The 216,512-nt window shown below is 43.1% G+C and overlaps 2 protein-coding genes and 1 pseudogene across 15 annotated transcripts; all 3 read right to left on the bottom strand.

The window, feature by feature from the left end:
- Nucleotides 1-15,918: 15,918 nt before the first annotated feature.
- Nucleotides 15,919-22,249, bottom strand: LOC114093218 (protein tyrosine phosphatase type IVA 1 pseudogene; annotated as a pseudogene).
- Nucleotides 22,250-76,046: 53,797 nt separating this feature from the next.
- Tnk2 (tyrosine kinase non receptor 2) lies at nucleotides 76,047-122,893 on the bottom strand. 11 transcript variants are annotated; one of them, XM_071615230.1, is made up of 17 exons: nucleotides 101,406-101,722; nucleotides 97,599-97,779; nucleotides 96,406-96,476; nucleotides 94,259-94,480; nucleotides 92,616-92,768; nucleotides 91,471-91,748; nucleotides 89,739-89,865; nucleotides 89,171-89,317; nucleotides 88,974-89,068; nucleotides 83,713-83,907; nucleotides 81,440-81,531; nucleotides 80,736-80,780; nucleotides 79,279-80,019; nucleotides 78,671-79,041; nucleotides 78,482-78,577; nucleotides 78,224-78,351; nucleotides 76,047-76,880 (listed from the first exon to the last, which is right to left on the bottom strand). In XM_071615230.1, exons 1-17 carry the CDS (start codon nucleotides 101,487-101,489, stop codon nucleotides 76,874-76,876), a joined length of 3,033 nt encoding a protein of 1,010 aa, XP_071471331.1. In that variant the 5' UTR covers nucleotides 101,490-101,722; the 3' UTR covers nucleotides 76,047-76,873. The 11 variants fall into 11 exon arrangements, with proteins under 11 accessions (XP_071471331.1, XP_071471330.1, XP_071471326.1 ...); XM_071615229.1 differs by lacking the exon at nucleotides 101,406-101,722 and adding an exon at nucleotides 122,284-122,893 and having other exon boundaries at nucleotides 78,671-80,019; XM_071615225.1 differs by having other exon boundaries at nucleotides 78,482-78,571; nucleotides 78,671-80,019; nucleotides 101,406-101,721.
- Nucleotides 122,894-136,571: 13,678 nt separating this feature from the next.
- Tfrc (transferrin receptor) lies at nucleotides 136,572-168,822 on the bottom strand. 4 transcript variants are annotated; one of them, XM_071615219.1, is made up of 20 exons: nucleotides 168,723-168,820; nucleotides 165,131-165,296; nucleotides 162,317-162,375; nucleotides 159,928-160,129; nucleotides 159,066-159,267; nucleotides 158,002-158,151; nucleotides 157,685-157,784; nucleotides 156,147-156,260; nucleotides 154,074-154,172; nucleotides 153,145-153,284; nucleotides 151,422-151,579; nucleotides 150,365-150,484; nucleotides 148,512-148,597; nucleotides 148,235-148,298; nucleotides 146,647-146,714; nucleotides 145,583-145,641; nucleotides 145,283-145,364; nucleotides 143,291-143,512; nucleotides 141,076-141,216; nucleotides 136,572-139,784 (listed from the first exon to the last, which is right to left on the bottom strand). In XM_071615219.1, the coding sequence occupies exons 3-20, from the start codon at nucleotides 162,350-162,352 to the stop codon at nucleotides 139,542-139,544; spliced, it is 2,286 nt and encodes a 761-aa protein (XP_071471320.1). In that variant the 5' UTR covers nucleotides 162,353-162,375; nucleotides 165,131-165,296; nucleotides 168,723-168,820; the 3' UTR covers nucleotides 136,572-139,541. The 4 variants fall into 4 exon arrangements, with proteins under 4 accessions (XP_071471320.1, XP_071471321.1, XP_027791790.2 ...); XM_071615220.1 differs by lacking the exon at nucleotides 168,723-168,820 and adding an exon at nucleotides 168,599-168,615; XM_027935989.2 differs by lacking the exon at nucleotides 165,131-165,296 and having other exon boundaries at nucleotides 168,723-168,822.
- Between the last annotated feature and the right edge of the window lie 47,690 nt (nucleotides 168,823-216,512).

The following is a 216,512-nucleotide window of genomic DNA, read 5'->3' as shown; positions in this document are numbered from 1 at the left end:
GGCAAGGAAACCAGGGCACATTGAAGATGCAGTTTTATTGTCTGGGGAGTAGGCGCACCTTCCCTAAATCTATGGACTTGATGTGAGGAGAAAGGGATTTTCATTGACTACAACTAAACTGCAGTTGTCGATGAACATCTATCATTCATCTTGTCCCTCCTTGTTCCTATCTTTGGTTTCCCCCTTAAGCATCTTGAAAGAGCATCTGACACCCCCCACCTCTTCTTCATCATGCCCTCCTGTCACTCACCCTCTACTTCAGTTACATCACTGATGTCCAGGTGACTGTCCTTCCTAATTAACCAGAATAATTGACTTATCAGGCCTCACTCTCTCTATGTAACTTCTGGACTCTTCCATTCATTCATTTAAGAAATATTTTTGCAGCACCCATCTCAACATTCTCCCCTTGGCTGGTGTCCCCTGGTATAGCAGGGTATCACCCTCTGGGAAGCAGAATGATTCGTGATTCTTCCCCCTGCTCCACTTTTCCATTTCTGCTCCGTGTGCTTTTTTCTTCCCTTTACCACCCCCCACAGTGCTTCTGGGTGACATCTTCTGCCCTCTCTCCTGCTCCCCTATTTCTGGCTATATCGCACCTATCTTCAAGCCTTACACATCTATGATTCTTCCTGACTTCTCACCCACAACCCAGACTCACCTTCCAGGGACTTTCTGCCTCTCGTCCAGTGAAACATGCCCAGGTTGACTGCTTCTCCCATCTTCCTTCAACAGTAGTTGTAATTGTACCAACTGTCCTCCAGATTCCCAGGCCAGAAACCTCTGAATCATCTTTAATTCCTTCCTCTTCCCTGTCCCCAACATCATAGTTTGGCACCAACTATTTCTCAGCCAAATTATGTCTCCCATCACTTTGCTGTTCATTCTTGTTACTCTGAAGCCTCACCCTCTTAATTGTGCCTCCTGATTCTGATTCTCCCACCCCTGTTTATTGTTTGGATGTGGTTTGAGTTTGTCCCCCAGAGCTTCATCTGTTGGTGGCTTGGCCCTCATGTGGTGGTGGGATCTCAAAGTGGTGGGGCCTAATGGGAGGTCCTTAGGTCAATGGAGGTGTGCTGTTGGAAAGGACCATGAGACCCTAGTCACTCTATGGCTTCCAATTTGGGCAGTGTGATTGCTCATTCCCGTAAGCTCCTACTCTTCCACCATGAGGTCCTCATCAGAGCCTGCACCTTTCATCCCAAACTGTGAGCTAAATAAACCTCTTTTCTTTATAAAGTTAGCCTGCCTTGGGTATTTCATTATAGTAATTAAAAGTTTACTAGTACACCCCACTCCAAATTTCTATCACACCATTTCTGGGTTGATCCTTGATTACAGCAACCAAGGAGGGGAGTTTCTTCTATCATTTCCTTAGCAAGGAGTCCTTAGAAGGGGCCTGAATTGCCTGCCCTGGAAAGCAGCTGCTTAGATCCTGAGGGCATGGGTCTGGTTGACTTATCAGTGCTATGGAGGCTGGTATTAGAACTGCTCCTCTCACTTCCTCATGACTGTGATAACAGTGCCAGAAACCAGAGTCCCAGAGCCATTCTCTTCAGAGGCAGACCACTCACGATTGGCTGTCCTTCCTCTAGTTGTGGCTGAGAGAGTGCCTAAGAGTCCTCTGAGTAGGTCTATCTGCAGAAGGAATGAGCACTACCAAGACGCATCCACACTGTAGACAGTTCCCCTGGGAGACATCGCCTTCACTCTGAGTTCCTGAGTGGAAACTGCCTTTTGTGATTAATTAGTCCATACATCCGTAGGCACATTTTGACTCAGTGGATAATAGAAATGTTAATCTCTCATATTTGTACAGTGCTTTATAGCTGATCTCACTAATGGTGGCCCGCACTTCACAGGAAAGGGAACAGATTTGGAGAAGCCCAGCAACTTGCCTAACATATATCTGACAAGCAGCGGGGCTGACTCCAGGGTAAAAGCCAAGGTGCTAGAAGGTCAGCTGTCGCCCAGCCCCGGACACTAAGCAGGTGGAGAGTTGAAATCGAGATGGAGCAATGGTGACCGACCTGCCCCAACTTCTTAGCCTGCCACATGCAGAGAGGTCTAAGGACAAGTCTGGCCTATTTTCAGGAGCAAATGATGACACTGAGCTATTTCTTGCCTATTTTATTGGTGTTTACTTTCTCTGAGGATGAATTGTGAGTTGTGCAGTGAATAGTGATGGCTGTTGACTCCTTGGGGTGACGAGACCCCTACGGGATGACACGTGCGTGATACACTCTAAAACAGAAGTTCTTGAGAAGTGCCATCAGAGGAGGGGGCGTCCTCCTGTGACGGTGAGAGCACTGAGGGAGAGACCTTCCTCAAACCTGAGTCCCTGAAACCTCATCTGGTCTCTGCCACCACTTGTGTCAGAAAGCCCTCAGCAAGGTGGCTACTTTTCTCCCTTGAACTGTGCCTCTCAGGATGGCAAAGTTGGCATTGCTCCCCACACCCCATAAGAGGCCCCTCTGGTGACTCACAGGTGTGAGAAGGTGAGGGGTGTGTTGTTGATTCAGGAGGAGGAGTGGTGGCCGTGGTAATGATGAGGATGAGAGATAACATTCCATCTGGGTAGTGAAGTCACTCCCTAAAGAGACAGCCAGCCTGCACCCTGTGTGTGCTGTGCGCCGAGGCTTATTCTTAGTGCCTGATCTGTTTGTCATGAGTTTTTCCTGGAATCGGAGGTGAGGAACCCATAAACCATATCTCCTTCAATGTGTCACTTCTCTGCTGCTCTTTCTAGATTGGTGGGGCTCTTTTCAGCTCTGCCTAAAGTAGGGAAGAGCCCAAGCAAAGCGCTTGAGGAGGAAACATATTCACACATGAGCATCAGGTATCCTGAAAAATGTGAAGAGGTTGAGGAACCTGCAGCCCTGGGTGAGGAGCCAAGGTCTATTCCTGTATCAGCCTCAGAATCACCTGTGACCAGTGTTGTGTCTGTTGTTAGATATTTTTCCCCTAAAATTCAGGAGAAGGTAATACACTAACCGGTCGAGCCCTTGGAGTGTGCCTGGCATAGAGGAATAACCTCATAAACATCTGTTGAGTGAATGAAATCATATGTCCCAAAACCCTGGTTTCTGGTTCCTTCACCTGAGGTTGGAAGGAGGATGAGGTTGCATCTATTTCTCCCGTAACTGCCATGGTGGTCCCAAGACCAGCAGGAGCTGATCTGACAGTTATGGTCTGAAAGATGTGACTACCACCATCGCAGACAATAACCAAGCTTCCAAGGGCAACCCAAGGTTAGGAGAGTGTGCCCACCTCAGTTGGGAGCCAGGAGAGATGAGCTTCAAAACCAAGATGGTGGGGACTGGAGATCAAACTTTATCTAAGGAGAAGGAGGTATGAGGGAAAGGAGGAAGTGGGGGCTGGGTTGGGATGCAGTGGTTACAGCTGGGAATTCGTGCTTCTTGACTTGTCCTGAAACTTATGGAGCCATCGTCAGGGTAGCCAAGGTGCTGCCACACCACAAGCTGAGAGAATGAAGTCCAGTGACCTGTGACAGTATCCAAGGTGAAGAAATGTCTGGTTGACAGGTATTGTTGGATATGACTTTAGTAAGAATAGTTGGAAAGAAGAGGTGAAGTTATTGCCTTAAAGTCAGCCTAGAAGGGTGAATTCTAAATTATTTTCCCTGATGTTATTGACATAAACTTTTTTCTTTTTTATACCAGGGATTGAACTCAGGGATACTTAAACAATAAGCTACATCCCCAGCCCTTTCTTTATATTTTATCTAGAGACAGGGTCTCCCTGAGTTGCTCAGTGCCTCGTTAAGTTGCTGAGCTTGGCTTTGAACTTGCAATCCTCCTATTTCAGCCTCCCAAGCTTCTGGGATTACAGGTGTGCACCACTAAACTTAAAGATCATCAGGTCAACCTGATGATCATCCTACCTATTGAGGAAAAAGAAAGAGCTTGAGAGAGTTGGGAAGATGTCACTGATATTTCTGGTACTCCAAGACCACATGGAGACCATGGAGTGCTTAAAAGGATGGGATCTAGAGTTAGACTGACCAGCATTGCTGTAGGGCTTGGGTAAGTTACTTGACTTGGTTCAATACGTTCTGCTTTACATGATTGTCTTGTCTCTGCAAAGTTCTGAGGTCCTGGCACACTCAACAGTCCTTGGGGCTGTGTCCTTACTAGAGCAGAACCTCTGCTTGCGGTTGGTTTTATACCTTCCAGACCTCTGTAGCTGCCACCCGGCCATGCCACAGCATCTTCTGCTTGGGTGCCCATGTGGCTCCTAACTGGTCTCCCATCTCACCCTTGCCCCCTTCCAATCCATTTTCCTCACAGTTTCCAGAGTGATCATTCCAAAGTTCATTTCAAAGATTATTAGGATACCTGAACACCTCCCTCCTTAACCTAAAACCCCTCACTGTCTGCAGGGGAGTTACTTAAAGTCCATAATCCATTCCTCCCCTTACAAGGCCCTGCACACTTTAGCACCTGCCTGCCTCTTTTAAGTCCCCAACGGGCCACACTTTTTACCATGCTACATGAGCTCTTCTCCTGTCTGCTTGTGCCTGGTGCATCCTCCCCAGCTCCCTCCTCAGCCTTCAGTCTCAGTTCACAGTCTCAGTTCACACTTCCTGAAGAGAGGCCCTCCCGGACTCACCCATCTAAACATAGCCCCATTTACTGTCATTGCACCCTGTGCTTGTTCCACATAGTGCTGGCTGCATTTGCAGTTGGGAACTTGTCTAGAATTATCGATGTCTGTTTATATATGGCACGATCTTAGCTCCAGGAGGCTGGGCCATATTTATTTCATTCTTCACTGTGTATAGACAGAGCAATGTCAGATGCATGGTAGGTGTTTTTGAATTAATAAATGAATGAATGAGTGACTCGCTCAGCAGGGGGTGTTTCTGTTCTTCCCTAGGCTGGTCTGGAAGTTTGTTTGTGGAAAGCTGTGCACTGCCATGGAAACCTGGATTCAAGAGACCTGGATTCTAGTCCCAGCAGTCCCACTTCTGGGTCATGTGATCTTAAACAGGTCACTTAGAGAGCTTTGGGAGGCAGGGACCAGGACTTACCCTGGCACAAGTAGAAGTCCTGCAAGTGAATGAATAACTCAAAAGTGTGAGCTCTTTCTTCTTCTGAATTCCCCCCAATCCATTGTCAACTGGACTTTGGGAACCCAAAACACAACGGAAGTTGGAGTATTTATATAGTCAATGTGTACAGCAGAGATGCCTACAATGCAGACAGATGTCCTCAAGAACACGACCACCATTGTGGAGGCCTTTTGAGGAACACTTCAGAGTCTCAGGGAAAAGGCTGAGTACTTAAACCTCTTGGAAGACCTAACAAATTCAATTCATTTTGATTTACAACTCAGCATGTGCCAGGGAGTTAACTTAGCCTAAGAGAAGGAAAGATGTGTATCTGAGGCAAAAGGTTGAAATGTTGGAGGAGCCTTGGCCTATGGGGTCTCAGTTCTGGCCCAAAGAGAAGCAGATCCAAGGGCTGCACAACGTGCCTATGGAAGTATTGAACACTTCGGGAAACCAGAGAACAGATGTGGTGGCAAAAACACTTATGTGAGCACATAAAAGGCCAATTGCTTCTCAGCCTGTCCTGGCAATGGAGAAACAAGCATTCATATGTCAAATAACAGTAACAGGCCAATCTCTGCCCCAAGCTGAGCCCAGATACCACCGTGTATGGGCGATTGCTGGGCAGGGAGCCAGGAAACAGAGCTGTCAGCTCAAGTGTGCCTCTGCTCAATGGCTACGGTTGGTATTCAGGGTCAGTTCACAGTAAGCCACATTCCAAATAAACCAAGCCACAGGAAGGAAGGGGTGGCTCTGGAGAGGTGCAAGCTCCTTGGGTAAATGAACCTGCCCTGAGACAACAGAGGTGCCCACTCCATTCCTGGTCCCTCCTTGCCCCACGCCTCCCTGTTCTGAAATGAAGTGGCCCCTCTCCATGAAGTTTGCAAGGCTTTTCTACCTTATACCAGATGTGGAACAGTTTATCCCCATAACAACTCTGTGTCAGCTCCTTCCCATTCAGTTTGTTTTGCCATTGGGACCCTGAGACTTCAGAACTAAAGGGACTTTACCTGGTCTCCCTGGTAAAGTGGCAATAAGTGGCAATATTGATGCTGGTCTCTGATTTTCAGTTCCTGCTCTCCACTGAGCCATGGACTTGAATTTGGATAATTTTCTTAACAGGACCTCTTGTCCAGCAATGCTCTCCTTTTGGGTGTCCCTGACACAGAGACGGTTTCCTACGAGGATGGGGACAGAGGTACAGGTTTTGGGGCCCTGGGTGGCAGGTTGGGAGACCTCTCCCAGACTGACTGACAAGGAGGTTCTCTGAGAAAAGGCCTGCAGGACCCTGTCCCTCTGGGTCCCCTGTGGCTTCGGGTCCCCTCCCCACCCTCTACCTGCTACAGCTCCCTAACCTGGTAGTGGCCATTCAGGGTGGTGGCCTATCCTCAGTGACTGGGCCACTGATAATCCTGGAGATGGAGGCTTATGCCAGACCAGCTTCCTAACTGTGAGGCAAAGAAGTAGAACGGCTGGGCTTCCTCTAAGTCATTCTGCTTCAGCCACCAGGGGCCACTGTGTTTCTGCTTGCTCCTTGTCCAGCCCACCCATGTCCACCCCGTTTTCCAACCTTCACCCTGGAGAGCCAGGGCTTTCCCTGAAGGAAGCCCTTCGCATGGCACTTCCTTCACAGAAACCCGGGGTTTCCCTGTGGCCCAAGGAGCCTCCCAGAGGAGGCTCTAACAACTGCCCCAGAGGTGACCCAGGCTTGAGAGGGTTCTGCCAGCAAGTGTGAAAACAGAGCCTGGACTCGACCGACCCCCCCCCCCCGGGATCCCCAAGGAACAGAACTGACAGGCCCCTTGGCTCCTAGACGCTGTCCCAAGTGGTGTGACTCACTGCCTGTCCTAGAGGCTGCTTTCCCTCACCAAGGTGCTCAGGCGCCATCTCAAGCATCATTCCCACCTACTCTCGTGGCCTTGCTCCCTGTGGTCCCCTTTAGCAGTGCACAGGTCTCGGAGCTCCTGGGCATGGCCACATCTTGTCAGGTCATTATGGGGATGTGCTGCCACCCTCATCATCCTTCACTCCTTCTCTGGGTCCTACCTTTCTGTTTTCCCGGCTCATTCTTACCCCACTTCTTGCTTCTAGGGATCTTCTCTGCAGACCCCACTTCCTGGCTCCTAGCACTTCGAGGCTGAGTGCAGAGTTGGTACCTAACACTTTTAGAGTGACTTTAAATCACAGAATGACAAAATTTAAGAACCAGGCTAGAGGTGTAGCTCAGTGGCAGAGTGTGCGCTTAACATGGGTTCAATTCCTAGCACAACCAACAAACAAACTTAAGAACCTTGGGGTCAGGGTCATATCATTCACCATGCTCCTTTTAACACAGGAGAAGCAAGGCCTTGGGAGCTAGGATAGGAACTGGTCACAGGGACCAGGACAGTTAGCAGTAAAGCCAAGGCATGACCCAGGGCTCCTGAATTCAAGCTGCCACCACACACACACACACACACACACACACACACACGGCCCTGAGGGTCAGTTTCCATGGCAACTCCTTCTTCTCCGTCCTCAGGAGAAGCCCCTGAGTGGCTGGCCATGGCTGGCTCTTCTGGCCTCCATTTCTTCACTGTATATGAGGAGGTTGAGGTTCGTGGAGGTGGGGTTTGTTTTATTTGCTCTTAGCCAAGCCCTTAAAAATTTCAAGGAAGGCAGAATATTCCACTTTACCAGCCCAGTGTCTCTTACTATCTGTAGAGTGTATGATTCTTCCCTAGGCCTGTGAGGTGGGAAAGGACTTTGGTCTGGGGTCTGACGCCTCACACTCTCCTGGACCCTAGATCCTCCCAGAAGGCTCAGGTGACCAGAAACAGAACAAAACCCCATCCTGGAGCTAGAGGGGCAGCTTGGAAAGTGGCGGGAAGAAAACTGGAGGACCCAGAGAGGCACATCCCCAACAGGCCTTGTGCCTACCCCACCCTCTGCTATGTTCATGGTGGGGAAAGGGATATACAGGAGGCCAAGGCCAGTGCCAGGGCATTAGCCCAAGAGGAGGCTTGTAAATCCAAGGTCAGGTCAACCAGTCGACCATCCCTTGATTCATACGTTTCTCATGTCTTGTCCCCTGAATTGATATCTTTATATGGGCTTTTCTTCCATTTCTGTCACCAGCTTTCCTGATTTTTAATCATAGTTTCTTCTTGACACTTTCTCTACCCCTGGCTGTTGCTCTGCCTATTTCTCTGTGCAAAATAAGCCCAGCTCCCTCTGTGAGCTCCCCAAATCAGACCACCCTCTGCCCACCCCCAGACAACTCTGCTTCTCTCTGCTTGTCTCTTTTCTGTGTCTTTCTAGTGTTCTCCCCTATCTTGTCCCACCTCTGCCCATCCACACACCTCCCTCTCTCTCTTTCTGACAGGTCCTGGCTTCCCTGATGGGACCTTGAAGTCCTCTTCCTCTGCCCCCCACCATGCTTCCCCAGGTGCATTACTTACTTGTGTTTGTGTCCGATGGCCCAAGGAGGAAGGAGCACAGGAGCACCCAGGGGAAACTCCTCCAGTGGGCCCCCTTCATGGTTCCAGAAAGAGTCCCTCAGGCTTCCCTGGAGAAAGCTCCCCAGCACAGAAGCAGGAGCACGAGGAGCAGAGCCGAGCCTGTCCCCACTGGCTGCTGGTCTCAAACAGGTGTACTTCCCTGAAGGGGCCAGAGTGAGTACCAGGGAAGAGGACAAAAGAAGGCGGGGCCCAGTGCCAATCACCCTTGCTTGGTCTTTTCTTTCCTCAATCTCCACCTTCTTCCCCCACCAGGAAAAAATTACCGATACACCCATTGCTCTGCTCTCCTCACCCTGAGCCAAGGTAGGGGGTTGGGGGGGTGGGAGGGACATGTGAGGAAAGAGAAACTAGACAGACTGGAAATGAGCTGGGCACCCTCTTGCTGTGGTCCTGGGCCCTTTTCTCCTTCTCTCAGGGTGCAGATGGCTGCAGCTACACTTCAGAAGAAAGGGTGGGAGGATGGGGAAGAAAGGGGCTCAGAAGGAGTGAGGTATATAGAGTCCCCAAGAAACATGGGCATGGGGAACGGGGAGGGACCACTTGAAGTAAGGATTAGAAGTTAGAAATACCCTATAAGCCATGTTTTGGAAAGGGGTGGTGGGCTTAGACTATCTTCTCAGTGCCAGCACATGGAAGACCCTTACCACACGATAGATTTCTCCTTCCTGGGACAGGGAGCCTGAATGAGGGTCCAGAGAACCCAAGGCAATCAGCACAAGGAGTTTGAGGGCTCTGGTGAGGGGAGTGGGATTGAGGTAGAACCTGGGTAGAATGTGGGACAGAGACATAGGGGAGAGTAGGGGATGCTCCTGGAGACCTGGGCTCAGATCACACACCCCCTATTTTGACCCCCTGGAACTCAAAAACTTAAGTGTGAAGGAGCAGGGACCCCAGCCAGGGTGTGCTGGGTGAAGATCTAAAGGTGAGGGAGAGCAGTTTGTGTAGCTATGTGAGAAAACAATGGAGATTTCCCCTACTCTTTTCCACAGCATGAATCTCTGCTTATGGTGCTCTGAGACGTGATTCCCTGACTGTGGCGTCTGTGGAGTGCTTAGCCCCAGAGCAGGGAGCTCAGGCTTGGACACCACAGAGCCCACAGGAGGAGTCATTTCTGTACACCCAGGCGCAGCCAGCCTTGCCCAACGAGGAGTAGGTGGCTGACACTGGTGCCATCTCTGAGCACCACAGAGGCCTTACCATTTTATTGACCACTCACCTTCTGAAGCTAAAAATGCAGCTGTGACCCAAGTCCAAAGGCTGGGCCTTGCCATTTTCATGAAGATACTACACCTAACCATAGAGAGGTAAGGAGCATGGTGTTCCCTCCACCTCTCTGTGTAGACAAATTGCTCCCACTCTTTTTCTAAGGTCAGGAAAGGCCTAAAGGTAGAGAGGGATTTTGTGCACAGAGCACCTGGATGGAGGATATCACTGAAGATAATTTGCATAGCTACCAAGGCCCAATTTGGCCTTCTAGATGATTTTCTGGTCAGTTCTTGATCATGGGGTCTCCCTATTAACTTGTCATCATTTTGGTGACACTCTCTAGACTACAGTTTCCCATATACAGAGGAGAAAAAAAAACAACAACAAAAAACCCCTCCAGGTTGTACTAAAGTAAGAGTTGAAGATTTTGTTAACCTAACCCAAGACTCCAGTGGGCATCAGGATACCTAGGCTTGAATTCCAGCTGTGTCACCCAAAGTAAGTCCCAGTCTCTGTGAACCTTTTTTACTCATCTGTAAAATGGGAATAAGAACATCTATCCAGCCAGGCACAATAGCACACGTAATCCTAGTGGCTCGGGAGGCTGAGACAGGAGGATCAAAGCCAGCCTTAGCAAAAGCTAGGCACTAAGTAACTCAATGAGATCCTGTCCCTAAATAAAATACAAAATAGGGCTGGGGATGTGGCTCAGTGGTCCAGTGCTCCTGAGTTCAATCCCCATTCCACCCCCCAATCCCCGCACCAAAAAAGAAGGAAACCTATCCAAAAAGTTTTCTGGTTGAGATGCGCTTATAGGTATTAAGGTGCTTTACAAATGTTAAGTCACCTGTCAAGGGCATGTGGCTCTTTGTTTCATCCTGACATCATCCCTGAAGGTAGATATGAATGAGGTGAGTCAGGGGAGGAGGAGGAGTCTGGAAATTAACTTCCAGTCCTATCTGCCTACAAAGGTCTTTCCTGTGCCCCCTTTGGGTCTTAAAATATTTTGACTAGGAACCGAAAGCCTTGGTTAAGGAGGTGTGTGTGATTCTTACTTATCTTCTCCCTGCCCATCCCCAGTTCCTTTCTGCTTTCCTTCAGAGCCCAGCTCCTTCCCAACTTGCCCATTGCCCAGAATTGGATGTTTCTAGGTTCCTGTGATAAGTGCCTTTTCCTTTTATCTGGGTGGGTCATGGGACACCTGCTTGTCTTTCTCTCCTCCCAAGGCATCTGATGGGGTGAGTTAGAGGGGAGGAAATGAGTGGATTCTTTGAACTCTGTCCAGTGGAGACCTCCCAGGGCCTGCAGACTACTGGGTTACCCCTGAGCAGGAATCTGAAATCAGGTTTAAATTGGTATTCCCAGCTGGGTGTAGTGGCACATACCTGGAATGCTGGCAGCTGGGGAGGCTGAGGCAGGAGGATTGCAAATTCAGAGCCAGCCTCAGCAATTTAGCAAGGTTCTAAAGCAACTTAGCGAGACCCTGTCTCTAAATAAAATATTAAAAAGTTCAGGGGATGTTTCTCAGTGGTTAGTGCCCCTGCAGCCAATCCAGTCCCTGGTACCAAAAGATGATGATGATGATGATGATGATGATGATGATAATAATAATAATAATAATAATAATAAAATTGATATTCCCTGGAATGTCAAAAGAGCTCAATCTGGACTTGGGGTGTAAGTGAGTTGGAGCAGGGATAATACTGTGAACTTTTCCCAAGGTAGGAAGGCAGAGCTGGCTGGAATAGACAGATGGGCTCTAGGCAGCAAAGTCTGCTTAGATGGAGATTTCTCTTCCAAGTCTCCTAAAGTGAGAGTCCTTAGTTTCTTAGGGGCCCCTAACATTGCTTACCTCCATACAGTTCATGCCTTTATAGAACTCCATAAAGTCACTTAAGATAGCTAAACTAAGATGAGGCAGAAAGTCAAACATTTGTTAAATCTGATTTATCAAGTCTTGATAAAAGGACTTGAACACTAGAGTGTCAGGCCCTGTGTGTGTCCCCGGTACCCGGTACCCTGTGAGGTGCCTGTCACTTCCCCCTCTCATGTGTGAGAAAACGGAGGTAGGAACGGAGGAACACATACTCCCTCCATCACAGACTCACCGGCAGGTTGAGTGATCAAGTGAAACTGGAGAAAGCTAACTTCCCTGATGGCATTTGTCCTGAGTCACAAGCCAAGTCACAAAGCTGTAATTCCAGCCCAGATTGACCTAGGCCCAAAGCAAAAGAAGAGAATGAATCTGGGCTGGGTGCTTAGCTCTATCTTGCTTCCCAGTGGCAGACACAGAGGGGTCTTTATAAGGGGACTTGCTGTCCAGCTGCAAGGAAAATGGCTAGATGACAGTCTCCAATTGCTAGTTCCTTCTGGCTGCCCCTCAGCTCTTAAAGTGAGATCATGCCCTTTGAAGAATGGGTGACCCTTTGTCAATGACTAAGGAAAGCGCCATCATTTCCACCCCAGGGATTCTCAAATGAGCAGTCTGCATGGGGCAGGGGCTTTGTGACCTTGTTAGTTCTGCCTTGTCCCCCCTGCCCAATCCTGCCTCTTCCCTTTTCTTTTCATGGGTGTTGCTCCCTAGTGGACCTTTTGTCCTAATCCTATCTAATCCTAATCCTCAGCTTCCAGCAGGACACAGTCTGAGACCCTAACTTAAAAGGGGACGATCATTTTATATATAGAAACTGACTCTCCATGGGGCGGATGGAGACCGAGGTCAGCCCCACCCCAAAGCCTGTCCTCTCCCTCTGCTCCACACCGTCTGCTCAGCAAGGAGGGGTGTGGACCGGTGGGCCTGTCACCCCGCTATGCAGAGTCCCTGTCCAGGAGAGGGATGGGGTCAGCTTGCAAAGACAAGACCCTTGTGCTATAAAAGATGAAGGCAAAGGGATAGACGTCAACCTAGGACTGGATGGAGACAATGAATGGGAAGTCCCGGCCTGTGGCCTTGGTCCCTAGCTGTGGTGAAGGCAGCTCCCCCCCTTCCCCGCCTCTGGTATTCGGGCTACTGAATGACCGCCATCATTCTTGCAGGATTGGGTTTCATGGCCCCTTTCTCTAAAAGTGCCAAGCATTTTCATGATAATTAGCTCATTTCCCTTCTCCTTTTACCTCTGAGGCAGAGGGGGCATAATCCCTACCCAACCAAGTCATCTGGGGTTCGTATCCCCATGGAACAGGGGCCATCCTGGTGCACAGGAGGGCGTGGAGGACTAGTGTTGGCTTGAAGCCCAGGAATCTTAATTTGTTCCACTCATGCAACATTAAGCAAAAAAAAACAAAAAACCTAAGGCCAGGAAGTTAACCACAGTGGGAAGTAGGAAGCCAGCATTCAAGCCCCTGGATTTACATCTGGGCTTCCCCTTTTGAAACCTGAGATAATAAAAGAATCCTACCTTCATTTTAGAACTGGAAGAGATCTTGACAACCACGAGGTCCAAATCATTCTACCAAGGAGGAGGTGTGAGCCCAGAAAGAAGGGAGTATCCCAGCTCACCCAGCCTGAAACCCAGATTTCCTCCTTCTCTGGCCTACTCTTCTTCCCAGATTTTTATTGAGTTGTCTTTTTACAATATATATATATATATATATATATATATATATATATATATATATATATATAGCAGATGGAAAAAAAATAGCTTAAAACCAGTGCCTCTCACACATGGTAGGCAAGCACTCTACCACTGAGCCACAACCCCAGCCCTATTGAGTTGTCTTTGCATTCTCCAAGTATCCCAGTTACAACCACTTTTCTCAGTCTAAACCTCTGCCAGTCACAGGAACAATCAGTAAATGTGGCCAGGATGGGACATGATGAGGGACTGTCCTCTCAGGGTGGATCCAGGAGATCTCCATGCAGGCTTCTGGCAGAAAATCCAACCCGGGCCTGAAATTGACTTTTAAAACAAAATGTACTGAGTTTTTTTTCCCCCCATTATAAAAGTAATACATGCTCATTATAGAGATATGGAAAATACAGAAAAGATAAACATCATCAATGTTTCCCACCCAAGAACAACCTCAATATTTTGATAGAGTTCAGGCCTTTTTCCCATGAATAACTCATAGACACAGTTTTTGTTGCTGTTGTTGTTTGTTTGTTGATTTGTTTGTTGAGATGGAGTGTCACTATGATACCCAGACTGGCTTTGAGCTTGTGATCCTCCTGCCTCCCAAGCAGCTAGGAGTACAGGTGTGCACTACCACGCCCCACTCATAGAATTAATTTATCATAGACATATATGATATTAATATATCATATCATTGATATAATTTGCATTCCTTCTTTACCACCTATCTTTAAATCTAGACATTTCTTTTATTATTGCGAACATTTCACTTAGGTATTTTTAAAGACAGCCTAATATTCTTTCAAGTGTCACCATTTCCATTGAGGGCCACCATAACTTAACCAAGTTGGACACTTATGTTGTTTGCAGTTGTCTCTAATATAAATAACAAGAGCTCTGTACACAAAGCTCTTTCTGTTTTTCAGTTCATTTCCTTAAGCTAGAATCAGGTCTAGTGTGTTTTGCTCCACAGATCTGAGCTGCTTCCTTCTCTACAACAGGCAGTCAATGGACATGAATTAGCTCAGTCCAGGATATAAAGCATTTTCTTGGACACTTGGGGTCTACTAAATCTTTTAATGCTGGCAGTCTGATGGTAGAGGCAAATCCAAGAACAGAATGAGGTAATTACTCAGGTGACATGATCATGATGGCTGGACCAAGGACAGTGGGTGGTTTGGGAGACTAGGAGTGACACCAGGACTCCTTCCTGGGTGAGCGCTCACTTGATCCAGGATCACCTGCCAGGCCTCATTTGAATACCTGAGCTTTGATTCTTGGCCCGGGAGAATATTCTCGAGAAGGTGATCCAGAAGGAATATGAAAAAGAAAGGGTATAGGAGGAAGGGAGAATTAGCCAAAGGGTGAAAGCAGAAGGAAATGGAAGTGGCCCTGCAGCAAACCCAGCTGGGGAGTGGGGCTCCCTCCTCCTCCTCCTGCTCCCTGGGGAGAGGAACTCCCTGAAACTGGAGGGGAAGGCCAAGGGGAGGAAAGGGGAATGGGGCCAGGGAATCCCAGTGAGCCCCGCTTCCCTGCTGTCCAGAGGGAGCCGCAGAACTCAGATGAAGGGCCACTCTGGCAACCCAGCATCCGAGTGACTGGGTGAAGCTGTGTTGTTTGCTCATTTCAGGAGTCCCTGGGTCCCAGGCACCTGCTGTCCCAGGCGCTGCTGAGATGTGTAAGGGGAGGACCCTGCCCTCACAGGGTCACAATCTCATGGGATCTTCATGGAAGGAAGGGCACTGATGAGAGGCCCTCTGGGTCTGTGGCCCTGAGCTGGTGTTAAGCCATGAAGAAGGCTCAGAGAGGCCAATTCAAGGTCTCTCCTAATCTCCCAGGGCTTCCAGAACAAACTTGATAACCTCAAACAACAGAGATCTCTTCTCTCACAGTTCTGGAAGCTGGAAGTCCAAAATCAGGCGTCAGCAGGACCATGTTCCCACCAGAGGCTCCCGGGGAGGCTCCTTCCTTGCCTCTCTCCTGGCTCTGGCACTGGCCACCAGTCCTGGGAGTCTCTGAACATGCAGCTCTATCATTCCAGTCTCTGTATCCTCTGGTCATATGGCCATCCTCTAAGGACACCAGTTGTTGGAAGAGGGCCACCAGTACGACCTCAGCTTAACTTAACTAATAATATCTGCAACCACTCTGTTTCCAACTAAGCTCACATGCCGAGATTCTGGGTGAAATGATTTTTGGAGGGTGCTTACTCAACCCAGTACAATGTCTCTGAAGAAAGGTTGGGAAAGGGTCAGCATATGGATCCTTACGATAGTTGATCCCTGCTGAATGACAGCCTGCATGAGAGAAGGCCAGCAGGTAAGCCACTTTATCCTGGGCTGGTCCTGGAAATCTCCCAAACACCTGCCCATGTCACCAACCAGTTACAAGCCAGGCTGGGTAACCCGGAGAAACAGCTAGTTAAACTTCCCTGAAACTGGGTGGACCACAGATTCCAGAGCACCCCCACACACACACAGCCGAGCCTCATCTAGTCCATGCTGAGAGCACCGCTGCTGCCCAGGAGGGCCAAAGAGAAGTGGCAGGAGCAGAAAAGCAGGCCTCAGGTGGTGCTGGCCACACCTGCCAGTGGTGATTTCAGCCCTGGTTTGTCAAGGGTGGACTTGCTGCCGTTGAGTGACATATCAAACTTCCTAGTTCCCTTCAGGACCCAGAGAAGAGAGTAGGGTGAGAAAGGGCAGAAAGACAAAACAGTTTATTTAAAAATCAATGAACCGCACCCTGTCCCCAAGCATTCCACAGCCAGGTGTGTCAGTCAATTCCCCAAAACTCCGAGTGACCCGGTTGGCTCTCCAGGTGGGGAGAAAATAGACCTAGAGGTTTTCTCTTTAATTTCACAATGCCAGACTCTCCCTTGGCAGGAAAATGTGACCCCTTCACGTTGCCCACTTCCTTGAAATTGCTTCCTCAGATGCACTTGGAATGCTCTCTCTCCCCAACCCCTGGTTCCCACTCACACAGCTTGGAACTGGAGGGGACAAAAGGATCGCCAGGGTCCAGGGATGGCTCTAAGCCAAGAAGGTACCAGGTACAGAATAAGCCACCCAGGACTAGGGGAGCCACCAGCTTAGTTTCCTTCTAGGAAAGGAAGGTGTGAAAGGGACTGCTGTTGAGGTCCTGCAGGCAGAGTGGGTGCTGGGGAAAGAGCGAAGGCTCTGGAGTCCTTGCACTTCCTCACTGGCCCTTAGTCTACACATCTGCACAGTGGGCACAGGGGTAATGATGAGCTGAGGATGCGGTGGAATTTCTACAAGTATTTGGGGGCCCTCTCCATTCACCCCAGAGGAAGGAAGGCATGGAAAGAGACAAGACAAGAATTTGTGTAAGGAGAGCCTGTGGCTGTTCTGGGTGGAGGGGCCAGCTCATGGACATGGGGGCGCTTCAGTGCCTGACTTTTGATACAGTCTAGCTCTGGAGGGGAGATGGTGGAGGGGAGTGGGCTGGCTCAGGAGGCTGCTGCTCCCTCCAGGGTTCTCAGAACCTGGGGGTTGGTCAGCCTGGCTGGGTCAAAAGAATTAGTATCTCTCAAACTCCAGTAAGCTCACTAGAGACGAAGATTATGCGAATTGGTAAATTCTTTTGAGGACTGTGGGTGAGAGTTTGGGGGACAGGGGTTAGAGATTCAGAAGTGATCAAAATGAATCAATCTACTAAAAATCAAAATATACAAAGGATGAAGGGTGTCTGGAAGGACACTTCTGAGAGTATTTTTTTTTTTTTTTTAATGTTGCTACTAGACCTCCTCTCAGAGCAGTTAAAGCTGTAGGTCCTGGACACAACCTAACTGTGACTATGTAGTGAGGGTTCAAATCTAGGCCCCAATATCTGTATTGTAATAATTAATACATAATAACCTAATAATCGATATATTATGATCTGTTGTATAATAATATCTCTGTATACTGTATAACTAACTATACCATACAATACAGTTATTATCTTAGTTTGATTTAAATGTGAAATTGTCTTAAGAAATGCTTTCACAGGTTTCATGAGCTGTTATGGCCTGGATTGTCTTGAATTTCTGATCCCCCTTTAACCTGTCTGGGTAGCTAAACCCCAAGCCCAAGACTACCCTGAAACAATTAGGCCATCTACCCCCAGTTGCTTGACTCACACAGGGCCTGAAGGCAGCTGCCCAGAGAAGTCAGAAGCTGACTTTCAGACTGCAAGGACCTGGCCTGCCCCCAGCCCTCTGCCATCAGAATAAAGATGACTGACTGTTCTTCGCCTCCTGTTCTTTGGTCAGAACCTCTCCTTCCTTCACACCAACCTCAATAGGAACAAGAGGCAACATTAAAATTCACTGATGGTTGATTCAGTGGCGGATGCATTTGAGTCTGTATAAATGATTAATGCATTTAAAGAAGGATGATGATTTCTCTTACCTTTTTCAGGACCTTAAGTCTGACCTTCATTAGATAAATACAGAGGATGCACAAGGCAAGGAGAAAACGGGAAGTCAGGAGCACAGTGCTGAGCAAGTTTATAAGTCCCTTTCTGACACATGGCTCAGGGCTTGAACTCAACCTCAGAAGGGGCAGAGTTTGAGGGACATGGAAAGAGTCCTGACTGAGGAGTCCAGCTGCTGCAGACCCAACCCAGGTTAAGAGGCTGGAAGGCACGTTAGTAAGAACAAGTGGGGAGAAGTAATTTCTCCCAAAAGCATCTTAGTTCCCTGTTACCTGGCGCCCAGCAACTCTCCAAGGTAGCCTTTCAGACACATACCTCCAAAGGGTCCTGCCTGGTGACCTGGCCCTCTTTCTCCTACCCATCCATTCTGCCCCCTGGAGCCCTGCAAAGTTCTGACCCTTCTCTCTGGTCCTTCCACAACTAGTTAACAAGAGGATGGATCCACAAAAGACATTACAATGTAGACTTTCCAAAGGAAAAGATGGGAATGGAAATGACTGAAGAAATGCTCTACAACACTCTTGGTGACCTACTGATCCACTTGAGGACATCTTTGACAGCTTCAGTGATGAAGAAGAAAGCCAGGATGTTGTGAATCAAGTTCTTGAGAAATCAGAATTGACATTTCTGGAAAGATGGGAATAACGTGGGTTGCTCTAAGTTTATCATCTGCTTCTATTTCAAAGGCTACAATCTCCAATGAGGAGACTGACCGGCAACTCGCCTTAGGAATAATGGATTTTGCTCACTTATAATTATTTCGTATAAAGCAAACAGTCCAGATTGCTCTTATGAATCACATTTATTTTGAAAAAATGAAAACCAGGAGTAAACAGTTGTTTCCATTTTTAGGTATTTTTAGTCTTTTACCAAAGAATAATAATGATGAAAAGATGGGGATAGTTTGAATTTTAATTAGAACTATTCAGGAGTGATGATATGTAAAAAGTTGATTTCTGCTTGGCATAGAGATATTATATCTATCACTTAGTTTATGTTGTAAATCTGTTTATACCAAATACAAAATTCTTGTCAAATACCATGAGGTACAAACTTAAAGAGATTTGTTAAAACGTTGAAATATTTTTATACAGAATATTAATTCTGTATCTGTTGATTGTCCTTTGTAAATGACTATGTGTTATGACCAGAGGTGGCTCAGCTGCCAAAAAAATTCTTTTTTGCATTGAATTATTTATTTAGATATTTAAGCTGTTTTTGTAAGTTTGTGAACACTGACAAATTATTTCTCTCACAGAACTATAACCACACAATCTCAGACAGTATAAATATATGGCTGGACTAATATTAATACACATTACCACCAGACATGATGGCACAGACCTGTAATCCCAGTGACTTGGAGCCTGAGGCAGGAGGATCACAAGTTCAAGGCAAGCTTTATCGATTTAGCAAGACCCTGTCTCAAAATAAAATAAAAAGGGCTCAATGGTAGAGCCCACCTGGGTTCAATCTCCAGTATGACAAGCACACACATACACATACACGCACACATGTATCACCATTTTATCAGATACATATTAAGACAAATTATCAAGTATCCCAATATTAGCCAGGCACAATGGTGCATGACTATAATACCAGTGGCTCAGGAGGTTGAAGCAGGAGGATCGTGAGTTCAAAGCCAGCCTCAGCAAAAGTGAGGCACTAAGCAACTCAGTGAAACCTTGTCTCTAAATAAAATCCAAAATAAGACTGGGGATGTGGCTCAAGTGTTCAAGTGCCCCTGAGTTCAATCCCCAGTACCAAAAAAAAAAAAAAAAGTATCCAAATATTGTTGTACAGTTCAAAGGCATATAAAATATTAGATGTCTGCTTAATTAGCAGAAACTCACTTTTTTTTTCTTTTTGTAAGATGTTGAGAAAAGAGGGGGGGGGGAATCATACTTCAAACAAAAAACAAATTGGTAAACAACTTCTGATAAGTATGGAAAAACTTCCAAGAATTTCAGAAATTTTACGATTAAGGATTGTTTCAGCTACGTTAAAAAGCATCTCTACTTTTTTGCGGAGGAGTGGTGTTACTGGGGATTGAACTCAGGGGCACTTAAACACTGAGCCACATCCTCAGTCCTATTGTGTATTTTATTTAGAGACAGATACTCACTTAGCACCTCACTTTTGCTGAGGCTGGCTTTGAATTCTCTATCCTCCTGCCTCAGCCTCCAGAGCCACTGGGATTACAGGTGTGAGCCATGGCACAGTGCAAAAGAAAAAATAATTAATAAGTTATTTAATAATTATCATCAAATAGTTATTAAATAATTATTAAATTAAAGAACATATTCTACATGTTCTGTATGAGATAAAAGAAACATTTTACTAAGAACATTTAAATAGCCCCCTCCCATTTTTTTTCCAGGCCTTCCCCATTAAATTGTAGCTCAGAGCGCAAATGTTAAATTGACTGCAAGTTCTGTTTTTTTGTCTGGAGACTTTAAATACACATGCTTCTGGCTGGGCATGGTGGTACATGTCTGTAATCCTAGCAGTTCAGGAGGCCGAGGCAGGAGGATTGCAAGTTCAAGGCCAGCCTCAGCAATTTAACCAGGCCCTAAGCAACTTAGCAAGACCCTGTCTCAAAACAGGGTCTTGGGGATGTGGCCCAGTGGTTAAGTGCCTCTGTGTTCAATCCCTGGTACCAAAACAAATAAAAAACAAAGAAATGTGCTTCTGTAAAACTTGGATTTTTCAAAATGGAGCTTTTCTAAAACAATACAAAATAAGACTTATATAAAGTTGTTGAATAGTCATCATAAGACCTGCAAAAAAATTAAAAATCAAAATCAAAAGACTAATGGCTAAGCAAACCTGATGTATATTGGTATGAACATAAGAAATACCAACATAAAGTGAGCAAGCAAATGACCATATAGGCCCTACAATGTTTGAAATGACTGAAGGAATAGATCATATAAGGTCTAGAGCATTCTTAGTTTCTGGAATTTTTGTTTTGTATGATATTAAAAATATGCAACTATTGTGCTGGGTATTTGGGTACATAATTTTTCTAAATTTCTTATTTATGGATAAATTCTAGTATGGAAATAGATTTTAAAACATAATTCTGCATGATTTCAGAAAAAAAGTCAATTGGTAAAAATGACAAGCCCATTTTAATGGTTGAACAGCAAGAATCTTTCACTATGTGTCCAAATAGGTTGATAATAACCCAAACATAGAGGTTGAAATTCAAGCTTGTCACCTGGTAAAACTGCTTTCCAATGCTCCTGGGGAAGCTTCATCAGACTTACTCACCACACCAACATGTGACTAATGTGTACAACAATTAAGTCTTGTCTTAAGTTCTGCTTCCAAGGCAATAGATTCAGGCACCCCAGTTTCGTTGAATATAATGAAGTGGCACCCCCTTTCTCCACAGAAAAGCCCTCTTCACTATGGCTGATTTTAGGACTGTCAGCAAAACAGTCTCTGCAAAAGAGTCCAATGTAGATAAACTTCCTATTTTCGTGTCACACTGTTTTACTTGGCCACTGGCCAGGAAGATACCAGCACTCCAGGTGCTGAACACCCCCTTACTAGTTTTTCACAAACATATCCAGTATAATACTTTGTAGAAATGGGCTTCACAGAGATGTCTACCTTTTTAAGATAAGTTACAATTGGGCTCCATGGTAACAGCTGGCAGGGGGAGGAAAGAAAGGGGAGAAGATGCTCTCCCCTTCTCAGGTGTTGTCCTTGAAGGGTTAACTTGCCCAGAACAGTGAAAGAAAAAGTTGCTTTTATGTGAACTTCTGCAGACTGGGAACTTCTGAGCCCCTCCCCTTACATGCTGGGTATAAAATTCTAAAACTACCTGAACTCGGGGTTCAGGGGATTGATTGATTACAGCAAAAGCTGTGCCCTCTGAACCTGGCTGCAGCCAAATAAAACTGTTTCCTGCTATCTTCGGTGCCTTGCCTCGTTTGTCCCTACAATAATAACAGTTGTTTCTATGACTTTTAATGTCTTTGAAATGCAGCCACATTTTAGGATGATACTCCACCAAATACAAAAATTGCTTGCTGTTAGAAGCTCCACACAGCTTTTGCCTCAAGAATTGTACTGCATCTTGGTATTTCATTCCACCTTCAGTTAATGCTAAAGCAACAAGCACGGGGTGCTCCCAAGGCCTGCAACACAGTTGTCAGCCATACAACAACCAGGTTCTTCACAAAACTTAAATTCATAAGACTGGTTGGACAGCAATACACCATCATCAAAAGGTCAAATGAAAACATGTATGGCTTCTTTCTCCACAAGAGTAGGGTCATAAGTTGCTTCACCGATTCTTATTATTGCAGTAACTCCACACTTTTTAAGTTCCTCTGTGAGTATGTTTTAGGTTGCATTGTGTGTTATGAGAAATCTCCCCACTTTTACGGGGGCTTCTTGTACATGATTTCCACAGGCGCAGCAGGTTAGTTCATTTGAGCCATGTTAATTTAATTAAGAACCCTCAATAGAGTTATGAAAGAATGTTTAAAATGGAATACAACAATGATGCTAAGTAACTGACATCTGCTTCAATCAACTCCATCTGGCACTCTCAGTGCTTGGAGATTGAAGTTGGGAGTGATGGGAAACGGAAGGAGCCTGCTCACAAGAAGCAGCCAATCTTCAGTCCAGTGATACTAAGGCAGTAGAAAGGATGTGCCCTGAGAGAGCCCTTGTAAAAATGCTCTGTGCTTTTAACCCAACTCCTCTGTGTCCAGGCTGACCACTCTTATGGGGGCTTCTTAGTGGAGTAGGAGTGGATTTCTATAGTTCACTTGTTTGTGTCAGGGTTGGGCTGTGCCTGGCAATAATCTCCACTGGCCTCATAAATATGAGATCAAAGAACACCACAGAATGGAGGAATCTGTTTACTCATTGACTACTATGGCCCTATCATGCAGCTGTTCCCAAGGCAGTGGCAATACGGCATGGCAGGGGTGACGCAGGTGTTCATGGGGGCACCAGACTTACGATGCAGCAGTCAGCCCACTGTCAAAGGAGCCAGTACCCACACTGAGGTATTTTTAAATAATCAAAAGAAGAGTGCTGTTTAAACATTTGTCTTAAAAACAGTCCTAAGGGGACTGGGGTTGTAGCTCAGTGGCAGAGCACTTGCCTAGCACGTGGGAGGCCCTGGGTTTGATCTTCAGCATCATATAAAGATAAATAAAGTAAAGATATATAAAAAAAACTGTCCTAAGCTTTTCTTTTTTTCTTCTATTCCCCTTGGGAGAACTTTCTAGTTGTTAAGTTTATTACCTTTCAAAATGTACACCTGCCTTAAATAGTGCAAACATATTATACACATCTTTATATTAGTTTAGAAAAAAATTTCATTTTAAACTAAAATTGAGGCCTCTTACAAGGATTATCCAGGTTCTTTGTAAACCTTATAAAGAGTGAATTGCATATATAATTATCAAAAAAGACACTGAATTAATAATATTTTATAGTAAATAAAACAATATACTTTGGCCTTTCTTTCAAGAACTGGAAATATTTTCTCCATATGAGTTATAGCTTAATCTCTAATTTTCAATAATATTAATGTATACATTGAACCCTCTAAATTGAAGCCATTATTCTTAATTAAGTACTAGTACTATGACAATACTTAGCCTAAATTAAAAAAATAAAATCTTAAGTTTGGGGAGTGGTAAGTAAACTACAACTTTGTCAGAGAAAAAAGAAATAAATAAAGGGGGCAATGGAACCAGGGCACTATGACAGTACGGGTAGCTGAATGCCCAAAATTCCCTCAAATGTGGATGAAATCCTTTGAGTACCTGGCTGGAATCCAGTTCTGAAGGGCAGCCTCAGAAACAAGGAAAACTGAAGAGGAGCCCAAGGGGGTATTGGGAATATCCAGCATTTGCTTTGTAGGAAACAAAGTCTCCCACCGTACTGTGTTGGGAAGGGGCTCAAGGGAGGGCTTTGTGCAGAGAGGGCCTGGGTTTGGAGGTGTCTCTGTTTTCTCCCTGGGATGGGGAGGCCTTTGAGCTCATGTACAGGTGTGAGACAGTGGGTGGTTAGATAGCCAGTGGGTGGGCACCCGTCTGTGAAAGTGGTCACCTGTGGGTGGGGGGGGGGGGTTCTGCAGCAATGCTGGAGTCTCTAGCTTCCCTCTGGATTCCAGAGGTTTCAGAGCCTTCCTCAGGAAGCTCTAGCCAGGTCCCCCTGGAGGCTTACACCTGCTTCTAGAGAGAAGGCCCTCCCCCACGTTGCCCCAGGGATTCCTCCCAGGCCTTCCTTCTCCTTTCAGGGAGGAGGAAGTTTGCTGGCCTCTTCTGGTCCCCACTCTCCCTGGCTGGTCTTCACAGTGCCTCGGGGTTTGACTGAAGCTCACTCAGTGGGAGTTGCTGAAGCTCTTTCTTCCCCCAGGCAGATCTTAGCTTCCTTACTGCTCTGCCTCCCAGGGTTCTTCCTGAGACAGACCTGCAGGTGCCCAGGGCCCAGTCTTTTCCTCTCACAGCTCCTCCGGGACCTGCTTCACAATCCACTTACAGGGTTGAAGAGAGCCTCATGGATGTCAGGGACTGTGAAGGGCCTGAGATTTTACTTGACTTGCAAGCCAAGGAAGTAGCCTGCCGTAGTTTCATGGGTGCTGGCAGGAGACATGAGACCCTGGGTCAGAAAAAGGACTTCATTGCTCAAGGCACATCAGGGAGCATAAATTTCATGATCACTTTGGTTTCCCTTGCCGTCCAAGTCTCATGTGACACAGTGGGTGTACATCACAGCTGAGAAGCCCCCAGTTTAGAAACACCAATCTCTTATAAAAGACTGCAAACAAACCTACCCAATCTTTTCCCCAGTGGTTGCTATAATTTTTATGATATTTGACAGCAAACAAATCTATCTTTTGGCCCAGAGAGAGAGACACTAACCCTTTCTTCCAAGGCTTTCACTGTACAAACATTCTGGGAAAGATACCAGATCAAAAGCTATCAACGTCTCTGCTCGTGAGACTTTCAGAAATGTGAGAGACCCATGAAGAATTGTCTCCCAACACCCAAGAGAGAAAACCCAGGCCAAACTGGCACCTGTTTTTGGCTCTTTCCCCTGTCCCTAGTTTCCTTGGGTGACTCATTCAAGTGTTATATACTCCCTTCCCCCAGGTCTCCATGCCTAGTGCAGTGCCAAATCCCTGAAACATTTTCAATAAATGTTTGTCAAATGGATGGGTGAATGAATGAAGGCAGGGTCTTTATAGAATTTCTGCTTTAACAGTATGAAAATAGCTAAAGCATCAAAGAAACCCCAATAGAAATGGCATGTCAACTAGTCAGTTCTGCTGTAACCAGAGGTGGTGTCAAGAGTATGTGACCTGGTTGATCATGGTGGTGTACACCTGTAATCCTAGGGACTTGGGAGGCTGAGGCAAGAGGAAGATCAGCCTCATCAACTTAGCAAAACCCTAAGCAACTTATGGCTGTGGTAATGTGCCCCTGGGTTAAATCCCTGGTACCAAAAAAAAAAAAGTTGTGATCTATGTACCCAGGGCCTCCTGCTTTAGGATTCTACTAAGCTTGGTTTAATATTCTGTTGTCACCATCTTGAAATATTTACTTACTTGTTTACTTGTTTGTTTGTTTACGTTACCAGGGATTGAATCTAGGGGCACTTAACCACTGAGCCACATCCCCAGGCCTTTCAATTTATTTATTTTTAATTTTGAGACAGGGTCTTGCTAATTTGTGGAGTCTAGCTTTGAAGATCTTTCTACCTCCGCCTCCCAAGTTGCTATAATTACAGGTATGCATGTGCCACTACCATCTTGAAATTTTTAATTTTCAACAGAGCCGTACAAATAATGCATGTGGTCCTGGCTATGACACTACATATGCATTCCTAAAAGTTAGAATGCTGTGCAAAATCATGGAATAAAACCCACAGGACTTAAGGGGAAAATGGAATTAAGGGCACAACACTTGAAAACATCATACTGACCCATAAAAAATACACCTACTACAAATGGTAGCACATTTATACAGTTAAATGGTTCAGAAATACAGGAACATTGCAACACACATAGCATTTTCCTTGAGAAGGTCCTGTATTGCTGGTGGACCTGGTGTTGGAGAGGTAGTGGCTCTTGTTATTTTGCAGGGTGGATGGGGCGGGTACCTGACATTAGATGTGGAATGGTGAGGCTCATAGCCTATTCGGTGAATTGAGGTAGCTGGGGCATGTTTGAGGAGTGTGAACGTGTGGGCTTTTTGTATTTCTACAGGGCTTCATTCAGCTGGGTCCGATTTTTTACTCTTTCACCTAGTGTTTCTCAAATTTGCTCATAAATACAATAATCATAGTATGCTCACATATCCTAATACATCAATCACATTGGAACCTATTCCAGCTCGTGAAACAGGAATTGCAGCTGAACTGACTGTATTAGCCTGATGTTTGCATACATTGATACCTGCAGCTGTATTTGAGGCAATCTGAAGAGCAAATGGGGACCCATATATGTGAAGGGACCCTAATGGGCCTTAGAGGGCCCACTGTCCTGTATTCTGCATGCCTAAATTCTCGAGGCTTTCCATAGAATCCATTAGGAACTAAAATTGCTGTCTTGGATGGCCCCAACCAGCCTGCTTAGGAGCAGACTGCCCCATGGGCCCCTTGCCCAGTCACTCACCTACCAATAGGCTGAAAAAAATATAAATACAAAACTCTTCACAGACAACTTTTTTCCCTCTCTCCACTTTTTTACTTTTTATTTTATTTTTTAATTGTCCATCTTCTTTTTTAAAATATTTTTAGTTATAAATAGATGCAATATCTTTATTTCTTTTACTCATTTTTATATGTTGCTGAGGATCGAACCCAATGCCTCACATGTGCGAGGCAAGCACTCTGCCACTGAGCCACAACCCCAGCCCTCTCTCCACTTTTTTAAAATCCTGCTTTTTCTGTTGTTTATTGACAACAACCTAATGGATATTCTTCTCCATATATGTGGACAAATAATTTGCATACAGAGAACTACCAAAATGTCTCTGAGTAGCTCAGAGGTAAGTAGCTGTCCAGGATCATTAAGACAACAAGGGCCAGGGCCAGAATTAGAGCTCAGGTCTTTCTCCACAGCCTCTTTACTTTTACTTCTCAACTTCTCGCCAAGGTGAAATAGCCTGGAGTTTCCTTGTGGAGTGAAAAAGTGTGCAGGTGGAGAGGTCAAGGTGGGAAGGCACAGGGATGCAGAGTTTTGTTGTGAGAAGACCTGTCAGACAAGAGGAATGGCTGTGTGGGACCCAAGAGGCAGATCCGCAAAGGGTTCCTGAGAGGTCCCTGATGGCTGGGGCCAAGGTGAGACAGCAAGAGGTTTGGAAGCCAACAGAGAGACTTTCCTCACCTGCCAATGTCCCCTCTGTCTCACATTGAGCAGATTTGGTGCCAGGCTTTGTGCAAGAGGGATAAAGGGTGAAGGCAGAATCACTAACTTTGCTAACGTTTTTGGATTATTCAGATGGGAAGTCCAGAATGTAGACCATCCACACTTGACCCTGCTATCTAACTTTGTGGTCAGAATCCTGACCATGATCTGGAGATCATCAGAGAAAATGAGAAATTAGAAAATAAAATAAGCCTCACTAGGACAAGAACTCTCACTTCTCTGCTCCTGGAGTGTGCATGGTGAGGAAGGAGGAGTCAGAGGAAGCTGAGAAGAGGGGGGAAAAATAACTGCAAAATCCCAAACAACTGATTTTGGCTTTTGAATGCATTTGGCAATACCATTTCCCCATTTGGTACTTGAGATTGAAGCCGGGGTGCTCTGCCACTGAGTTACCTTCCCAGTCTTTTTATTTTGAGACAGGGTCTTGCTAAGTTGCCCTGGCTGGTGTGGAACTTGCAGCTTTCCTGACTCACCCTCCCAAGTAGCTGGGATTATAGGTGTGCACCACGTGTGGTAGCAATATCTGTTGGTTTTTTTTTTCCTCCTGGTGCTGTGGATTGAACCTAGAGCACTGGGCATGCTAGGCAAGCACTCTGCCACTGAGCTACAGCCCCAGCAAAAATAGCATAACTAGAGAAGCAATGGCAAATAGCTAAGAAAATACTTACAACATTTTAAAAATATGATATTCTTTAATATATGCAGAGCGCTTCCAAAATAAGAATATCAACATTTTCAAATAAAATGAAACTTGAAGGAAAAATGAATTGAATAACCAGAAAAAGTTTTAAATTCCATTATATTTAAAGAAATACATATTTTAAAAACAGACTATTTTTAATTAAATTTATAAATATTTGAAATAAAAGAGCATAACTAGGATTGGTGAACATATAGGGATTGGAAATTCATAATTGCTCTTGGGACTCGTGAGTGTGTGTGTGTGTGTGTGTGTGTGTGTTGGTTCTAGGGGTTGAACCCAGGGAATTCTACCACTGAGCTACATCCCGGTTCTTTTTATTTTTTGAGGCTGACCTCAAACTTTTGATCCTCCTACCTCAGCCACCCAAGTTTCTGGGTTCACAGGCTTGCACCACATGCCTGGTCTTTTGGGATTATATATTGGTACATTTATGGAAAGTAAATGTACCAATATATGTAAGATTTTTAAGATTTTCCTTTTTCTCTTCACAATTCACTTCTAGGAAGTCATGCAAAGGAAATCACAGGTCACATATATAAAGACATGGAAACTACCTGGTGGGCTTTTTGACACATCAGTGCAGTAAAAATATACTGTACTCACGAAAAATTATGTGGAAGAATACATAGCAGTCAGGGGAAAATGAAGACATTAAAAAAAATCTTGAAGTAACATGTTTATAAAATGTCTTGTATAATAGGATCTTGATTTTTTTTAAAAAAGCTTTTTTTTCAAGTTATTTACATGAAAAAAAGAGTGAAATATACTAATGTGAATAACAGTGAATACTCTAAATGGTGAGATAATAGGTAATCTTTTGTAAAAAATATTTTTAGTTTTAGAAGGACACAATACCTTTATATTATTTATTTATTTTTATGTGGTGCTAAGGATCGAACCCAGGGCCTCACACGTGCTAGGCAAGTGCTCTACTGCTGAGCCACAACCCCAGCCCCATGGGTAATCTTTCTAAACCCCCCACCCCGCCCGATGGTCTTTTCAACACTGAGTATTGTTTTATGATTAAAAAAAAAAAAAAGTTTTCCCGAGTTGTTAAAATGAAGATTTATATTCCTAAACGAGGTTTTCTCAGATTAGTGTTGATAGGAATTTGAATTCCTTGAGAAGACAGCCACAGCTGGCAAAGGGACAAGTGGGACAGAGCAAGGAGGAGGGAGGGAGGCGGTGGCCTCCAGAGTCTCCCAGCCTGCAGGGACCTCTGGGCCAGCTATGCAGAGCCTTCCCAGGCTGCCCTGAGCACCGAGCCTCAGGATACCTCCCCGTGCCCACACATGCCAGCACCACTGCTTTATAAACCTGTTTCCCTGTGTAGAGGGCTGCAATATGAAGTGTCATTTTATGTGGGTTGAATTAAAATAAAATGTTTGTGAGATGCTATTGTGTGTAGCCCACCAGGCATCGTCCAGCCCTGGTGGATCCCTTCTATGGACAGAGAACTAGAGCACTCACTACCTTTGTGGCTTTTTGACAGTACAAAGTGGTAGATGTTTTTTCTTATATTTAAAAATTTTTAAATTATATTTGGACACAATATCTTCTTTTTATTTATTTTTATGTGGTGCTGAGGATTGAATCTAGAGCCTCACACATGCTGGGCGAGTGCTCTACCTCTCAGCCCCAGCCCCAGCCTTCTTACATTTAACAAGCTCTAGTTCCCCCTCATGCCTGGCCAGCCCCCATCCCTCCTCCCTGGGGCAGCACCTCAGATGTCTGAAGGCAGTCACCATGTCACCCCAAGTGCACTGTCCTCTTCCTCTCTAGTTCCTTAACCACCATCACCACCAGATTTTGAGGCTCTTGCTTTCCACTGCCTCTTCTGAAGACACTGTCCCTTCTGGCCACCTGGTATGTTAAAATAGACACCCTGGGACTGAGGCCACTATGCCAGGCCATTTAACTCATTAATGAGCCCTCAGATTCATTTCATGATCATCAAGTGGGCACCTCCTATGTGCCCAGCACTGTGCTGTGTACATGGGAGACCCCAAATATAAAGAAAGGCCCAGCCCCGATTCTTCCCTGGCAGGTGGAGTGAGGAGAGCTGGCCCAGGTCATCTGCTATGACTGAGCCCTGTTGCCCATAGGGCTGGCTGAGGGCCAGTTTGACTCACATTCATGGGGCCCCAAAGCAGAGAAAAGCCTCCTGGCACTGCCTGCCACTGGCCAACCAGCCCCTCAGGGCAGCTCCCAGGCAAGGTATATCTCCTTGGAGGACAGCGCAAGGCCACACAAGCCTCTGCTCCCTTATTGGCTCCCCAAGGAGGCTGGGCTGCTGAAGTCACCTGAGGGCCAGTAACCCGTGTCACCTCATGCACAGGTGGCAGAATAAAATGGAACCATCCACCTAAGGAGTTGACTTGCCTGTTAAACTCTATGCCAAGCCCTTTCATGCTGGGCACCGCATTTATGTTGACTTTTTGTTGTTTTTTTCTTAAATAAAAGCAAATATTCATTGCATTTGGCATTTTAGTATTTACCTCTCTTTATAAAATCTATAAACTGTAGTAATCAAGATAGCTTGGCACTGGCATAAAAATAGACACATAAATGAACAGAATGAAATAAGGAGCCCAGAAATAAATCTTCACATTTTGGTCAACTGGGTTTTTGTTTGTTTGCTCCTTTGTTGTTTGGTCCAGGTAATGAACCCCGGAGTGCTTAAGATTAAGCACCACTGAGCCACATCCCCTTCAATTTATTTTTTATTTTGAGACAGGGCTCACTCAGTTACTGAGGCTGGCTTTGAACTTGCAATCCTCCTGCCTCAGCCTCTGAAGCCACTGGGATTACAAGTGTGCACTACGGTGTCCAGCTGGTCAACTGGGCATATACAATGTGGGAAAGATAGTCTCTTCAATAAATATGCTGGGAAAACTTCACATCTCCATGCAGAAGAATGAAATTAGACTCTCATCTCACACTACATGCAAAAATCAGCTCAAAATGGATTAGACTTAAACGTAAGACCCAAAATTAGAAAACTCCTAGAAGAAAACAGTGGGGGAAGTTCCTTGGTATTGGTCTGAGTAATGATTTATTTGGATGTTACCCTATAAAGCACAGGCAACAAAAACAGAACAAAACAGGTGGAATCTCATCTAGGTGAAAAGCTTCTGCATAGCAAAGGAAACAATCCAAGTAAAGAGACAACCTATGAAAATGGGAGAAAATGGTTGCAAACCATACATCTGATAAGGACTTCATATGCAAAACGTATAAGGCATTCAAACAACTGAATAGTAAGAAAACAAATGACCTGATTTGAAAGTGGGCAAATATCTGAATAGACATTTCTCAAAAGAAGGCATACAAATGGCCAACAGGGATTTGAAAAAATGCTCCACAGTACTAGTCATCAGGAGAATGGAAATTAAAACCACAATGGGAGATTATGTCACTCCCGTTAGAATGGCTGCTGTTGAAAAGATGAGAGATGAGTGCTGGCAAGGATGTGGAGGAAAGGGAACGCTGGGATGCTCTTGGTGGGAATGTGGAAAACCATATGGAGGTTGCGCAAAAAATCAAAAATAGCCCGGTGGGGTGGCGCACACCTTTGATCTCAGAGGCTCGGGAGGCTGAGGCAGGAGAATTGTGAGTTCAAAGCCAGCCTCAGCAATTTAGTGAGAGCCTAAGCAACTCAGCAAGACCTTGTCTCTAAAAAAATATTTTAAAAGGGCTGGGGATGTGGCTTAGTGGTTAAGCACCCTTAGGTTCAATCCCTGGTAACTAAAATAAATAAACAAACAAATAATAGAACTACCATGGGACACAGCCATCCCACTACTAGGCATTTATCCAAAGGAAACATCTGATTCCCATCTCTATTGTAGCACATTCACAATCGCCAAGATATGGAATCAAATATCCCTTAACAATGACTGGATAAAGAAAATGTGGTACACAGACACAGGATACTATTTGGTTATTAAGAAAAGAATGAACTTCTGTCATTTGTGACAGTATGAATGAACCTGAAGGACTTAAAGACAAATACTGAATGATCTCACTCTGTGCAGAATTTAAAAACATCAAACTAATAGAAACATACAGTAAAATGGTGGTCCCTAAGGCTGGCAGGTTGGGAGAATTAAGATGTTGGTCAAAGGACATTCGTTCTTAGTTAGATAGGAAAAATAAGTTTCAGAGATGACGACTGTAGTTAATAAGAGCATATTGTGTATACTTGGAAATTGCTAAGAGAGATCTTAAGTATTCTCTACACACATACACACAAATCATACGTATAAGGGGTAATGTGTATATGCTGATTAGCTTGATTTTGCCATTCCACAACATACACATATGTATCAAAATATGCTGAATGCCATAAATATATAAATTTTTATTTGTCAATTAAAATTAAAATTTAGGGCTGAGACTGTAGCTCAGTGGTAGAGCACTTGCCTAGCATGTATGAGGCCCTTGTTCAATTTCAAATACTATAAAAACAAAATTTTTTTAAAATTACACTGATCATATGTATATATAGACACATACACATATGATTGCTAATTACTGGAAATCTTTTTTTTTAATGTCTTAATTTTGTTTATTCATTTTTATGTGGTGCTGAGAATCGAATTCAGTGTCTCACACGTGTGAGGCAAGTGCTCTGCCACTGAGCCACAACCCCCGTACAAATTACTGGAAATCTTGCAGTAGGTGTTACCATTCTGCTTTACAGATGAGAAAATAAAACATATTTTTGTTTAAACAACGGCTATTAAGCCCCATCTGTACCAGGGAAGAGGCTAGAAGCAGAGAGAAGGCTGTGGGGAGCAAGACTGGCAGTCTCTGCTCTCATCTGTCTGGTCTGAAAGCAAAAATGAAACAGAAAGACAAGCAAATAAGTATAATTGTGATGTATTAGGAAGGAAAAATAGAACAGGGGCATTGACTTATGGGGATCTGCAGAAAGACACCTAAGCTGGGTTAGAAGCATGAGTTAGAGGCTGAACAGGACTGCTGTGAGCACGTTAACAGGTGCTAAGGCCCTGAGGTAGATAGAAGTACTGCCTATTTAATGACAAGAAAGAGGTCCTGAGGCTCTGAGGGAAAAGGGCAAGCAGATAAAGTTACACGGCAGAGTAGGAGTCAGATCCTTCACGTTGTCAAAATCTACAGGCCTAAGTATCTCCTGAGGAAGCCGATTTCACTGCAGGCTCTGCAGCCAGTCCTGCCCACCACTGAACCCACTTCGCCTCAGCTGTGAGTCTAGACTTGTGCCTCCAAATGGTGTGCAGCCAGGTGGTCAGAGGAGGACACGTCAAGGAATGAATGCAAGCGCAGGTCTTCGGCGCCATCTGAAAGATCTGAACTTTTCCTAGGAGGAGGGGAAGTCAATGAGACCAAAGCCATGCGGCAGACTGATGTAGAGTCAGGATCTGAACCCAGCCCTAACTCCAAAACCAAAGGGTCTTTGTGTCTTCCTAAAAGGAGTGTGGCATGTGGCTTGTCAAACCCCCTGTCAAATGGGTGTCCCAAGGGATAGAGGAAAGACCCTCCAGACCAGGGAACAGCATCAGCAAAGCAAGAATCTATGCTGCTCAGAAGTGGGTGGGGACAGAGTGGGCTGACCGTGGTAAAGCCAAATTTCAGTGATGGGATTTCCTTTCCCCGTGGCCTTAGCAAGGGCCTCACAGCTCCTTCCTTAAGAACTTTTCATCAGAATCTCATTTGGGGGCCGGGTGTGGTTGTGCATGCCTATAATCCCAGCAGCTGGAGAGGGTGAGGCAGGAGGATTGCAGATTCACAGCCAGACTCAGCAATGTAGCAAGGTCCTAAAGCAAATTTGTGAGACCCTGTCTCTAAATAAAATATAAAGGAAGAACGGGGGATGTGGCTCAGTTGTTAAGCACCCTTGGGTTTAATTCCTGATACAAAAAAAAAAAAAATCTCATTTTGGCTTCTCAGTACCCCCGGAAGGAAAAAGAGCCTACAGGGATTGCCACCCCTTACCCAGCCAGATACATTGATTCCATACATGGTGAAACCATTCACCTGATGGCCTGTGGGAAATCAGAACAACCACTGGCAGTGCTGGGCCCCAGGGGACAGGCTGGACTTGTCCACACACAGTGCAGGAGTCCGGGTGGGCCCTATGCCACTGAGGTTATGAGAAAACAGTCACCTGTCATCATCGGCTGGAGACTGCTTGAATCACAGGGCCCTGTGTGTGTGTGCGCTGCTTTGGTTCAGGAGGACATGAAGATCCCCAAACCTGGACACTCTCAATGCTGTGTGACCTTGGGAAGCAGCGTGCCACTAGTTTTGGTTTCCTTTTCTATGAAATGAGGTTGACCTGGCCAGTCCCTTCCAGCTCTGACATGGTCAGACCTTGAGGCTGCCTGGGTGGGTCTCTGACCAGAGGGTGCCGGCACAAGGGGCATTTGGGTCAAGACAGTGGTGATTTGGCTGCCAAGAGGAACAAGGAAGTAAGAAGGTGTCTCAATCCTGGCTACTCTGAGAACTGGGTGGGGCACGCACCCCGATGGCCTTCAGGGAGGGGAGGCGTGAATGACTAGCCTGTCCCAGCACCTGCCTATGGGGAGGGGAGCTCAGGCACCAGAGGCGCACTGGCTGTAAGTGCCATCAGCTGCCTGGGGATCAACTGTCTCCACAGGCCCACAGGCCTCCCACAACCAGGATGGACCAAAGAACCAGGCAGCAGCCAGCAAGGGACATCCAAATGGGAAGGTGGAAACACAAGGCTTAGAGTCCTCAGTTCCAGAGTTTTCTTGCCACCACCCAGAAGCCCAGCAAGGCCCCACCAGCAGCCAGCCCCTCCTCCCAGGTGTGAAGCTCAAAGTGAGTCCCTCCTTCAAAGATGGCCTCTACACCCTACCAACCCTGCGGACCACCACCAGGACAGAGCCACAGCATCTCAGCCTCACGGGCAAGGACGTGCCTCTCCTCCTGTCTGGTTTCCCCCAGGTCTCCCTGAAATGGCCCTGAACGCGGCACCCACTTCCTGCTCCCCAGCCCCCTCTCTCTGCCCTCCTATTGGGCATCTGTCCCATGGGTCTGTACCTGAGCTCTCACCCCCATGACTCATCTCTCCTCTTCTTTGTCATACTTCCCTACTCCCTCACTCTCTCTTCCTCCTGGACCTCTGGCCTTTTGCCCATGGCTGTTCTATGACGACCCCTTGGCACTCAGCAAATTTAGCATCTCTGAAAGTTCCATGCTGCATGATCCCAGAGCTGGAAGGTGCTCTGTGGGAGGTGACAAGGACCCTACTGGGAACTTTGATCAGACCCTGTCTCTCCAGGATGCCAGGAGTGAGGTCATGTCACTGCCTGAGATGAAACCAGCTTCTGGGGTCACATCCTGCTAACCAGACCCATGAGAACACAACTGATATATAAACCAGAAAGTTTATTAACCTGAAATATAAAACAGAGTTCTCAAACTGGCTGAATGCCTGCATTTGCCTATTGATTTCTTCTCCCTGGTGTGAATCTCTTAATCTTCACCAGGGGCTGAGCCTTGGCAAGAATGAACACACTGTGTCTGAGGACAGGGCAGCCCCTTCACAACTTGTGGGTATCTGAAGACCAACTAGGAAGCTCGACAAGCACAGGCGCAGAATTAGGGAGAGGAGAGTGTAGGCTGCATTCCCCAGAGCAGAGCACCCTTGCACAAGCTACTTTCCAGAAAAGATCTCCATGGCTAACGCAGGTCTCAGAAGGCTGCTTCTTTACCTGCCCTAGAAATCTGTAGTGTGCCTTGGCCTGTTCCCGGCTCTGGAGCAAACACTGGTTTACAAAAAGTTTTCCAAATTTATCTGACCACGAAACTTCTTTCCCTTGTGTTCCCTAACACCATCCAAAGGATAAGGCTGGGCTTTTGCAGGACACGGTCTCCCAGCTCTCTATGAGGAGAGCAGAGCTGGGTCCCTGTGTCCAAGGCCTTTCCCCTCCCACCAAACTGCCCGCCTAGTGCACCCTCTCAGGCCCCATCCCTGTTTTGCAGACCAACCTCTGAAGGCAAATTCTTTTTCTTTTTTTTTTCAGCCTCTGGGTGAGAGCTTTCTTACTGTTTCATACATGGCTGAGGACATCACCTGATGCATGTGTATGTGGTACTGGGGGTCACACTCCAGGGCTTTTAACCACTGAGTTATATTTCTAGCCCTTTTTAAATTTTTTGCATATGCCCCCACTCTTGACCAAAAAAAAAAAACAAAACCCAACATTCTTTCTATGTACATTATTGGCAGTGTCTAGGCACTGATGTTAGCTCAAGAAGCCTTTCTGGCCAGGCATGGTGACACATGACTCTAGTCCAATGGCTCGGGAAGCTGAGGCAGGAGGATCTCAAGTGTAAGGCCAGCCTCTGCAACTTAGCCAAGCCCTAAGCAACTTACCAAGACCCTGTCTCAAAATAAAAGATGAAAAGGGCTGTGGATGTGGCTCAATGGTTGAACACCCCTGGGTTTAATCCCTGGTACCAAAGGAGAAAAGAAGAGAAGGAGGAGGAGGAGAAATCCTTTCTGTGCTTCAGGTGACTTCCCTGCCAGCAAACAGAGAGGGAACGATTGAAGAAATTGAAGAAACTTCATAAACTGGGTATGCCCTGAGCTAATGAGAGAGCAGATGTCCTCAAGGATTTAGATATGCAGTTGTGGGCCTGGGCTGAGTTTGGGGATGAGAACTGGGAAGAGCAGAATTGCTCCATTCAGTGACCAGAGTGTCAGGGTGATCTGGAAGGGAGGGGTGACAAGCCTTGCAAACAGAGAAGCCAGATCTAACAAATAAAAACAGAATGACTAGTTAAATTTGAAGTTCACATCAACAGAAAATGATGCCTTTTTTTTTTTTTGGTATATGGCCTGAACAAATTTTGGGACATAGTTGGATTACAGATTGTTTGTGGTTTATGGGAAATTCAGATCTCATCCAACGCCCTATATATCCTCTGGTAACTCTATGCAGCCACGGGAAGAGAGGGGGGCTATGACTAGGGCAGTGGGGACAGGAGGCAGACCATGGTGGGGGGTTGGGGGGGGGAGCCTGGGGCAGGTGATGAAAGGAGGGAGGAGGAGAGGGAGCACCTCATCCAATTTTATCTCTAAACCCCAAGGAAAGGACATTTGTGTCTCACATTTCAGGTCTGTGTGTGATCTCATTGATTCTGTGTTAGTTTTACTAGTCTCAGTGGAATCTCGTTGTTACCTTCCCTTTACTGTCATAAAAGGGACCTCAGAGTCCAATTATTTAGTGGCTCCTTGTTGACATGGAGAAACAGGTCCAGAGGAGCCGGAACATTCCACAGTGATCACAGCTCTTTTTGCTATTCTGAATTCTTTCCCCACATTCAAAAGAGCTTACACCCCTGGGTCTCAGTTTCTCCATCTGTAAACATGTCCCATAGGATCATCGTGAGGACTAACTAAATAGTTATGGGATTTGAAGTGTCTGCCATGGGTAGATGTTCCATAAGGATTGGCTGTTTATTGTCTCTTATTTCAGTCCTCTGAAAAGCTGATACCATGAGCATGAGACATGCAAAAGATAGGAAATGTCTCTGAAGGGGGAAAGAAAGTATATTAGCAGCTGTTGCCGCCTGTCAAGTTACTCCAAAACCAAAGGGCTGAAAACAAAAAACTGTTTATTATTTCCCTCTGAGGGTGGGGGATCTAGAGAACTGAGATAGGTGGCTGCCCTAAAGTCTCTCAGGAGGTTGTAGTGAAGGTGTGGTGAAGACTGCATCAGATAATGACTTCCAGTTTTACTCATGGGGCTCCTGGTCAGAACTTCAATTCCTTGCCACATGTGCAAAGGCTGTTCAGCAACATGGCAGCTGGCTTCCTCCAGGGAGAGGGAGATGGACAGAGAAAGACTGACCAAACAATCCCATCCTGAGATGTGAGAGGGGATTGAAGGATGGTAGGACCGGAATAGGTGGAGGAGGAACACAGTGATAGACGGAAGGGCAGTTGGCAAAGAATGGACAACGACTCTTCTCTCTTGTCTTAGTCTGGTTTCTGTTGCTATAACAAAATACCTGAGACTGTGTAATTTATAAAGAATAGAAGTTTATTTGGCACATAGTTCTGGAGGGTAAGTCTAAGAGCACAGTGCCCGGGATCTGCTCAGCCTCTGGTGAGGGCCTTCTTAATGTATCATAACATGGCTGAGGACATCACCTGATGAGAAAAAACAAGTATGCTAGCTTAGATCTCTTCTTATTAAACCACAAATGGAGATCTTACTCTCATGCCTCATCTAATCCTAATTCTATCCAAAACTCCAAATACCAGGAACATGAATTTGGGGGTGTTTTCAACTCATGAACCTTGGGAGGCACATTCAAGCCATAACACCTCTCTTCCCCTTCAGAAGTTTCCTGTTTCCTGATCACCTCTTTCCTGGGAGGAGCTGGGATGTTGGCTGGTTGGAGGGCCAAAGAGGGGAGGCACCACCAAGACCTGCCTCTGAGGGGTGCTCTGTCTTTGTTTCCTCGTTCTTTCCTTGTTAAAAAATAAATACAATATACAGATGTTTTATAAAATCTAACATTAGAGAGTGGAAGATCACCTTATCCATACATAACTTTTCATATTTTTTCGCTCCCACTTTTCTCATCTACATATACATTTTAAGGAAGCTTGTGCCAGGCGGGTGGGACAACTGTTTTTCCTTGGGGTTGATTCCCAGAGGTGGTACTACTGAGGCAAGGTGTGTAAGTCCTTGTGGCTCTTAGTACAAGTTACTTTTCAAACTTTTTTTTTTTAACTTAGAGTACTGTAAGGGTGCTGCTTTCACCAAATCTTTATAAGCAATGGAAAGTAGTTGACAAGTCATTTTATAGCTCAGTAATTTAAAAAATCATCCAATATAGTACCCTATAAATATGTAGTTTTTAATGTGTTAATTTTAAAGATAAATATTATTTTCTTTCTTTCTTTCTTTCTTTCTTTCTTTCTTTCTTTCTTTCTTTCTTTCTTTCTGTACTGGAGCTTGAATCCAGAGTCATTTTACCACTGAGCTACATACATCCCCAGCCCTTTGTAATTTTTTAATTTAAGATGAGGTGTCACTAAGTTGCCCAGGTTGACCTCCAATTTGATATCCTCCTGCCTCAGCTTCTTGTGTTGCTGAGATTATAGACATGTGCCACCATGCTCAACAAAAATAAACATTAAAAATTTTTAAATACCCCCCAAATAAAAATCATACCATATATTTGATTTTTTTATTTTTTAGTTGTAGTTGGACACAATAACTTTATTTTTTATTGATTTTAAAAAATAAATGACAGTGGAATGCATTACAATTCTTATTACACAATATACAGCACAATTTTTCATATCTCTGGTTGTATATAAAATATGCTGACACCAATTCGTGACTTTATACTGTTATTTGGATAATGATGTCTATCACATTCCACCATCCTTGCCAACCCCCTGTCCCCTCCCTTTCCTTCCCTCCCCTCTGCCCTATCTAGACTTTGTCTATTCCTCCCATGCTCCCCCTCCCTATCCCACTATGAATCAGCCTCCTTATATCAGAGAAAACATTCTACATTTGTTCTTTTGGGATTGGCTAACTTCACTTAGCATTATCTTCTCCAACACCATCCATTTACCTGCAAATGCCATGATTTTATTCTCTTTTATTGTTGAGTAAAATTCCATTCTGTATAAATGCCACCATTTTTTTTATCCATTCATCCACTGAAGAGCATCTAGGTTGGCTCCACAGTTTAGCTATTGTGAATTGTGCTGCTATAAACATTGATGTGGCTGTGTCCCTGTAGTATGCTGTTTTTAAGTCCTTTGAGTATAGATCAAGGAGAGGGATAGCTGGGTCAAATGGTGGTTCCATTCCCAGCTTTCCAAGGAATCTCCATACTGCTTTCCATATTGGCTGCACCAATTTGCAGTCCCACCAGCAACGTATGAGTGTACCTTTTTCCCCACATCTTCACCTACACTTATTGTTGTTTTTCTTCATAATAGCTGCCATTCTGACTGGAGTGAGATGATATCATAGAGTAGTTTTGATTTGCATTTCTCTAATTGCTAGAGATGATGAAAATTTTTTCATATATTTGTTGATTGATTTTATATCCTCTTCTGAGAATTGTCTGTTTAGGTCCTTGGCCCATTTGTATGTATATTTGATTTTTACCACTTTCTACTTTTTTTTTTTTTTTTTTTGGTACCAGGGATTGAACCCAGGGGTGTTTAACCACTGAGCCACATCCCAAACCCTTATTATTTATTATTTTAAAACAGAGTCTTGCTAAATTGCTTAGGGCCCCCTTAAGTTGCTGAGGCTGACTTTGAACTTGAGATCCTCCTGCCTCAGCCTCCTGAGTTGCTGGGATTACAGGCATGCACCACCATTCCCAACTATACACTTTTACCTCTTGAGCTGTTTTTTTTTCCATATATGCCTATGTATTTGTGTGTTTTCAGAGTGAATTGTCTGTTGAAGTCCTTTATCCAATTAGGATTCTAGCATTTTCTTAACAATTTATGTGAGTATTCTTATTAAATACTTATAAGGGGGCACTTTGTCACATTAGTTGTAAATATTTTTTCCATCAAGTGTTGTTTTGCTTTATCCTTTTCTTTTAACATGTTAAAATTGGGGGAGGATTGCAAAAACATCTTGAAAGAAGCACTCAGGGAAAAGAACCATGGCAAGATGAGTTAAAAGTAAAAATGAGCTGAGCATAGTGATACATGCCTGCACACCTGTAATACCAGCAGCTCGGGCATGAGTTCAAACCCAGCCTCATCAAAAAGCAATGTGCCAAGCAACTCAGTGAGACCCTGTCTCTAAATAAAACACAAAATAGGGCTGGGGATGTGGCTCTGATGAACCAGCCTAATTCCATTTTAAGATGGAGCCATCTCATCACAAACTCATGAACAGTTCATTTCTGTTTTACTATAAAATACTAAGATTTCTATTTGGCCTGACCATTCTTTGGTATTTAAACCTGTTTAGATTTCCTGCCCATGCTCGGAACTCACTCATGCCTGGCTCTCCTTGACCAGATAACAACCCTCCCTAAAACCTAAGTGGGCCCCTTATAAATTCTGAAGTGGGAATCTAAATTTTCTCCCTTCCTTGAAATGTGAAGCCGTGTAGACCATTAACCTGCTATCTGTCCTTGTATTGTGTTTGCCAGAACCCTGTTAGCTCTAAGTTCCCAAGATACCCCCCTTTATAACTTTTTGTGCTATAAAAACCTTCCTTCTCTAAGAGCTGGCTCTGCTCTGCTTTTACTTGAGGCAGTTGCTGGTCAGCTCTCTTGTGTACACATTATAAGCTTGCTCTCATTTGGTTTAAATTGGAGTCAGTGGTCTTTGCATCATGGGTTCAACAGCTCAGTGGCCAAGTGCTAAGTTCAACCCCTGGTACCCCCCCGACACACACACACACACACACACACACACACAGTAAAAATGTTCATTTACCAATTGGAGAAATACAAATCAAAACTACACCGAGATTTTGTCTCACACCAATCAGAATGGCAGGCATCAAGAATACAAACAATAGGGCTGGGGTTGTGGCTCAGTGGTAGAGGCCTTGCCTAGCATGTGTGAGGCACTGGGTTTGATCCTTAGCATCCCATAAAAATAAATAAAATAAATGCCTATTAACAACTAAAAAAAAAATTTTAAAAGAATACAAACAATAATAAATGCTAGAGAGGCTGTGAAGAAAACACTTTTACACTGTTGACGGGACCATAAATTAATACAACCACTATGGAAATCAGTATGGAGTTTCTTCAAAAGATTAGTCATAGGACCACCTGTGACCCAGCTATACCACTCCTTGGTATTTATCCTAAGGAATTTAAGTCATCATACTACAGAGATACTGTTGCGATGGCAAACGGTGTGACTTCTGCAGTCGAGGGGGAGAAATAAAAAATGTCCACGCGCTTCTTCCCTTTTGAATACTTTATTAACTCAAATCACTCAATACAATTTCACTCTATAGGTTCTTAATCAAGAAAATTACAATCCTTAATGTTAGGCACTGCAATAGACATAATCAATTCACAGCAAACAATTCTAGGTTAATTCTAAGCACTGTCAGCACACTTAGTCATGACAGCTCATGACAGACATTCCCTCTGCATGCTAAGCTCAAGTGTCAGATTAAAAGTCTCAAGCCTTAGGCTTTAAGTCCAGCAGATGCACATCCGCTCAGACAGTGATGATCAGATCAGAAACCAAGGCAGGCTTCTCCTGGGGTGGAACTGACAGCCAGTTGAGGAGAGGGTCGTAGGGAGAAGTTGTGGCTCTCACCAGACTCAAGATGTGGCTGTAGAGTTTGAGAGCATAAGGAAAATGCAGAGGATCAGGCAAATGATGGAAAGTGTTGGGATGTCAGTCCAGGTCCTCGTCAGGCTCTCAGCATGAGGGCATCAGTTTCAGCTGGCTGAATGTCTGTTCATTTGCTCCATTATTTATACCAAATATGGGGGCTTTTTACCCCCCTTTCAATCCTTATCAGCTGCCACTGGGTCTCTCAGTTACAAACCTCTGGTCTAGTGGTCCCACCCTGATCTTTTCACCTTTCCCCCTTATGGGGCGAGGACAGCATACCAGAGGCTTCACTTTGAGTTTGTCAGGATGGGGAGAAGTGATTTATTTGTGCATGAGGGCCATACTGGAGAGCTCTGTAGGTGCGCCTGGTGAGACTGCAGGTTTCAAACTGGAGTTTTAAGATGGAGTTGCTTAGGCTCAGGCCTTAGGCCATCCTTACAGATACATACGTACCCATGTTTATAGAAGCACCATTCACAATAGCCAAACTATGGAACCAGCCTAGGTATCCATCAGTGGATGAATGGGTGAAGAAAATGTGGTATATATACACAATGGAGTTTTACTCAGCCATAAAGCAAAAAGAAATTGTCTTTTCAGGAAAATGGATGGAACTTGAAAACAAAGTGAAATAAGCCAAACTCAGAAGGTTAAGGATCACATGTTTCTCTCAAAAAATAAAGAGGAAAAAGGAAAAGGATTCTGGTTTATTCTCCTGAAAATCAAAGGGAGATCAGTAGAGGAAAGGGACCAGAGGGTAGGTGGTGGGGGAAGTGCTGGGGAGTGATCTTGGCCAAATTATATTGCTATATTGTGGGCATGTAGGAATATGTAACAACAAATCCCACTATTATGTACAACTACAGTGCACCCATAAGAACTTTTTTAAATAAAAATCTTAAAAGTAAAAATGTTTTTTCCACAGAAATTATTTTGGAAACAGCAGTTTAGTTAAGAATAAAGACCCACTAGCTGGGATTGTGGATCAGCGGTAGAGCACTTGTCTAGCACATTCGAGGCCCTGGGTATGATCCTCAGCACCACATAAAAATAAATAAAGTAAATAAAAGTATTGTGTCCAACTACAACTAAAAGAAAAGAAAATAAAAGAAAAAAACCAGTCAGATTCTTCCAAAGGGCTAGTGGAGAGGATTTTGAATTTCCCTAGCACAAGGTACGATGCCTGTGGTGACCGGCATGCTGATTACCCTGATTTGATCATGACATGTTGTATACAAGTTTGAAATGTCATACTGTACCCTATAAATATATACAATTGCATTTGTTAAATACAATTAAAATACACCAGAAAACTAAAGGTGTATTTTAAAAGTTAAAGAATGAAAACCCTTCCACTGACATTTTGGCCAGTACAGGAAGCAAGGCTGGGTGTGGAATGGGCACCCCAGGAGGTCTGGCCACACAGATTAGCAGAGCTGCCAGCAATGAAGGATGCTTTTATTGTTTTGCTTTGACAAGTGCAACTGGGAAAAAAAAAAAAAGAAAAGAAAAAAATTATTCTGCCTTCCATTCAGTTATGGAAAATTCTAGCTTTGCCCATGTTATTACCAACCACCACTCAAGAAGTGAAGGATGTGATCAAACTCTCTCTCTCTTTTTTCTTTTCTTTCTTTTTTTTTTTCCTTTGGTACTTGGGATTGAACTCAGAGGCACATGACCACTGAGGCACATCCCCAGCCCTATTTTCTATTTTATTTAGAGACAGGGTCTCACTGAGTTGCTTAGCGCCTCACCTTGCTTTTTGCTGAGGCTGGCTTTGAACTCTAAATCCTCCTGCCTCAGCCTCCCAAGCCACTGGGATTACAGACATGCGTCACCAATGCAGCTTGATTGAACTCTCTTGAGGAGTAAGTCCTCTGGAATTTGCCAACCTCTCTGTTGACCTCTTCAAGACCTAGGTCAGCCTGGCCAGTCCTTGGCAGTGGCCTCCAACGGCCTAAGATGTGACCAGCAAAATCCCAGGGAAGGATTAATACAGGTTTTTAGTGGCAGAAATGTGTTGTAAACTGAAGACAGCTGACATTACTAACATATAAATATATGTGGCATTTGAAAATATAGTCCTAACCTAAGAATTAGTAAATAGATCAATAAAAGGAAACAGTATTTAGAAAAGAATCATGGATATTAAATGAGGATTTTGACAATTGTGAAACTCTGAACTATGTGAAATCATACACAGAACCCCAAGAGATGAAATCTTTGTTTTGTCAGCATGTCTCTCACAGGGTGGTAAGAAATACTTTTATATTTGTGGCCTCATCAATAAATATTTCTTAGAAACAAAAAAAAATTGAAAAGAGATCTTACAAGGAAAAAGATATAAATAGGTTGCTTCACTATAAAATAATGATTTGAAAGCCAAGATGCTCTTGGGGAAATTGATAAATTCCACAAATATTTGGTTAAAATGGTCCTGTATATAAAGGGGTGGCCAACTATGGTCAGAGAGTCAAATCTGGCTGCTGGTTGCTTTTATAAATAAAGTATTATTGGAACACAGCCATGCCCACTGTTTTGCAAACTGTCTCTGCTACCTTCAAGCTACAATGACAGTTGAATTGTTGTGACAAGACCATATGGCCCTTTACAGAAAATGTTTGATAACTTCAGCTCTAAATCATTGAAACAGAATAATTTAAAAGTTAGATGAAGGTTATCTAATTATGCCATAATTATTTTTTCATCAGAAAAAAATACTCTAAGTAATCATTGTGTGTTTATAAACACAAAATAGTTGCAATTGAACCTTACAACTTGATAAATAAAAGATTAAAAAGCATATTTTTGCCAGGCATAGTGGCTCATGCCTGTAATCCCTGAGGCTACAGCAGGAAGTTGCAAGTTCAAGACCAGCCTCAGCAACTTACTGAGGCCTGAAGGAATTAGCAAAACCCTGTCTCAGAATATAACATAAAAAAAGGGCTGGAGATACAGCTCAGTGGTTAAGCAACCCTGAGTTCAATCCCCGGTCAACACCCCCCACCCCCACTGCCAAAAGAGGCATATTATCATTTAAATTATTGGGATTGATATATATCTTTGGTCTTTACAAATTTCATTTCTCTAATAATTAATTTTCAATAGTTTTTTTAGAACAATGATAGATTTCAAGAAAAATTGTGAGGGCAGTACAGAGTAATCACATACTCCACATCTATCCCCCATGATTATTATCTTATTAGCATGGCTTATTGTCATAATTACTGAGCCAATATTGATACCTGACTGTTAACTAAAGTTAGCACATTATTAATTTTATGATTTATCCAGCCTTCCTTACCTGAATGTCCTCTGTCTGTTCTAAGCATTGCATTTGATTGTGTGTCTCCTTAGGCTCCTCTTAGCTGTGACAGTTGCTCAGAATTTTTCTGGGATGACCTTGAGAGTCTTGAGGAATACTGGCCAGGACTTCTGTATTAGGTCCCTCAGTTGGGCTACAGCTGATGTTTTCTCACGATTAGACTGGGCTTTTTGAGAGGGACATCACAGATGATAGTGCCATTTTCCTCCCATCGTCCCAAGTGTGCACACTGTCAATGTGACCTACCATGTGATGTTGACTGTGACCGCCTGGTTGAGGACATGCTTGTCAGGTGTCTCTGCTGTAAAGTCACCCTTTCTCCCTGGTCTCACTATACAGACCAGGCCTTGTGTGCAGACCATTCTTTTGGGATGGGGAACTACACTCTACCTCCTTACGGGAGAGGATCCCACATATAATTTGGAATTCTTGTGCAGAAGAGATTTGTTTTCAGAGCTCAAGAATCCATGAGTTCTCCTACTTAATTATTTAATAATTAATTATATTAATTACTAAATAATTATATCAGAAGAGACATACATTATAAGTCTGGATTTTTTTTTTTTTTTTGGGTACTGGAGATTGAACCCAGAGATGCTTAACCACTGAGCCACAACCCCAGCACTTTTTTATTTAGAGACAGGGTCTTTCTGAGTTGCTTAGGGCCTCACTAAGTTGCTGAGGCTGGCTTCAAACTCGTGATCCTCCTACCTCAGCCTCTAAAACCACTGGGATTATAGGCGTGCATCACCACACTTGGCTGGATGTTTATTTTGTATTTTAGATAACAGCCAATACTATTTTATTCATTTGTCTCCCAGATGTTTCCATCTTTGGTCATGAGAACTCTTCCAAGTGGCCTGTACTCCTTTGATATACCTCATCATTGTGTGTGTGTGTGTATGTGTGTTGAAAATTCCCTCACTTTCTGTACTTCTAAAAAATGCACCAGCTCATTTTGTATACTTCTTGCCTCAGTCCTAGAATTAGTCATTTTTCCAAAGGACCCTGGATCCTTTTTAAAAAGTCTTTTATTTGTTCTTTTTAGATATATATGACAGTAGAGTGTATTTTGACATATTATACAGACATGGAGTATAACTTCCCATTCTTGTGGTTGTACATGATTTCTGGTTACACTCATCCTGTATTGATAAATGAACAAAGGAAAGTTCTGTCCTATTCACTCTACTGTCTTTCCCATTCCCGTCCCCACTCCCTTACCATCATTCCCCTTTGTCTAATCTAATGAACTTCTATTCTCTCTCTCTCTCTCTCTCTCTCTCTCTCTCTCTCTCTCACACACACACACACACACATACACACATACATATACACTTATTATGTGTTAGCATCCACATATCAGAGAGAACATTCGGCCTTTGATTTGGGGAGTATTGGCTTATTTCACCTAGCATGATAGTCTCCAGTTCTATCCATTTACTAGCAAATGCCATAATTTCATTTTCCTTTATGGCTGAGTAATATTCCTTTGAATATATATTCCACATTTTCTTTATCCATTCATCTGTTAAAGGTTGGTTCTATAGCTTAGCTGTTGTGAATTTCCTGGCTCCTTTTTATTGGAGAATGGTATTAGAAACCAAGATCTTGCTGCTAGATGTGCCCATTGCTCCTGGGGTGTCTTTCAGCTGACAGAGCAAGGACATGTCTGTATATGCAAACCTGCATGTACACACATATCTGTATCTATATCTATATATATTTCCTAAGCAACCATCTTAATAAGTTAAACATGAATCATACAGATATCTCCAACTCCACTCCGTTTCTACAGGGATCCCTTCAGCCTTCTCCCCTTGCTTGCCGTAACCTCCCACCTAACAGGGAGGGACCTGGTTCCACTATCCACCACTTTTTAATCCTGCAGTTCTGGTATGCATGTACACTGCTATCAGGATCATCAGCCTGTACTGTGGTGGGAAACAACTTCATTAGCAATAGCACTGCCTTATGTACAATATCTTTTGCCTTTAGTTTTTTTTTTGTTGTTGTTCTTGTTCTTTGTTTGTTTGTTTTTTGCACAGAGGATTGAACTCAGGGATACTCAACCACTGTGCCACATCCCCAGCCCTATTTTGTATTTTATTTAGAGACAGGGTCTCCCTGAGTTGCTTAGCACCTCGCTTTTGCAGAGGCTGGCTTTGAACTCACGATCCTCCTACCTCAGCCTCCCAAGCTGCTGAGATTATAGGCATGTGCCATGGCACCCAGCTTGCCTGTAGTCTTAAAAACTCCACTTTTCTCCAAAGTTCTTGGGTCAGCATCCCATTTAGTAAGGTTGCTTCATGCATCTATAGCATAGTTAGTTTTGTCACATCCCATTTGCGATTCTGAGCTACTAGCTGATTTTTGTTTGCATGCATTAAGTCTTACGCACGGTGCTATAAAATTCTCTGGGTTTTGACTATGCATAGTCTCATGAGTTCACTATTTGCAGGATCATACAAAATAGTTCCGTTGCTCTAAAAATATCCCCTGGGCTTCACCTATTCATTCTTCCTCTCTCCCCACCAGCAACCATAGATCTTTTTAAAAATCAATTTATTTATTTATTTTACAGTAAAATGCATTTTGACACATTGTGCACAAATGGAGCACAACTTCTCATTTCTCTGGCTGAACATCCTGCAGTCACCCAGTAGTGTAATCATACACGTATACAGGGTCATAATGTCTGTCCTTTTCTACCATCCTTCCCAACCACAGATCTTTTGTATCATCAGTATAATTTTTCCTTTTGCAGAAGGTAGTATATTTTATAAAAATATTCACCTATGCCAAATTCAAAATTAAAAAAACAAAAACACCAAACTTTCACCACAGATAATTTAAGATGCCCAAAGACGCTCTGCTTCGACAGGGAAGAGTGGAGACAGAAAGCCACATCGTCAGTTCTCAGTCCTGGGCTGGTTTTCATGTTGTGTCTTGCTCCTTCCCTGTGCAAGCGTTAGGAGAGGATCCCTCAATCAGGAGATGCTTCAGGAATCAGATAAGATTATGGAGGAAAACAAAAGCCGGCAAATTATGGTTGCAAACAAAGCGTTTCCACGGACTCAGAAAGTTGAAGGAAGAAAGAGAAAGAAGACTATGCATAAGAGTGTGAGCGTTAAAGGCCTTCATGTTTCAGGGTGATTCTCCACCCCAGACAGAAAGCCTTACTAATGCCAGGCCCCTCCTGGGTGTCTACGATACAGATACAAAGGGGAACTGTCCTCAAGAAGCTCACAGATGCCAGACATGGTGGCCACGCCTGTAATCCCAACAGCTCAGGAGGCTGAGGCAGTAGGATCACAAGTTCAAAGCCAGCCTCAGCAATTACCAAGGCCCTAAGTTGCTTAGTTAGCAAGACCCTGTCTCAAAACAAAAAATAAAAAGGGCAGGGACTTAGCTCAGTGGTTAAATTCACTTGGATTTAGTTCCCAGTACCAAAAAGAAAACAAAAAGAAGCAGCAGCAACAGTTCATAGACTACCGGGGTAATTATCAATATACTGCCTAATAAATTACAAAGAGAAACCACAAAATGATTCATTTTAAAAAAATGATCAAAATGTAAGACTCAGAAGAGAAAATGACCGGTTGGTTTTTACCTACTCAACTGAAAAAGATGAAAAAGTCATATGAAAAGATCAAATATTTGTACTTATTGGGCTTTCAAATATGTGGTAAGTGATTAACAGAATGATTGTGTAAACATTTTGTTCCATTAGTAAGAGAATTCTTATTTTTTTTTTTAATGGTACTAGAAAAGGAATCTAGGGTCTCACATATGCTAGGCAAGTGCTCTATTACTGAGCTACACTCCTCATCCAAAGGGAAAGAATTTTAAATGAGAAGTGGAAAAGAAACTCAGATCAGCCCAGGGTGCAATGGCTCATGCCTGTGATCCCAGCAAGTGGGGAGGTTGAAGCAGGAGGATCATGAGTTCAAAGTCAGCCTCAGCAACTTAATGAGGCCCTAAAATTAAATGGGCTGGGAATGTAGCTCAGTGGTTGAATGCCTCTGGGTCCAATCCCTGGTACCAAAAAAAAAAAAAAAAAAAGAAAGAAAGAAAGAAAAAGAAACTCATCATAAGGATCAAAAAAGTCAAAATAAAAACACTATTAGAAGATTTTTCAAGTGAACTTTGAGTTTAATTTGGCCCCAGAAAAATCAACCATCAAGTAATTAATCCACACATTAATGCTGGCAATAGAGAGATTCTGGAATCCTATAGAATGCACCCTAAGGCCATGCCCTCTGACAAGAACCTATCTTTGTGGATGAGGTCTGCCTTGGTCACAACTGTGTGTTCACTAAGCAGACCAATAAAGGAAGCCTTCAGTCTCCTTTAACTCTTACATAAAAATACAAAGACCTGCATTGCAAAGAAGTCTAGTAATCAATACAAAGAGGAAACTTGAACTTTGTCTCCACGAGCATAAACCTAAAGAGCCAGCAGTAGCCCCAAAAACAGAATGGGCCAGAAGGAGAGGAGCGGCTCAAGGCTGAAGCAGCATCTCTGAGGTTCCCTGTGTCAAGAACTCCATCGGACGCCTCATTCCTGTGTCAAAGGTCACAGACACTTACCTGCTGGGATAGTCCACCAGGACGTCTGTCAGACATTTCAAATTCACATCTCCCAAAGCAAACTCATCATGGTATCCCAATTCTGCTCTTTTAATTTAATTTTTTATTGAGATAAAATTCATCTAACATAAAATTTATCATTTTAGCCACTTCAAAGGTTTTTAGTGTATTTGTAATATTATACAACCATCATCACTCATTCCAGAACATTTGTATCACTCCAAGACAATCCTGGACTAAGTAAGCAATTACTCCCCATTCCTTTCTCCCATCCCCTGCAACCACTAATCCCTGTTCTGTCTCTCTGGGGGTCCCTGTTCTGGACCGTTCATACAGATGGAACCATACAGTATTGGTCTCTGTGTCTGACTTCTTTCACTGAACGCATTTTCAAGGTTCATCCAGTTGAAGCATGACACATTAGCATCACTAGTACTTCATTCCTCTTTATGATTGAGGATTTCTTTTTTTTAATATATTTTTTAGTTGCTGATGGACCTTTATTTTATTTGATTATATATAAGTGGTGCTAGGAATCGAACCCGATACCTCACACGAATGAGGCAAGTGCTCTACCACTGAGCTACAACTCCAGCCCCTGAGGATTTCTTTATGTGGATTAAGCACAGTTTGTTTTTCTCAAACCTGCGCTTGCTACTGTCTTCTGTATCTACTGAGTAACCCCCTTTATCCAGTGTTCCAAAACCAAAAATTAGAATTCTTCCTTGATCTTTTTTTTTCTCAATCACCTTTAAAATCCACTCAGATGATAGAGAAGTGTTATCAATTCGACTCCCCTCTAAATCTCTCTTCTCTGTGCCTTCCTCTCTCCCACATCATCATAAATCTTACCCTAGCTCCAGACACCATCCTTTCCTACCTGGATGACCACCCCAACCCCCTGAACTGTCACTCTGCCCCTAGCCCTGACCCCTCTAGCTACTCTCTAGTGGTGTGAGTGGTTTTCTTTATTTTCAAAATTGCTTGTGTCTCTAACCTACGTAAAACTCTTAAATGGCTGCTCAAGGACCTCAAGACACCAGTAATATCCAAATTTCTCATCCAGGGACATGTGCTTTCTTATCTCTTAGCTTCATCTTGCATCACACACTCCAGTAAACAGGGGCAGCTGAGCTCTGCCCCTTGACAAATATGACTCATCAATCAAGAACCACCTCAGGCTGGGCGTGGTGGTGCCTACAGGTAACCCCAGAAACTCAGGAGGCTGAAGAGGGAGGATTGTAAGTTTGAGGCCAGCCTTGGAAACTTAATGCAACCCTGTCTCAAAATAAATTTTTTTGGGGGGGGCTGAGTACCAGGGATTGAACTCAGGGCCACTCAACCACTGAGCCACATCCCCAGCCCTATTTTGTATTTTATTTAGAGACAGGGTCTCACTGAGTTGCTTAGCACCTCTCTGCTGCTGAGGCTGGCTTTGAACTCACAATCCTCCTGTCTTAGCCTCCTGAGCTGCTGGGATTACAGGCGTGTGCACCACTGTGCCTAGCTCAAAAATAACATTTTTGAAAAGGGCTTAGGTGTAGGTCAGTACAGAGTACCTGCCTATCATGTGAGAAGCCCTGGATTTGATCTCCAGTACCAAAGGGGCAGGGAGCCTCACCTCAGGGGCTGCTTTCTCTCTGAGTGCTTCCTGATCTCTTCCCCACCCTCCAAACTGGACTACAGCTCACATTTGGCTGCATTATCAAATCCACCTCTCCCCGAGTTGTGGGATTGACCCTTCCACCTTCTTCAAATCTCCACTTAAATGTCACAATGTAACCTCCATAGAAATAAGGTCCTTGGGAGCTGGGGTTGTGGCTCAGTGGTAAAGTGCTCACCTAGCACGTGCAAGGAGCAGGGTTCGATTCTCAGCACCACATAAAATAAAAAATAAAAATGTTGTGTCCAACTAAAATATTAAAAGAGAGAGAGAGAGAAAAGAAAGGTGGTCCTTGAAAATGCCATGCCACTGCCCACCCCAGTCACTACCTATTACATTTCATTCTTAATGTTTATAACTACCTAAAATTGTATTAATTTATTTATTTATTATCCATTTCTGGGCATTAAAATATGAACCTCCTGAGGACAGGAATATCCACCATCTTATTTACCTCTGAGCCCCAACCCAAGAGCAGGGTTTGGCACACAAAAGGGACTCAGCTGACAACCATATGTAGATGACTCTGTGGTTACTGTGGCAAGTTTCTATGTATATTAATAGTATTATATATAAAACATGTAACATAAGGTAATATATATATATATACATATGTAAAATTCTGCGTGTGTGTGGTCCTGGAGATTGAACCTGGGGGCACTTTATCACTGAGCTTTCCCCCCAGACATTTTTATTGTTTCATTTTGGGACAGGATCTTGCTAAGTCGCTGAGGTGATCTTGAACTTGAGATCCTCCTGCCTCAGTTTCCCAAGTAGCTGGGATTACAGGTGTGTGTCCCCTCCCAGCCAGAAATAGTTTATATTTTCACAAATCATAAGGCTTTTTTAGAAAAGTCATAAATCTAACCAAGGACCTTTCACAGAAGTCAGAGGCCCCTGTCACTGGGACACATGCCTGTGCTTGACTTCTTCCTCCTTAAGGAATTCTTTTTACCTTTGGCCTTTGCTGCCCTGAGCCTTCCTGGCTCCTCAGCCACTCTCTGACTGGTCCTTTGTCTACTAACTTCCTGCTTCCTTGCCCTCTTCCTTCTCCTCCCAGCTGTGGGCTTTTCTGAATATCTGGGTCTTGGTGCTCTCTTTCAGGACGTACTCATCCCCCCAGGGGTATCTGAGTCACTCATTGACATCAACCTGGTCCCAATTGGAATTCCCTTTGTGCCTTTAAATTCTGAGCAGAAGACTTAGCTTCTAGCACTAAATTCTTGGGGATTCTGTAATCACTGTCAAATCACTATGTTGAAAGCTCATTACAGCAATTATGCAACTGCGCATCACATGGTCATTGAAAAGAATGAGACAGCAGCATATGTATCGATCTGGAACAATTTTTATAGTATATAGTGTGAAAAAAGCAAGTGTGGGGGTATGGGGGTAGGAAGGACTATAGAATGAATCAGACAATATAACCCTATACACATGTATGACTCCATGATCAGTGTGATTCTACATCATGTACAATTAGAAGAATGAGAAGTCATACTCCATTTATTTATAATGTGTCAAAATGCATTCTACTGTCATGTATAGTTATTTAGAACAAATTTTTAAAAATACAAAAAGAAAGCAAATGTAGACTAGTGTGCAGGGCAATGCTATTCAGCAGAAAATTTTAAATGATATGCCACGTTAAATGTAAAAATCAATAGGTAAAGCTAATTTTTAAAAAATATTTAATCCAATATATTTAAAATATTATCATTTCAACATAGTCATATAAAAATTATGAATGAGATATTTTATATTTTTCTCATGCTATGTCTTTGAAACCCAGGAGTATTTTATACTTAACTATACCTCGCAGTCTGGTCTAGCCATATCTCAAGTGTCACCAGCCACAGGTGGCTGCCAAGGGACCATGTTGGTGGGCCACTTTGACAGAGCAAGCACACAGCAGGAAATGACCATATGACACATTCAAGAGAAGCAGCCTCTGCATGCTCTGTCATCTGTCCCCCTTGGGAGGCTCTGTGATAATGGCAACTAACCTGGGCACAGGATCACGTGGAGCCCCTTTCTCGAAATGCATTCCCTGGGTTCTTCTCTTGACCCTACTGTGACTTCTCAAAGTGTTGCCATTCTGGGGTACAAAAAGTTTCTGTTGCCAGGTGTGCTGACACGTGCCGGTAATACCTGTGATTTAGGAGGTTGAGGCCGGAGAATCACAACTTTGAGGCCAGCCTCAGCAACTTAGTAAGACCCTGCCTCAAAATAAAAAATAATTAATTAACTAAAAGGGCTGGGGATGTAAAGCACCCCTGAGTTCAATCTGCAGTGTTGGGGAAAGGGGAAGCAAGAGGGAGCTCTTTTGCCTCTATCCAGAGGCTGTATCTCCTAGGAAGCAAACCAGCTCCTCTATCATCCAAATCTCCTTTCCACCATCCTCTATGCCACTATTGGGTGAGTTTGTTCAAAATCACCCAAATTATAATGCAAAAAAAAAAATTAAAAATTTTTTTAAAAATCACCCAGTCAATTGAAAATGACTGGGTGCTTACGAGGTACCAGTGCTTGCCAGGTCCTAGGTATGAGAGACACACCCAGTTCCTGCCCTCAAGGTGCTTCCAATCTAGAGGGAAAACTTTCCCCACCCTTCCCTCTGCCTGTTCCTCTTATTGCTCTTACCCATTCCTTCCTCTCCCTGAGGCCTCACGCCTCTCACTTAACACCCAGGAACATGGGGGAGCTTTTGCCCAATTTATCAACCACACCCCTTGGGTTTAGTTTCCATTTCAGAGTTTGGCTGGGTCCCTGCTCTTGCTGTGGAGGTTTCTGTTCATGAGTCACCAGCTCAGGGAGCATGGGGTGGCAGAGATGATGGGGTCACCAGGAGGACAGCAAGGAAGTCTGGGCTGCAGAGCAAAGACCCAGTCCAAGTCTTGCAGCCTCTGTGTGATGACACTTGAGATATGGCTTGACCAGATGGCAAGGGGCAGTGAGTATAAAATACTTTGGGCATGATCAAGGGTGAGCCTGGGATGAATGGAAGGCACAGAGCAGCAAGTGTCCTAGTTGAGGCTGGGACTGGGGATAGCTATAGGGTCCACGGATGGCCTTGGGTTATTGAGTGCTGCACAGATTCCCCTCCCTTCAGTCGGTCACAAACCTACATACACCCCATAAATCAGCCTGATATTGCAGCACCTCCAGAAACTGCATAAAAGGAGGAAGGAAGGAAGAAAGGCAGGCAGCAGACACACTCCCCAATGTCCCTACCGTGGGGCAAGGGAGGATCCTGTATGACAGCTAATGGGGTGTCCATAAATACTCGATTGCTTTATAGTGAAGGTTTCTTTCTGGAGAAAGAAACCCTACGGACAGGTTATAGAAGAACAGTTGAAGGGCATGTGAGAACAGCAGCTGAGGATTTGGGATGGAACCAGGGTCTCGTGCTCTACCACTGAGCCGAAGCCCAGCCCTGGGATACTGAGCCCCCACCGCCTGCCAAGCACTTTACTTACCAGGACCTTAGTTCTCAGGGCAAATGCTCTGGCTGTGTCTAGGACACACACGAAAAAATAGAGGCCCAGGAAGCTTGAGAAACTTGATCACATCATACTTGGAAAGCAGGGGGTCTTCCCCTCCGGTCCTGGCCATGGCCCTGGTGAGGTAGCCACGAGGATGAATCTGGACTTACTACCAGTCCCCGATTCGGTCTTTTAAAATCCATCACCATATTTGTGCTGAGGCAAGGTGGTGCCTTCCTGGGGCAGCTCCCAGACAGTGACTGGCAGGCAGGGACAGAGCCAGGCTGAGCCCTCCCCAGACTCCTCAGACTTCCCTGCCTCCTTCTCCACTCAGGCTCAGACTTGCAGGGCCTTCTGACACCTCCCCAGCTTCTCAGTTCCCTCCTCATTTACTTCCCTACTTAAATCCGCGGGCCTTTAACCCTATCTTGGCATCTTGGTGACTTGGAGGATCCGGCAACACAATGAGGCTGCATTTCTTCTCCACATGCCCTCAACCCCAGCCAAACCGGACAGACACACTGAAGGGGATCAGAAGACTAACCTGTAGGGCAGAAGCACACACAGCATTCCGCAGCCCTCCTGCTCAAGGCTCAGTCTGAGGGGACCTCACTCAGGGAGTATGTGCTCCCCAACCTCCCATCTCAGCATCTACCCCCATGTCTTTGATTCTTGCAATTACACATGCCTTTCAAAGCCTCACTTAAGTCCAAGTGAATTCAAAATGAAACAGTGATTCTCAATCATGGCTTCTCATCCAGAACTACATTTGACAGCTTTTTAAAAAGTCTACAGGGCTGAGGATATAGCTCGGTTGGTAGAGTGCTTGCCTCGCACGCACAAGGCCCTGGGTTCAATCCCCAGCACCACAAGGGAAAAAAAAGTCTATAGCAAGGCAAAGTGGCACATATCTGTAATCCCACAGATTCAGGAGGCTGAGGCAGGAGGCTCACAGGTTCATACAGCTTCAGAAATTTAGTGAGACCCTAAGCAACATGTCTAAATTAAATAAATAAAAAGGGCAGTGGATATGGCTCATTGGTAAAGCACCCCTGGGTTCAATCCCTCATACAAAATTTTAAAAATGTCCAACTCTCTTTAATCTATTAAATCAGTTTCTGGGTCATGAGGTGCAGGCACCAGTGTTCTTATACCTCCCTAGTTGAATCCAAAGGGCAGCCAGGATTGAGAACCACTGAGGTCCACAGAATCATTTGAAGTCAAATAGGCAAAGGTCACATCAGTGCCAGTAATGTAGGAAACTACCATCGTTCTCAACCTGTTTCCCCATCTATCAAACTGTGTCCTTTATACCAGTAGCCTCTGGGACAGTGAGAACCAGAAACAACACCTGGACTTCCCAGATAGCACCTGTCCACACAGAAGGGTGGGCCCTAACTGTGATTTATTCTTTCTGTCATAAACAAACCTGTATTATATGTACAATATGTCAAAATACACTCTATTATCATGTATATCTCAAAAGAAAGAAATCCCAGCAGCTCAGGAGGCTGAAGCAAGAGGACCACAAGTTCAAAGCCAGCCTCAGCAACTCAGTGAGACCCTGTCTCTAAATAAAATATAAAAAGAGGTCCCTCCCTCCCTCTAAACAACGCCCCTACTCAGCAGGAAGTAGCCAGATCGAGTACGACGCCCCCAAACCAAAACAAAAAAGGGAGGAATGTTGGTAAAGATGGCGCCCAGACTGCTTCTCTTCCTGGAGCTCAGGTCCATGATGTACTGAATGGCGTGTGAACCGTCACCTCCAATCCCTGTGAATGGCGTGAACTTTGAATGGCGCATCTCCAATCCCTGAAGTGGCGCGAACTCTCGGCCAATGAGGAAGTAACAGCTCACTCGCCTTGCTCCTCCTCATCCTGTGTTAAGCCCATAAAAATCAATACCCTGTTCGTGTTTGTTTTCTCTCTCTCTCTCTCTCCCTCTCTCTCTCTCTCTCTCTCTCTCTTCCTCCCTCCCTCTCTCTCTCCCTCTCCCCCTCTTCCCCCTCCCCCTCTCCCCCTTCTCCCCTCCCCCTCCCCCTCCCCCTCTCCCTCCCTCTCCCTCTCCCTCTCTCCTCCCTTCTCTTCTGCAACTGGCCACTGCTAATAAAATCTCAGACAGGTTAAAAAAAAAAAGAGGGCTGGGGATGTGGCTCAGTGGTTTAATGCCCCTGGGTTCAATTCCTGGCACCAAAAATAATAATAATAATTTTTAAAAAATAAACAGACCTGGCTGCGGCTGTTCCCTGGGTTCTTCTAAGGAGCACAATGGCGAACAATTGCCACATGAGGCTCTCCGCATACAGTGGGTACTTGCCAGGGGTCAGTTCTCGAGCTATCCTCTTTCAAGTGAGCCAATTTGCTAACCATAGACACTGGTGGTGACTATAAAGGTGCAGGTGGGAGGGATGCACAAGACCGGTTGCCCCTGCTCTGGGAGCTCATGAACTTGAGGAGACAGACTCCCAGCTGAGAACAGGACACATCAGCCAGTTTTTTGGGGGGTGGGGGCGGGGTACTGGGGATTGAACTCAGGGACACTCAACCACTGAGCCACATCCCCAGCCCTATTTTGTATTTAATTAGAGACAGGGTCTCACTGAGTTGCTTAGCACCTGGCCATTGCTGAGGCTGGCTTTGAACTCATGGTCCTCCTGCTCAGCCTCCTGCTGGGATTACAAGTGTGCGCCACCACACCCGGCTGCATTCAGGGTTTTAAAGGACACTTTGCAAATACCCTTCAGCCTAGAAAAGGATATAGGGCATGAATGTTCAGGGGAAGAGTAGTGGATACCCCAAGGGCAACGGAGGGGCAAGAAAGATGATTTTCTGGCCGGGAGCATGACATCTGAGCTGGACACCAGGGTGCTTCCAACCTCTGGGGCCCAGGTGTAATGGGTTAGAGGATCCACACAGCCTCCCTCATGATCTGGCCTGTGTAGAGTGGGATGGACAGTCACTTGGGGGTTCACCCGAGGAAAGGGATCAGGCTGTTGTTCCATCTGTCCACCCAGGCTCTGAGGACATGGGGACAGTTAAGGAGGCTCAGGTAGTCTCAGTCTCAAGTTCCTACAGCTATCTTGTATCCACCCAGAATGCACAGTTTATTCTTTCTTTTATAAACCTTATGCCAGGCATGCTTGTAACCCCAGCAACTTGGGAGGCTGAGGCAGGAGGATTGCATGTTTGAGGTCAGCCTCAGCAACTTAGTGAGGCCCTGTCCCAAAATAAAGAATAAAAAGGTCTGGGGCTCGGAGGTGAAGTACTGTTGGATTCAACCCCCAGTACCAAACAAACAAACAAAAACCTGGTCACGGCCTAGTGACTATGTAACTCTTGGTAAAACTATAAATACCTGCAAAGCAACCCACAGAGGGAAACATAGGTCCAAATCCACTTGCTTTCCTACTTACTAGCTGTGTGACCTTGGAAAAACTGCTTTACTTCTCAGAACTCACTTTTCTTAAAGGAAGAGAATATAACACTGACTTCTTAAGCTTGTTGAGAAGATTAGATAGATAAATAAGATGTGAAGTTCTAAGCTTGGGGTTTTATCCAGGAGACCAATCTACCTGAATGAGGACAGTAGTGACCCCTAGGGGACAGTTTGAAAAGCCCCGGGGGCTGATTCAGCACCACACCAGAGGCTACTGGTGTAAAGGGCTGGGTGCTCAAGGACCTCCTGCACACACAGGACAGTAGGCACAGGAGAAAATGTCCTGTATCCTACATGACAAAGTAATGTTTTGCACAATTTTAAGACAAACTGCATTTCCCAGGAACCTGACCACTGTGCCAATTGAGGGAGTTTCATGATGGGTTTTGCCTGGCACTTCACCAACAGTCGCTCACCAATTTGGAAAAATCTCACCTCTGATAGCATTGTCACTTGTGACAAATGCTCAATCTACAGCAGTGGCCATGTCACACCTGCATGGCAACCCACATTCGTAACAGTAGTCACTTAGATGCACACATCTGACCCTTGTAATGGCCCTTAGTGGCGCACTTCTCAAATTTTAATGCTCATAAATCCCCTCGGGATGAGTCTAGGTGGAACTTGAGTCTGCATCTCTCACAGGCCCCCAGAAGATGACAATGCTGTGAGGTCCTTGTATAGACAGGCCTGGCAGACATGAAGAGAGCATGCTTTATGATGAACAGTGTTCCTTCTGCTTCTCTTTGTACCACAGGGTGCTGACTTAAGAGGAGCTCTCCCAGGAGGCTCCCCAGGACGTGCTCTCAGAAATGGTGCAGGACCGGGAGGAGGAAGAGGCTGAGCTGTGAGACAGTCACTGCAGAGGCCTCGGCTGGTCCCTCAGGGAGCTCAGCCCTGGCTTGGCCCTTTGGAGATGTCTCAAAGTGAAAGAGGAGGGGCAGAGCATGAACTAGCCACATGGAAATAGACACCCCCTCCCCTGGAGTCATCACCTTGGTTCTTGGGCATTAGCAGCAACACTCCTGCCAATGAAGAAAGGAGGATCCCAGTCCCCAATGAAGGGTCAGGTGGCTTACCTGTTATCCACTACAGGCAGTGTGCTGATTTTTTTGGGGGGGGATATTTGGGGGTACTGGGGGTTGAACTCAGGGCTACTCAACTACAGAGCCACATTCCAGCCCTATTTTGTATTTTATTTGGAGACAGGGTCTCACTGAGCTGCTTAGTGCCTTGCCTTTGCTGAGGCTGGCTTTGAATTTGTGATCCTCCTGCCTCAGCCTTAGGAACCCTGGGATTACAGACCTGCACCTGGCTCAGTGTACTGATTTTCAAAATAGTGCATGGACACCATCTATGAAATCTCATTACAGTAAGGATGTTTCCATATATTTGGCATCAAAAGGGAACATTGGGTCTAAGAGCTTTAGGACATCTCTACAGAGAATGGTGGAGGTTTCTCTTAACAGGGATAGTAGTTCACCAAACTTAACTAATATTGAGTGCCTACTATGTGCCAGGCACTGTTTCAGGCATTTAAAGATGCAACAAAGGTCCCTAGCCTCATGGAGGTTATGTTCTTGCAGGTGGCAGGGGATTCAGTCTTGGGAGAGTTTTTGGTTTCACCTGCCTTCTAGGTAACCCACAATGCATCGGACCATTGGCATCAGTCAGAGGGTGTCCAGGCACAGTAAAGTCACGGAAATACCTGGACTGGAACCTGGACCCCCCCTTCTCTGACCAGAGAGTCTGTGGTCCCTAAGTTATGGGGAAATCCCCACTGGCTTTTTTTCTATTTTCCTTTCACTTGGCCCCAGAGGCAGTCACAATCCCAGGAATTTGTGGGGTCATCCCTGTGCTGCAAAGGCATGGATCAGACTCTCAACAGTGTACTGAAGGCTGTGAGAACTGAACTAGGCTGTCACTACCACTAAGGTCCCACAGTGGCCACTGGGTGGCGCACACGTGGGAAAGAGCCAAAGAGCACTACAGAGGCTTGAGAATGAACTGACATTGGAAACAGCTCATGGTGGAAGGCAGATGGAAACCTGCGGCCTGAACCTATACGCAGTTACCTGCAGAAACAACAAACAAAAACACTCTCCAGAGACTTTCAACAAAGACCCAGAGTCTCATAACAGTCAAAGGTCTAGGATACAACCCAGATGGAGCAAATGTTGGAGTTATTGGTGGGAGACTAAAAGCTATGATTACTATGCTCCAAGAAAAACACTATGAAGAGAGAACCCAAATTACTAGCTTATGGGATGAAAAAGGCAACATCACAACAGACAATTGAGAAATACAGAAGATAATTAGAAATTATTTTGAAACCCTACACTCTAATATAATAGAAGATAGTGAAGGCATCAATAAATTCCTTAAGACATATGAACTACCCAGATTGAGTCAGGATGATATAAACAACCTAAACAGACCAATATCAAGTGAGGAAATAGAAGAAGCCATCAAAAGACTACCAACCAAGAAAAGCCCAGGACCGGATGGATATACAGCAGAGTTTTACAAGAACTTTAAAGAAGAACTAATACCAATACTCTACAATCTATTTCAGGAGATAGAAAAAGAGGGAGAACTTCCAAATTCATTCTATGAGGCCAATATCACCCTGATTCCCAAACCAGATAAAGACACCTCAAAGAAAGAAAACTACAGACCAATATCCCTAATGAATTTAGATGCAAAAATCCTCAATAAAATTCTGGCAAATCAGATACAAAAACATATCAAAAAGATCGTGCACCATGATCAAGTAGAATTCATCCCTGGGATGCAAGGCTGGTTCAATATACGGAAATCAATAAACGTTATTCACCACATCAATAGACTTAAAGATAAGAACCATATGATCATCTCGATAGACACAGAAAAAGCATTCGACAAAGTATAGCATCCCTTTATGTTCAAAACACTAGAAAAACTAGGGATAACAGGAACTTACCTCAACGTTGTAAAAGCTATATATGCTAAGCCTCAGGCTAGCATCATTCTAAATGGAGAAAAACTGAAGGCATTCCCTCTAAAATCTGGAACAAGACAGGGATGCCCTCTCTCTCCACTTCTGTTCAACATAGTTCTCGAAACACTGGCCAGAGCAATTAGACAGACGAAAGAAATTAAAGGCATAAAAATAGGAAAAGAAGAACTTAAATTATCACTATTTGCGGATGATATGATCCTATACCTAAAAGATACAAAAGGTTTACAAAGAAACTACTAGAGCTAATAAATGAATTCAGCAAAGTAGCAGGATATAAAATCAACATGCATAAATCAAAGGCATTCCTGTATATCAGCGACAAATCTTCTGAATTGGAAATGAGGAAAACCACCCCATTCACAATATCCTCAAAAAAAATAAATAAATAAAATACTTGGGAATCAACCTAACAAAAGGGTGAAAGATTTATACAATGAAAACTACAGAACCCTAAAGAGAGAAATAGAAGAAGATCTTAGAAGATGGAAAAATATACCCTGTTCATGGATAGGCAGAACTAACATCATCAAAATGGCAATATTACCAAAAGTTCTCTATAGGTTCAATGCAATGCCAATCAAAATCCCAACGGCATTTCTTGTAGAAATAGATAAAGCAAGCATGAAATTCATATGGAAAAATAAAAGACCCAGAATAGCAAAAGCAATTCTAAGCAGGAAGTGTGAATCAGGAGGTATAGTGATACCAGATTTCAAACTGTACTACAGAGCAATAGTAACAAAAACAGCATGGTACTGGTACCAAAACAGGCGGGTGGACCAATGGTACAGAATAGAGGACACAGAAACCAATCCACAAAATTACAACTATCTTATATTCGATAAAGGGGCTAAAAGCATGCAATGGAGGAAGGATAGCATCTTCAACAAATGGTGCTGGGAAAACTGGAAATCCATATGCAACAAAATGAAACTGAATCCCTTTCTCTCACCATGCACAAAAGTTAACTCAAAATGAATCAAGGAGCTTGATATCAAATCAGAGACTCTGCGTCTGATAGAAGAAAAAATTGGCTCCGATCTACATATTGTGGGGTCGGGCTCCAAATTCCTTAATAGGACACCCATAGCACAAGAGTTAAAAACAAGAATCAACAAATGGGACTTACTCAAACTAAAAAGTTTTTTCTCAGCAAGAGAAACAATAAGAGAGGTAAATAGGGAGCCTACATCCTGGGAACAAATCTTTACTCCTCACACTTCAGATAGAGCCCTAATATCCAGAGTATACAAAGAACTCAAAAAATTAAGCAATAAGAAAACAAATAACCCAATCAACAAATGGGCCAAGGACCCGAACAGACACTTCTCAGAGGAGGATATACAATCAATCAACAAGTACATGAAAAAATGCTCACCATCTCTAGCAGTCAGAGAAATGCAAATCAAAACCACTCTAAAATACCATCTCACTCCAGTAAGATTGGCAGCCATTATGAAGTCAAACAACAACAAGTGCTGGCAAGGATGTGGGGAAAAGGGTACACTTGTACATTGCTGGTGGGACTGCAAATTGGTGCGGCCAATTTGGAAAGCAGTATGGAGATTCCTGGGAAAGCTGGGAATGGAACCACCATTTGACCCAGCTATTGCCCTTCTCAGACTATTCCCTGAAGACCTTAAAAGAGCGTACTATAGGGATACTGCTACATCGATGTTCATAGCAGCACAATTCACAATAGCTAGACTGTGGAACCAACTTAGATGCCCTTCAATAGATGAATGCATTAAAAAATGTGGCATTTATACACAATGGAGTATTACTCAGCTAATACTCCATTACTTACTAAAAAATGACAAAATCATGGAATTTGCAGGGAAATGGATGGCATTAGAGCAGATTATGCTAAGTGAAGCTAGCCAATCCCTAAAAAACACATGCCAAATGTCTTCTTTGATATAAGGAGAGCAACTAAAAACAGAGCAGGGAGGAAGAGCATGAGAAAAAGATTAACATTAAACAGGGACAAGAGGTGGGAGGGAAAGGGAGAGAGAAGGGAAATTGCATGGAAATGGAAGGAGACCCTCATTGTTATACAAAATTACATATAAGAGGATGTGAGGGGAAAGGGAAAAAATCAAGGGAGAGAAATGAATTACAGCAGAGGGGGTAGAGAGAGAAGATGGGAGGGGAGGGGGGATAGCAGAGGATAGGAAAGATAGCAGAATACAACAGTCACTAGTATGGCAATATGTAAAAACGTGGATGTGTAACCGATGTGATTCTGCAATCTGTATACAGGGTAAAAATGGGAGTTCATAACCCACTTGAATCAAATGTATGAAATATGATATGTCAAGAGCTTTGTAATGTTTTGAACAACCAATAAAAAAAAAAAGAAAAACACTCTTGAAGTGAATAGCAAGATAAAGATTTTCAGCAGAGAAATGAAATATTCAAAAGAAACAAATGGAAATTTTTGCCGCAGTCTGACTGGGCACAAAATAACCGAGCCACCATGAGGCACTTGTAGGTTCAAACAGGAACTCCTTTATTGCCCAAACTCTCACCTGCACTCCACTTGCGCTTCCCGGGAACTCTCTCACCCTTCACCCGGCTCCGTGTGAACTCCAAAGTAGCAGGGGCCCAAGGCAGCAGGCCCGCCCTATTGCCGGACAGCAGGGGTCCATATACAACTGAATACACAGCCTGCCCCAATCCAGCATCATCCAGTCACAGCAATTATACACAGCTTAACTTAATTATCATCATCTTAATGGCTCGCTGGCATCACCTCTCAACCACTCCTTCTGGCAATGCCAGGTGCCATCCCAACTCGGCTGTGGCTCTCAACAAATTTTAAAGCTAACAATATAACCACCAAAATAAAAAATTTGCTGGATAGGCATAGTATCAGAATGGACCCAGGTAGTCCCCAAGGCTCCACAGATTTGGAAAACTAGGATGGGGGACACTAAGGCCAAAACCAAACCAAGTGGTTTTGGTCCTAGAACCCTTGTGCTACTTCCACTGAGGCCCACAGATACCCAGTCCTGCCTCAGGCAGCTGCACTAGAACACCGTGCTTGCTCTCCAGCCACCATTATGCAGTTCCCCAGCCCTCCACTAGGGGGCACCCCAGCCAGATGTAAACTTTCAGGGCCAGGGACTAGTGGGTTTTCTCTTTATTCTCTTCATAATGCTCTGCATATAGCAAGGAGTACAAAAGGAGGTCGGGCAAACTGAAAATTCACCTCTAGCTTGGGCTGTGAGGGAGCAGAAGTTTGCAGGTAATGTATTAATTATAATAAGTAGCTCTGCCCTATAGATTCCCTCACAATTTCTCACCCTCATTTCAAGATGAGGAAACTGTTCCTAGGAGATTAAAAGACAAGAATAAGGTTACATACAAGGAGCAGAGCTGGGAAACAAACCAGGTTTTCTGACTGTAGTTGAGGAAGATGAGAGACAAGGAGACATCAGTTCCCTCACCAGCCTTCTCTGTGGGGCACAGTATTAGTGCTGTCAGGGGTAGTCTGTGAAACTCAGGCCCAGGGAAGGACAGTATGTCAGCTTTGTGTTATAACAAAATACCTGACACAAACCACTTATGAAGTAAAGAGGTTTATTTTGGCTCATTTTGGTGGTTCCAGTCCAAGTGGCCCCATTGCTTTGGGCCTCTGTCAAGGGTGACACATCATAGCTGGGGAACATAAGGAGGAAACCATTTAGTCATTAGCTAAGAAGCACAAAAAGAAGTAGCCAGCTGGGTGTAGTGGCACATGCCTGTAATCCCAACAACTTGGAAGACTGAAGCAAGGGGATCATAAATTCAAGGCCAGCCTCAGCAATTCAGCAAGACTCAGTAACAAAATAAAAAGGGTGGGGATGTAGCTCAGTAGCCCCTGGGTTCTATCCCTAGTCTGGGGGTGGGGAGAGAAGAGCCTGGGTTCTCACAATCCCTTTCAAAATCATGCCCCCAATGATTTCAGACCTCCCCCTCAAGCCTTCCTTTTAAAGATCCATAGCACCTCATGATAATACCATCCTGGGACCATTCATTTCTTAGATTATGCTGTTAGGGGGCTCCTTGTCCCTGTCTGCCTAATCAGAGCTCTTGACTCAGTCCGATATAAGCATTTCTGTGTGTGAACATTTTCCACCACTTGCTATGAGCCCTCAAAAGCCAAGTAGGTGCTCCAGAGGGCAGCTCACAAGTCGACAGGACCACTGTGACGTGAGCCACAGGGTGTGTTGGCTCTGGGCATGTGGAAGAGGCTGCCTGGGCTGAGAAGCTAGAAAGGCTGTGGGAAAGGTGGTATTTCCCAAGGTTGGAGACCATTAGGAGGATTCCAAGTCATTTCCAGACAATCTTGGAGGTCAGGTGTAATGGGGGAGGGTAAGAAGCACTTGCAAGACACTACTCCTCCAGGAACATGTTAAGGATGCCTGCAGACGGGGGAAAGCCAGGACAGAATGTGCTGGTTTATGTGGAGGGAGAGCCTGTCTCATGCTAAAACAGAAACCAGCTGGTGAAGGATGAGACTTCAGCTCAGTAGATGTAGAAAAGGGGCAATTAGGACAACAAATTTTAACATGGGCAAAGGACTTAAGCAGATGTTCTCTAAAGATATACAAATGGTCAACAACAACATGAAAACATGGTCAACGTTAGAAATTGTTAGGCAATGTAAATCAAAGCCACATCATCAGAAAATAAGTGTTGACATGGATGTAGAGAAATTGGAGGCCTTCTGCAGTTGGTGGGAATGTAAACAGCTACAGCTACTATGGAAAACAATACAGAGGTTCTCAAAAATTAAAAATATCATCTGATCTAGCAATTCACTTCTGGGTATAAACCTAGGAGAACTGAAAGAAGTGACTTGATATTTCATAGCATGTTCACAGCAACCAAAGTGTAGAGGCAATCCAAATGTCCATAGATAAACAGATAAATACATGAGATAAACATTCAATGGGCCATTCAGTCTTCCAAGGAGGGAAATTCTGACACCTGCTATAACTTGGATAAATCATGAAGAAAAACTAAGTGAAGTCCATCAGTCAATCACAGGATAAATACTGTACGAGTCCACCACATGAAGTACTTAGGGTAGGTGCAAACCATAGGGACAAAGTAAAACGGTGATCACAATGGACTGGGGGGAATGAGGAGTTGTTTAATGGGTACAGAGTTTCAGTTTTTTGTAGACGGACACAATACCTTTATTTTATTTATTTATGTGGTGCTGAGGATCAAACCCAGTGCCCCATGAATGCAAAGCAAGCACTCTACCACTGAGCCACAACCCCAGCACCCAGAGTTTCTGTTTTATAAGATGAAAAGATTCTGGAGATGGATAGTGAAGATCATTGCACAATGATGTGAATGTACTTAACACTACTTACCCGAACATTTAAAAATGGTCAGAATGACAAATTTTGTTGTATATTTTATCTGAATGTAAAACAAACTGTTAAAATTGTATTGCTTATTCAGGGGCTGCAGTTGTGGCTGAGTGGTGGAGACCTTGCCTAATGTGTGAGGCATTGGGTTCAATTTCTCTGCACCGCATTAAAAATAAATAAATAGATAGAGAGATAAAATAAAGGTATTGTGTCCATCCACAAATAAAAAAAAATTTTTTTAAATGTGCTTATTCAAAGGTGGTAAGTAGGATGGGTACGCAGCCATCTGCAAGGATGGCCGGGAACACAAAGCTTCCTTTTAGAGGACCAGAAGCCAGGCAGGGCCACCAAAGACCTGCCAGTTCTTTGGGATTAGAGTGACAGCTGCCCAGGTTCAATGCTTTTCATACATCATGGTGTCTGGGAACCCTGGCAATCTCAGTAGAATGCAGATTCCAGTCCAGCAGCAGGTCCAGGGCCCAGATCTGCATTTCCTAGACTCCCAGGTGCTGCTGATGCCATTGGGCCCTTTATGTGCCAGGCCTTTGGAGAAGGTGTGAACAAGCAGAAGAGGCAGGGTCTCATGACAAGGCTGGTGAGGAAAGCACTGGAGGGATTTCCACATTCCCCTCAGAATTTGGTGCAGTCTACCTCACAAGGTCTCCTCACAGAGGAGATTCTGTCTACCTTGTGCCAAGGGCTTCAAGGGGGAAGCCATGTGTCCCTGGACAGTGCATGTTTTAATTTTGTGTTGTGGAAAGGTTTGTATAAGCACATGAGCAGAGTAGTACGAGCCCCACAGCCACCACCAGCTTCAATAGTTCTCAGCTCGTGGCTAATGGAGACACTATTTGACCATCTAGACTATTCTCTTTATGGGTCACTTCATAAATATTTTAAAATATATCTCAGGCTGGGGATATGGTTCAGTTGGTAGAGTGCTTGCCTTGCATGCACAAGGCCCTGGGTTCGATCTCCAGCAACACACACACACACACACACACACACACACACAAATTAAAATATATCTCTAGAATGCAAGTCCTCTCTTTAGAAACATGTTTTACTTTGATAAAAGAATCAAAATTTTTGGCAAGCTTCTTAGCAATATTTTTTTTATATAAAGTGAGAGGGAGAGAGAGATAGAGAATTTTAATATTTATTTATTTTTTAGTTTTTGGCGGACACAACATCTTTGTTTGTATGTGGTGCTGAGGATGGAACCCGGGCCGCATGCATGCCAGGCGAGTGCGCTACCGCTTGAGCCACATCCCCAGCCCATGCAATATTTGTTAAAATAATGTTATAAATAAAAATGTTAACAAAATAATGTGTATGGATAAACAAGAGTTTATCCATAGAATAAAAACCATACAGTATTTAAACATCCTTTGAGAATATGACTTTAAAGATATGGGAGCTATTTGTAATATAACATGAAATTTTAAAAACCAGGTTACAAATAATACATGCCAGAGGACTTTATTTTTAAATTTGGTACCTTGAATTGAACCCAGGGGTACTTAACCATTGAGCCACATCCCCAGCCCTTTCTTATTTTTTATTTTTATCCAGTTGCTTAGGGCCTCACTAAGTTGCTGAGGCTGGCCTTGGAACTTGTGATCCTCCTGCCTCAGCATTCCAAACTGCTAGGATTGCAGGTGTGTGCCACCGCAACCAGCAAAGGACCTTATTTTTATAAAACCATAATATACACAACATATATGTACACACACAAAATAAAAAAAAAAAAAACCTGCAAGTAAATACATAGAAATTTCAAGTGGTTGTGGTTATTTAAATTTTTTCATTGAGTTTTTCTGAATGTTTCAATTTGACAATAAGCATTATAACAATTGTAGAAACATTAAAAATATATATAGTTGGAAGCCAAGGTACCCAAATGGAGCTGTGTCAGGCCAGGACTTCCCTGGAAAGTGATTGCATATTCTCCCTTAACCCTCAGCATCCTATCATGTAGCCCTGAGGCCGCTGTCTTCTTTCCCAGGTTTAAGTGTGGCCTCTTTCAGAGCATCTCGATCCAGTCCCTTTTCCTGGTATTAGATCATAGCTGGTCCATGGTTTGGCTCCATGTTGGGCAAACCTGCCCCTCTCCTCCAAGCTTCCTTGGGCTGCATCCACCCCACATTTTTTTTTTTTTTTGTAATAGAGATTGAACCCAGGGGTGCTTTTTTTACCACTGAGCCACATCCCAACCTTTATTTTAAGAAAAGATTACCAAGTTGCTGAGGCTGGCCTCAAATGTGATCCTCCAGCCTTAGCATTGCAAGTTGCTGGGATTATAGGCATGCGCCACCACACCTGGGCTGCATCCCTTTAAGCACCCATGCCCCTGGGCAAGCAGCACTTGAACTTAATTGATTTACTGCGCAATGATTTTGCATAATCTTATCCCTCCTTCCACTCTGATATTTATAGTGGGAATTTCAATGTCAGGTTTTACCAATAGGTGGCACTGCCTGACACAAAAGTGCTCTTACCCAGGGCTGCTTCTCAAGATTGATTTCAGGGATCACTTGAGTAACATTAACTGCTGGAGGAGAATGCTGACACCACATCACCGCATAAGAGCATGGAGGGCAAAGTTACCATCTAATATTATTACTACATCACCACATAAGAATAGCCATTTCAATACCAAAAATGAAGGAAGGCAAAAAAATCTTAGTAAAGATGGTCATTAAAATGAAATACACTTAGTTTAAAGAAAAACTCAGTAGCAGGGCTCTTACTCTTAATGTTTCACCTCAAACTAATGAAAACCTGACCCTAGACCATCAGTGGCCCTGGACTGGCCTTTAAGAACTGCTGCTCTCACCAAGGCTTCCAGAACTTGGAGGTCTTGTTTATAGTTGTATAATAACTTGCTTGAAACTAACACCTTTTTGTTCCCGGGGTACTGTGAGACATGTGCCACATATTTCCTCCACTTGCAGCTGGAGCAGTGGGCCACTTATAAGTAGATCCATCTTGCTTAAAGACTCAGATGTGATCACATCTCCCTCTGCTTATTCTCCTCTGCTGTCTCCCTTCATCTAAAAAGTCAAAAGAACTCAGCACTTGGGAAAACCAGATATCCATATGTAGAATGAAACTAGATCCCTCTCTCTCATCCTGCACAAAAGTCAACTAAAAATGGATCAAAGACCCAGAAATACAACCAGAAACTTTGCAACTGATAGAAGAAAACAGGACCAACACTCTAACCTATAGGCAACGACTTCCTCAATAGGACTTCTAAAGCTCAGGAAAAAATATCAAGAAAAGTGGGATGCACAGTAAGGGAAACAATTTAGAATGTAAAGAGAGAATCTACAGAATGGGGGAAAATCTTTGCTAGCTAGCTTTCTGGCAGAGAATTAATATCTAGAATATATAAAGAATTCAAAAAACTTAATTCCAAAAAACAAATAACCCAGTCAAAAAATGGGCAAGTAAACTAAACAGACACTTCTCAAGAGAAAAAATACAAATGGCCAACAACTTATGAAAAAATGTTCTACATCTGAGATTTTACCTCACTTATTATATGGCAGCTATTAATAAAAAAAAACAATAAATGCTGGACACAGGAAAAAAAGGAACACTTTTGTATCGCTGGTGAGAATGTAAATTAGTACAACCACTACGGAATCAGTATGGAAATTCCTCAAAAGACTAGGCACGGAACTATCATATGACCCAGCTATACCAATCCTTGGTATTTATCCTAAAGAAGTCAGTATACACACGTTTACAGCAGCACAACTCACAATAGCAAAGTATGGAACCAGCCTAGGTGTCCATCAATGAATGAATGGATAAAGAAAATGTGGTATATATAAGCAATGGAGTTCTATTCAGCCATAAAAAAAAAGGAAATTTTGTCATTTTCTGGTAAATGGATGGAACTAGAGAACATCATGCTAAGTGAAATAAGCCAAACTCAGAAAATCAAGGGATGTGTTTTCTCTCATATGTGGAAGCTATAGAGAAAAATCAGGGGGAAAATGGAAGGAGGGATCTCATAAAAATAGAAGACCAGTAGAATAGAGGAAAGGGACTGGGGAAGGAAGAGGGGAGAGAAAGGGGAGGTACTGGGAAATGATACTGACCAACTTATACTGTTACATTGTGTGCATGTATAGATATGTAACAAAAATTCCCACTGTTATGTATAATCATAATGCAAAAATTAAAAAAAAAAATACCTCAGCCATTTCACACCAGCATCTTCCTGATTCAAGCCTGCCTCACTCACCAGGATCTCAAGAGCTGCCTCCAACCCACCCCAAAACAAGAGAACAGTAGGCTCTGGGACAAGCCAGTTCATGACTCCAACCTTTCCAGCAGCCCATTGCAATGCTGTCACCCCCTCAACTTCTTAGCATCTTACCCATCAAGTCAGCACAAGGTTACCTTCTGGGGAGTAACTCCTCAGGAACAGAGTGATTGTACAGCACTCATCATCTTGCTATAATGATATCACGGTTCCCAAAAGACTGTCAATTCCTCCCCAGGGGTACAGACTGTCTATTTGGCTTGTGCCCCATCATCAGGGTTCGAAACAAAGTGCCCAATAAATCCTGAGATGATTCCCCATGTTGGCAAAGCAGAGTCAGCTTTTTCAACATGCTCCCTTAAGATCTCAGTAAATCCCGGAGATGCTTGCAAGAGCAGCAGGCAGATTATAAAACAACCAGCAGGAAACCCTAGGGTTTAGGAAACTATGTATGACATAATCTCCTGATCCTGAAAAACCTCCAGATGCTGTGGAATCCCTACCCTTGAAAAAACAAAACAAAAAAAACTCCTTTGAATGTTTTTTGTTTGTTTGATTGTAGTACTAAGATCAAACCCAGGACCTCGTACATGCCAGGCAAGAGCTCTGCCTCTGAGATACAGCCCCAGCTCTTTTATTTTGAGATAGTTTTGCTAAGGTGCCAGGCTGGCCTCAAACTTGTAGTCTTCCTACCTTAGCCTCTAACAGATTCTTAAACCCTCTTACAGTGTACAAAGGCTGCCATCATTTACAAAAAAACTGATGTTTAAGTGCAGTTAACAATGTTCCTGAACTAAGACAACTGTGTAGCAAAAGAATAAACCATTTAAGAATTTTTAAGGGAAAATGGGAAAAGTAGAACACAATTCTATGCACATGTGGTAGGTGTATGATACAAATAAGTTGCTAATTGGCAAAAACAGGAATATGAAAAATAAAATTTATAATGGTTACAGTTTAGTGGGCACATTATTATGGCCCATGCACTGGGCAAAAAGTCTACCTTTGTGACCTCCTTTAGTCCCCACAACCATCCTTTGAAGCAGGAATTGCTCTCCCTCAGTTTACAGGCCCTGAAAGGGTAACTGTTTTTTGTTTGTTGGTTGGTTGGTTTTTTAATTTGAGACAGGGTCTTGCAAAGTTGCCCAGGCTAGCCTTGAATTCCCAGTCCAGCCTCAGTCTCCCAGATGGCTGGGATTACAGGTGTGTAATCCACCACTGTGTCTGGCTGGTTGAATATCTTTTATGTGATGAAACACAGCTGAAAATAGATGCCAGGTCTAATAGCAATACTCAAAGCTTACTGGCCACAACCCATCCTGAATGGCTTCCACTTTGATTTTAATAAACTGAAGCTCCCATCTTACTTTCTATGATTACCTCTTTTCTTAAAGTCCATGTAATACATTAAGCTCAAAGAACTAATGTCCTCAATGTAGCAATTCCCCCAAACACAAGAACTGATTAATAATCTCATTTTCTAAAAATGGGTCGTGGAGAGGATGGGGAGGGGAAAAAAATGGGTCATGGATATTAACAGACAACTCACAAGAGAGAAAATACAAATGGCTCAACTTAAAGTGTGTTCACTCATAAAAGAAATGCAAATCAAAACTCTAAACACACCATTTTCTGCCAGTCAATCTGACAAAGATCAGAAAGTTCCCTAACATGTGAACAGCTCTCACACACTGCTGGTATGGCAACTGGCACTACATTCTCTACTGAGGACAATTTAGCAACATCCATCGTCAATGCACATGCTCTTTGACCCAGGAATTTCACCGCCGATAACTCCTCCTTCTGATTGACTTGCCAATGAAAGATAGCCCACATATGTGACTTATGTAGCAATAGCTGTAACTACAAAGAAATGAGAACAACCAAAATATCTCTTCATTAAGAAGAGCATGATTGGAGCTGAGGTTGTGGCTCAGTGGAAGAGCGCTCGCCTAGCAAATGAGAGGCAATGGGTTCGATCCTCAGCACCACATAAAAATAAATAAATAAATAAATAAAAATAAAGGTTTAAAAAAGAAGAGCATGATTATGGAACATTGAAGAAGACACAAGAAGTTGGAAAAATCTCCCATGTACATGAATAGGCAGAAATAATATTGTTAAAACGGCCATGCTACCAAAATATACAATGCAATCCTCATCAAAATACTGATGATATTCTTCACAAAACTAGAAAAAACAGCCTAAAATTCATTTGGAAGGATGAGAGACACAGAAAGCCAAAGCAATTCTAAGCCAAAAAAGCAATGCTGGAGGTATCATAATACCTGACTTCAAATTATACTAAAAGAGCTACAGTAACTAAAACTGCATGATACTGGCATAAAAACAGAAACACAAAATAGAAGTCACAGAGACAAACCCACATAGTCAAACCCACACCATTTCTGCCAATCAGTAACTTATTTATGTCACACAAATCTACAATCGTCTGATCCTTGACAAAAGTGCCAAAAACATACATTGGAGAAAAGACTGCCTTTTTAACAAATGATGCTGGGAAAACTGGTTATCCATACTTAGAAGGATGAGACTATCTTATCTCTCACCCTGCACAAAAATCAACTCAAAATGGATCAACAATCTAAGAATTAGGCCAGAAATTGCAACTCCTAGAAGAAAATATAAGGTATACACTCCAGCATACAAGCATAGGCAATGACTTTCTCAATAGGACCCCTAAAGCTCAGGAAATAATGCCAGGAGCTAATAAATAATATAAAGTCAAATTAAAAAGTTTTTGTAAAGCAAAGGAAACCATTAGGAATGTGAAGAGAGAACCAACAGAATGAAGAAAATCTTCATTAGCTACTCTTCTGACAGAGGATTAATATAAAGAACTCGAGAAACTTAACACTAAAAAAAAAAGAATAACCCAATTAATAAATGGAAATCAGAACTATCCTGAGATTTCATCACTTCAATCAGAATGGCAGTCATCAAGAATACAAAAACAGGGCTGGAGTTGTGGCTTAGTGGTAGAGCTCTTGCTTAACACGTGTGAGGCACTGGGTTCGATCCTCAGTACCACATAAAAATAAATAAAGGCATGTGTCCATCTACAACTAAAAAAAAAAAAAAAAAAAAAAAAAGAATGCAAAGGCCAGGCGCGGTGGTGCATGCCTGTACTCCTAGCAGCTGGAGAGGCTATGGCAGGAGGATCACGAGTTCAAAGCCAGCCTCAGCAACTTGGCAAGGCCCTAAGCAACTCAGCAACACCCCATCTCTAAAATAAAATATAAAAAGGGCTGGAGATGTGGCTCAGTGGTTAAGCACCCCTGGGTTCAATCCCTGATGCAAAACAACAACAAAAAAACCACAATAGTAAATGCAGGAGAGGATGTGGAGAAAAAGGAATACTTTGACACTACTAATGAGACCTTAAAGTAGTACAACCACTATAGAATCAGCATGGAGGTTCCTCAAAGACGAGGCATGGAACCACCATATGACCCCCTAGCTATATCTCTTCTCAGTATCATCCTGAAAAATTGAAGTCTTCATACTATAGCAATACGTGCAGACCTATGTTTGTAGCAGCACAATTCACAATAGCCAAATTATGGAACCAGTCTAGGTGTTCACCAACACATGAATGGATAATGAAAATACGGTATATATACAAAAGGGAGTTTTATTCAGCCATAAAGAAATCTGAAATTATGTCATTTGCAGGAAATGGATGGACTTGAAAATATTAAATAAGTCAAACTCGGAAGGTCAAAGGTAGTTTGTTATCTCTCACATATAGAAGCTAGAGAGGGAAAAGAAAAGAAAGGTGGTGATGAGGATCTCATGAAACAAAAAGAGATCAGTAGAGAAAATGGACAGCAGGGGGAGGTCAAGGGGAAATACTGGGGAATGATATTGGACAAAGTATATTGTGTGCGTGTATGAATATGTAACAATAAATCCCACCACTGTGCAACAATTTTTAAAAATTGAAAAAAAAAGAGCATGGTTAAAGAGATATGGTAACCCAGATAACCATATGGGGAAGCTCTTTGAATATTGCTATGAAGCTCTTCAAACTACTGTAAGTTTAAAAGAAACAAAGAATACACAAGAAATGGTTGATAAAGGCAGGCTCTGGGGAGGGAAGTGGGCATCTGGAGTGGGATGCTTCACTGTACATTCTTTAATACCTTCTCAATTTTGAACCATGTGAATACTTTATTAAGCCTTCCTTGTTACTAAGTCTTTTGGCTTAGCTCCAGTTAACTTGGTGGCTGTCCCCTCACCTGCAGCATATCCTGCATTAAAGTAAACCAAGGAGTATAAACACAGGCTGGGGATGGGGCTGTAGCTCAGTGGCAGAACGCTTACCTAGCATGTGTGAGGCACTAGGTTCAATCCTTAGGACTGCATTAAAAAAAAATAAAGGCATGCTGTTCATCTACAATTACCAAAACAAAAAATTTAAAACGCAAAAACAAACCAAAAAAAGCACAGGCTGTCTTCTGGGACAGCCCTGCTAAGGGTTAGGCTTGGGGTTTCCCTGGCCTGCATTTCCTCCCTCTGCCTACAGGTGGTGCTACAAGGCCTGAGCCCTGAACAGATGATAATGACTTGGGGAGCCTTGGGGCTTTCAAGCTGCTGACAAAGAAGCATAAAAACAGGCAAGCACAAGTAAATAACATAAAATAGAAACTAACTTTATTTCTCTGGAAGAAGCAGTATCGATAGCTGGGGCAGCAACTTTGGCCACAGAGGCTGGTGGGAAAATATGGATGGCACGGGGCGGGGCGTGGAATAGGATCAAACAGGAAGCACTGGTATTCCCCCAGGGCAGATGCTCCATTGGTCTCCTTACAACCCTGGGGCCTACGGCCCTGGTCCCTGCCAGAAGATGGTCTGGCACCCCTTCTCTGCTTCCTAAACAACCATGAGCTATATCCAGGCACAAGATTCTAAGACCAAACAAGCCTCATAACATGTCCACGGTGAGGCCACAAGTCACATTCTGTCTGGCACCCCCAACTGACTGCCAGGGGCTCTCTGGAAAAGGGCCCAGCCCTTAGAGTTTTCCAGGTGCTGACCCACCTTTCTGTAGGGTCAATATATCCTCCCTGCCCAGGACATGCCTGGTTTCCTCTCAGTCTTGTTCCCCTGGGCAGGGCCTGAGGACACACCCCTGTCACAGGCCCTGTCAAAAACTGGAGCTAGAGGCAAGTCACACATAGGGCCTGCTGAGGCAGCCCCCAGCTTGTTACAGGGCTCCTTCCCACCTCTTAGCTGGGACACTGAGGTCTAAACCAAAGTGTGCAGGGTCAGTGCTTGGTTGGGGAGATGGGCAAGGCAGGATTCTCAGCCTCCTGCTGCCTTGGCTTTACTCTGTCCACTGGGAGCAGCAGATAGCAGCAGTTCCTCCAGGTCTGGGTGGGAGTGTCTCCCTACCCTAGTCACATGGATAGGCTCAAGTGATTCCTTCAGAGCAGAATCTCAAATCTCCAGACACCTCTCAGCGCCTAAAGAATGGGAAAGAATCAAAAAATCCCTCCATCAACATGGGTTAGATAAACAGGTGACGGAAACTCCAGTGTGGTTGAGCACTAGAGAGCCACAGGAAGAAACTGCCTCTAGGCACCAGGCAAATGAGTTGAAAACTGATTGTTCTAGGCAATAATTTTGGAACTTATAATCCTGGAATGTTTTTTCTTTAATAAACTAAGAATAAATTAAGAGAATAGCATTATTGTGTATTGGTGTATCCAAGGACAACAGAGACAATAAATCCCAAATTTATCTGAATGCAGATTAGGAAGAATAATCCTGAGATGATATCTAACACTTAGTGATTCTCCTGCATATTCAGTATGACAGATCTACTTCTTGTACCTTTCTAATTGCTTCTGATTAAAAACTACAGATGAGGAAATCAAGGACTCAGAAAGGTGCACAAGCTCACACCATCAGTGAGCAGCAAAGCCTGGTTCACCTGGACTGTCCACCTCCTAAGCCCAGCAAGTTGAACCCCATATCCCACCAGTGCTCGTTTCCTGAAATGATGCCTATGCTTCATTTATTTGCCTGTTCAAAAATATTTTGGACTTAAGTTTCATACACATATTTATATATCATTATATCATTTATATGCTATATATTTTGTTATATACAAATATAAGGTTTTGACAGGAAAGAAGGCGACTCTGTTGTTGTTGTTTTGGTTGGATATTCCTTTAAAAAGGCATTAGCATTTGACTGAAATTCAGCAAAGCACGATGGCTTACACTTGTGATCCCAGCAACTGTCTGGGGAAGCAGGAGGATCAGAAGTTCAAAGCCAGCCTCAGCAACTTAGCAAGGGCTTAAGCAACTTAGTGAATCCCTGGTCTCAAAATTAAAAAAAAAAAGAGCTAAGGATGTACCTTAGTGGTAAAAGCACCCCTGGGTTCAATCCCCAATACCTATCCCCCCCCAAAAGGCATTAACATTTGAAATGTTAAAACACAAACATGAAAAAAGAGGCGAGAAACATTTGTTCAAATCATTGGATAAAGTCCTGCTCCCTGGAGCACACAGCTCCCTGAGGAGCTAGGGAAGTTAGTCTTCATCCAGAGGCTGCAAATTCCTCTTGTACTCATCATCTCCAGTGGAAACCAAGTGGCTCAAGGTCCAAATTCATTTAGAAGGAATCACTTTCATCCCAAACTGCCTGTTTCCTGGGCTGTATGCCTACACTCCCAGCTGGGAAGCCCTATCTCCACCTGGCTGTGCGTGGCCTTTCAGGTGTTGCATTTTTCCTTCCTGTGGCATGCTCCAGGGACCCCTCCTGGGACAAGGAGATAGAGCAGAGTGTGGGGCTCACTCACTTGTGGTGGGCAGGGCCACAGGAGCCCAGAAGGTGACAGCCAGCTTGCTCTAGGTTCCAGTCGAACATCTCTAGCACTTTGTGGCACTCCACCCGTGGCCGCAGACCCAGCCCAAAGAGCTGCTCCACCTGAGGGGCAGAGGGTGATACCATGAGACCGGCTGGGGCAGGAGTCAAAGCCAGGAGGTGGGGGCTAGGAGCAGTAGAACCACTCTTCAGGGTCCCTGCATGCCAGAGAGCAGGCAGGAGGTGGTAGTACCTTCAGATACTGGGCAGCCCTCTGCACGCTCCAGCTGTGGCTCTGCAGGGCCGCCTGGCACTCCTCTGTGGTCACCCCATGCACCATGGCCTGCAGCTGGGCACACCCACCCATCAGCACCACTCAGGCCCATTTCTCTGGATCCCTTGGGCCCCTACCCCCTCACCTCAAAGCCAGCCTGGCACTCACCATCTGGATCTTGTCTGCTGGCCGGCCAGCCTCTGGCCCATCCCCAGGGCAGCCCCTCTGTGGCAGCCGAGCAGTGGCCCTCAGGGATGGTGGCCGGGTACCTAGGTTGCTGTTGTTGGTGGAGAAGTTGGCCTTGGGGTCTGGGGCAGCCTGGGGCATTGGTCGAACAGTGGCAGTGGGGGCAGCCGGGGCTGGGGTGCTGGGTGGGGGCAGCAGCAGGGGCACAGGCAGAGGGGCCGGCTCTTCAGGGCTCTGGGCCTCACGCAGGTAACGCTGGTAGCGCTCCAAGTAGGGCGGGCGCTCAGGCAACAGGTAATAGTGGGTGTTGCTGACCTTCTTGCCATCCCGGACAATGGGCAAGATGCAGGGACCTGTGCGTGGGCCAGGAGCCTGGATCACCTGGGGTGTAGCATACTTGGGGTCTGAAGCGAAGCTCTGGGTAGTGGGCATGGTCTTCCCAGGTGAGCTTGAGAGCCGGGGTGGCAGGGGGGAACTGCCAGGTGGTACCAGGGGGCTGGGGGTCCTAGAGCCTTGAGGGGACAGAGGTTCCCGGGGAGGTATGCGGGGAGGAGAGGCAGGTCCAGGCCACCGACCTATCTCCTCCTCACCTGAGGGGGCTGGAGACAGCTCAACACGTGGGCGTGTGGGCCGAGGGGGGATGGGTACCCGGGGAGGCACCTGGGGTTTATCATCAGCCCCTGGGCTGGGTGAGGGGGCCAGTGAGCCAGTTGGAACTTGCAGCTGCCGCATACACTCCTGCTGCAGTGCCTGGAAGATCTCCGAGGTCTGGGCCAAGCTGGGAGGCTTGCCCCCACCTTGGGGTGGGAGGAACAGGTTGTCCTCCAGGGCAGCAGGGAGCCGCGCTTGCTCTGGCACAAAGCCGTAATTGGTCTCTCCCTGCCTGGGCCCGGTAGGAAGCCCTGCACCCACCAGGGTGCTGTTGATGGAGCAGACCTCAAAGTCATCTTCGTCTTGGGCCACATCATCGTAGGTAGGGGGAGGAGGAAGCGGGCGTGCATCCCAATCCACCACAGGCGTGGGATGCAGGGGTCGTGGTAGTGCCCGTGTAGGGCTCTGTGGAGGGGTCTTGTCCAGCAAGGAGCAGGCATCCATGGCCAGCTGTGCCAGAGAGGGTGCACAGGGCCGAGAGGCTGGAATCACAGGTTCCTCACCAAAGTCAATGAGCGTGACCTCGCCCCCACTGCTGCGGCCTGCCTTGGTGCCTGGCACCCGGGCTGAGGGCTTTGACAGCCACAGCCCTCGGGGCAGACCAGGCTTCCGCAGGCCCAGCCTCTTGAAGTCACCAGACAGTAGGTCTTGGTCCTCACTCACAGGATCATAGGTTGGTTCTGTGATGGAAAGGGAGACCCCAACAGGGAGGCAGTGTTAGACAGGGATGGGAGACAAGGGAAGGCAGGATGTAAGAAAGCCAAGTATCCCTCACCAACTTTCCACCACCAATTCTCAAAAGGATGCCTCTTAGCTGCAAAATTCTCAGTGTACACCTGACCCCACTCAACAGGAGACTGGAGCTTGCTATCTGTCAGCCCTCTACGAGGGCTGGTAAGCCCCCTGCCTCCACCTAAATTAGAGCAGGCCATATCCCATTTGTGTCTTGTCTCTGATGTTCCCCCATCAACACAAGGCCTCCACTACCCTTGCTTCTGGGCCCTGTTAGTAAACCCGTATCCCCATCTCCATTACAGCACACCATTAGTGCAGGCATGGGCAACAGGAGCTATCTTTTGGGAAGACAGAGCTTTTGAACCACCACCACAAACAACCTCTGCAGGCCTGAAAGGGAGTGAGGCAGGACTAAGCCATGGAAGAGCAAGGTAAATGTGGGTGCCAGACCACACATCTGCTGTGAAACCTAGATTTTGGGGGTGTGGAGCAGGGAGGCAGGCATGCTGGACCAGGTCAGCAAAAGCTCACAGCACACACCTGCTTTCCCCTCCCACCCAAGCCAGCCACCAGGGATCTGTACCTTCCAGGAAGAGAGGAGAAGTGAGAGAAGAAAGGGGGCGAGGGCAGGGACCAAGGCATCCTGAGCAGCCCCACTTACTCTGAGTGAAGATGGCAGGCTGAGGTGGGCGAGGTGGAGGCTCCCCTGCAAGACAGGCCATGCGGACAGGAGAGGAGAATGACCAAGCAAGACAGAAGACAAGAGAGTGAGACAAAGCCGGAAAATTTGGAGAGAGAGAGAGAGAGAGAGAGAGAGAGAGAGAGAGAGAGGGAGGGAGGGAGGGGGAGGGAGAGAGGGAGGGAGGGAGGAAAGGGTGCAGTGAGGGGGGGGAGAGAGAAGTGAATAGAAGTGAGTGAATATACAAACCCAACTGCATGGGAGGAAATGGGCAGCAGGATGGGGACAACCGCGTTTCAGAATGACAGGACAGGAGCCAGGAGATGGATGAGGCTCCTGGCTGAGATGGAGCCTGTGGGGTGGTTTTGGCTCAGGAGAGAAGAGCAGGATTAGGGGAAAGAGAGGAAAGCCAGGATCTGAGCAGGCCGTTGAGGAAGGAGGGAGGAGGAAGCTGAGGTGGGCAGGGCTGATACAGGACCAACCCCAGGATGCCCACCTCAGCGGATACAGCTGCCTCCCTTCTTCCACCCCACGCCCAGTCGGAGCCAGGGTCACAGCTGTCCCGCCTGCTGCCCTGACCCAGCTGTCCCCAGAGAAGAACAGCAGGCTCAGGGTGTCCTGAGAAGACAGTGTCCCTTCCTGGGTAGCTAATGAACAAGGGAACCAGGATGTGGGAGGGCTCTTACTTTTCACCCTTCCTAGGTGCTGGGTGGGTCGGGAGGTGCTCAGTTCCACACTCAACAGGTCAGGAGGATCCATGGGGTTTCCCAGATACAGTCTGTGGGGAGAGAGCCAGTTCAGAGTGTAAAGTAGTGGCAGTGAGGAAACCTCTGGAAGAAATTCTGAGCCTATCCCCTGGATTTAGGCAGAAAATAAAATCCTGAATGTGTCCAGGGTAAAACAACATTAAGGCCCCTTCATTTTAAGAGACAGCTGGGCTGGGCTCCCAACTCCCAATCCACAGATCCTGATCCCTTGTATAGATGTAAGCTGTAGCCAGACAAGAGTCATGGAAAAAGGACAGAGAAATGACATCTAAACCCAAGTTGAAAAGCCTTCTGCCATAAGGGCAGAGAGGGTCTTCAATTCCCCACCTACACCCAAACCACTGTAGGCAGCTACCTACGGTGCACACTCCTCTGTCCTGCAGGCCCTGCTGGAAGAGCCTGGGGCAGAAATATTCTGAGCTCCAGCCCCCCTGGTCATGGTGACAGAAGGCATCCTTCTGCTCAACTACAGGAGTTGGGGGAGAAGTTGGGCCACCTGCGCTACTTCAGATTCATCCTTAGCCCCTGTGCCAACTATTAGTATCTGGGACTTAGTCACTGGGGCTTATTAAAGCCCAGAGGAATGGGGCTGGGCTGGCCATGACATGCCAGGAGTGGGACAGAGGGCACTGGCCTCCTCCTGGAGGTTGCCCCAGCTTTCACAGGCCGTGGCCTGAGTTTTATAAGGAAAGAGACCCTGACTAAGCCCCCTCAGAGCCTAGTGTTCCAGTGTGCTGGACATGCAGGGTGGAGAACTGCTTTACCATGCCCTTTAGGAGAAGTCAGCAGGGGAGAGGGCTGCCAACAGGTATGAAGGCTGGCAGGAGAAGCTGCCAGGGGGTTCCCTAGGGGGGAGGCACCCAGGAAGTGCCTGATTTTTCTGTGGTTTCCCAGATGCCTCCCAGTGACCTTACTCTTTACTTAAAGGAGACTACAACCCCCTACCAGACATAGTAAGTTATGGTGTGGGGGGAGCTAGCAGCCATTGCTGTTCCCTCTGAAGCTCCCCTGCAGGAAGCTCCCTCCAGGACAGTTCCCCTGATTCTGGGAAGAAGGGCATTTCTGCTTGACCTAGCAGGCTCACATTGCCAGGACTCTGGTACCAGCAGCAGGAAAACTGCTCAAATACAGGTCAGAGCTTTCAAACTAAATTGCTCCCAAAATCTATCTTCCCAAAGCCAATGTGCCAGAAGGCCGTATGGCCATGGCCCTGGTAACCTTACCACCAAGTAAAATGTGGGTCTAACCTTGGTAATTCATGACCTGTGTTTTTTGGTTATTTTTGTGGGTTTTTTTTGGTACCAGGAATTGAACCCAAGGGTGCTTTACCACTTAGCCACATCACCAGCCTATTTAATATTTTTTGAAACAAAATCTTGCAAAAGTTGCTGAGACTGGCCTCAAACTTGATTTTCATCTGCCTCAGCCTCTCGAGGTACCGGGATTACATTGTGTGCCATTACGCCCAGCAATGCTTTCTTTTCTTTTCTTTTTTTTTTTTTGCCATACTATTTATTTTAATTTTTTTTAGTCATACATGACAGCAGAATGTATTTTAACATATAATACATTCATGGAATGTACATACATCAATCATATTGTCTATTCTATTCTGCTGCCCTTCCCCCAGCAATGCTTTCTAATTCAAATATACTAACAGCTGGGCATAGTGACACACACCTAATCCCAGGAGCTCGAGAGACTGAGGCAGGAGGATTTTGAGTTCAAAGTCAGCCTCAGCAACTTAGTGAGGCCCTAAGCAACTCAGCAAGATTCTGTCTTTAAATAAAATATTAAAAAGTGCTGGGGATATGACTCAGTGGGTGCTCCTGGGTTCAAAATCCCCAGTACCCCCCGCCAAAAAAACCTGAGTATACTTATACTTACAATCCTTACTTCATAGGTGAATATATAACCCCATCTGTTAAATGTGCCCATCTTACAGAGTAAATAACATAATAAACTCAAAAACAGAAGAGAGGGAATCCTGACTCTCAGGCGGAGCTTTTTAGGGTTCTACAGTTTCCCTAAAGCAAAATAAGAATCAGGAGGGAAAAGTAGCGAGGATCTGGGGCTGAAGACAAATACAAAGGGTAAGGAGCCCATGAGAGCTTATGTGTAGTGTGGTAAGGGGCTGCTGATCCTGGGATCCCTGGGCCAGGTAGGACCAGTGGCCCTGTCCAGGTACTTACTCGTCAATCCTGTCAGGGAAGCCCCAACAGTGGCGAGGGTCGCTGTCGCCATGCCCTGTGTGGATGAAGCTATTCTGTAGGGGCTGGCTAATGTCCTGGGCTGACAGACCAGCCACGGAGGTCACCACATTGCGAGGAAAAGGTCCTACACACAGCGTCCGTGTGTTCTGTCCACGCCACCAGTAGTTTTCAGCCCTGCCCAACAGAGATGACAAGGTAGATACCTGGCATGGGGGCAGGGGACTGCCCAGGTAGTGGGGCCCTTCTCAAACCAAGCTCTTTGCCAACAGAAACTGCCATCTTGGCAGAACAGCAACATAAGAGATAGGCTTTAGAACTAGACAGTCTGCATTATCCCACTTCCCCAAGTAGCACCCCCATGACCTGCCACTCCCTGAACAGGGCCTGGCTGTTTGTTCACAGTCTTACCCTAAGATCCCAAGATGGGTCAGGCAGCTTTTCCTATAGTTTACAAATAAGGCAACAGGTTGCAACAAGTGACATAACTTGCCTATGGTTACCAGAACGATTGCAGCAGACCCAGGATTCAAATCCAGTCATTAAGTTTGCAAAGCCAGCAACTCCTCTCACAATACTATCTTGCCTCCCTACTCCTCTGGCAAGGCCTGGCTCTAGTCCTCTTCCGGCATCAGATTTCATTTTTCAGCCAGTTTCCAGAAGTTTTAACAGATGCAGAGGACCAAGGGGGCACTGTGGGCCTTAGCACTGAGCTTGGAGCCCTCCAACCACAATCCATCTTCTATGTGTAGGCCTTCAAGTATTTGGAAGCACCTGGGGCAAGCCAAGACTTCTTTCTGCCAATGCTCTCTACATCTAAGGGATAGGGTTATGGAACTAGGGTCCTTGCCACCTTGCCCATCTCCTTGGGAGTTCTATTCTTGTATTAAAATGAGAGTTCCAGAAAGGAACTCAGAACTCACAATGTAGGCAGACTATAGGACCCTCAGACCTTCACTCTCTCTGCCCATAGACACAAAGCCTATGTTGATGTAGCCTAAACCAGGCCTGGGCTAGGATGGCAGGCAGGCAGACAAGTGGAAAAGAACAGAAGTCTCGGGGCTAGGGCTGTAGCTTAGTGGTAAAACGCTTGCCTAGCATGCATGAAGCACTGGTTCAATCCTCAGCCCTACATAAAAGTAAACAAATAAAATAAAGGTATTCTGTAAAATAAAGGTATACTGTCCATCTACAACTACAAAAAATTTTTTTAAAAAAGAACAGAGGTATCCTCTGGACACTCCAATACCCCAAATGCTGTGACAGATTGTGAGATGTCTGTACCTACTGTTAGAATTTCTCATACCTGGTGACATGGGCAGAATCTGGTCTAAGGCTGCTATGACACATGTGGCACCATGCTGCCTGTCCTGTCACTCCCTCACCCTCATGTCACCGGTCCCACAGCCAGAAACACACAAAACGTATCCTCCAAAATGCAATATATCAGAGAGGTTGAGGAGAATGGGGGAAGGGATGATGCCAGAGCACCTGGACCCACTGCTCCCTGAGATAATACAGCCCAGCTGGGATGGTGTGACCCCCAAAACAGCCTGACCTAGAGACCAATGGTCACACCCCATGAGCACAGAAGTCCTTAGGGAGGTGAGAAGTGGGGCCAGGGGAGGAGGTGCCAAGCTCCCTCAGCTAGCCTCCTTGTAAACAAGGTTGCCTGGTTGGCCCACCACCAGACACAGCAACCCTGTGATTACACCCTGCCTTCAGGGTGGGAAGGGCAGGAAAGGAAGGAAGAAGAGAAGACAGTACCCTAAAAAAGGGACAAGACCCATCTGAAAATAGCAAGGCCATTCTAAGTAGGAGAAAAAGGCTTCCCACCACACACAGAGCCACCCATGAAAGCTGGCAGATTAGCACCAGCCTAGAAAGACAGGCCCCAGTGCTGCTCCCCCTAATACCACAGGCTCTCTGGTGGTGCCCCCTATAGGGTAGCCCCTTGCCACCCTGGGGGCGGCTGTGGGACTGTTCTCCACACCTCCTTAGAAGTGCTCACTTAGAGGTCATTCCCTCTATATCTTTCCTTTTACCAACACAGCCCAGCTCCTCCCACAGATGCCTCCTTCTGAACCCACTTCTAAGAGTGAAAGAAGACACCAAAGCCACCTGCCCTTATTACAGGTATAGCCCAGGCCAGAATCCCATGGCCACTGAGAGTCCCAACATCATTTTTCAAAATCATGCTTGCTACTAGAAGAAGAGAAGTCTTTTGGGATTGCACCCAGGCACACTCAAAGGCAGTATTCTCTCCTGACAAGGCTCAAATGAACATTCCAAGATGGTCAATGCTACATCCCACATATGCCTTTGGGGCTCACTTGGGTGCCAGCAGCCCACAGGTCCAAGGCTAGCCCTTCCCACCAGCCTGCTCCAGCCATACCCTCTCTTCCTGTCATACACAGATTAAAATCTCCACATTGATTGGAGGGCCAAGCCAGCCATCCACAATGAATGAAGCAGACATATGAGAAAGCCCGGGGTGAGTGAAAAAAAGGTCCAGCACCTTCACTGAGAACTTTCTACTTCCTGCTGCCCTCCCGCAGGCTTCCTAGCAGATCCCCTAGGGCAGAGAAGATAGGAAACTATGGCCTGGGCTGAGAACTGCCTAAGGATGCCCCAGCTTTAGAAATCTCAGCACCTAATTCTTATCCAGGTTAAGGTAGCTCAGAAATGGCTTAACAAATCATCACCTAAGCGTAAGCGCGTGCACACACACACACACACATACACACCCTATCCCTGCCCCTTGACTCTGGGAGCCTCTGGTCTCCCAGGATAACCCAGATATTTAGTGCCTTCCCCAACACACACCTCCACTGAAAGTAGAGGCTCAAGGCCAGGCCAGGACAAGGACCCGAAAATGGATTTCAAACTCTGAGCCCTTTATCACTTCTGTAAAAATAGAATGTAAAATGACTACTACCAGACATCATTTGCCCTCCAACTCTAGACAAAGCCTAAGTTCAGCTCACAAACCCCAAGATGTATTCTCTGCCCACTGCCTGGCATTCTGAGAAGCACTGAGCCTACAGAATCAGTCAGAGCTGGAGACAGACAAGTGGCTTCCCAGGCTCTGAACTAGGAAACACAATGAAAATGGCTTTAGCAAGGAGGAATTAAAAAACCAAGAAGAGATAAGGAGAGGGGTAAAAGCCAGAGAAACAGAGACACAAATGGCCCATGCACCCTAGGACATGGAGACAGACTAAGCCAAACAAACAAAGAGATATTCAGGGACTGAGAAAACAAGGGGGCAGAGTTCTGGTAAAGCTCTGGTACCACCAACACAAAGGCCCACTCCCAAAGCCTCACCGGCTGTTGTGGCCTCCTGCCCCTCACCTCCCACCTCCTGAGCAGCTCCAGGGACCCAGGGCAGGCACTGTTGTCCTAGTTAAGGCTGGTGGCCCAGGAGGAGGAGCCCTGTGTGGTGAACCATTGGTGACAGCAGCAACCTGTGGCAGAACCTGCTGCTGGATACAACCAAAGCCTGTGACGGAAGGGTGGGACAGGGTGCACCTAAGACAGCCTTCCAAGAGAAGCCGCTCCCCCAACCCCTCCCGCAGCCTGCTTTGCTCACAGTAACCCAGGGCGCCAGCTCCAGAGATACACACCCAGGAAACACAGGAAGCTCCTGAGTCACCCCCAGGCTCCCTGAGAGGAGATGGGGGTGGTAAAAATCTGGAGTTACAGGAGCATAGGAGGGGTGGTCAGGCCGAAGGCTCTCTGGAGTGGGGTTACCCTTTCCCACCGGCCTACTGGTTTGAGGCCCAGACTTATGGTTTAAGCTCCTGCTAGGTACCTCCAGAGAGGGCTCACCCTCAATCTTCCTATTTCCACATTGCTCTCCAAAGTGCCAAGCCTATAAACCCTTTCCTTGCCAACTCAGCTATAAACACGCAGATTGTTTCTTCCTATACTCCAGGTCTCTCCTAGCAATTTTCTGCTTTATTCTACCACAACTAACTCCCCAACCATATGTACCCCTGCAACCTGCTAGAATGTCATTCTATCCCAGATACTAGGCCCAAAGGTGAGGGAGCCCTGACCTGGGGCAGAGGAACAGGGAATATAGGGCCTGTTCTACCACTCAGACTCAGACCCAGAGACTTACTCCACTGGCCAGTCCCCATGGGACACAAGATTTAACCACTGCCCCAACAGGCCCACCAACCCAAAGTCCAGGCAGAAAGGGTTCTGTGGAACACATATCCTTGCCTGATTTTGTGTCAGAAGAGGACAAAACAGGGAATTCCCTCTGCCTCAGTCTTCCCAGTCCTCAACACTCAGCCCCTGCCCCAAAGGCATCTCTAGCCTGCCCTAACCAGTTCCTCAGACACCCTGGGGATCAGATAACAAAAGGTGGAGCCAGAAGAGGGCGAGGCCTCCAAGGCAGGCCCTAGAATTACTAACAGGGGGTTCAGGTGTGAGTCTAAGATTTGAGTTTTAGCCAGTGGGGGGCAGGAAAAACAGTCCTGAAAAGCGTGACTTGGAAGAATGGGAAGAAGAAAGTCCCAAGCTGAGGATAGAGGGAAACCCAAGACTCTGAAGCCCTGGGAGAGGGCCATGTGGAAATGATATGAAGCAGACAAAAAAGAAAGGAGTAGGACTGGCAACCATATGGATGGACAGCTGACAAAGGTGGACCTAGGCAAGGACAGGGTGCTTTTGGGTCTTGAGATATACCTGGGTGGATTGTCAAGAGTCTTATGCTGTGAATTTAGTGAGGCCCTAAGCAACTTAGCCAGATCCTGTCTCAAGATAAACAAACAAACCAAAAACTAGGGATGTAGCTCTGTGGTACAATGCCCCTGGGTTCAATCCCCAGACCAAAAAAAAGAAAGGAGTCTATGCTGAAGAAGAAGGAAGAAAGGCAGAGAGGGATGATGAGAGGAGGAATACCCAGGAGTCAAGTGCTCTGCTTGCGTGGCCTTAACACTAGACTAGGAAACATTCTACTCCTCAACATAATGGCAGCTTGGCCCTGATCCACACAGCCAGGTCTGGGGCCCAGTGGGACAAGGGTAACAGAGGCAGAGTTAAGAAAAATCCCATCTGAACTATAGCATCCACATCCTGACCCTTTCTCTCAGGAAGCTGATTCAGGCCGGTTGCCATGGCACACTGACACTCAGGCCTGCCACCAGTCCAAGAGCTGCCATGGGAACCTTAGAGGAACGCCCGTCCAACCTGTGCTCTTCAAGGAATCCCAGTGCAGGACTCAGCCCTACCTTCCCTCAATGACAGTGATGACATCATTCATCTGGATGTGTAGCTTGTCAGGTTCCTCAAAGTCCTGAAGGGCCCGCATATCAGTGGGCTGGGCCTAGGGACAAAGATAGGTCACTGACCACCCTGAGACTAACTCTCAGGTGGTTCCTTGCTTAGATACCCCAGATCCTGTGAGCAGACAAGACCTCTTCCTCACCTCCAGCAGGAAGTCCCGCAGGGCCACAAAGGTGGGTCTGTCTTCCGGCTTATGAGCCCAGCACTGGACCATAACATTATAGATGTCCTGGGGGCAGTCCTCAGGCCGGGGCAGGCGCTCCCCCTCCTTGTCAATCTTATGCAGAATCTGATGGTGGGTCAGTACATAGTTGGAGGATAGACAAAACTCTCAGCTCTTTACTTCCCACCTTCCCTCCAGACCATCCTAGAACTGGAACTGCTAGCTACCCTATCTATCCTCCAAAGAAGAAATCTGTTGGGGAAAGGCCCATCCCCAGAGTCTCAGACCATTATGCCCAGGCCTGTGGCCTCAGAACAGCAGGATGTAGCAAAGACTAATGAAAGAGAGCCAACCCCACTTCTCCTCTCCCCTGATCTACTAGGGTGATCCCTCTCTTTGCTCAGCTCTCTATAGATGGAACAAACATGGGGTGTGAAAGAGGAGGGAGTACATCAGATATCAGACAATTCCAAAAAGACCAGGCTAGGAACCAGGGACAGAATTACCCCCCACCCATCCAACAGGGAACACATCCACAGCCCCTCACCTGACTGCCATTGAGGCCAATCCAGGGCTCCTGGCCATAGGTGAACATCTCCCACAACGTAACCCCAAACATCCAGGTGTCACTGGCATGGGAAAAAGTACGTGTCTTCAGGCTTTCAGGGGCACACCTGGCAGAGGAGGGGTCAAAGAGAAGGGCTCTTGAGCGCCTCTACCTGCATCAACCCAAATGGACATAAAATACTGATTTGATAAGCATTTACTGTTGCCTTATGTGCCAGGCTCAACATGGTATGAAGTACACAGAGAAGAGCAGGACTTCTTGATCATATGGTGCACAACCTTGGGAAAAATCATCTATACTCAGGTCTGTTATTCACATAAAGCCTGGGATGAGAGAAGGAGGAAGGGGTTTCCCTGTCAGGGAAGCAGGGAGAAGGAAGGGATCAGAAAGCCCTAGAACAGAAAGGGATGATGAGGTCTCATGCTATTTTCTCTGGTAGAAGGATGACAATTTCTAGCTTTGTGGAAGAGCACAGGCTTTGAAACCATTTCAGCATAAAGGTATGGATGGAAAATTCAGACAGAGCCTGGGGAAGAAATAAAATGGGTGCAAACAGTTAACATTGGCTTTACCCAAATACACCTACACTCACCCTGTGCTCGCTCCTGAGTGTGGGAGAAACAGCACTATGGTGAAGTTAGAAAAGGGGTCTCCCAGGGTGCACTGAGGTATAGAATGAGGAACATGAACCTTGGATGGAATAGAAAGATCTCTCATGGGATTCTCTCAAAATGGAATTCTGAGAGTCACCCAAGATCCCTAAGCCTCATTTTCCTCTTCTGTGAAATGGGAATAATAACCTATGCACTCTACAAGGTTGTTTCAAGGGGCAGAAAAAAAAAAGATGACCTCATGCCAGGTGTGGTGGCGCATGCCTGTAAGCCCAGCAGCTCAGGAGGCTGAGGCAGGAGGATTGCGAGTTCAAATCCAGCCTCAGCAACTGTGAGGCGCTAAGCGACCAGTGAGACCCTGTCTCTAAATAAAATACAATGGCTCAATAGTAGAATGCCCCCGAGTTCAATCCCTGGTACACCACACCCCCACCCCCCAAAAAAGGTGACCTCATAATTTATCACTCAAATCAGGATGTTTGAATACAAGAGAGGATGCTATTAATCACTCCAGACATAATCCAGGATATATGGTCACCCATGGTACAGAGTCAGTTATTAACCAGGGTGAGCATACATCCTGAATTATCAAAGTTGCCCACACCCAAAGCTCTAGCAAGTACAACTGTACAAATTCCCCCTATCATAAAGACCATTCTTCTTTAGGGGACCACATGATCTCATCACAGGAGAAGCCCACATAGAGGTCAGGGACTTCTTGATCATATGGTATACAACCTTGGGAGCCACCACAGCACACAGGTGAGCAGCCTATGAGGCCCAGTTCAGTCTGGCCCTGCCAGCCAGTAGCTCTACCTAAAACATACTTACCAACCTGTATTGCCTGGTTAACCTTCTAATATTTTAGGACCTTAACATTGAATCCTCTAGGAAGTCTTTTAATACTTTACTAAGTAGCACAGCCTTGAGCCCATAGCATTTATGCCTGTGCCTTCCAGTACCCTACGTAAGGACACTCCAGGCCCAGAACAGGCAAGGGCAGGCCCAGGCAGAGCCAAGGGCTGCAAAAGCTTTAGGCTTGGGTCGGTTGGGACCAGGGTGGGTCCACACCCTCTGAGCCAGCAGCACCTGCCCCTCACCAGGCAAAGGGCACCTTGCGATGTTCCTGCATGACGTAGTGGTCATCATTTTGGGGTAGTGCTCGCATCAGTCCAAAGTCCCCAATCTTGACCAAGTCACGGGTAGCCAATAGCAGATTTCGGGCAGCCAGATCACGGTGAATAAAGCGCTTGGACTCCAGGTAGCCCATGCCTTCAGCCACCTGCACAGCATAGCGGCTCAGAGTCCCCAGGAGGAAGTGACCCTGATGCTTACGTAGTCTGTCCAACAAAGATCCCAGAGGTGCCAGCTCTGTCACCTGATGCCACAGAGAAAACAGGAGGAATAAATCTGAATGAGTCCAACCCCTCTCTGAACAGCCCACTCAATGTTTCTTCCTAACATTTTGTTCTGGTTTAGATATGTGTCCTCAAAGAGCTCAAATGTAAGACAATGCAGGAAGGTTCAGAGGTGAAATGATGGGTTATGAGAGCCTTAACCCAATCAGTGAATTAATCCCACAATGGGATTAACTAGAAGCAGGTAGGGTGTGGCTGGATAAGGTGGGTCATTGGAGGTGTGCCTTTGAGGAACAAATTTTGTCCTTGTTAAGCAGAGGTCTCTCTTTCTCTCTCGGCTTCCTGGTGTGATGTCTTGAGCCACTTCTCTCTGCCACACCCTTCTACCCTGATGTTCAGACTCACCTCAAGCCCAGAGGAATGGAGCTAGCTATCTACAGAATGAGACCTCTGAAACTTTGAGTACCTAAATAATCTTTTCCTCCTCTAATCATTCTTGTCAGGTCTTTTGGTCACAGCAGCAAAAAAGCTGATTAAACACCTCTCCTTTAGGAACCTCCCAAGTCCTACAGCTTTTCAGGTCTCTCCTTCCAGGCAATGGGGTAAAAGGCTCAGAGAGAAAGAAGCAGGCCAAAGAGGTTCAGGCTAGAAATTCCAAAAATTAATATATGGTCAGCCCCTCCCATGGGTATAACTCTTTGCCAATGAGCAATAGCAAAATCCAGAAATGATATAACAAGTATTGAGATGGGCCCCTATGAGCTCCTTTGTCACATCAGGTAGATCTGGGGAGCCCTGTCAGCATGGGCAGTAGGAGAGGCACACCTGGGGGACCACAACCTACAGGCAGCTTCTTGTCCTCAGCCCCTCCTGCCCACAACACTCACCATCTTCATAGGTGGTGTAAGCACCACACCATAGAGGCGAATGAGATTTCGGTGGTCAAGTGAATGCATGGCATTGACTTCCCGGATGAAGTCGTCCATGGCCTCTGGCTGGCTCAGCACATCCGGCTTCAGGCACTTTACAGCCACACTCACCTGGCCAAAGCAGGATTTGTAGGGAGTCAGGACTTGCCTGGCCCCCAACACTCTTAAGATAACCTATTCTTCCCCCTAACTCCGCTTGAAAATCTCTGCCTCAGATCTACCCGCCTGGGTGGATGGGCATGTCACCAGTGCTGGGCTTACACATTCTGTCAGTGATCTGGAGAGGGAAAGACTACTGGCTGACCCTTGGGAGCCATTGGATAGACTCCCCTTCTGGGAAATTCCAACGTTAAGTTAAATAGAAACCTTAAGGTAAGAGATGACCCATATGATGACACAACACTAACATGTTATAATAAGAGATTATTAAAAATGTCTTTGGTATGGGGGCTGGGATTGTGGCGCAGCGGTAGAGCGCTCGCCTAGCACAGGTGGAATCCGGGTTCGATCCTCAGCACCACATAAAAATACAGGCATTGTGTTGTGTCCACCTACACCTAAAAAATAAATAAATATTTTTTTAAAAAGTCTTTGGTATGGAAGGAAACTACTTTCAATACAATGCCAAAAACTAATCTTCGGTGCTGGAAGTAGGACTACCCTCCTTTGGAGGATGGGGATACTAAGTGGCAGGGGCCTCAGAACCTTCTGGGGTGTGGGTAATTGCTCACACACAATTGGTCAGTGCTCATAAGATTCTATTCATAAGTAAAAACTCACTTAATTGTATGCTTTAGTGCACATGTTATCCCCTAGGGGAAAAACATTTAAAATATAACACCAAGGAAAAAGGATAAAATCTAAAGAGCTATATCCAAAGTTTGCATCTAAAATTTAACTAGAGGCCAGGCATGGTGGTGCATGCCTGTAATCCCAGTGGCTTAGGAGTCTGAGGCAGGAGGACTGTGAGTTCAACAGTCCTCCTGCCTGCCTCAACATCTTAGTAAGGCCCTAAACAACTCAGTGAGACCCTGTCTCAAAATAAAATATAAAAAAGGGCTAGGGATATGACTCAGTGGTTAAGTATTTAACTAGAGCATGGTGGCACCAGGATTGCCTGCAATCCTAGTGACTCTGGACTCTGAGGCAGGAGGATCCCAAGTTTGAGGCCAGCCTGGGAAACTTAGCAAGAACCTATCTCAAAATATAAAGAATTGGTGATGTAGCTCAATGGTAGAACACCCCTGGGTTCAATACCCAGTACTGGAAAAAGAAGTACAAGTCAACTAAATCCAATAAATTAATGGAGAGAGGATAATAGGCAGAAACACTAACTCTGCTTCCTCTGAGTAGTGGGATTACAGGCAATTTTTTTAAGACTTTTAATTTGTTGCCTAACTTTTATAATAAATAAATTATTTTTATAATTAAAAAAAATGAAACAATGTACTTACTTAACCCTGAGCACAGACTCCATGATAAGCTACTTTATATGACCTGTCCCCAAGTGCATTCACAACCCAGCAGAGGGGGAAAGAGCCTCTACTAGTAGTCTCAGGGGCCCCACCCCTCCGACACCACCCATGGGACATGGAGCTCACCGTCTTCCCTGCAGGGGCATCCCACTCGCCCCTGCGTACTACGCCAAAGGAGCCATCTCCCAGCTTCTCAAGGAGGCGCAGGTCCTTCTCCCCAATGAGGCAGGTGAGGCTTTGTAGGGGCCCCTCGCCCACTGGACCCCCCGGGGTGGGCGAGGGTTTCCGGAAGGTGCTCTGAGAGTGGTGAGGGGGAAACTCAGCCTCCAGCCGCTTTCCACTGAATACCTGTTTGAAGGCAGCCAGGAGCAAGATGGAACCCAGGGCACCAGAGCCAGTCACTTGGTTCCACCCTTCTAAGTCTACCTGCACCTCAGCTCAGCCTCAGAGAAGTTGAACTATATTGCCAGAGGACAGACTGGCTGGAAGTCCATACTCCCCCCATATCACACCCCCTCTACAGGGAACCCACAACAGAGTGGCTTCATGGTAAATATATGAAACAGACTGACTGGCATGAAGCCAGTGACTGTGGTGGCCTCACACCCATACGTGGGTACTGAGACAGCACAAAGCCACAGGCACTTTGCTTCCTAAGTCTGAGTCTCCTCCCTGGCTTCCTCATGCTCCACCCCTCCCTTCCTACACTCCCTACCAATCACAGATTCCAGCCCTTAACCCACAAAGTTGGGGCAGGAGCCTGAGGGGCCCTCCACAAACACCTCTCTGTCCATTTTTAGCCCTGGCCCCTACTCTGGGTTGACCATTTGGCGCTGTCTGTCTCCACCCTCCCTAGGGAGTCGGCTGCCCTTCATACTGCCCAGGGGAGAGGATAATTTTAGTATGAGGTTGAAAAGAGAAAGAGAGAGAGAGAGAGAGAGAGAGTGTGTGTGTGTGCGCGCGCGTGTGTGTGTGTTTTTACTGGGAAGACAGCTGGGTTTCTGGAAGAGTGCCTAGAATTAAGATCTGAAAAAGAATGAGGACTAGAGGAGACATTGAGGTCTAGTTTGGAGAGGAAGGGGCCAAAGGTCAGAGGACAGGAGGAAAAAAGGTGTAACAGCAGCAGTGGCATGTCAGTCTGACTTAGCCACATTCACTGGGGTACGAGAGTATGGCTTCAGGCTGAAGATTCTTTCTATCCCACTTAAAAGTTAATGGAACCTTATCTAAATGTGCTAGGAGGTGTCTCAATTCTGAGGGTCTCTTTTGGCCTCATTCCATCCTTCCTGCCAGTAAACTGGACTTCCTTATGTTTACAAGCAATGTCATCTTATAAGGCCCTTCACAATCGTTAATTCCAGGATGAACCTAGGCTCTCCAAAGCCCTGCAAGGTGAACTGGGTAATGGGACTAGCACTGTTGCTGAAGACACAACTAAAGTCTGGAGAGGGTCACAGACCTCCCAGAGACCTACTGTGAGCTGATGGGAGACCCCAAATCCCAGTACATACAAAGCTCCACCTTCCTGCCTTTACCAGCCCCAAGACATTCATCCTTCCCTAAAACCTGGGCCAGGCCCAGAACCGTGTCCCCAGAAAAGGCCACAGGATCCCAAGAGACAGTCCTTTTGCCAGACTGCAGTCAGGAAATCTCTACTGCCCAATCCCAGTCCAGCTGTTCTGTCTTGCCCATCCCCCATTCTACGCCAGCCCTGAGGCCAGAAGTAGGGAGGGAGGTCCCAGCTGGCTCATTTCCTCTCTCATTGTCTTCTAGACAATGGGCAAAGCTCTACTGAGTCAGACCTGGGACTGACTACACCACAGACCAAAATTAGGACAAGGTAGTGGGGGAGGCCACAAGGAAGTTATGATAGGGCCAGATGACCACAGATACCTAGAGATCATAAAGGGTGGGTAAGAGGAAACAAGGCAAGATGTCCAGACAGTCCCTACCACCCCGCACACCAAGAAAGGCCACTGGCCCCAACATTCAGCCAGAACGAGGGTCAAATAGAGATGCACCGTCAACACACTCCTGTTCCCACACACCAAGAGGGGCTAAGAAGACCTTGCTGCACACAGGCTGCTCACATGTCTGTTTTGGCCAGCTCTACAAGTGCCCTGCTTGATAAGACCCTGGAGGAGGGAGGTCAGTACAAAGTATAGGGAAACAGAGCGAGATTATACCTGCCTGGGGAATGGGGGAAGGTTTCTAGGACTGGCAGCAGAGTGAGGCTCTTGAGGCTGCCCAGACCCCACTCTTCACTCACCCACCTTGCTCATCCAGGACTTGCGTTTGCACATGGCTTTCCTTCTCTTCACAGCTTCCCACAGCCGCCGTTGGCCTGCAAGGAAGGAAGGAGATCAGATGTTATTAGATAGCTCTCACTCCCTGGAGAGGCCGCTGTCCTCCTCACAGGCTTCCTCGGTCCTCATGGAGTAGGCCCATCACTAGACACTGCCCACCACAATGATACTAACTAAATCAATCTCAACCTGCCAGGAGTTTCCATTAACCAGATGATCACTGCATACCACTTCTAGGCAATGGTTCTCAAACTAGATGGAAGTGTTTAACCACAAAAATTGAATAGTAGCAGTCTTTTCAACTCAAGAAAAATCAAGGTAATGGATTAAATTTTCTCAATTTTTAGTTTTCTTCTCATAAAATTTTCTTATGTTACTGGTATCAGAAACCAACTATCCAAGCTAAAAGCAGAATAAATTGATATCTATTTTAGCACATTACTACCCTAGCTACTTTAAGTTGAATGTACTGATAGGTTTCTAATGTTCTTTGAAGAATGCCAGGAGTTCTAGATGCTACAACCATTTCTTTAAGGAGAGAAACACAGAAATGAGTTCAAATTAGAGGGAAGTTTTTATCCTATCTTCTCTTTTAGATCTCTGGGCACTGACCCCACTAGTGTTCAGAATAGTAAACAGAACAGTCCAAATCTGTGCTTATTAAAGGGTAAGGGAATACATCCTACAAATATCTGATCAAACAAAAAGGGGTATGTATTTACTCTTGAGTAGCAGAGCCTCAAGTTAAGACTACATTCTCCTCAAACTGATTGACCTTTACAACTGCAAATTGTTCCCAGTGAATCCTGTGTGCAGCATCTATTGATGCCCCTCCCACTCCACCTCAGGGTCTCTGGAACAGGCAAACAGAGGTCTCAGCTGCCACCCCATGGAACCATGAGAAAGGGATTCTAACATGTGCTCAGCCGTCCTAAGGACAGAGAAGGTACTATTAGGGAGGATGAGAAAGGAGTCTTTTCAACTTTTCAAGTTCAAGGTCAGCCGCTGCACCTTAGCAAAACCCTGTCTCAAAAGAAAAAGGGCTGGGGAGGTAACTTAGTGGGAGAATGGCCCTGGGTTCAATCCCTAGTACCACCAAAAAAGACAGAAGAAGTTAATGGTCAGAGGGGAAAAGCAAGGAAGGCAAATGTCCCACCTACCAGGCCGGCCCATGCCAATCTTCTCCAGGTCCTCATTCTTAACATATTCAAAGTGGGACAAACGGGTAACATTGAGGTCATCCCGAAGACGAAGGAAGTACTGCTGTAGCTGCACCTCAGACAGCAACTCCAGCAACCAGCCTGTGCCCTCCTCTGGCTGCATGCTGCTGCTCCCCAGCCTCTGTGGAGAAAGGAAAAATGGCTCAAGGACCAAGGGATGCAGGGAAGTGGCAAAGTGACATCTTACTATATAGATGCCTAGAACTGAGACCACCTGCTTGCTTCCCAAAACTCTATACCTATATGTCCCTATTCTTGCCATCAACAAGGGTAGAACTGCAGCAGCTAAGATATAGCCCTGGCCCTGGAACAGTCAGGAGTCAGAGTCTTAATCACAACATATATGATCTATGGCTGTTGTGACCAGAAATCATCTCTTTGTGCTCAATTTCCTCACCTGCTTCTAAGTTTCTAGAGGTCTTTAAAAGCCCTTTGAAAATCTGATTAAAAACTATATATAATTTCTTCAGAAAACAAAACCTACTTTTTTTTTTTGAGAGAGAGAGAGAGAGAATTTTTCAATATTTATTTTTTAGTTTTTTTTTGGCAGACACAACATCTTTGTATGTGGTGCTGAGGATCGAACCCGGGCCGCGTGCATGCCAGGCAAGCGCACTACCGCTTGAGCTACATCCCCAGCCCAAAAACCTACTTTTGCTCCTAAAATTTTTATTAAAGGCTGAGGGTGTTTCTCAGCAGTAGAGTGCTCACCTAGCACATGTAAGGCCCTGGGTTCGATCCTCAACACCGCATATAAATAAATAAAATAAAGGCATTGTGTCCAACTACACCTAAAAAATAAAGATAAAAATAAAACCTTGATATAAAAAGAAACCCATCACAAATTAAAAGGAAATTTTTTTTAATTAAAAAATTTGGGGGATGGTAATGTCCTGTTACCCATCCATGGGCTCCTTAGATCAGGTTTATCTTACAGAAAGATCTAACCGAAGTTCCTCCCAATGCCTAACATCACCAGACCTTTTCCACCAATTCTAAGGCCAATTCACAGGCAACCACTCAGATGCCTGCAGGGCCACAAAGTAAGTGGGATGGGTGGGGATCTGAGTGGGCTTTCAGACAACCCCAGCTCAGCTCCTATCAATGGTTGTCACAAGAGACTGTGGCCCAGTATTATCAAAGCTTTCCATTTATTTAATATCAGACACCTAAATTTACGTAAAATCTTGCAGTTTGTTTTTTTTTTTTTGCAATTTCTTTTTTAAAAGTAGTATGTACACATAGTAAAATAATCAAAAGGCACAAAGGAGTCTTATTATTTCCTCCCCTACTGCACAGCTACCTATCTCCCTATTCTCAAGGCCAGATGCTAATAATGCCTTTTATGTACCCCTTGAAACTGTTTTCCCCTCTCACAAATAAATATTCACACATTACCCACACTGTTCTGTTTCTTGATTTCATATCACACTTTTATCTTTCTCCTGACTTTTAAATGATGTCAACTAGTTCAAGTCTGAAAAACACACAGACACACACACACACTGTGCTGGCAAAACAAAACATCTGCAGGCCACAATCAGCCAATGAGTACCAGTAAGTGACCTCTGACCTACACTCTCAGACCCAGAGAAAAAGGCCAGTGGCACCTTCAAAACTAAACAGGCTAACCTACCAGACTGCAGGCCCAACCCTGTCCAAGTAAAACAGGTCCGTCAGGCCAGCCCCTGACCATTACTGCATTTCCAGTGAGGAATACAGGCAGGAGGGAAAAGGCCAGCTGTCCGGCTGAGGGCCAAGCAATTCTCCCTTCACAACCTAGCGGTGGCCTCATCCCCAGCTCTCAGCACAATAAGATGCACCAAGAGAAACAGGCACTCACAACCCAGGCCCAGCATGAGCCTCCTGCCCCCACAGTTCCCAGTGGTCCTGCCAACTCAGTGCCAAGAGCTCAGACTTTCCCAGGCAGCTTAGAGCAACACAAAGAGTGACAAATGGGAATGAGAAGCCCTCAGTTCAAACCCTGGCTCTTCCACCAAGGCAACTGAGCCAGGCAGCTGGGCCAGCCGGGTGGTTTCCAAACTTAAAGCTGTAACCCTTTATTTGGATGGTTGTCATAGGGAAGCACATCCCTCTAGGGGACATTTTTGGTTGTTACAATGTTGGGTGGGGGATACTGCGACATTTAGTGGGTGTCTGGAGGATACAAACATGAGTTATCCTGCAGTGCACAGGACCGTCATAAACACTGTCCCAAACCCACATAACTTAATTCCTGCAGGTAGAAAACATTCATAATCCTCCACACCTAGACTAATTCCATTTTACACAGGTATAAGAAAGTATTTTCATAGTTTCAATATGCACTGAGTTTTTCTTGAATGAAACTACTATGTAAACTGAAAGAAGATTAGATTTTGCTTTATTCAGAACATAGTAAAAGCCTACGATTTAGAAAAATGTCAGTGAAGGCAATCCACCCTTATTTCAAAACTTTCCTGTCAGCACTTGTAGACATTGTCTTCCTGAGGTCCTAGAATCTGACAACTTCTTATGCTGTTCAATATTTTATGTGTTCAGTATACAGGTGTATACTGAATACATAAAATATTGTCAACTACTTCCATTTTATTTCTCCTAAATAGTAAAGTTGGCATTATGATTATCTGATACTACATACAGTAAACTGGTTACATTTCTATTGTATTTAAGAAGAGTAAGATTTTTTTTAAATACAACACTTCAAAACTATGCTTACTAAACTTTTAACTGTATTAACTTGTTATCCTCAGCAAAAATATCTGCTTGCAAAAATGGGGGCTTGACATTTAAGTGGATGAGCATCAATGCTTCCCAGAATAAAGCCCAAAGGTACAGTGTGAAAACCACTGGCCCGGGCAGGTCTCCCTGTAGCCAGGCCAAGCAGAGCCCACCACCATTTCCATCATCACTGCCTTATCCCTGGAGCAAAGTGGTCCCACTGGTGATACAGATAAGCCTCAAGAAGTTTGCCACACCAGGGCAAGCAGTCTATAGGTCCCCTCCTCTCCTTTCCTTCAACCAAGTTCCAGGGCCCCAGGCTCTCCTATTCCTACCCTCCTCTCGGCTCTGGAAAGCAGCTCAAAGTCATGCCATGGGTGATCAAGGCTGAGGAAAACCCAGAGGGCCTATCCTGAAGCTACTTAGAAAGCACAGCCTGGTCTGTACCCTTTTCCTGAAACACCAGCTAAAAAATTGCTTAGCTGGACACCCCCCACCCTGCTCCCCAGCCTAAAGAACAGGATGGCTGCGTAGGGGGTGTGTGGGAAGACTGGGAAGAACACTGGGATCCCAGTGAGAAGAAAGGAGTCAGGGTCCCAGTCCTGTCTTTGCTGCTAAGCCCAGGGTGACCCTGGACAGTTTACCTCCCCTCTCCTATCTCCACCTCCAGCCCATTTCTTTGTCTGTGGAAGCAGAGTATTGCCACAACTTCCTCCAGCTCAGACAGTCCAATTCTGCGTGTGCCTGGCCCCCAGCATGGGGTAGATTTTGCATACGTGTGTCTGACACGTGCAGCTGACATACAAGCACACACTTGAGCGGGCTCCTGCTTCTACTTTTCTAACACATACAAATCAGAATGAATGTAGCAGATGGAAAGGAAAGACCACTTAGCCCAGAACCCCCACTGAAGCCCTCACAGGAGGTGTTCTACAACATCCCCAGTTTTCCTATGCCCCTCAGTAAAGTGCTGCTGATGAGGAGCTGCCCCTGTCCCAGCCAGTCCAACCCTAGCCCCCCACTCACTGTGTACAGCCGTCGCCGCAGTCTGGCCAGGAGAGGGAAGGAGAGCTCTAGGCCAGGGAACCGACGAGCTGGAGCTGCCGGCATCTCCACAGAACTCAACTCTGATCAGGTCAATGGGGCTGTGGCCTGGGAATGGGCGAACAAGGGCCTCAGCTCCTGAGTTTTATGCTCTGCCCAGAGGGAAGTTGACCAGAGGTCTATTCCAAGTCCCCCAAATCTCACACGGGGGATGAGTATGAGAAATGGGGCAGAAGAACAGAGTAGTCCCCTCTGATTTACTGCAAGCCCCGCTGTACTTCTACAACTGGCTGCAGCCTGGGTCCTGTCTGTTTCTGTCTTCTCTCCAGTGCAGTGGCCACAGCTCCAGCCCTACTCCCTGGCTCCCCCACCCGACTGCTGCCTGCCTGTCTGCCCGCCTTCCCTCCTCCCTCCCTTCCCAGCTGAGCAGCTCTGACACTGGCTGAAAAAGGACCTTTCTGAATCACTGCCAAGAGGACGGCAGGAATGAGAGGGGGGACTCTTCCTCTCAGCCACCCGCACTGGCCCCCCTGCCACCCCATACACAAGGCCCCCTGTCTCTGGCTTCCACTGCTGCCCTCACAGTTGCAGACAACTCCTGGGATTTCATGGTGCGGGTGATGTGACTCAAATAGCATGTGTGGACAAGGGGTTGCAGGCCCCCATAGAGCTTATCTAGGACTGGTGAATAGAATATAACCTGAATAGGGATCATGAACCCCAGAATCTTTGCCGGACCCTGCAGATTGATCCTTCAGGAACCCTCCCCCATCCCCAAGTCCCAGTCTTGGCTGGGCGTCTCCTGGCTCAGTCCCTAATGTCGCCCTGTTACCCTGGTGCCCGACGGAAATAGGAGGCCCACAGCTTGCCAGAGTGGGGCAGTCCAGCCAAGAGCAAGGGCGGGGGGAGTGTGAAGATCTCCACCCCCTACCCTAGGACTGCCTTGTCTGCCTGCAAAATGCAGGGTGCCTCCTTCCCAGCTGGCAAAGGTCTCAAACAAATATGTCCCCAGACCTCTGCTGGGATGCATGTACCAAAGCTATAGGATCCCAGGCTACAAGATACCTCTTGTATAGCACCCCACAGAGAAAACAGACAGTTTAAGAGGACTGGACACACTATATCAAGTCCCCATAGGCCCCCCATGTTCCTAGAGCTGACAAATGGTCCCTCTGCCCCTTCTCAAAGGGAGCCAGCTGCTCTTACAAACCCCTCATTACGGCCCCCAAACACACCTGACAGCTGCAAGAAGTCCTTTCCTGTTCCCCATCCCCCCTGGCCATGCCTGAGGAGCCCCTTTTTCTTGCACACTGATCTCTTGTCCCTATTCAGCTGGTCATCAGTTCAGGGAACCCCAGCTGGCTGGCAGGGTAAGCAGCTGGGGTTAAGAGTTTTAGGGATTCAGCATCCCAGGCTCTTTTTCAAAGGCCTCTTATACTGCTTAACATTCCTGGGGGTTTCTGCAGGAACAGTCATTTCCTATTCTGATGGGGGTAGGCAACCGTCAGTACTTCTTTCCCTCTCCCTGTCATTTACCACATAAAGCTATGGACAGCAAGGTACAGCCTCCCCTCAGTCCAAGTGAATAACTAGTCAGAGAGGTAGGTCAGAGCTAATGGACAAGAAAAGTCAGAATGAAGTTACCTGGATAATTACTTTTTCCCATAAGCTAGCAGACCACATCCTCAGACTGGAGTAGCCTACTACCATCTATCACGTACCACCTTGAAGGAGACCCAGTGACCTGTGGTTAGGAGATAACCTAAACAGGATTCCCTCTACTGCAAGATGGGGGTATTGGATCAGAACAGCCAGATTAAAAATTCTAGTCATCCCAAAAAGATGTGCACCAAAAATCCACCAGAATTCTATGCCTGACCCCTTCCCTGTTTTTATTACTAGGAATTAATTAAACCCAGGGAAGCATCCATAGTCCTTTTAAAATATAACTTATTTGGGCTGGGGTTGTGGCTCAGTGGTGCAGCGTGCGCCTAGCACAAGTGAGGCCCTGGGTCGATCCTCAGCACCAAATTAATATAAATAAAAATAAAAATTTAAATAAATAAGTAAACACACACACACACATACCTTATTTACTTATTTATTTTAGGGCACAGTCTTGCTAAGTTGCTGAGGCTAGCTTCTAATTTGCGACCCTCCTGCCTCAGCTTCCAAAGTAGCTGGAATTACAGGTGTGGGCCACCACACCTGGTCTGACACTTTTCTTAGGTGTACAGTAAGAACAAGTTCTAGCAGCTTTTCCAAAAACACAGCTGTAGAGGGCTGTAAAGAGAAGCAATGTATATTGGGGGTAAGAGCCAGGTCCATTCCTGAACACCTTACTCCTAGCCATAGGCAACAGCCCCACACTTTCTGCCTCAAAACTCTCCAGCATATTCCCTTTCTCCTATCAGCTACTGCCCCCTGCTGGCTAAGAGAAAAAATGCTTGATCTCAAATGGAAGGGAAGAAGCCCCATAAACAGTGACCACATTTTCCAAAGCTACAGGGTCGTTAACTTGATATATATACTCAATAAGCTGTAAATAGGTATGCCCAGGATACATAGACAAGGTTCCCATAGAAGACTGAACTCAAACCCCAGCAGTGCTTGCTTCCTAGGATCCTAGGGGGCATTACAGAAAGCCCAAAAGGCAGCTTGAGTCCCAGGGGACCTATGCACACCATGGCAAAGGCTAGCATCAGCAATTCACCACTAACATCACCCGTTCAACCACTGCTCCCTCCTCCACACATGCATGCACACGCGCACGCACACACACGCGCACATTCATACATCATCATTCTTTACCCAGTCTCCTAGCCCCCAGGATGGGTCCCAGGCCCAGAAACACAGACACTATACTCCTAGGAGGTTGCTGCACAGTGCAGGGTTGGGCCTCTGCTCACCGCTTATGATGGGGCTTGGGCCTCAGGTACCTGACTATTACCTAGGTGTTCCCATTACCTGCTGTCCCTCCTCACTCCCAGCCAGGCGCTGGTAAGCAGATCTCTCCCCCATGAAGCCCAAATTTCAGCGTTAGGCCAGGGAGGGAAGCAGCAGCCGCCTGCAGCTCCCGCCCATCCAACGGCAGCGCCAGCGTCACTGCTTGCGTCCAGGGGGGATGGGCCTCGAGCATCCTCCAAGAGGGCAGGGATTGCTAAAGAGCCTCAGCTAGGAAATGGCTCCAGTCCACACCCGGCCCCATACCTTATAGCTTCAGGTCCAAGAAGGGTGGCTGGAGACTCTCCTGCAGGGTCTGCCTCTGTCCCCTTCCCCAATCCTGTCCACAGCCTCCATTCGACTGTGCAGCACTGCTCCCCTCTGCCCTGCCCCAGCCAATAAAACAGCAAGCTAGCTTTGCCAGGTATGATCCTCAAGAAAGACAGCGCGGAGGCCCAACCCTCACTGATCACAGAACCACAGCTCTTCTCAGTCCTTGACCCACCTCCAGGAATTCAGAGCAACTAATTAGGTCCTCTGGAATACAAGCACCCCCATATCCCATGATAAGGGGGGTCCAAATCTAAGACACCACAGAAGAAAAGTGTCCATTGCAACTAGACCAGAGTTCCTTCTTTCTAGACATCCTGGGGCCTGAAACCTATTCCTCCACCTGCCTCAGCTTCTACTCTGCTCTAAGAATGCCAGGAGCCCAACTGCTCAACTTGTGTAGTTCCAATCAGGTACCCCACCAAGCCACTCCTCACTCAATCATGCAAGCCACAACTCCCACACTGGAGGGAGACAGCGGCCCACCCACCCTGACCTGCCTCAGCCTGTGCCTCATCTTTGCGGGCCTTGACCTCACCCTCTCCTCTGCACCTGGGAGTACAGGGCAGGCCTTCATACTGAAGTTCCTCTCCGACTTCAGAGTAACTCCAGAAGCGTTGGAAGAAATGCTCCAACACATGCCCACGCAGGGGTGCCTCACCCAGCCCTGGGGTGAGGCCATGGCCAGCCAACACAGGAAGTTCCACTGTAGAGGCTCCTCCTCTCCCTCTAGCCCCCAGGGTCCCAAGGTGCTAACACACACCCTCTCATTCTAATAGCATCTGAAGCATCCACTGACTCTTTCCTACTAGGTACTTAGGGCTGAGATCAGGATACCTTCACTCCTCCCTGGGTTGGGGCAGAGGAAAAAAAAATAAGACATCCCCTTCTCCACTCAGCTTCCAGGTTGAGGAAAGAGACCCCAGGAGGGCACTGGGTGAGTTTACAATAGGCTCACTCCTCATCTTAAAGCTTGATGGGGTATGGGCAGTACTCTTGCCAGGCAGGGCGTCCAGAACACATGGTTTTATTCTGTACAGAAGCTCCTTGGTATCTTATCACAGCCATGGAGAGAAACTAGTCTTGGGAACACCTATGGCTGCAGAACCCAAAGCCACCAAGCTGTGAAATAAGGAAAGCTGAAAATGCCACACCTACCCCTTCTTGCCCTAGTTGGATAAAAGTTCTGATCCAATCCATTCTCCCTTCTTATTTTCTCCCTGCCTCATCCCCATAGAAATCCTACCTCCCAACACCATCTTGTGACACCTACAAGAGTTAAACCACCTCTGGGAATCAGGGAACACCCCACATGTACACCCCTCTGGTTTTTATTTACCCCTTTATCACTCCACGCCATGTAACTAAAGGGAGTCAGGAGTAACTAGGGACAGCCTAAGTCTGCTGTCCACTCCCCTCTCCAGAGGCTCTCCAACACCATCAATGAAGTGGCATATCCATACTGAGGAGCAGACATGACGTGCAATTTCCGGCCAAGAGATTTTTCCAAAACAAGCTATCATATTCTTGGGAATATATGCCAACCTTACTCCAAACTGGCCCTCTCCTACCTCTGCCTCCCTCTTCTCCAAGCCCAGAGGAATAAAAACACATGGAGAAGACAGGAGGACTTTCAGTTCCCCCTCACCACCCCATTGCCAGAGAGTTATCTTGCCTCCCCATGTGAGCCCCACCAAGTTCAGTTAGCCTTAACTCACCTCTATGCAGGGCCCAAGCTTCTGGACCACAGCCAGGAAGGATTCTCTCAGAACCTCATCCCAAAGGGAAATGTACCAGGCAACCCTGCACCTTCAGGTCAGCCTGGTCTTACATCATACTGGTCAGGAGGAGGCTGGTCAGGGGCCAAGGATGAGAAGGGAGTGATTCAGACACACAACATAGCTGTCCACACCCTCTTCATCTCCATTACATGGGGTCCACTCCTTTCCATGGGGAGCCTGGCCACTGACGTCCTGAGGACAGGCAAGGCTAAAATGTGTTTGCAGGTAGTGCTAGGCCTTAAAGTCTCTTCACCTTGCTTAGCTGTTGCTATTTCCTAAGACTTTTGACCTCACCCTTTATTCTCTTGTTAAAGGATGATCTACTTCTGGGGAGCAATTCCTCTACTCCCAAGGATCCTATTTCCACCCTATGCTGACTACCTCCAATCCTGAGCTTCTAAAGCTCTCGCCTCACATTTCCAGACATTTACAGGATGGTTCCATCGGGAGGCTGCACAAGTGTCACAATCTGTAGCACAAACTGAGCTCATCATCACCCCCTTGAGCTCTGCTAATCCTGCTCCTGTATCCTGACTGAAAGCATCACAAGCCAACTCAGGTCAGAAGCCATACTACCCATATCCAGCCAGGACTCCTCCTTCCTTTACCTCCTCTTCCACCAGGCCACTACAAAATCATGTTGTTTCAACCTCAGTATTCCCCCTCATCAATTCCCCTGGGATTAGAAATCACACAGACCTGAGCCAAAATCTTAATTTCACACTTTATAGATGAACAACTTTTGGGCAAATCACTTAACCCCTAAATTTCAATTTCTTTCTGTAAAGTGTGGATAAACAAAATCTCCCTCACAGAGTTGTTGAAGAGTCAATGACTTGCCCGGTGCAGTGGTGCATTCGTGTAATCACAGTGGCTCAGGAGGCTGAGGCAGGAGGATTTTGAGTTCAAAGCCAGCCTCAGCAACAGCAAGGCACTAAGCAATTCAGTGAGACCCTGTCTCTAAATAAAATTCCAAATAGGGCTGGGGGTGTGTCTCAGTGGTTAAGTTCAATCCCTGGCACCTCCCCCGCCCCCCCAAAAAAAGAGTCAATGACAGGCTTAGTGGAGCCCACTTATAATCCCAGTGGCTCTGGAGGCTAAGGCAGGAGAATTATGAGTTCACAGCCAGCTTCAGCAACTCAGTGAGACCCTGACTTAAAATAAAATGCAAAAGGGACTGGGGATATGGCTTGGTGACTAAGCTCTCCTGAATTCAATCCCTGGTACCAAAAAAAAAAAAAAAAAAGAGAGAGGGCGGGGGAATGACTACAATAGCACTTGGCACATGGTTGCCTGTTTTGTCATTGCCATCTTGAGGTAGAAGAAATAATAGGTAGAAAGGAGACCCAAAGGAAGGACAAGAAAATAAAATATTTTATTTAGAGACAGAGTCTCATTAAGTTGCTAAGTGCCTCACTAAGTTGCCGAGGCTGGCTGTGAACTCATAATCCTCCTGCCTCAGCCTCCATCACCACTGGGATTACAAACCTACGCCACCACACCTGGCAAGAAAATAATTTTAATCTAGAAGTTCCACGTACTCTTCCAGGTCTGTACTCTCTAACCCTATCTCCCTTCTAGGCCTATTATTCCCAGATTCCTTGGAAATCTGTAAGTCTACCTGAGCACTATTAATTAAACCCTCCGGTACAGATGAAGCAAAGAGGCAGGATATCTTGAGGAAATCTATAATTCAGGAGATTTTCCAGTGCTATCAATCAACTAATGAAGACCACATTATCCTAATGATCCAGACCAGTATTGAGATTACCAGAATGATGATACCATTCCCACATACCTTCCCATACCCACCCCTCAACAAGTTTCCTTTAAAGAAGACCTGAGAACCCAAAGACCACATTTCTCACTCTGGAGATGGCCTACTCTCTCCCTCAAATGAATATTCCTTGCTTTACCTCCAAAGGCATCTCTTTCAAGATTACCCTCACTTTCCCTTGAATGTATACCTACTTCCTAAATAAACCATCTGTGCCTGGTGGTAATGTGCTGAAATTCTATTCTGTCATGTATGCAAAGAACCCCACTGGTTCCGAATCAGGTTCCACCTTCTCTCTGGGAGCTCCCTGGAACCTTTGGAGACACCTCTTGTCCTGTGAGAGTATAAAAAGACCTGAGATCACCCCTCTTGCATCCTTCCATACTTCTGAGTCAAACTCTCTGTTGGCACATAAGGTCCTTCAGGATCTACTCTATTTCTTCACCTCCACACTACCATTTATTTCAAATGTCTTGTGTCTCAATCAAGTCAAATGCTTGCTTTTCCCCAGCCATACCTTATTCCTTAATTTTAATGCCTCTGAGCTATTATTTGTGACACTTTTTATCTATAAAATGAACTCCTCTATACCATTCAAGACCCCTATCAAATGCCATCTCTTGTGTAAAATCCCATTTCCTATCTCCAAACCGTTATTTGTATATCCCCATGTTTGTTTTTGTTAAAGAACATTTATAAATAAGGGTTAGTAGAGGGCTGGCGATGTAGCTCAGTGGTAGAGTGCTTGACTAGCATGGGGGAGACCCTAAGTTCAATTCCTAGCACCACAAAAATGTTTTTAAAAAAATTTTAAACCAGAGTAGTATAAGCACACCAAAAGTATTTCAAAGGTTAAATTATCCACCATGCTCCAATTCTTAAAGAGTCACTCTCTGTAACTCTCTGTATTAGTATACAATTCTACTGAACGCCTGTATTGTGGTTTACACATTGTAAAGTGCAATGGACCTGGTTGAGAGTTTGATGAAAAGACTTCAGCCTTAGTGACAAACAATGGAGAAAGTTTGCCTCTTTTCTTTTGTGCTCTTTCCACTTGACTTCCCCAGTGGATACATACCCACTGGTTACCCTCCCCCTGCTTCAGCTTTGCCCCTGCCCATTATTTCTAATCCAGAAAAGCTAGCAACTTCATGGGAAGAGAACTGTCAATCTCATAATAGCCACTCCTGTCCCAGACCCACTAAGCTACTTAGCTCCCACCAAGCTGTTTCAGACCCATGGACAATTCAGCCAAGCCTTCACCAGCCTTCATTAAGGGGCCTTCTCACCAGACTACAGAGAAGAGTTGGGCCACAGGATGCAAGAATGAAAGTCTGGGCTTGTCAGGCATCCCAGCTTTACTGAGAGAATAAAGGGGATCCAGGGAGGGCCAGGGTGGTGTGGCAGAGTACAGAAAACCAGACATAGGGCCCCTCCTATGACTTATCTACTCCTACTCCAATGGAGAAGGTGTAACTTTTAGAGAGGAAGGTAAAGGCCTACTGAACAACACAACAAATCGTGCTGAACTCATCATCTGTCCCAAGTTGGTCCTGAAAATGTGATGAAGCTATTTCATGCTGCAGCAGCTAAACAGTAGTATGCCAACCCTGCCATCCAGATGTGATACTGAAAACCCTAAAGTACTCCTGGATAGCCCTCACTTCCCACACTCACACACAAGCACTAGTAATGTGTGACAGAAGACAAATTCCTGTGGCTCTCTGGGTCTCATGGCCATGCACGTCATGCATGTTCAGTTCTTTGACTAAGATGCCAAGAGCTGCCTCTTGCCCATCATCTTGCTCAGGCACCAACACAATACCAAGGCCCAGCAGTGAACCCAAGGAAGAGAGGAAAGTAGGTGGGAAGAAGGATACAGTCCAACTCTCAGCAGTTTGCCACTCTCGGAGCTCTTCCAGGGTTTGCACAGAGGCTATCCAGCTGGTTACCCTGCCCACTGCTGGCTCAAGCCTCACCCCATCCCACCCCACCCCCACAGCGAGAGTCCAAAGCTGAAGGGAGCTATTGTTGGGCCCTGGAGGTGGGGTGGGGAAAGGAATAGTGGTGAGGAGATTCAGAACAGTTACTCTACAAGAAACACTGTTCATCCCCTTCAGACTTTGTCTACATGAAAACCCCAGGACTAGAAACATGCAACCCATGCAGGCTGCAGAGCTTAGAAGGGCATAGCAGTGAGAGAAATGTCAGGGACTTTAAGATATACACATTAAAACCCATCACATCCTTCTCATCCATTTGACCAATGAAGAAACTCAGATCCTGAAAGGGGAAAGAGTTTACCCAGTCCAAGGCATTAAGAAGTTGTCATAAGGGATGGATCCCTGCAGTTAGAGCAGAGCAAATGTTCAGAGTGCTAGTTTTTTTGTCCATGGAGGGGAAGCCCTACCAAGGTCAGGAACTGGTGAAGTTCAGGGGCCCAGAGAGGGAACCCCATCTCATTTAGTGATACAACATAAGAAGACAGACAGGAAAAAGCCAGTGTTGCCCCACCTAGTTTGGGGGCAGTGGGGTGGGGGTAGCTGCTAAAGGGAGGGACCAGGCCAAACCCCCGTACCCCATCCCTCTCTTCAGTCACTCATCATGTACCTAATATGTGTTCACTCTGAGCTAGGGATTCTGGGGAAATCTGAAGAAACACAAGTCAACAGACTGGGTCTTCAAGAAGATGGTATGGTGGTGCACCTCTGTAATACTAGTGGCTCGGGAGACAGAAGCAGAAGGATTGAAAGTTCAAAGCCAGCCTCAGCAACTTAAGGAAGCCCAAAGCAAATTAGTGAGACTGTCTCAAAATTTAAAGTCCAAAAAGGACTAGGGATATGGCTCAGTGGTTAAGCACCCCTGGGTTCAATCCCTGGTACAAAAACAAACAAAAAAAATAACAATGCAGTATGTACAAACTCTTTATTACATGCTTCCTATGCACTGATTGATTTAAAACCCTCCTAGGTACTCTACTCTATCCATAAATTTTACAGATGAGGGTAAAAGATAAAGCCAGAATTTAGTCCACATACAACCATAAGCAAAACTGCTTGGCTTGTGGATTCAAGTCTCTGGAGGAAAGAGTGGAAGTCTAATATCCATTCCACTGTATCAGATATGTCAAATATATACTGTTGCTAAATGAATTTATGGATTTTATAAGATAGTTTAAAGAGGCCAAGATCCCAGGAAAAGACTAGATTGACCCATGCAGATCATTTCACTCTTTCCTAAAACTCTACCAAAATAATAATAAATTTTTTGTTGTTGTTGTTTTGTTTTGAATGGCATAGTTCCTAAGGCTGGGGAAACTGGTAGATCAGACAAACATATATCTTTGGAAGCTGAAAAGCAGATAGGCCAGTGACAACGGAGAGCACCTGAGATAATCACAGGTTACAAAATGAGAGGAACTCAATGACCTCAAAATCCTCTGAAGGCCTAGAACTGGCAGCCCCAGGCACCTATGAAAGAAGAGGTGATGTGTCTGAAGGAAAATGCAGGAGTACTTATACTTAGAAGCTATTTAAGAAATAGTAAGTTAAGCTCAGTGGTACACACCTGTAATTCCAGAAACTCAAAAGGATGAGGCAGGAAAATCACAAGTTCAAGGCTGACCTTGGCAACTTAGCAAGACCCTTGATCAAACTATAAAAGAGCTGGGGATGTGGCTCAGTGGTCAAGCACTTGACTAGCATGTGTGAGGTCCTGGGTTTGATCCTCATTACTGAAGGGAAAAAAAATTTAAAAAACAGTAAGACTTTACTTCCCAATACAATCAAAGGTGATTGCCCCTCCACACCCTATCAAAGCCAAAAATTTCCCCAGAGAGATAAGCTGAAGGTCTTTCCAAGGAGCTATGTGGACAATTGGAGGTGCACATCCCAAACAAGGGAAGCACAGGCAGTATGCCAAGATCCCAGTTCCTTTTCTACCTAAGAACTAAAGCCTCCACTCTCTTAAGAGACAAAAGGTGTGTTCTCTAGGGCCTCTGACCAAGCCAAGAAAGATGTAAAGATACCAACACTGGGAGCCATCCATACCAACAAATGGGCCATCCGGGTCACCAAAGTTCAAAGGCCTTAAAGCACTGTAGTCCTTAAGAGCAGACAATAAAAAAATTACCAGATGCCCAAAAGAAGAAAATTTCAGACAAGAATCATAAAATATTATAACCACAAAAAATAACAGAATTATTTTTTTTTAAACTGGAGAAACAAATAATTACAAATGAGCTTGGCGCGATGGCACACACTTGTAATCCCAAAGGCTTGGGAGGCTGAGACAGGAGGATTGTGGGTTCAAAGCCAGCCTCAGCAACAGCGAGGCACTAAGCAACTCAATGAGACCCTGTCTCTAAATAAAATACAAAATAGGGCTGTGGATGTGGCTCAGGGGTTGAGTGTCCCTGGATTCAATCTCCAGTAACTGCCCCCCCCAAAAACTACAAATGAGAGCAGCAAAAAACTCAACAGACCCATCCCCATTCTAGCAGACTCTGGCATACAATGGGTGCTTGTAAATATTTGTCATATGGATAAATGAGGTTAATTCACTTGTCTTTCAAATTTTAGTGAATATAGAAATAACAAATATAGATCCTGATCCCACAGAATTGGAGTGGTGCCCAAGAGTCTCTATTCTAACAATTTCCCAAGTGATGCTGTTGTGCTGGTCCATAAAGCACAAACTGAAAAGTAAAGGCCTTCTAAGCTCTAGGTTTTTTGCCTTCATATGTATTAAAGTCAACTGCAAGCTTGAAAACTGTCAATGTTTGGGCATCCTCGGAGATTCTGATCGACTCGGTCTAAGTGAGTCTCAGGCATCATATCTTGAAGCTTCTTCAATAGATCCAAACTGGAGCTGAGAACCATAGCTCTGATGAAAGCCCATAATTATGCCAATCATTTGTCCTCGCCAGAACAGTCTGTTCTCAGATATTATCTCCACTGTTAACCTGAACCATTTTTTAAAATGCCCTTCACACCAAGATCATAAACATAAGTTAATGGGTCTAAATAACCCAAAAATTGTTCTGAGAATTTTTTCCTGATTAGATTTTCACACTTTTTTTTTTTTTTTTTTTTTTAATGGAGTCCTCTAAACTTTAACAAGGCAAGCCTTCTTGGAAAGATTTTTTTTTTAAATGAGATGCAGACTACCTCACGGTATAAAATAGTATTAACAGCTCATCCTCACAAAGAATGTGGAATTATATTAGACTGCAATATGAACTCTGGAACCTAAAAGGTCCATTGAGTAATGTCCTGAAGATGGTGAAAGAAAAAAATTTCCAACCCAGATTTCTATATTCATTTATCAACCGAATTATCCAGGGTCAGGGTGGCACAGTCTCAAACCTACCACCCGAACATGGTCCTCTCTCCCGAAACTACAGAGAATATGCTGTACTGAAACTAGAGAGTAAAGCACCCAAGGGGAAGACTAGGGATACAGGAAGTAGAAGGGCAGTAAAGGAAATGCCCAGGATTTTGAAGGTTGCCTAGTCTGTGCTGTCATAGGGCAGAAGGATGTTAAAGAGTCTTCTTCAGAAAAATGAATTTGACAGAATACCTAATGGAACTGACATCTTGGGAAATTTAGACAGTTAGTGAAGAATGTGACTAATCAAAAGGTACACAGAACACTTGGCAGGACTAGAGTATATAGCTCAGTAGTAAAGAGCTTGCCTAGTATAAAAAAGGTCCTAGATTCAATCTCTAACACAGAAAAAAAAAATAATTAAATAAAAAGAAAACAAGGGTTGGGGATATAGCTCAGTTGGTAGAGTGCTTGCCTCTCATATATAAGGCCCTGGGTTCAATCCCCAGTGCCACCCCCCCCAAAAAAAAAGAAAAGAAAAAAACCTAAGCAAACAAAAACAACTACAGAGAGAACAAAAAGTTGTTCAGAAAAGGAAAAGCCATCACATTTTATGATATAATAACGTAAGCACAATCAGTTAAAGCAAAAAAAAAAAAAAAAATCTAGAGTGGATATATTAAAGATGGGAAGAGTGGAAGGGTGAGAATGGGTGAATGGAAGTCAGATCCTCATCTTACTGACCAATGCAGGATAAGAAGGATCAGATTTAACAGGGATCAGCTGAAACACAAACAAACACAACAATAAGGGCCTTGGAAAAGGAAAGGAGGGGATGGGAGGGGGACATCATGCCAGCCTGAAAAGAGACATCAAGTCTGGAGAACATCCTGTGACCTGCTGCTACTCCCTGCTTGTTCTCACCTGCCAGATTGGAAAAGGTAGGCCCTGGATAGAATTCACCAGAGGGTCTTGCCTCAGCAGTGGGGTTATTATTAGCCCTAGACTGAGTATGGCTCTGGTCCCACCTAGCAAAACAAGACCCAAAAAGAACAAATCATCTCCAAGCCATGTAACTGCATTCCAGAACAAAACTCAAGAATTTTTATAAGAATTCAAAAATATTCAGCAAACAATTAGGTGAAATTCACATTGTCTGGCATCCAAACAAAAATTACCAGGTGTGAAAAAAAGCAGGAAACTATGACTTATAACAAGGAGATGAAGTAACCAATCCCAAACAACCCAGAATTGACAAGATGTAAGAATTAGTAAATATGGGATGTGGGTATAAATTAGTAATAGAGTACTTGCCTAGTACATATCAGCTCATGGGCTTATGAAATAGTTTTTATAACTACTTTCCACATGTTCAAAAAGCTGAGACTTTTTTTTAAAAAAAAAGATCCAAATCAAATTTCTAAAATAGCCAGATATGGTGGTGTATACTTATAATCCCGGTAACTCTGGAGGCTGAAGCAGGAGGATCTCAAGGTCAAGGCCAGCCTCAGCAACTTAGCAAGACCCTGTATCAAAATAAAAATTTTTTTTAAAAGGGCTGGGGATGTAGCTCAGTGGTAAAGCACCCCTGTGTTCAATTCCCAGTACCCCTCCCCTGCTAAAACTTTCTAAAATAAAAATGACAATTCATGACAGTAATATACTGAATGGAAAATGGACTCAACAGCAGATTAGACACTACTGAAGAAAAACATGGTAAACTTAAAGATGCTGAAAAAAAAAAAAAACAACTATCCAAAACACACACACAATGGAAAAAGAAATTTAAAAATAAATAAAGCAGGAGATGAATACGGTGGCACACACCTACCATTCCAGCTGCAGGGAAGCTGAGGCAGGAAGATCCAAGTTTGAGGCCAGCATGGGCAACTGAGCAAGAACTTGTTTCAAAATAAAAGGATTGGGGATGTAGCTCAGTGGCAGAGCGTGTCTAGTATTTTCTGGGTTCAATCCCCAGTACAGAGGGGGGAAAAATATATGTATAACTGGAGTTCCTGAGAAGATGACAGATAGTTGAGGATAAAAGGAATATTTGAAGAGATAATGGCTGAAATTTCTCCAAATTTGGTTAAAACCATAAGCCCACAGATCCAAGAAGTTCAATGGACATCAGTATAATATATGAAAACTACCTCAAGGCACATCATAATCAAATTGCTCAAAATCAGTGATAAAGAGAAAAAAATTTTAAGTAACAATACCAGACACAGGAACAGTGAACATGATCAAAGCAAAATATCTGCAAGTATGGAAATGTCACAATGAAAGCCACTTATCTGTATAATTAATATGTTAATTATAATAACTTAAGTAGTAGGAGAGGGAGAAGACATGTAATGTATGGAGGAACAAAGATGACAGCCAATTTCTTGCAAAAACAACAGGAAGTGTGAAAATAATGGCATAACACAACTATAGTACTGAAAGAGTGAGCTGGGATTTAGTTCAGTGGCAGAGTGCTTGCCTCGAATACCCAAGGCCCAAGGCCCTGGGTTTGTTCCCCAGCAGCGCACATGCATACACACACACACACACACATACACACAAGAAGAACTAAAAGAAATTTGATAACCTAGAGTTTTATTCCAACAGAAAAACAGTAATATCTTTGAAATATAATGCAAAATACCCTTTTAGATATACAAAAGCTGAAAGAATTCATCACCAGTAGACTCACACTACAATAAATGTTAAAGGAACTCCCTCTAATAAAAAATAATAATAATACCATTAGAAATACAGATCTATGCAAAGAAATGAACAGCACTAGAAACTGTACAATTGTAACTACATGGGTAAAATAGATTTTTTTCCTTCTTATTCAAATCACTTTAATAGGTGAATGTAGTATGAGTTTATAACACAGTTTTCTGGTTTTTTTTTTTTTAATTTTGTACTGGGGATTATATTCAGGGGTGCTTTACCACAAAGTCACATCCCCAGCCCTTCTTATTTTGAGATAGGGTCTTGCTAAGTTGCTGAGGTTAGCCTCAAAACTTATGATTCTTCTGCCTTAGCCTCCTGAGTCAGAGATTACAGGTGCGTGCCACCAGTCTTATATAACATACTTTTGACAATAATAGCATAACAAGAGGGAGAAATAAAACACCATTTTAAGTTTTTATACTAATATCACTTGAAGGTGTTATAAGTTAAAGATGTATACTATAAATCTTATAGACATTACAAGAAAATGATCCATAAACAAAGATACAAAAACACTCAACAAATTCCTTAGCAAGGGCATGGTGGTACACACCTGTAATCCCAATGGCTTGAGAGGCTAAGGCAAGAGGATGGCAAGTTCAAAACCAGCCTTAGCAACTTAGTTAGGCACTAAGCAACTTAAGGAGACAGTGTCTCAAAGCAAAAATAAAAAGGGCTTGGGATGTGGCTCAGTGGTTAAGTGTCCTTAGATTCAATCCCCGGTACCAAAAAAAAAAAAAAAAAAAAAATTCCTTAGCAAACATAATCCACTTACATACACAGATAGTTATAATATAAATTATAGCATAACCAAGTGGAGTTTGTCCCAGAAATATGAGGTTAACATTTGAAAAACTATTCAGTGTAATTCACCATGCTAAAAAACTAGAAGACAGAATCCAATATCATTTTGAAAGGCACACACACACACACACACACACAAAATAACATTCTTTCCTGATTAAAACTCTCAGTGGTACACACCTGCATCGCAACAGCTGGGGAGTATGAGGCAGAAAGATCCCGAGTTCAAAAACCAGCCTCAGCAACTTAGCAAGACCTTAAGCAACTTAGTGTAAAATTTAAAAAGGGATGGGGATGTAGCTCAGTGGTAAAATGATCCTGGGTTACATCCTCTATACAAAAAAAAAAAAACACAAAACAACCACAACAACAAAAAACACTGCACCAGAGGATCTAGCCAGTGCAATCAAGTAAGAAAAAGAAGTAACATAATGCATTCTGCTGTCATGTAGTTAAAAAATAAAATCAATTAAAAAAAAAAGAAGTAGTAACAGGCATAAAGATCAGAAAGAAGTAAAACTGTTTTTATTAGCAGATGGCATGATGATTTATGTAGATTCTGGAAGCTACCAAAAAATCTACGAGAATAAGTCAGTTTAGCAAGGTTGCAGGATTCAAGTTCCATATCAAAAAATCAATAGTATTTATGTTAGGTGCAGCAGCACAGACCTGTAATCCCAGCAACTTGGGAGGTTAAGGCAGGAAGATATCAAGTTCAAGACTAGCCTCTGCAACCCAGTGAGAACATGTCTCAAAATTAAAAAGGGGACAAAGCTCTAAAAGGCTGGGGGACATAGCTCAGATGCAGAGTGCCCTGGGCTCAATCCCTAATACCAAGAAAAGGAGGGGGAAGGAAGGAGAGAAGGGAGGAGAGACAGAAGAAAAAGTATTTATCTATCAGGAACAATATACTGAAATGTAAAACAATATCATCTTATGGAAGTATTATTGACAAGAGCTAAAAGGTATATGTAACCCAAATATCTATAAATGCATTAATAGATAATCAAAATGTGGAATACTGATAGAATTGTTCAGCCTTAAAAAAAAAAATTCTGACATGCTACAACATAAATGAATTTATGCTAAGTAAAACAAGCCAGTCACAAAATAGAAATACTATTTGATGATACTATATGTTTCTACTCCCATGAATCACCTAGAGTAGGCAAACTTATAAAGACAGAAAGAAAGTAGAATGAGTGGTTGCCTGGAATTGGGTACAGAATTTCAATTATTCAAGATAAAATATTATAAACGTTTCAATACCACTGAACAGCACATTAAAAAAAACATTAAAATGGTAAATTTATATTATATATATTCACCACAATTAAAATAGCTTTTAAGCTGGGCATGGTGGCACACATACAATCCTAGCTACATGGGAGGCTGAGGCAAAAGAATCACAAATTCAAAACCAGTCTGTAATCCCAGCAGCTCAGGAGGCTGAGACAGGAAGATCACAAGTTCAAAGCCAGCCTCATCAACAGCGAGGCACTAAAAAACTCAGTGAGATCCTGCCTCTAACACAAAATAGGGCTGGGAATAGGCTCAGTGGTCGAGTGCCCCTGAGTTCAACCCCCCAGTAACCCCCACACCCCCCCCCCCAAAAAAAGAAAAAAAAAAAAAACAGCCTGGGCAATTTAGTGAGACCTATCTCAGAATAAAAAATTAAAAGATCTGGGGATGTAGAGTACACCAAGTTCATTCCCTATTACCACAAAACAAATAACAATAAAGCAGATTTTAAAGATTAAAAAGCCATAAAAAAAATTAAGCCAGGCATGATAGCACACACCTGTCATTCCAGTGACTCAGAAGACTGAGGCAGGAGGATTGCAAGTTTGAGGCCAGCCTTGGCAACTTAGCGAGGCCCTAAGTAACTTAGCAAGATCCTGTTTCAAAATAAAAAATAAAAAGGACTGAGGATGTAGCTCAGTGAAAGAGTATCCCTGGATTCAATCCCCAGTACCACCAAAAACAAAAACATAAAACCTTCTCTTCAAAAACACAATGTTAAGAGAATTAAGTTGCAAACTACAAACTGAAAGATTTGCAAAACAGATACCTAACAAAGGGCTTATATCCAGAATACAAAAATCTTTTCAAGGAACTGGGGGGTTGTGGCTCAGAGGTAGAGCACTCGCCTACCATGCATGAGGCACTGGGTTCGATCCTCAGCATCACATAAAAATAAAATAAAGATATTGTGTCCTCCTATAACTAAAAAATAAATATTTAAAAAAAAACTTTTCAAAACTTAACATTATAAAAAACACACAATTAGAAATGGGTAAACAATCTGAAGAGACACATCACCAAAACTGTAGTTTGAAAATAAGGACATGAAAAGATGTTCAGCATTAGTCATTAAGGAAATACAAACTGAAACTATAATCAGATACCATTACAGACACATTAGAATGTCTAAAATTAAAGAGACTAACCATATGAAGTGCTGGTTGTATACCAAATTGTTCAACCACTTTGGAAAACAGTCCTGCAGTTTTTTGTTTTGAGCTGGGGTTTTACCGGGCTGCCCAGGCAGGCTCTGAGCTACTGGGCTCAAGCCATCTTCCTGCCTCAGCCTAGACTACAAGCATGTGCCACCATGCCCAGTTTTGTTTTTTTTTTTAATATTCTTTTAGTTGTTGATGGGCCTTTATTTTATTCATTTATTTATATGCTGTGCTGAGAATCTAAACCAATGCCTCACACATGCGAGTGCTCAACCACTGAGCAACAATCCCAGCCCTCTCATACCTCTTTTAATTCTAGGTATTTTTTCATTTATTTTAAAATTTGTAAAAATTAAATTTATGATTTAATAAAGAAATAAACACATACAGAACAAAAAATAAATAAATTTATTTAACTACTTCATAAAAACAAAAATTGTACAAATTAATGGGGAAATGTGATCAATATGCCAGTTTCTTGAGAGCTAAATGTTTACCTACTATCCTACTATATGATCCAATCATTACAGTCCTGGAGATTTACCCAAGAGGAAAAAAACACCATATATCTAAACAAAGACTAAGATAAATGTTCATAGAAGCTTTATTTGTAATACCCAAAACTGAAAACAATCCAACAGGTAAATGAATAGATACTGTGGCATATGCGTGCAACAGCATACTCAGCAATAAGAGGATAAACCTCTGATATATGCAACAATGAGGATGAATTTCAAAAGTTAATACGCAAAAGCCAGACCCTAAAAAGGGCACATGCCATTTGATTTCCATGTACACAAAATGCTAGATACTACAAACTCAGATTGACAGAAAGCAGATCAGTGTATTACCTGAGGAGGGAACAACAGAAGAGAGGTGAAATGAATTCCTAAGGACAAAAACAAACAAACAAACAAAAAAAAAACCCTGGGCATATTCACTACTTTGTTAATGGTGATGGCTTCAAAGGATACACACAATGTTGAACTAATTAAATTGTATATTGTATGTTTTAAGTATGTTCAGTTTACCATGTCATTATACCTTAATAAAGCTTATTAAGAACAACAACAAAAAAAAAAACATCTTCCAGAATAAGCACAGAGCAGGGTGGTAATCTCAGACTTAAGAGATATGATCCTGTCTCCCCAACATCTGTTGCTGATCAGAGATTCCGAGAGGTGGAAACCAGGCAGGTACCACTGCACTCAGAACTCTGAAGGAGTCATGGCCCACTGAATAGACAAGGAAACAAACCCAGAGATGTTATCTTACCCAAGGTTACAGAACTAGGAATCAATGGTATCACCAAATCAAAACAGATAAGCCTAATACTAAAACCTTTCTCCTTCTCTTCATCTATCACAAATTCAAAAAAGTAGACCTAAACAAGTAGGTGGAGGTGTATATATGCTTGTGTATACGTGCTTAGAACAGACAATTCTCTCCTCTGAAGCCAGAGAGCCAGAACCCCTCTGGCCATTCCAGAAGAGCCAGGCACCATGGACACTGCAGCTGAATTTCCGGTGAGTGTTCGGGAGGCAGTGTGACAGGCACGGGATGAAGCTGACAGACGAGTTTGGGTTTGCATGAGTAGCAGGCTAACCGGCTTCTCCAGCAGTCCCAGCCACCACCACCACCACTCCCTCTGCCTCCACAGGAAAGCTGTATCTCCACCCAGTATAGTTCAGGAGCACTGGGGTCTGGGAGTTATCTGACTCAGCCACTCAAGGTTGAGGCAAACATGGGTCCTGGTTAAGGTCCTGAAGCAGGCAGCAACTCTGCATGCATCCCTACCTGAGAACTACAGAAACCACCAACAACCCTGACAGTGCCAGGAAAGGAGTGAACAGCCCTAGAAAGATAAAGCCCATAAGCTGCTAACCAAGCCCCCAAACCACCCCAGGAATGAGCAGGGCTGGCATTCAGGCCACATGGGTCAATAAGAAGTCAAATCTAGCCTCTGGCCCTGGCCTCTGTAAGCCCCACCTCTAGGCTGGGCCAGGAGTGGGCCCTACAGGATGAAGGGCCCACAACACCACAGCTACCCATCTGTCAATCTCCACTGGGTGAGGTTAAGGCCTGCACCACAGACACAGTCCAGAGTGCAGCAGTGCAGGTACACCTTCCTCTCCCACCTTTTTCACATTGGGATCCCAAGGTCCCACTCAGACAAAAGACCTCACAAGTTGCTCTCTGCTCTTCTCCCCACTTTTCAACCTTGGCTCTGGGCCATTAGTATAAATCAACCATGACAAGACCTCATGGCAGGAGCAGATCAGGCTCGTGCCCAAGCTACTGGCTGCCACACTTACATCTCAGCTCATGTGGCCAACAGGGTTACAAGGGTCTGATGCCTTCTTCCTTTCTTAGTGGCTGGAGGCAACTTGTGCTGATCACAACATGAACACTATTGTGTGGAGGCACCCCCAAATTCCATCAGTAGACAGGTGGAGGGGGTAATTACTTCCCCTGCAACTTAAAACCTGGGACTATCCCTGTTTTCCCTCTGCCCAGACCTGGCAACCACCCAGAGGATCTCCTATCCAGTCTAGGCTAGGAGATGGCTGCTCCATCACTCCATTCGCTATATACATTACTGGAGGGAAACGTCAACCTAAAAGAACACAAAAGCAGTTTAGAAAGCACCCTCTTTTGGGCTTCCAAACACATCAACTCCTGCTAAGAACAGAACTGGGCTTCCTTACCTGCCTCTTTCAGCTGCCTCCCTGCAGAAAAATCTTCGATGATGCCCAGGAGGAAGAAGCAGAAGAGGATCCCGCAGGCCACTTCCTGCCCTTGGGCAATGGCTTCAGAAGCTCTCAGGTTCACAGTGCTGTTCTGTGCCCCAATCCCCAACCTCCTACATCTTGTACTCCCTTCGGCCCTGGAGGGATCCCAGTGCCAAGCTGGTGGCCTGCGGGTTACCACCTCCTCCTACGCCTGCGCCTGCGGGTCCTGTGCCCCTCGGGGGGTCCCTCTCCCTCCTGGGACCCCTTCCCGTTCAGATACGTTTCCTGGACAGCCCAAACCACTTGTCCCTCCTGCACACCTGGCAGCCAATTTGCTTCCTGCACTCCCAGGCGCCCTTCCCCGTCAGGCCCCTGGGGGCCCACAGGCCGGGCCCTCCCCACCAGCTCAAGAGTGTCTTGGCGCGCTGGGGCCGCTCCCAGGACCCCCGCCTCGAGTCTGAGGTGCCCGCAGCTCTCCCAATTCTGCTCACCCTGCTCGCCCGAACTTTCGAGCCCCTCCCCGCGCTCACAGAAGCCGTCCCCGAACCCCGGCAGTTGCTCAGGCTGCTGCAGCAGCCTGCGTGGGCTCCCCTCCCCCCGTTCCTGCACCCCGGCGCGGGCCTCGCCCCGCTCCTGCACTGCGGGGCTGCCTCCCCCCTTCTCCTGGTGTTGCTTGCGGGGCCCCAGACCCTCCTCCTGCGCCACAGGCCAGCCGGCCGAGCCCTTCCACCCAGGCGAATGCCTCCAATCCACGCCGTTTGTCGGCCCCCACACCACTCCCAGGTTGGGCTCGTGCCCGCGACCGCCCCGCTCCTGTACCCCCAGACCCACCCCGCCCTCCTCCTGCACGGCCGGACCCACCCCGCCCTGCTCCTCCACGCCGAGCTTCAGCCCGCGGAGCTGCTGCGGGCCCCAGCTGAGAACCCCGACTCGTTGCGGCTGTTGCTCCGGCAGCGCTGGGCTAAGCCCGCCACGCTCCTCCTGGGCTCCCCGCCGGGGACCCCCCGCCCCCAAAGCCCAGCGCACTCGCCTGCCCCCGAGAGGCCGCGCGCTCCCGCCCCTCCAGATGGTGCTGCCCTAGGCGCCCGCTCACACCGCCCCCCGCCCGGCTCCTTCCGCCTCAGCCCCCAGGGGAGGGGGCTGCAGGGTCCCCACCCCAACCGCTTCACGGCCGCCTCCGCGTCGCGAGCCCTCCTCCCCACCCTCGCCTCCGGGCGTTGACGTCGGCCGCCGGGCGCCGCGCCCCGCGCCGGCCCCCGCAGGTGCTGCGGCCCCGCGCGCCGGCCGTCAACGCGCGAGCGCCCACCCGGTTTCCCGGAGCCCGCGCGCGCCTGCGCCGCCCCGGGGGGGGCGGGACCCGGCTGATTCGGTCCGCCCTCTTAAAGGGCCCAGGCCCATTACTTCTCCACCGCCTCCTCCTCTGGGCCCCCCGGATCCACCCCCTATTTTCCCACCCGCCACTGGCTGGCTCTGGCCTTCCTACAGTACCAAAGGCAGGAAAGGTGAAGCGAAAGTTGGGAGGTCTCACTGAATTAAGGGAGATGGGGAGCACTGGAATGCGAGTCTGCCATCTAAATAGCGGTTCAGCAGCTGCTTATTTACCCTGTGAGTTAAAATGTCACCACCAACCTCAATTGCTTGGCTCTAAGTGAGGAGGGTGGTTTGTAAGGTTTCCAAGGTCACAACCAGTGAGGTGGGACTCTAATCCTAATCTCTGTAGCAGCCTGGGAGTCTAGGAACCTGGGCCTTCTGCACTCTTTCCCTAGGCTAAGGAAGGGATTCTGAACAAGGGAGAATTTGTCTCATGCCTGTGACATTTCTCTCTGGGGCCTTGAGCAGAAATAGTCCAAGCAAAGGGGGGGCCTTTTTCCTGCATTGCTCCCTCACAAGTCCTCTTCTCCCTGCTCACATACACATATAAGGAGAAAACTCAAATTTCTGATTCTTAGTAACATTGCAGCCTGGAAACCCAGGTCCAACCCTCAATGAGGCAGCCCTAGGCAGCAGGACTTAGAACCCACAGACTTAGGGCCACTCAGCCCTGTTACTGTCTCTTTCTCATCTATAAAATGGGTATAACAAAGCAACTCAAGAATGAATGAAGCCAGGTGTGGTGGCCCATGCCTGTAATCCCTTCGGCTCAGGAGGCTGAGACAGGAGGATCATGAACTCAAAGCCAGCCTCAGCAAAATCAAGGTGCTAAGCAACTCAGTGTGAACCCCTGACTGTAAATAAAATACAAAATAGGTCTGGGGATGTGGCTCAGTGGTAGAGAGCCTCTGAGTTCAATTCCCAGAACCAAAAAAAAAAAAAGAATGAAGGATTCAACATCAGGGAATAGGCAGGGGTAACACTATTTACCCCTTTGATAAATTGGACTTCCTCTCCCTTTACCCCAATTCTAAAATCTGAAGAAAAGCCGCACTTAATGATTGCTAACTGCTAAATTTTTCTTTATATATGTAAAACCCAAATATCTGGTGATCTTCAGATAACATTAGAATGTGCAATGTTATTCTAGTCCTGTGTATATTCAAACCCAAAGTAAGTTGCTATGAGGTTTAACTAGCAGAAAAGTAATGTTTGTCTAAAGAATTACCAGAACTAGCCCCAGGAGATCAAGGCAATGGAAGTATTCTAGCCAGAGGGAAAAAACGGACGACTCAATAGATGGCAGAAGACTTAACTGCTCAGCACTTAACCTTTCTGCATTTTATACCTCTGATCCTCCTTTCCCTCTCTATAAAAGTCTTTTCATGTACCTGAGTTCCCCAATATATTCTTTTGGTGGGGGGATAATAACTTTTCTCACCCCATCTCAGGATACCAGTCCTTGAATAAATCTGATCTCTTTCTATCAGCTCTTGACTTTAGAGTACTGACTTTTGAGTGGTGATCAGATGGACTTAGGTCCAGTAAAAAACACATTGTCCAGCATTAGGCCCAAAGACCATAGCCAAAGGACAGTAAGACAACCAGAAAGGGAGTGAGTTCCAGATACCTACACAGGGCCTAGTCTGGGTGGGTGAATGTGGGTTGGTGCCTTGCCCTGTGAGGCAAGCAAGACAACTTTCTACTTACTTACTTGATAATACTATGTGTGATAGGATCCCTTCCCCATGGAGCCATGGAAGTGAATACACCCTACCATAGACAGAGTCTTTCCCTTGTTGCCTCCTCTCAGGAAAAAAAAGTCAGAAGTTCAATAGATTTGGGGGAAAAAACAGGGATTCTTCCAACCTCTCTCAGCTACATACCTCAGTAATGATAATCATTAAGGTTTAAGGAACCTAATTATGGATAGGGCATTGCACTTTGCATTTATTCTCATGCAACCACCACAGAAACCCAGCAAGATGCATATTATCCCCCCTCCCCCATTTCACAGATGATAGGCTCCACCTTTAAGTGACGCTGGGGTCACAAAGCTAGCAGTAGAAAAGCCAGAAATCAAATCCAGTTTTTTGACTCTAGTCTATGCACTGAATCACTAAGGCACAATAAAGCAACATTAACCTGGAAAGCTTGCTGTAAGAAGTATTAGGACTAACTAGATTTCAGTGGTCAATAGATGCAAACAACTGATTTGAAGCAAATTATCCTGCAAGCTTATCGAGCATCGAATCAAACAAAGCAAGAGGTCAAAACAGCTCCTAGGTGATTCTCTTCAGGGAGTCCAGACTCCCATTCTTCCATTTCTCCTCCAGTTTCTCTCTTTTTTTTTTTTAGAGAGAGAGAGAGAATTTTTTTAATATTTATTTATTTTTTTAGTTTTTTTCGGCAGACACAACATCTTTGTATGTAGTGCTGAGGATCGAACCCGGGCCGCACTCATGCCAGGTGAGCGCGCTACCTACCACTTGAGCCACATCCCCAGCCCCTCCTCCAGTTTCTCTCAAGAGCCAGATCCATACTTCTTCTTCTTTTTTTTAATGCTTATTTTAATTATAGGTGAACACAATACCTTTATTTTATTTTTATGTGGTGCTGAGAATCAAACCCAGTGCCTCATGCGTGCTAGGCAAGTGCTCTACTTCTGAGCCACAACTCCAGCCTCCATATTTCTTACAAATACCTAGTGCAGGATTACCTGTAGCTTTAGACTTGAGAAAGAAGAAAGTCTCCTGCTTCATCTTCTCCAGTTCTTCATCAACTCCTAGACTGTGCTCATCATACCATTGAACTCTGGGGCCATGCTGGGAGATGTCTTTGAGGTTGTCTCCATCTCCACATCATTCTGTAACTCAAGTACAAGTGGCCAGAAAAACACCTAGGAAGTCCGCTTTGCCAGCATGAAGCTGACAGTGTAATGGAGAAAAGAGCCTCCGAGTAAAAAAAAGCAGAAGGCTCAAGAAATTTAGGAGGTGGCTGCAGGGGAAACCACAAGCCTCTAAGGTACCTGAGCCAGTCTCTTCCCAGATTTGGAACTTTAGGAGAGCTGCCCACAGCAGAATGACTATACAAGAAGAAGGGCTTAGGTCTAGTTCTAAACAGAGGGGGCCCAAGCTGCCAGAAGGAAGCTTTTGGTGATTCCCTGAAAAACCTCCACCATGAGGTGGTTGCCCTTCAGAGTAAGCGAGAAGGCAGGGCAGGCACTGCAGGGGTGATGGGCAGCCCAGCTCACACCTGCAGCAGATGCTTAGCCAAGACTGCATCCTGCTACTGAGTGAAAGTTTTTTCTTTCTGGTTTGCTTCCCTACCACTACCACCCAATTTTTGTTTAAATTTATTTAAGATCACGACCTTACATTTTCCAGAGAGTAAATACAAAACAAGAAAGACTTGGTTTCAAATATATAAACAATGTGCTGGAGTTTAAAGCATTACTTATAACATTGTTCCAGAAGAATGTCAGCTTACTCCAAGACACTTCAGTATTCCTCAGGAATAAACATGATTTCTCTTGCCCTCCCACTGGGATGTTCTCAGTATACATCACTGCTCCTGCTCTTTGACATATTTTCCATGTAGAAGATATGGAGCCTGGAAATCATGCTGGCAGTTGGAGTAGGCCATCCCCAATCCCGTGTGTAAGGATGGCCTTAGACCTTAGCCTAAGCAACTCCATTTTAAAACTCCAGTTTAAAACCTGCAGTCTCACAAGGCACACCTACAGAGCTCTCCAGTATGGCCCTCAGGCACAAACAAATCACTTCTCCCCACCCTGACAAACTCAGAGTGAAGTCTTTGGCATGTTATCATTGCCCTGATAAGGAGCAAGAAAATCAGGGAGGGGCCACCAGACCAGCTGATTTAATGTCAGGACCAAAGGCATCACTGTGAAATCCGGTGATAGCAGCTGATAGGGATTGAAAGGTCGGTCAGAAGCCCCAAAATTTAGTATAAGTGATGGAGCAAATGAACAGACATTCAGCCAGCCGACACTGATGCACACAAGCCTGAGAGCCTGATGAGGACCTGGACTGACATCCCAACTCTTCTCATCTGCCTGATCCTCTGCGTTGTTCTTGCCATTCTCAAACTCTACAGCAGCCTCTTGATTCTAGTGAGAAAAGGACTTCTCCCTATGACCCTCTCCTCAGATGGCCATCAGCTCCACCCTAGGAGAAGCCTGCTTTGATTCCTGATTTGATCACCATGGTCTGAGTGAGTGTGCATCTGCTGGACTTAGAGCCTAAGGCTCGAGACTTTTGATCTGACACTTGAATTTAGCATGCAGAGGGAATGTCTGTCACTAGCCTGTCATGATTAAGTGTGTTTGCAGTGCTTAGAATTAATCTAGAATTTTTTGCTGTGAATTGATTATGTCTATTGTAGTGCCTAGCATTAAGGATCGTCATTTTCTTGATTAAGAACCTATAGAATGAAATTATATGGAGTGATTTGAGTGAATAAAGCATTGAAAAGGGTAGAAGTGGGTGGACATTCTTTATTTCTCCCCGACTGCATAAGTTGTAACTTTGCCCATTATGACACCATGCCAGAACCAAAGGCTAACAGCTACATTTTTCTTTTAAAAGAAAGTAAGTGAGAAAACAATTCCTAATCCCAAACCAGTACCTATCTTCACCACCGCATCAGCCATGCACTGGTTCCACTCCAACATGACTGCAACATGTTCCCCTCCCGCAGCTCCAGCTTTCCTCTCTGGTTTGCTTTTTTAAGTAGAGCAATTTTTTTTTTTTAAAGAGAGAGAGAATCTTTTTTGTAGATGGGCACAACACAATGCCTTTATTTGTTTTATGTGGTGCTGAGAATTGAACCCAGGTCCCGCCCGTGCTAGGCGAGCACTCTACTGCTAAGCCACAATCCCAGCCCGAGCAAAATTTTTTAAACTACCATTGCAACCTAATAGTGGGAAGTGAATTGAATCTAGTGGACTTTGACTGGCTTTTTAAAAACTTTTTAATGAAAGAGCAATAGAAGAAAATACCAGAATATATTTTTTACTTTTTATTGACATGCAACACACATCTGAAAATTACAAAAATTTGGATTTTTACCAAGTGAATATACCGAGCACTCAAATTAAGATCCAGAACATATCCAGCACTCCAGAATTCCCTACCTCAAAATGCAGCTTTTACAGCCAGGTACAGGGGCGCACGCCTGTAATCCCAGCAGCTCAGGAGGCTGAGGCAGGAGGATTGAGAGTTCAAAGCCAGCCTCAGCAAAAGCAAGGTGCTAAGCAACTCAGTGAGACCTTGTCTCTAAATAAAATACAAAATAGGGCTGGGGATGTGGCTCAGTGGTTGAGTGTCCCTGAGTTCAATCCCCAGTACAAAAAAAAAAAAGCAACTTTTACAAGAAATTTTAGAGCTGGGAATGTGGTTTGTTGGTACAGCACTCACCTAGCATGCCTGAGGCCCTGGGTTTAATCCCCAGCATTGCAAAAAAGAAAAAGTAAAGAATTCTATCATATTAATCTTCTAGTATAACCTTCATATTCATGGTTTATTTTTAACTTTCTAATTCTCCCCCACCATACACACACACACACACACAGATTTTGTTGTTGTTGTTGTCCTAGGTACAGGTAACTGGAACAATGCCCAGCACAAAGTAGATACCAAGAATATATGTGGAATGAGTGAGACTCATTTGGAATGAGTGAGAAACATTTTTGTTTCATTACATATATGTATATATGCTATACATTTTGATGTAAAATTCATTTATTTCTGTAGGTCTTAGTGAAAAAATTCAGAAAGGCACTCCTACAGCTTAAAAAAGTTGTACAAGCTGATTAGATTGGGGAGGTGAACATGAGTGAACAATATACTAATGAGGTCAGTGCTTCTAAATCCACTGCAGATCTTGTCAAAATGCAGATCCTGATTCATCAATTTGGGAGGGGGATGCAGAAGTCTGGCATTTTTATCAAGCTTTCAGCTCAGGCGCTGGTCCATGGTCGCATTTGAGTAGCAAGGTCTTAGACTCAAAGATTCTCAATAGTGTTGCACATAATTACACACAAAAAAAAACTTTAAAAAAAAAACACTCTACTGAAGCTTGCTTTTTTATTTTTTTTTGTACTGGAGATTGAACCCAGGGGCGCTTAACCACTGAGCCACATCCCCAGCCCCTTTTTTTGTATTTTATTTAAGGACAGGGTCTCCCCAGATACTGAGGCTGGCTTTGAATTTGTGATCCTCTTGCCTCAGCTTCTGGAGCTTCTGGGATAATAGGTGTTTGACACTGTGCTAAGCAGTACCTATGGCTTTTAAAACCTTCCCAAGTGATTCCAAGGTGCAACCAGAAAAAGACAGTGCTTGGCTGAAAGGTAAACTTGGGCAGGGAGGAGGAAAGGCCAGATGTATTTGTCTCTGTTTCCTTTTTTTTTTTTTTTAAACTTATTTTTTAGGTGTAGATTGACACAACACAATGCCTTTATTTTTGTGGTGCTGAGGATTGAACCTGGGTCCCCGCCCGTGCTAGGCGAGCGCTCTACCGCTAAGCCACAATCCCAGCCCATTTTTTTTTTTTTATAAGCATTACTTAGTAATAGCCATCCAGTAAGATAACTCCTTCTAGTTACTATTTCCATTTAACTCTTTTTTTTTTTAAAGAGAGAGTGAGAGAGAGACAGGGAGAGCGAGAGAGAGAATTTTAATATTTATTTATTTTTTTAGTTCTCGGCGGACACAACATCTTTGTTTATATGTGGTGCTGAGGATCGAACCTGGGCCGCACGCACGCCAGGGGAGCGCGCTGCCGCTTGAGCCACGTCCCCAGCCCCTCTGTTTCCTAATACACCTTTGGTACCTAGAAGGTGCCTGAGCTCAGGCCAAGGGAAGTAAGTTGTGGGATCAGGAAGTGATTTAACAAAGGCAAAGGATTTCAGAGTCAAGAAGGGGACATTAACCTCTTAGTATAGGTGAAAGGAGGGATTTCTCAAAGAATCCTTAGGTGAGGGGTATCTGCCAACCGTGGCCATGTTCTCCTAGGACCAAGAACAAACTGTGCCTTCACCCTATTGCCCAGGTCACAGCTCCCTGGAGCTGCTGAAGGGACCAGCTCACATGCCCCCAGGCAATTCAGTTTCTAAAACCTTACTAGGGCATCAGGAGGAGCTGCTTGCTGCCAGCCACTCCCACGAAAGCCTAGCTAGAGTAAGAGATTACAAAACCCTGAGGTCACTGTGGGCTATTCTCAAATGAAGCACCACTGAGTCCTGGGTTCTGATGCCCTCTGGTGGACACCTAGAGTTAAGATTGGTAACCAAAACAAACTGGTGGGTAGATACTCAAGATTTGATACATGCCCTCCTGCATGCTAACATTCAGTTAACTACCAGATAGTTCCATGTGGTCACACGAGTCCAAGGACATAGCAACAGAAGTCAAACTCGAATCCAGCCATCTCTCCCCTATTTCCCTGGCTCTCTCGTTTGCCCTGAAATCATACTCAGGTTCTTGGCAGCCTGTTTCATCCATCTCCTCTTTCAGCACTGAACACAAGTCCCAAATACTCAGGCTTCCATTCTTCTGCCTCACCTCCTCTCAGCTACCACACTTGAATCCAAGTCCTAGCTTTGCATTCAAGTTCTCACTCAAATGGTAATCAAGCACCTTTGAAATGCCAGACACCTAACCATGAATTGACATATATATAAGCTGGAATAGATCCTTCCATCAGCAGCCTATTTCTCAGATGTGATCCCTTCGCTGGGAGATTGTAGGATTAGACAAAATAATGCTATAATATTTACCCTCCAATGGTGTTATTACTATAAGCGTTCTTTAGATGGCCTTGCTGATTTCAGTCTCCATTAATCTTCCTAAAACATCGACTTCATCATGTCACTCCCTTACTCAAGAATTATAATTGCTCCCTAATTGCCCCCTGGTGTTCTGAAAATAACAGCAGTCCCACAGGGATTGATTCATCATGGGGAAAAAAAGGGGGAAACTGGTCCTGAAGGCTAAGCCAAAAATAGAGATCAAGATAGGACTGTGGGTTAGAAGGAAATCTTTTTCCAGAAGACAAGGCAATCAGTATGTCAGAAATCAGGGAAGCAGGTGTAAGAGCAGATATAAGTCCTTATCAGTGAGGATGTGACCATCTAACTTCTTTTTTCCCCCCACCCAGGGCTGAGGCCCGAACTCAGGGCCCTGTGCATGCTAGGCAAGCATTCTGCCTCTGAGCTAAATCCCCAACCCCATGACCATTTGACTTCTGCAATGGGCTTATCCCTAATAAAAAGGCAAGTTCCTAGAACATAATTTTAGCTGTCCAAATGTCTCAGTATCAACAGCCTCAAAGAGGGTAATTAGGTGATTAGACCAAGAGGAACACTGGCTGGAGAAACATAGGATACCTGCACAAGTTTCTGAAGAATGCCTGCAAGGTAAACACAGATTAATATGGTCTCACCAAGCTGGGTGCCTGTAATCCCAGTGGCTCAGGGGGCTAAGGCAGGAGGATCCTAAGTTCAAATCCAGTCTTAGCAACTTAGTGAGGCCCTAAGCAACTCAGTGAGACCCTGTCTCTAATAAAATTTTAAAAAGGGCTGGGATGTGGCTTGGTGGTTAAGGGTTCCTGGGTTCAATCTCCAGTATCCAAAAAAAAAAAAACAAAAAACTGTGTGTGTGTGTGTGTATATATATATATACACACACACACACACACACACACAGTCTCACCAGTAGCTCTTGTGTTATTGGAATGCAAAGAAAGGATCATAAAGGTACCCTAAAAGGACAGATTGAATCTGTTTGAAGGAGGAAACATATATTCTCAGTGAGAGAGGGATTCTATATTATAGTTGGACGATCTTAGTGAACATCAGGCCTTAATGTAGCAGTGAAGAAATTCAGGTTCTTAGAGCTATAGCAGGATACTCAGGGACACCCAGCAATTTAAGAGCAGTGACTGATGCTGGGTGTGGTGGTACACACCTGTAATCCTAGCAGCTTGGGAGGTTGAGACAGGAAGATTGTGAGTTCAAAGCCAGCCTCAGCAATGGTGAAGCACTAAGCAATTCAGTGAGACCCTGTCTACCAATAAAATACAAAATAGAGCTGGGGATGTGGCTCAGTGGTTGAATGCTCCTGAGTTCAATCCCTGGTACCAAAAAAAAAAAAAAAAAGAAGAAAAAGAAAGAAAGAAAAAAAAAAAGAGAGAGAGAGAGCAGTGACTAAACTTGAACTAGAATCCCTATGGCCCAAGATACAAATCCAGGGCTCCTACTCTCCCTTTCTGACTCAATTCCCTAATACATACACAGCATGCCAATGCGATTAGAAAAAACCAAAATATTTTATTGAATCCTGAAGGTTCAGAGATTGTACATGGCCCAGTCTCTAATTTGCATGGTTAAAGGTGATGAAACAGTATCTTAAGAGGTTAGTTAGGGGACCAGCTGGATGTGAAGGAAAGCTGGAACAAAGTGGTGGCCCAAGAATGGGGAAGACCAGTAGGCTTCCTGTTAATTTCTAACACATACAGGGACAAGCATGCACACAATGTTTTCTTGAATTCTAGTAACACATGTGAGTGTCAAACACAAGCTGAGCTGTCCATGATCTTGATGTTAGCTGGGGATCAAACCTTGTGCATACTAGGCAAGCATTCTGTCACTGAGCCACACCCCCAGCCCTTTGAGAGTATTTCAGTTTGTCAATTACCTTGTGATTTGGCTTATGGTATTTTTTTTCATGTAGCTATAATTTGCCTGAAGTTCATCAACCTTTTCTCAGATGGCACTTGCATCCAATCACTGAGCCACATCTCCAGCCCTGTTTTGTATTTTATTTAGAGATAGTCTCACTGAGTTGCTTAGTGCCTCGCTATTGCTGAGACTGGCTTTGAACTCACAATCCACCTCAGCCTCCCAAGCCACTGGATTTGGTGTTTTTTTGTTTTTTTTTTTTTTGTCCTGCTTTGAAAGCCCTTCCCACTTCCTATATTTTCTTCTGGAATGTTTATAATTTCATTTTAACATTTTGAATCTTTAATTTGTATGGGATTTACTTTGATGTGGGAATACAAATAGGAACACAACTTATCAGCTCTGCTGTTTTAGGGCTCAAAACTCTCAGAACACTTTTAACCTACACAGAGGGGAAATAACACCATGATTGCTAGAAACCAGAAGCCACACTGAAGTTCATATATTGTTAGAGAACAAAGAGAGGTTAACTCAAATGGAAGAAGACCAGACTAATGCAGGATATGTGGATTGGTGGAAAGTTTTTATCAAGAACTCTTAGATCTGAAGTCTTCCTTGTCTACAAAACACAAAAGACTTACCATCCAAAGAGGTAGAAATGGAGAAGTCCTTGGTGGGAAGGAAGCACCCTATCCAAAGCATTGAATGATAGTCTGCAGACTGAATGATCATGCCCAAGAGGCTCTCTCCTGGAGTCAGAATGCTAGGAAACAGGCTTCTAACTCCCTAAAGTAAAGTGTCCTCCATAAATTCCTCCCTAAAGAACAGACCTACAGATACTAATATGATAGTGAAATGTCAGGGTCCCCACTAGTCACTATACTGAAAGGTCCTTCAGGTGACAAATGCCACCCCGAATATACAGCTTTATTGTCTCACTCTAATTAACAGACCCCAGCTGGGCATGGTGGTATATACCTATAATCCCACTCACTCACCCAGGAGCTTAGGCAAAGTTCAAAGCCAGCCTCAGCAACTTAGTGAGGCCCTAAGCAACCTAGCATGTACATCTTCTCCCATGTACATCTTAAAAACAAACAAAAAAACAGCAATTACTTCAAAAGATTACATTCAATATATAATTAATAAGTTTGATGGAATAGTCTTTCAAAGACATACAAGATCTTTAACATGTATTCCACCTAGATAAGACCCACAGACGTGGGAACTAGGACAATAACTGTGTCCATCTAAACAGTCACAAATCAAAATTGGAATGGAAGAGTTCGTAGCCAGCCTCCCTCAGCAAGGTGAGGTGCTAAGCAATTCAGTGAGACCCTGTCTCTAAATAAAATACCAAAATAGGGCTGGGGATGTGGCTCAGTAGTTGAATACCCCAGAGCTCAATCTCTGGTACCAAAAAATAAAAAAATAGATAAATAATTCAATTGAATAAAGAGAGGAAATAACAATAGTTAGTTCGTTTTATAGCTTCTGAATAAACAGTTGGTATCATAGCTAAAGCCACATTTTCTATAGTAGGAATATACCAGATTATATTTAAAAGCTGAAAAATAAATAGCCATTGTTAAGTACATGATGAAACAGGTAAGTAAATGCCAAAGAAAACTGCCAGGAGTTGAAAACTAGGGTTGGTACTATTTTTTGTAAGTATTATTTGGGTTTATATTTATTGTTTGAATATTTTTAGCCTATGTCTCTTAAACTTGGGGGATGCAGGAACTTTGACCTCACACCTAACTGAAATGGAATGGACAACCAAGGAAATGGCCTTAGGAGGAACCCTGTCAAAGGAGTCACTTGAGGCCGGGGATGTGGCTCAAGCGGTAGCGCGCTCGGCTGGCATGCAGCCCGGGTTCGATCCTCAGCACCACATACAAACAAAGATGTTGTGTCCGCCGAAAACTAAAAAAAAAAGTCACTTTATTTAGTTGTCTTGGATAATGCCTGTGCAAGAGTTCCAGAAGGCCAACTTTTTGAAGCATGGGAGAAAGACAATGCGTACATCAGGGCACCATAGTCAGGGGCTTCCAGCAAGGAAATGTCTGAAGAACATGCAAATGTCACCCATGAAAGACCACTGGCATTTAGACATCTCTCATATTCATACAAAACATGCAGTCCTACACCAGTTAAGACGGTTTTTTGGTTTGTTTTGTTTTCATGGTGTTGGGGATCAAATCGAGGGCTTAATGTAAGGCTAGGTCTCTACCACTGAGCCACACTCCAGGGCAAGAGCTTTTAGCCCTTTCTTTCTTTCTCTGCATCTATGTAGCTAGAGAGAGCTAGATAAATAACAAGAGTAACCCCCCCCTCAAAAAAAAAAAGCTCCAGTAACATCATGGACAAAAGACTCAAGGTTTATTATTGTAACAGATTTTAAAACTTATAAGTCTAGCACCCATCTGTAATACCAGAGACTCAGGAGGCTGAGGCAGGAGGATCACAAGGTCAAAGGCAGGCTCAGCAAATCAGTGAGGCCCTTAGCAACTCAGTTGAGACCCTGTCTCTAAATAAAAAGGGCTGGGATGTGGCTCAGAGGTGCCCCTGGGTTCAATCGCTCATACCAAAAAAAAAAAAAAAAAGAAAGAAAACCTATAAAATAAGCTGGGCTTGGGGGCACACACCTATTAATTCCAGGTACTCAGAAGGCTGAGGCAGAAGGATCTCAAGTTAAAGGCCAGCCTAGGAAATAAAGGACTGGGGACTTAAATAGAAGAGCAATTGCCTAGCATTCCTAAGGTCCTGGGTTAGATTTTTGTAACTGGATGCCTAGAAAAGCTGTGGGATTTAAGATACTCTAAGGGCAAGGAAGGCAATTACAGAATGTCCAACACTGAGATAGAACCTGATATAAATTGTGGACTTGGGGTGATAATGATGTGTCTATGTAGATTCATCAATTCTAAGAAATGTACCACTCCAGTGTGAGATGTTAGTGGGGAAGGATGTGCCAGTGGCCAAGACTAGGGGGTATATGCAAACTCTGTACTTTCTGCTCAATATTATTGCAAAACAAAGTGTTCTTTAAAAGTAAATAAACTTTTAAAAATGTTGTAGCTAAGTGGTAGAGCACTTACCTCTCATGCATGAGAAACTGGGTTCGATCCTCAGCACCACATAAAAACAATATTTACAACTAAAAAAATATTTACAAAAAAAGTGACAGTTCAGTGTTCAAGCATTTTATTAAATCAGATAAATCTCCACATTGTTGCATATACCAACTTGTATATAATATAAGGGCATGTCATTTGTTTACAAAGCTGAGCAGTAGGCTGACACGTCTAAAATTTCAAGAACATTCAAAGAGCAAACACAGAAAAGGTCATGCAAGTTCTAGAATAGTGAGTGGATCATGACAGAGCTCACTCAATTTACCCTTTACCTTTCTAATGCACATATATTTAAGCAGGAAAAAAAAAAAACCCTAAGACCATCAGGCTGCTATTGTCACTAGTCAGACACACATTTCAATCAGGGATGTTGAACCTCTTACCATTTGCTGGCCTGTTTAGAAAGAACTTAACCCTAATCATAGAAAAGGGTTAGTTTATTTGAAGAGACTTACTGTGGTAAAATGTATGCCCTTTATCCATATTATGCCTTGAAGTCACTGAGCTTTCATTAAAGTATTAATGCACAATACCCAAACTAGGCATCCCAGCTATGACCTTTCATTTAGCTACACTAAATGTCCCAGATAAAACACTGTGAAGATTAAAGATACCGTGAGTAGCAAAACAGTTCAACTGTAAAATAATCTAGGTCTACCATAATTTGGTAAGTGACACTAAGTTTAAGAACCTTAAAAGACCCTATGGACTTTTTCTCAGGTGACAGTTTTGAACTATCTTATGACACATTTGATTTTCAGGTTTATAATGATGGCTAACTAGAAAATAGACTTTTTACTCATGCAATCTCAAACTTACTTGTTCATATCTAGATAATTTATAACCCACCATACTAATGGGTATGTAGACATGATCAAAAAGATTCTTTTTGCAAGCTTTGCCTCACCACACCCTTGACTCCTCCCAACCCCAAATCTATGATCCCCTAGCTTTAAGCCATAAGATCAATTCTGAACTCAAACTTGCTTGAATTAAGTTTATAGGATATAACATGCAAATCAGGGGCTAAAGTTATATTCATTTGTGAACAGCAAACATTATAAATGTATGCTACTACCCCACTAAACAGAAGACCTGGAGAAACCACAAAGATAAAAAAACACCCATATTAAATTAAAAAATGTTCTTGAAGTAATAATTTTATTTCACAGCAGTTCAATTTACCACCAAATGCTTAATGACCACAAAATGTTTCTGCAACTAAACTAAGAGTTATAGGGAATTGGGAATATATGTTAGATACTAACTATCTTCAAGCTTTGAAGATGTCATTGCATGAAGAAAATTATGGGAAACACTGTTCCCGATAATTATGTACACCCTTAGTGTAACATATGGAGATCACTGTCTCCGATATAGACACTGTGGTAGGCAAAAACTACCTTGTTCTTTATACATTATGGAAGACACTGCTCCCGATAATGTGAGTTAGGTTTGTGATAAAGGTACTGGAAATTTTGCAAAATTGGAATTTAAATTACACCCTGCATAAATTGAGCTGTAAAATTTTGTATCTATGAATACTACCACAGCCTTTAAATAACATTTATTTATAAATTGGTCACAATTCACTGCATTTAGCAGAAATATCATTTTTATCTGGTAAGCTAAATAAAAGTCTTGATTAGCAACCCCTAATTAAATTTAATCTTTTTCCAATACTTAGCATCATAATTTTATTTGGCTTGCTGCTATTTTCTAACACCCTCAAGTATTGACCATGAGTGCAAAACTTCCAGTATCTGTTGGGTTTTATTAGCAGATGCTGCTTTTATTCAAAAAAAACGACAGTATAACTGTCATAATTATGGAAGGCACTGCTTCCGATAATTATCTTCTATAAAAAAAAAACACCATTTATAGTGAACTCTGTCACTGATAAATAAACAATAAATATCTCAGTGCCAAAACGATAGAAAGCTTTCCCAAAAGATTAACACTTTGACCAAAAAATTGGCAGTGTGTTCTTTTAAAAGTCTGACAAACTGAGTCTGAAATTAAATGCCTAAAACTGATTCTCTTTCAGAATACTTTGGAAGAAACAAAAATAACAAAGAAGGAAACAAAGGCTATGGGGCAGGGGGCAGAGGTCAGATGAAAAGAAAATGTACTATAAGTCTTTGGCTTCTGGTCTTCTCTTTTCTTGAACAATATTAACACATTAAGGCCTTACTCCTGAAATAAACAGTTGAACCTCATTCTATCCAACTAAAGGATCCCTATTTCAGATTTCATTAGTGGGAAAACAAGTCTTCTGAAAGTCAACTGTTTTGTTCAGGGATGCAGAAACCAACTAAATCCTTATGGAAGGGCATATCTCATTTGGAGAATATGATCCTATAATCTGGTATCTCTTAGCATCAAATGAAAGTGAAGGATCATACCAAGATACCATTTCCAGCCTTCACTAGAAATTACCTTCTTTCTTCCACTTCAAAAGATACCAGCTCAGCTGGGTACAGTGGTGCATGCCTATACTCCCAGCAACTTGGGAAGCTGAGGCAGGAGGATGGCAAATTTGAGGCCAGCCATGGCAACTTTGAGATCCTGTTGCAAAATAAAAAAAGGTTCCTCAGTGGACCACAGCTGGGTTCAACCCCCAGTACAGAGGGGTGGGGTGGTGGGGGGGAATAAAGAAAAGACACCAGCTCAGGTCAGCTCCTGTCCTTGGGATTTAGAACAACAGTTCATGTAACTGGTTCTGACATTTTCCTAATTAGAATGCAAAGAGGCAGTTATCTTTACAAAGCACTTAACATTCTAAAGATAATCAGAGAAAATACTCTGTCATGAACTTTTTTGGTGGTTACTCACTTTAACCTGAAATGCAGGTTCCTACCCTGTATTAAAAGCTGCCACCTAAAGACATCTAGTAGCATCGAGATGACTGGGTAGAATTTTAACATTAGGTTTTGTAGTCTTACTTGAAAATTTAGCATAACCAGCACAAGTCTAGAAACCAAACTACCCTGATGTTCTTACGTAAGTTAAGGGTATCATGTTTAAAACTCATTGTCAATATTCCAAACATCACCAGATAGAGCATTTGCTACTCCTTGAATAGTCCAAGTAGTTAGAGCCAACTGGTTTCTAAACAGAGTTTCATTAAAAGCACCATTATTTTTCTGACGTAATTTCAAGTTCTCTAGTAAAGCTGATACCGTATGAGAGCCAGAGCCCCAGAAGATGTGCCGGAAAGGAGAATCTCTTGGAGATACATAGGGTGAAAGAAAGTGATACTCCACCTATGAAAATAAAACAGGGCAACTTATACAGTGCTATGACTGCAGAGAGAGAACACTACTGTTGAGAACTATTGTTCTCCCACTTCAAATGTTAGACTGTCCTGATTTTGAGAACTTTGAAATCCAAGCCACTAACCTTCTAAAGTTAAAATTCTGAAGCAAACTGTCCATTCCTCTGTTAAAGTGAACTAACTATATTGAGATTTTGGGGTACAAGCAGATATCCTCTGTTCCTTCCAAGCAGACTAGGATAAAACAGTTACGGTCTGACTTAGGCAACAATTGATCTGTTTTTTCGGATCCTAGGGATAAACTCACAGCCTGGTGCATGCTAAGCATTCTAACTCTACAACTGAACTAAACCTGCAGCCCCCAAAGTGTTTATAAAGTACTAAAAAGAGGGGACGGGACATGATGTCTGTGATTCAGCCACTTGGGGAGGCTGAGGCCTAAGCAACTCAGGGAGTTGCTCTAATAAAATATAAAAAAGGGCTGAGGATACGGTCAGTGATGAGTGCCTCTGGGTTCAATCCCTGGTACCCATGACCCCTCAAAAAAGAGGTCTTAAAAAAAAAAAAAAAAACAAACCCTCAAAGCCAAATATTTCTTGTATTGCTGGGTTATATATGTTGATTTTAGATTTGCTAAGAGTTAAAATCTGCCTTCAATTCTAAATAAGCTAAGGACTCTAGGTTCCCAGATTTACTCTACTTTTTACAAATGTAAATTTAACAAGTAAAATTTTACACACTTCATTGGTCATCGTGGCATATGCCTGTAATCCCAGTGACATGGGAAGCCTAGGCAGGAGGATCAAAAAGTTTGAGGTCAACCTCAGCAACTGAGTGAGAGTGTCTCAAAACAAAAATTTTAAAAATGGCTGGGGGTGGGGGGGCTGGGATTGTGGCTCAGTGGTAGAGCGCTCGCCTAGCACAGGCGGGACCCGGGTTCGATCCTCAGCAACACATAAAAAACTAAAAAATAAAAAAATTTTAAAAAAGGCATCAGCCAATTTTCAATTAAAAAAAAAATAAAATAAAAATGGCTAGGAATGCAGCTCAGTGGTTGAGCACCCCTGGATTTGATCACTAGTCCCAAAAATAAATTAAAAATTTAAAAATTACACATCTAGTTCCTCCTTTTTTGTTTTGATACTAGGGATTTAACCCAGTGGTAAGCTCTACCACTGAGTTATATCCCCAGCCATTTTTAACTTGGGATTGTGATCCTCAGCTTCCCCAGTAAGTACCTGGAATTACAGGAGTGTACTATTACTAAGAAGTTTACTTACTTTCATGATACGGTCATTGATTTCCCTCATGACAAATCTGTTTGTTTTCTCAGCATTATGGAAATCTGTTGTCAGTCTGGAAGTAGCACGGAAATAGTCTCCACGAGCAGAATACAGCCATTGTAGACTCAGGCCCATCTCCTGTCAAGGAAAGACATTAAATTCACTATTAGAAGTTGTGTTTCCTCAGTATGATTTTACGTTATCATTTTAATAATGTAGATGTGGCAACTGAGGAGTAGTTTTATTTATTTATTTATTTTTGAGACATGGCTTTGTTAAAAGTTGCTTAGGGCCTCACTAAATTACTAAGGCTGGCTTCGAACCTGCAATCCTCCTGCTTAGCCTCCCAAGCTGAGCTAAGATTACAAGTGCATGCCACCATGCCCAGCAGAAGAGAAAAGGAATGACTTGACAGGAAAACTTGGGACTCAAAACTAGAAGCATCTTGTACCAGAGGCTCTATGAACACAGTAATACATTCATTTTTTTTAACCCAGCAGCTAGTACAATTATCCATTCTTAATCTCATAAGAAAACCATCCTCATTAAGAAATTCAACATGGGCCGGGGATGTGGCTCAAGCGGTAGCGCGCTCGCCTGGCATGTGTGTGGCCCAGGTTTGATCCTCAGCACCACATACGAACAAAGATGTTGTGTCTGCCAAGAACTAAAAAATAAATATTAAAATTAAAAAAAAAAAAAGGGCTGGGAATGTGGCTCAGTGGTCAAGCACCTCTGGGTTCAATCCCCAGTACCCTCGCCAAAAAAAAAAAGAGAAATTCAACATAATTTACTAAAGAAAAATTATAATCCTATGTATTACATTGTTTCCAGTTAATTTCCCTATGGGGAAAACCACAAGTTGGTTCAATGAACTTCAACATCTAATTATTTCTATCTGGTGAGTCCCATTTTCTGAACAGTTACAATTAGTTTCAAGAAAGCCATAATTATTAAAATTCAATTATCAGTGAGTTACTTCAATTACGAACCTGTTAAATCAGGTCCTCATACCAGAAAACCAGTTGGACACCACATTAATAACTACTGGTATGCTCTTTCCATTTGAGCATTGTCCAAAAGGAATACAACCTATATTCACAATTGAGATCTTCATGTTTTACCTATGTACAGGTTGACTGGGATCCGACACAACAGAACACCACACAGCTCTACATTCTGAAGTACGTGCTGTGTTCTATCCTAAATTTATATCCCAAAGCTTCCTCCTTTTTCAAATGAGTAGAATACTAAAGCAAACTTATACCTCCATTTACTTTAAAACACTCTTCGTGTTCAATTCCCAGTACACACACACACACACACACACACACACACACTCTCTCTCTCTCTCTCTCTCTCTGGTTGCCAATCATATAGCTCCCCAGGAATATCATACTTCAAACTGATGGATACTTTAGCAATAAGAACCTAGTCTCGTGGAAATGTGAATTAGTATAGCCATTATTGGAAAATAGAGGTTCCTCAAAAAATTAAAAACTAAAGCTACCATATGATTCAGCAAATCCACTCCTGAGTATATTCCTAAAGGATATGAAATCAGGGTGTCAAAGAGATACCTGTACTCCCATATTTATTGCAGCACATTCATAATAGCCAAGGAATGGAAACAACCTAAGTGTCCATCAACCAATGAATGAACAAAGAAAATGTGGCTGGTACACATAGACAATAGAATATCATTCAGTCATTAAAAAAAAAAAAAGAATGAAATCCCGTCGTTTATGACAACATGGATAGAACTACAGATCATTTTGTCAAGTGAAAAGCTAGACTCAGAGAGGTAAGGTACTACATGATCTCATTCATTCATATGTGGATAATCAAAAAGTGGATCTCACAGAAGTTGAGAGTAGAATGGTGGTTACCACAGTCTGGGGAGAAGGGAATGAGGGAGGGATGGGTAAAAGCTCATCGGTGGGTATTAAAAGTATAAAGTTCTGAAAAGGGATTGAACCCATGGCCTTGTGCATGCAAGGCAAGCACTCCACCAACTGAGCTAGATCCCCAGCCCTAAACAGAAAAAAATGTTTGAGAAGATATGTTTACCCTGATTTTAAAGATTATACAGTATATCAAAACTTCACATGGTACTCCATAAATACACATTTTATGCTTTTAGGTATCAGTTAAAAAATTAACTTAAATTTTAATAAAATTTATTTTTAAATAAATTTTAATTAGTGTTTACCTTTATATCTGCTCGGTACTTGTTCAGATCTCTCACAAATGAAAATAGTTTGTTGTTGTACATCTCATAGTCCAGGTTCAACTCAATGTCATGGGTAAGTTTAATCATGAACTGACCAGCCACTTCTGCAGCTGTTCGCATCATTTTGTCCAACTGAGGGACTTCTTTAATCAGTACATCATAGGTATCCATATTAGTATTCAAATAAGGATAATCCCCATTCTGGAAAACAAAGGAAGGCTACTGTACTCACGGGGGTTATAAGAGTTGGGGCCTCACATTCTAGCTCCACCATCAAGGTAACAGTTACTGCAATTCTTCATTTTTAAAAAAATACTTCTTTTAGTTGTACACAATGCCTTTATTTTTATGTGATGCTGGCAAGCATTCTACCGCTGAACCACAACTCCAGCCCACAATTCTTCATTTTTAATATATTCCCACCCACTTTTATCTCATATCTGCTTCTATAAGAAGATGACATTCTTGCTACTTCCTCTGAATCTATCCTTCTCCTATAATGACTAATTTCTTCCATCCAGGTCCTATAGAATTCATGTTTTATCATATTACATTCTCTGAACAGATTTCACACCAAATTCCTTGAAGCTATATACTTTGTTCTCTTTGGGAAGCTTGGCCCATATTGATGGGGAAAGAGAAAAAGCATACATGAATTGCACTATAAAAAGTGTTATTCTTGGATTAAAATTTACCTTCTTCCTAATCATGCAGCACTTGGTCCATTCATACATATTACCTTTCTAACAAAATGTTTGATGCTTCTTATACAACTTTAGTAACTATTTCTTATGCCTCCGCTCTACTCCCTGCTATTGTCCTCGGTGAAACTCTTACCGATAATCCCTTTGACTTTAATTCATTACTTTCAGACTGTACATTTCTGACTGTACCTCCTAACCAGAACTTCTAGGCTTTGTCATCTCAAACTACATTTGAAGTTTTAAAAGATCTTCTTAAGATCAATAGGAATCATAAAGTCCTTCAACCATAAGACATGACATCCAGTAGACATTATGACCAGCTAATTCAATCCATTTACGTTGCTGCTCTTGCAAAAGGTCAAAAAAATTTCAACCATATATCTCTAAATTCACATCTTTTATCACTCCCTAACTTTATATTTTCTTCCCTCCTAGTCCTAGCTAAAACACCCAATGATTAAAAAGTTCAATTGTGGACCTGGCTTCTACTGAACTGACAATTTGATGACAAATCAACAACTCCCATCTGACCCCACAATGCTAATGCTACTCTAGCTACTTCAGTACAGACAACTCCATCATTCTATTTATTCTGCCTGGCCTTCAGTGCCTTCTAACTGGCTCTTGTGTCAAGCCAATCTTATTTCTGTACAATATGCTCAGTTCAAAGTTCTGCCTATGGGCTGGGGATGTGGCTCAAGCGGTAGTGTGCTCGCCTGGCATGCGTGTGGCCCAGGTTCGATCCTCAGCACCACATACAAAGATGTTGTGTCTGCCGAAAAACTTAAAAAAATAAATATTAAAATTAAAAAAAAAAAAAAGTTCTGCCTAATGACAATTACACCTGTTTAAATTTTCTGCTTTTACCCATAAATCCCTGCTTATGACATGAGCATTGCTAGACAAAGATCTAGAACTTTGTGCAATATCTGTGCAATCATATATATATATATAAAATCAATCAGTATTGTTTGGCAGAACTTTCTGCTTAATGCAAATATCCATACTGCATTATTCAATATTTAGTCCCTGGCTACTCAACCATTAAAGAAACTAAGCCTTGTTAGTAAAACTCATACTTCTTTGAAGAAATTTTAGTAATAAACTCAAATGTTCATTAAGCCGAGACAACAAGTCCATTTTAAAACTGATAATAAGGGAATATGCAGTAATTACAACTTCTGAAAAATCTGAGCATTCTAGGAAAGTTGGTCTCAAAGCTAATACAAGATCTAACATATAATGCTTTAGAACTCTTCAGACTCACCTCACAAAAACAGAAAGAGACTGCTGGAATTCCAGAATATGCAAGGAAAGGGAAAGCAGCATTATCAAAGGAAAGTTGCTCACTGCCAAGGAAAAGAGAACATGTCTTTAGAAAGGTTCCTAAAAAACAGACTGCTGCCAAGCCACACCTCTAGCCTCGAAATAAATTCTTAAATAGAATATTCCTAAGGATAGCTAAGGTGGCTGCAAGGTTAAGAAGTTTGGAGTTCTACCTAACACAGTAGGTGCTACTGGGTGATTCTGCTTTTCTTTTGGCTTGTTCATTCACTTTTCAACTTACGCTTTGTTAACCCAATTGCTGTCCTGATACAGAGATAGTCCAGTAAGTGGATGTTTCACCTATAAAATAAGAAATTATCATTAGAACTTAACTTTTCTGAACTTATTCAGGCTAGTCACTAAATTATATTCATAATTTATATATTTACATTGACATTGAAAAAAAATTTTCTTCAAAGCAGTTAAAACAGCTCAAATTTCTTAAGCTAACCCTATAGATTTATATGTCAATTCCATTACTTATGATGAGAAAAAAAAAATGTCTTCCTTATTGACATTTTACAGGTGGCCTGACCACAATTTAAAATGTTCTTATCTAGCCTTCTGGATATGCCTATCTTGTTTCTGGTTTCTTCCTTGTACCACTTTTTTTTTTTTTAATGTATTTGTTAGTTATAGGTGGACACCATGTCTTTATTTTGCTTTATGTGGTGCTGAGAATAGAACCCAGGTTGCTAGAGCACTCTACCTCTGAGCCACAACCCGAGTCCCTCCTTGTACCATTTTTTATATTGCTAATCTAACCAGCAAATACATCACTGCCTTGAGGCCCTATAGTAATTTCTAGATTCCAACAGGATCAAGGCCAACATCCAGTATCTTACCTTTGTTTTCTCCCAACTCTAGTATATATCCTCTAAATCCATTAAGCAAATATTCTCTTTAACATGTGTTCCTCCCTCATTCAAAATTATAGTCATTTGTCTTTATTCAATGAATATTTCATCTGGACTTATTTAAGTCCATTTAAGCCTTCCTTAGCATTCCAACTTATACACACTGTCCTGTGGGCATCTACAATACAATTCAAGGTCTCTTGGCATTTTGTTACATATTCCAAAGAAGATTAGAGATTGGAGCTCTGTGTGTGTGTGTGTTACCTTCCTCACCTCACGCAGTTCAACAGGTTAGGGATTAACAAAACAAGAGCATGACTTAAATAATGCTATTATAAAATTTATGCTAAATTTTTACCATTGGTTACTGATAATGGCCTAAATATTTTTCATCTTATATAAACATGACAAAAAAGTTATACATTTTTGTAATTAGTTATACACTCACGTCTTGCATTGTTTTCTCAATAAGCCTGTATAAGAGAGGGCTGGCAGAAACCTTGAAGTTGCTGGTACCTGCAAAGAAATTATTTTAACATTGCCCCTTTTCCATTAAGTACATTTCACATTGAGATTTCTACAACTAAAAAAAAAATAAGAACGGAAGAGAGTAACCTACCTATAGCTGTGGCGCTTAACAAATAGTAACAAAGTATACAAAAAAAAGTAGTTGAGGAGCCAAGATCTTTAGCAACTCTGAGAACTCTTTTTTTTTTTTTTTAATTTTTTATTGTTGGTTGTTCAAAACATTACATAGTTCTTGATATATTATATTTCACACTTTGATTCAAGTGGGTTATGAACTCCCATTTTTACCCCGTATACAAATTGCAGAATCACATCAGTTACACATCCATTGATTTACATATTGCCATACTAGTGTCTGTTGTATTCTGCTGCCTTTCCTATCCTCTACTATCCCCCCTCCCCTCCCCTCCCCTCTTCTCTCTCTACCCCCTCTACTGTCATTCATTTCTCTGAGAACTCTTAATTGACTCAACTCAGGCTCTTAGTCCTTGACTTTACAATACCTTTGTGATTTTGAGACTTTTTTTAAAAGAGTAATTTCAGGTTCATAGCAAAATTAAGAGGAGGTACAATGATTTCCCATAGATATCCCACACATAATCTCTCCTATAATCTGTATTTTGATTTTTTTAAAAAATCTTTTTGATTCCCCCAAGTTAGGCCTGGCAGTCACCTGCTAGTTAAAGTAAATGTACTATACTCAATACATTCTGCTACAGAAGTAAAACACAGAAATAATGAGTGATATAAGAAAGATTTTAGTTTAATTATATCACCTTTCTTTTTCTTTCCAAAGTAGACTTTTTACTATTTTTAGTCCATTCATTAACTACATATAAACTTTAAGTAACATGCAAACTCTTCGATTATCTAGTATTTCTATCAGTGCTGCCACAATCCAGCAGGATATGAATTAGAAGTTCTGCTCTATATGGTATGGGTTAGTTCTTTCTGGTCTAAAATATGGACCAGATTAGTGGTTCTAAAACTTAAAACACAGTTTGTTTGACTTATGTTCCAGTTTCTGACTCAAAAGATCTAGGGTGGGGCCTTGAAGTGTGCATTCCTAATAGTCCTGATGTAATTGATCAGGGGACCACACTGAGACCCACTGCTCTAGACAAGTCAATCTGTGTCCATTCAGTAACCTCATGGATTATTTAGAGCTGATTATGTCCAGTATTTTATTTATTTATATATATATATATATATATATATATATATATATATATATATAATCTCTCACAACTGCCTCCCTTATCCTTTTTTTTTTTTTTTTAAAGAGAGGGTTTTTTTTTAAAAAAAAATTTATTTTCTAGTTTTCGGGGACACAACATCTTTGTTTGTATGTGGTGCTGAGGATCGAACCCGGGCCACACGCATGCCAGGCGAATGTGCTACCGCCTGAGCCACATCCCCAGCCCCCTCCTTTATCCTTTATGAACTTTTCTTATGTTGTTTCAGAGTTTACCTGAATTCATAAAATTACTAGTGAAAAGGATACTTACCAAGAACAACTTTATCCAGATTAATATAAGTAAAAGCCTTTAAATGCAAAGAAGAAAGGTATCCCTAAAAAAGAAAATATTAATGAGTATGAATTAATATATATTTGAGTTAATAAGTATTAATCTATCTATTACATTAGCTCTTATTAGGGATTCATTTTTACATCTGGATTCTAAAATGGTATAAATAAACCTAAAAGAGCAATTTCTACAGGACAGCAAAAGTCAATACAAGTTCAGATGGCTGTTCTGAGTACAAATGATATGTAAAGAATACCTCAAGCCATTCAGTGGCACCAACCGCTCCAAAGTCTCCAGCACTCCAACTGGCAAAAATGATGCTTCTGCTGGGTTTAAACCCACCTGAAAGAGAACAAAAAAATTAGATTAACATTGGGAAAGGGGTACAGGCAAGTAACTGACATAATAAAGCTTCTAATTCAAAATAGAAGATTTTAAAATATTGATTTTCCTATTGAGACCCCAGGTAAAGAGTGCTAAAGGAATAGGAATAAAATTTGTAAGTGATCTACAAAGGGTAGAATGAGATCTCTACCAATAAAATTTCAAGTACACAATAGTTACTCCTTTTGTTGAGTCCCTTTGTTTTTTTGTTGTTGTTGCTGGGGGGGGGGGTGGTTATCAGGAGGGGCACTTGACCACTGAGCCACATCCCCAGGCCTATTTTGTATTTTATTTAGAGACAGGGTCTGGGTTGCTTAGCACCTCACCATTGCTGAGGCTGGCTTTGAACTCCCAATCCTCCTGTCTCAAACTCCAGAGCTGTTGGGATTATAGGCATAAGCCTAACACTCCCAACCCTTTTTATTTTGAGACAGGATCTTGTTGAGTTGCTTAGGGCTTCACTAAATTGCTGAGACTGGCCTTGAACTTGAGCTCTTCCTGCCTCAGTTTCCCAAATCACTGAGATTACAAGAGTGCACCAATGATCTGGCTCTTGGAGTACCTTAACTCCTGAATCAAAAAATATTTGGAAATCGTAGTGCAAGTGTGATGTGCATCTTCTATAATCTATATTTTTTTTGGTAGGTGGGGAGTACTAGGGGTTGAATCCAGGGGCACTCTCTACCATTGAGCTGCATACCCAGCCCTCAAAACAAGAACTTTGAATTTGCAATCCTTTGGTGCCAGTCTCTAAATGGTTTGGATTATGGACATGAGTCACCATGCCCTGTGATATCCATCTTCTTTGAGAACAATCTGCTTAGCAGCAAAGTCATTTAAAGGGTTTTTGTTTGTTCATTCATTCACTACATTGCCCAAGCTGACTTCACACTTGTGGGCTCAAGCAATCCTCTCACCTCAGTCTTCCAAGCAGCTGAGAAGACAGGCATGCACCACCACACCCATGTGAACAATACTTATGAAATAGAACAAAAACTCAGAAATTTAAGTTATGGGAAGTTTCTAGAGAAATCACATTTACGGCAGCTCCTTTTGGAACTACATATGACACTGCTCTCCATCCCAATAATTATGCAAGATAATTACTTTTCTGTATCAATGTATTTTGTATAAAAGTTAACCAATTTACTATATAACTGAAAGGTTCAAGCATAATATGGGTTTGCATTATGCGTGTAGGTGGGTTGGAAGAGTGGCAAGTACCATAGAAAAGCTTGAAAATAAACAGAATATTATTATCATTTTGTTTGGCTTTAGCACCTTCATATATGCCACTATTAAATTTGGCATGTCATTCTGGATATGTCAAATTGGAGAAGGAAAAAAAAAAAAACAAGGCTCAATACTTTTCCAATATCCAAAAAACCTGATGATTTGGGCTAGGATTGTGGCTCAGGAGTAGAGTGCTTGCCTAGCACATCAGAGACCCTGGGTTCGATCCTTAGCATCACATAAAAATAAAGGTATTGTGTCCATCTACAACTAAAAAACAAATATTAAAAAAACCCCGATGATTCAATAAGACCCTTCATTAGAGTCATTTCAAAGTCAAAAGCAACTAAAAGAAAAGATAATCTACCTTATGTTTAAAAATTAGCATAAGAGAATCCTAAGAAGATAGGCAAAAGTGAAGAAAGCATATAATAATATCTAGAACTAAACATAGTACATAAAGGTTCAAAGGTCTCAAACTTTGTACTTTACCTTTTAAAACCATATCTGAAAATGTCCGGGCAAGTTCCAAGAGAAGAGCTGTTCCTACACTGGATTTTGCAGCGCCAGGACCCCAGGAATCTCTCTGGGCCCCTATTACAATATAGCGATCTTGGAGGGGTGGGGAGAAAAAGAAAATAAATTACTTTTTTACACAATTGAGTTTATTCTTTTTTTAAAAAAATATCGCTCAGAGAGCTGGAGTTGTAGCTCAGTGGTAGAGCATTTTGCTTGCCTAGCATGTGTGAGGCACGGGGTTGAATACTGGGCACAGCTCAGTTGGTAGAGAGCTTGCCTTGCATGCATAAGGTCCTGGGTTCAATCCCCAGCACTACAAAAATAAATAAATGTGTTGTGTCCATCTACAACTAAAAAATTATAAAAAATAGTGCTCAGGGGTGCTTATACCCTACCCTGTTCTAAGTTGTAAGGCTAGTCTTGAATTTACTCAAGTCTTCTGAGAAAATGGGATCACAGGCAAGCAATACTGCACCTGACCTTTTTTGTTGTTGTTGTTTCAAGGATTGAACCTAGGGGCACTTAATCATTGAACCACATATCCAGCCCTTTTTTATTTTAGAGACAGGGTCTTGCTAAGTTGCTGGGGTTTGGCTTTGAAGTTGCGATCCTCCTGCCTCAGCATCCCAACTGATGGGATTACAGGTGTGCACCACAGCATCCAGCTATGATGAGCTTTAAAACTGTTTTCTAATAATTAAGTCTAGAATAAGCATGCCAGTAAAGTGTAGAGTATGCATTAAGTATAAAAGAGCCTAACTACAGATAGACATAGAACATCGGAGATTAAAAATGTGCTTATCCCTAGTCTAGTAATGATGGTCAGTTTTAAACTAGGGTCTTGTTACCTCCCAATAAGGCTGATAACACCACAGTCCAGGTGAGGACAGATAAGATTTAGCACTTCATAAAACCAACCCATGCTAGCCTTCCTGCACTCCCTACTTCTCTGGCCACATGCCTAAGGGGAGAATTAAAAAAAAAAAAAAAAAATCAATGGAAAAAGTACAAAACAAAGGTCTTTCTTTACCTGGTTCTTCAAAGCCTTTAATAACTCCAAAGATATTAAGAATTTTTATCTCCTTCAGCACATTGTTCACAGATAGCTTCACATTCATATTCTCTGGGAATTGCATCTTACATGAAGAGTCTGTTCTCCAACTAGAAGGACAGTCTTTTTCCATTTTTCTAGAAGTAGAAAACAGGCAAAGATCTGGGTTATTGTTATTTCTGTAAGGATTGGAAAATCAGTCCTACAGTCTGTCCAGGTTCTAGGTTCAAAGGACACATAAAGAGAATATAAAAAATTTAATCCCTAGTGGTCAACCATTTTCCTCTTACTCTAATCAGTAGGCAGTTATTTGAAAACCATGAGTTATTTCCTAGTTTAACAATATTTTTAAATGTCTCCTTACTCTCATCTGCCTGAGACAAAGCTAGTTTACATTTGAAATACATGCCAAGATGTACTCAGAACGAAGATCATAAAAGTCCATTAATATAACTCATATTTCCCAGCTTTCTCCACCAAAGGTAACGTATATTCTCATCTATTACAAAAGAATATTCCTATGTTGCTGGGAGTTAGTTATCTTTCCCTAATGTTTCATTTAAAAAAAAAAAAAAAAAAAAACCTGCATCAAAACATTACGCCCATGGGTGGTACAGGATAGAGTTCAAACCAGCCTCAGCAACAGTGAGGCAGTGCTAAGCAACTTAGTGAAACCCTGTCTCTAAATAAAACACAAAAAAGGGGACTGGGGTTCTTTTTTTGGTAGAGTGCTTGCCTGCACATGTGAGTCACTGGGTTCAATCCTCAGCACCACAGGAAAAATAAAACACTCTGAAATAAGTAAAGATTTGGTTTTGTAAAATACAAAAAAGGGCTGGGGATGTGGCTCTGTGTTGAGTGTCCCCCAAGTTCAATCCCCAGTAACCGCCCCACAAAAAAACAATTATTACCCCTTACTATAACTCAATTTTTTCAAAGTTTGAATAAAGATCTAAAATTAGATATCTATTGTATGACAATATTAGGCAGAAAAAAATTAATGATATGTGTACTTTCAGACTGGAATATTTCTTGTTTTGAGATGGGGGTCTCACTATGTTGCCCAGGCTGGTCTATGGGCTCAAGCGAACATCCTGCCTCAGCCTCAGCCTCTTGAGTACTGGGACTACAGGCAAGTGCTACCACAGCTGGTTATACTCTGCTTTTAAGAGGTACTTGTGTATTAGGGAGGATTATCCAAAAGAATTAATTATGACCATAAAACATTTGAAAACTATTATGAGAACTGAGGACATTCAACATAGACCAGGAAACCAGAATAATTCTGTGCTACCAAAGAAAATCACCCAAATACTAGTGGATGTTACAGTGTTACTGCAGCTCAACATGAATTCTAACATATTTTCTCCTATAATTTAATAAGTTACCATAGGTAACAATATGCTTTACCATAAAAAGGACTCAAGCAGAAGTTATGCCAGAATACCACACAATGAATTCACTGACCAAACTGAACAAGAATTCCTGAGTTTATAAATCTAATATCTATTATCAATATCATTTTATAGAGAATTTTTTCATTTTATTTATACCAAGTTATTAAATAAGTATTCCCCAAATTCCCAAATGTGAAAAATTATACACAATTATTTTCAGGTTTTATTAGATCAATTTAAGCTTATTAGTCAGTCTTCTCTTATAAAACCTCATCTTACAAGACAGCTTTCAAATAATAACTTACGCTAACAGCTTTTCTGCACAGTCTCTGGAAATTGTTTGGACAGGTATATTAGGCAATCCTGATGATTGAGATGGAGGAAACTGAGTATGATTGAAAGATGGGAATCCAGGTGTATAAGGGTCGCCTGTTCCCAGATGAGCCTAGTAAACAGAAATGAAAGAGTTAATTAGTTCTCTCTGCCACTTAAGAAGTTATCTAGAAGATTCAGATTGGTATGAGGCTACACAGCCCAAGCTAGTTCAACAACCTAAAGTCTAAGTGGCTCCATAATATGTAACACTTATTTTTAGATGGCATAGGCCAAATTCTCAATTCAAAGCACTACTGATGAAGTATTTTTGGCAATAAATATTTTTAGCAATTTCAATTCAAGGCACTATATACACCTTATTTTCTTTATGGTACTGGAACTGAACCCAGGGCACTCTATCATTGAGTTATAGCCCCAGATCCACCCGCCCTCTACACACACACACCCTTTGGAGGCAAGGTCTCACCAAGTTACCCAGGCTGGCCTTGAACTTAAAATTCTCCTGCTTCATCCTCTGCTTGAACCCCAGGCATGCACCCACCCTGGCAGCTCAAGACATTACTGATAAAGTACTTATCTCCCTACTTCCTATTAAAATTCTATTACAGAAGTATTAAAGGAGGCATAGTTCTATTTAGTTGGTTTTTTTTTTTTCTTTTTTTTTTTGGAACCAGGGATTAAACCCAAGGGCATCTAACCACTGAGCCATATACCCAACCTCTAAGTTGCAAAGACTGGCTTTAAACTTGTGATCCTCCTGCCTTAGCCTCCCTAGTCACATGTATTACAGGCATACTCCACCATGTCCAGTGCATAGTTTTAATTCTATTAAGGTAGGTGGAACCAGTAACAATTAGGAGAACTCAAAAACTCACTGAATTAAGAAATAAGAACTCACATGTCCAAAGACTGCAAGGTCTGCCTTAAGAACGGGAAACGTAGCCTGGTCCATGTATATTAAGACACCAATTGCATTTGCGCTTTCAGCATTTGCAACCTACAGAAAAACAGTCAGAAAATGAAGATCTAATCATATAAGGTAAGAATAATATACATTGGACTTTAAGCTAAAGAACAAATTGTTACAGGACTAAACTGATATTCCCAAAAGTTTCAAGTATCTTATACATTTAGAAAAAAAAAAAAAAAATCCCTTGAAACTTAACAAATTACAGAGAATCTTGAAAATTGATTCAAGATAACCAGTCTTTTAATATTTTCCAGTCCCTTTCTCAATAGGACCCCTAGCTCAGAAAATAATTCCAAGAGTTAATAAATGAGATGGCATCAAGTTAAAAAGCTTCTACAAGCATAGGAAACACTTGAGAATGTGTAGAGAGAACCTACAGAATAGGAGAAATTTTTCTGAGTATTAACATCCAGAAAACATAAAGAACAAGTTTAACAAACAAAAAAACCAACTAACCCAATTAATAAATGGCCAATGAACTAAATTGACACTTCTTACAATGGCCAAAAATATATGGGAAAAAAAATGTTCAACATCATTAGCAATTAGGGAAATGAAAAACATAACTACACTGAGATTTTATCTCAGACCAATCAGAATGACAGTCTTCAAGAATACAAACAATAAGGGATGTGGCTGTGGCACTCACTCACCTAGCACATGTGAGGCACTGGGTTTGATCCTCAGCACCACATAAAAACAAATAAATAAAAATGAAGGTATTGTGTCCATCTACAACTAAAAAATATTTTAAAAAGAATACAAACAATAATAAAGGATATGTTGAAAAGGGAACACTCTTATACTGTTGGATGGACTATAATTAGTACAACCATTATGGAAATTAGTATAAAGGTTCCTCAAAAGTCTAGGTATGAAACCTCCATATGATCCAGCTATACCATTCCTCCATATTTATCCTAAAGAATTAAAGTCATCATACTATAGTGATACATGCATACCCATGTTTATAGCAGCACAATTCACAACAGCCAAATTATGGAACCAACCTAGGTGTTGATCAATAGATGGATGAATAAAGAAAATGTGGTACATATACACAATGGAGTTTTATTCAGCCATAAAGAAAAACGAGGCGCTGGAGCTGTAGCTCAGTGGTACAGTGCTTGCCTAGCATGGGTGAGGCACTGGGTTTGATCCTCAGCACCACATAAAAAGTAAACAAAGTTATATAAAAAATAAAATGTAATTTTCAGAAAAATGGATGGAACTTGAGAACATGTCAAGTGAAATAAGCCAAACTCAGAAGGTCAAGGATCAGAAGTTTCTCTCACATGTAGAAGCTAGAGAGGAAAAAAAAAAGAAAAGGGGAGTGGGTTCCTTGTGAAAATCAAAGGGAGATCGATAGAGAAAAGGGACCAGGCAGGACAAGTTGAGGGTAAGTGGAAATACTGGAGAATTATATTGGCCAGATCATATTGTTGTTATATTCATACATGCATACATAATATCAAATCCTACCTTTACATACAACTATAATGCACCAATAAAAAAATATGGAAAATATTTTACGATCTTGTCCTTTGTGTAGCATGTTTTAATTTCCTCTTTAATAAAACATAACTGAATTCTATACACACATAAAGCCGGGTTATACAGACATAATTTAAATTGCTTTCATTTAAGCTTCTTCTTTTTTTTTTTTCCTTTTATTACTGGAGACTGAACACAGAGGCTCAACCACTGAAATACTTAGGTCCTCCCTAAGTTGCTGAGGCTGGCCCTGAAATTGTGATACTCTCAGCTTACAGAGTAACTGGGATTACAGGAGTGTGCTCATGCCCTGCTCATTTAAGCATTTTTTTATTATTTCATTTTCACTGATAGACAATGATGGCTGGCTACAAAATACTAGGAAGTGAATATGCCATAGTTTTGAAATATCCTATGATTTTAGATAAATGAAATTTGAGAAAATTGACAAGAAATAGCATTTAACTAACTAGTAAGATACCATTGAATTTGGTAACCCATACTCACCTTTTCTGCAAAAGTGATTTTCCCAGCTTTAACAATCACTAAAGATCCATTAACAGGAACATTTAAATCCTCAAAGTCTTTTTTAGTGCCAAAATTAGCACGAACCAATCTGCCCTAGAACAAAGACAGTAGGTTTAATGAGCATTAATGAGCTGTATCAGAACAGCTATAGAATCTGAAAGAGGAAACCAAGAAAGGGAGGGAAAAAAAGTGGGGGGTCAAAGCCAAAAAGATATTGTAAAGTTCTGAATGTCAAAACTGGTCAGTTATCAGGAGTAAAACCAAGATTCCCAGCTTCCTTTATTTATGCTTTTGCTTATCACGTGATGGCTTTAATTTAAACACTATTTTACATTGCTTCGGCTATTTCTGGGGAAAAAAAGTGATAATAGGATATACTAAACACAGAGGCATATACAGGCTATCATAGAAGCACCAATGACATAAGATTTCCATTCCTGAATCTCAGACAATTAAGGACATGCCTAAGTTTTAACTGAAGAGTATAATAAATCTTTCTAAAAAATTGTTTAAATACTATATTAAAATAATGTGACTTGCATAAACCAACTTTTAGATGTTTGCATAAGTTGTCATCAAGTTTCTAAACTATTAGTATTCACTATTAGTGAACAGCTAGCTATAAACTAACATTAATAACCCAATATCTGAATATAGAAAAATTGCAGATGAACTAAAATCTCAATGTTACATAACAAAACAATCTCCCCATCTCCAAATGATACAGGTGACCAATCAGGAATGCAGAAAACCACCATAAAACTTCATCTGGCGCAGAAGGCACCCATTAAATATAAAGCCAACATACAAATGTATGATTTATAACTGGCAAATAATCTGACAATTTATTATTTACTTTTATGGTGATCAAACCCAGGGCTTTGTATATACATGTAGACAAGCATGCTACCAACACTGAGTCACACCCCCAGCCCAAGGTGGCTATTTAGCTGTTCCAAAGGGGAGTTTGATATGTGCATTCATTAGCAAATACCACCATGTGTCTGGCACTCTCCAAGGCTGTGGGACATGTCATAAATGAAACTAATCTCTAGTTTACATTCAGTGGAAATAAATAGTTGGTGTTAGGTGCTAGAAGTATATGAAAGGGAAAAACAAAACAAACAAACAACAACAACAACAAAAAACAGTAAGAGGAAAGTAATTAGAGGGAAGCTACTTTTTTGCATCCCCAATCCTTTTTATTTTAAGACAAGGTCTTGCCAAGTTGCTTAGGACTCCCTATGTTGCAGAGGCTGGCATGGAGTTTGTGCTGCTCCTGCTTCAGCCTTCCAAGTTGCTGGGATACAGATGGGGGTGCATCACAGCACCCCATGGAAGGCAAGTTTTATAAAACTTCATAAAAGTCTTATAAAACTTTATAAAAGGTTTGAGATAGGAACATGCTTGAGTTTAAATGGTAAACAACAAGAAGGTCAAAGTGACCAGAGCAAAATGAGTGAAGAGGAGAGCTATTCATCAGAGTAGTGTTTCATGCACTGTTTTGCCTTACTTACAGTAACTGTTGCTGCTTTACTGTATGCCACGTAACCCTCTGGATTCTCCAACAGGTATGCCAGGCTATTATTCAATAGAATCACCGAGTCTTGAACATGGCTAAAAAAAGATTAAATTAAAATGAAGCTAAGACCAACCTTGGGGAAAAATATATTAAATAGCTTGAATACATTTAGTATCAGACTTGAATTATCTGGCTTGAGGGAATTTTGCTCTAAATCTTAAACTTATTTTTTACTTTTAAAGTCATTGCTATGTTAGCATGACTTGAAAGTCATTACTTCTATAAAATAAGTTTATAGATCTTTTGACATACCTGCCTTTGACCTGAATCTTAACATAGTGTTCGTCACGCCAGACTTTGCTGAGTTTAAATTCACGGAATTGATTTTCAATAAAATAGGCAAGATTTTCATCTTTCTGAGACCCAGCCTCACGAGGGGCATATGTATTTTGATTCAATTGCCTAGAGGGAAAAAAGTCTGTTAAAACATTTATCCCAATCACCAAGCAAAGTGTTTTAATCCCAGAGCTCAGAATTATCCTCACAATTAAATGAACCCAAACTTCCTAATTGACCAGATAGAAAAAAAATCAGAAGAAAAAAGATGTGTAGTTTCAATTTTTACTTCTTTGAGGCATTTTGAATCCCCTGGAAGCAAAACTGTCAGAACTCACATGGTTCTTACTAATGATACTCAGCACACTAATTTTTTGCCCCTGTCTCCCATGGACCACACTTAATTTGTCCATAATGCCTATGAAGTAAAATACCAAAATTGCTAATTTAAGACCGAAAGAATTCCTACATTGAAAATGTAGGAAGCTAGCAAAAGGTAAAAAGATGATTTGTTTTTTACACAGAGACATGTGTTGAGGAAGATGGGACAGAAACTTTATAAGGATATCTCTTGGGTTATGAATTAATGAGTGAGAACCAGCAGAAATCAAGAAATAGTAGAGCACATATCAAGTCAGGCAGTCAAATAAGTCATGACTGTAGAAGATGAAAGAAACTATGCCCTTGTGGACAGTAGCAGAGCTCAACACGTTGTGACAAAAGGCTAAGATGGAACTGATCAAAGCAGAAAAGTCTTGATAATGAGCAATAAGCTACAAAAAAAAAAAAAAAAGGATGGCAAAAAGATCAAAGCTATGAAATTTTCAATGGAGAATTCCCAGGAAAGTTCTAACTTTTCTCCACTACTGCTGAGTTTCAATTCCTTGCTGACCCCCTTTTTTTTTCTGTAGCTATTGGGAAATCTCCCCTACCCTAAAAAGCCTCTCAAGACTCAGCCTTGTTTTCTTTCACTGCCACCTAATAATCAGTAATATGCATTTAGACATTGAAGATGAACTTGTGAAGTAATTCAAACTTACGTGATAGTGCTGGTGAAATCTATGGTATTCAGTTTCTCTGACAACATTGCTTTAAGGTCTGCCCAATACAAGCGAGAAGGTGTTTCATGGAAGTCCTCTTCTGCTTCTGAGTTTTCTGATTCCTCCACCCCTGTTCCTGATTTTCCACAGTCAGTTTTTGGTTCTACTCGTTTACAATAGCCGAGATAACCAATCATAAATCCTGAAGATAAAAAAGTTTGAGCAATAAACTTGTAGAACTTATTAATAATCTACACCCATAGAAATCGTTAATTTTAAGCTAAATCTTGAAAATACTGATTTTAATTAAATTCTAACTAATTTTAAAGTATACAACACATTTCTGTTTCAGAGATTTTAAACTATTGAATCTATTATACAGTAACTACTTAAACAGTTTATTTGTTCAAACTCTAGGTAGGTATGCTTTCTCATCAGAAGCCTTCCTTGAAACCTCAGGCTGAGTTTCTTTGCTTCAAATAACCTGTGTATGTTTCTAGCATAAGATATGCACAAGATATTAAAATTATTTGTATGGATGTGTAACTGATGTGATTCTGCAATCTGTGTATGGGGTGAAGGTGGGAGTTCATAACCCACTTGAATCAAAGTGTGGAATATGATATGTCAAGAAATTTGTAATGTTTTGAACAACCCACAATAAAAAATTAAAAAATAATAAAAAAAAATAAAATAAAATTATTTGTGTATCTCTCTTCTACTACATTAAATTCAATGGCAGGTATAAAGTATTAGTTATCATTGTACTGCTAGTGTCTAGCATAGTGATATTTAAAGGTACAAAATAACGATCTGCTGAGCTAAAATAGACTTCTCAAAATTGGTTAGAAGAAACACTTACCAATCAAGAAAAAGATGATTACAGCAATAGTCCCATAGCAGATACTTCCGTTAAACCTTTTTGATTTGGGGACATTGGCCCTCATATTACTGTCAGCATTTTCTTCTTCATCTACAGCTAGTTTCATCTCGACATGACTATTATCTCCATCTACTTGGCGTGCCAGACTAAACCGGGTGTATGACAATGGTTCTCCACCAAACTGAGATTTAACAAAAAAAAGAAAGCATTATGGAGAAAAAAAAAAAAAAAAGGAATTAGGAACATTTACAAAAGCTTGCTCAAGTACTAAACTTGGTTTTTCTTTTCTTTTTTGGTGGGGGGTGGTAGTGGTGGTACTGGAATAGATCCCAAGTCCTAGAACTTGCTAGGCACTATACAACTGAGCTACATTTCACAGCCTGTTTTATTTTAAGACAGGGTCTCACTAAGTTGCCTAGACTGGCCCTCAACTTGAAAATCTCCTACTACTTCAGCCTCCTGAGAAGCTGAGAGTATAGGTGTATGCCACCATGAAAATGCACATGCACAAGTACCATACTTGGACCATTACTATCACCTGATAGAGTTTTTGTTGTTATTGTTGTATTGTACCAGGGATTGATTGAACACAGGGGAACTTAATTATTGAGTGAAAACGCCAGTCCCTTTTTTTAAAAATTGAGACAGGGTCTCAGCTAAGTTGCTAAAGCTGTTTTTGAACTTGTGATCTTCCTGCCTCAGCCTCTCAAACTGGGATATCAGGTGTGTACCACCATGCCCGACCTACCTGATATACATTATTAAAGGAAAAGAAGTTTCTCTTTCAAATTAACAACCTTCCCTCTGCCCAGTTCTGTCAATGGCAGATGAGGGCTAGATCACATACTGGTCTTCTTCATTAAGCTTTTTCATTCAGGATTTCTGTTTGTATATCTCCTCTATACTTTTTTTTTTTTTTGTACCAGGGCACTCAACTCCTACACCAACTCCCCAGCCCTATTTTATATTTTATTTAGAGACAGGGTCTCACTTGAGTTGCTTAGCACCTCACCGTTACTGAGGCTGGCTTTGAATTTGCGATGCTCCCGCCTCAGCCTCCCAAGTTGTGCCCAGCTCCTCTATACAATTTTTAAAATTTTTTTTCAGTGGAACTTTATTTATTTATTTAGATGCGGTGCTGAGATGGAACCCACACATGCTAGGCAAATGCTATACCATTGAACTACAGCTATAGCCCCTCCTCTACACATTTTTAAAAGAGAATTCTTCATACTAAGATATCAGGTCTTGCTGTGCTGCCTAAGCTGGACTCAAAGGTCCTCATGCCTCAGCCTCCCAAGTAGCTGGGACTATACCTATACACCTACATGCCTGGCTTCCTGTGATACCCTCTAGATATTCCTTAGTTCATCCTATCAAATAGAACCAACATAACCAAACATACCCAAACACCCTGAAGCTTCTACAATATTTTCCATAATTAATCTTAATCAGAACTGAATCTATTCCTGTCTTCACACAAACATTGGAACATATCTTGGTATTGGGAGTGCTCCCAGAGGAAGGGTGGATCATACCAGGGGGCATTTTCTGTTGCTATAATAAAATACCTGAAGCTAGATATTAAAAAACAAACAAACAAAAAAAAAAAAACTGAATCTAGGGCTGGGGTTGTAGTTCAGTGGTAGAGAGCCTGCCTAGCATGTGTAAGACACTGTGTTGGATTCTCAGCACCACATATAAATAAAATAAAGGTACACTGACAACTAAAAAATATTAAAAAACAAAAACAATCTAGCTGGGCATGGTGGTGCACACCTGTAATCCCAGTGACTTGGGGAGGCTGAGGTAGGAGAATTGCGAGTTCAAATCCAGTCTCAGCAAAGGCGAGGCGCTAAACAATTCAGTCAGACCCTGTCTCTAAATAAAATACAAAATAGGCCTGGGATGTGGCTCAGTGGTCAAGTGACCCTGAGTTCAATCCCCAGTACCAAACAAACAAAAAAACCCACAAGTGAATCTACAGCCTATATGAATCTACCCTATATGTGTGATGACATATACATGTAATCCCAGCTACTCAGGAAGCTGAGGTACATACAATTTCAAGTTAGAGGCCAGCCTGGCAATTTAGTGAGATACTATCTCAAAATAAAAAATTAAAAAAGGATTAAGGCTCAGTCGTAGAGTATCCCTGGGTTCAATTCTCAGTACCCCCCCACACACACACACACAAAAGCCTGGATATACCCTTCCTTTATGGGATCTGTATATGCCTCAAGACCTAGTTCAAATGTAAAAGATCACATAAGTATAGTTGGGGATATTATATCATGCTTGCTGGGTGAAAGTCAGGCTTTTATACTTCACATACTTGCAGACAAAAATATAATTAAAAATATCTTACCAAGTTAGAGATTGCTGATCTGGCTTGATCCATCATTGTGAGTTGCCACAGGGAAGAACCTAATATTAGAATAAAGAATTAATATAATGAGATAGATAATACTATATCAAATTAGTGAGAGCTTTTCATCATCAGAATAGATTATTATATATCAAATTCCTGAATTAAAGCAGGATAGCAGTGGGGTTAGCTTGAAAGACAGGACAGAAACAAAAAATTTGAATATGGACTACTTACTAATGCTACTCTATCAATGCCAGATTTTGGGAGTGTGATAATGATGTTATATTTTTGTTCTTAGATTAATGACAAGTAATTAAGGATGAAGTATCTTGTCTGTAACTCACTTTCAGTACGCTGTGTGTGTGTATCACCCTTATGTGGCAAACAGCTAACAGTAAATCTAGTTAAAGGGGATAGAAAGTATCACTGTACTATTATTTCAACTTTACCTGCAGGCTTGACATATTTGAAAATTAAAATATGGGGAAAACTAATTAGAATGTCATCCCTGCTAAGCATATTTAAGTAGCCAAATTTAGCAGCAAAAAGAAAAAGGGACAGGGCTGGGGATGTAGCTCAATGGTAGAGCACTTGCCTAGCATTCAAGACCTTGGGTTTAATCTTCAGTACTGGGGGGAAAAAAAAAAAAAGGTGGGGGAGACAACAGACTATCATCTGGGGGAGGGGAAGACTGAAGCAGAATTAAGTCAAAATCACAAAGCATCTGCAATAGACATGAGAATCCTAATCCTTCATTTAAAACAGTTGCTCTAATAATTTGTTAGATCTTACACACACACACAAAACACATAGATATGCTATTTTACAGACGAAGACATCAATTACCTAAGAAGCTAAGTGATTTATATAAGGCTGCAAACTGATAATTTTTTTTTTTGGTACCGGGGATTAAAATCAGGGGTGTTTAACCACTGAGCAACATCCCAAGCCCTTCTTAAGGTTTGTTTTGTTTTGTTTGGAGGAGGTACCTTTGTTTTTTGTTGTTGTTGTCTTGTTTTTTAGAGAGAGAGAGAGAGAGAGAATTTTTAAGGTTTTTTTTTTTTTTTTTTTTTTTTTTTAAGTTTTTCGGCGGACACAACATCTTTGTTTTGTATGTGGTGCTGAGGATCGAACCCGGGCCGCATGCATGCTAGGTGAGCGCACTACCGCTTGAGCCACATCCCCAGCCACCTTTGTTTAATCTAGTATTTTCCACCTCCTTTTTTATGTTTTATGTTGAGACAGGGTCTTGCTAAATTGCTCAAGTTGGCTTTGATCCTCTTGTCTCAGCCTCCAGGGTGGCCAGAATTATAGGCATGTGCTACTGCACCTGGGTGCAAACTGATACTCTAAATCTAAAGTATTCTTGGCCAAGGCAGTGGCACATACCTGTAATCCTAGTGGCTCGATGGTCTGGGGCAATATTACAAAATTGAGGCCAGCTGTGCAATATAGCAAGACCCTCAGCAACTTAGTGAGAATTGTCTCACTAGGAAAAAAAAAAGAACTGGGAATATAGCTCAATGATAAATAGTAAAACATCCCTGGGTTCAATCCCAAGGAAGGAAGGGAGGGGAAGGGAGGGCAGGAGGGAGGGAAATTATATTCTTACCCCTGGAATTAAATTTTTTTAAGCTGTAGTTGGACACAATCTTATTTTATTTATTTTTATTGGTGCTGAGATCAAACCAAGGGCCTCGCATGTGCTAGGCAAGCACTCTACTGCTGAGCTATAACCCCAGCCCTTTTTTAAAAATTATCTATTTTTTAACTGTAGTTGGACACAATACCTTTATTTTATTTATAATCAAAGTAAAATATCTCTGTAACTAAACGTCATGTCAAGTTAAAGCCTTTACTGAAATCATAATTTTCGAATTAATTTGGTCTGAGTGCATCCAGGTACTTGAAAGTGATGTTGAAAATGGACATCTATTACATATAATCCACTTTTAAGTCTTTTCCCAAACACAGAAGTACACTTATAGCACATTATTTAAATACCCACAAGGTAGAAAGCATGCCATCTACAAAATAAAAGACACTGTGTAAACTGGCTTTAGAGAAAGCCTCCTCTTTTGAGACAGGGTCTCACTGAGTTGCTTAGAGCTTCAATAAGTTGCTGAGGCTGGCTTCAAACTTGCAATCCTCCTGCCTCAGCCTCCTGAGCTGCTGAGATTACAAATACCACCACACCTGGCTAAAAAGTTCCTTTCTAAAAAGTACTATTAAACATTTTTTTTTTTTAACCCCAGGCTTTAAAGACCAAAGTCATATGCAATCTATCATATTCTTAGTAGTACAATCTCTTGCCCCTTCTGGTACAAAGTTTTATCACTACCATTGCACCAAAAGTGTATAACCACAATCACTTGGGCCAGAACCAGAAGGCCCCACCCTAAGCCAATTTTGATCATCCTTTTTCTAGGAGAAAACAGTTTATAAGTTTAAAACTTGTCTGAACCAACCATGCCTCAATTTTTATAGTTTTAAATTAATTTTGTTTATACAATTTTATTTATTGCAGTACTGGGGATGGAACCCAGAATGAAACATCCCTGCTAGGCAAACACTCTACCATTGAGCTATACCGTTGGTCATGGAAATAATTTTAAGTCATAACACATTTAAATAAATTATTTAAATAAATTAAATAAACGAGATTGAGTAATTTTCAAATCTATAAAACAAGTAGACATTTACACATTTTATTATTTATTAAAACCAGAGTACATGTTACTGATAAAACAAATGTTATTTTTATTTCAATCTACAGACACAAAATTAATAACGTAACATAAAATAAATCACCTGAATATGGAAGCACAAGCCTGTGATACTTGGAAGGTTGAGGGATGAGGAGCACAAGTTCAAAGACAACTTCAGCAACTTAAATGAGACCCTGGCTCAAAAGTTGTTTTGTTTTTTTTTTTAAAGTGGGGTTGTGGTTCAATGATTAAGTGCCCCTGGGTTTAATCTGTGGCAAACAAAACAAAAACCCAAGTGAAATCACTCTAATTTATGTACTCTAAAGGGGCATGGGAGAGAAACTTTTCCTACCAGTTATCAACACCATTCTGTCTATAAACAGTTCTATTAAAAAGCCATATCTAAAAGTCAAAAACAATTCTCATTTGGTTTATTTCAAGATGTCATCACCAATGCTGATTAATCTATTACAAGATACAATCCTAATATCACTTGGATTTTTACACACATTAGTTAACTGTATTATCTCTGAAGTTCCCAACGGGATAGAACTTGGGTACTCATATATGCTAGGCAAGCACTCTACCACCGATCTACAAATATTCCCCAGCCCTTTTTATCTTGAGACAGGGTCTCACTAAATTGGCCCCTTGCCTCAAACTTGTGATCCTCCAGCCTCAGTCTCTGGAGAAACTGGGTTTAAGTTATAGATCACCAAACCCAGCTTGAGGGGAAAAAAAACAGTTCAATTCTTATGTGAAACAGAAGGAGGATCTGAAATGTCTTTGAGTTGTGAGACAGAAGATAAACAGGCAAAAGATACTAGGTAGACTACAATCCCAACCTTCCTTAAAATAAAGTCATCTTGCTGGGAATGTACCTCAGTGAAGAACTATCCTGAAATCTTAAACTAATTGTAGTATCTCAAGACTAAGGATCTATAAAAATTTCAGAGCTGGAGGTTGTGGAAGAGTTCAGACATACTCTCACCTATTATAACAGACAAAGCCACTACTCTCTCTTGTGAAGTAAGAACAAGCCATTTGTCAATACCAGCAAGCCCACTTCAATTTAGAAAATCAGCCACTGTTTCAAGTCTTTGGAGTTCACATAAAAGGAAGTTCCTGTAGCCGTTTTTGAGGATCTGTTCTAAAAATCTTCACTGCCTTACGTTCATAATCTGCATTTTCTTCTAAATGAGACAGAACACACTTTACCTACATTCTTCCCTGTTCCTTGAGGTCCTATTCATCTCTTCCAGACTCAGTTCAATGGCCTTCTTTAAGAAGTTTTTTTCTGACATATTTCCCTATCCTGGAACACTGGATAATGGACTATGTGTTAATTAATAAGGAGTAAAAATTTTATTTCTTAACAGTATTGGTACATGATTAATGCATATGAGGTTCCAAATGACATGAAAAAGAACATAATGAAGAGTTTGGAACTAGAATCTTTCCCCATCTTTATAACTAGTCTGGTTTATCCTGAAATCACTAGGTAAATCTTGGGTAGAAGGAAGTTTCTTTAAAAGCAGAAAAACTGCTGGGCACAGTGAAGTGGTACACTGTGGCAGAATTTCAAGTTGAAAGTCAGCCTCAGCAACTTACTGAATTAGGTAACTTAGCAAGATCCTGTCTCAAAATAATATATATAAAGGGCTGGAAATGTGGCTCAATGGTTATGTAAGCCCTGGGTTCAATCCCAGGTATCTAAATAAATAAAAGCAGAAAAACTGTAAAATATACCTGGTAGGGTTCTAAAATCTCAAGCACCTGGTTGTAGACAATGCAAACATTTCCTTAGACAACTATGCATTCACCAGGTGAAAAGAAAAGGATTACATGAATTTACCAAACTTGTGCAGGGTGCTCAAAACTCATGTACTTATATATACACACATGTATGAATTCACAAGGGATGGTCAAGGTGTTTCTAGTTAAGAGTTTAATTTTATGGCCTGAAATGAAAGAGCAGTGGAGCAGCAGCTTCCTTCCCATATAGCTTTCTGAAAAGAGATTGCCCAAACTGAAGGTCAGAATTACAGAACCACTCGAAGTCACTGCGGTCTGCTCATCAGGGACAGCAGAAAGAAGGCACCTACACAGAATAGTTCCACAAGGCCATTTTTAACTAGGTTTCATTGTTTGCCTAAGGTTTAACTAGGAACCTTACTCCATAATAGATAAGCACATTATCAGAAGCAAATAACTGCCTTAGGGTCGAGTTACCCAAACTAAATCCTTAACACTGGCTAGGTTTACAGTCATGATTACTTGACAACAGCATCCCAAAGGGGGTGGCGGGGTACTATATTATATCCAACTGTGGGTTCTTCATGTAAAAGTTTTCAACTGTGGGTTCTTCATGTAAAGGACACTGAGTTTATAATCCAAAACCATAAAGACAATGCAGGACCCACAAGTACTTTAGAGAGCCTAAACTTAATTTTCGCAGTAAATTCTAGAAGTCAGCTTAAATTTCTTTGTTAATGGGTCAAATTTCCCAGCTCTGAGACAAATGAGTCAGCACCTACTATTACAGACTCGTAGTTAAGCCCCCAATAAAGACGTCGGGTAGCCGAATACTTCTGTAACTGGACAGATTCCTATTTCAATCCTCTTAATGGGAAAATACACAATAATGCAGTCCTCTCCATAAGTCGTGTACCCCAAGGTCACTGCAATCAGTGGACAGGGAGAAAGTGTTAAGTGAAAAGAGGTGTCACTAAATATTTTCTTACAGACCCTCTCTCCACACAACCACTATAGAGAGCTGTCCAGCAGAAACAATGAACACAATGGGTCTCAAAAGCCCTTTGATCACACTAATTCCCAAACAGAGTTTACACACAAGTCTTTCCTACGGTCTCCCATCTTGTAGGAAAGACTGCCAGCAGTACTCTAAATGTGAACACCTGGAACGTTCTGTTGGATTCCGCCTTGGGAAAATTTGAGAGTCCACACACAAGGCCAACAGGCAGAGCCTGGCAAAAGATCAGGTGGTACCGGAGCTCAAATGTACGGTTCTCAGAAACTGCCACCTAAATGCCCATGACACTCTCGTAACCGAATCGGGGTCAGCTTTGTCCCTTTTAGCAGTGAGACTAGGCCTTGCAGAAGAGAAGGGTTATAAGCCCAAGGTCACCCAAGAACCCCGACAGCCACTGCTGGGGGTTACTTCCTGGAGCAGCCACGTGCTCTAAGCTCAGCAGAGCTGCTGCAGCGTGGCTGCCCCTGAGCCTGGCTAGGAGGGCATGCAGCTTTTAAGAGCCAGCTAGTGAGGAACAGGGATCGACCCGGCCCGAGGAGCCGGAAGCAGAATGGAGAGAGGGCAGAGCGATGATGGGGTATTTTTATTCTTGCCCTAAGCCCTAATAGAAAAACCATTCGCCTCTCCGCGACCAAGGCAGGCGCAAAACGCAGAAGAAAAAGGACGTTCCTCTCCGCAGAGCGGCCCCACCCCTCTGCACCTGCAGCCCGCTCTCGGCGCGGACGCAGCCCCCGGCCCACCAGCTCGCGGCTCCCGCAGCATCCCGCCCGCCCCACCGAGGCGCTGCAACCTCCGCACCTCCCCGCAGCTGCTGGACAGCACCGAGGTGGGGTCGGCCCGGATACCGCTCCAACCCGCCTCCCAGGCTGAGGAAAGAACAAGAGGGTCTCTGAAGTTCTAACAGCCGCCGCGCGTCACTCACTCAGGCGCCTCCTCCTCTGTCCGCTACCGCCCAGCCGCTACTCGCGATCCAGACGCCCTCTGAGAGGTTGGCCACCAGCAACCCGCGGCTTATAGCATGGGCCCGCCCCACTCGACCCCCTAGGATTTGCGTCACTTCCTGCCTCACGTACACCTAACGAGGTACTCTAAAGAAACCGCCTGGGGTGATGTGCGCGCGCACCCGGCCCCGGCCCTCCGCTTGGGTGCGCGGGGTGGGGCGAGGTCTCAGAGAAAAGGCGCCAAGACGGCAGGTGCCGGGCGAAGCCGAGCGATTGGCGCACTGGCTTTCTACTGGGCGCCCTCCTCTGGGCCACCGGACCCAGCCCTTGTCGCCCGGAGCGCTCCGCCTAACCTTGACCGACCTCCAGGCCCTGCAATGCAAGGTCGAAAGTGTTAGCTTTGACTCCAAAATATTTATGGTGAATAGTTACTTAAAGTGAATAACCAGGATGGAATATGAGGTAGCCACTAAAGCATATTGTAAACATATATATTTCGCAGCCTCAGAAATAAGCAAAAAGGGGAGAAAAATAAAAGCAAAATGCAAAATTGTTTTTAGGAGGTATACAAGCAGCACTTGAACCTAGACTGACAGAGGGATTTGCATATGTTTAAGGCATAAGAAAATGGAAAGGAAGGTAGAAACCAGAAACATGCTGAGGTGATAGGATTGTAGATTTAACTTCACGTTTACTGCCATTATTGTTACAGGATGGCTGAATGCATAACAAGTACGACAGGATTCTTGTCACTTTTAAAAGTCTTTGCAAACATTCACATTTTGCCTTCTGTCCATTACAGACCAAGACCAATGAGAGAGAGTTTACAAATAGCTTCTAAGTTAAACCTGGACCAACAAGGGTTACAGATAACAACAACAACCACAGACTTTGTAGGTGGAGCCCTACGGGACCTGGGGCAGTACTTTAAAATGCAAATCTATTCTGGGGCTGCAGGCTCTTGCCTTTCCCCACATTCCGCTCTGAAATAAGGGCAAATACTTGGGATTTGCCACCGCAGGTTTTTGTTTGTTTCCTCTGTAGTATTGGGGATTGAACCCTGGGCTTGGTGCATGTTAATTAAGAACTCTACTACTCAACTACATCTCCACCCTTAGATTTTATTTTTAGATGGGGTCTTGCTAAGTAGCTCAGGCTGAGGTCAAATTTGCAGATCTTCCTATCTCAGCCTCCCAGGAGCTGGGATTATGGGCATGTGCCATCCAAGAGCCCTGCAGCAGTTCCATTTACACCCACCCCTGTATAAAATCTCTCTCCACTCTAAAATATGTATTTAAAAATCTTATAAGCCAGAACATCGCTGCACCTTAGTTGCCTTGAAATTCAGACAATAGACCGTCTGCTTTTCCTTGGTTATGAGGTAGAATGGGCCCTGACAGAAGGATGGTGCAGCCCTCCTGCCCGCCCCAGTTTTATTGGGGTTCTCAGGGAAGTTTCAGTGAGTCCTGCCCAAGTCTGCTTCCTGACTTTTGAATGGTGAAATGGGAACTGCATGGGTTGCCTCCAAAAGAGGATGCAAGAATTCAAGATGCTTGCAGAACTGGTGAAATTGAGTTCCCCTCTTTTTGCCTCAATTTACTGCTCCCTTAATCTGTTTATTACCTTTGAATAGCCTTCAGCAAGCTTTTCTTGTGAAGGTCTTCCGGTTTTAGTTGCCACAGTGATTGGAGGTTGTGATAATTTGGGTTATAGTTGAGGCCACCTGATAAGGTGACCTGATCTTGAAACAATTTTTTTTTCCCTTTGAGGAAATTTAATTAACATTCCAAACCCCCATCTTCCACGTGCTTATCTGTCAGATAAGGCTCTCTGTGATTTTCAGTTGCCCTTTGTTGTCTTTTCCCTGCTCCCTTTCCTGGCTGACTAGCTACCTAAGATCCCCAACCTTAACCCTCCCCCACCCCTTAAGGACTTGTGTCCTTAAACTCTTTTAAAATGGTTGGGCATCATCTAGTCTGGCTATTTGTTGCTGAGAAAGGGCAAAGGTGAGGGAGTGACCTCAAGTCCTGGTCCTCTATCAGATGGTGCATGCAAGTTAAGGATATTTAACAATACTAGTATTTCAAGGTGAAATATCTCATACCTTCATGGAGAAAAGCAAATTTAGGATCATCCATTGATATGAAATTTCAAATAAAATTTTATATTCACTGAATAAAACACCAAAGAGGATGTCAATTGTTTTTATTTTCATGCTTTTATTACTGGTAACAGACACTATGCAATAAAATTCCCTTACTAACTCTTTGTCTCTGGAAGTTGCAAGATATTCCTCCTCTACAGTTTCAAGTAAATGACTATAAATATATCTTGCTTTGTTATGAAACCTGTATGTTTTTAGCCTCCAACTCCAAACATTCAGACATTTTATTTTTTTAAAATCTGATTGTCATTGTTATTATTGTTACCATTATTACATAGCATTATCTCATACTTGTGGAGATCCAATAACGTAGAATGTTTATAATGAAATAAGGTTTTGATAACCTTTATCTAAACTATCCAGTATAGCTGATGTGGATAGTTTTCAATGTTCAACCTTCCACAAACTATAACAAAAGATTTACCTTACTCTGGAAATAAAATTCTTGCAGTTCTTCCAAAAAGTGCAGAAAAATCAAATCATGTATGCTAGAATTTTCATAAAATTTGTGGAGGTTGTCAAGAAATGTACAGTGTAAAAAAAATGTGCTAAAGAGAAAACAACACCTTGAGTTATGGGGGAAAGAGCACAAAGCCTGGAGAGTCAGATGCTGGATGTATCAACTTTAAAATGGGGCTAACCTGCCTCCCAACTATTACTAGTAATTTTCCTGAAAGATACAATGCAAGAAACAAAAAAACTACAGTGAGATCTGAGCTATGGGGCAGGATATCATCACTTAAGTGTGATCTTATAGCTGATGCCACTTGATGGCGTGTCTAGGAATGGAATGTAACTATAATAGGAAAATGTTTAAGTGGAAATGTTAACTTTCCTCCATAAGTACTCACTTAAAATTTTTATAATTGAGATATAATTCAGAAACCATAAAATTCATCATTAAAAAAAAAAAAAACTGCTTCCCAGTTTTCCTATGTTTAAATGAGCTAAGGCAGTGAGGAACAACTAAAAACAATGATTGGCTCAGAGTAGACTCTTGATCAGCATTGCTTCAGTTCAGTAAGAGTCTGGGAAGGGAGGATTGGGGTCCAGTAGGACTGTGAAATAGAAGATGTCTACAGACTGGGGTAGCATTTAGGTTCATGTAGAGGAAGAGAGAAGACATTTCAGTGGAAAATGGCCCTACTCAGATGAAAGGTCTGAAGTGAGAATGAGCCTGGGATTGTTAAAAAATCCTACCCTTGGGCTGGGGTTGTGGCCTAGCATGTGAGAGGCCCTGGTTCAATCCTCAGCACCACATAAAAATAAGTAAATAAAATAAAGGTATTGTGTCCAGATGGCATACACCTGTAATCCCAGCAGCTCTGGAGGCTGAGGCAGAAGGATGGAGAGTTCAAAGCCAGTCTCAGGAAAAGCGAGGTACTAAACAACTCAGTGAGACCCTGTCTCTAAATAAAATACAAAATAGGGCTGGGAAACACAAAATAGGTCTGAGGATGTGACTCAGTGGTCCAATGCCCCTGAGTTCAATCTCCAGTACCCACACCACCACCACCAAAAAAAAAAATCCTACCCTAGCCAGGCATGGTACTGTTTGGCCTTTGATCCCAGCTACTTGAAGGCTGAGGTAGGAGGGTTCCAAGTTCAAGGCTACCCTGGGCAAGTTAGTAAAACATTGTCTCAAAATGGAAATATAGGGCTGGGGATATAACTCAGTTGGTAGGGTGTTTGCCTTGTATGTACAAAGCCCCCAGCACCATAAAAAATTAAAAAAAAGGAAGAAAATATAAAAAGGGCTAGAGATATAACTCAGTGCTAAAAGTGCCTCTGGGTTCAATCCCTATTACACGCCACCACCACCCCACCACCACCACCCCGAAAAAAGAAAAAAAAAAGCCACTCTAAAGGAAATACCTGATAGCTACTGCAGGGGGATTACTGATGAAAAAGAGGGTACAACCGTCATCCACTACAAAATTCTTCCTCTTTTTCTTCACATGAAGACTCCTGTAAAGGCTTGCTAGTTGGTGAGCGAAGAATAGCAGAAAAAGCAAACCAGAGAAGCCACTTAAGAAGTAAAAAGAGCCCCAGCCTAGAAGTCAGCATCTGATTAATGGCTCTGTGCCTCAGTCTCCTTGTTTGCCACATGGAAATAACATCCCTCTATTTCCTTCATCAGTGAATTTCAAAGTAGGAAAGCTTCTTAAACTATATGGTTAAACAAATGTGAAGTGTTTACTCATTCAGAGCCCAATGCAAATAAGAACATGTACAGTGATGGGCAGAAGCCTGGAAACTGAAAAATCCTAAGCTTCTAGCAATGAGGCTATTGCTTAAGAAATTTTCTTTTCTTTTTTTGGTACAGAGGATGGGACTCAGGGTTAGGCAAGTGTGCTACCCTTGAGTTACATCCTCAGCCCAAGGCTATTGCTTAAGAAAGAAAAGGTAAAAAGAAAGGTATCTTCAAGAATTTTTGAATGCTTTGATTCCAGAAAAAATGATAGTTATTGATAATGGCTGAGATGAAAAGGTAATCCCTTATTGTTTATTGAGTAGAGTTGCATACTGGGCAGATATGTAAAGAGATATTCAAACATGTACCTCTGAAAAGGCAAACAATACAGCTGGAGAAACTATTTATAAAAAGGGACAAATAGCAAGAATGCAGATACATATACACAATGGAATGTTATTCAGCCATTTAAAAATGAAATTGTATGGCTAGGGATAGATATATCTCAGTTGGTAGAGTTCTTGCCTCACATGCACAAGGCCCTGGGTTCAAGCCCCACCACCACCACCACCACCACCCCCCAAAAACCACAGAAAGACAAATACCACATAATCTCACTCAAATGAGGAATATAGAAAGTTGATCTTGGAAGTAGAGAGCAGAATGGTGGGTAGTAGACTAGAGCTAATTGGGGTGGGAATGGAATGGGGCAAGGTTGATCAATGAGCACTGAGTTACAATTAGATAAAAGCAAGAAGTTCTGCTGGGCTATTGTAATGTAATCCCAGCAGTTTGGGAGGCTGAGGCAGGAGGATCTCCAAGGTGCTAGGCAACTCAGTGATCATCCATTATCAATGGGTGACCATTGATAATGATGATATGTTTCAAAAAGTTAGAAGATTTTGAATGTGTCATTATAAGGACATGATAAATGTTTGAAGAAGGAGGTATGTTTTAAGTTGATTTAAACATTACCTATGTATTCATATGTCAAAATATCACATAGCACCCCATAATATATATATATATATATATATATATATATATATATATGCAATTTTATGCTTTTATGTACCTTTTAATATATATATATACACATCTATATCTATATAGATAGATACATCTAGCTCTATGTGTGTGTGTGTGTGTGTGTGTGTGTGTGTGTGTATTACACATATAGTTTTTTTTTGTTTTTGTTTTTGTACCAAGGATTGAATCTAGGGGTGCTTAACCACCGAGCCACATTTCCAGCTCTTTTACTTTTTATTTTGAGACAGGGTCTCTATAAATTGCTGAGGCTGGTCTTGAACTTGCAATCCTCCTGCCTCAGCCTCCAGAGCCACTGGGATTATAGACTTGCACCATCATGCCTGGCAGTTCTTTAAATCTAACTGTTTAAATCTAATTGTTCCAAATGATGTGCTTACTTAGATTCTAGTTAACGTTTATCTGTTTTTTAATGTAAAAGTACAATTGAATGAAATTCATTTTCCTCTTCAGTCCCAGGTACAAGAGGGGATCTTTGCCACTTGCCTCCTGAAAGCAAAGTCAAACACAAACCTCTTTTTTTTTTTTTTTTGGTACCAAGGATTGAACTCAGGGGCACTTGACCACTGAGGCACATCCCCAGCCCCATTCTGAATTCTATTTAGAGACAGGGTCTCACTGAGTTGCTTGGCACCTTGGAGATCCTCCTGCCTCAGCCTCCCGAGATGCTGGGATTATAGGTATGCGCCCCACACCCAGCTCTAAACACAAACCTCTTAGCTGAGATTTTGACCAGGAACTGAGGAGGAATAATCAGTGTAGAGAAAGCATTGGAAAACCAAATTTTCAAGATGAGGGGAAGAGGTTCTTAGTTTTTAGATAGAGGCATTTATTATTTTGTCTCTTACATTTGAAAACATTATAATCTGCTTATGTTGTGTATATTTTATCACACTTTTAAAAATACCATTAGCTGGGCACCATGGTACACACCTGTAATCCCAGCAAATCAGTAAACTGAAGCAGGAAGATTACAATTCAAGGCCAGCCTGGGCAATTTAGAGAGACACTGTCTCAAAATAAACTTTAAAAAAAGGACTGGATATGTAGCTCTGTGGTAAAACACCCCTGGCTTCAATCCTTAGTACAAAAAAAAAATTAATCTATCAATTTAGTAATAGATCATCTAAAACCATATGTTTTTTCTGGGGTTATACTTCTGGCCCAAATGGTATATGGAGTCTTTTGGATCTGCATTTCTCGAAGATTTTTTTTTTTATTATTATTACACTCCATAGAAAAACATTCATTTTGTGTGTGTGTGTGTGTGTGTGTGTGTATGTGTTCACATGAAACTGAAATAATACTCTTGCTGTGTGCAAAGCACTCTGGAATTTTCTATCCTATTTAATTGTGAAAATGCTAATTTCAGCCCACTTTGTTGATTTCTTAATGGGGTGTGTGACTGTGTTTGAAAACCACAGGAGGTAATTCTAGACTATCTACTTTTCCAAAGCACATGTCTTTTTAGTGAACAGGACACATGACTTGCTCAAAGTTAAAATTCAACTCTCAACGTTTCTCCCTGTTTCTTTGCCCACTGTTTAAACTTTCTACCACCCTACACTTCAGCAAATATTGATTAAGTTTTTATGAGTGGAGAGACCAAGTAAGAAAACACAAATCAAATGCTTTCATATAGTGTCACACATTTTGACCAGTGATGGCAGACCAGTCAGTCATATAACAAGTCTTTATAGAAACCTCAGTAGAAGGGAGAAGGTATGGGGGTAGAAAAGGCAGTGGAATGAGATGGACATCATTACCCTAAGTACATGTATGAAGACATGAATGGTGTGAAAATACTTTGTATATAACCAGAGATATGAAAAATTATACTCTACATGTATAATGTGAATTATAATGCATTCTGCTGTCATATATAACTAATTAGAATTAAAAAATTTAAAAAAAGAAACCACTCTAACTATTCAGCTCTATCTAATTAGAGCTTCTATGAACTTGCTATATCAATTTTCTTTCTTTTTTTTTTTTTGGTACCAGGGATTGAATCCAGAGGCATTTAACCACTGAGCCACATCCTCAGCTTTTTTTTTTTTTTTTTTTTTTGGCGGGGGTGGGGGTGGTAAGAGGAATTGAACTCATAGGCACTAGACCTTAAGTACATCCACAGCCCTATTTTGTATTTTATTTAGAGAGAGGGTCACACTGGGTTGCTTAGCACCTTGCATTTGCTGAGACTGGTTTTGAACTTGTGCTCCTGCTTCAGCCTCTAGAGCCACTGAGATTACAGGCATACATCACTGTACCCGGCTATCTCGTTCTTTTTTTTTTTTTTTCCTCCCTTAAATGTATACATGAAAACCTTCAGTTTCCTATCCTTATATTGCTGACTGAATTTTTGTTGTTGTTGTTTATTTCCCCAGTTTTTAAAAAGAAAGCTCACACAAGGAGAATATGGAACAGAACCAATATCCAGGTTATTTTTTATTTTTTTTGGTGCTGGGGATTGAACCTGAGGCAAGCACTCTACCAACTGAGCTATATCCGCAGCCCAATATCCAGGTTAATATGGAGGAGTTTGCCCCCACTTTATAGCAAATGGCAAAGGTTATTTAGGGCAGAGAAAAGAAAGTAATTAATTTTTTAATCAATTACAAGGATAGTTGTGCCAACTAGTTTAGTGATATGAGGATACAGATTGTGAGGTTCTATTTAACCCCATCTGGGCCAAGTAGGTTTGGCTTCATAATAGAATTTCAAGATTGGAAGGAACTTTAATTCATGTTCTGACTCTGGCCTATAGTCAAGTTAAGCATTCAATAAAAGTATGTTGAGTTACTTAAACAAAATCTCTCTACTTCATCCCATCAAGTGGCTGTTGTTTAGTTTCTCCTTTTTCCTGTCCAAAAACAGTGAATCTATAATTTCCCAAAGCAGAGAACCTTGGGCATTTTGAATGATGGCAGACCAGTCACAAAACAGGTCTTTGTAGAAATCTCAATAGAAGGGAGGGGGTGTGGGGGTAGAACTTCTGCCAACATTCAGAAGGTTTTTACTTGTCCTGAGCTGAATCCTCTCTGCCTATACTTCCTATAAATTTATTATTGTTTGAAGACTACTCTCCTATTCACAACTGTCTTCTCTTTAGGCTAAATACCCAAATCTCTTCTAAGGTCCACCACAGGATATGATTCAATATCTCCCCATCCACTAGTCCCTTTTGGAAGCATGATATTACTGACCTTTCCAGAATAAGCAGGGGGGGCATTCCTTTGTAGATGCTGCAGACTTTATGAAGGCCATCTGTCTGCACCATATTCACTGCACATTCTCAGCTCATGCTGTTTTCAACAGGGTTCAATGGGAACAGATGGGTCTTTGAAGTAATGAGACCTAGGTTCAAAATATAGTTTTGCCATTTAGTAATTAATCATATTAGTATTTCAAGTTAACCGTTTTCCATGGATAATGTGATATCCAGAAATTGTTGCAGTCTAATATACTGGTATGTAGAATATCTGCCCTAATTTATCACCAGTCTACTTCAGCTAAAGATGAAAAGAATCTAATCATCTCAGTGGCTTCAGAGGCTGAGGTAGGAGGATTGTAGGTTCAAAGCCAGCCTCACACTTATTGAGGCTGTAAGCAACCTAGTAAGACCCTGTCTCCAAAAAATAAATAAATAAATAAAAAGGGCTAGCTGGAGATGTGGCTCAGTGGTTAAGTGCCTCTAAGTTCAGTTCCTGATACCAAAAAGAAAAAAAGAATCTAATCTGGTTGAAAACCTCCTTACCATGAGAGCTGAATAACAATAGCTAAGGTTTATTGAGCCTATACTAGTATTGTGTGAATACCATTCTAAGGCCTTTAAACCTACAAGTTCATGTAGCCCTCATAACAATCCTTAAAAATGAAAATTATTATTATCTCTATCTTCTAGGCATGGAAATTGGTATTACAGAGAAGTTAAGTAACTTAAGTATTAACAAAAAGAAGTCAAACTTAGGTTATCTTGCTCCTGGACCTGGCCCTAAACAATTCCACTATACATACTACCTTCTTACAAATGCAATCGTGACCTAGACTGCCTGCACTACATACTTGGCTATATTGATTTCCCAAGGCAGAATTTTATTTATGTATTTATGTATTTATTGTATTGGAGATTGAACCCAGGACCTCTGCATGCTGGGCAAGCACTTTACCATTGAGCTACACCCCCAGCCCTTTTTATTTTATTTTGAAACAAGGTCTTCCTAAATTGCATAGGCTGGCCTTAAATTTGCAATTAAATTTTAATTTTCCTGCTTCTACTACCTGAGTAGCTGGTATTACAGGTATGCCCCCCATGCCCCCTGCTCAAAGCAGAATTTCTATTAAAGAGATCCAAGGACCACCCATGTAGTACAATTTGAAAGAAAAACTCAGCACTTGGAGGATTCACTTCAAAATTTGGATTTATTTTTGTGTTGAGGGAAATCCCAGATAATTCTAAAAATCAGACTGATTCTGCAAAATCTAGGTACATATGTGACAGAATTACAGTGCATTCTGCATTTTTTTTTTTTTTTTTTAGTACTAGAGAATGAATCCAGGGGTGCTCAACTACTGAGCCACATGCCCAGCCCCAGACTCTTTTCTTTAGTATTTTTTTTACTTTGAGACAAGTTCTGAGGGCCTTGCTAAATTTCTGAGGCTAGTCTTGAACTTTCAATCTTCCTGCCTCCGCCTCCAGGGTCCCTGGGATTACAGACGTGTGCTACCATGTTCGGCTTCAGTGCACCCTTATTGTCCCTGCAAGACAGCTGATCTCTTTAAATGTCTATCTGCTTTTGATAAGGAGAGTTATTAAATCAAACAAATTATTTTAACTTTGTTTCCAAACTATTTGTGAGTCAGTTTGGCTTTACAAAAAAATTTTCTTCTTTATTCTTTGGACATCTGAGCTCCCCTCCTGCTTATATGTGAATTTCCCTTCCTGACATCTAATACTTTTGATAAACTATGTGCCATATGGCCAAACACTGCCTAAGCTGAGAGCTTTTGAAAAGACTAATAAAGAGGACTTTGAGAGGAATATTGCATTAATGTAAATGAACCTATGTGTAAAAAAATCACTTGAAAAACAGACAATTTGCTCCCAAGTCAGCAAATTCAGTGTGCAGGAAAAATACCAAATCATCAAAAACTTTTTGGTTTCTTTGGCTCAATATGCATAGTAGACAGTTTCTCCCAGTTTGGAAAATAATCCTGCCAAAACTTTTATTTCTCATACATGGAAATGTGGTCAAGGAGGCAACTATATGGTGGGTACATCTGTGAGAGTTGGCCTGACTTCCCCTAGTTCATACCACACGGGCTTCCAAATGTGGGGAGAGCCTCACCCAGGGCTGGGCTTCCCAGGCCTCAGAGTGAAGTAACAGTCACTGAATCCCCAGCTTGTCCAGCTACTAGGCAGGGTGCTCGTATTTGTGTCATCTTATTTGACCCCTGGCTACTCTGTGAAACAGGTATCTTACCCATTTTATAGATGAAATAGAAATGCAAAGGATACAAACTAATTGGTTAGAAGTGACACAATTTTTAAGTTGCAGAGGCTAACCTCAAATCTTTGAGATCTTCTCTTTAAAACTACTTTTCATACTGCTCAGGTATTGAAATACTGAACCACTATCTAGAAAGCGGAGGGTTGAAGCTCTGTGCCCAGATTAGAGTGACTTAGTGCCAGCCTAACCCTAACCCTAACCCTAATCCTAACTACACCCATCTTAGGAAGGTTTGAGTTTCATTTACAGTTGAAATTTATGCCAGGGACTCAAAAGATTCTAAAATAAAATGACAAGGTCACAAGTACAGTGTGCCTGGAATAACTCTCTCCCAGATGCTTCCTAGAAATAACTTACCGTACCATGGGATTTAGAGTTCTTAACTAATGAGATGAGTGTTCACAGCTGTCAACCAGGTGATGGGAAAGCAGCCAACCTACACATAAGCAGGATAAACTGTCTTCAAACTTGCATGACATTACTTCTTCTGAAACTTAGTTCCAGTGAGATAGGGAGCATCTAAAGAGAACCACTGGCTTCTGTAATTAGGCCAAACCCAGGACATAAGGTGGGCAAAGTTTGCCTCTTATCTCAGCCACTTGAAAGGTTGAAGCAGAACAATCACAAGTTCAAGGTTAGCCACAACAACTTAGCAAGATCCTGTCTCAAAAGTGAAAAATAAAAGGACTGGGGATATATACATAGCTCAGTGGTAAAGCTTCTCTGAGTTCCATCCCTAGTACACACACATACAGACACAAAGTGGGAAAAGGAAGCAGAAAACTCCAAAGGGTACAAGAATCCTGGGAACAGAGCTGATTCTGAGCCTGGTGTCCTCTCCATTGCAAGGAGCCTATCTAGATGGTGGGCAAATCCAAGATCCTACCTTGGCTTTATCAAGGAACAGGGAGGTTTCCCTTCAGGTGTTGGGATGAGTTAAACTGAAATTGGCTTTGAGATCCATAGGCACCATAGACTCTAACCCAGTGCTTCTTAAACGTTAATGTTTTACCTGGAGGCCTGTTAAAATGCAGATTATGATTCAGAAGGTGGGGGTGGGGCACAGTTCAGCATTTCTTGCAAGCTCCTTGAGGATGCCAAGGCTGCTGGTCTTTAGAGCACACTTGAATAGATTTTAGAGGAAGGAGAGGTTTCATAACTATCTCTCCAGCCCTTCCCACAGAGAGGGCACACTGGGCAGCCAGCTGGCATGAAAGTGGTTTCAGCTTGGCAGCTATTTTTATGTAGCCATGGTGGCCTATTATTCTATTTAGCTTTTCAGTGGACAAGGTCAATTCCTGGGGCTATCACAGTTTAAATAAAACAGCCCTCAGGACCATTTAGTGCCTTTGCTGGGACTCCACAATTGCCAAACAATCCACTCCTTCATAGTTCTTGAGAGGATTTTCCTACTGAAAAGATACTAGACTCCAATCTGAAATTTTGGCCTCCACAGCAGCTCTTGCTCCACACAAAGTAATAAATTGGCTGTTTGAAGCAGTGTCCTCTGCCCTTGGGTAGCAGATTACCTGATGACCTTGGGTGAACTGATAAAATTGAGTTTCTAAAGAAGCTATAAACCAGAGGAACAGCCCAGACTGTTGTGAACTTAACTGAGTGCCTTGGGAAGGCCAGCTGAATAGCTGGTCCCCACACACTCTGCTCTGGAACCTCTCCTGCAGAACCCGCAAGGGCTGGAAAAGGGTAGGATTTTTCTAAAACAAACAACAACCTCCACCACCACCCCAAACAAACAACAACAAAAATCCTTATTGGGAAACATATACGAAATCACTACTTAACCCACTCCCCATAACCACTCATATTCATAGCATGAAACAAACAGATCACAGAGTGTGTATTTAAATTTGGAGTCTGGTTCAAGGTCAGCATGAATGGAGTGCCATCCTTGACCTGCTCTCTGTTCTCTACCTCTCTAGGTTGGCAGAAGCTTTTGGGTTTCAGGCAATGACATTCACACTTGGGGGGTTAGGTGCTCATACAATGCAGGTGATATCATCATCCCTGGCCTGGATGATTGTTGCATGGGTAGTCCTGACCTGAGTCTTCCCCGGTCCACCAAGGTTTCTCTAGAGACTGAGCCTGCAAACACCACTCCAGCCTTTTTGGCATCTCTTGTGGAGTTAGCTCTTGGAAGGCCAGCCCTCTCCCTCTCTTGTTTCTCTCTGGCTACTTAGCCCAGTCACTGGGCTGGGTCATACATGGCCCCAAACCTGCACCTGTGCCTCAGTGACAGAGGACACCTCTCCAGTGCTTATCTGTGTGCAATGCATTTGCTCCTTCTGTCAGAGAAGATTGTGTGGCTTCATCCTGTTCCTAATCTGAAATTGCACTGTGACCATTCATTAAGCCCCTACCTCTTGTTTCTGATTTTCCATTGTTCAGAGAGTAGACCCTATGAGTGAGCCTTAATGAGCTCACGTTCCCAATCTTCTCCCCCTTGTTCCTGACAAATATTTACCAGGTGTCTACTGTGTGTCAGACCTTGTTGAGCGCTGGTGATAAAGAGCTGTCCCAGGATATCCCTTGGGTTCTCTGAATTTATCCTTCAAGTGCCCCACAGGGGAGGGGTCTTCCAGAAGCCTGCTATTTCACTTGTCTAGCATTGAAAAATTGTGAAATATAAAGAGAAGCATCCTTGTTTCATATTTAGATATCAAAGACAAAGGGCCAGTTCAGAAGGAGCACTGAAATGGACCTATCATTATGTTTCCAAGAATTTTTGTGAAAATAAGCTAGACATCAGATATGCAACTGCCATGTGTATCTAAGGGAAAGTCTGTGAGGAATTGCAGGTGATGTCCACACACTACCATCTGGATCTCTACAATATTAATGGGATTCCTTCTCTATCCCCTGTTCATTGTACATATACCAATTTGTGTCCTCTCTCTAAATGCCAGATTTTTATTCTCAGGTGTCCTCTGGCACTTCCACCTGAATGACCCACTCAAATTCAGCCTGCCCCAGAGAGAATACATCATACTCCCCAGAGCTGGTGGTCCTGTCTCTTGTGCTCCTTGCTTTCATGACACCATGCTTTGAAGATTCAGAGGACAGTCCTAGGGATAGTCCCCATTGAAAGACACCACACAAAGATACCGCACTACGAATGAAAGACATCACACGACACAAATCACCGGAGAGGTTCCACTTTTTTACAAAAGGCTGTGGGCTTATATAGATCTAAGGAGAGGTGGCAGGGCTTAGGTAAATGACGGGTCACCTGCTTATTGGTAAGTTCTCCCAGATGTCAGTTTCAGAGCCCAAGAAGTTAGTTCTTATTGGGGCTAAGGTTGCCCACCAGCGGGATTTGAATATTGGCGCTGGTGGGAGAATTGGCGCCGGTGGGAAAGGGAGAGGCAGGAAGAGAAGCTCCTCAGGCGCCATGTTGGGGTTTTTGGGGTGTGGCTGCCATTATACCTTTTCCCAACACCCATAGCCACCTAATGAGTGCTCAGTAAATGTTTATTGAAGAGAGTTCCTTTAGCATCAGTTTGTGCCTGAGCTCAAATGAAGTCAGCTTATTTATTGGGAAATAACTTGTCCACACCAACTGCCCTGGAGTTAAAGATAATCATAAATCTGGGAGCTGCTGGTGATTAGCATTGAACAGATCCCAGCATCTCCATTTTTTTAAATTTATTTTTTAGTTTTAGGTGGACACAATATCTTTATTTTATTTTGACGTGGTCCTGAGGATTGAACCCAGTGCTTACGCATGCTAGGCGAGCACTCTACCACTGAGCCACAACCCCAGCCCCCAGCATCTCCACTTTTAATATTTAAATCAGAGCTTATTCTTATGGAGAGTTGCAAGTTTCCACAGGGAAGGAAATGAGATATTGACCAGACTTCTTCCATACGTGGGCAATCATCCCAAGTTACTGTCTTTCTGGAGGAACAGTGAGGACTTCAGTTTGGCTTGGTTTCAATCACTTGGCCTGTGTTGACTAATGGTTTCTCTGCAGAGCACCAGGATAAGCTCTGAGCAGGGGCTCTGACACACTAAACATAACTGCTTCTAGAGATTTGTTGACATGTTTCTAAGTGCATAGAAAATGACCAAAAAGGAGAAACACGGCACTAATATGTTGATAAGGAAACTGAATACTGGGTACATGAGAACTCTGCTTTTTTCCAAGTTGTTCTAAAAAATAAAATCTATCTGTCTATTTTACAGTAGAATGCATTTTGACACATTGTACACAAATGAAGCACAACTTCTCATTCCTCTGGCTGTCCATCTTGCAGAGTCACTCCAGTAGTGTAATCATACATGCATCTAGGGTAATAATGATTTTAGAAAGGAAAATATTAGGAAAACGAACCAGAAAAGTAAATTGTTAAAAGTTTGGGAGTTGCATAATACAAAAGCTAAAACTCAAGGTAAAAGCATTTGCTGAGATGTTCTGAGGAGGAAAGACTCTGAACAGGGAGACTTAGTCGGAGGTCCTGGAAGAAATAAGATATAGGGATCTTCAAGGTACAATCTGGGCAGGCTGTACTTTGGTCCCCACCATTGGAGCTTCAGGTTCCAAATAGTTCACAGGCACAAAGAAGGCATATTTGAGACCAACTGAACCTAGATTAGAAAAGTTCAACTTAAGTTCTTTAAGTACCTTAGAGATACTGATCTCTAAGTGTCTTGAGCTAAGACTTGATTATCTCTTATGTGTAAAATGGAAATAATATGCTTACCTCAGAGATTTTAACAAGGTCATTAAATCATCTTTTTTCCAGGTTTACCAAAGTGTGACATTTTATTAACTGTCTTCTCTTGCCCAGTGTTTTTCAGTTCTCCTGTACAACCCAGCACAGGCACATTTTCCCCTGTCCAGGCTTATATATATGTTTTTGTGGGGTTTTTTTACCTTTTATTTTTTTATTTTATTTTACATTTGAATCATTGGGGTATAATTTCTCATTTTTCTAATTGTACAGATTGCGGAATCACACAGCTCATAGAGTCACCTATATACATACAACAATCATAATTATATATATGTTTTGTTATTGTTGTTGTTTATTAAATTATTTATTTATTCTAATTTGTTATATATGACGGCAGAATGCAATTCATTTCATATTACAAGGACTCAAAAAAAAGTTAATGGCTGCTTCTCCTCCTCCTCCTCCTCCTTCTCTTCCTCCTCCTTCTTCTTTTTGGATGTTAGGAATTGAACCCAGGGGCGTTTTACCATTGAGCTAAGTCCCAGCCCTTTGTACTTTTTATTTCTGAGATTGGGTCTTGCTGAAGGATATGGAGAAAGAATAAGCACAAGGACATTTTCCCTATCTGCAGCTCTTCTCCCATTCACTTTGTCCAGAGTAAAATTGAAGCTTTTGGCTTTTGTCGTTTAAAATCTTCGGCCTCAGTCAGAGTAAAGAAACACTAGAGGAACTCGTACCTGAGTGACACCTCACCCCCAACCTCCATGGGTCAATTGACCCCAGTACAATAAGCCCCAGGAAATTCCCTATTCACATTCCTGTCCCACCTTAATGAATCACCCCACCCTAATATAATGAACACCAGGAACTACCCTCTTGTCCCACCTTAAAGGAAGGAAGTCTATAGACCCACTGCTATTTTAAAAATATTTTTTATTGATTTTTAAAAAATAAATGACAGCAGAATGCATTACATTTCTTATTACACATATAGAGCACAATTTTTCATATCTCTGGTTGTTTATAAAGTATGTTCACACCAATTCATGTCTTCATGCATGTACTCTGGATAATTATGTCCATCCATTCCAGCATCCTTGCGAACCCCCTGCTCCCTCCTTTCCCCTCCCACCCCTGTCCTATCTAGAGTTATCTTTTCCTCCATGCTTCCCCTCCCTGCCCCACTATGAGTCAGTTACCTTATATCAGAGAAAACTTTCAGCATTTGTTTTTTTGGGGATTGGCTAACTTCACTTAACATTATCTTCCCCAACGCCATCTATTTACTTGAAAATGCCATGATTTTATTCTCTTTTATTGCTGAATAATATTCCATTTGTGCATATATGCCACATATTTTTTATCCATTCATCTACCAAAGGGCATCTAGGGTGGTTCCACAGTGTAGCTATTGTGAATTGTGCTGCTATAAACATTGATGTAGCTGTGTTCCTATAGTATGCTGTTTTTAAGTCCTTTGTGTGTAGTCCAAGGCCCACTGCTATTTTCTGCCCCAAAATGAGCTAGGCAGCAGCACACACCTGTAATCCCAGCAGCTGGGGCAGGGGATCGCAAGTTCAAAGCCAGTCTCAGCAAAGGTGAGGCACTAAGCAACTCAGTGAGACTCTGTCTCTAAGTAAAATTAAAAAAAAGGTCTAGGAATGTGGCTCAGTGGTTGAGTGCCCTTGAGTTTAATCCCCAGTACCAAAAAAAAAAAAAAAAAAAAAGAGCCAGGCCAGGGTATGGCCAGTTGACTACCATTGAATACTGAATAAAGCTTGCTGATCCAAGGTTTGCTTCCCATTTTATGCCTCTGTCATATGTGTATCATGTGCTAACACTTGCAAAGTTGCTTAGGGCCTCACAAAGTTGCTGAGGCTGGCCTCCAATTTACCATTGACCTGCCACAGCCTCCTCGGTCGCTGGATTACAGGCACACACAACGTGCCTGTCCTCCTCTCCTGTTTCTCTACATCTTTCCTTTTCTCCACCTCCTCCATCCAGTCCCGTATGGATCTCCACCACAAGGATCATCTCTCTGCCATCTGCTTCTTTTCTCTTCCCTAGATAGGTTCTTCTTCTTTCAATCTCTCTCTTTCACTGATCCTAATAGCGCCCTGAACACCTTTCCACATACTTTTCTGAACACCTTTCAGCACCTTAGGGGTTCTTAAAGCCAGAAACCTCAATGCCATGTGTATTTGCTCCTGTCACCAATTTTGTATCTTAAGATTCATCTCCAGTGGGAGTTCAAAACTCATAAAAAAGGGATCATAGTGTGCTCTGGCACTTCAACCAAAATGTATACTTTACCTACTGTTAGGTCCCTAGGCCAAAGTAATTCCATTTTGAAAATCAGCACCTGCCCACCCAGGCATGATCTTCCCCTTATGTCCACCCCACAAGAGTCTAAAACCACAGGAAAGACGTCAAGTAAAAATCACAGGACCAGGTGCGGTATTTTTTAACTACATAGTTAACTATATAATTAAGAAGTTTTTTGTTTTTTTTTTCCAGCAAGCTGCTGCGCCTTGCAGAAGAGCAGTCTGGCAGATATTCTCTGTCAATAAACCTTTGCTTGAACTCACACCTGTGTCTCTTATGGGTATTTGTGCCAGATACTCTGATACCTACTATAAGCAACAAAATCAGAAAAGATAAATGAAGCATTGTCTCTTTCTTTCTTTATTTTTCTTTTCTTTCTTTATTTTTTAGTTGTAGGTGGACACACAATATTTTTTTTTCATTTTTTAAAAATGTGATGCTGAGGATCAAACCCAGTGCCTCATTTATGCTAGGCGAGCACTCTACAACTGAGCCACAACCCCAGCCCCATTTTTTTTTTTTTGGTGCCAAGGAATGAATCCAGGGGTACTTAATCACTGAGACATATCCCCAGCCCCTTTTTATGTTTTATTTAGAGACAGGGTCTCATTAAGTTGCTTAGAGCCTGGCTAAATTGCTGAGGCTGGCCTTGAACTTGTGATCCTTCTGCCTCAGCCTCCCAAACCACTGGGATTATAAGAATGTGCCACCATGCCCACCCAGCAGCTGAAGCATTTTCTGAGAAAAATAATATCTGCAGTGTCCCAAAGCATGGTACCATCTGGATTATTGAGAAGATGTGCAAAACATATAGCCTGGGGAAAACCTCAAATGGAAGTTGGGATTATGAGTTTAGTGAGGAGAGACTCCTTCCTCCCATGACAGCAGCCCTTAACTATTGGCAAGATAAGGTATCCTTGGACTTAGTTTCAATTCTGGTGTTTATAAAGTTTTCCATTAGCCAGGAGACTGATAAAATTAATCAAAGGGCCCATATCTCCCTTCCAGGCACACCCTTGTTTTCCCACAGTTTCCCATGGCCTTAGATCCATCAGCTCAGTAAAAAGTAACTTAACAAAGGGCCTTAAATTTAGACTCTGGTAACTTTAGCTGGTAAGTCTTCTGTTGTAATGTAAGGAATTCTCATTCATTGCTGGTAGAAATGAAAAATGGTAGAGCCACTCTAGAAGACAGGTTGGCAGAGTATTAATATAAAGTTAAACATAGTAGATCTTACCATACAATCCAGCAGTCACATACCTAGGCATTTACCCAACTGATTTGAAAACTTATTCCATACTAGAATGCAAATGTTAGAGCAGCTTTATTCATAATCTCCCCAAACTGGAAGCAACCAAGATCACATTCAAGAAGTGAAAATATAAACAAACTTTGGTTAGTCATGCAATGGAATTCATCAGTAAAAAGCAATGAGCTATTCATGAAAAGCACTGCTGGGGCTGGGGATGTGGCTCAAGTGGTAGCGCGCTCGCCTGGCATGTGTGTGGCCCGGGTTCGATCCTCAGCACCACATACAAACAAAAGATGTTGTGTCCGCTTAGAACTAAAAAATAAATATTAAAATTCTCTATCTCTCTCTCTGTCTCTCTCTTTCTTTAAATAAAAAAAAAGAAAAGCGCTGCTAATAAAAATGCTTAAAAAGCCACAATGATAAATGAAAGAAGGCAGTCTTTCTTTTTCTAAATTTTTTTAGATGTATGGACCTTTATTTTATGCATTTATTTATATGTGGTGCTGAGAATCAAACCCAGTGCCTCACACATGCTAGGCAAGTGCTCTACCACTGAGCCACAGCCTCAGCCCCAGAAGACAGTCTTAAAAAGCTACATACTATAGATTTTGTTTATGTGACATCCTGGAAAAGATGAAATTATAGAGACTTAACTTCATATTGGAGATTTCCAGAGATTTGAAGATGGGGGGAGTTGAATAAATGAATGGTAACATGGTATTTTAGGGCAGTGAAACTATTGTTTATGGTACATGAGACTATGCATTTGTCAAAACCCATAGAACTTTATAGGACAATCAACTTTAATGTATGCTAGTTAAAAAATTAATTAGGAGGTCAGGGAGTCCCAGAATGGAATGCTGCCATTGGTAAAATCTGTTACAAACATATGATGATGAACACAGCCTAATTCCATTTTAAGATTGGAAGCCATCTTGTCACAGAGTCATGAGAAGTTCATTTCTGTTTTACTGTAAAATACTAAGGTTTCTATTTGGCTTGACCACAGTTAGATGTTTTAAAAAACTTGCTTGGGATTCTTGCCTGTGCTTTGAACTTATCTGTGCCTGGCTCTCCTTGACCAGATAACAACCCTCCCTGAAATCCCAGCTGCTGCTCACTAACTTTGATGTTGGAATCTGAGTTTATTTCCTACCTTGAGATGTTAAACAATGTAGATCATAAACCTGCTATCTGCCCTTGTATTATGCTTGTCAGAACCCTGTTAGCTGTAAGTTCCCAAGACACCCCCTTTGTAACTTTTTGTGCTATAAAAAACTTTCTTTTCCCAGAGGGTTGATGCTGTCCTCTGGCCCTGTTTTTATGGGTGAGGCAGCCGCTGGCCCACTCTCTTGTGTACACAATATAAGCTTTCTTTAATTTAGTTTACACTGGAGTCAGTGGTCTTTTTGCATCGTGGTTCAACAACGATATACCTTCACTGAAGGTGGTATAAGAGTGCTCACCTAAGTGACTTTGGAAATGAGTGAAAACCAAGACTAAAGACAAAAGGAACTGTGTAAAAGTACTTTACTATAATCGGTAAAGTTGTTTCCCATGAGAATACAAGTTAATAATTCTGAAACTTTTACATGTGTATAGTGGTTTTGAACAAATAAAAAGATGGCTGGTAAATTGTGGACGCCAGATGTTTTCACTATTGGAGTAGGAAGTTACAGATAAGCAAGGGAAACAGCTGGAATGAATCATGTCTAGAGTTAAAGCTATCAGTGAAACTTACGTGTTATTTAATATAGATATTGTATTTAGCTGGGCATGGTGGCCTATGCCTGTGATACCAGTGATTTGGGAGGCTGGGGCAGGAGGATTTCAAGTTCTAGGCCAGCTTCAGCAAGGTTCAGTATTTATCTGTATCTATATATAATCAAGGATGTGGGTGTGTATACAGGTTAGAATATGTGTACAAAAATGGCAGAGAAAGTAAAAAATCTGAAATTGGTTCTTTGAAAAAATAAACAAAACTGATGAATCTTTAAATGGATCATTTTTTTTAAGGAGAGAGAGAGAATTTTTTAATATTTATTTTTCAGTTTTCAGTAGACATAACATTTTTATTTTATTTTTATGTGGTGCTGAGGATCGAACCCAGCACCCCATACATGCCAGGTGAGCGCATTATAGCTTAAGCCACATCCCCAGCAGGATCAAATTTTAAAAAAGAAAAAAATTCAATGTATGAAAATCAGAAATAAAAGAGAGAACATCAGGGGCTGGGGTAGTGGATCAGCGGTAGAGTGCTCGCCTAGTGTGTGCAAAGCCCTCGGTTCAATCCTCAGCACCACTTAAAAATAAATAAATAAAGGGGAGGGAGTGAAAGGGAGGAGGCAGGGGATTAGCAAGGATGGTGGAATGTGATGACCATCATTATACAAAGTACATGTATAAAGAAAAGAATTGAGTGTCAACCTACTTTATATACAAACAGAGATATGAAAAATTGTGATATAAATGTGTAATAAGAATTGTAATGCAAAAAAGTACATGTATAAAGACGTGAATTGGCGTGAATATACTTATATACAAAGATATGAAAAATTGTGTTCTATATGTGTAATAAGAATTGTAATGCATTCCTCTGTTGTGTATTTAAAAAAATAAAATCAATATAAAAAATAATAATAAGTAAATAAATAAAAACAAAGGTATTCAAAATCATAGAATTTACAGGGAAATGGATGGCATTAGAGCAGATTATGCTAAGTGAAGCTAGCCAATCCCTAAAAAACAAATGCCAAATGTCTTCTTTGATATAAGGAGAGTAACTAAGAACAGAGTAGGGTCGAAGAGCATGAGAAGAAGATTAACATTAAACAGGGATGAGAGGTGGGAGGGAAAGGGAGAGAGAAGGGAAAATGCATGGAAATGGAAGGAGACCCTCAGAGTTATACAAAAGTACATACAAGAGGAAGTGAGGGGAAGGGGAAAAATAATACAAGGGGGACAAACGAATGTCAGTAGAGGGGGCAGAGAGAGAAGAGGGGAGGGGAGGGGAGGGGAGGGGGGATAGTAGAGGATAGGAAAGACAGCAGAATACAACAGACACTAGTATGGCAATATGTAAATCAATGGATGTGTAACTGATGTGATTCTGCAATCTGTATATGGGGTAAAAATGGGAGCTCATAACCCACTTGAATCAAATTGTGAAATATGATATATCAAGAACTATGTAATGTTTTGAACAGCCAACAATAAAAAAATAAAAAAAAAAAAACAAAGGTATTATGTCCAACTACAACTAAAAAAATTTTTTAAAAAAAGAAGAGAGAACTTCTTACATAAATAAAAAAGATGATAAAGGAATACTACAAACAACTATATATAAACAAATTAGATAACTTAGAGGAAATTTTTAGAATTCCTAGATACTGTATTTAGCTGGGCATGGAGGCCCATGCCTGTGATACCAGCAACTTGGGAGGCTGGGGCGGGAGGATTTCAAGTTCTAGGCCAGTTTCAGCAAGGTATAGTATTTATCCATATCTATATATAATCAAGGATGTGGGTGTGAATACAGATTAGAGAAAAATGGCAGAGAAGGTAAATTACTGAAACTAATGCAAGAAAGAAGCTTTGAATAGATTTATAGCAATTGAAGATATAGAATCAGAATTTTGAAACTTCTCATGAAGAAAAGCTGTGGTACAGAAAGATTAATTGGTGACTTCTAACAAACATTTCAAGTAGAATCAGTAACAGTTCTTTACAAATGCTTTCCAAAAAGTGGTGAAGTCGGGCATGGTGGCACATTCCTGTAATACCAGCAACTCAGAGGCTGAGGTAGGAGGCTTGCAGGATAGTCTCAGCAACTTAGTGAGACCCTGTCTCAAAATAGAAAGAGCTGGAGATCTAGCTCAATGGTAAAGAACCCCTGGTTCAATTCGCAGAGCTGAAAAAGGAAAAAAAGAAAGAAGGAAGGAAGGAAGGAAAGAAAGAAAGAAAGAAAGAAAGAAAGAAAGACAAGCAAACAAAAACAGGCAGTAAGGACACTTCCCAGCTCATTCTATGACATTTCTATTACTCTAATATTGAAACCAAAGACTTCATTAGAAAGCTACAGTAAAATAAAATAAAATCCTCAAAAATGACTAGCGAAATTGCAGCGAGATGAAAACAACAACACTTAAATAAGGATCTAGCCAGGCAAGGTGGTGCACACCCTGTAATCCCAGCAGCTCCGAAGGCTGAGGCAGGAGAATTGCGAGTTCAAAGCCAGCCTCAGCAACCAAGAGGCGCTAAGCAACTCAGTGAGACCCTGTCTCTAACAAAATACAAAAATTGGCTTGGGGATGTGGCTCAGTGGTTGAATGCCCCTGAGTTCAATTCCTGGCACGCCACCCCACCCCTTGCCCTCCAAACAAAAACAAACAACAAAAAACTGAGCTCCTTGGAGAAATAGCTGATTCTAAAGCTGGATCAGGGGATATAAAAAATGAACCTGGAACATCTTTTAGTACCAGAGAGGAAGACAGTTCTCAAAGAACAAAACAGTGGGGGTATATCTATGGTCATAAGAGCCACCTGAAGGAACAAAAGCCAAAGCTGGAACAATTTTTTTTTTTTTTGTACCGGGTATTGAACTCTGGGGCACTCGGCCACTGAGCCACATCCCCAGCCCTATTTTGTATTTTATTTAGAGACAGGGTCTCACTGAGTTGCTTAGTGCCTCACTAAATTGCTTAAGCTGGCTTTGAACACGTGATCCTTCTGTCTCAGCCTCCCAAGCCCATTTTTTTTTTATTTTTATGTGGTGCTGAGGGTCGAATCCAGTGCCTCATGCATGCCAGGCTAGCACTCTTCCTTTGAGCCAAAACCCAGCCCCAAGCTGGAACAATTTGAGCAACAAAATAAATAGAACAATATTGGATTATAAAATAAATGTCTATGAGACCCTACTGGTATAAATAAGTGATTGGCTAAATAAATACATGAGGAAAAAGTAGACACGTTTCCTTTACAGATGAATTCTAAATAACATGAAGATATTGCCCTTTTGAGAGGGTGGAGCATAGCTCCATACCTCTAAAGTGTGAGCTATAACTGGGCATGGGGCATGGTGGTACAAACCTGCAATCCCAGTGACTTGGAGGCTGAGGCAGTGGAACTGGAGTTCAAGGACAGTCTTGGCAACTTAGCGAGACCCTATCTCAAAAAATAAAACAGCTGGGTGTGGTGAGCACGCCTATAATACCAGCAGCTCGGGTGAGACAGGAGAATCGTGAGTTCAAAGCCAGACTCAGCAATGTCGAGGCACTAAGCAACTCAGTGAGGCCCTGTCTCTAAATAAAATACAAAATAGGGCTAGGGATGTGGCTCAGTGGTTGAATGCCCCCGAGTTCAGTTCCCAGTACCCCAAAATTTTAAAAAAGTAAAAATCAACAAAGGGCTGGAGATGTACCTCTGTGGTAGAGTGCTTGCCTAGCATGTGATTCCCAGTAACACACACACACACACACACACACACACAAAAAAAAAATTGCCACATATTGTGACTTCTTTCTAATGAGTACAGTATGAAAAGGGGAGAAAAAAAGAGTAACTTTGCAACTTTAAGGATCAATTGTGATCAAAGTCAATATCAATAGGGATAAATCATGTCAATAGTATATATTCTGAAATGATGGGATAAAATGGTACTTTATCTCCAAGCCCCAAGTTAATCATGAGAAAAACATCAGACAAGTCCCAAATGAAGGAATTTTATACAATAATTGATCAATACCCCTCATAACTTCCAGGCTCAGCAAAAATAAGAAAAGCATAAGAAATTCTTACATTCTAGAAAAGCCTAAGGAAACATGATGACTAATGTAATGTGGTGTCATAGATGAAATCCTAAACAAACATGGAGTGCAGGTAAGGCTGTGGGTTCAATCCCCAGCACCAAACACAACACACACACACCAAACCAAACCAAACCAAAACAAAACAAAACAAAAAAACAAAGACAATCCAGATTAAGTATGGACTTCAGTTAAGAATGCCATAAAAGTATTGGCTTATTAGTTATGGTAAACGTACCATAGTAATATAAGATAGCATTAGGAGGGCTGGGGTTGTGGTTTAGGATCTGAGCACTTGCCTTACACATGTGAGGCACTGGGTTCTCAGCACCACATAAAAATAAATAAACAAAATAAAGATATTGTGTCCATGTATAACCAAAAAGATTTTTTTTAAAAGATAGCATTAGGAGATACTAGGTGTGGGGTAAAAGAGAATCCTGCATTATTATCCATTCAACTTTTCTGGAAGTCAAAAAGTAGTCTAAAAAATGAGGATTAGGAGTGTGGCTTAGTGGTAGACTATGTGCTTATTATGCACTAGGCCTCGAGTTCAATCCCCGGCACCAATAAAACAAAAAAACTACAAAAATGTTCTAAAGTAAAACAATTTATTTTTTAAAAACATATACATATTATACACATACACATATATAGAATTACAGAGAAGGGGAAAAATATCAGAAAGTTAATAGTGAATTTATTTATTTATTTATGTATTGTGGTGCTAGAGATTGAACTCAAGGCCTAGTGCATGCTCTAGCAACTGAGCTATATCCCCAGCCTGAATAATATTTTTTTTAAAAAAAACTTTTTCTATTAAATGTTTCTTACTGATAAATATTACTCTGAACAACAACAACAAAACAAAATTTTTAAAGCCATGAACAAAAAAGAAATGATTGTTTTATATTTTTCTTACTTTGCTGAGCTTGGAAGTTATGAGGAGTACTGATCAAATATTTTATGGAATGACCTTCAACCCTGGCCTTATCATTTCTACTGAATTTTGTCCTATAACTATTCTATAATAGGAGGCAGGTTTTTCTGTTCTGCTGCCTAGGATGCAGATAATATATTTGCAAGGCCAGCTAATTCATACTGAACACACATAGTGTGACACACACAGGTGCATTGCTGAGGCTGGCTTTGAACTCATGATCCCTTAATTCTCCTAACAACCCAGTGAGGTGATGTGTTGGCCAGCTTTCCATCACTAGAACATGAGATAATCAACTTATAAAGAAAAAAGGTTTATTGCTGCTCACAGTTTTGGAAGCCCCAGTCTGACTGATTGGCTCCATTGTTTGGGGGCTGTGGTGGCATATCTTGGTAGGGGTACATGACAGAGCAAAACCACTCACCCCATGGCTAGGAAGAAAAGAGAATGAGGAACTAGGCCAGGGTCCCTCAATTCCCTTCAAAAGCATGCCCCCAGTGACAAAGACTTCCCATTAGGTGCTACTACTTTTTTTGAGGGGGTGGGTACTGGGGTTTGAACTCAGGGGCACTGGACCACTGAGCCACATCCCCATCCCTATTTTGTATTTTATTTAGAGACAGGTGCCGCAGTCTGGCTGGGCACACAATCACGAGCCACCACACAGCTTGTAGATTCGAACAGCAACTCTTTATTCCCGAACTCACACCAGCCGTCTACAATCACGTTCTGGGGAAATCCACGTTCTCTGCCCAAATCCACCTTCTCTGCCCAAATCCACCTCCACTGGGCTTCTATCTCCAAAATATACTGTCTGAATCCCGTGAGAACTCAAGGGGAACTCAGGCAGCAGGATACGCCCTATTCCCAGGAGGAATAATCTTAAACCTTAAACCTGGAACCTAAACTGGGAATGCCCTAAACACGATTATCTTAAAACGGGAACACCCTAATCTGCCTTGGTCCTTGAGCAAGGTCACCTACATTCAATGTCGCTGCAACATGTCAGCAACATGGGGTACGCTGGCAAGGAAATTGTCATACCTACTTGGCTAATGGCTCCCAGCAGACAGGATCTTACTGAGCTGCTTAGTGCCTCGCCATTGCTGAGGCTGGCAGCTGGCTTTGAACTCATGATCCTCCTGCCTTAGGCTCCTGAGCTGCTGGGATTACAGGCATATGTCACCACACCTGGCTAGGCCCTCTTTCTTCTTCTTCTTTTTAAAAAATATTTATTTGTAGTTATAGGTGGACACAATATCTTTATTTTATTTTTATGTGGTGCTGAGGATCGAACCCAGTACCTCATGTGTGCTGGATGAGCACTCTACCACTGAGCTACAACCCCAGCCCTAGACCCTACTTCTTAAAGATTCCAGTACTTCTGGTATGGTTAAAGCATCATTCCAGGATTTCATAAATTGACTTCCAGACCACTCATGTATAATCGAATCAAGCCTTTATTGAAGCACACCGGTGGTGACTGACCAGAACATAAAGCTGTTCCCCTGATCAGCCCTGAACAATTGCAAGGGCTCTCCTTTTAAGCCTGAAAACTGCAAAAGGAGTGTTTCGGGGGTCCAGCCAATGCAAGCAAGCCAGGTTACAGAAGCAGGAGAGTGCAGTCAGGCAGAGGGATGCTTAGCCAATCACAATTAGCCCAGTCACCCCAGTTACAGAAATAGAGCCCTATTACCCTACTTACAGAAACAATGCCCCATTAGGTAGTTCCGTGTTCTTAAAGGTTTCTATAGAAAAAGGAAAAGAACATCTTGCCCAAGTCATGACCCTTCTACTTGGCATGGTTGTTTTACAAAATGGAGTCACAAAACAAAATGGAGGGCTGGGGATATAGCTCAGTTGGTAGAGTGCTTGCCTTGCATGCACAAGGCCCTGGGTTCAATCCTCAGCACCACAAAAAAAAAAAAAAATGGAGTCACCTTTGCTTCTACTATCACACTTCCTATGGACTGGGGACCCAGCCTATATCACATGGGCTTTGGGGGAATATTTAAGATCAAAATTATAGCAGGTGGGTACAAATGCAATCATCTTCTCCATTTTACAGTTGGGAAAACTTGGAGTGGTTAGGTACTTGCCAGACTAGTAAGAGGTAGAGCCAGAATTCAAACCCAAGCCAACTGACTCCAGAGCCCATGATGGCTGGTGCAAGCATGGAACATGGAACCTGGCTGGTGTTGGGCTACATTCAAGGCTCAGGGTGATGGCTGAAGGGAAGCTTGGTAGGTATTGAGGCTCTGCTTGGCAACCTCAAAGCCCAGCCTCTAGGGACTCCTGACTCCCTTAGGACCCAACTAATGTCTAAGGCATGGGGCTGGGGTGGAGGCTTCCCTTTGCTCCTCAGCGGTAAGCCCTCCTCTTCCTAGAACTAGGGGAAATGAGGCTGTGACTTGCGCAACATTCACATTTGTGCAAGATGCCATCTGCCCCTGCTTTGGCACAGTCTGTGAGGTTATAGAGGGCCTATCTCAAAGGGAAGCAGAGGGACACTGGGAGTTAGTCTGACTTCTGTTTTGCCATTCACTAGCCCTTACTCCTTGGGCAAGATACTGAACGTCTTTGAGCCCATTTCTTCATTGATAAGATGATAAAACAACCCACATGGTTGTTCTGAGGATTAACAAAGAAATCTATATAAAATAATTAGCCTGGGGCTGGGGCTGGGGCTCAGTGGTAGGGTGCTTGCCTAGCACACATGAGGCACTGGGTTCAATACTTAGCATCACATTATAAACAAATAAAATAAAGAAACAGAAACAATGCCCCATTAGGTAGTTCCGTATTATGTCCATCTATAACAAAATAAAATAAAATAATTAGCCTATTACTCAGCCTATAGAAGTACTCAATAAATTTGAGCTAGTATAATGATTAATAGGTCATATTTATTTGTATTGCCACCTCAAATCCTCCTTTGGAATGATATAGGGGTAAAAAATAAATATAAAACTCTTAGGTAGTCTAGATTTTTCCATGAACCTATATGGCACATTATTTTTCTATTAGACAAAAACAGAGAAAATCAAAATGAAACAAGAGGGGTGCTTGGTAGTGGAAGGGAAGTCCCCTTTTGGGGGAAGAGAACTAGCTAGGCTGAAGAGAACAGCCTCACCCAAGGCCACGCTAGCTGCCTGAAGTACCTATATCCAGGAAAAGGGCCGTACCCAGAGAGTTCCATTCAGCTGCAGGATCAATTGAGGCTTTGCTACACAGACACTCCCAGGCCAAAGTCTCCCGGTCCTGTTACTCTCTCTCCAGAGGGCATCTTTTAAAAAACTTTCTATATGCATCTCTCCAACTGGGTCTGTTTCCCAGATGCACTACCCGTGACAGTTGTAAGGTGTGATTATTAAATGACCCTATCTCTGGCATTCTGATGTGTTTATCTTCACAATGGGCATGTATTCTCCTACTTCCCCTGAAGAAGCACTGAGTCCTTAGGGTTTTTTTTTTGGGGGGGGGGTTGTTTGTTTTTGGTACTAGGGGTGCTTTATCACTGAGCCATATCCCCAGTTCTTTTTATTTTATTTTCTTTTTATTTATTTTGAGACAGGGTTTCACTAAGTGGCTTGGGGCTATGTTGTTAAGTCTGGCCTTGAACTTTAGATCTCCTGTCTCAGCCTCCCTAGTTGCTGGGATAACAGGTATGTACTACTGCACATGGCTGCACTGTGTCCTTGAAGATGCATATAAACCAAATAATTTGTAGAAAATGGTCAAAATCAGAGATTGGGGAAAAATATACAAATATTACTGATTCTTGCATCATTTCCTAGCCTTATCTCCTATTTCACTCCTACCCAAATGGAAAAAATTTTTTTCACAAGCCACTGAAGAGGACAAGCCAAAACACATATCTCAGAGGTGCCTGGCATTGAACTTGCTTCACATGCAAAAGATCTTCAGTAAAAACTGACTTTTCTTGTTTTCCCTTAACATCTTAAGCAAAAAGGGGAAAACTCACTCTTTACTCTGCATAAGAAAAGCTGCGAAAATCCTCCAGGCTCATCAAGATTTTAAATGTTAGCAATAATGAGTTCCTTAATGGATCTTGGTCTTTGGGGATTTGAACAAATAAGGAACACATGCGGAGGTGGCAAATTCTAGCTTGCCAGATGACGCTGAAAACACTGCATGAACTAATACCGACTCTCCTGAGTGACTTTCAGGTCACTGATTGAGTTGTCCAGAGGAAAAGAAATGCAGTGTGGTGGTTCAGTTGAGGGGAGGGCAGGGTAGCAATGAATCTAATGGACTATGGAACTCAGAGGTGACTATTCTCAATTTCCAAAGAAGATCCCTGAAGACCCTTGACACAGTTGATAATCCTGTGCACACAAACTGTGAAAATGTCTTTAAACATTCCTTTAGCGTCTGGGCAGAGCATAGTCTTGAGACTAGCTATTTACCTGGGTAAATTATTCTCTCTTATTGAGGTGCAGAGTGATAGCAAGTGGAGGAGCAAGCAAGGGGAGCTCTCTTTTCAGTGGAAATGGCCCCACAATCCTCTCATCACCATGACCAGTTTCATCTTTATCTATTTTCAGTAGAACCCAATTTTGGGTCTATTGATCAAGCATATTGTGATAATCTATTGTTGGATGTGAAACATTCTGGATTTCCAACAGACATCATGCATGACAAATTGCTGAGTTTTACGCCTAAAACTACTGTAATCCCAAGATCATTCTGCCTTTGTTTTGATATAACTTAGTTTTATTTTCTTCTGTTCCCAGAATCACATACTTGTTCTCTCCTATCTCTCTAGAATATACTCCCCAATTAAGTAAGGCATAATATTGACTATTCTTCTGCACCATATGGTTTATGAACATAGCCTTTCATTTTCATGAATTTGTTATTCTGTGATGCTTCTGCCTAGGTAACTTTTGGCTTGTTGTTTTTAAAACCATTCTAGATTTATGCATATAACCAAATTTATTGCCTACTAGGTTCCTTGAGCTTCAGCACTATGAAGAAAGATTTTTAAGTTCATCTGGTTCCTCCCCATCCTGTATGGATTCACAAATGGGGTCTCCAGAGAGACCCTTTGAGGAGGAAGAGTTACTGGTAAACCATTTCAGAATATCGTACTCGTTGGTAAGATTAGTAGCATCTACTTTGTCTTGTCATTAGAATTTTCCAGTAATAGCAGCATCTTACATAAATATGGTGAGGCTTGGAACTTAACTGATGGAGCCAATGTTGCCAAATAGAGCCATGGAAGGATAGGACTGGAGGTCCAGGCTGAAGTAGAAGCCCCGAGGATTTATTGTTGAGACTGCTTTGTTTTCACTCAGCACTTAATCCACCATATATACATTGTTTACATTTTTTTTTTTTGTACCAGGGATTGAATTCAGGTTCACTCAACCACTGAGCCACATCCCAGCCCTATTGAGTTGCTAAGCCCCTCACCTTTGCTGAGGCTGGCTTTGATCCTCCTGTCTCAATCTCCCAAGTGGCTGGGATTGTTTGTAATTTTTAAAAGGAGTAATTTGTTTTCTTTTGGTACCAAGGATTGAACCCAGTGTGCTTAACACCTGAGCCACATCCCCAGCACCCCCTACTTTATTAAATTTTTTTTTAGTTGTAGATGGACACAATGCCTTTATTTAATTAATTTATTTTTATGTGGTGCTGAGTGAGGATCGAACCCAGGGCCTCATGCATGCTAAACAAGTGCTCTACCTCTGAGCTACAACTCCAGCAACCTCAACCCTTTTTATATATTGTTTTTTAATTTAGAGACAGGGTCTCCCTGAGTTGCTTAGGGCTCTCTAAATTGTTGAGACTGGCCTTGAACTTCTGATATTCCTGTCTCAGCCTCCTGAGCTATTGGGATTACAGGAGTGCACCACCACACCCAAATGGGTAATGCTTTTATTGTAGATAGATAGAATGTTGATACATCTATTCCTTGCACATTATACAACTGTTTAAAGAAATGAGGTAGAATTCTGTGCATTGATAGCAAATCACATCCAGAATAAATTCAGTTAAAAAAGCAAATGGTAAAGTGATTACCATTGGTGATGGGAGACGGGGGTAGTAAGGACAGTGGGAATCAACTGGAAAGGGGCAGGAAGACAATTTTGGGGGAATAGAAATGTTATATATCTGTTTTGAGGGGCAGTTACATGGGTGTATACAATAGTCCAAATTTATCAAATTAAGAACAGTGAAATTTATTATATGTAAATTATGGCACTATTTAAAAAAGCAAGCTGCAAAATCCCATGTTTAATATGATTCCATTTGAATTATCAAAAGGAAATACAACCATTTTGTGCTCCTATGTGCTTAAAATTATTTCTGAAAGGACACTTAGGAAATTATAGATAATGATTACTTCTATGGAGTGAACCAGAGTGGGCAAAGGCAAAAATTTTGTTTTTCATTTCATAACCTTTCATAGTATTTGAGATGTTTTCTTTCCCAATATACATACTTGCAAATGTACACACACATACATATTTTTTAAGTGCCATTTTTGTTGCAGTAGGAGTCTGGCTTCTTGGGTAAACAAAGGCCTTTCAGAAACCTCTGCTTAAATCTACACACCAATAGGGTTGGGGCTATAGCTCAGTGGCAGAGCACTTGCCTAGCATGTGTGAGGCCCTGAGTTCAATGCTTAATACCACATAAAAAAATAAATAAAATAAAGGCATGATGTCCATCTACAACTACAAATTTTCTTTTTAATTCTAATTTTAAAAATTTTAAAAAATTTTAGGGGCTGGGGATGTGGCTCAAGCGGTAGCGCGCTTGCCTGGCATGCGTGCGGCCCGGGTTCGATCCTCAGCACCACATACAAACAAAGATGTTGTGTCTACCGAAAACTAAAAAATAAATGTTAAAAATTAAAAAAAAAAAAAAAAATTAAAAAAATTTTCGTATTATTTGTGAAGGTACTTCCTTAAGTACCTCTGTGAATTTGAATGTGAGGGCTACTAGATTTGAGTGGTTCTTCTGGAATAGGAATGGTATAGCTATGGCAAGCCAACTGTTTGCATTCAACAACCCAAACATAGCCCAGCTGATTTTACACATCTCAATACCAAGTTTCAGAAGCATTTAGCACACGAATACAGTCCTTATTCTTAAACACCTTGGTTCTACTTGTGAAAAAGTAGAGGATCATTGTAAAATAGGAAAAACGTCTGGACCATATCATATCTCTGTAGCAAGAGGTAAAACAACAAATTAGAATGTGAACAAGAACCAAGACTCAACTCTGCATAGCACTAATGCTCATCAGCTTCATTTCAAAGGAAGTGAGTTTGGAAACCCCCTACAACCCACAGACCCATATAATCTTCTCTTTATATGTGAAAACAATGAGTCAGGAAGCAGAAAATGTAAGATGGTTTCCTTAACAGTATATTCTTTAATAATGATTCAAAACTTTAGCAATCCCTTATTTCCCTTTTTCTTCTTATATAGGCCTACTTCTAGACAGACAGACAAACCCACAGAAGATGCTAAATGAGACCTTATAAAAGTTGAAACAAGCAAGCTTCGTGCAGTAACTGTGGGAGTTTAGAAAGCACAGATATTATAACCTTGTACAGTAGGAAGAACCTACTTTTCTTTTGTCACCTCAAAAAATGAAATAAAAATCTAGGTGGTTTAAGGATGCAAACGTGAAAGGTCAAACTATAAACCTTTTAGGAAAAAAATACAAAAATATATTTATGACTTTCAGATAGAGATAGGATATAATTTTTTTTTGAATTTTTTAATATTTATTTTTTAGTTTTCAGTGGACACAACATCTTTGTTTGTATGTGGTGCTGAGGATCGAACCCGGGCCGCATACATGCCAGGCGAGCGCGCTACCGCTTGAACCACATCCCCAGCCCCGATAGGATATAATTTTTAAAAATCATACATAAGGGCTGGAGATGTGGCTCAAGCGATAACGCGCTCGCCTGACATGCGCGGGGCGCTGGCGCTGGGTTCGATCTTCAGCACCATATAAAAAATAAAATAAAGATGTGTCCACTGAAAACTGAAAAATAAATATTAAAAAATATTCTCTCTCTCTTTAAAAAATAAAAATACAAAAATAAAAAATAAAAATCATACATAAAATTGCAAACCATAAAATAAAATGTTGATAAATTGTATTCTATTAAAATTAAGAACTTACTAAAATATTCCAAAAAAAAAAAATTCCATGAGGAGGGGCTGAAGGTATAGCTCATGCCTAGCATGAATAAGACCTTGGATTTGACCCTTGCACTGCCCAAAGGAAAAAGCTTCCATGTAGAAGGCAAAAAACACTATGCACATATATTATGACATATATAACCAACAAATTATTTGTGCAAAAAAAAGAAAACATGTTATAATTATTTAAGTCATTCAAATATATTACATATCCTATTTAGAAATGTATTTTACAATTAAAAAAAAACAGACAAGGGCTAAGGGTTGTAGCTCAGTGGTAGAGCGTTTGCCTCACACGCATGAGGCACTGAGTTTGATCCTCAGCACCACATAAAAATAAATAAAATAAAAAAAAATACTGAGTCCATCTACAACTAAAATAATAATTGCCGCAGTCTGGCTGGACACAAATCATGAGCCACTGAAGCAGGAACAAACTTTATTTCTGAAATCCACCAGCACACTCCACACACGCTCCCCAGCAATTCTGCCGAAGGCCATGCTGCTCGTCCAGGAACCAGCAACCGGAAATATCCCTCCTCCGGCACTTCCCCAACCAATGGGAACTCTCTGGGAATCCCTGCGAGAGCTCAACTGGAACTCAACAGGGACTCGAGAGAACTCGCTGGCGTCACCTCTCAACCACTACTTCTGGCAAAAATGCCATGCGTCATCCCAACTCGGCTGTGGCCCTCAACATCTAATAAGCAAAATAAAACAGACAAGCCGGGAGCGGGTAGCACATGCCTGTAATTCCAGAGGCTCAGGAGGCTGAGGAAGGAAGATCGCAGGTTTGAATCTACTAGCCTCAGCAACTTAGCAAGCCCTTAAGCCCTTAGCAACAGAGTGAGACCTATCTCAAAAAAAAAAAAAACAAGAAAGGGGCTGGGAATGTGGCTCAGTGGTTGAGCCCCCCTGGGTTCAATCCTTGGTACCAAAAACAAACAAACAAAAAACTTAGGGTTCTGTAACTGTAACTGGATCTCTCCAATTTGTTTTGTCATGTTACACATACACATAATAATAGTCCTTTCTTCATGAGGTTTGTGGAGTTTAAATGACAGTACTAGTAAAGCACCCTGCCTGGCACATGGCAAGAACTCAATAAATGATTAATGATTACATCTATAAGTAAGTAATAGCATCAGAGCCAGGCAAGAATCCAATCAGCTCCTTAAATCCTTTGTGATCTCAAACAGGACTGTTCCGAGATCCCTTGATTGAGGTGAGGGTGGCCCTGGCAGAATAAGAAAGGGGCAGGAAGCAGGTACAGAGGGATGGAGCTTTAAGGTGACCACCAGGCTGTTGTGTACTTAACTCACAAGTTATTTCTCCTACAGCTGAATACATTCATGGAACCTTCTCCAAAACAGACTTTATTTTAGGTCACAAAGCAACTCTTAGCAAATACAAAAAATACTGATATAAAATAATAAATTGACAGCCACCCCAAGCAAAAAAAAAAAAAAAAAACTATAGAAACTATATAAACACATTGAGATTAAACAATACACTTTTGAATGATGAATGGGTGACAGAAGAAATCAAGAGAGAAATTTAAAAACTCTTAGACTCAAGAGAGAGAGAATTTTTTTTTTAATATTCATTTTTTTTTAGTTTTTGGCAGACACAACATCTTTGTTTGTATGTAGTACTGAGGATCAAACCCGGGCCGCACGCATGCCAGGCGAGCACACTACCGCTTGAGCCACATCCCCAGCCCAAAACTCTTAGACTCAAATGAGAATACTGATACAACATATCAGAACCTCTAGGACACCATGAAGGCAGTTCTAAGAGGAAAGTTCATAGCTATGAATGCCTACATAAGAAAACCAGAAAGATCCCAAATAAACAACCTAATGATACATCTCAAGGCCCTTGAAAAAGAAGAACAAACCACCAGGTATGGTGGCCCACACCTATAATCTCAGCAGCTGGGGAGGCTGAGGCAGGAGGATCACAAGTTCAAGACCAGCTTCTGCAATTTAGTAAGACCCTAAGCAACTTACTGAGATCCTGTCTCAAAGTAAAAAATAAAAAAGGCTGAGGATGTGGCTCAGTGAAAAAGTGTCCCTGAGTTGAATCTCCAATACAAAAAAAAAAAGCAACATCAAACCCATTCCAAAATGAGTAGAAGGAAGGAAATATTTAAGATCAGAGCCAAAATCAATGAAACTGAGAATTTAAAAATGAGAAAGGATCAACGAAATGTTTGCAATGAGAATTAAAGGATCAAGGAAACGTCTTCACCTTACAGGCAAAGACAGCCACAGGATGAAAGTGAAAAGATAGACACTGCCATACAATGTGAATGGAGGCCCCAAAACAAGCAGGAGTAGCTACTCTCATATCGGACAAAGTAAACTTCAAGCCAAAATTAATTAGAAGAGACAAAGAAGGTCACTTCACACTGGTAAAGGAAACAAGAAGATATAATAATAATAAATATTTATGCCCCAAACATGAGTGCAACTAGTTAAATAAAAGAGATGCTATTCTAACTAAAATATCAAGTGGACCCCAGGACAATAATACTGGGTGATTTCAACACACCTCTCTCACCTGTGACCTATTTATTGGTAGGAGATAGTTTATAAACTCAGGATCTGAAAGATGTTATAGATCAAATGGACTTAACAAACATCGACAGAATATTTCATCCAACAACAGCTGAATATATTTTCTTCTCAGTGGTTTATAGAACCTTCTCAAAATAGATCATGTTTTAGGCCACAAAGCAACTCAGCAAATACAAAAAAAATCCCAAGTTATTTCTTCGATTCTTCCCACTCCCTGGCTCTGAAGCAGGAGCTTTTTATCTCCAAACACCTTCCACAGTAAACCTTCCCTCCCATGAAGACAGCTGCAGGACTCAGCCTGGGGCAGGATGCTGGGGGTGGACACCTGGGAGGAGAAACCATCTCAATGAAGACATTTTTCTCTTTTGTCAGCAAAAATGCTCCTTAGCAGTGGATAGCCAACTTCCGTTTTTCAATAGGAGACGCCAACTTAGGAAACTCACTAGGCCCTGACTCAGCTGTACTGAAAACAGGAATTCTTTTTTTGGGGGGGAGGGTATCAGGGATTGAACTCAGGGGCACTCAACTACTGAGCCACATCCCCAGCTCTATTTTGTATTTTATTTAGAGACAGGGTTTCACTGAGTTGCTTAGCGCCTCCCTAAATTGCTGAGGCCGGCTTTGAACTCACGATCCTTCTGTCTCAGCCTCCCGAGCCGCTGGGATTACGGGTGTGCACCACCGCTCCTGACCAGGAGTCTTAATAAAAGTCTAAGTGCTTGGTGACTGAGGTGGATGGAAAGTGGGGCCCAGTGGAGACTTGAGCAAATGATCTTCTGGTATGAGCGAGAGAGCCTCAGCACCATGAAAATGCCTGTTTCATCTGATTCTATGTCTTGATTTTTTATTCCAAAAATATAATCTCCATGAGTCTTTAATTCTAAAGCTTTTTGAGGACTTGTTTCTTTGTATCGTGATTTTAGCAGAAGGAAGTTTGGTTCCTCTCCAAAACACTGAGGGGGTTGCCCAAGCAACTCTAGACCAAAGGGCACAGGCCATGCAGTCCTTATGTCCTATGGGACATAGCTAAAGACATGGTCCCCAGCAGTGGCAGAAGCAATCCTATCCATATTGTCCCACTCTCACAGTCAAGGGTGCAAAGAGCTGGGCAGGATTTAGCAGAACCTGGGAGTAGAGCTACTCCGGATCTGCTGGGCTATAGGTGGGCATGGGCTTGCAGCTAAGACCATAGGAAGCCTGAAGGTGAAGCTCAGCAAATGTCTTCCTCTCTTGTCCTCATGTACTCTGACTGCCACCTTGGCCCCCAGCCCAGACAGGCGCCTGGTCAGAATAAGAGCTGAACAAGTGCGAGAGAGAAGCGGCATGGAAGCCGGGTCTCCCAGGCTGGCATCTGACTGCAAGTCAGCCTGGAGATCCAGAAGGAAACACTCACTTTACCAAAATCCACATGGCAAATGATTGCTGGGCTACTGTAGGGAAGTTCATAAGAAGAAGTCAAGCCACAGAGGCATGGCTTGGTGACTTGCTTGTATGCTATACTTCTGCCAATCTTTAGTCTATTTAAGCCACACAAGCTTTGCCTTCTGTCCCTCAGGGAGAATTTGCTATATCAGGAAAACTTATTGCAACATCATTCTTGGATTAACATGTCTCTTTACTTAGGTCTTTATTTATTTTTCTGCCAGGTGATTAAAGTAGGACCTGCAGAATTATCCTTACACCACAAAGACATGCCCTTGATTTTCAACCAACTGGGCTTAACAAGTCATGCCCCAAAGACAGAACAATAGGTTACACATTAAAACACTGACATTTTTAAGAAGTTCAGGCAAAATCTGGAACTTGCATTAAAACATCTGTATAGCCAAGCATGATGTCCCATGCCTGTAGTTCCAGCTATTTGGATGACTGAGGCAGGATTGTTTAAATCCAGAAAATTTTTTGGGGGGGTGTATGGGTGATTGAACTCAGGGGCACTCAATCACTGAGACACATCCCCAGCCTATTTTATTTAAAGACAAGGTCTCACTAAGTTGTTAAGTGCCTCGCGTGTTGCTGAGGCTGTCTTTGAACTCGCAATCCTCCTCTGGATCTGCTGGGATTACAGGTGTGTGCCACCAGGCAAGCCCAGGAATTTAAGACCAACCTGGGCAACATAGCAAGATTCCACCTCAAAAAAAAAAAAAAAATAGGGGTGGGGTGGAGAAAAGAGAATAAGTATTTGTAGAATTCTTCCTCACATATTTCCAGTGGATTTTTTTTTTCTTAATGGTTAAATTTGGGAGTGGTTTCAATAGAACAATACTCATGGATAAACTAAACCTTAGTTCCACCTTTCCTCTCTTTGAGAGATTGAACAGCTCTGAAGCAGTGTTCAATAGATGTGTAACACAAGCCACAAATATAATTTTAAGGTTTCACTTGAAATTTAAAAACAAAAACCAAGAAGAGACAGGTAAAACTAGATTTTTTTTTTTTTTTGGTACTATGTATTGAACTCAGAGGTACTGACCACTGAGCCACATCCCCAGCCACATTTTATATTTTATTTAGAGATAGGGTCTCACTAAGTTGCTTTGTGTCTCACCATTGCTGTGGCTGGCTTTGTACTTGTGACCCTCCTGCCTCAGCTTCCCGTGCAGCTGGGATTACAGGCATGTGCCACCATGCCCAATTGGTAAAATTAATTTTAATAAAGTATGTGATTTCACTCAACATATCAAAATATTTTCATTTCAACAGATAATCAACATATTAATGTGATATTTTGTATTCCTTTTGTCAGAAAAACATCTTCATAATCATCCATGTGTTCTACACTTGCCTCACATTTCGAGGGCTCGCAGTGGTTTAGCACAAACTTAGAGCACCAAGTCTGAATTTCCCAGCTCAGCCTTCCAGATCCTTCTTAATGTGACTTTCATTTACTGATGTAGGCATGTTTATCCCTGAGCAGAGAGGAAAGACTTAAGAGAGCTTCTCTCCCTTTACATGGAATCCCACAAGAGCCCCGAGATGGAAAGTGATTAGGTTAAAGTTACAAAAATAGTGACAACACCCAGGCTTTCCTGACTTTAGGAACAAATGGAACCATTGGAACCAGTTAAGTATTGTCACCTATTTTTTTAAAAAAAATATTATTGGGGAGAATCAACAAATGAATGGTTCCTCCTCTGCTTTGCTGAAAATTTTTAGATGATCTCAGCTTCTCAGAACCTGGTGCTGAGGATTAGTCATTCCCACAGCTAGCCCCATGACTGTGTCCAGCAGGCTGTGCTGGCTTTTAGATGGCTACTGGGGAAGCTGCTGCTGGCTCTACAGGTCACAGGGTTTTGTAGGAGTCAGTGGGGGGAAGCTCCATAGAAATGCACCCCCACGTCCTATTCTCAGTAACCTAGGGCAAGGCAATTCAAGAGACAGGGAAATGGAAGTGACATCCAGACCCCAAGTCCTGCAGGAAACAGAAATCAGGGAACACAGGCCCTGGGACCAGGTATCTCCAGCAGGCAGGCGGGCAGAGTATTTATGGATGCAAAGGAACCAAATCCCCTCCACACAGAAATGCCTTCAGTGCCCAGTTCAGAGCTCTATTCCAGTGCTCCTCAAAAATTAATGTTTTCTGATCCCCTAGAGATCTTGTTAAAATGAGGATTCTGTTTCAGTTGGGTAGCCCCATCTTCCTGTCTCCCAGGTGAGAGTTATTGCTGATTCAGGGACCATACTTACTAGCAAGGGTCTATGCTATCTATTCAAAGGTACGTGACCCAAAGGTGAGGAGACCCAGTTGTGCTGGACAGGGCTTAGCTATTTGTCCCCATGGAGAGGTATGGAACTAACAATGATAGTTAACATCACCAAAGTACAACTGGTGCTCTGGACTCCGTACCCTCCTTCAATCTCCACAACAGCCCTATGAGCAGGTGCCTACCCTGTCCTATTTACAGATAAGCAAACCAAAGCACAGAGAGGTTAGGTAACTTGCTTAAGTGGGTCGGTCATAAAACTGGTATTTGGACCCAGGCCACCTACATTTTTTTTTTTTTACAGGAGGAAAAGCTTATTTGGGGCTCATGATCTTAGAAGTCTCAGTCCATAAATGGCCGATTCCATCGCTATGGACCAGTGGTGTGACAGAACATCATGGTAGAAGAATGTGGTAGAGGAAAGTGGCTCAGGACATGGCACCAGGAAGCAGAAAGAACATCACCTGGTTTTCTTCTTCTTCTTCTTCTTCTTTTTTTTTTTTTTTTGGACTGTGGATTGAACTCAGGGGCACTGAACCACTGATCCACATCCCTAGCCCTTTTATTTAGAGACAGGCTGTTACTGAGTTGCTTAGCACCTCACTTTGGCTGAGGCTGGCTTTGAACTCAGTGATCCTCCTGCCTCAGCCTCCCTAGCCGCTGTGATTACAGGCGTGCACCACCTGGTTTTTAATACACTCCAGAAGTTGCATACTTAAAGGTTATGTAACGTGAGCAGTCTTGAGAGACTCTGAGGCTGGAGAATGTTATCTTGATAGCTGGTTACAACCATGTCTATGATCTATTATCAGAAGCCTTCCAAACTGTGATGAGCTCTCCAAAGTTTATTTCAAAATGCTTATAAGCCTTCTTCCCCTCACCATGACATACCTTTTATCTTCAAACAACTTCAAAGTTTGTTTGTATTTATTTATTTTTAAATAAATGTTTAGTTTCTTAGGAGTTCTGAAAGGGTATTATAAGTAACCAGTATGGACTTGAGGAATTTTATCTCTAATTTCCTCACTCTGGCGGACAGGTCCTATTGGGCTTCAAACACTGTTGATCCATCTTCTCTCCTTTAGGGGGCATGGGGCCATGTTAGCCTGTTGGGCCCAAGGTTTTCTTGTTTGTTCTCTTTGATCCACTGCCATCTGTGGTTCCAGGAGGAGCTGAGGGTGTTGAGGCTGAGTTCCACTTTTCAGATCAGGATAACTGGGTTCCAGTCCTGCTCTTTCTCTATTTAGCTATGTGGCCTGGTCAGGTCACAACTGTTCTTTGGGCCTTGGCTTTATCATCTGCATCATGAGATGAGAAAGCTCATCTACACCAAGAGTCTAGCCAGATGTTCTGAAGTGCTAGCATTTTGCATATGTGGGGTGTGTGTGTCTTGGTATTGGGGATTGAATTCAGTGTTGCTTTACCATTGAGCTATATTTTCAGTTCCCCCCTTTTCTTTATTTTGAGATGGGATCCCCCTAAGTTGCTGAGGCCAACCTCAACATTGCAATCCTCCTGCTGGGGCCAGTGGTATGACTGGCTGCTGGGGGTTGCAGGTGTGTTGTTTTTGAGGACTTCTGATCTTTGGCAGGTTTTTCTTAACAGCTTGGGATGTTCTGTGTGATTGGTTGACCATGATGCAGAAAGGGGTGACTGTTTTCCTGCAAAACAAGGAGTCCAAAGAATGGAGAGAAATTGTTTGGCACACAAGTCCTGGTACTGATTCAGAATCCCTCTTGGTGGATATGGTCCCTTCAACTTATCCCCAACATTCACCTTTCTTCATGTGGCCCAGTCACCTTGATATTGTGTAACCTGCTTAATGTCTTCCGTTTGGGATTCCAGCCCCTCAAACCCCTGCCCAGCTCCCTACTGCCCACTCATCCTAGTCCACACTTCCTACCATGGCTCCCTGGCCCCTGGTTCTACTTACCTCTCCAGATTGCTCCTCGCTTCTCAGCTCTCCTTGGGCCTTCCCACCTGCACCCTCCCTGTTGCCTCCCTGAGACCACATGCCTTTTTGTGTGCTGTGCCACTTAAACCCAGAGGTGCCCCTTTCCCTTCCCTGCCTGGCAAACTCCAACTCATTCTCCAAGACCCTCTTTGGAGGCGGGGGCAGCACTTCCCGAAGCAGCTCTTGTGATTCATCTGGGTAAAACAAATCACCCATAATTTGTGCTTCCACTGTGTTGGGGCTGAGCACAGTTTTCAGAGCTATTGTCTTATTAGTTTGGATGAGTTCAGGTACAAGTGAACAGAGCATCTCACTAACAGTGGCTTCAAAGATAGAACATTTAATCACCCCTTAGTCAACTGGGAGTGGACTCTTCAGGGTAGTTCAATGGCTTAACTCTGCCATCAAGGATCCCCTTCCCTATGTCTTCCTGAGTGTGTAGGCTGCACTTTGCCTCCTGGCCTCCAGATAGAGGGTGTAGCTTTAGCATCACATCCTTGCCCCTTTAGCATCCAAGAAAGAAGAAAGGGTTTGGGGAAAGAGAACTTTTATTCAGCAATGTCTCTTTTGTCAAGAAGGAAAACCTTTTTCAGAAACATCCAGCAGAGATTTGCTTCCATATGATTGGCCAGCACCAGGTCATGGGCCCACCAACCAAGGATAATCATTGACAAAGGGAAATGGGACTGTCATAATTAATTAAACAAATCATGAATCGTCTCTGAGGCTAGGTATATTTCCACCATGAAATCATGATTCTGTTGTATAGAGTTAAGCGGAGAGTGGATTTTGGGTACTAGGTTTTTTTTTTGTGTGTGTGTGGGGGGGCACTTAACCACTGGGCCACATCCCCAGCACTTTTTTATGTTTTATTTAGAGATAGGGTCTCACTGAGTTGCTTAGCACCTTGCTAAGTTGCTGAGGCTGGCTTTGACTCTTGATCCTCTTGCCTCAGACTGCCAAGTTGCTGGGATTACAGGATGAACCACTGCGCCCGGCTGGGTACCAGTTTTGACCCAGTTTTCCTTGAACCTTGCTACCTTGAGGCCCATGGACCAACAGACTTGCATCAACTGAGAACTTGCAGAATCTCAGGCCTTACTCTGTACTTATAAATCAGAATCTGCATGTTTTCAAGTTCTCCAGGTGATTCATATGCAGCTAAAAGTCTGAGAAGTACTACCTTAAAAAAATGGAGCCTGAGTCAGTTTTCCGTGCTAGCACTTTATTGGGATTTATAATCCAGGGCCAGGAGAATAAAGGAAAAGGGGAAGTAAGATGGGGAAGAATGTGAAGAGACACAGCTGACTATGGAGTCATGTGCATCTCAGGAAACCTCGCCTATCTGCTGGCTCTCTGCCCCGCACTCCATCTCTCGTTGATAAGGTTCCTCCACCAAAATTAACCCACCATACTCTGGGCCATATCCCCTGGCTCTTTCCAGAGCCAGATCTTACGCCCCTGCTTCACCCAGGCCTGAAGGGTTAGGAGGCAGAGCAGGCAGAGCTGCAGCTTCTGTCACGGGGAGCACGGCAGAGGCCCTGCAGAAGGCTGGCCCTCAACCAGGGCCAGGCCAGGACATCTGGCAGTGTAGGTAACTAGGAAGGCAGCAGAGGTGACTCCAGGAATGCTCCATGCTCAAGCAGCCAAGGACTTGGGAGACCAGTGAGGATGAGGAAATTTGAGATGCTACACCCAATGTACCCTACGTGGTTGGGATGTATCCACAGGGCCCACTGCAGGGCCCAGGCTTCCTTGCTTCTTTGAAGTCAGGGGTTATGTCTTAATCGTCCCCACAGAGAGCTCCGCATACAGTAAGTTCTCGTTACAGCTGCTTGAATAGACAATATGCTTTATCCTCTCTGAAACTAAACTCATGCAGAAATTGTCATTTTGTTGATTCTGGAAGGTGGGGCCTCTAGGAGGTGATGATGTCATGAAGAAGGATTAATGCCTGTCTGGCAGGAATGAGTTCTCAGATTGCAGGATCAGAGTTATCACCAGAGCAGGTGGTGATTGCCACTGAGCCACAGCCCAGCCCTGGGGTCCTCGCTCTTGGAGCTCCTTTTCCCTTGGCAGGAGGCCAGCTGGGAATCACTATCAGTCCTCTGTGTTCGCTCAGGAGACTTCCCATCTCTGCACCAAGTGGGTCCAGTGACCATTCCCTTCCCCACCCAGCCCCAACCAGAACAGAACAGCTGGGGGCAGGAGGACATGTGCAAGCAGGGATGCAAGGGGCAGTGGACGTCTCTCAGTTGTGATACAGTCACCCCTTGTGTTTGCCTCATTTGCACACACCTGTTTGTCTGGCTGCTCTCCACAATGAGTTGAAGCAGCATGATACCCTTGCCAGCATTATCCCCTTGAACTTTCCAGCCTCTAAAACCATGAGCCAAACAAATCAAACCTCTTTCCTCCTTAAACTATCCAGTGTCAGCTATTCTTTGATAGCAACAGAAATTTGAGTAAGATGAGGAGTGAACTTCTGAGTGTGGACTCTTATGCCTGCTCTTGGCCTCCTTCCCTGCCCTTGGTATCTGTCCCTGTATTCTATCAGATGCTCTAGTTTTAATTACCCAATCTAACCAGGCACCTTTAAATGTCCACACTCAAGACCTGACTTCTCAAGTACCCGAAGCTAAAGATCTCTTTTGTCCTTTAAAAACAAAACAAAACAAAAAAACAAAAAACAAAAAACTCCTCCCATCAGTCATAGAATCATGAAAGGTTTTTTACCATCTGGATGTTTCTTAGCTTTTGAATAGTTTTGTCGTGTGTGGCTTTTATGGTGAACCACCTTGAATATTCTTTTGGACACGGGTGTGGTATAAATAATAAATAAATGTATGAATATCTGGAAGTGTGACTGTTTTTATTTAATCTTGGGAGAATGTGATTACCTCTGTGATAAGCCCCTCTGGACAAGAATAAACAGGACGGCTTGGCTTGTTTATAGAATCTAAAACTACAGAACATTATAGAGAATGGGGCAGCATGGGGGATAGGGGTGGGCCTTGACCTTGATTTTTGGTGCACCTTGAATGCACAGTATGGATTTTGAAGAGGGAAAAATTCAGAGGTGAGGCTTCATCAGAGCCTACAGTGCAGCTGGCTGTGAGATGGAAGGATCCTTCTGTCTGGGCCTCAGTACTGTCAGTGTAAGACAGGGGTTGGGGTTAGATATCCTCAAAGGGGCCTTCAACTTGGCTGGTGTGTGTACTGGGTAAGGGGTCTATGATGTGCTTCCCAACCAAGGGGGAGGGAAAGAGGTGATGGCATCCTGTCCGCCTTCTCGCTTCACTACATGGGGCCTTGGCCCTCCCACAAGAGCTGGGACCACTGTCACCTGCCTACCTCAGAAGGATGTTGTTCCCATGCTCTTTTTTTTTTTTTTCCTCTTTTCCCCCCTGGTGCAGGGGATCAAGCCCAGGGCTTCGCAGATGCAAAAGGCGGCAAGTGCTCTACCCTTGAGCCACAGCCCAGCCCTGGTGTCCTCATTCTTGGGGCGCTTTTCCCCTTGGCAGAAGGCCCAGCAACAAAGAATCACTGTCTCTCTTTCTCTGTGTTCAGCTCAGGGAACTGCCCTTCTCTGCACCAAGTGGGTTCAGTGACCACTCCCTTCCCCACCCAGCCCCAACCAGAACAGAACAGCTGGGGGCAGGAGGACATGACATATGCAAGCAGAGTGCAAGGGGCAGTGGACATCTCTCAGATGCCTGGGGAGGTGTATAAGGGGACCCCTGACTGAAGAGAGCTGCAGGGGACTCCACATTTTCCTGAGTCTTTCTCTCTGCTTCTGCCTCACCCTTGGCAGGGCCGGGCTTGCTGAAGTGCAGTGAAGCAAGACGAGAAGGGAAGGGTGGTGAGCAGTGGCTCTCATGGAAGCTCCGCCAGGCCCCACAGGCCTCCCTCACCCCACTTCACTGTGACTTTTCAGGACTGAGTGAAGAACTCCTCACCCTTTGGGTCCAGAAACTTCCCTGCCTTGAGGCTTGGTTGGGAAGCACAGTCCTGTGGCACAGGGGTAGAGCACTTGCTGTCTTTTGCATCTGCGAAGTCCTGGGCTTGATCCCCTGCACCAAATTCCTGGCCTCCAGGAATCAGGCACTTCACCATTGTTCTTGAATGTACTTAAACCCTCAGCAACTTAGTGAGACCCTATCTTAAAATAAAAAATAAAAGGGTTGGGGATGTAGTCCAGTGGTAGAACAGCCCTGGGATCTATCCCCAGTAAAACACACACACACACACACACACACACACACACACACACACAGATTGGCAAGGGGGCAACCAGTCAGAACCATCTAGCATTTAGCATGTGCGTTACCAGCAGCAAGGCCAAGCAAAATGGTGATTGTCTGGTTGGAACTTTAAGAGAGGAAGATGCCAAGAGGTTTGTGTAGGGCCAGCACCTGCTGATAGAAATGGTGCAGGGCGCTGGTGTGGGACACACACCTGTAATCCCAGCAGTTCAGGAGGCTGAGGCAGGAGGAACGTGAGTTCAAAGCCAGCCTCAGTAAAAAGCGAGGTACTAAGCAACTCAGTGAGACCCTGTCTCTAAATAAAATATAAAATAGGGCTGGGGATGTGGTAAAATAGGGCTGGGGATGTGGCTCAGTGGCCGAGTGCCCCTGAGTTCAATCCCTAGTACCCAAAAAAAGAAAAAGAAAAAGAAAAAAATAGAAATGGTACAAGGCCTGTTATATCCAGTGTAAACTGTGGCACTGTGGTTGCTGTTCCCTTGGTGTGATTATGTTAACAAAAAGCATGATTACAGAGGCTCTCAAAATCTCCATGCCAAGTTTTTGTCTTTCTCCTCCCAGTGAAAGTCTGTGCTCCACAGATGAAGAACACTTCTCTCCGAGGTAAGCAATTTAGTGAGACTCTGTTCTAAAATAAAATATAAATGGCTGGGTGCACTGGCGAGTTCAAAACCAGCCTCAGCAATTTAGTGAGGCCCTAAGAAATTCAGTGAGACCCTGGCTCTAAATACAATACAAAAAAGGGCTGGTGATGGGGCTCAGTGGTTAAACTCCCCTGGCTTCAATACTGTGTACCAAAAAATAAATAAATAGAATAAAATACTAAAAGGACTGAGGATGTGGCTCAGAGGTTAAGTGCCCCTGGTTCAACCCAGGGTACAAAAAAAAAAAAAAAAAAGTGAAAGGAAGGAAACAGTGATGCTAATTACACCTACATGTGAAATGAAGTGTAGGAAGAAAACATAGGAGAAAAAACATTTAGAAATGAACAGATTTGCTGGGCATGATGGTGCTTGCCTGTTATCCCCACAACATGGGAGGATCGAACATTTGAGGCCAGTCTCAGCAACTTAGTGAGACCCTGTCTCAATATAAAAATAAAAAGGGCTGGGGATGCATCTCAGTGGTAGAGCCCCCTC

Source organism: Marmota flaviventris, chromosome 8 (genome assembly GCF_047511675.1).
Source record: "Marmota flaviventris isolate mMarFla1 chromosome 8, mMarFla1.hap1, whole genome shotgun sequence".
Lineage (NCBI taxonomy): Eukaryota > Metazoa > Chordata > Mammalia > Rodentia > Sciuridae > Marmota > Marmota flaviventris.
This window is presented reverse-complemented; position numbering and strand designations above follow the sequence as displayed.

Bases quoted from the DNA above. Each gene is read 5' to 3' on its own strand.
- Tnk2 (XM_071615223.1), bottom strand. From the start codon at position 101,489: ATGCCGGCAGCTCCAGCTCGTCGGTTCCCTGGCCTAGAGCTCTCCTTC. The intron at 97,780-101,405 runs GTGAGTGGGGGG...CTTTCTCCACAG, and splicing joins TGCGGCGACGGCTGTACACA to AGGCTGGGGAGCAGCAGCAT. The intron at 91,749-92,615 runs GTGAGTGTTGTG...CTGTGGCATCAG, and splicing joins TTACACCACCTATGAAGATG to GTGACAGAGCTGGCACCTCT.
- Tfrc (XM_027935989.2), bottom strand. From the start codon at position 162,352: ATGATGGATCAAGCCAGATCAGCAATCTCTAACTTG. The intron at 157,785-158,001 runs GTATGTCAAAAG...ATCTTTTTTTAG, and splicing joins AAGATTCAGGTCAAAGGCAG to CCATGTTCAAGACTCGGTGA. The intron at 146,715-148,234 runs GTAAGTATCCTT...ATTTCTTTGCAG, and splicing joins TCTGGATAAAGTTGTTCTTG to GTACCAGCAACTTCAAGGTT.